Here is a 284,779-nt window from a genome sequence, read left to right as displayed (position 1 = left end):
CTATTTCATTTGTAGACAGAACAGAGAAGGGAAACCAAGAGAAAGAGAAAGAAGGCAACCACCAAACTTGACAAAATTGATAGACTTTGTCCCGCTACTTTATTTTGGTATGCTCAGAGAAAATCTATAGTATCTTGCCACTTCCACACAAAGCATCCCCAACCCAACGGTCACACGTGGTACTCCAAGTAGCTAATGTGAAGACAGGCTCTTAAAATCCAGACACCCTCGTCCTCCTGTCACTCTCCCCAGTTGCCCTGAAGCAATCATTTATTTCAAGATGATTAACCTTCTGCCACGGTAGCAGCCCCATACAATTCTGAATGCTCTGTGCAAATGTTTCTTTATTAATGAAATTAAACATCAGAGACACATGCTGTCAGGATAAATTGATACAGTAAGCTCTTCTTTAGCCTGAGTCTGATAAATGACGTGCAACACTTAGAACAAGATTTGTAAGGGTTTATTAAAAAGCTCAGCTACTTTTCAATTCCCAGGCTCTGATCCAATGAGGTTGAAACTAGTATCCCATTAAAATTAATTGGAAGTCCTGAACCATTTCATGATTAGTTCATTTCATACTTAAATATACATAAAAACAACCAGACTGGAATGACCTCTAGCCATACATATAAAAAAAAAAGAAATCAAAATTACTCCGAAAACATATGGAATAAAATTATTTTTATCATTGACTATCACCTAGGAGCAGCTGAGGGATCTGGGGTTGTTCAGTCTAGAAAAGAGGAGGCTGGGGGGAGACCTTATCGCTCTCTACAACTACCTGGAAGGGGGTTGTAGTGAGGTGGGTGCTGGTCTCTTCTGTCAGGTGTCTGGAGATAGGACAAGAGGAAATGGCCTCAAGTTGAGGCAAGGGAGATTTAGGTTAGATATTAGGAAAAATTTTTTTACTGAGAGGGTTGTCAAACATTGGAATGGGCTGCCCAGGGAAGTGGTTGAGTCACCATCCCTGGAGGTATTAAAAAAGCGAGTGGACAGGGTACTCCAGGGCATGGTTTAGGGGGCATGGTTAATGGTTGGACTTGATGATCTTGAAGGTCTTTTCCAACCAAAATGATTCTATGATTCTATAGTGATGGCTATAGCAACCTCACACACCTAAAAATTCAACATGAAATAGTTTTGAAAAGGATGCAGACAGCAGCAATTAAAGTTTGGTTTTACGGGTCTGGAGGAGTTTGGCTTACTTTGTAATAGTGAGCCTTCACTGTTTTCTGCTGTACCCGCTTCCTAAGAAGTACACAAAAAATCTTTTATTTTTAAAATTTGGTTTTTAAAACTTTTTCTCCTGATTAAAACAGCTTCTAAGAAACTTTTTTTTTTGGGGGGGGGGGGGGGGGAGATTTTTACTTCTCATGAAAATAAATCAAACCAGAGAAGAAAAATACATTTGTTCTAGTGTTTCTAAAATGGACTTTAACAAATGGACTGTAAAACTTTCACAGTATGATGCAGAATCAGCTTCTAGAGGTGGAATTTGGTTTTTCAGTGCTGACCACCTGTGAAGATTAGCCCAGCAGCAGCCAAAGCAGTTATCTTTGTTTTCAGAGCAAGTAATTTGTCACCAGACCACAGAAGAAGAGAAAACAGGCACTAATATGTAGGCAATAAATTCACCTTTTTAGTTCATTACAAAGCTCCTTTGCCTGATCCAAAACATTCAACTAAAGACCCATCTTACATAAACGCTTCATTGCATATCATTAGTGTTCTTGCCTGGACTCGGGAGATTTCATGGATTTTAAATATTTTAGAAAGTAGCATTACAAGGATTTTATAAATGTGGCACTTATGCATGCAGTTCAACTATGCAGAAAGCAACCAACGTGAGTGCAGGTACTTTAGATGTCTGCACTGGCATTTCAGATACAGACAGAAAAAAGAGCACAGAGACTTTCAGTCCTTTGCTCAAATACTCTCCTTGAGGGCTTCCACACACATCCATTGATGTGTTCAGGATTGCTTCCCTTTGGAAAGTGCTGGTTCATTATGGGCACAATTCCCCAGAAATGCTCATTAGAGCAGAGAAGGTTCAGAGATCAAGATCTGGCTATTATTGTCATTCCCTCGCAGGAGCTCCAAAGCGGCTCTGCATTCCTCACCAGCACTGGGAAAAGTTCAGGAATTGACCTCTGAGCATTATTGTTGCTCCATTACAAAAAGGCTCAACCGTTAACAAAATACAAAACCTGTGGCAGACTGGAGGGGAGTACTGCCAGAGGAGCAGGAGCAAGTCCTGGGGAGGAAGAGGAGGGCAGATAACCAGAGGGGCAGAACACGTGCCTGGGGCACTATTAGATGAGTATAACTAAGTGTGGAAACCGGCCTTCTGCTGCTTCAGGGTTTGCCTGCAACGGGAGGGTTTCTGCGCTTGTCTGTTATGGCAAACTCCTTCCCCAAAGCCAGGACGATCATCAAAAGCCTCCAAACCCCAAAACTCAGCTTGCAGGAGACATCACACAGACTCAGTCTAAACATGGTCCAGGGCATAAATGGGATCTGCCACCTCTTTGAGACAGAGCTTCCTACAGCGACCCATTTCATCGTGATTTACCTTCCCCCAGAACTCAACAGACAAGCGCAAAAGGGGTTAAATGCCCCTTGTCTTTTTTAAGACAATGTCAGGCTTTCCATACAAGATGAGCCGTAGGACTCCTAGCTGGCCAGTAGAGTCTGGGAGCACACAGGCAGCCCCCCCACTGTGGACATGCTTTGGCAGCGGGTGCAAATCCCTTTGAGGTTCCACCTAAAGCCACCTGAAGGAACCCACTGACCAAGTCTCCACCTTCCTCTGCTCCATCAGAGGCAATACAACACACCAAGACAGTGCGTGTGATACCATCCCCAGAGCAAGGTCAAGGTGCTCAGCACCCACCCACCTCTGCTCTCCATCAGCCCACTCGCCAGATCCTTTTTCCCCAGCCTGGAGCATTCCCTTCACCCAGGGCCGTTGTGCATTGGCAGTACGCGCACGGATGTTTAACATCCAGACCAGCTGTCTGCACAGACCGCGCGCCTCTATCAGCCCACGTAACAGACCTGCACGTCGCCCAGAGAAGCTGGGCATACCCTGGGAGTTCATCCCTGCCCCCAGGTTTATTAGGGTTTCAGAGACATGTGCTGCTTCTAAAAAGCCTGACTTCTTCATCTGTGACTTCATTGCAGTCTCCTTGGAAATTTATTTGCCCAATTTTCAACGAAATCCATGACAAGTTCTGCAAAGAATGACCTTTTTTGTTCTTACAGCACACAAATACAGCACATAACCCCCCTCTTGGACGGATCTCTTCTGGATCCGGTCCAGACTAACAACCTGAGTTAATCGCAAGGCTGCGCTTCGCCCCAGAGCTCCTTCCAAAAAGCCTTTACAGGCACACTGCTACAGTCGGGAATCCCTGTCACCCCACAGCCCCTGGCCAGGAGCTGAGGGCACTCAAGGGCCAGGACAGACCACAGCACCCGGGGTACCTCGGATACCTACATCAGCAGAGGAGCAGTAGAGGAGTTTATCACAAAAGGGTTCACCTCTCCTCTCTGGAAGAAACAAGAGTTGTGCTCAAGCAGCTCGATTAACTGCCACGGCATTGGTGATACGCACGCCACGGCCAAGGGCAAAAGAGAGACTGCTAAAATAGTGACGAGAGAAATCATACTGATGGGTTTCGGCTGAAGGTCCATATCCATTTAGAGCATATGGTATGGAGGTGTAGGAACAAGACCGCGCTATTCTCCGAGGACGGCTGTCATCTAAAGCCTTTTGCTTATGCGCGCACAGAAAGGGAAACAAACGGCTCTGGTGAGGACGGGGCAGGCAGTGCCACCCCCGGGAAGGCATCGCTGTCTTCCTCCACCCCGGAGGAGTTCAGCTCCCTCCAGCTGTCCGGAGAGCCTCAGCCCTGGCCCACGAGGGGAAACGGCAGCAGGGTCAAAGCCCAGGACCAGCAGCAGGGTGGGAAATACCGTGGGACAAGGAGCTGCTCCCCACCCCAGCATGAGAATTGTCCTAAAGGGAAGAATCTGGGACTTGGCGGTTGCACACTGCTAACACTTCCTATACCTGTACTCTTAAAATACAGCCTGAAAAGACAGTGTTTAGAAATGGTTTAACAGATGTAAAGTAAGGAATGGATCTGACAGGACAAAGATCCTTAAAGTTATGCAACTGCCATTTTCTCTAGTGTAAAATCTGACCGGAAAATATCGTATCATTATAAAACCTCCCAAGGAACAGAACATGATGCACCTCAGGTGGAGCTGAAATTCACTTTCTTCCCCAGACAGCTGGCAAGTTTATTCACAGAAGGTGACATTCACACTCTGCAATGGACCAGCAAAATAGAGGATAAGTGGCGTGGAGCAACGTGAATGATTTCTGCAGACCCCCAGTTTTCACCCAAACAAAAGAAATCACAAACAAAACACAGCCGTAGGTTGGTACAATGGCTCCACATGGTTATCTGCTAAATGTAGCGACTGATAGTTATTTCTGCAGGGAGCAAATACGTTCATGACATTGAAAGCCTGGGTATTGGCGTGCCATGATTCATTCTTCCTCCATTGCACCTGCAATATTTGGACTTTTACCAAAAGCTGGTTTTTTGTAGGAGTTTGGAAGAGGGTTAAATTTCACTTTTTCCCATTGAAAGCGATGTTCACCTCCTCCCATTCTCAGAAACAAAAGATTAATTAAAGCAGCACTGATTTTCCATTCCCTATGTTAGCTCCTATTTGAACTGAAAGCTTAATAAACTATTTCTGTCATACAATGAAATATTGTGAGTTAAATTCAGACGAGAGTTTGCAAGCAGTGTCTTTCTTAATTGTAATCAAGATGCTTACACAGGAGAATACTAGAGTCGGCATATACTTTCAATATTAGTGAAGAGTCCGTGGAGATAAGAGAGGCTATCTTGATTGCAAGCTTGTCAACCCACTTGTCCATCAAAGTTTCTGCACTAGTGTGGAAATGCCATCACTACATGGAGCCCATAAAAAAGGTGATATTCTGCATTTAACCAGCTGCCTCCTAAGACAAAGCATTTCCTTTCATCTGAGATTCCCCATTTTTCACCTTTTCTGTCAAGGGCCAACAATAGCAGATCTGCGAGGACATTGCACGAAGTGCCATGCTCCCTCACTGCAGCTCCTTCGCTTCCTCCTTCTGCTGTCCATGTCACCACCAAAAGCCCTTACGGTTAATCAGTGCAGTTAATCATTATGGACTCATTCCAAAATGAAAAAGAATTCAAGGCTTATACTTCATTATAATGCTCAGATTCGGCTGTATCTGGGTTGTAACCTGAAAGCAACTAACGTGGAAAGAAATCCCCATCAGGAGAGTATCAGAAACACAGTGCATACCTAAATGTGTGCTGTAGCTAAAGGAACATTAAAAAATAGAAAATTCCAACTCAAGGTATTTTTTATATTTCATTTTCAGTAGGAAAAAATAATAATTCTTTAATCTATAGTCGAGCCCTAAATGTTTCTTGGAAGTGAGCGCAAAAGAAACAGGAATATAGCGAAGCTGAAACTTGATTTTCAGTTTGAAAGTACTTCAGGGAACAATTTTCCTGCTGTCTACTGCAGCTTTGGGCGTGTTATTTTGTTATTAGTCCAGGAACTTTTTTTTTTTTTTTACCCATGTGATTGTTCAGCAAATTACAGTATTTTAAGTTGTCATCTGAAGCTACCAGTATGCTGATTTCTGGTATGCTGAATCTAAAATTCCTTTCATACACCACAGAGACCCGTTCTGGAGCTACTCTACAATGCAAGCGAAATGCTATCAGCACACCATACAGATTTAAATGACTTGCAGTTACGAGGCCCACAGAACCCCTATAAATAGCCTCTGTTCGTGCAGCAAGTCACGACCATCAGCCCCAACACGCCTGAACCCTGCTGGAAGCAACGTAAGGGGACGGGGGTTTTCGGGCTCCCTGAGCAAAGGTTAATGCCTGCAGGTAAGGCAGCTCCTCTGGCTGGAGGTTTATTCTCCTACGCAAGGTTTGCACGTGATGATGTGTCTCTGCTCGAGCAGTCTCATTTCCCTTTATGAATGTCCTACTTCCCTTATTTATGAGTCCCTTCGCTTTTCCACATTAAAAAAGGGCTCTCAAGCCTTTCTTGCTTGCCACGCTGCACTATCTTCTCATCGTCATGAAAGTTTTTGAAGCTTCGTAGAGGATATGTAAGACGAATATTATGATCTCACCTTTTTATACTTGCTGAATATTTAAAGGTTTTTAGCTCCCTTAAAATAAATCTTTTCCAATTGGAAGGACAGAGGGCTACTGTTTCCATAACAACCACTCCTCAGAAAATTTTCTTTTGGTAAATACAGCAGAATTAACTGCACAGTTTTAATGTTTAATCATATTCTGTTAGACATGTATGAAAAAAGGTAAACTTTAGTTCACCTTGCCTCTCTACCATCTGTCTCATTGACCAAAATACAGCTCCTTTCAAACAACCAGAAGATAGTAAAAGAAAAGCACCTGTGAACTCATTCATTATGCTGTTAAGCAAGCTGATAGGCACCACTGGAAGAGAAATAAGATTGAAAATTGCTGATGCATCTTCCATCACTGCAATTTCCACAAGGTTAGAAAAAGTCACATTGAATAAAATCTTGGGAGTGCTAAGGCAATGGTCTGGGTAATAAATGCAAAAAGGCATTCTCCATTTTGTATTAGGTGCAGAGAAACTAGAACTGGGTCCTCCTGGCAGAAAACCTAAAATCAAGGTATGATCTCCCTGGTTTGGCTATGAGAGAGGCAGTTCAAGGGGCCTTGCACCCAGTACAACCTGTCTACTGGGCATGAAAACCATTTGTACCCTTCTCAGATAGATGAAATACTCTCACCCTCCAGTCGTTCTTCCAGCAAGATACCTTACTCGATATTCACAGGAACTGAACTGAAATCCATGCAATGCAGCAGACCCGTGGAGTTTGAAAAGATGTCATTTAATATCGGAGTTGCTGGAGCTCGGGTACATTCCCAGCACTGACTCCACAAGGCCCTGCAGAAATAAGGCTGTGGTGAGCTATCGCCTCAGCTTCTTACAGCCGCCGTCACAGAGCTCTTGGCCCGTGTGCCATATTGGATCCGTATTGGATAAAGCAGCAAAAAAGGTTTTGTTAATATTCTTTATAAATCAGTCCAGTTCATTTCTAGGATGCTTCTGTGTCTTTGTACCTTCACTCCCATGCATGCTCCTTTAAGCAGTTAATTGCCAGAAATGCCTACATATAAGAAAAATATTTACTACAGATTACCTATAGAAACCCATGCCAAATGCCTGCCTGAGAGTTCACACCCACTGAAACCCAGCACAGAGATCTCAGTTTCTCCCTCCAGAAACGGAAGAGCACCTGACCTGCTAATCAGATCAAAACTGCTCAGATCTCAAATTAAGTTCCCACGTATGAATGAACTATGAAATTGGAATTTGCAGGTTAGAAGTTTTCACGCAAAACTCAGTAAACAGTTTCCGTCAACTACAGTTGAAAAAAACCCTTTAAATTGATATTAAGCTGCTTTTTGCCATGCTTTAAACTATCTAACATATTAGACCTTAAACATTTCTGCCGATTTTTAATAAGAGCAGCTCAGCAGAAACTGTAATACATGGAGCAGGTAGAATATATTTACCACATATAAATACATTTGTACGGGCTTTTAATAAAATTCACTGCAATGCTATTCTGACTATTTTTCTATTACAAAAAAGCCTTTGGCTTTAGTCTCAGAAAAGATAAAAAACGCATCTCTCCTTACCAAGTAGAGAGAGTACTGCGTAGTGACCTGAGAAGAAAGAATATTACAATTCATCTATTTTTTCACCTCTCAGAATAATAAATTTGAAGATTTGACTTGCAACCTTAACTAAAAAGCTTCTTTGAATCTCTTGATAAAGAAAACATTTCATAAAGGCCATTTCTTCCTCAAGATGTCTCAGCACCACTTACGCAACCCAAGACACAATTCAGGTTGTGCCAGAATATCGCTGAACCTTATCCTGGGCCACTCAACTTGAGTGGAGGCTGGGTATTTTAGTCTACGCATAGACGCCCGTACTGCTGCGTTATCACATAGAAAAGGGAGCAGAGAAAAAAGAAATCAAGAGGCAGGTACCCACTGAAAGAAATGCAATAAAGCAATTAGGCTCTCTGAAGTTAAAAGCTATAGAAATATTGTTATGGCAAACACTGGTAAACCACACAACAAGATCAAAGGATGGGCCCATCATGTTGAAAGCAGCCAAAAGGAAGAACAAAAACCACTGTAAGAGCAGGTTCCTTCATGCTGCCTTTGGAGTACACCACTGACAACTAACCAACTTGTTGTAGGACATGCTGTTAAATCCTGGTATGAAAGGACCTGGCCTTACCTAGCCTTTGCTTTATGAAACACAGTTCACATAGCTGAAGGCAGTTATTTTCCTAGAAGTTTTCATCAAGAGAAATCTTGCCAGAAGGTCTGTCTTTGATATCAACAGGTTCTTGTGCTGCTTGCAGGCAGCTCCGCCACGGGCAGGCACCAAAGTACATAGCAGGGATGTCAGCAGCTGGGAAATGGGCCCCTGAGAAGCAGGGGACCTTGGGCATCTTCCAGCTGTATCCCCTCCGAGGTATCTCAGCAGCTAATTAAGCTATCAACTTTTCAGCATTTGAATGAACTCACGCATCTGTACAGCATCACCATATGTTGTTTAGACAGACCATTACTGTTACTTCATTCGGGGCCAAAATGCTGAAATTAAAAGAGATCCCCGTGGAAATACTTAAGCAATTTGGTTGCCTTGAAAATGCGGACAGGTTATCTCAAGGCCATCAAGCTTCAGGAACTTTCTATTCCCCCTGAAAAGTGACTCTCCCATTGCCTGCCTCCTGCCACGCTCGGCGCTGTGGCCATCCCTGCCTCCCAAGTGAGTGGTGCTCAGCACCCAGGCAGAAAACAGACAAACGTGTGACCCTGTACAGCTCGGACCACTGCAGCGGACATCAGTCCCACCCCTATGGCGGCACCTGAATCCGTAGGACATCAGACAACTCCCAAAACATCTGTTGACTGAGGTTTTCCTTCCTCCACCCTGACTCCATCACACGTATTCCCAAATCACTATTCGTCCAAAGTTTTATTCCTGCCTTGACCTTTCCATAACCTTGTGTGATCACCTCATACCTGCATCCCAAACTGATGGATCCTTTACCCTCCACACACCTGCGTTTACCAAAGATCACTTCAAAGTCTTATTCTTTTAGTTTAAATTTCACGCTCCCTCATTGCCCTTTCCCAATTCAGACCACAACGGCATTGCAAAACCTCCCAAAGCCTGAAAGACTGTCCGTGTTCAGCTGACATCCGAGACTGACAGAAACTTCTGCTGGTGGCAGCCCAGCCGTGACAGCAAGGAGCAGCATGCTCAGCCCTGCCTGGGAGAAGGGACCGGCTCTGTCTCATCGTCCGACGGCTGCCAAAGGTCCCTTCAAAGGAGAGCTACGATTTACTGAATAACCCCTTTCTCATGATGCACGTTGACAGAGCAAACAGCCACCAATGGTGTGAAGGGGCAGAAAACGCACCCGCCATCGGCTGCCCAAGGCTCTCCCACCCTGTCCTGGGCTCACCTGGCCGGCTCATAGGAAGTGGAGAAAATCTATTCTGGAATTAGGTGAAAACAAAAAGCTATTCTTTTCTCTCCGGCAGCACCTTTTTGCTGCAGCTTCTCCTTCCAAGCATTAAGTGTACTTTCCATATCAAAGGCAAGAGGCCGATCTGGCTGCATTTGACACGTGAAGGGTTTTTCTCTTTTAACAGGCAGTGCGAGAAGGTTCAGAGGATAGTGTAATCAAGGAAATACCAACACAATAGGCTCCCTCGGTGAAAGCTGCCTGTGTGTAGTGATACCTCATGGTGTCTGCAAGTAATAAGCAGTGGAAAGAGTTGTTCAAGCTAAGAGAAATGTAAATTGCTGAATTTGGACTTATTGTGCAATAAAGCAAACCTCAGCACAGTAGACAAGCAGGGAAGAAAGAGCCGTATCAAAAGTTAAAAGACACGCAACAGCAAGCCACGCTATTTCATGCTCCTGAAGGCTGACACATTTACCAGCCAGCCATAGCTTTTTGCTCTATGTTTAGATATCAATGCATGAAATGTTTTGCTGTCACTTGAGCACCTTAAAACACCTCTCGGTAATTATAAGCAAGAAAAGTATCCATCTTTTCTGGAGGATTCCAGCACTCCCTTTGCACAAACACAGTCCGAGCAGCCGTTCAACGCCCCAGATGCTGGCACCAGGGTGAAGGAGAAACCTGCTCCAGTGATGGGACCAGCACCTCGGTCTGCATGCAGCAATGCCCTGCTCCAGCCTCGTACCTCTGCAGCGTGCAGTAACCTCAGCCCTGTAAGCACTAAGATCATTCCTGTTTTCTTCCCCACACCCTGGCCACAAGCAGTTCTGCAGGGATATAACCCCTGTGGGCACAACACGAGCTAGTGCCCGATGACCTGGGTTAAGAGAAGTCCTCAGTTATGAAGGTGACAATGAGAGGGTGGAGGTGACACAAGGCGAGAGAAGTGGGAGCATCCCAAAGAGCAGTTCCTTCTCCAGATTCACTTTGCCAGGATGAATTAGGCAAAACAAATCAATACACATCAAAAGAAACAAATCATTTCACAGGCAATCCTATTTACATGGCTCGCTAACTGAAGAAAATGTGAATTAAGAGGGCTATACAGAGGGCAGGGGAACGTGTCCTACCCTAGTCCCATGTCATTGCATCATGTTGAACTGTTCATTCAAATTCTGCCCTCATAAAAAAAAAAAAAGTGTTCATAAGGCCCTTTAAAGAGTAACTTCCAAAAACCTGGGCTCCACAGCCACTCACCCAAACAACTGCAGAGTGACGCAAAAAACAGCTAAGATTTTACCTGCATGTGATGTTACAGATTAATTAAGAGCTTCGTGTCAGTTAAGAGTTGTTTGTTTTGGAAGCAAAAAGCTAAGGAAATAACAGCAGAAACAATCTAGTGGCTTTTAGCTACCCCAAAACTACCCGTATAATTCAGCCAATGCTCTAAGGAAGCCAACACCAAGTGTGCCACTAAAAAGGTTAGACAGGGGCACCGAGGTCAAAAGGAAAGGAATCAGAGCCTGGTTTCTGGCTGGGAAGAGGGAAACATTTAAGGAATAACTATCAGAACCATTAAGGAGTTACAAGAAAAAACATTTTTTAAAAGGCATCAGTGTAATAAGTCCCTGGCACAAGCCACATGGCAGTGGGGCTTCTCACGAGGCAACATTTGGGGAAAAAAAAAAGAAAGCGTTAGAGCTAAGGATGGGAGCCTGAATTCTGCAAAATAGACAAGACAATCTCTTGGGAAGTGCTGCCATCCCTTGAGGAACAGAATTCCTCCCACTTTTCGTAACACAGATGCAAATTAAAAACAACTAAATGTGTGTAAAGAGTTTGATTTATCAAGGGTCTAGGAAGTGGGGAATAGCAGTGAATCAGAGACGCTGTAAATTAGCTGTCACAAACTTGGCTCAAACCATCTATGAGAAATTCAATTCCAGTTTGCTAATGCCATTATTAAGTAGTTTGGCAACATGATGTTACAGGGATCGAAAATGCCTTGTGTAATTGATGATTTTACACCGACAATACATCAAAGCAGCAGGGACGGGGAATGCTTCGCAGCAGGGTTCGCCCCTTCACTTTGCAAAGGCACAGGGATCCACGCCAGCAATAAGCACCAATGATAGCGCTGTAAGGCATCTTCTTAAAACTGTTTGATCAAAAGGAAGCAGTACAACTTTTATACAAATACAAATGCAGTAATAAGAAACCAAAAGCACATCCACCAACCTGATGGCTTCATTAAACTGAAAGATTGTGTATCTATTCCCTACTGATACAGCTTTGCATAAGAAAGTCTTAAATTTTACTGGTGTTTCATTGCATACATCCCATTACAGGCTACATTTTGGTCTCCTGAATTACACATCTAGCTGAAAGGAGAGGGCTCAGGATTTTCTAATTCTATTTTGAGAGAGGATCCAGCTGTAGTGCTTTGCATCTCCATTTTGTGCTTTCTGTCACACACATGAATTGTTTCCCAGGAATACCATTACTTTCAGCAATATCCATGGACAAAGTCACATCAAGATAACAGTCTGGGATAGCAAATGCCTTTTGAGTGCTCCAGTGATTGGGATGTGTTTGTGTTTTGTTTGAGCCACGCAGGCTTCATTATTCCAGTATAACCAGCAGGGTGGATGATATCATTTTGATATCAAATGGTCTGCCAGAAAGGAAAGAAAGGTTGCTGGGTCTTCATGAAAAATGCCTTGTATCCTCAGCATCTCTAAACTCTGGCATAAGTAAAAGCTGTTCTGTACCATGGGTGGGGACTAGGATCTTCTTCCTTTCTCTTCAAAATTTTTCCTGCTTGTGTAGCCTGATGAGGACAGACCACATGTTTGTAAGGGCTCTTCACATGTGGGCAGAGAGGGTCAGTTATTCCTTGGGGATGGACCCATGCCTTGGACACGCTTCTCAACCAGGGTCATCAAGCCAAGTACCAGCCCCATCTGCAGCCAGTGATGAAACAGAACTAGTTTTCCTTGTTGCACTGAAAGCCTTCTCATTGACCAAGGCACAGTTTGAGTTGCTCACGCAGGACTTTCCCACGGCCCACGCTGCCAGCACCCGCCCTGGCTGCAGTGACCCCGGGGGCTTCCTGCCCGGCCACAGGACGATGAAAGTCTGTGCCCAGGAAAGCCCAGTCCCCTGTGAAGAGTCACAGGACCAACTCCAGCAGCTCTACTCGTCAGCTGGTGCCATTTACCCTGGGCTTTCTGCAAGAGTAAATTTCCAATTTAAAAGATTAAGAAGAATTGGGCTGTGAGGAGATCTGCCTAAAGGGCTTTTTTTCTGTGACTCACTCATTCCGTTTCCTGACAAAATCACTGAAGGCTGGGAGATGTCAAATCTGAAGAATTCAAAACAATATTGAAAATGGCTTAAAACTGGGGGTAGTGAAAGTATGAGTATGGGAGGAATTCTGCAATTTCAGCATTTCAGCAGGTTGGTATTTAACTAAAATTATTCACAGATGATTTTAGAAGCCAAAATATTATCCTGGCACTGCAGCTCCACATTTTCATTCTCTCCCAAAGACACAGAGAGAAAGAGAAAATGCACATCATGGAGGAAAGTTTTGCAGCACAAACCACCCACTGGTGCTTTAGACAGTCCGTTAAAGGCAAGCCTTGCTGAACGGTGTCAGCAGTTCATGCGTAATGTTAGTAACTATATGAAGAACCATGCTGTCAGTTGCATGTTCTACACTCGAACTGTTGGCCCATATTAAGAGTCTGCAAATCTGATTAAATGTCCATACATCAAAAATTAATACAGATTTAACGTCACATTGTAAAGTCACTTGCAATGTTTTTTGTTAAACAAGTGTGTGTTTTCAAAGTCCTTATTTGGACTGTTTTCAAGCTTTAGTATATATTAAGTTCAAGAGACTTCTGTCATAAAATTCGTTGCAAATTATTTGACTTAATTTTCTGTATGCTGCAGTTCTTAAAAGAGATGCAACATCTTTGGTTTAGAAAAATCATTAAATACTTGGTGCATGATTACAGGCTAACAAACATGGTGACCAGTTGCCTATCAATAACTTCCAGTTATGTGTAACATGTAAACTACAATATGCTTAAATTAAACTCAAAATTATTATTACACTATTATGGCATAGAAGGCATAGAAATAATGCAGATGATATCATGCTGCATTAAGCAGTTAAGGTCATACTAATGGCAACAGTTTCTTTCATAGGAGTCATGGAATACTTGACACGAAACAGAATGATCCAGTGAGAGAAGAAATTGTGCCTTATGTATGTGGGAAACTGCATGCTCCATCTATTTTTTTCCTTTATTTGTTCTCCTTTATGGGAGGATTTTGTAGACTACTGTTCGCTTGACTGACAAGTATATATGCACAGTTAACCTTCTTATTAGTTAAACATCTCCTTAGGGAAGTCTAAAATCCTTCAATAATGACCAGTATGTATACTTTCTAATGCAGTTGATGGGTTTTGCCTTAAGAAAGGCTCAGGGCTAAAATGAGCTCAAGTAGTTTATTACTTAGAAATCCTCCTTTGCTTTACAAGCACAGGCTTTAAAAAGGTTTTAGTGAGCTCAGACTTAACCCTCTCACTGCTAACAATGGGCACATTCACTGTGTTGTCCTCAAGGCAAACAGGTGAATATTGCACATTAAAAATACCAATATATGGTATTTATGCAGGTGTCTAAATTTGTACTCTGAGCTAATTTGGCTTCCTATGTCACAACTGCACCATTAAGCGAAAGCTGTTTGATAACACGTTTCAAATAAGTTCAGGATGTTTCCAGATCCCCTTTTTCAAACAAATATTTTCATACATTTTCATCATAATTATTACTTTGACTGAAAACAGAGGACCAGACTTGAGCCTTGGGATTCAGCGTCAAGAAATAGGTGTACCATGTATTATTTAACACATATTTAAATGTCTGTGAGAACCAAGCGAAGACAAAATACGTTGACTAAAGATATAGAAACAGGTCATGGTTTAGATCTAAACTGGAAAGTTGTTACATGAGAGGTGAAGGTAGGTTTTAATGTTGTTTTCAGGGAAATCCATTCATACTATTTCAGAAAAAAAAGGATGAATTTTTTATATGTGAAGAAGTGAAAATCTCTCTAGCTAGTGACTGTGGAAAGCAAAGGTACTGTTTCAGATGAGGAACCAGCACAAGATGAAGGTTTCAGAAGAAAAATGTACCAGTGATTTATCAAATGTAGACAAGGTCAAGACTTAATAGCACTTGCCCTCAGTATAAACAGGGAGCTGTTTTCTCTGGTTGACACATGCAGCGATTCCCTCACTTGATCTTAAGTTGTACATACTCAAATTTAAGAGTTCTGTTTAATGTAAGAATTGTTTACCTGCATCACATACGAAAGAATAAAAGCTAGTTCTATCTAGAAGGGAATGGGAAGATGACATAGTTGGTGGTTTCCAACTTTGCCATATAGCACTGGGAATAGAAGATAGACTAATCAGTGACAGGTCTGTATACCATGGGAACAAAGGGTTTCTTCCAGTCTGAATACCCAAGAAACGTTGGGGTTTTGTGCATGTTGCAGAATATACAATGGAGGAAAAAAAGTGGAGATTACACAATTAGGGTCAAGCACGCAAGAAACTATTTTAATTTTACTATCTCTTACAGAGATCAATTCAAGGTCTAAGATACAATAAGAAGATGACACTACCAAATACAGTGCCTAATATAATCAAAAGAACTCGCTCTCCATCCTTTTTAAGAGGCCCTAAGAATTGGTTTTCTTCACAATTAATTGCACTGGGCTGTACTTACATTTACAACCCAGCTGGGAGGAAAAATGTTGAGAAGAATGAAGGTGTCTTTGACCTTCATCTTCTCAGAAGGATGGAGATGGCGCAGCTGTCTGTTTCCTGTTCCATCCTAATTTTCATGGCATTGCACTGCTCATTTGGGAAACATGAAAAATATGGTTGAGTCAATTCCTCTGAGTTATTCTGGAGGAGTCAGGCTCTTGGTAAGATGGAAGGTGATTGAAATTCTATGGCTCCACTTTTTAAGTTATTGAAAACAGAAAACTGTCAGCTGCATAGTACTGAAAACAGTACAGTATCTTGCCAGAATATATTAGAGCCCATTATTTTGCTGCTATTATTTATTGTGTGCTTTTAACCCTTCATATTCATGCAAGAGATGGTTCCACAGTCAGAGCTCACATGAGCACACACACACACAAATCCATCCCTGCAGAGCCATCCCACCCCTCCAACAGTACTGACCTCACTGCATTTCACTTCAACTTGATGTTCTTCAAAATCAATACTACAGAGGGGAAACTATGAAAGTTTGGGGCATTCAGGCCCTACAGATGTTATCATACTTGCCAAGCTGCCTTGGCAACCCCTCACAGAAACTGTCTGACATGATTTCAGATTATTTCACATCCTACACAGCTCCTATCTAGGAGGAAAAGCCAGCAAGGGCAAGGGTTCAGTGTTCCATATTTGGAAAAAGGTTTTGAAACACACAGATCTTGGAGGGTAGTAACAAGACAGAAGACAGCGGTCCAGGCTAAGATCAGAGGACTGGGACAGGTCCACCATGCAGGGTGGTCTCTGGGTGACGTTATTACACCTGAACATCACCTCGCCCAAGGACACTCAGGTTCCTGGTTTCACACTCCCACTCCAGCTCGCCATCACTGCACAGGATGATGCATTTGGTGCCTCAGCTTGCAGAGCTACTCAAGCCTAACACGGCAGGGATCAAATCTTTTGGCCATAATGCATACCAGAGGAAGCCTCCTGCAGCTCCAGCAGAACCAAGCACAGACCCGCATGTGCACATCTGCGTGTAACCAGCCCCACAGAGAGAGCACCAGCGCCCGGGAGGTTTCCTGCATTACTGAGCGATTGCACCATGTCTGGTGCAGTGCCTCATCCTCTTAAGTATTTGTTCACTTCGGGGAATCAAAATAACACCCTGATTATTTCTGGAGCTCTGAGTCATCTGGGGTTGGCTTGTTCGTTATACATGAGGGCTATAAAATCCTGACGGGTGTTGTCCTCCACCTCTACTCACTGCCCTTCTTATTACCCTCAAAGCTCCATTCCCTGCCCGCTCCGAGCCATACATCATTAATAACTAAGAGCCAACACTTTAAAACTTCAGTTAAAGGATTTGGTTTTCCTATGAACTTTTTCTGTTCTTACAGCCAGGATTGCAAACCTCAATATGTAGTTTTGCCTGTAGTTGAAAATGCCCCATTGTTTAACAACTTCATTTTAACATACTTTCAATACCAACCTTGCCTTGTTCCTGAGGACTAAACAGAGAGCCTAAGCTGCTACAGCTGAAAGTGTGTCAGTGAAATTTGTTTAAATTTACAGCTGCAGCATGGATTTGTGTTCCTCCAAATAATTTCAATTAGGAAATTAGTAGTCATGATGTAATGAAAAAAGTAACCAATATTTTATAACACAAAGTCCAAAAGAGACTATGTTAAGGCATCGACTTAGGATCTGGGAAAGCTGTGGTCAAATTTTAGCTCTCCCACAGTCTTTCATAAGCCTGTGCAAGTCACTTTGCCTCTCCATGCCTCATTTTTCCATCTGTATGATGGAGATACCAGATCCGCTCTCCCTAGGCATGTTGTGGGAGCCTCCAGGAAGGCCAAAGCAAGGAGCTACAGGAACAGCACATTAAACACAAAAAGCTAGAGTTTTCATTTGCTATGTTATTTAGATAGATGAAAACTTGTAAACCACTTTCAGAGAGCTGAAAAGAAGCCAATCAGCAGTCATTTGACTACTATATAATATGTCATCTCATGTTCCATTTCTGTGGCTCTTCTTCCTCTCCCTCCAAGACTGGCAATACACTCAAAATATTAATCCATACTATATGAAGTATTTACAGCTATCCCATCAACTATAACAGAACAAAATTATCTGTCAGAAAGTAGAGGTGGAAGCAATATATTCTGTCAAGTTTCCAAGCTATTTGAAGTTCACATAGATTTAAAACGTGGTATTTGTTCTCCTTAAATGAATGTGAACATGGAGACCTGATCCTGCCTCTGATCATGACTCACGTTGAGTCATTTCAGGACTGGGGTCCCGCTGGTCCTGAAGGCAAAGAGCAGCTCTGGAGACAGGGACCTCACTTTGTAAGGGAATATGTTTTGCAAGCCCCTCACACAGAGAAGTCAAGATTTCACTATTGGAAATAACTCAAGTTCCATCTATCACACTTTTCCTTTAGGGCTAACGGGTAGGAGACAGACTCATCGTTGTCTTCCCTCATGCTAGGCAGTCAATCAACTTCCAGCGAGCTGGCCAAGTAGCCATAAAGCTGGAAAAATAAAGTGATGTTGTCAGATATACGAACTCTCGTACACTTTTTAAATACCCACTGCCAATTATGACTAATATGAAACCCTCTTCCCCAGTGCCTGGGAAAGCCTTGATGTGCTGCAGTCTCAGAGCTCTGCAGGATAAGGTCTCCCCCAGTGTTCACCACCAAGAGCCCTCTGGTGCAGGAGGAGACTGGGAGAACCAAAGGTCCTGCTACAGCTGTATTTACAGGCACATTTTGCAATAATTGATTATTTTTAGGGGTACATCCACACTTAATTTGCAGTCTGCGTTGAGCCCAGTTTACCAGCCCAGCTTGCCCAAGCCAGCTTTTCACCCTGTCCCAATTTCTGACCCAGGACCAAAACTGCCTGTTTTGTGCTTCCCGTCTCTTAAGCCTGGTGCAGTGTCCTGTGCTACCATGGTTGGAAACCACCTAGAAACTGCTCCGAGTAACTTGTCCTCCTCTGGCTTTGACTTTACTTTTGGGAAGACTGTGCGCAGGAGGCAAAGGGACAGGACCACTAAGTCAGGAATGAGAAACATGGGGAATGGCGCTGGAGCTCTGGTGTCCAAAACCTTCAGTGCCACAACAACTTTCAAACGTTGCGGGAATTAGCTGGAAAACAGGAACAGATCCAATCCATCCCAAAGCATAGCAATGTGTCAGGTAGAACTCACAGAAGATGACTTGGTGCTGATAAATTCAAACCTACCCCAGTTTTACAATTAAATGTTGTCAAGGCAAATAACCCACAGCACAGGTTTCATTCATTTCTCTGTATTTAAAGGAAACTGATTGTCCTGTCCATGACACCAGTGAGCAGATAAAGCAATTAAAGATGCACTTACAGCAGAAAGCACACTGACCGAAAGAGACAAATCAACAAATTACATTTTGGAATTAGAACAAGCTTTTAAACATATTTTTCATAAGCAAAAAAACCAGCTCTGAAGTAATCCTCCCAAAACATGCAAGGCAGACAACTACCGCAAACCATTTTAGCAACCAGCTTTTTGAGATATTCATATTATATCGTGCACACATTCTGTCTGTAGCTCTCCTATTCCCCATGCAGGCACTTACTGTTTGTTCAAGTAAAACCTGAATCTGACCTTGAAAACTGCAGGCAAAAGAGAAATGTTATGTAACTAGTGACAGCTAAAATTAAACAAATATTACAGAAGTAGAAGTAAGACACGCATCACAGAAAGAAGGGAAAGGTCTTCCACTAAACACAAATTGAAGTGCCAGCACTCCCCAGGTAAGGTCTACTGTTGACTGTACATATTTGCAATTACAAATACCAACAAAATTAACAGTGATGGAATTAAAAAAACAAAACAAAACCTATTTACTCAATTATTAGGCTACCCAAACCTAATTCAGACAAACAAAAGTTAACATTAAAACACCAATGTTAAAACTTAGGCACACAGGATAATTAAAATTGCTAGATTGTGATGAGTACATTTGTTTGAATGTGATTTTGCAAGGGCTGAACTATGCCACGATTTATCATCCATAACCATATAAAGACAACAATGTGAAAATAAACGTATTAGCGATGCTTTTTGGGGCAGGTGGAGGTGTTGCATTTTGTAAGTCAGCAGTTTTCTCAGAGACTGTAAGATCCTGTTTACTACCACTCTGCTTCAGAGCACTCGCCTCGCTGGTCTGACTCATACATAATTATGAAGCCTTGGGAATACCAACTTTTGTTGCAGCCAGCTGGTTTTATTTATGAGCAAGTCAGGCACCAGTCGCTGTGTGCACACTGAAACGAGCTTATCGCTACGAGGAGGCACCAGGGTCCCTGGGAGAGCAGAGGGGCAAGGCGTTACACCACCCGGACACGGGTCCTTACCAGCTCCCCGGGCATGCATTTTACCCTCGCCACCGGGAAGCCACACGGCATTTTGCATCCCCGTGGCATTTTGCAATGACATCTTTTAGTACTTCTGTTTGCAGACACATGCACCCCGGCGGTGATGGGGGAGACAAGAAGCTCTCTCCAGGGGCGGCAAGCTGCACTGCTGGGCTGGCATCAAACAGCATCGCTCCCCATCACGGCCCATGCGGTGAATCACAGCATGGATGAATAAGGGGGGGGGGAGGAGGGGAAAGCAACAGCAAAAAAAGCAGCTGCTGCTGAGGAGTAGCAGCCCCTATTCAAAGCATTGTGCTGCAAACAAGGCTGGCTTTCTGAAGTTGCTTCATCTACTAACCTGTCTTATGGCAGAGGCTGTTAATAAAGGAAATGACTTTCTGTTGTTTGGAAACACTTGCGTGCAGTTTGGGTTTGGCTTTTTGTTTGTTTGTGCGTTTTTAAATACTTCAGGTTTCTGCTCTATGAGGACAAGCGGGCCTGGGCTGCACAGCCTCATCCGCTCATGTCCAAACGCTTTCGGAGCAGGGCTGCGATCCAGTTCACGTACCTGCACACACGTATATTAAGTCCCAAAAATGAAACCCCTGTGAGGGTTTACGTGACCCACACGTCATATCCTGGGACTCATCTCCTGAAAAAGCATTTACAAGGTAGGAGAAAAAGCCACACAGAGTCACCAGCTCTTTGTTTCCAGCCATGAAGCAGTCCACGGGCTGAGATCTCAAGACCACGACCTGGCACGGTGACCGGGTGCTGCCATCCAAGAGGGACTGGGGACCAGGGGCCGGCCGGCTGGGGCACAGGGCAGCCCTCAGACTGACACCGCTCCGGCACCGGTGCCACGGGCCTCACGGGAGCTCGATGATGGAAAAATCCTTCCTGCTTCAGTTCATCTCTCAAACTCAGCTATGATAGCAACCATCTGAAGAATTACAGTTGTATGAATGAAAGACGCGCACAATCTTTAACCAGTAATTTGTCTTTTTTAAGCTTGTAACTCTTCTGAACCAACCCCTGCAAACCAGGCCATTCACCTATAAGAGAAATGCACAGACACTCACACACTTAAAAGGTGCCAAAACCTGAACATTACAGCCAAAGCAGCCTGCTTGTCTGTTACGAGGTCTCAAATTTGTCTGGGCTTTACCTTCTCTAATAACCAACATTTGATATTCACAGAGCTTTTGCGAGGTCTCTGAAGTGTGATTATATATGACAAAGTGCATTGAGATTCTTGTTTAACTTGGTTAATTCGCCATTTCAGACCTTACAGGGGAGGCTGCACAGAGACAGACAGCGAATAGCCAGTGATAAGGAACTAATTACACCAAAAAGAAAAACTGTACCCTAGGGAAGCTCTACCGACCATTAGGGGAAATAGCCATGCAGCTGAATGGGCTTCCTTTTCTCTTTTTTAAACCTGGAAGAGAGATGCATACATCACACTAATATGTTTTCCACCTTCACGCACCCCGTCTCTGTTGAAATATGGACAGTCCCAAGGAAGGGCTTCCATTTTAATAGCTATATTAAGCTTTCCTTCTTTCAGAAGGCTGTATATAGAGAGATCATTGTACACTGAAGTACAAAACGAAGAGCCTGTTGCTGCAACAGAAAGGCCAGATTCATTTGTCCCCTTGCTGCCAAGCATGCAGAAGTGTATAAGTGCACTGCAGTACTCTGCAAAGTCTTGGCAGCACACAAAGCACAAAGTTTTACAACTCTTTCCATTATTCAAATGGAAATACACCACAAGCAGCACAGGTGCAGATGATGTTTGGGGTTTGTGCATTTTTTTGACAAGCTGATATTATCATTGCAGTCCTTTGGGTGAGCATATCCCTTTCCAACATTACTGGCTGATAAGGGTTGCTGGCTTTGCATTAATGTTGTTCCTAGAATCCTTCAAAAACATCATGCTGTAAGGAGTTGTGGTACCTTAGGACTCATTGTCTTCACTTCCAAATGACTGGTTTGAGGCCTCTAGTACTATTCATTAATGAATTTAGGAGCTTTTGGTCTTCTGAGCACACAGTTTGATTCCCTTCCAAAATCTCAGCCTTCAGTGGCTTCCAGTTTACAAATCCATTAGTGTCCAGGGGAAGAAACCTTCCAGCTTGTCCATACTCAGCCTGATAGTCCGATTCCAGCACATGCTTAGCATATTCAGAACTGCATGGATGCTAACCATTTCCAGTAGAGGATGCAGCAGTCACACCCAAGGGCTGGGTCCTGCAGTCCTGTACAGGGTGGTACATCAAGTGGTGGACTACCTGGATTTCACCATGTGCATCTCATACTTGTTGCTTACCTGTGCGACCGGGTCTACGTTGCTGATTTCCAAGAAAATGAAAGCTGTAAGGAACCGTGTAAGAGGGAATAGCAGCCTTATTCCAGAGTCTGCAAACCTTGAGGTGCACACCACAGGTTTTTTTCTCTGGAAGTCACTACATTGCCCATCACTATAGAGCCACAGCACAGTGTTCTGCCTAGCCAAGTTACAGTATCCACGGTGAAACTTTGGGCAGTTCCCTTTCTTACAGCCCTTGCACCACTGTCTCTAGAATGGTTCTTTTCCTTCCTAGTGACATTGTATTGCTTTCTGCTGCACACATCCCAGCCATAACTCCGTCACCTCATTCAGCTCTGACCTGCTTTGTGGACAAAGCTAGAAGGGAATCAATCTTCCTGTCCTACCACCTGAGGGCTTCAACCTGCATTCACAATATCCCAGCTGATTCTCATTGATGCCACGCTATTTACTCACAGTTTCCGGGCTGCTTTTTGCATCTGTTCTCTTACTGAGAAGAGTAAGCAGCTTACATGACATTGCCAGAGAAAAGCTTGTACTAAAGGGTATTCATACTGAAAAGCAGAAAACATGCCTTAAACTGAAAAATTGATCATAACTTTATTCAACTGTTTTGTTTGAAGGCAGAGTGGTATTCTGATATTTCAAAATTACTCAAAAAAATGTCCAGACATATTCACAAACACAGACAAATTCATCCAAAATGAAAGAACTGAAACTGCAGCTCTTCAAGTCAAAAGAGGTATTTTTTGGAATACTCTGAAGAGTGGCATACCTTTATAGTAGATGGAATAACAAACTCCAGCAGAAGTGATTTTATACTTCTGGTTTGTGGATGATGGCATAAATATTCATGAAGCATTCAATGAACTGTACAATGTACCATGAACATCAGCAGAACTAACTGTGCCAGTAATTAAAGGTGTGTTTTGTTGCACCTCCATCAGAGAAACTTCACTGCCAGTGATCATGCTGTGACAGGACACCGCTGCCCGCAAAAGATGGGGCAACCACACAGCAACAAGAAGCATCACAGATTTCTATATTCATCATCATTGCGGCACATTAAAGCTGTCAGGCCCAATACTATTAAAATTAGTAAAGCTCTACAAGATACTCTTGAAACTTCCATGCTGCCACATTCATTTGAAAATCACCTAACTTGGATACTGCATTTCAGAATAGAAATAGACCTGAAATCCTTCAAGTACATTACTAGGTATTCGGGTTCTCTGTTGTTGTGGTTTCAGCCCAGCCTGTAACAAAGCACCACAAAGCCGCTCACTCACTCCCCACCACCGCTCCCCCGGCCACAGCGGGATGAGGAGAAAATATAAAGAAAAGCTCGTGGGTCGAGACAAGGACTGGGAGGGATCTCTCCCTACTCACGGTCACGGGCAGAAGACAGGCTCGACTTGGGGAAGAAACAAGATCCATTTAATCTGCTACCAACCCAATCATAACAAGGATATTAGGAAGTAAAACCCAACCTGAGAACAGCTTCCCCCCAGCCCTCCCGCCTTCCCACCCCAACTCCACTCCCGGTTCTCTCCACCTCCTCCCCCCGGCGGCGCAGGGGAACAGGGGCTGGGGGCTGGGGTCCGTTCATCTCACCTTGTCTCTGCCGCTCCTTCCTCCTCAGGGGGAGGACTCCTCACTCGTCCCCTGCTCCGGCATGGGCTCCCCCACAGGAGACAGTTCTCCACGAACTTCTCCAGCATGAGTGCTTTCCGCGGGCTGCAGTCCTTCAGTCACAGACTGCTCCAGCGTGGGCTTTCCTGTGGAGTCACAGCCATCTTGGGGGGCATCCAACTGCTCCGGCGTGGGCTCCTCTACTCCTCTGCTCCCCCACTCCCCTCCATGGGCTGGGGGGGACGGCCTGCCGCCTCACCGCGGGCTGCGGGGGCACCCCCTCCTCCCCTCCTTCTTCACCAGCCTTGGTAGCTGCACGGGGGTTTCTCTCCCATTCCAATCTCCTCCCCTGCTGCAGATTCCCCCCCTTAAATCTGTTCTCCCGCAGGTGTTACCACTGTCACTGATGGGCTCGGCCTGGGCCAGAGGAGGGTCCGGCTTGGAGCCGGGGAAGCTTCGAGCAGCTTCTCACAGGAGCCACCCCTGCAGCCCCTCCCCTGCTACCAAAAAACCCCACCACACAAACCCAAAACATCTGTCCAGCAAGAAAGGCTTTCCGTGGGGAAGCATTATCTTACACCTACTCAGATGTGTAATTTACTTAAAGCCATGCAACCGGATGATAGGTAAGCCTTATACCAGGAGCTGTCTTAATGATGTTAGTGTTCAAATTCCCAAGGAAGAGAAATGTTTCCAAGAAAAATGCTAATAGGAGCTCATGATCCACCAGCTACTCAAAAATTAAAGAGATTTTATAAATGGACTACTCGAAAAATAATTTTTAGAAATAATCAGTTCTCTTAAGTCCTTCACATTCTTTCACTCAAGGAAAAAAAACCCAAAACTGTCCCTGGGTCATGACACTTGGAGAAGAACACCAAGCAGAGCAAAACCACAAGTTTAAGCCTTACTTGATGCATGCAGTTCTGATTTCAGATGCAGTTGACTGATTGCTCAGCTTCAGCTGCTGCAAACAAACCAGCAGCTTGCTGAGAGACCAGGGAAGTCAGTTCAGAAACATCTCGGGTCACTCAACCAAACTGAACAGCCCTTTCTGGAATGGAGTAGCTGATTAAAGTGGCCGCTCAAGAGCGCAGTGTCAAGACTCTCACATATTAAACCAGCAGTTCAGTCCATGACAGGATAATCAACTGATAGCCACAAAGCATAACCAGCTTCATACATAAGAAAATAAGAAAGTATGTATGTAGCAGAAGCAATTTAAAGAAACTCAGATAAGTAATAGGCTAAGATACTCTTTCACGGCTTGTTTAAATATTGCGAGTACTTCTGTACCATAATTGCACCGGGTCACATTTAGCAATAGAAAGTAGACTGGCTTATACTCAAAATGCAGTATTTACATAACAAATCCAGTCCCCAAGACTTCCAGTTGTTTGCACCCAGGAGAAGAGATGTGAGGAAACCCATATCTGTACCAGGTTCTGCAGACATGAAGAAATGCATGTCTAAATCAGTAAACAATAACAAAAGGAACCAAGATTGGCTTCCAAGGAGGAAACGAGCCCAATTTCCACTGGGAAAATGTTAATGTGCAGGCTGCTTAATTGAAATGAAGAGAGATACCCTCCTGATTTTCTCCATCTAAACAACTGGCATTTTGCCTCAAAAGCACACATTCTGGAAAGCTGCTGACATATTCTTAGAGGCATATCAATTTGTGCGGCGTAGATGGCATTCAAAGACGAGGCTTTTCTGTAAGCAACGTAGCAAAGACACCAACAGAGCAAAGCTCACATGAAAACTATTTGGAGAACACAGCTTGTACTACATATTGCAAGGGGAACGATGATACACCAAGGTCTGTGGCAGTGGTATATACGATACACACAAAGGCTGTGTTGTATACCATATAGGAAAATGTAAGCTCTGGTTTCCTGATCTTAGTGAAAAGAAAGGGAATATCCACACAGGTATGGCAGATTTCCACATTATGTTTCAACAGGTATTTTTTACTTCTCTACACCAGATCCCATCATTTGAAAAATGGGAGCAAGAATAAAGCAGAGTGCGGGAAGGTGGGAGCAGAGCCAGTCCTGCTCACCAGCCTCGTGCTCCCAGAGGCTCTGCTGCCTCTTCACCACCCCGTCATTCACTCATAAAGACCGACTTAAGCTAAACCTGCTATCATGTGCTGTTGCTTTTAAAAGACACACAATAGCCTGGAAGGACACTGCCGAGAGACCAGACTATGGGCTCTGAGACAGGATAAGAGTCTCACCCTGCAAACAGTTGTGTTCCTAAATCTACATTATAAGGAAGCTCCCTCAAAAAAAAAATCACAGAACACACAAGGCCAAAAGTAGCATCTTGACCACCTGCAGCTCTCCAGCGATTATGACAATTTGCAAAGATACCTCCTCTCTCACCATACGGATCCCAGGCACAGCTCCTTCCCCCACGCTCCCCAAACCCAGCCCCACGCCTTGGCAGGAGACACGATGCAATTAGAGCCACAGGCTAGCAGCTGCTATGGTGTATGCTGCCCAGCACCCTGCCTGTCAGGAACGTACAGGAGATTAGAGGTCAAGAAAGGCTAACTTGTCAGTGGGATGAAGTTTGTATTAAGCTGTCCAGCAAGAAAACACCTGGTTTGCTTGAGCAATCTTCCCTTCCTACTCTGAGTAACAATGTACCACAACACACCAAGAGATTGTGAACTCAGCTAAAGCCTGTGTGTGCCCTAATCTGTGCATAAGAAAGTAAAAATCATGCTACTATTGTTTGCATACTACAGGATAACACAACCAGCCCATGCCCCACTTTTAAAGTATCAGGTATGGACCACAGGGAAAAATAAATAAACAAACACACACGCACACACCACGACCACCACATTCCTGTATGTGTTCCTGTGTCAATGCTAGTAGCTAAAAAGAAAAAAAAAAAAAAAGCTGAATTCATACTGTTAATAGCTGGGCTTGGTGGTTTGGGTTTTTTTGGCTGCTGTTTCTGAATAAAGTTCTAGGGGGATCTGAAGAGATGCAGACAGGGATGACGAGCACAGCCACAGCAGAGCTCCAGCAAGAGCTCAGTGAAACCCAGGATCCCCTGGCTTACAGGGAACTGCAGAAGGACAGATATGATGCAGCTACATCAAATCATGCATGTCAGAGGAAGTAAATAGGGACTTCATTGATTGCTGTTTCTTATAATACAGGAATAAGGGGGCATGAAATGAAGTGACAAGTAGGACATTAAACAAACAGATGGAGATCCTTTTAACACTGCACACAGATAAATTGCACAGAAGTGATAAAATAGATTTATGGAAACAATGACCATCACACGCTAACTGACATGACAACTCAGAGAGAAGTTCCAGCTCAGGAGGTCCCGAAACCACAGTTTTCCCATGCCAGAAGGCAATACTGAAAGCATCATGCTGCCCTCGCCTTGCCCAGCCATCCCTGAGACATCCCCCACTGCACGGCAGGACGGCGGCTCCAGCACCATCGCCCAGCAGGTGAGAGGACCTCCACCGCTTGTGCCTCATCTGCTCCATCCTGGTCCACCCCAAGGGCCAGGAGAGAGACTTTATGTCAGCGGTGTGGCACTCGCAGATATGCTGCAAATAGTAGGATCAGAGCAGAAAACAAAGATTTTGAAAAATCAGTATTTGCTGACGCCATGGCAGGAGATATGGATGGAGGTTTATTCATTTCTAGAAGAGCAGGAGACAGTCTAGAGACGGGACCAAAGTGGGAAGCAGCTGCCCAGGGACACGAGAGCCCCTCAGAAACAGCAGCAGGAGGAGCAAAGGGACAGACCAGATCGCAGCAGCAGACGGCCAAAAAAGAAGGAAAACCTGATTTCATTCATATAGCTATATTCTAATTAGTACTTTGTGTTCAAGGCCAGGTTGGATGGGGCTTTGAGCAAGCTGGTCTAGTGGAAGGTGTCCCTGCCCATGGCAGGGAGGTTGGAACAAGATGGTCTGTAAGGCCCCTTCCAACCCAAACCATTCTACGATTCTGTGATTCACTTAATGGGCATAAAAGAAGTCATCGACTGGTTTTGCTTCATCTCCATGGGAAACAAACATTCCCTCTTTGTTCACGCAGAGCTGATGGCAGACACGGCTGCTGGGATCCACAGCATCCCCCAGCCTCCCGGCGCCTGTGCGGGAAAAGACCCTCCCTTTCTGCATACCAGCCTGGCTAAGGGAAAACATTTACAGAAAGTTTACACCAAACCTGTTTTCCACTGGAAAATGTTACTGTACTAAAACCTCTTTTAAATAACCAATTGACAACATTTCATTAAACACTGTCAAAAGTGTCAAAACAAGGCATTTTAGTATTAGTTTTCAATTTCCACGTTTGTTGTTATTTTTTAATGCAACACAGATTCAGCACATAAAATATTTTGATTGATCTTAGATTTTCAAAATTTCACTTAAATTCAGCATTTAAATTTAATGCCAAATACCAGGTTTCTGACCCTGTTTGAGACCATTTTTGGAAGTGTACATGAGCTAGAAGTAACCAGAAATAGGACTTTTAATAACACCTTCCCCTTTCCCTGCTTTGTACCATCTGTCCTTGCCACAACCTGCCCCACACTGCAAATCCTTGCCTTGTGCAGAGTCCAGACTACCTTTAGACTGCCTATAGACCATTTTATAGCAGCTGAGACCTGAAGGCAGGGATTATTCCCATTTTAAAAGCAAACCAGGACCTGTAAGGTTACATTTTGAACAGCCATAAAACCAAGAATGAAAAAAAACCCCAAACCTATACTGCCACCAGCTATCCCAAACCTGCTCCCTGAGCTATGCAGGTAGACCACTTTGGTCACAGAGAGCCCATGCAGATTTAAATCAAGCTTATTCTGTAATGAAGATTAATGGCTGCTTTAGTTATAGCATGGCATTTAAAAAAAAAAAAAAAAAAAATCAAGGTCTTACTTTGAGAATGACCTCGAGAATTGCGCTCTTGCAGCCTGCCCTAAATTAAAGGGTCTTTTTCAAGAGACTGCTTGCACAAATTAAAAGATCATTTGAAATATAAACCTTTCTTCCACATCATAAAAGTAAGGCAAAAAGAAATCATATTTTGTTCTTCCCCGGTAATTGCACGAGGGCTCAATATTAACCTGGTCAATGAAATTCGATCAGCTGATCATCACAGGTAACGCTGAACAGACCAGGTCATTCTTTCTTAGGGACATTTTCCTACAAGTGAAACAAAGGAGCATTTATCCCATACACATTCCTTGCTCACGCACTTCAAGCTCTCTCTGAAATTGCATGCTTAATGGGATTTTGAACGATCACCCGCTACTGCTGGAAATAACCCCCAGCTCACAGCCTTGCTTTTACAAAGCCTGTTCTTACAGGGTAAGCTGTGATCACTGGTCATTAACAAGGGATTTTATGGAAGTAAAATGGAAAACTGAAGATAGAAGAATTGCTATTTAATTCATGATTTTCTGGGCCCTCAGTTACAGTGATATTAAAAAGCAGAATAATCAGTTAATCATAGAATCATTTAGGTTGGAAAAGACCTTTAAGATCACCAAGTCCAACCATTAACCTAACGCTGCCAGGTCCACCAATAAACCATGTCCCTAAGTGCCACATCTACACGTCTTTTAAATACCTCCAGGGCTGGTGACTCAACCACTTCCCTGGGCAGCCTGTTCCAATGTCTGACAACCCTTTGGGTGAAGAAATTCCTCCTAATATCCAACCTAAACCTCCCCTGGTGCAACCTGAGGCCATCTCCTCTCGTCCTATCCCTTGATGCTTGGGAGAAGAGACCAACCCCCACCTCGCTACACCCTCCTTTCAGGTAGTCGTAGAGAGTGATGAGGTCTCCCCTCAGCCTCCTTTTCTCCAGACTAAACAACCCCAGTTCCCTCAGCCACTCCTCATCAGACTTGTGCTCCAGGCCCCTCACCAGCTTCATTGCCCTTCTCTGGAAACGCTCCAGCACCTCCATGTCTTTCTTGGGGTGAGGGGCCCGAAACTGAACACGGTATTCGAGGTGCAGACTCACCAGTGCCATGTACAAAGGGATGATCACTGCCCTAGTGCTGCTGGCCACACTATTTCTGACACAAGCCAGGATGCCGTTGGCCTTCTTGGCCACCTGGGCACACTGCTGGCTCATATTCAGCCGCTGTCGACCAGCACCCTCAGGTCCTTTTCCACTGGGCGGCTTTCCAGCCGCTCTTCCCCAAGCCTGTAGCGCTGCATGGGGTTGTTGTGACCCAAGTGCAGGACCTGACACCGAGCCTTGTTGAACCTCATACAATTGGCCTCGGCCCATCGATCCAGCCTGTCCAGATCCCTCCGTAGAGCCTTTCTGCCCTCCAGCAGATCAACACTCCCGCCCAATCTTCCAATAAGGAAAAAAAAAAGTAATAATTTCAAAGTGATGGGAATTCTTCTTAAAAGAACTAAATCAAGAGTTCAATACAGTCTAAAGCAGCAACAAGTGCAGAGGAATCATAAGATGAGATAGCAAAAAGAAAAAAAAGGTCCTACTCAGAGTGGCAGAATATTCTCCTGCCTCTGGAGATAAAAGTTGATGAATTATAGTCTAATCCACCAGAAGACATCCCCACTGCATGGCATTGCTCACTGGCTAGCACAGCATCCTCCCAGCAGAGCAGGCATCATCTGGAACCAGCTCCACGTGAAATGAGAGAGAGCAAACAGGAGAAACGCCATGGTGCAAAGGTGCTTCTCCAAGCAATAGCACAGGATGACCACACTGGAGGAAATCCTCTAACTGTTGATCTGCCTTCAGTCATATTATCCTGTCATCTGTCTCTGTTACCTCTGTTTGTCTCCTGTTAACTGTTATCCTGTATTTGTCTCTACCTGCATCCAAGAGAGAAGGGGAAGGACCTCTTCTCAGGGACAATGTCTGTTTAAGCGGAGGTCTGCTGCCTTCTCAATACAGCTCACGCTGCAGGCAGCATCGTACCAACAGGTACCAATGAAGTAGACAATCCCCACTGCAGGGACCAAAACCAACTATTCCAACTACACAGCTGAGGAACCAAGCAAAAAGAAGCTGGTTTTCACTGGGGTCTCAATTTATCTTTCATTGTTCACATACACGAAGAGCAGAAAAGCTGCTGTGGCCTGCATATCCTGCACCCTGGCACAGCGACACATTCAGATGCTCTACACGAAGCTGGAGGCCAGAGGATGGAGGGGGTTGGGAGGAAGAATCCCCAAAAATATGTCAACATGAAGCTCATTGGCCCAGGCCACCAGTTTGTGGTGTCTTATGATTATGTGAGACTCACAGACACTAGGTTTCTTCCTCATACAGAATAAAGCCTGAAAACACGTGCCAGACATTACCCTTAAGCTCACACAGTTCAGAGGCTCCCATAGTATTGATACCCACACACAAAATGGGGTTTAAGGAGTCAAGATTCATGGCTTTTGAGCACACAATGTTAGCGGACCATCTTCTCTGATGCTGGAGTCCCCCCACAAGGAGCAGGGCTGCCAGACAGGAGCACGGCAGCATCACCTGGATGGCAAAACACAGACCAAGCTGGTCCTCACCACGCGGCACAGAGGCACAGCTCATGTCTTCTTCGCTGCTGTTTTGAATTTTATTCTGATCAGAAAACATAGCAGCAAATAGCTTATCAAGAAATTGGCGTATTTTATTTTTTTAACCAAAGGAAGGAATACACTTGCTAAGGAAACAGATGCATTTTCCTTCTTCTCACTAGCAGTACAAAACACCAACAATTTATAATATGTTTAGGTGAGCACCATACAAAAAATGAATGAATTTGCTCACACTGCAGGAGAGGTTTGCTGTTGTTTTCAGGTTGCAGGGCAGCTGGTGGTGGTAAGAATAAGCTATTCCTGGCTTGCTTTTAAGGTGCAATTCACCACCAACTTAACAGCTTAGACACTTGCTTTCAGAAAGATAATTATGGCTGTAGGTTTCATATTTACTGGTTTGCCAGCTGGGTGTTAGATACCACGCTGGGAGGCAGCAAAAGGTAAAGCTGGGTTTGGCCTTTTTCAAATCCTTCCTTTGTTCACCTTTAGTTTATCTACCGTTCCAGCAAAACTGAAATTGCAAACAACACAGCAAAAGCGGTATTTCAGTGACATCTGAAAAAGGCATTTCAAATCATCCAGCAAATCCTGCAGCCTTCTCCAACTAAGGAAGGTGATAGCCCACACACAGCTGGGGAGCTGCCACCAGTAATATTGGAGACCTGTGCTGCTCATGCTCCTGATTTCTTGAGTGAAAAAAATCATGCACAAGTGCTCTCCATTGCCATCAAATCAAGACTTAGCCCTATCTCCGAGCAACTAATGTCACTGGGGTTTGGCCTTGTTTCATTAAGTGAGAAGTGCTCCTTCTTCCTATCAATGTGATCGGAAGAGGAAGTTCTCAAACCTCATTTGTCTGCAAAAAAAAGCACTAAACAGCAACTGCTGCATTCAGAGCCCTGTCACCGTGTTAACTAATTACTTCTCACAGCAAGCTGAGAAGGGGATAAATAATCATCTATTGTACAACTGAAAGAAACTGAGACACTGATGCTCAGGGACTTGCTCAGCACCAAACTGCAGAGCAGTTGGTACAACCAAGCGCAGCACAGACTCACGTTTACCCACAACTCTTATTTCTGCTCGAGTTTTCAGACTACAGCCCCATTGCTGAGCCCTCAGCCCAGGATGGCTATCCTGCTTCCCAGGGTCAATCCAGCATTTGCCCATCCTTGCTCAGGAAGAGAGTGTGGCTCTAAGCAACCTTTTCTTTTCCTGTCTTCTTCTTTTCCTGATGTCTCCTGTAACTTTCTTTGCTTCTGCATTGGGTCAGACGGATCCCCCCAGCTCTCCAGCATCCAGCAGTGCAGGCAGTCCCTGCCACCAGTGCTCAGCAGCCAGCAATGCTTGCTCTACCGAGAGGTCTGAATCTTCTCTCATTAAAAATCACCAACAAAACTCCCACGTCTCAGTGTCAGCAGTATCAGACTACTCTGACATTGAGTTTAAAGCTCTTCAGCGCTCAACGTCGTGCACAGCTTTTCTGCGAAGTCATTTTTGACCCAGAAGGTGCTGCTTTATTTTTAATAGCTTGGAGGGTACGACCCACACAGCGTCCTGCAAGAACCTGTTTTGAAGAAAGGTGTCAGTACCATGGGGATCAGCCATAGGCCACCTGCACAGAGTTAGTGACAGTTCCCTCTGCCTTAAAGTTAAATTTCATACAAAAAAAATGTGGGTTACCATCTTATTGATATTTATATTTAAAAAATATCAGCTGCACAACTTTATATGCCCCACGCATATCTGTCAGTATGGAACACCAGTTTAGTATCCTGTTGCATTACTCCCATGTTGCAGATTGACACCCTTCCTGTCAACTTCATCCTTCCAGTTTGAACTGGACACTGCTCTCCTCTACTTGTTGAAACTTTGCCCTGCTTTCTGCAGCCAGAGAGCTGCAGCCCCATGGCAGATGAAGGGATCCTGCTACTTTGACCATCAGTGTAAATGAAACAGAATTTCATTACCAGGCAACTACATTGTTTTTTTCTGTTCATGGCATTTTAAACTCCAAGAGGAGAATCTCACTGCAGTAATACAATAAAAATTATAAGCCCTCTTTTGATCTTTCGGGACATCAGAATATCACTATTGCATTGACGCCAGCACAAGCTATACAATCATACCTTTCTCCAGGGTCAGAAAAGGCACCCAGGATACATGAAATACTGCTGCTTTAATTAACATGATATTTTGTTTATGCTTTTTAAAATAGGGAGTTAGTGAACCTTGGATTATGAATGAAACACTGATGAGAAACTGGAGATGCAACAGTCCTGGGTTACAGTAGCTACTTGCCTGGCAAAGCCTTTATCTGACCCATACTTTCTTCACCGATACATAACATCTATAACAGTGATCTCACAGGTAGGACTTAGGGTTTTGCTTTTTCCTTCTTGCAGTCTCAGCTTAGTTGGGGATACAGCCCCAGATTTCACAGCGTTTTCCAAAATGCCAACCAGCAACGTGCAGCTGAAGCTTCAGACCAGCGCAAGAGCGAGCCGGGCAGCCCCGAGCGCTCGTGTGAGCGGCACCCCGCGGGGTCCGTGTCCTTCTGCCCAGAGACCGCCCGAGCAACTCCGGTTACGGTAGGATGGTGGAACCCGCTTTAGGAAGTGAAGAAAGAGCGATTCCTCCTTACAGTTCACGAGGCAAAAGCCTCATCCAGGAGGTTAATTCCTGATAAACCCCTGGTAGGACAGACCCCGCAACACGAACCGGGCAGCAGTGGCTTCTGCCCCCAGAGAGGTGTCCCCAGGGAGCCCCACACCGGTGGGGGGGGTCCCCTGCGTGGCCACGGGGGACACGCCAGTGCCGGGGGGGCTGCCCTGTGGAACCGTTGCTGTAAGCATGAGCTGAATGGATGGGGGGGTTGTTCCAGCTTCAGTGGTGACGCATGCCTACGGTTTTACTGCTCCGTGAATCTGGTACAATCACCAGCGTGCTCCCTGTGGCAAACAAATGTTAGCCCATACATAAAAACAGAGGTAAGTCACCAAATTCTTTTCCGCCAACCACTTTTAGACTTGGAAAGTGTCAGATGAAGCTTGTGGGCACAGGGCCACGTGTACTGTCTTGGGAACACAGGGAGACATACAGCAGCAAGCCATCAACACTTGTAACCTCTCCACAAGGGATGGCTCCGAGTCTGGCTCAAACTCCAGGTCTGAGTGTTGAACAGAACAGAGGCAGCCAGCTGCTGCACTTGCAAGAAGCATTTTTCCCACAGGCGTGGGAGTACGAGAGTTTTTAGGTCACAGCCAGCTCCAGGTACTCACTTCACTGACTAACAAACTGCCACCCCAGCTTGAGAAACGCCTGCGAGCACAAGGAGCCCGAGCACTAGCAAAGCAGCTGCAGGAAGAGGGGGTAGAGATCCCCTCCCCAGCCGAGGACATCACCCGCTCCCCACATATCCATCCTAAGATGAAGATTGCAGCTCTTGTGCCCATGCCAGACAGTGCGTTATCTGGATCCATAATCTGAAAATGGCAAAGCAATAGAGGCTGCATCCACTGATGCTATCGAGGTGGGTAGAGCTACTGAGCCTCATGTAAATACATTATTGATTTTTTTTCTTCCTCCAGATGGTGCAATTCAGAAAAATTGTTTTTAAATTATGCCTTGCAGAAACACTGAGAAGTGCAGCTAATAACAGGCATATTTCAGGTGAACGGTGACCTCCTTTTCTTCCCCATCAAGCTAAAGCATCCAAAGCACTGCAAGCACTTTGTATAAATTACCTGCAGCCTATGAACTTGAACAGAAGGCACTCTAATTGGAACTACAGCACTGCAACCTCTTACCTACTGCTCGTTTATGTTTCCAGCAGGATTCAAAGATGGCTACAGAAAACAACTCAGATGAATTGCAATGTTCAGTATCATTCTTTTGCTTCCTTTTAAAGCCAAATAACAAAGTGCACTTAGGAAAAATTAATTTGACTGATGAGCCCAACCTATTTCTACTTTAAAATGGTCAGAGAGACTTGAGCAAACAAGGGGGAAAGCCAGCCAGGAGCCAAAAGCCAGCGCCTGATGGCTGCCTTTGGGGCAGACACCCAGTGCAGAGCAGAACCCACGAGGCTCCGCTGCAGCATCCCTTCACCCAGAGGGTTGCCAAACAGTGATCCTAATGAGCCATTAGTTGTAAGTTCTGATTTTTGTTACCAGAAAGTGGTTTAAAACCAACAGGTGGAAAATCCCGTAAGGCCAAGGCTGCTGTGCTCTGTGGGGGTGCAGGGGATGGATGGTGTCCACCAGAATTGGAAATTTAAGAAAAAAGAAAAAAAATTGTATCAGCATTTCCACATTGTAAAACACTGAAGCATCTCTTCTGACCCTTCCCACCAAAACTGATGGAAAGACCCCAACTCCTCCAGCAGAAGCTGGAATACGATTTTGCACAGCAAAACAAAGGTGACAGTGAAAACACACAAACTTCTTTTCCCCAGCCATCTGTTGCCTGCTTGTGAATTCATGTCAGACCAACCAGTGTAGCCAGTATTGCTGTTTTGCTACTAAAAGCCACTTGCAAGACACTTGACTCCTTGAGGATATTGAAATAGATCATAACAGATTTTGTGCTCAGTTTGCTTCTAAATTTTTATGGACCAGGGAAAAAAAAAAAAAAATCTTCATTTTTTGGCCAACTGAAATTTTCCCAAAGTGCATCACTTCTATCAAAAATGTTGACATTCAGCCAGAAAATAGGGACTCAAGCCCTCTTTTTTTATCTTTATGACTGAAATTTTCCCAGAAGACAAGTGCCACTGGGGATGCAGAAAACCTCAGCATCCCAGCGACTCTGAGAAAGTTAGAAGCACACAGTGACAGCTGGGCACAGGGGGGAGGAAATACATACATTTTTTATATGTATATAAAGAACACCTCATCTTCATTAAAGTAGTTCCCATATATCAAGAGTCACCATCTGAGATCACAGAGAAGTCTGTCTCCGTTCTGGCTCACACTCTCATCACCACCATAATCAAGACCCTCGCAGGTAAAACAGGTTTGAGATTTTCCCCAAAAAGTTTTGCTTGAGAGCAGCCAGGGTACCTGTGCTGCCTTCTCGCAAAGCTCTCTACCAGACCTACTCATAACAAAGCAACAGACTCTGTAGCTACAGTGATCCTTCGCTGTGCGAATGTGTGCATAGAGCTGATCTTACAGAGGAAAACAAGTGGATTTCACATAGGCTCCTGGGTATATTTTAGCCAATTTCAAACCCAGGATACTTTACATATAAAAGCGTGTCCCTGTAAATCACCTCCTCTCAGAAATACTGACCAAATATTCTCATATCCAGCTCTCAGTAAGTCCAGGCTGGACCAGTTCAGGAAGGAGGAATGAACTTTAAAATTGCAGCTCCTTAACCAAAACATCCTCCACAAGCATCTCCACAGCACTGCGCCGTGATCAGCCAGCGCAGGTCCAAACCCACCTGGGGAATCAAAGCTTCGGCTGCAAACTCACCACCCGCCTCCTTTCGTGTAAGGACAGGCAGAAGCTAACGGGCCAGCCTCAGAAAAATTAAGACTTAACTTTTTGGCAGTTTTCCTAGTACTTTAAAAAAAATGCTGTAAAGTAGGTCACTGTACAATATGGAATTTCCCAGATATTTGCACCTTTTAGTAGAAAGCTGAACACTGGAGGGGGTGAATTTACCCTGTGGATGAAAAACAGGCTCAGGGTCATCTTAAAACATGAAAGCCGGCTTCTGGTTGCTGGCGTGCTCGAGGAGCCCTTCCTGGTCCTGCAGCATCCCACCACGGCCGACACGCCACCCTTGCGTGCTGCATGAGGCTTAACCCCCCCGTAACGCTCCCCGACATAACCACCCCTTCCCATCTAACAAGAGCTGGCACTTGTTGATCATTTGGGTAACGAGCTGGGACCTCGCTGTCCCAGCAGCACGTCTGGCGTACCGAGGGGCAGGTACCCGCTCACGGCCCTGGGCTCCTGCTCTGCACAGCACTTCTGCAGCAGCAGCAATGCAGCAGCAACGCAGCTCCCGGGAACCCTCTGCTCCGGGCAAAGGGGCTGCGCTCGCAGCTCTCCGCCTGCCTGCATAGCAAGGGCCACAGCCTGCGGGCGTTTCGATGGCGGGCACTGCCCACAGCACCAAAAAGCTTTAAAACCACCTAAAGACAGCTCGATCCGTGCCCCATGGGGCTGATCCTGCACCCACGGAGCAGGACAGCGCGTGCCAGCAGAACGACTGAGCTGGTGCACCGCGAGCCGTACCTGGCTGAGGTATTGGCGGCTCTTTCTCTGCTGCTGGGGCGTACCTGCGGGGAAGGAGGGTGGCAATGCAGGGAATAAAGACAAGCCCTTGAACGACGGCTCTCGCATCCAGTTCTGCCCCCGACCTGCGCTCTGCCCCGGTGAGTGCCCCCCCCGGGAACCGCCGTCTGCCCTCCCCGGCCCCTCAGAGCAGATTCACTGCCCTTTATGCGAGCACAGAGGTGAGAGATGGCAACATCAGCCTTGCTGCTAAAGGAACGTTCACGCGCTGGTGCCACGACCCCAGGGAGCACGAGGGGGCTGCCTGGTCTGACACCCCGCACAGCCCAGGCAGGGACACGGGGGGGAGGTCTTTGTTGGTGCGATGCAGGCTCTTGCAATGGTTGGTGGTTATAGCCCTAAATAACTCCCCACCAAACATCCCCAAACCTCTTCTCAGAGAGCTCTTAATGTCTATATTTATGACCCGGCTTCCTTTATTTTATAAACTAAGAGAAACTGCTGGCGGGGGGGGTTTGTAACATAACAATGACAAAAAAACTACATTAGGTCAAAGACTAAAGAAAAATTTAAATAAAATCCACTTTTTTTTTTTTTAATAGCAATTGTTAGTAATTTGCTGCTGTACTTTTGAATACAATCACAGTACTCTCTCCCGGTGGTTTCAACTCAGTTGATGTGGTAGGAAGAACTTACCTGTACTTGAACACACTTTTCTGCCTGGTGGAAGAGTTTTAGTTGTGCTGGGTTATTATTAAGCACTACCCCAGTTTACTTTACATTTCCTCATAGTGAAGGGCAACTTGTGTGTCTCTGCATTGCCTGCAGAGAAAAGCAGCTGTAGCCTCACTCTTGACAGGTAGAGGGGAATTTACGGGGCTTTCAGATTAAAATATATTATGTTTACTTGTTAACAAGATTTATTCTAGTATTTTGTTTTATTTATAGTGCACTGACTCAGAGCCTTGACAGCCTTTAAGCAACAGTTTTTATCTGACCAGTTTTAAATATTTAAAAACTCTTCAAAAGTGTTAAGGTGGCAAAAACTAAATAGGGGGAAAGAAAGCAAAGTTTGCTTATAAGCCTCATACAGAAAGTTTCTTTAAGTCAACTTTATTTTAAATAGGAATTAGGCTATTCAGGATTTCTCTCATCTCCGGAGTAACACTTTCCTTTATAATGCTTATTAGTGAGTACATGCTGGGGGCGTACATACATTTTTGCTAAAGTCAGTCAGGACGTGATTTGTAACAGCTATAAATTGCCCCCCTAAATAAAGGGCTTTAAACACTTGAGCCCGACTAACTCCCAGTGTAGAGAGCCGGCAGCTGTCCTGGCAGGTTGGTGGGAAATATCTTCTCGCAGGATTATAACAACCTACTTTCACCAGGGCCAGAACTGTAATGCCACTTGTTTCTTCCATTCCTTTCCCCTTTGCCAGGACGGGGAGGGGGCACAGCTCTTTGGGATCTCCCCAGGGCCTGGCAAAGACCACGCACGAGCACAGCCCACCTCAGAATTCAGCCATCCCCTTCGCCATGAAAAGCCAAAGAGCAGAGGCTCCTACCTGAGACGGTGACAGCGAGCAGAGACCCCCGACAGCACCCTCCTGCCAGGGCAGGATCAGGCCCCAGAGAGGGGCACAGGGCACCAGCCCCCCATTAGCCAGCAGCAGCCCACCGGTTAATTTAGAAGATTAAATAAAATCAGTGGGCGGGCATGGAGTGATGCTCCCAGGTGCCTCCGTTGTGGCCATCAGCAGCACCCCAAGCCTACGCACCCTCCCAGCACCGACTGCTGCCCTGGGGCTGCGTACGGCGGGGAATGACACAAAATCCTCTCCTCTCCTCTCCTCTGGTCTCTGCACAGGTACGTCAGTGGGTAACCCCTAAACCAACTCCATCCGTGATAAACAGCTGCCCCTTCTTGAACTAGCTGCGGGAGCTACAACCACACTATACATATAATTCTTTTGTAAATGAGATTCATTACTGTTTGATCGATTTTCTGTGCACAAATATTTGCAGAAGCTCTTTATCTTCTCAGAGCTGCATCTTTCTCCCCAAATGTTCAGCCAGCCTGCTTTTTTTCATATTAACCATAAAGAAAATGCTGTAGGCTTAAAAAAGGAAAAACAACAAAGTGTAACAACATGAGAAGTGTTATTAACACAGCACGTGCACCTGGCAATGCCTCATTACAGACACTCTGTGCTCTACTCGGCTAAGAAGGAAGTTTCACATGAGATACCACATTACAGCTCCATTTGGCCCAAAGAAATTAGCAGTTGGGTCATTAAACCATTCGTTTGTATCAGGGCTTGGGCTCAAAGCAAACATAAGACTTCAAAGCTGTGACACACAAGCCACATTGCTGGGAATTACGTTGGGAATTGGATTTCTGGCAGAGTGCATTTTTGAGGGCAAAACCTGAGGAATACGTAGACTTCCCTTCCCCCCCCTCCCAGCTTGTCTAATACTCCGTTTGCCTAAGGGTGAAGCAGAGCTGTTACTGAAAAGCTTCACCAGCATCACCCCATGTGAGTTACAGGTGTCGGGGGTGTCTGAGGCTGGAGCAGCGCCGCGTGCCGAACTCCACGACTGCCTGTCCCCAACCTCAAAGCCCTTTTCTGTTGGCAAACAGCAAGAAAAGAAGAGTTACTATCTGGTCAGATGATGAAAACTGGCTGTCCACATCCCTGTAAATGTTTTTCCCCCTACCCCGTGATGTACAAGAATAGCAGGAAGTTGATCGGCTGGTATAGAGTAATGTAAGGATAACGTTACTTTTAACCATGAAAGAGCTTAATGCCACATCTTGCAAGGGATGCTCCTGGCGACAGCCGAAACAGCCCCGGGGCAGGATCCCGGCTGCGCTGCCGGAGACCCATGCTCCAGCACACCCATACCCACAAGTGTCCTGCCGATCACAATCATTACAGATAACATAAGGAGCCCAAATTAAAAACCCAATGTTACATAAAGACACAACTCAGGAAGAGTGTTTGTTCAGCTTTTAAAAAGAAATAACATTAAAAAAACCTCTTTTGTATAAAAGTATGTTTTGTTCAATGCCCTGTTTTTGTAAGGCTACACCACAACAGAACTGAGTCATCTTATGGCATTATACCATCATTTGATCTAATTTTCCTAATATTCCCCCCCATCTGTTCCATCCCTGCAGGACAAATTTCCACCCTGAGAGTGAAGGACAGAAAGAAATGCAATAGGTACAGATTATTATAATTTAAACTTAAAGTTAATCTTGTTATTTAAATGCCACAGCCAGCAACAGGATGAAATAGCCAGGAAAAGGATGCAATTGTACGACGGCTGCGCTCAGGCAGGAATCAGCAGCAGTGCTGTGGTGAGGAAGCCCCAGGGCAGCCCTGGACAGGGGCAGGGGATGCCCAGCGAGCTCGGCCGTCCGCAGCGCGGGGGTCCTGCCACGGCACCCGGCTCCACCGCAGCCGCGGCCGCTCCAGTTCAGTCCTGTCCCTGGAGAAAATCGGCAGCAGGATTGCTCCAAAGGCATTTTTGCAGCTGGGAGGTGAACTGCTGCTGCATTACTGACCGCTGACTTGCTGGTTCGGTGCCGAGGCGGGACACGAGGTGGGCGCCCGCAGTCCCTGCGGGGACGTGGCCCCAAGCAGGCTGGTGTAGGCACGTCGGGGAGGGCTGCAGACCGGGGACAGGCTGGCAGGGTTTGGAAAGAGTTGGAAAAGACTGCCTGTACTCAAGGCCAGCGATCTGTTTAACTACCAGAGCAGGCTAAAAAACTGCCTTGGCCATAACTAAGTACCGACAGACCGAATCTGGCGATGATGAGCCCTCCAGGCCATGTACAAAGGTCTGACAGGAGCAGAGATCTGGAAGTGGAGGTGAAGCGCTTACAGCAGCGAGGGGACTGGGTGCTGGAACAGCAGGGTGGGCAGGGTGCTTTCCTCCTCCAGATGCTTTAAATCACAGATTTTTTTCTAACATATATTCTCCAGCCCAGCCTGACCTTGCAGCAGGGAGTTGCTCAGCCCATGGTGCCGGGAAGGTCCGACCCGATGCCCCCGCTCACTCTGCTCCCTTGGCTGTGGCTGCTGCAAAGCCCAGAGCTGGGGACAAGTGAAACGCATTTTTCATGATGGAAAATGAGATCTTGGGCCTTTTTTTTTTTTTTTTTTTTTAGTAGATATATATGTCATTCACCTGGCAATCATCACTTCTTTGCACTTGCACTGCCCTGGGTACCCTACCTTCAAATACAGCGGTTTGGTTTTTCTCCTGCTAATGGAGCCAACGCTCCCCAGATCCCCAGGTCCCTCCTCGGCCCCTGCCATCAGTAACGCCATGGCCACGCAGCACAGAGAGCTGCCCAAGGCGGACAGATGGACGGTGCGACACTGCACTGGGGGTACCAGCCCAGACCAATTTGCTTTGCTCACACCCTGCAGCGAAATTTACTCCTGTGTCCCTGGGAATCCGTTTGTTTTTCATCTTGTCATGGAACAGACCCAGCATCATCCTTCCAGCTGTCTAGCCTCCCCGGAAACCCGTCGGCGAAGCCAGGACACACAGGTTAAGCGTCCCTGCATCCGAGGCAGGGGAATAGATTTGTCCTTTCTGTTCTCCTTAATTTTTGAAGCAAACAATTTATCCCCGCTGCTGTGCCAGTCACCTTGGGCTGTCTATTAAATCTCCCAGTAACCTGAGGGAGGGCTGCAAAGGCGGTAGCTGGGTTTTCTGCAGCCTGCGGCATTAGTCAGGTCCACGTGTCACACGCTCACCCGAACGGACAAAGATCACCCTCCGCCTCGGGAGGTTAAAAGCTTTTCCATTAGCAACTTCGTTGGATGCATTTTGTAAAAAGATAAAGCACTATGAGAAAATAAAGCCTTGTAATTTACCTCTGCAAATAATTCAGGGCTGATAATGAGAACGAATCAATCAAGGCAGAGCAATTGGATTGCAAGGTCTTTCCGAGCGGTATCAATGGGAAAAGCATATAAAACCCTGGCATTTTAACGGCGTCTCTGCATCATCTGCAAAAGACCAAGACTGCCAAAAGGAGTCCAGTCTCCTCCTCTGGCTGGAGACTTGCTGATGTTTAAAACAAATGAGAATCGAAGCAAAAGTAAGTGAAAAATAGGCACACAGGAATTCTACAGAGAAATCAGAGAATACACCACCAAAACAGAAAGTTTGTGCTCAGAGACCGAGTCCGCGCACTGCAGGCACACCGCCTCCTAACAAGTGGGAAACCATCTGCCTGGCTCAGGTCTGAGCAAGAGGGACTCGGGCAGAAACTGTGAACGAGGGCCAATACAGAAGCTGAGAAAGCTTTTGTGGGGACGGGAGCCTGAAAGCACGAGAGCAGCTTCGCTGCGTCGAGTGGGTGGCAAGAGGCTGCCAGGGCCACGCGTCCCCCAGCCCCAGCAGCGGGCAGACCACCGGGCCCCGCCGCGGTCCCCAGCAGGGGCATGGGCCGGGGACGGCCGGTTCGCTTGCCAGGGCGAAGGGGGAGTGACACCGAGCCCCCCTGTCCCTGGGGCTTCACTGGTAACAGAACCCCAAAACAACCTCTGCAGCTTTATGGAAGCTCTCGAGCATCTGCTTCCCAACCAAGGACCCGCCACCCCAGGGAGGAGGAGGAAGATGAGGAGGAGGAGGTGGGGATGCTCCGCAGGCTCCTGGCCCCCCGGGAGCCGGCAGCCCAGCGGGTTCCCACGTGCCGCCCTCCCGCACCGAAAGCCAACCCGTCTTCCTAGAAGTCCAGCTGTAGCCTTCGGGTCCGTAAACGCTTTCTCAAACCTGGCTTTGTGTAGCAGCGGTGCGTGGCCAGAGACCCCCACGGGAGGAAGGCGATTCCTCCTGCCTCCCCACGCAGGTCACCCGGTAGCAGCGGGCGCGTGGGGCTGGTCCGTGGTGGGAGCTGGCGGCTCCGCACCTGGAAACGTGCCTGCGCCTTTGAAGAACAAAACATTTGATTCCTGCACAAAGCAGAGCCTGTTCCTGACATTTGGAACAATTTATATTTCACACAACTGGCATCTGGCAGTTTAAAAAAAAAAAAAAAATCAGTGGAAATGTAGTGTCTCTTCCCTCAAAGACAGTGCTAGTGACCTAAGATTACAGTGATGTCCCTTCAAATGTCAGAAAGATTTACAACACTTTCTGTTTACAAGGCAACAGCGAATGTGGCAGTTTTTTCAATGCTCTGCTCTGAACCGCATCCTGCCTCCTGATGGCAATGTCCCTTTTCACAAGCCTTTCATAATTGATCTGGGGAGCAAATGAAATTATTTACTCTTTGAAAGGATCCAATCATGGGTATTCTTTATTTCCTTTGAAAATATAATAGGACTTTTTTTTAAATGGAAAATACTGTCCACCACATATTCAGCACTTTTAAAACTTGATTTCTAAAGAATACAAAAGATCAGTGCCAGTCCGCCAAGACCGTTTATCTGGGCACGTTGTTTCTTCAGCTAATGCAAACTAAAGCATAATGGCATCGTGGATTTAGAGTGTTCTGAGTTTAATTGGCCTCTTATCTGTGCCTGGCTCTTGCCTGCCAGTGTAGCTGGTTTAGGCTCTCGCCCAAACCAGGTTTCCAGCCGGTAGCTAAGGCGAGTGGTTTATTCACTAGAAAAAACCAAAAACCAAAACAAAGCTTCGGTCAGGCTCAGCAAAAAGATTTTGACTGCATAAACAACCACAAGGCAAGATACTGAGAAACAGCAAATAAGCATAAAAGTTTTTTTAAAAAAAAAGGGAGCGTGACCGCCCGCCCACAGGGGTGTCCTGGACCGAGCCGGAGATGCGCCGGGCACCCACGGCCCCGTGCTCGGGGGCACAGGAGGGTCCGACCCAAACCCAGCGGCTCTGGGTTGCGCTGCGACCGCCCGGGCGCCTCCGTGTCCCACTGCCCTCCCGCGCGCGTGCCGCTTCGCGCAGGGCATGGACCGCGGCACCGCGGGTGAGCGCACCGCACCGCACCGCATCGCACCGCACCGCACCGCACCGCACCCCTTCCTCTGCCCCTTCCCTCCCACCTCGCTCTCGGCTCTTCCAGCCCAGCCAGAGCGGGCTCTCCCCCCGCCCCAGGCTCCCCTTACCAAATTCTCCCTTTGGTCTTCTCACACATTTTCCCTCTTCTCCTAAGCAGGATTCCCTAAAAGAGCTTTAATGACCTGCTGCCTCCCAAACCTTCCCGTGGTTTAGGGTGCTGCTCAGCTGCTGAGCAGGAGAGGGTTAGAGCTTCAGCTGGAACCAAGAGCTCGCCCGGGAAAACGTCCCTCGCGCCGCAGACCAACGGCCGTGCCGTGCCCGGCACCAGCAGAGCAGGGGCTGCAGCGGGACGTCAGGGGCTGCGCCATCTCCTCGAGAAAAGGGACTGTACGATGCAGAAAGGGAAAAGCAAACGGCCAGCCTGGGCTCTGCCCGTCTCTGCACCCCGGGGACTCGCCGTGCCAGAGTCCCAGCTGGGTGCCAAATATCACAGCTGGGGGAGGCTGCGAGTTCTACACTGGGCTCCTTTCCCTGGAGGGCGAGCACGCTTCCAGCTGCGAAGGTAACTAGAAGTGATTTTCCCCAAGGCCCCGTTATCACTCCAAATAAGGCAACTGATTAATATTAAAGCAGATAAGTGCTCTAAATCTTGCCACTCTTACTGAAATGTTTGTCCCATTAGTGAGACAAACATGAAACAGCATTCACAAAACAAGAAATAAACACAGCAAAAAATAACGCGGCCCTGAAAGCTGGGAACAAAGAGTTTAAAACGACAGGTTTGGATCACGGCAAACTATCATGAATTTAATTAATTTGTGTACTCAGAGCTCATCAGGATGGAAACAAGTGTCAGGTCTGGGGAGGGCAAACTTCTAGATGTGCTTTACTTCGAACAGCGAAACTGCTGCCGCATCAGCGAGGCAGGGCTCCCGCAGCAGCAGCGCCCAGCCCTCGGACAGCACGTTTTGTCACCGCCGTGTCGAACAACGACGCGGCCACAGCGATTCCTTATCCCCGTGCTGGTTCCTCCCTCCTGGTCTGGGTTTACTCCCCGCTCTTCTACTACTCGGTCCAACGCACGATCCAGCCTTGTTTCTCACGGGGCGATTTTGTGTCAAACTTTGCTTTCGCACCTTCGGTTCCTCTCTGCTCCCAACTCCCAGAGCTCCCCCTCCACTGCCACCGCAGGGCTTCAGCTTCCCCAGCCCGACAGTTTGCTTACCCACCCGCTGCCTTGCACGGCATTCAAGGCACTTGCTCCATCTTGCTGCTGCCCCAGGGGAAGTGGGAAGGCTGCTGGGTAACCAGTCCCATGGCATCGCTGCACAAGATTGACTTCAGCTTCACATCTGCAATACACTGGGTTTCAGTTTTAAAAACAAACCAAAGCAGCCCATTAAATTAGGACACTGGTTTTGTTGCAGTTAAGTATCTATAGCAGAAACCTGTTCCTAGTGTCGGAGCTAACTGTTCGATTTTCTGCTGTAGTAAAACGCGTGCCATGGTGCTGGGTGAGCAGAGCTGTGCGTATGTCATGGCAAGGAAGGGTTCGGAAGCTCACAGGCTTTTTTCAGCTGATTCTCCCAAACCACAGCCAGGAGCCAGGGTGGGATGTTTAAGAGACCTGTGCGTATTTACAGTAAATAGACGAGAAACGACGACTCATCGGCCGCTGGAGAAGGGAAGCAGACAGCTGACAGAAAATGCAGCAGGGGATGAAGAGGCAGCTTTGACAGCAGGACAGCTCAGCCCCGAGAACGCGCCCCAGTGCCTCAAGCAGAGCGGACTTGTAGGTGACTGAAGTTGCTCGTGTGCTGCTGCGTCAGGAGCCTGAGCACCATCTCAGCCCAGCCCTGCTACCCTTGGGAGTTTGTTCCTTTTACCCGTTACCCCCTCAGATGCCCTACTGCCTTCAAAAGCCAGCGCCAGGTTCTCGGTCCCCCTCCTCTCCCTTCAGCTCCCACACGCCATACTCGCGGGGCTTTGCCGTGTGCTTTCGCAGGCACAGCCGTGCCCAGCACCCGAGGGGTGACCAAGCCCCCGCGTCCCCTCTTCAGCATCTCCCTGTGCCCGGCCGGGCGGCTGGAGGCTCTCCCCGGGCGCTGGGGACTCGGCTGTCCAGGCACTGGCAGCCCATCTTCAGGGGTCCAAAGCTCGCTGAAAGGCAGCCAGGTTTAGGCTCCCGAGGCACTCGAGAGGCTTCGAAAACTTTGCTCCATTAGGCTGATCACAGTCGGAAAAACCTGAAAAGGCAACTGTCGATAAATGCAGCACATCAGGATGAATTAACTTCCCGCGTATAACAAAGCGTTTTCATAAGGCTTTTCTAAAAGAGCCACAGAAAGTTCGGCACTGGGGTAGAATGAAACCCAGCAAGATGACAAACATCTCGAGACAAACAGGATGGACACACGACTGTTTTTATACGTATTCTAGAAACAGGGAAATGAATTCTGGCTGACATCTGGCAGACAACACTCTTCTATCACAGATAAGAGTTCGACACTAGACAAAGATGACCCTTTAATGGAAATGTTCATGGATGAGCTTTAATGGGACTCTACAATACAACAATTAAGAGAATGAAATACTGATTTTCTTAATTTTTAAATTTAACTTTGCTACAATTAAACAAGTGTGTATTAACTAGTTTCATAAAACAATCTGAAACACAGCATTTCCTTTTCATTCACCATCCTGTTATTTAGAAAAAGAGGCTGGCAGGACTTCTGGGAACACTGATTTCTAAAGGCCAACTTTGTTAACACTCCCACTGTCCAGGTCCCAGGAAGAATACTATGGGTAAGTCAAATCATCATTTAAACCATCATGACTGCAGTCGGTGAACATTTTAAACATCTGAACAATTACCTAAAACTTACAAACAGGGAGGTTTCTCTTTTTTTGAGCAATTCATGGATTCTCTTACTGCCTACAGATCAGTGTAACAAGACACACTGTCTTACAGATGGTCTGAGAGGGGACATCAGATCTGGTCAGTTTATTTTCTGTATCTGAAAACATTTATCTTTATCTTGGTATGACAATGTACATCAGGAAGAAACACACACACACAGAGCAAAAAAAAAAAAAAAAGGGCAAGTTGTTTCTGAAAAAAATTAGATGGGTGAAGTTAATTGCCCACTAGGATTGACCTGAATGTTCGACACTGTGCCACCGCACTCGCTCCCCAGGGAATGTGCCCATCACATCCCTCTGTCCCGGTCACTCACTTCGCAGCGTCTTGAGGGACTCCGTCCGCCCTGCCGACAAGAGCTCCTCAGACCGCCCTCTGACCGGGGGCTGCTCCCGGGGGAAAACCAGGAACACCTTTTAGCAGCGGGATGACTTAAGCTCCAGCGGAGGACGCAGCACCCGAAGATCTTTGAAACAAAAGCTACTTGCAGCTGCCGGTTTGCGGCTGGAGCGGGGTCGTTCCCTGCCCAGCAGGGCTGTTCTCCAGCAGACCAGGGCAGACCTGAGCCCCGGGGGACGAGCCCAGGGGGTCCGGCCGCCTCCAGCGAGGGCCAGGCGATTCCACCGCCCTGACCTTACTCCCCGGCCTCACAAAAAGCACCTTGCTCCCAGGAGAAGTCTTAACCCTTCTCTTTCTGGCACCTACCAGCAAGCAGATGGGCAACTCAGGCTTTGAAGAAGAGACTGGATTTTACTGAACTTTCATTATTCACACACTACTTCTACTTTGGGAGTGGGGGAGGACGCAAATGCTTCCCATCCTAATTCCAAAATCGAGTGATGCAAGAATAAAAATGCTAGTCCTAAAAATGTACATAGCAGTTCAAATAGAAGTAATGTGATAATTTCCTCAGGCACACAAAGCAGCAACTCAATAAAAATAAATATGCTAATGAATGTATTTAGTCTTGGCCATTACATTTCATAAATATTTACTGTTCAGTACTCAGAGTCCAAATTCACAAGAATCAGTTAATAACCAAAACAAGAAAGATGAAGGAAAGTATTTTGTTCCACTAGGCCAATACAAAACACAGTCATTTCCTAAGGACCGTGCCATGGCTCTCTCATCACAAGGTATGGGCTAGCTGTAAACCTATAGCACCAGCCACGGAAGCAAAAGTTCGTGGATTCACACTACTGGAGAGCTGGCGCGTGGCCACAGTCTGTGGCTGGGCTGTTTAGTAGTACGCTCATTTAGCTTCAGAATAGGATAGTTGAGACCATTAAATACTGAAATAAGCAGGCCTGCAGCACTCAGGCATAGCATAAGGAAGAGTCCACCGAGAGTTTACATCACATTTGAGAAAATAAAACACAACCCACCCTGAAAAATGCAAAGCCGATCATTTTGCTTTAGGGCAATCAAATAACTGGTTCAAATCTCCACAAAGAACAAACACAGACTTTAATGGGGCTATTTGTAAAGTGTGGTATTACCCTAACTCAGTAAAGGGTATCAAAGACGGTTTTGTGCTTATCTGAATTTTAAATGAAAAGTTTAAAATAAAACTATCCAGATGCTGTGTGTGGAACAAAAGGAAGAGAAGTGTATGAGACACTCTTTGTCAGGAACTTTACTTGCACTTTATCAATTCCCCTCTGGGTTTCTTCTTCTTCTATTCAGAAGCAATACAAGAGAAATACTTTCTGAAAGAATTCAAATATATGCAAAACTTGTATTGAGGCATGTCTTCACAGCTGAAAATAATCGTGCTGGCAGGGGTACAATAACCAAATATTTCCAACACAGCAATCAGAACTGGGAACAGTAACCCTACTCAGCTGCTACAGTTGAGCTTCTTTTCTGTAGAATGAAGCCTCTACCCCACAGAATCAAGCTGTGAAATAAGCAGCGCACGGGGTGTGCTTGCACCTCCCTTGACAAGACACAAAGCAACTGGTTGACTAGGCAAGGGTGGCTTCACGGCAACAAGGGCTATTTTTGTTTTGTTGCTCTGTGTTCCCTTACCAAATTCTCAGTCTCTAGAGATTATAGCACCAATTCACAGCAAGATGCTGTTTCCAAGCTTACACTTGTTCCTCCCTGATTTTCACGATCGACATTCCCTTAAGTAGTAGAATTCCTTAATCTTTTGTAAAAGATTTGCAGTCTGTGGTCTTCTTTTCTTCTAGCTGTGCATATTAAATGCTCTTTCCTCAATAAAATGGTACCAGTAAAGTTCAGACAACAGCCATGGAATTCCAATGGCAATGAAGATATGCTGTTCCAAGGAAACTCTATGCAAATACATTTCCTCCTGCAAAAGCAGAGAAAATAGATTTTAGAAGAAATTTATTAGGAGGTACTCAACAGCCATTTGCTCTTGTTCTGAAGCTAATTTAAGAGTTGACCAAATCTTCCCTCCACAGAAAACCCTTTTCAGTAAAAATCCTTAGATAGAACCAACGTCTTATTTTACTAGGACTATTGCGTTCATGATATATTAACAGAGAGGAGAGGATAAAATACAGGATGCAGAAGTCATCTTCATCAACATACTATTCAGAAACTCTGGAATAGTATTGAGCCTAACGCTGCAGTAGATCATTACTTTTCTTCAAAGTTCCTCAAAAGTTGCATGCTATTTGTAACGGACAAAAAACCCAACATTTATTTGTAGAACTACAAGGAGCACAATGTGCGATAGGTATCACAAACTCTGAACAATTTTTCTTATCTGTAAATGGATGTTGTACTTACAGCTGCTCATTGAGAGCACGATCACTCACACTGCTCCTGAAGAAGTGTCTCCATTATTTTAATACCCTGGAAAAAAAGCACAAATAAATGCCAGTTCTACACACAACTTAAGTATTTCATACATTAGAAAGGGCACCCAGTAAAGCCTTAAAAAAAAGAAATTGCATTTTATGGTCCCACACTAACTCAGTGCGGTCCTCCCCACTGCCCGGGAGGCACAAGGAGCGCTTATGGCACAGGCTGCTCAGGGGGACCCTGGAGAGGACAAAGGACCCTTCGCAGCTTGCAACCTCTTCCAAGTCAAGGCTGCACGAAGCCAGGGCACTTAATCAGGTCACACATTTTATTCCAGTTCTGCCACTGCTCTGCTTGGACCAAGCCACTTCTCATCCCTGCACCTTGGTATATCCCTCTTTAAAACTGAAATACCATCACTCGTGTTCTTTGCAATTGGGTGTGTGAGGATGAAAGCTCCCCATAAAAGCCCCTGTGATTATTTCTATAATGAAGGAAAGTAATATTGAAATGAAGGGAAAAATGCCATCAGAGGGCCACGAGGGTGAGTATTTCTTCTCCAGGACTGATCTGCGAAGGAAGGAGGAACTACCAAACAATGAACTATTAATGAAGCAAAATGTAGGTTGAATCTAGGGGTTCTGTTTGTCTGGGGGGTTCACTGCAGACGAGCCCTGGGCGCTCACCGACCGGCAGCAGCTGCGCAGGTACAAACCACTGAACTACCCAGAGCAGGGCAGCGTCTGAAAAAGGGGGGGAAGCTTTCGACCAAGAGCTCTTCCCACGTCAGGGCTACAGACTGCTCCACAGCCAGATGCTTCGCTCTGTTGAAATTCATTTAAGTTCAAGGTTCAGTACAAAGTGAGAGGAGCAGCTTCCTATTTGGTGAAAAGCAAAACCCACTCACTTTAGATAAGAAAATCTACAACATCCCTCCCTCTTCCACTTTTTGGCCCTGTCTGTGTACTGAAATTGTAGTAATTTGCCAACCCTACCTCTAATGTTTGGTCAGATCTTGTGGACTGAAGTAAGCTTGGAGCTTAGCTATAACCTGTGTGGGGCTAAGGCTTACCCTAGCATGCTCTGTTTGTCAAGATAAAAGAAAAAGGGTTTACTCAGTTTGAGTCACTGTGAGAGGAGGTAAAAAAAGACAATTGACTTTAACAAATCGGTCAAGAGAATTTCTTTTCACATCTCTACAAAAAAAAGGACAAGATATTTTATATCTATGAAGAACAGTTCATCTTCCATGCTTATTCTTTGTAGAAGGCAATAAGCTGACTACCTTAGTCTATCAGTCTAAATTGGACATGCCACTGTTTACAGATTGAAGCACTAATTGACATAAGTGAAGACTCAGAGGTTTGCCTAGGGAATTTAAAAATGTTACTTATTGAATCAATTATGTTCACAGTGTGACAACTGCTTTTTCTTTTATTTGTCCTCACAGCACTGGAGACTTTTACACAAAATGGTGTTGAGGAAGAAAAGGGGAACTAGAGGGGACTCCATTAATTTAATAAAATACGAAAGGGTAGGTACAAGTCATTACCCAGTATCTCTTCAGCAACGAACAACTAAATCAAAGCCTAATCAATATATTCCTTTCAACTGAAGTTCAAACACTTAAATCTCAGTCCCAGGAGATCAGGCTTAAAGGCGCTAAATTTACACTGCTTAGAGTGCACTGATGCACTTGAAATGCAGAACAAAACATTGCCTAACCATTAAACTCTGCACCTCTACAGCTGTAGCTTAAAAGCTTCTCTGACAGACAAGCCATAGAACAGTTTTATTTTTCAAAGGTGCAGGTACTCTGCTACTGTAAGAAGCTATCCTGCCGTAAGTGTTTACGTACAGTCCCTATCGGTGTTAACACCCCAAGGCACTCACAGGGACGGAGCCCAGCAGATGCCCAGTTCAGGAACGGCTACGGGTGACTCCTCCAGCGAGTGTCACTTTGTCACCACAGCCAGTGCACTGAAACCACAGAGGGCACACTGACCCAGCAGCGGGGTGACCAGATAACGAGGGAAATGCGAAATGGCAGTCTAAGGAGTTTCCAGCACCACAGACTCATTGAGCAGCCTACATGTGTATCTGGAATATCTGCCAGGAGCCAGACCGGCCTCCCAGCTGATAGGGACAGAGAGTATACATCGCGTCTGTAACACACTCCACATCTTTACTGAACACTCTAAGTTTTAAGTAAGAGGTTAAGTGATGTACAGGAAAGTATAAATGGCCTGTTTGACGAAGGCAACGCATACTGCAGTACATACCTCATTTCCATTGCCAGTACAAAAGCAGGGTAACTTTTTAACAGACTAGCAGAAAATTTTATGCTGTCTCTGAAAAGAGCACCTAATACTTTTCATTTGTTTTGTAACCATAACAAAACATTTTTCAGTTAAATATTTGTTATTTGAGCTCAGCTCCACAATTTAACAAACACTACATCATAGCCTTTAATTTCCATCTCCTTATATATTCAAGTCAAGCAAAAGGAACCTAAAAAAGAAACCAAGAAGTGAAAATGACAGAAATGTTGCAACATTTAAGAGGCAACGGATAAAACACCTACCAACATAACAAAAGTTTCTTGCTACAAATGCTCCTTTATTGTGTGGCCTTAAAATCGCTCATAACTTTGTCATCTGTACTGCTTCACACTGGCAGAGATCATCAAAACTTTGACATGTACAAACGAATCAGGCCACTTTTTAAACAAGTTTTAAAAACTCACGCACACAAAGGCTGACTTTAGGGGCCACCACTACCCCTCCTGCGCTGGAAACTTCTCCCGGACTTTGCCTGCAGACTATGGAGCATCCTTTCCCCCCTCCAAAGGAAGCCAGGCTCTCGCCAATAGACCCAGAACAGGCCGTGCTGGTAACTGGGATTTACCAGCATGTCTGCTCAGACTTTTGAATTATTCAGGAGGAAAGTTTTATTGGCAATAATGTGGGTTCACATCATTCATTAATACCTTTTCTGAACAGCTAAGAAAAAAATAATCATAAATGCTGTAATTTCCACACAAATGCACTATGACTTCTACAAACAAAAGCAGAGCAGGAGAACTTTATCTCCTATATTTTTGTTCGGAGTTGGAAGAAAATAAGAGAAATGTAACAAACATGAGGAGCCATAAAATGTCACCGTCATTCTGCTAGGCATTAAAAAACCCCTACCCACAGAATAGGCTCATATCTTAGTTACAAAAATAATGATTAAAAAGATCAGTGCCTTTGGTGTCCACGAATAGTTTCACGAATAGTAACTTTTCCCTCTTTCTGTAAAATAAAGGTATTTAATATGGACTGTGTGAATGTAAGAGCTTTATTGCAGTCATTCACAAGATTTAATATTCATGCAGTATTTTCTCCTACTCTTCACGTAGCTCATCCCCTACTCCATTTCCTCTGCCCCCTCACATTGCTGCCTCCCACTGTTCCCTTACTCCCTTATCTCATCTGAGCCTCTCCAAACAGATGGATGGAGAAGTGCACTGCTATCAGGATCGAGGAGATAAAGCAGGAATCATGGTTTGGCTTTGAAAGTAACATCCTTACGTATTCCAACCAATTATGCCAGGTGCAAGAAAAGCAATGCCTTCTTTGTCAGGCCATTAGGAAGGATGCAGATCAGGTACTGGAAGATAGGAAGTAAACGGCAGCCTGGAGAACATTTATCAAGCATTGTCATTCATGCAACATACCTATTAAAACTTTAAATATCATCTTTGTATTGCCATTTATTACATCTGGGTAAAATGTGCCACAAAACTACTCTATGGCCAAGCCACAAAAGGAACTCTATCTAACAGCTTAGAAGAAACGAAATGCATAGATACAGCTGCTGCCTCAGGGAGATGGATGTTTTGGAGGTGGGAGGAAAAACCAGGCAAGACTGTACATTTATACCAGATCTGGTGCGCTTGTATTTTTCTTTTTCACAAATCTGCAGACATAGCCAAAATCGCTGAAGGATTTCTAATGCAACATTGTAGAGATACTGTGAGCTAGTTTGTTTTATCCGCTAGCTCTGCGCTGTCATAAGCCTGCAAGACACGTTTCGTTGATCACAGTCATTGCTTACACTAGCATAGCTGTCTACTTCTCTCTTTTTTTTTTTTTTAAAGCCACAACAAAAAGGTCTTATAGTTATCAAGAATAAGCAAATGAATAAATGGCTGTGCCTTTTGAAATACATTTCCATCTGCAGTTCTTGGGGCGCAGATTCCAAAATCCGCTTCTGAAGGACGAATGAGAGGTTGGGGCTGTCGGCCCCTGCGCCAGCGGAGAGAAGAGTGTCCGAAGGGACTGCGGGTGCTGCCCAGGCTCCACGCTCCAACACCCACTGACTTCAGTAGGAGAAAAGACAGGACACTGCCAAGGCCACTTAAAAACCAAACCAACCCCCCCCAAAAAAAAAAACCCAAAAACCCCCAAAAAAACAACAAACTTCAACAGTATTAACCACTTGGTCCCCGTGAATAATTAAAGAATGGCGTAAGGCATGATCTGAACGGTGGACATCTAAGTTCATCCGAAAAACAAATTTCTCCATTAGATAACTAAAAAATGATACGCAATGCTAAATATAGATTCATTACAGTCTTGCAGTACACAAGATTCATGACCCCAGCCATGAAAATGCCATGTTTTCAGGCACATACATATGCTTTCATTCATCTGAAACAAGATACAAACTGGAAGGGGGAAAAAAGAAGAAAAAAAAAGGGGGGGGGGGGGCCAAAAAACCTCTCTTACTTTCTCATTAAAAAGGTTTAATTAAATATTCCTTCCTTTTCCTCCTTGCTTCTTTTTCAGCAGGTGTAAATTTTAAACAGTCTGCACAGTACAACGTGAACCCCCAAATCTCTTCAAAGCACAAACTTCCAGAGGACAAGACTTCCACACAACTTCATTTCCCAGTGAATGCTTCAGGAGACGTTGCTGTTAAACCTAGTTTATCAATATGACATGACTCCCCGAAACGAAAGGCCTTTGAACACTAACTCCCTTGGGATGCTCTGCTGGATAGCTTTTATCCTCTTTCATAATTCTTACTGAAAGACAGAACTATTGAAGTATACAGAACTGCTACAGGGAGATCGACTGTGGCTATTGTAAATACATCAAGCTGCCAAAAAAATAAAAAAATTAAAAAAAAAAAATCTAACAGCACTGGAGAAAAATGTGTGACATGATATAAATTCGTGTTGACTACTTTTGACTATTTCAGTGTAAAGGTGCTATAGAACCACAAATTATTATTACAGTATTAGCTGGTACAATGAGGCATTAGGAAGAAGAACTGTTTCAATGCCTGGGGGAAATCAGGAATAAGAATGAATTACAGAAACTGATACAGTCATACATGCTGTGTTGTAAAGTGTATTTGAAATAAAACTATTAGCATAATAAAACTAAATCCATTTTTGTTCTGCTTATTCTCTGTAGACAAAAGAAAAGTTCAAATATTTTTTCAACAATTAAAAGATGTAAAGAATCCAGACTTAAAACATCAATTTAATTTTGAGCCCAGATGATCTGGTGATTTGAAAAAATTTAGAATACAATTCAGGGAAGAAATTCAAGCAATAAACTACTTACCTTCCTCACACCTTGCTTTAAAAACGATTGAGCAAAAGCTTCCAACACACAGTTGAGCAAACCTGCCCCCGTAACTGATATTCTGCCTTTTTGTGTGAAGTCCGTCCTAAGAAACAGGAACATAACACCCTGTTATTTTTCTGTCTACTTAGTAAACATGAAGTATAAACTCTACCTTAGAAAGTTGGTGTTTGATACCCGAGTAAGGTTTTCATCTCTTACAGTCACTATTTTGTATGACAATCTCAATGGCAAACGTAGCGGATACAGGAACATCAGCGTAACGAGAGGTTTGTAACGACCATCTCTCGCGGTCAGTGCTGCTGAAGTCCAGCTGGGCTCTGCTTCAGCAAAGACACGCGCTTGCTCCAGAAGCCCGAAGAGCAGCAACACAGAGAGCGGTCTGGAGCGGAGACAAGAGCCACCGACTGCAGACACAGTGAAATACGCTTGTACGATTTTAGAGGGTCCTCGGGACGTCATCCTGGCCAAGCTAGACAGAGGCAGTGGTAGCCGCGAGGAGAGGACTCCCCACTCCTCTCCCCACGGCATGCACGCGAACCCGGCACCACCGATGCCCTCGGCGGGCCACGACCCTTTATTATTTCTGTCAACGCAATTCGGCAAGAAGACAAACGCGCGGAGTTCAAGTGAAGGAGCTGGAGAACGTGAGCAGCTCCCCCCAACCACAGGATGGATGCCAGCAGTAAAAATCCACCACTGAACTCAGCTGCTCTGGTTGGGATTTATTTATTCGTTTTGCAGTTTCACCATTGTAGGGACAAAAAAGGGAGGCTCAAGGAAAATATTGATCTCTGATTGATTTCCGTAGCACGCAGCTGGCAATGCCGCATCATTACAACACAGTCACAGGGAGAAGTCTATTAATGAGATCCAACTACTAAATTATTGACTAGTTAAGTACGGCAAATTTGGTCTAATTGTTTTCATGATGGGAGTTTAATTAAAGTGTCTTTAGTATAAGAAGTCTAGCAATATTCTTGTTCAGATAGCGTCAGGGAGAGTTTCCAAAGCCTGCACAGCTTTCAAAACTAAATTAAAAGTTACGTCCAATGCAAGGCTCTTCAGAAGAGGGAGCTTTTGTACGGGAGATCTTTTTAATTCCCATCTCCAGCTGACAAGCACTGCTCATGCATCAGATGCATCTCTCCACATCAGGCAGACATCATCTCACCCTGTGCCCAGCACGCTGCAAGAGCCTGCAGCTCCCTTGGGCTGTATGAAATGAGGGAAAGCGCCGGGTAATAAAGGGAATCTGATGGCAATTGAGGGATACAAAATGAAAAAGCAAGGAAATGGTCCTGGTGGGGAGGGGGAAAGCAGGCAAACCAAAACACAGAGGGATGGCAAATGACACCAGAGACAAAATTCAAGCTACGCAGGGATTCTCCACTGTAGAAGACAGGTATAACCTGCCCAGACACATGGAAATTTGCCAGTGCACAACTTCAGAGCCTGCGGCTCTGCCTGTGGCCAGGCCTTGCCCACGGGGACTAACTGGCTTTCTTTGGACTTTAGACATCAAGACAAGATGCTTGTCTGTAACACCAATTAAATCATAGAAACCAAACAAAAAGTGTCATTAAGGAGTTCAGCCAAGAGGATAACATAGGTGCTTTCTGGCCTCTGAATACACAGATATGCCCCATCATGCCTTTTTCAATGGTTTATAATTTATTTATGGTAATGTTTGTTTGCTTCTAGATCTTTTCAGACACTTTTATGCTCTGCTTGGAAGCACCCACAATAATTCACTTTGCAAGAATATGTAGCAGTTGGCATCACCGCATTCACATTTATTTAGGACAAAATAACCACCTAACATTAAGAGGAAGAACTACACTGTGGTTAAATTGACTGTTTGGGACTAAGCAAGCATCATTTCAATTGCCCCAGTTCCATTAGGGACATCAGGAGGGCTGCAGCCTCCCCTCCCTGACTTGTGGTTCTCTAGCTGAAAATAACAAAGGATGTAACTGCCAATCTCAAACTGGGTAAACTAATCCACGTCCTATGGATGAGGTTCTGCTAAACGTCTAAGCCACCGGTCCCAGCAGGGACTGGATTCACGGTTTGATTTTCTACAGCATATTGGTCTACAAAGTAGCTGGGCTGAAGTCAGCACAGACAGTTATAACTTCATCTGACAGGGCTAGAAATATTCTGGATTCCCACCAGCGTCCTCCCACCACGTGTGCCCGGGACAGAGCAGCAGCTCTGTCACTAACCCCACTGGCAAGAGATCTCCTGGCAGAGGCACAGAGCAGGGCTGCGGGGGCTGCGGCTGTAACGCACCCCCGCGAGAGCCTGCAGAGCAGCCTGTGCCCACCTCCCCAACCACCAGCTCCCTGCTGGGTCGGGAGCAGGCAGCGCCCGGCGCGGAGCCCATCACGCACCCGGGAGGTGCGGGGAGAGGCGAAGGTAGTTGACCTGCTCGGGCGGCTGCTCCGAGATGCAAGCCAGCAAAGTGGCACTCTGCTTTAATTTATCGGCATCCTTGACAACGTCGTGTTAAAGCTGATTAAACAAACAAACAGCCCACTACAACACGCACACGGTGCCTGACTGAGGAGCAGAATTTCCTCATTCTCTTCACGCTTTTAGTGCCCTGAAGAGTTTCAGGAGGTTGCTACTGAAATCTGCCCAGCAGTGCTTAGTAGGGGAGAAAGACAAGTTTCTGTCTGTACTCAGGTTACCATCACTCTCATAATGTTGTTCTCTCTTTAGGGGCATAACGAACAGTTTTCCCACTAATCACGATCACCTGAGTCTCCTCATTGTGTGTTTTCTTATTTCTCTCCAGTGCAATAGTATACTGCTAACGTTATACCCTTTACATAATTCCCTCATCTATTCAAATGTAAATGTCACTGTACATATACTACATGCAGCTGAAATTTCACGCCTGTTTTGCCAGCCAGCATTTGTTAGATCCAATTACCTCCATAAGACTCCTGAGGAGGTGACAGTGGTGTGTGCAGACACCCAGGTATCCTTGAACCTACCTGGCCAGGGCAGCACGGCTGAGGTCCGCAGGCTCCTGCAGCTACGTGTTGCAGCTGCTGACCTGCATCGGCACCCACAGTACATCCAGAGGCTTGAAAGCCTGTGTAAAGGAACCTGCCGAGGCTGCAATCACACTCTGGCAGCCCAGCTACAGCTCTGCATTCCCAACTGCCACAGTATGCTTTAACGTAAGAGTGAGCAGTGGTGACATCGAGCGCGGACAACTCCCCTGCACAAGTCTGCAGGAGCAGAAGCAGCACGCTGAGGACAGGGTCCTTCCTAAACTGGAACTGAAAAGCCTTGAAAACAGGGCGTGAGTGAGCGACCAGTTGCAGTAGTTAAGAGTTTCTACACCAACAGGACCAACATCTATTGTTGCAATGCAACTCTGATGCAGAGGAAGTCTAAGGACAGAGGGTCCCAGCAAACTTTTGAAACAGTTTAAAAAGCCAGAGGAACATGGCCTCAAACAGCAACTTCCCAGCATAGGGGTTTTCAGAAATGCCTAAGCCACAAAGAATTTAATTTCATCTGAAGTTGGTAGGTTTTTTTCTTAAGCATCCTTAGAGCTTTCCGAAGTCACATGGACCTTACTGGACAACCCTGCCACGCTTCCCAGGGAACATCATAAAGCAAAAGTAACGACTAATTACAAGAGACACCAGAACAAAGTAAGAATTAATGGGGGTGACATCACCTGGAAATAAATCTTTTTTTAAGACAGTCACATCATTACATACCTGCTCATTTCAATGTTACAGGAATTAGAAATTCCACTCTGATCCTGCCATAAATGTGCATAAAGACATTTTGAGGCTCCACTCTGTACAAACACAAGTGCATGTTCTCCCAGGCAAAGTCCCACAGCAGCTTACATCTCCGGGCACAGCAGGCCAAACACCGGAGATAGAAAATTGTTTGGGAACAAGTATGCTCCATGCCAATGGCTGGCAAGCAGGAGGGAGCTGATAATTTTTAAACTGCTGTCCAAGCATCTGTTGGTAGACATGAGAGCAAAACGAACACTCTGGCTATGCCTGCTGTGCAGGAACAGCGGGGCAGCCTTCTATGACTGCAGAGCAGCACACAGAAAATTAATTTCCAGCAATTATTTGTGCTCTGGCCAGAGAACCTAACCTCGCATCTGAACAAGCCAGAGGAAAGCTACAGGACATCTACAGCTGCTGCTTCAAATGCATTCAAGACATACCAAAGAAATTATTATTCAGAACCCTCCCATTCCAAGCATTCAAAAGGCAACAGAAAACCTGTTTTCAGGGCCATGGGCCTGCAGTAGCGGCCCTGAGCTGGCACATGGGCACTGCTACACCCAGAGGCCAGCACTCACCAGTTTGGATTCTCCAAGCTCTCTCTGAAGACAGACTCCTCGCTCAGAGACGCATACTGTGTCCACGTAAGACAATGAGTTTTCATAGCCATATTTCTTTTCTGCATATTAAGCCAAGATTCCTCTTCCAAGTAGATGTCGGGCACTTTTAAGACACTGACCTGGGAAATAGAAGAATTATAGCTTTTAAAAAAAAAAAAAAAAAGAAGGGGTAGAATCACTTCTCAGTATTTTCAAAGTTATCACTAGCCTCAGAGGACAGGACTGAGGATCCAGGAAAAGGGCACATCAGCTGTCGTTAGCCCAAACGAGAACACTCAACTTCCTCAGCAGCTACTAAAGGCCATGCAAACACTCCAAGATTTAGGGAAGTTGCTCAGTCCCCAGCCGGACTTCCAAGACCACTGCAGGCCAACTTACCTGCATCACTTCATGCTTCCTGTCTTGCTGCTGACAGCTAATTTGTGACAACAAAGGACGAGGGAAGCCCCTTCCAAACAGTTACATGCAAGGCAGCCAAACCCGCCAGCTAATCCGTGAGGGCAGGAGAAAGGCTTGCACCTCTGCAGGCTCCTGCTGCCGGGCGCAGCAGCTGACGTCCTGCTCCAGCTCCTTTCTCCCAGGAGGTCTCCTCCTCTGAGAGCCCACTTGTCAACCTGAGTGACCTTGATCTAGCAAGCGTGGGCCAAAGAAGGGATGAAAGGGATGAAAATCTCACCATCGGTTTATTTACATTCTGCCTGTATAGGGCAATGATATGTTCTCCTTGGCAGGTGAGGCTTGGAAGAGACAAACACATGTTTAGAGGCAAAAACATACAGAATCGTCAGCACCAGGAAGAGTACATGCATACTTTTAACCATGCAGGCTGTGGAACAGTACAGTTATTTAACTGTGCATGAATGTAAATGTACTTTTCTGTATACAGACTATCTGCTCCAAGATACTCTGCAAAAAAACCAAATAATAAATTAAGGCTAATTCTCCTTCCATAACAAACTTGGAAGAAAGGACTGTCGCTAAAAGAGACACAGGAGAGAGACACTAAGGGATTGCACAACCCAGGTCCTTACGTTTTCTACGGCCTTGTCTCATCTTCTTTATAGGGACTCTACGATGCCATATTTAACTTCCGACATGCTATAGGCACATTAAGTATTATTTTAAATCCCGCTGAATTCACTTACAGAATGGTTTTGTGAGAGATTACAGCCCAATGTGTTCAGGAGCCATGGATCAGACATCCAAAATACCTGAGCTCAGCTTAGAAATAATTACCCAGTGTTTATTACCAGCTGCCACCTTCTTGCTCAGATCCACAAGACTGGGCTTTTATAAAAATACCATCTGTCACACAACAATCGGGGGCATTGACAGCAATAAGATTGTTATATTGGGGTGGGGGGAATGGCTTTACTTTTACTGTGGCCCAGGTAACATTTTAAAACATCTTTACTTTTTCCAGGTACAAAAGCTAAAAGCCCATCAGTGCGTGTAAAACAACCACCACCACCGGTTACATCTTAGTGTGCTCAAGGCTACAATTTTGTCCATTCGAGTTAAATATAAAATCAGTTCCTAGAGAATTTTTTTCTTTTCACTTCTCTTAAAAGTAACTTTTCTAATTTAAAAAGAAATCATTAGGAAATGTGATCCTTTTAAACAAGACGAACCACAGTGAAGCATTAAGGTTTTACAACTTGACTAAGTTTCTCTAAGTAGTTACCTTTCTTAAAATTTCAGGAATCACATTCTGGCACGTTGCAATTCTCCTCCGGTAAATAATCCCCGTAGACAAATCTGATGACAAAAGAAAATCAGAAGGGAAGAGTTACAGCAGCAAATATTACCTTTTTTTTTTTTAATAAAAACAAAGTAGTTGGAAGACTTCACAGCACAGCAAATGTGCAACCAGAAACGCTGGCAAATTAACAGAGCATTGCAGGGAGGGGCCGTTTTTGGGGTTCTTTGAAGTATTACTTCTGCTGCTTTGCCAGACAGAAGGCCGTAAATAAGACTGCTATAGGCATTTTGCACTTTGCCTCAGGAGGACGGCATCTGCATCCATTGCTGCAATCCAGACCCCCCTTATCCAGCGTGTGGTACAAACATTTTACTGGCATTTATAGTGGTGCTGCTGGGCAGCAAAGCACCGCAGGCAGTGCTGGTGCCAGTGCCAGGCTGCGTGGGTGCACGCAGGACTCCCTCCTGCAGCCCGGGCAGGGTCTGGCAGGACCCACTGGAGAACCCTGCTCCTGGTGGCACCGGGTGGACGATGACTGGGGCGAGAGAAAAGCTTGGGCGACTGAGCTGCCAGACAAACATACAGACTTAAGCTTTAGTTTATTTCTACCCCCACCCTACTTTATATTCTCAGGCTTATTTTCTGGGCAAACAAGCTGTGTATGAGATTTACAGAACAGTCCTGTCTCATCACACGTTTATTTTTGTATTGAGTTGGACCCAGTGACAAGGACAAAACTATCTATTAGGAAACAAATTACAGTTATTTAGTGTCTCAAAAAAATGGTTGGCTTTTAGAATCACTTTGCCTTTTAATATTTAATGACCCGGATCAAGAACAGAACGCTACCGAATGAGAAGCCAACTGGCAGGCAGCCCAGGTTAAAGACTTCTCCGGGATAAAAGAGTACCTTCTCGAACAGTTGCATTTGGTGGGATCTGTGAAATGAAAACTTCATGGGGTTTGGTTTTCAGAACTCTAACAAACACATCATATTAATAACACGAAGCACCTCCGTGCAACGCAGAGCAGAAAAGCATTCTCTGGAAAGAGTGGTTTACTGCATTTGAACAAAACGGCAACGGCAGCACTAATGCTTGGCTTTCTTGAATCTCAGGGCAACCTCACTAACAACTTGCTCAGAAAGAGAGCATAAGCCTGGAATTAAGAGCCACCATTAAGCCCAAGCTGCAAGACAGAAGACATCTCTAAATGTATGATAAAGAATTTACGGACTAAAACTTTAGGGATTAAAGCATTTGGGACTAAAAATTTAAAGTCTGTAAATTCTTATTTCATCCCAAATGAGTATTTGATCACAGTTCCCATATTAGGAAGAAAGGTAGTTATTTCCACACAAAGTCCTATGGTACTTGTTTCCCACATGGTGGCATAACTGTTTAATACATCCTCCGCACAGACACGTTACTTTAAGTGCCGAATTGCAAGCATTTCCTGCAAGCTCAGCAACTGGAAAACAAAAATCCACATGGTATCAGCAGACCTGATCTGACAACTGTGCTCTGACCCAAGCAGATTTATTTTCCTGTCAATATGATTGGGAAATGGTAACATCTGATTTTTGGCATTTCAGGAATTCGGAATGATAAAGCAAGAGACTGAGGATCTGTGATCATTTTCTCACTATCAGCATCCTACAAGGCCACTGCGCAAGACTCCGATTCCTGGAACTACCTCCTCATCTGAAGTGAAACAGCAAGTGATCCCTCCGAAGGCAGGGATCATGAAAGCCAAGTAGTGCGATGCCTGTGGAACGCCCGAGGCTCGATCCACACAGCTCACTGTGCTTCCTTCCAGCGGCCTTACTTCTGATCCATACAGCACTGCGGATGGAAACCATCACAGAAACACCGAGGAACTGTACAACAAAAGAACGTACTACAGAGAAACCAGGCATAACGTGTCTAATGGCCTCGGAATAAGCTGAAAATTTAAATACTTGATGCAGTTAAAACACACGCTTTGTGGGGAGAGGGGGTAATATTTTCTTGGTCTTGCTTATAAAATGTCCAGCACGCAGGGATCCAAGGCATGTCTGCAGTGCCTGGTTTCTATTGAAATACAACTATTACAGAATTAATTTTAAAGGTTATGAAAAATTTTAATTACCTCTGTAAGAAAAGTCAGGCAGCTTACCTGTTTTCTCTTCCACTGTCTCTACAGCCGTGATGTGTTTCTCCATGGGACTGGGATACTGGGAGAAAAATGCATAGGGTAAAGACTACCACTCCTCACATGGGTAAAAGAAAATTGCTGTCACCTGTCAAGTCAGAAGCAGTTTCATAGCTTCTCTCAACAGGTACGAGCTGCCTGATATTAACAATCTGCAGTCTCCGTTCAAGTTAGCAGAAAGGAAGAATTTAGTAAGATTAGCTTAGTAAGTAAGATTAGAAAACAAACAGAAAACCCACAATACGGCTATGAGAAAAATCGCTTGAAGGGGAGATAGCTTTTGCTGCCGCATACCGACATCTTCCACACACCCTCTATACCACAGAAACAAAGACACGAGCTCTTGACCCACATCACATTTTTCAAATGAGGACTAAGCAGAGCTTTCAGCAGCGCGGCAGCTCCACGGGCCAAAGCCCCCTGCGCTGCACTCCGCAGAGAACAGCGGCATCCCGAGTTTCTGCAGCAAGCGAGCTCCTTCTCACTGCTGCTAAGCACGTTCCGCCACACAACCTATTTCCTCAAGCAAAAAGCTGGAAAGGTACGGTGCAGCGTCAGCCGAATGCAGACTCTGGTACATAGCATTCCACTGTCCTGCAAAAGCTGCTACAAGAGTGTGACAGCGCGACGTCACTTCGGATTGCAGTGTGGGTCCAGCCTGGCGAGAGGGCACGCTCTTCTGCTCAGGGGCTGGCCTGCAGCAAGGATAAGGGACTGCTACTGCCTATTCCTGCTCTGGGTAACCTCATTTTCCTTAGGCTGTACAGCAAGTCATTTCAAGGCTGGAAGAAAGAGATTCTCATTCCAAGACCCCCACTGAAAAGGCATTCTGCCAAAATTGTATAGGTTGCCTGTAGGGCAACATCCTATATAAGAAATGTATGCACAAGAACAGGACTTAAGGATGAATAGTCTATTTTGGAACTCACAAAACTCCTCTGGCTAGAAATGAGACACAGAAGGCTACAAGGACCTTACTCTCCGTTGCAAAAAGTAATCAACGTTCACCTGAGTAATGAACTCTAAATTGTAAAGCGCAAGGTAATTTATTGAACTCAAATAATACACAAAAGTTACTGTAACCTCCATGCTAATACAAATGCCAGGCTGAAGAGATACTGACCACCAGATTGACATTAAACAAAGCATGAAGCTTTAGGAAAGGTGGGGAAATTGCATTTTAAGGCTAACTCTGCTTACGTAATGCAATTATGATGTGCAATAATAGGTGCTCCAAAACCCCGATATAAAAGAAATCTTGGGTTCTAAACTAAAAAGGTCAACAACACCAGAACAGGCTGTTCTATAATCCAGCTCTACCATTTTTTCTTGCTGCGGAATAAAAGTTGATTTTAAAAGCACAGGGTTTTCAAGTCCTACTCTATACAGAAACTGGAGGCTCCTCCACGACGTGCTGCTCTGAAATGGCAGTAGTGGCATAATTACATTATCGATGTAACTTACACTCTGTAAGGCCCAATCGTGTGAAACAAAGAGCCATTTACATAAATCTTCCACTAAATAGCAGGCTCTATTACCCCAGTATTTAAACAGAAATAGACTCAATTTCCTACACAGCACAGTAAAAGAAATAACATTACAAGTCTACAAGCAAATGTAATGGCTAGGAGAGCCTAACAGCCACAAAAATAGCGTTTCCAGCCAGCCACAGCCTCCCTGCAAGGCTTCCACTCCCCGGGGACGCCAAAGCTAACAGCAGCAGAGAACAAAGAGATCTCAGCCTGGCTGGTATTTCAGCCCTGCAGTAACTCAACCCCTGAACCCTCCTCCCCAGCACCACAGGCAGAGGAATCCCACCCCTGTCTGAAGGACTCCCACTAGCCCAAGGGCTCCAGCCCTGCCCTGCGGTCTCCTTGCCCGGGAGCGCAAACGCAAACTGCCCCGCGTCACCTCTCCCGCTCGGCAAGGGCACGGGGCAGGCGCCGCCATCCCTTCCAGCCAGTCACACGCGACACCGGCTCCAGCATCCTCACGCCCAGCTCCTTGTGTTGGGCCGCAGGACGGAGCAAGGACTTCCAACATCTGGAATCGCCCCGAGAGAGGTGGCTACGAACGCGCTGCTAATCCGCGGTCGCGCCCAAACGCCGCGGCTCCCACCACGCGCGGTTCGGAGAACACAACTGCCGGCCCCGCCGCAAAGGGCACCCCCGCACCCGGAGAGAGGACTCGGGGAGCCGAGACCGGCACGGGCTGACGGCCGGCTCTCGCCGTACGGCCCCGGGCTACCGACCCTCAGCCTGCGCCTGCAAACCAGCACCGGGCAGGCTGGCCGGGAGCGCGGCGCGGCCAGAATCCGGCCGGGGCGTCGAAGGGCAGCGTTCCTGCCTGCGGGACAGGCCAAGGAGCCGAAACGTCAGCGCTTCGGGGGCAGACGCGACATCCCGCAAGCCGTTCCCGCTCCCAGCTGGCGAGGAGGGAATGCCATCTTGTGGTGCAGGCTGCGAAGGCACGGCTGTGCGGGCAGCGGGGCTGGCAATGCCGGGGTGCTCTGCCGGGCCCCCCCCGCGCTGAGGCCGAGCAGAGCTCGGGTCCGCGGGCACTGCCCCGACCCGGTGCGTGCGGCGCTGCCGAAGGGTCCCCCCGCGAGGGGACCGGCACGACCCCCTCCTCACTCGGGCAATGCGTGAGCAGAGGAGACCCCGAGGCCTGCCCGCTTACTCGACGCAGGAGCAAATCTCATCCCTCGCCCCGCTTGGGGACAATCTTCACGCCTTGTCTTCGTTCAACCCTTCCCAGACCGCAGCCGACACGTTTCCTACATCCCAGACTGCACCCGGGGAAGTGCGACTCTAACTCAAAATGCTATGCTTTTAGGAAAAAGAAACAGTTATCCAGATGAAGCGTGCGCACTTTTCTTAAAAAAATTAAATAGTTCCAATGAGTTCCTGTAGTAAATTTCTTTCCAGATTGATTTGCTTATTTTAAAGACACTTCCCCTCCACCACACTAAGAGGACCCCAAACAAAGAGCCGACAGCAGAAGCCACGAAGCTGACTTTGCCTTTAAGTTATCCACAGCTTTGAAATTACTTTCTTCTACCCTGACTGCTGGTCGTGAGTGTTTTCTGAAGATGTGAGAGCCTGTTTTACAGATGCGGAGCTGCAAGCGTGGTACCAGCAAACAGCAGTTTGGAAGCACTGAGAGCTCCGCACCCAGAAACCCCTCGGCACCCCAGCACGGGGGGGTACCCGAGCGGTTAGGGGGTTACCCCTCATGTCACAGCTACTGGAATTGAAGCACTCCATCCTCCACTTGCAAAAACCTGACAATTAAAATTAGATAAAGAATTCCTGTGCTTTCATTCAGTCTTCCTGCAAATGTATTGATTGTTTTCTACAAATAACAACAAGCAGAATTGATTGCATTAGTCATTACTCTGAATCCAGGGAATTAAGACCCCCACATACCTTTCCTAACTGGAATGTGTACGATCATTCATCAAAAACAGCAGTTCCTAACCACAGCGATGTTTCTTAGAAGTTATTTGAGGGAAATAGCAGGCCTCCAAAAGTGGCACCGTGTTTAGCAGCAGAGTGAAATCACTGCAGGTTACACATGATTTGTATAAAAATGAAATATTTCAAAGCAATCAAGGGCTGGTTTTACATGCAAGATCAAATCGAGCCCACATAAATCAAAATGACAGCTTCAAAGACTTGCAAAAAATAATAATATTTAAATTCATAAATATTCTGATTCTTTCTTTTCTAACTGCAAGGAAATGAAGCAGTGATGCTGCAAAATCAGCTAAACCTTTTCAGATTCCTCCACTTTGTTATTGGTTTGGAAGTGTGGTGGTTGTGAATAAACGTAAATTTAAAAAAAAAAAAAAGTCTAGCAAACCCACTGCACAGATTACTTGCTGTGATAAAGATCGATAAATACAAAAGCCTTTCACACACAGATACGCTTATTTCAAATACAAAACAATTTGTCATACATGAACTAAATGTTTGATTTACAGTTCCCAGGCTCACTTTAAAGCAACACCTGCACTAACCTACAGGCCACCCCAGCAGAAACTGCTGTCCGTTCTAGCAGGCTCGGGCCCCGGGCACAGGGCAAGACTCCCCTCGGCTCCGCACCCCACAAAGGTCTAACCCGCCTGGCTTTCCTACAGCCTCAGCAGGGCAGCGGCTCTGCCTGGGGACCGGCCACGCGAGCCCAGGCACGTCGGACGGGTATGACAGAAGTTAGTGCCCCCACTTCCAGCAGGATTCCTCCTCACCTCCATCGCAGCTGTCCGAAAGGTGTACTCGGCGGAAAGAAAGCAGCCCTTGCAGACCGCCATCCATCCGACCCACCCAATACATCCCTCAAGGTCATGCTCTGCCAGTGCCTGCCCTCCCACACCGACCACGGAGGGGCCGTTCTCTCTAGAAACACGTGGCAAAGGCAGAATATTTTCTAGCATATTTCTGAACCGGCATACAAGAACATATACCCCAATATCTGATGTAGCAGGCTGTCCCTCTGATTACCACCTATTTCTTACTGATTCTACGTAATGAAAGCAGACGACACACCTCTGCGGTAAGAGCACATTTCTAGAGAAGCTGGGTGCAATTCTGCTGCAGAATACAGGAATGTTTTAAACCTAACCCGAGAGATGCACAAGAGGGAGGGGAGGTCAAAAAAAAAAAAAAAAAAAAAAGCCCATACTGATACCTTCCACAGTCCAAGTGACTTCTTTGCTCCATCCTCAGAGATCATAAATTGCAGCTGATACACAAAATGCCCCGGTCGAGGCAATAGGGGATTTCTGTTTGCCAAGAGATGTCTTGGCACAAACATGCCCTTGAAGAACCCCAACTGCTTTGGCTTTGGTCTCCTCTGAGAGCATAACTGGTTGCACCTTCCCACCCTATTTTGTGATATAACAACATTCAAAGGTTCAACCTGCAGAGTCGCAACAGAAAGAACGAGAGCAGGAGCCCTGAAGTCAACTTTAACTATGGCATTTGAGTAACTATGGCAATTATTTTTTCAATCATAGTAAAGTCCTGGTTAAAAGCATGTGATGCACTTTGCTGCCACATACAAATGAGGATTATTTTAACCTTTCTGCTCTGCGCTTCTGGCTGTCATAATTAGCCTCGCTATTCACCTCCAACTGCCCTTCTCAAGTCATATGGAAGTATACTACAGAATACAATTCCCATTTGCATTTCTACTCTGGTTCAAATTTTTCACAATGAAAAGCACTAACTCTGCTTCTCCTCTCACCTCTAATTGCCAAGCACTCAATGAAATCAGCAAAAGCTGGCCCTGCCTTCTCTTTTCCAAGTTTGTTCAGTTTTCAAATGAGTATTTCGGAGCACATCCATTGGTTAGCCATAGTGTGGCAGTCTAAACTACATGGTTAGCAAATTTGACTGTCCAAGCTTGCCAAAGATACAGCTCGGGATTTCTGCAGCAGGGCGAGAGAAAAAAAATGTTTCCTTTTTTGCCCCCCATCTTTTTGGGTTTTTTTAAAGAAAACCTTAAATGCATCTTTGCACAGTCCTATTCTAGTGCAAAAAAAGAATAGCTGTAGATGGTTAACAGAAACAGAAGACTCCAGACTAAGCATCTTTGCCTGTATTTACTGTTCAAAGTTCTGGCACTTCGGCTTGTGAGGATATTTTCGGTCTTTCCCCTGTAAAAGAATTTCACATACATGACAGTTCGGTTTTCAGTACGGGGCATGACACCACTACAGGGAACCAATTCCATTTTTTACTGAGCCATCAAACACCAGAAAAAAATTAGGCAGTCAGTTACATCTTTTAGAGATTCACGTAACTCATCAGTCATTTCCTCATGAGATGGATGCTATAGACGAGAAGCTGACCGCACCGAGATTGCGTGCAGAAGCCTGGTAACTTCAGCAAGCCCAATGTCGTCTTTACAGGCTTTCAGCAAACAGGAAAAACTTGTTATTTCTTGGTAGAAGTGCAACGTATCGTCTTCCCCTCCTACCCTAACCCATAAAACCAATCCAGTTTTTAAGGATCTGACAATTTTTAATAAAAGGGTACTTAGCATGAGGCATTCTCTGCCTCCCAGCACCTGGGACGGCAGCAGCAGGAGCAAGGCTGCACACCGCAGGTCGTCACAGCACTGCTGATGAATTAGAGTCGTTGGGACTGCCTTGGCTGCAAGCAAGCGCGCAGGGCTTTGCTCTGCCGCCGCACCGGCCAGGGCTGCCCAGGGCATTCGCACCACAGCAGAACGCCGGGCAGGTTCAGCCACAGGACACGGCCCCACGCGTTCAGCCCAGTTCTGCTGTGCATCAGCCGCACAGCTGCCCGGGTGCCGGAGCTCACTGGGCTTCTCTCAAGCAGACATCCTCCGGGTTCCTCTTGGCACTGCCTTTGTCAAAGACAGACCTCTGCTAACAGGAGACGGAGAACTGGCAGCTGGCTGAGACAAAAAAAAAAAAATCCCTCCTTGTGTTTTAAGCTGGTTGCATCAAGGATGAATTTAGCCCGAAGCCAACATTTGTTTAAACATCTTGTCCTGCTGAGAACATTCGCAAACCCATGGGGTTTTGTGCCAAGGAAATGCCCTGCGCTATACAGCTGCTTGCTTCTACCGTTAATGTTTAAACACACGCGGCCAAAACAAATATAATGGAGCCTGCTCTATTCTTCACCTTGGTGTTCACAAAAACCAGCCACAGCTAGAGGGCAAAAGCCCAGCATCAGCTTGTAATAAAGATTTGAATTCATCCCTATATCTGTGCTACTGTTCAAAGGAAAACACCAACAAAGAGGACAGTTTTGATGCACAGCTTGGAGCCTGGGTCTGAGACACAACAGCGCTCAGAAGGAAAATTTAGCAGGACGCTGTTTTGCTAGGAGCAGATGCACCACGGAAACGCTGTTTACCTGCCATTAACACAGCCTTCTGCCGCTGCAAAACATTTTCACTTTAAAGCCTACTTAAAAGTCTAATGATTGTTGCGCTACTAGGCCAAAAGCCGTACTGCGCCAAGCAGCGACGCAGGGGTTAGCATCCTGCAAGGACAGAAAACCAGAATTCATTTCTACCCATCCGATCTTTCCTTCCAACAGATCCCAGCCACCACGGCAGAGCCCCTGGAAGGGCAGGGGCTGCCGTCCCAGCTGCGCGCTCCCCGTGGGCCACGGGGCAGCCGTGCCGTACCCCCGCCACGTCCACCGCGGCGCAGAGACCAGCACACACCGCCCGTGGAGCAGAGCCCCGGGGCAGCGAGCAGGACTCGGTGGCTTTGTTCACCGCACCCGAGTCCCCTCTCGCACGCTCCGCAAGCAGGGGTTAGTTAGGCCGTTTTCTGGCCAAGAAGAACGGCCACCGGCTTTCCACCGCAGCCACGGCCCTGCCCGCCCTGTTCCCCGCGCCGGGGCCGGCACCGTCCCTGCTGGCAGCCGCCACGGGCGGGGCTGCCGGACCCAGCCCGGGCACCGCGGGGAGACCGGACCGGACCGGACCGGACCGGACCGCTCCGCTCCGGAGACTCGGACGTGACCGACGCGCAACCGACGCCTCGGGCACGGAAACGCAGGTTGTCACCTAAGCACGAAAACAGCTCTGATAAAGAGGAAAACCAAGCTTTCGGCTGCGGGACGGGCCCGCAGGCCCACAAGCCGCCCGCCCCCCCAGAGCGGGACCCTGCTTGTGCCCGGCTACGGCGACGGGACAAAGGCGGCAGCGAGGCGGGTTCCCGCGCTCCGGCGCGGCGTTACTCACGCCGGTTTTCTCTCCCACTGACACAAGATTTACGGTTTTTCCACGCAGCCACCGCGCAAGCACGACCGGAGACAGGCTGCGGAAGGGAGAACCGGGGCAGAGCCAGCGGTTAACGCAGGAACGAGCGGTTAAGCTGAGCGGCTCCGGGGCGGGCGATCCCCGCGGCCGGGCCCCGCCGCCGCCGCCGTGAGGCGCTCCTGCCCCGGCAGGGCGCGGGCCGGCCCGGTTACCTTGCGGAGGTAGCTGGCCACCACCTGCTCGAAGGGGTACCGGTACACGCGGTGCACCTCCACCGTCACCCCCATGGCGGCCCGCGGCCCTGCCCCGGCCCCGCTGCCCGCCCGCCCCGCCCCGCGGGCCCGCCGCGGGCCTGCCTCGCCCCGCCTCGCCACCATCTTGTGTGCGGCCGGCGGGGCCGCCGCCCCGAGCCGAGCCGAGCCCTGGAGGGGCTCCGCGGGCCAGCAGCCGGCGGCAGGCCGGGCCCCCGCACCGCGGGGCTCGGGGGGTGCCGGCACCACCGCGGGTGCGGAGGAAGGAGCGCTGCGGCTGCAGCCCCCGGCCCTCAGCCCTGCTCCCGCGGCGGCCGTGCCGCCTCACGGCCGGGCTGGGCGATGGCCCCGGGCGGATTCGTTGCTCTTCGGGCTGGTGCCAGACCCGGACCGGACGGGGGCTGCAGCCGGGGTCACGCCTTCGCGGCCCGCCATGTGCCGCCGGCGGGGACGGGCGGGAGCCTCCGGCCGCAGTAGAAACAAAACCAGCGGCGCGGTAAAAGTAACGCACTGCCTCGACAGCAGCCTCACCGTGATTCTTTAGGAAAGCCCACACCTCTTCTTCGGGCGAATAAGCGAGCGTTTACTGGGTAATCCAAGTCAGAGCATTCCCAAAAATAAAACGAGCGCGTTTGAAGTGGAGGGGGAGCCGGTCCCCCCAGCGCTGCTCTGACCCCGTCGCTCCCAGCCCAGCTCCAACGCTGCGCACGGACAAGGCCGGCGGTCCCCAGTCCGCTGGGGCTGGGCGCCCGCGGGACCCCGGGCTAAGGGAAGAGCCGGGCTCCTCGCTGCAAGCATCGCCCCAGTGATGTGTCGGGATGAACGGGAATAGCTGACGCAGCCAGGAGGTCTAACAGTGGTTGAGAAACATCGTAATTACCGAAGAACAATAAATGCTGATTTTATAAATGCATACTTGCATCTGGTTTTATTGTAAACATTAAACTATCGGGCAACAATTTTGCCTGGTTGCTTTTTTCTTATCTTAAGCCGGCAAACTTTTAAACAAGCCCAAAAAACTATGAGATCAAACAGGTCAAATTGGAGGGAAGAGATCCGCTTGACAACAGTTTCTGATCTGTGAGGTCTCATCTGCCCTCAGTGAATACCCAAAGGACTACATTTTTTTCATGTTGCAGATCCTGATACAATAAATGAAGCCAATCAAGTATCGGCTATAGATTTATGCACCTTTTTTGAAAAATAAACCCTCAGTACCCACTGAACAATTTCAGCAGGAGACATACGGAAGTCTAAGAGCTAAACTGGCATTATTTCTAATCATTTAAGTATTGCAGAGAACTCTTACAACCTACCATAGGAAAATAGAAACTTGGCCATAAATTACCCTGTCTAGGCTTGCAACCCCAGCATGAAGTACATGTGAGCAGTCTCTTAACTCATCAGAGTCTCACAGGTAATATGCGAGTTAAGGCTGCATTAACATTACTCATGAATATAAAAGGTAATAGGTTAATGCTTTGGGGAAAAAACACCGTTTCCCCTGTTTGCCTCAGCCTCTTGAAGCCCCTCTGTTCTGTGCCACCATTGGCAGCCTGCAAGTATCCCACATCATTGCTTCACCTCAACTAATTAGAGTTTACCTTCTGCTTATTACAACATGGGATTAATATTAAGCAACAGAAGTCCTGCTCACCACCAGCCTGATCCTGAAAAGTGCTGAGCATCGTAGAGAGGAATTTCAGTTCAGCACTTCCTCGTAAGTAGGCTAAAAACTTAGGAACATCTATTTATAATAATAAATTATTGTACATTTTTTATAGCTCCAGGTTTGGGAAGGGTTTTCAGTTTCTTCCCATAAATCAGACCCCAAAGGAACCACTGTGTCCGCTAAAGCAGATGTAAGGATCGGCAAAATCTTGGGGAAATGCTTGTGACACTGCAGGGCAAGTAGACAGTTAACTACAAAAGACAGCATAATTTTAAAACATTGAGCAAGTTAAAACCTAGGGGAGGCACTGCTCTGCTGTTGTTATACAAACAGACTTTACACCCTGACACGTTACCGACGTGCCCAAGCTGCACCTACTTCTGCTGGTTTTAAGGATGTTACTGGAGCATCTGGTGGGTCAGGACCTGGCTGTGCCAGGCACCACATACCTAACTGTGGGACAGTGCCAGCAAATTTAGGCTGAGTTCCAGATGCCAGAGACATTTACGCAGGTGCTTAACTTCCGAATGCTGGTAATTTCCTCTAGCGTTGGGGGATATGTTCGCCCTGCAGACCCTGGGGTCTGGGCTGATTCAAAAGTTAGACAGGTATATGTGGCAGACAAGAGGAACACTCAGTAGCAGAGGTGCAGAATTCACATTTATGGCGAGAGGTGTATAACGTGCCTTTCCCATCTTTTAAAAACCTGTCATTATAGCGAGGCTGCTTGAGGGTTAAATAATTCAAAGATTTCAACCAAATATTGCTGTGGTGCTTGTAGCCTGCTGCAGAGATGGTGGTCCTGATCAGGCAGCACAGATCTGGCAGGGCTGCAGGCCGCTTTCGTTGCAAGCCGGACATCGGAGAGCCCTGTAGGACTCTCTGAATCTGTTTGCCAGCATTGAAAACTTGCTTCCATGGCACAGTGAGCAAGGAGCAGAGCCTGACCCTTTACACTGGGAACAACCGTGTTCAGCATCTCCTTCCTGAAAGAGACAGATCACGAAAAAAATCTGTTACTGGATATCAGATACCAAAGTCAGTAACATACTTGAAAGAGGGAAATACTGTCTTCTGGTCTTTTAAGTAATTGTTGCTCCTGACATGCCACTCTGCCAGTAATATTCAGTTCTCTGCAGCAAAATCCTCAAGAAAAAGGCTCCCGTATATCTGGGACAATTTGTGGATACTTCTAGCAAATGAGAAGTTAATGTGACTGGGCTTATAACGCAATACTTTCAAATTCATCTTTCTCCTCCTGCAAAGGCCTGCATAGCTCCACCCATCTTCCTGTAATTTCTTAACACATCCATCTTCTCAGCTCTGTATCCCCAGTTTTGAGCCATGCTTCATTTCCTCAAGCATTTCTCCTCACCCTCTCCCCCCTGAATCCCTCATCACCGACACGCACAGCTTCTTTCAAGCTGTGCCTTGTACCTGCAACTCTCTCCCAGGGTGCCAGACAGCCTCTTTCAAATCCCATCTTAAAATTCAGTGCTTCCACAGAGCCCAGAAATTATTAAATATCTGCATCAGGAAGAACGTAGCATGGCGTAGGTTCATTCTTTTGATGTCAGGTTCAGAGTCCTGCATCATTGCTGTGCAGCAGTTCTACTTTACATGGCACTACAGAATGAGGTTTTAACTAAGACGTGGGGAGCTGGTGCCAGATATGCTTCGTGTTGGTGCCTGCTTCTGAATTTGATAGTCCAAGTTAATTGACTTCTCAGAAGAATAATCTTCCTGTGGTTTGGTCATCTTTAAGTGAATGTTCATAATACCAGTGTATAGAAAGTCCAGAATTATTCTAAAAAATTATAGGTTTATGACCTTCAGGTTTTACTTTTTATTCCCAAACATCAAGGAGAATGGAAGTACTTTGCCGAGTTCTTCCAAGGTTAACAAATTTCTCTGGAACAATGCCTTACAGGAGCTGTTGTCCTTCTCTAAAGTGCGGTCCTCCTGGAGGAAGGCAATCAATTACCTTATAGAGGTCCTTTTCAACATATATTCCCCCAAAGGCCAGAAGTGATTTTTTGATGACTTGGATAGGCGTCTGCCGGTAGATGGGATGAATCTTGGCTTTTTTGTTAAAGCCTTCTTTCTGAAAATCAAGTTTATTTCAAAACTGACAAAGGCCAAAATTCCTACTTAGTTTCTTAGGGCTGTTTTCAGTTTTCGTGGGGTCTTTGTGGAAGTGAGCCATAAGCAAGGCTCATGATTGCAGAAGGACCAAGGTAGCCTGCACTCAGCACAGGCCGGTCTCAGATCTGCAAAACTGTAACGCTTCGTATTTGCCCTGCGCGACAACATGATGTTTTGCGGGATCAAATTATGGTCAGACTAATTGGGATTCTGACCAACAAAGACTAACCCATGAGAAAACAAGTGGAAGGCACAATCTTATTTCAGCTGATATTAAAATTTTAGCCTCCGGCAGTCTCAACCACAGAGCAGCTGTGTTTAGCCTTGTCAGGCTGGAGAAACTCCAGCCTGCTCTTATTCCACCGGGAGACGGTGACGAAGGATGGACTTACGCCAAGCTACATCAACGTCAGTGATCTCCAGAGGAAGACTCAAGTGGGAGACGTGAGCATCTGGAAACAGAACAGCTGTCCCCAGAGTGCAAACTGCAGTGCAGCACTGATGGGTTATCTCCTGAGTGGAAACGGGAACGAAGTGATGCTTTTAATGCAAATTTAGTTAAGTGCTGATACAGACACAGATGGGGCTTGGGCGGGAATACTCAGTGGTCCAACCAGGGCTGTAAGACCCAAAAGCCTTAGAGGAAAAGCAGCATTTTACGTTTTCTCTTACCTGTGCATACTGGTTGCAGGCAACCTTTTTTTCCACATCTTTTTTATGTCCACCACCAAATCTTTCTTTCCTTTCCCGGTATATGAAGGCCCAGTCATTTATTCCCTCAGTCTGGATGATTCTTCTCATGAGCTCTTTCTGGTCCATTGGAGCACGGATGATTTTCAGGTTATTAGTGTAGATTATGATCTTGCCAAAATCTAGAATTGGGGAAGACTGTAGCAGGATCTTATCAGTGTCTCGCCTGTGTAAATTCACTGTACAAACACTGATGATCCCTGGGTTTCCAGAAGAACGTCCCCTCCGCCCGGTCATCTGCTCAGCTGGCTCTGCAGCACAAGCCAGCTCCCCACCACCGCCCAGAGCAGAACAGCGGTGGAGAGACGGCCCTAATGGGCTATGGGATCAGACCAAGACTTTGGGTCAAATCTTAGGAGCCTCACTTTACTGTCATGTTCTGGATGGGGAAAGCTTTCTGGGATGTAAATTCTCATTCCAACCCATACGCAAGAAAAAAAGAAGGCACAATTCTAAGAGCAGTGGTGTTGACATACATGGAAGAGCAACCAACCTCTGCACTGGGGACTGACCTACATTTCTTTGAAGGTTGAATAGTTGGAGGGTGGGGGGTGTGGAGAGGGGTTTTCATGTTTTTGGCCAGAAGTAGAAATTCCCCATGATGATGACCTATTCTGCAGCCTTTGATGGGGTTTTTTCAGACTTAAAAGAAAACTTTTCTTTGTATTTTATTAATGCTGGCAAAAGGGTCAGATGATAAAAACAACCCCTCATTATCTAATGCTAAATTGTGTTTCTAACAGTGAGGAACCAGTCTAAATAACCGTCTCTGGGCTCACTTGAATTTGTATTCTTTTCTAATGATTTTGAAGCCAAACTTGGTATGGTCAAACCTTTCTCTGAAAGCAGCATTTTGCTTACCTGGTCCCTTTTTCCCTCTGCACTAGGTATCATATGGCAGTTACCATAGCCCATCGTTTTACACGCTTCATATTTTGCTTTGTTTAAGTATCTGTGTTAAGCAGCAATGCAAAAGGAGATGTTCTCCTAGGAAAATACCCTGCCAGAGTCACATCAGGTGATGTGAGCTGGCTGATGGCTCTCCTGGCAATTGGGCACCTGCTTCTCTATGGGGAGAAGCAGGGGGGGGGGGGGGGGCAGGTGAGCACAAATCCTTACCATTTGCAGGAGGCTTTAAAAGCCTCATGTTTGTTACACAGACACGCCGTCTCCAAATACCAAATGCGTGTTGATACAAAACAAAACCGGTACTGGATAGTGTCATTACTCAAGGTATTTATGGTTAGGGAAACTAGGGAATAGAGATGAGCGTTACCCAAGAATGCAGAACAAATTAATGGTATGGATAAGATCACATTAGTGCTCTGTCTTCAGGCAGGAGACATTCATCGTGGTTTGATATTTTCAGTTAAACTAGATGTCCAGTGTATCTACTAAATATAGTTCAAATATCAGCCATCTGGGTTTCCTACACGCAACTTTGATTAGCACCAAGAATTAATAGACTTTTAACACATTCAAATCAAGGCCATAAAAAGCATTTTATACTTTTTAAAGCACTTCAGTCTCTTTAGTTGTGCAAGTGCCAGAGTGACATTCCTTATTTACCAAAGACCACAACGGATGACGACACAACTTTCTTTATATCGCAGCGGTTGGCATACTTGAGTGACCTCACATTTCTCTCTGGAGACACCCTCAATTCTTGACCTTTCTGCAAGCAGTTGGGGCACCACCACCAAGCAGGTGCCGCAGGACTGGGGCGGTGTGTGAGGGAGGGACTGGACAACGGGCTGACTTGTTTGCTGACACTAACTGCTTGTTGTTCCGTCTGAACTGGATTGGAATGAGCCGTCTCGCAGGGAAAGGCCTGATACAATTCAGCAAGCCAGCTTACCTCACGCAGTCTTCCTTTATATCTTCTTTTCTCTGAGCAGACTCACCTCAAGTTTTAGAAGTCTGCTGATTATATCAGTATAATGTACTCCATTTAGAGTTTGCGTATCGGTGTGACGTGGCTGTGTTATCAATAGTGCCGATATGCCACCATTGTTATATGAATTGTTTAGTTGGTACATCTAGATTTGATAAAACCAAATAGCAGTAAAAGATACATAAATCTAATTCGACAGGGTAAGAAAATGAACATAATCCCTGTGTATTAATCAATTTAACAAATTACACATGTACTAGCTTTTTATTAGGACTAAAGAGACACCTCTATATCAATGGCATTAATCAAACGTTAACAAAATATCCAGTGAAACTAAGCTGGGATTTTCAAAGTAGCCTGAAGGGGAATTCTGACTTGCCAGAGGATGCGGATGCCTGTTTCGGAGGCTCGCTGGTACACTGCCGGTGGCACTAACCTTTTTGCCAGCTGAAGTCATGCAACTTTAATGCTTTAAATATAACTAATTAAGATAATATCCACCTTACATTTGACTGCTTCAGATGCATTAGGACTACTACATATAGATATTGATATATATGGAAATGTTATACATCTTATGCTACAAAATGGACAGATGCAAATCAACCCAGTGAGAAGATGGAGCAGAGCTAGCAGATGCTGTTCACTTGCTGACTGCACTGCTGCAAAACATGCGCATCCTGCCATTTGCAGAGTAAGCAGAATACAGAATTTGTGGGATAAAGGCTGAAGACTTACAATCACCTTTTTAAAATCCTGGACTGACAAAACTGAGTTTTTTTCTGAATGAGGTTCCAGTTTGAGATTCCTGTTACCAATATTACTGTAAAAATGGTTTAGTCTGAAGTTGGTTTCCAAACAGCTTGGCAGCCCTAGGCTGGACACTACTTACCCTGCAATGACTGTCGCTTGACTGGTAGTCACTGAGGAGAAGCGAGTTACTGGTGAGACTGTATTTCTTGTCCTCTTTGAATATGCTGATCCGCTGGGCAGTCAGCTTGGCTGGCGAGTAAAACCTGTTTTCTGGCATTTCCCCTGCCCCACAGAAATGGTCCCCTGGCTCAAAGCTGTGGCGGAGAAAACGCCGAGAGTGCTCTTTGGCTGGGGGCTCGAGTTCCTGCCCATCTTCATAGACTTGTTTTAACACTCGCCCACTGTAGGCTGACGATATTTTGAACCTCACTTTGCGAGGTCTTCCCTCATGCCGCTGACTGAGTTTCTTCTGGTGCTCATCCATTATTAGGATTTCAAGCTGCAGGTCCTGGAGATTACCTCCAAGAGCTTTGGGTCCAAAAGAAAACTCTCCCCAGCTTCCCCCAGCCACACAATGTATAATTCAAGGTTTCTAGTAGTTCCTCTCATCTTACAGCAAAACCGACACCACTATATTAAATATTGATAGATACTCACAAAGAGAAAATATCGATGGTAGTGAAATGTAAGGCAGGTTGGTGAACGGTGGACAGGCTGGCTTACCACAAGAGGAAAGGAGTTAACTTGGGGAGGATAGGATTAAATAGGAAACTCTGCCCGTGTTCTGAAACCATGGAAATGTTTCTGCTATGTGCTGTGATAAGAACTACCCCAAATACACCATCCCAGCAGCTTTTCACAATTTTCTGACAAGGTGAGAAGTTAAAAAGACAAGTTCACAGAAAAAGCAATCCAGCTTCACAAATAGCAAATGTGAATAATTCCTCTTCCATTCTTGTGCCGAAACCCTGAGAGTACAAAGCTCCATTTCATTTTAATCCAAATGTGTTCCTCTACAGGTTGGTGGAGATCTAATTAAGATTTTCTCTCTCTTCAGCTTTCAGTCCCTATTTGTAATTCTTGCTGCCTTTCAGGGCCTTTTGACCGTTCTGGGTTTGCTTTTCATTTTTAAAAGACAGTCACCTACTGAGAGCCACCAGAGGCCCAATCCTCTGCTCGCTTGCAGTCCCTTGCATGTGCTCAAGGAGCACAGAAAGCACAGCTATTCCGATTCAGTCATTTTCTCTCCCGGTAGGCAAAGCAGAGGTTTGCAGAGGTGTAGAGCAGAAGGGGATGGGGCCCCAGGTTATCCTGGAAAAGAAGAGACGGCAGCGGTAGGCAGGTCTCTGCTTGGCACAGCAGCAGCTCTGCAAGGTGCGGGTTACAGCCAGCCTCGCTCAGCGTCTAACTGAGGGATTTTAATTCCTCGACACTCACACAAACCTCCATCCCGACTGCAGCGAGCAATGACCCAAGTCACCTTCCCATGACAGCCCGTCGCTGGAAATCCCCACTGGTTACCCCCAAACTGATGCCTTACTGGCATGTGCTTTATCACTCTGTTAAAGTAGGGGTTTGCTCACTCACCTATCCCCAGCTCTGCACTTCAGGCTTATCTTTCCTTTTGAGGGAAAAAATGAAGAGTATGTTTAGTACAAAATGCATCAACAGGGTAACTGCTGTCTGGGTTTTAAACAACTCCTAATACCTACTTGTATCAAGCACATGCAACAGGAGTTAAAATCTCTCTTCTTTCAAGTTTCAAGATTTCAGTAAATTTCCACTATTAAATGCAGTTTCACTGAGAGGGACTTAAACTAAGCTTTCTGCCTACATCCTGCCAAGGCTATCTTCTTCAAAACTGGTGCTTTTAAAGCTTAATATTCTCAATAGATTAATTTATTATGTTTATTAAAAGTTTTTTCGTGAAATACTAGGATGACAGTTTAGAAGGCTGTATACTAATAATACACAATACAGACCTTCCAACCAACCAAGCGGTCTTCATGTGCCAAAAGCAGTTTCTGTCGTGACAGACATTGCTCTTGCAGGTTCTTTGGGCTGCTAGAAGCCTCATTGTAAGTACACGTAAAAGATGCATATTCCACCAAGAGTACATGCATGAACACGCCTGGGTAAACATACAGCCACAGATACGCCCTTTTCATTTCCAAAACACTATTATAATGTTCATGTCAGTGTCCCACCCCATCTCAAACAGGAGGATCTCACATTATATGAAAACTTCGATTTGCATGAATCAAACTCGGCTCCCACTGCGTTTACTTGAGAAGCTTGATCCACCCCTTTCTCCTGTAAGTCCTGTGTGAATCAGGCCTCAGCATTACTGCTTTTTCAAAGGTACACCAGTGGGCTTAATTTGACACAAATCATGCTATGTAAGATACCTTAATTGGAGTTCGTTTTCTTTTGATTAAGGGAACAATCAAACAGGAAATTAAGTTCAAAGCAGCAATGAGAGAACACAGCGTGAGCACCACCGCCACAATCTGCGCTTGCGAGACGAGCAAAGCGACTTCCCATCCTTACAGTTACTTACAGGTGCTGCCAAAACACAGCAAATCTACCCTGGCCCTGTAATTTTCACATTAGAACAATCCCATCCTCTGCAGTACTATCAGCTGGATTTCCTGTTCACGCGAACAGCTCTTGGCTGCCAGCACAGGGGCTGCAGTCAGGGTGAAATTCAGCCTTCTGCGGAGGCGTGAAGTCCTACAGACACGTTCCCCGAGTAAACCCAAGGTTGGCATGCAGAGGCTGCTATGCGGGTTTGCCGCAGAGGGATTCCTCACTCAGATATGTGTGCACTTCTTCTTACGTCCCTGTACGGATAAATCTTGCAAAGAAAAGACTTCTGAACAGCCTTTCTGCACTTCTTAACTGTTCTGAACAACTCAGGCCAACCTTTCCACATTAAATACCCCAAACAGGGACTTTCCAGGCAGTGTTTTATGAGGCTGTCTCCAAAGCCGAACCTGTCTCGCTCCAGCCGAGGAGCGTTACAGCGTGCTGGGGGCAGGCGGCACCGCTCCGAGCGAGTGCCGCGTAGCGGCGGGTGAAGGATGGATGGGCTGTAGGGAGCTTGACACCGCCTGCTACAGCCCTGCCAGCACAGCAGCATTCACGCTGCTCTCGTGTGTCAGCACGGGTTTGTTTCCCACAGCTAGCACCAGTCTTACTAAAAATACAACAATACTCATTTTGCATTCAACAGTGAAATCATTGTTTCATAATCTAGATCGTCACTGCGCTGTGTTTTACTTCAGACTCTGTTCCACTGTATTTTAACGACATCTGTCTTTCAAGCGTGGGACCTCTCTTCACCCTCCTGCCCATGTCAGGCAATATGAAGCGATTGTTGGAAGTGTGCTGCAGGCTTTGCAGAACAAAGAGAGACAGTCCTTGCCCTAAGGAGCGTAACATGTTGGTTTAGATCTATTGCAACAAAGTAGGGTATGTACAAAGAAGGACAGAAAGAAAAGCCGTAGTGAACTGGACTGTAACGCTTTGAAGGCATGTTTCCGCCTGCAAGTTTTGCTGAAAAATGTTTTTTGTGTTTTGCTTTCTTAGAGCAAGCACTACAATCCTCCTTCTCATGACAGCACAGGGTAGGCAATGAATCAGGATGGGGAAGAGCATTAGGGTTTCAGCTGCAGCAGTGCCCAAATGCTTCAGTCCTGCCCCACTGCTCACATTATTCTGAGCAAGCACAGCATCTTCAAGTGAGGTTGGTGGGTGACTGCCAGAGAAGAGACAAAAAAGGGGCCTGAGCCAGCATTAGGGGCCACAAAGAAGGGCTAGAGGTCATGGATAAGAGGGCAGGTCAGATATGAAGGAAGCAAAGGAACAAGGTAGAGGCTTGAAAGCAAGGACACAAGCATTAAACTCGCTTCAGTGTGGGAGTAGCAAGCAGAAAGGTTCAGACAAGCAGGTCAAGAAGATAATTTGAGCTGATAATTTAAAGGAGTTGGAGCAAGCTCTGTGTGTGCTGAAGAGGCCAGAAAGTAAAAGCAGGAGCAAAAAGATTCTGCATGGAGTCACAGACAGAGCTGCTTGCTGCTAACCTAAGGGAAAACTCACCAGCATTTAGACACCTCTTGGATGCATGAAGAGAAAGAAGGGAAGGAGTCACTTACTAGTTGCAAGACTTAATGGCGGGGAAGATAGTGGCATTACCACATTAAATGTGGCGGTGTGCATGAGGAACTATCAGGCACACCACATTAACCATAATTGACTGTTAGCAAAAGAAGGAAACTTTCCTCTTTTTGCTGTTCTTCTGGGTTTCCCTGCAGCAGGGGACAACCTGTCCCTCATGAGAGAGGAACGTGGTCAGAGCACCTCCCGGCACGGGCAGGGTTTGCACCAGCCGTCTCTTCTGGGGCAAGTTACTGAACTTCTGAAGTACAGGAGTCTGCACCACACCGGGCTCCCGGCTCGCCGTGGCATGCGTACTGCCACGATACTGCATCACGCCCTTCACCAGCTAACCGGGCAGTCGGTAACATCCTAATGTTTTGGCCCTCGCCTCTTTATCTGAAGGGCTGTTATAGCTGCTAGTTCCTTGCATGATTAGAAATATTCTAGTTTCCAGCCTAAATCTAGTCACAGCCAATTGGTACTCATTTGTGCTTGTGCCAGTACTGTCCTTTAGCTTAATACCTCTTCTCTGCTGGTAGTTTTTACCTCCTCTTGTATTTATAGAGAGCAATCATATCCCCTCTCAGCCTTTAGCCTGCTGGGTTTAGCAAGCCCGTTAGCAAATGGGTCAGGCGCTGAGACAAGTCACTGTGAAAGCAGAAAAACAAACGTAAGAGGTGTCAGAGTCACAGCCCCAGCACAGGAACAGGGGGTTTGCCCAAGCCAGAGCTGTTTTTTGGCTCAGTGGCATCGTTCACCTGTTTGCTCTTCAGTCCGATTTCCAGGCTCCCTTCTGCCACGCTCCATTTTCCTCCGAGCTGCAGAATCGCCATCGGGAGGTTTCAGGTGCGTTTCTGTGCCCCGGGAAGAGGTCAGCCCTCCTACACCGGCAGCGGCTGGGGGGTCCGTGCCGTCCCTGCCTCGCAGGGACCCACTCCGCTCCCGCCGCCCCGGCAGAGGCTGGCGTGCTGCTCATTGCACCCTCGCTGCCCACGGGGAGCCCGGGGAGGCTCGTGCCGCTGCCGGCGGGAGGGTCGGTCACAGCACGGTGCCAGCAAACCGGGGACGATTCCCAACACGCTATGTGACAGTCAAAAAGAGCAGGGCCTCGGGCTCCCAGAAGGGCGTTTGCCAGCAGTACGGTCACCGCTCCCCCCTGGCCTGACAGCCTGTGCTTGGATTTCATCATTCATTACAAAATGAGAGTTTTCCATATATTGTTGAACAGGCTGAGCGCAGCTTCCTGACAACAGCATCTGCTCTATAGGACTTGCTGCCTTTAACCTGCCAGCCCCGAGGATTTGCCACCCAGCAGGCAGAATGGCTACAATAGCCAGTGGTCCCCAGGCAGCAGACTATATCAGTTCAGCATGGCCACCTCTGCACTGGGGAGGTGACAGTGACGCAGTGCAAATACGTCGCAGAAGAACACAGGCAGAGATGTGGGCATGGACATGAGGTCTGGAAGACTACAACCTTATGACTCTGCTTCCCCACAGTATCAGGAGATACTGGCATCTGCAGCTAGAAGTATACCTTAGTAAATAAAAGTATTCTGCAAATTACTGCTCTGTATTTCCCTATCCAGCAGCATCAAAAAAGTCTTAGCTGGGAGGTTTTTTATAATGGGGGCCTTACAAACCAGTCTACCTGAGAAAAGACAGGCAAAGGTCTGCTTCTAACAGCCTCCCATTTACCTCTGCAAGCAGCTCATAACATTTGTAATCTTTTATCTGACGTTAAACATCGCATCTTTTTTTTAAATGAACGATTTAAAAAGTCTGAAGAATTTTCTAAATATGACTTGCCCCAGCCAGATCTGACTGAACATGCAGGTTGCATGGTGCTCAGTGCTAGCTATATAACGTTCATTATTTGGTTTAGGATTACCAGGGTGGAAGTGACCTCAAGAGGTATCTAATCCAACCTCCTGCTCAAAGCAGTCTGTTCAGTATGCTCTGTTCCTACAGAAATGCATAGCAGTGAATTTGTTTAATATCATTAGCAGAAAACAGGCACAAGGGAGCAACACACATGAACTGAAATGGGTGGTACCAGCACTGAAATTAATTACCGTAACAACATGATTTCCAAATCACGGAAAACATTGCAAGATTTGCTCAGCCTTGGACGCAAGTGTAAGCTCTAACGTTCAGATCAGGAGGCACTAAGCTTTGTCTCTATCTGGTGATGGTAAGCATCTGACCTGCACTGAGCATCACTGAAGTCCACGGCCATCTTCATACTCTGACGGAGATTCACATAAAAATCCTTGAAGCGTTGGGCATGCAACTTGTTCCTGCCGTGAAATATAGGGGCAAGCACAGATCCTGCTGAAATTCCAGGGAGCTAAAGCAGGGGTTTCCCTCTTCAGCCAGAGCACACCCCTGGCTCCCACAGCCAAGGGACCAGCACTGCTCCTGCGGAGGTCTGGGGGCTGCAGCCCCAGCGCTCCCGCTCCCCTCTGGGCTGGGGTTGCTCAGTGCTAGTCTGCTCCCCCAAAGGTGTCCCTTCACTCACTAACGAGCATGTGCATCAATTGGCAATCAGATGCTGACCATTCACCACCAGCCCTTGGTGAGCACCCCCTACCATGGGGTTTCTTAAGCATCTCTCGTCCTGCATCCAAACTTCTTCTTACAAAGAGGGCTGAAATCTGTTGTCAGTACACCCCATATAGGCTAAGGGATTGGGACACAGCAGAAATGAAGCCATTGGTATCGTGGTGAAAACTAGTAGACTTATGCATATAGCAAGCAGCTAAAGAAAGCCAGATTTACCTCATGGTTGGACTCTGGTGTCTGTTAAGATGCAAACATCCTCCTTGTTTGGAGCACATTTAATATCTCCCGTGGGGACTCACGAGCATCTAATCAGATTCGAAATTAGGTGCGAAGTCACGTTGCATCATCTCCCTTCACGAAGGGGCTAACAGGGTTTCCTTCTCTTGTGCTCAGCCTCCTGTTTTCATAAAAGTCACAGGATATTTAAAATTCTGGATGCTCTTACTCTCTGCTGAACTGGATTCACAAGTTACGAGGGTGCACAGAGACAGAGAACTACACATACACACATTCACATATGCTGCAAGTTCCTAAGACTCCATTTTTCTAGGAAACCAAGCTAAGAAGGTCTCCTTCTGCTGGCCGCCGTCTCGCCTCACGCGCAAGGCAGGGCCCGCCGTGCATTCCTGGAGGCTGAAGTCAGTGGGAGTGGAGGACGCCCAGCACCTCCAGGAGCGGCAGGCAGGCTCCCTGATGAAAGCCAGCTTACTTAGCACCCACCTTAGCCCTAGAGACTCTTACCCGGGCAGGTAAGAGTCCTAAGTAAGCATAAAAATCTTGAAGTCACAAAGAAACAAAAACCAGGAAAAAGCGCTTCAAAGAGGGAAATTCCCAAGGTTTGAGTTTTACCTACGAGGCAAACCTCCCTCCGCTCCTCCTGAGAGCAACAGCGCAGCCTGAAACTGGAGTTCAGGAGAACATGCGTGCACCGGGTAGAGAACAGAACAGCAACGACAGCCACGGCACGAAGACGGCACTGCCCGGGGACCACCACCACAAACACACGGTGGTTCCAGCTATAAACAGGAGCCATGGAAGGGCAACAGCCAGTACTTGGATAAACATCACCTCACATCAGAGGCAAGTGCATAAGGAACACTGGTCTATACCATGGCTGAGATACAGCTCCCAGATGCTTGCAGACGTGCAAACTGGTCTGCCAGTGCGAAGTAACTCTGCCACGAGGACTCCGACCCTACTGTGCCTTTCCACTACGCTCTTCTTCGCAGGACTCACGAGCAGCCTGGATCCTGCTCTCCAGACCTCCTTCCACAAGGAGCACTGCTCTCCAAGCACGAGCTGTTGGAGAACCAGCCCCCAAATCACTGTACGATCAAACAAAGCAGCAACAAATAGCTGAACCAATTGCTCCCTAACAGTAAAGCAGAAGTACATTTGCAGCAATCTGTTAAATACTTACCCCCTCCACACTCCCCCTCCTGTACCACAACTGTCCCCTCCATACCTAGAGCTTTCTGAGCAGCAGTATTTAGAACCTAGTTGGCTTCACCAGCTGAGCTACAGGCCGTGCTCTGGGCTGCAGCACTCGCTGTCGGCCAGAAGCACCTGGGAACACTAAAAGGTGATGCATTGTTGCAAGTAATGTTGTTATTTGCATCTGTGCTTAATTAGGTAACTGAAGCCTGATATTTTCTGTGGTTAGACCTGTGTGAAGAACAGCTGAGAAGTGCTCAAAGCAATTTTCAAAGGCCTGTTAGGTGGTGCTCAGGTCTATTGCTACTTGGAAACCCTTTTTTCTTCTTGTCTTAAAGAATGAAAACTGCATCCCTGCAGATTCAGCCCTTATTGGGCAAATCCCAGTGAAGCAGGATTTAGTGCTTGGTGTTCTGTGGTTCTTCACTGCACTGTAGGGAAGAAAGGATGAACATGCCGGAAAACAGAGAGAGAGAAAGCCGCAGCAGGAACATGGAGCAGAGGCTGGCAGCAGCAACCTCTTCAGCCCAGCCCGGCTTTGGTGCCGGGGCAGCCAAGGCACTGTCTGCTGGAGGGGCCACGGTCTCATGGGCAGCTCCAGGTCCAAACTGGGGTTACCTGGGCAGGGGCAGCCCCATGCCCTTCCCTCCCCAGGAGGAAAATCCAGCACCAGGCCATGCAGCAGCCTGACGCATGGCTCGTCTCCTCCTGATGAAGCCCCGTCACCCGTGCAGACGGCGTTCGGGGTGCCTGCCCTCAGGAGGGCTGGCAGTGTCACCCCGTCACCTGCCAGCAGCACCCACTCGGGACCCGATGCCCGAGCTCAGACCTCACAGGTGACTCAGAGGTGTCAAAGCCTGTCCTGGATCTGGCCCAAAATCTCACAAGCCCAGTGTCAGCTTTAATCACCTCCACTCCCCTCTTGGGCTGCCACCGCAGCCCTCGGTGCAGAGACCAGGCGGCAGCAGGAGGAGGAGGAGGAGGAGGAGGAGGAGGAGGAGGAGGAGGTGGTCCGGGTGACCTCCCTGGGCGCAGGGAGGACGGTGTCCGTCCGCTTGCTGCTGCTCAGCCCGGGGCCACTGCCAGCTACTTCTAATGACACTTCAACAAACACATAACAATCTGTCTTAAGGAAAATCAGTGAATAAATTTCATTTAAAAATACTTCTCTATTTCTGGATAAGGCACCACTCTGCTCCAGCTACTTCAGAATCGGCTGAAGCCTTCACGTTACCCAACAGCAAGACTGCACAAGGCTGTTATGGGCAAAATACAGCATTCAACTCTCCGTAAGATTAATAAACAGCTCTCTAAACCACTCTTCTTACATAAGTGTAGATGGCTTCTCAGTGTTTGGCTTTTATCCGCCAGCTGATGCATACCTCACGAAAGACAAAAAGGTGAAAGAAAGACTTCATATCCAGCTGCCGGTGGCTTTGTCCCTGCTGTGTGCCCCTCCGGAGGCTGAGGAGCAGGGTGTTGGGAGCAGGGAGGTGGTGGCTGCTGGCTGCCTGCCCGACTGGGATGTAATGGAGGGCACCAGGCCTTGCTTTGAGAGATGGAAAATTTTAGGGAGGCTTTTGGTCTGCCGGCTGCAGGTCCCCGTGCTGTGCACATCCCTGCAGATTCACGCTGGCCTAATTATGTCTTCAAGCAAACGCAATGTATTTACTAAATGTGCAGGCTTCTCTAAATTAGCATTAGCCCATGTGTACAAAACCCACCGCCGCAGCTGTGCGCAGCCGCTCGCCGCGGCCGATGGCGTGCTGTCCGCAGGGGAGCTGAGCGGCAGAGCGAGCAACCCCGAGCCGGGGCCGGGGGGGGGCACCGCTCCCCATCCTGGCCGTGGGGTCCGGAGGCACAGGCAGGTCCTGCCATTCGCCCCCCTTCAGCGGCAACACCGGGCGTTGTGTTTGTGGGTGGGTAGGAGGACAAGCTGTTATCTTCAGAGCTATAATTTGTAGCAGCTTGTAAGTGGCACCCCCTCTCCCTGCCCTCCAGGAGCTAAAATCAGCCTGAAAGGTCCCTCTTCCCCAGAGGAGGAGGTGTGTGGCATCCACTCGCAAGATGCAGAGTAGCAGAGGCTTTTTATAACCCCCCGGGAAGCGCTGCCATGCCCATGCCCTCTCCCAGCACACGCACTCCCCGTCTGCAGCAGCGCTGTCGCGTTCATTTAACCGCAGCCCGGTGCCCCTGCGGCGCTCGCGGGGGGGCACGGGGTCCCCGACACCCACAGGGTCGGCCGCCCTGGCACTGGTTGTGTGGTGGGACGAAGGACAGGGCGAGGAGGACAGCTCCGGAGCACACCAGGTGAGGGGTAATGGAGAGAAGCTCCTCTCACTTGCTCACGCTATTCCCCGTTGTTATTTCAAGCGGAGAGCCCCGAGGGACCCAGAAACGAGAGCCGCCCCACCACCGCTGCCAAAGGGGACTTCTCGGGAGCCCATCGCCAGACCCGCCCGGGACGTCGGTCCTGCCGGAGAGCCATCTCGCACAGCCTGCGTGCGGGCAGCCAGCCTGGAGGACACGGCGTCCTGGAGGGTGCGGTACTCCCTAGAAAGAGCAGAGACACAGGTGCTGTAACATCTCCGCAGTTCCAGCCAGAAGACTGAAGGTCACAGAGCTCCGTGAGAGTCGTCCTTCTGGTGGGCCAAAGAAAACCTGTTTGGTTTGACAGAGCAGATGCTTAAAAATGACTTTGGCTGTATGGACCAACTGTTTGTTTGCTTTGCAACAGCAGGGTTTTCACAAGCAGTTTTCCCATGTTTCATTGCCCCTCAATACAGAAACTGTACGGTATGTGTGAAATGAGTGGAGTTTTCCATTTCTTGTAACAATGCCTTAATCTTCTGGTAACTCTGCCCAGGCAGCCATAGGAAGACCGAGGAAATTAGTTTTCATATTGTAAGGGTGCATCCCGGTATGTCAGGCTGTGAGTGAGGCAGAGCTGATCGCAGAAGTTATTTGATGTAGGCTCCCTTCCCCACTCTGCCGCTGATTGCTTTTATGACCTTGAAGAGTCACCCCACCTCTGTTTTTCCCCCTCTTTAGAAGGGAGTAATTATATCCAACTTCATGGAGCTCTTTGTAATCTAAAGGTATTAAATGCAAACCTTGTTTATATATTGGTGTCTCATAACCACCAGAACTGGCAATGGCCAACAATGTTAAAATATGTGCAATTCAAAGCTGGTAAAAGGCAATACTTTTTTCACCACTGTCTTTATGCGTTGGAAACTCACAGCCCCGAGCTGGTGGTCAAAGCAGGAGGAGGAGCTGTGCACACTCAGGTAAACACAGAAATCTGACCGATTTTCTCTCAGAGAAACCAAGCAGATAAAGGTTTGGAGCGAGGCGGTGGGAGAGATGAGGGTCTCACAAGGCACTTGCCATGACAGCCTGGAGAAAACAAACTTCACGCTTCTCACCACGGCACACCTCGCCAAGCCTCAGGAGTCAGCAGCAAGAAACTTGGCCATAAGCCCCCCGTGCTCTCAGGAGCGACAGGGTTCGTTTCCAATCATGCGTTGTGTGCTGATAACAGCAAGCCTTCTCCTTGGAGGAGTGTGTGGATGAATTCCTGCAAGGCTGGGCACATTCAGCCTGTCCCCAGCGTTGACATTGTCCGGGTGGACAGAAGCACTCGCTGGACAGCTTGGCTCCTACAGGACAATGGGGACAAAGTGTATTTGCCGTTTGGTTTGGGATCCATTTGAGCTCTTTTCTGAGTCAACTTTGGACATGGGGGAAGCCAAGGATGCAGCTCCCTGGGGAGACACGTGTGCGCAGCCACTCTGCGCCAAAGCGAGGATGGGCACATCAGAGTAGAGTGACTATTTCTGCTCTAAATGTTGTTTCCTTGTTTCCAGCTTCATGATAAACCACTCTGAAAGACTCTAGCCATACGTATTTCAGCAGTTTCATCCCTTCGGTACAAGGCATCCCTCCACTGGTAAGCCGAAGAGGGCTCCTGCAGACAAGCGGGACCGGGGCGGCAGCCGGCGACGCGTGGCTGTGCCCGGGCAGGGGAGTTCTGCAGTGACAGTGCTGCCTGAGGAGCAGCGTCCTCCAGACCCGGCACCCCACTGCATCCAGCCTGGAGTTAATTACAACATCGGCATCAAACAGAGACTTTTTAAATGAAAGGGAAGGACTAGCAGCTTTCTAGCTCTGCCTTTATTTTTTAACCCCAATTACGAGACGCATTGCAAGGGAGAGGCGGTGGCAGATAATAAAGTTCAATGGGATGGTCTGAGTGTTAAGTGGAGAACCAGGAAAGCCTCACATCCCAATCTGAAATTGGACATTGATATGCTGTGTGGCCTCATCTCCTGGTTTTCTCCATGTAAAGTGGGGGTGATGCTTAGCCCAAGGGGCGTTCCACAGATGAATTAGCATTTGGAAAGTGCTTTGAAGATTTAAGGTGTTATATAAATGCTAAGTGTTAGCATCATCGGCTTTTATATTGCAGCAGAACCCGGAGACTGCAATCAAGATCAGAGCTTTGCTGTACCAGGCAATTTAGAAACTCCTGGCTGGAAAAAGCCCCTGTCCCTGCCTCGGCGATCCGCAGCCTGCATGCCCCAGGCAGGCACAGGGTGGGCTGGAATCGCTGTCAGCTTCAAGGGGAAAGGTTGCCCAGAGCTTTAGCACCTGGTGGCATTCTCGGGAGATGAACAGCACGGCATGCTTCCCACGGCCACACGTTTCACTGAAGAGGGGTAAGACCAAGCCCAGAGAGTAACCACTGCCTTGGACCGGCCACCTTGCAGGCACGGTGCTCTCCGGACCCCCCGGATCCCCCCGGACCCCTCGAGTGCGCTCAGCACCGCTGGATCCCCCAGCCTGGGCCCTCCTCAGGCACCCCACGAGGCGGCCGGGCTCTCAGGCTGCAGCCACCGATTTCCCTTGGGAATTCACCAGGTACTGTGCACTGCAAAATGCAGGCGCTTCTCCCCGGTAGAGTTGTAGTCCCGCCCGTTGTTTTGCTAGCACAACTAAAGCAGACTGGCCCGTAAAGTTTAGGAAAAACCGAAGAAGTACTCACAAAACAGATTTGATCGAAGATTAGCATTAACTGGTGTGCACGAAACCAGCTGGTCAGCTTCATTTCCACCACTTGCCCACTGCAAGATATTTCGTAATTCTGTTCCCTTTCTAATCAGGTGAAAATACAACATGAGTGTTAATCACAGAGCACAAACTGGGAAGAATATGTAAAAGAGAAAAACAACCTTCAAAACCTTTGTTTTCAATATAGTTTATGTCACGCATTGCATTTAAAAATGCCAGTAGATGAGATGATGTTTGCAACATCATTCATTAAAAAGTGTGCACTCAGTCAGCCAAGCACAAATCAACATACGACAGACTACAAAGAAATACCAAAGTAAAAGGAAACTTGAGATGAAACAGAGTGAGGTCATTGGTTTCTTCCATTATCCTGAAGATGTTTGTCAACATTTTAATTTAACCAAATGGCCACCATTTAAAAAAAAAAAAAAAAAAGAAAAAACTTTGTTTTGACAAAATCATGATCTGCAGGGAAGAACTTTTGAAAAAAACCTGTTCACCATTTCCACTCCGTACTTCTGAACAAGACCTCCTGAGAAAAGGGAAGGGATGTATGTGCAGTCTGAGGCATTATCTGTGAGAGAACCAAGTAGAAATAGTTCCTTCAGATTTACAGTCTTCTCCTCTAATATTTGTACTATTTGTAGGTTGTAAACACACGACTGAGATATGGTGGGGGTTGTAAGGAAAAATACCTCAGGTCTTCACTACATCTACTGCTCTGGTTAGGCAACACATCAGTATGTGCGAGCAAGGCAGACCTCGAGATAGGAATTCAGCTGATAAAGTGAATGCAAGTTACAGATACCGTGAAATGCCCCCTGGACTTCCAGCACCACATCCAGTGCCTCAGTGGGGGACAAGGTGCCTGTGTCAAACCCCATGCTGCTGTTGTTGCGCTTGGGTCACGCTGCAGCACGTGGGCACTCTTCCTTGCAGGGGAGCGGTGGCAGGAGCTGGACATGCTCAGCACCCAGTTGGGGCCATCTCACCCCAGCACAGAACCCACTGCCCCACCAGCCCAGGAGCGGGAACAGCCGGGAGCTGCTGGAGCCCATGGTGATGGCGCTGAAAGTCGCACCGGGACTCAGCCCTGGCCCTGGTAGTGGACACGCACTTTTCGGTTTTTCCCTCTTGTCCCATGGAGCGGTTGCTGTTGAGGCGAGCATCCGTAGGAACAAGCAGCTGGAGTGGTCGCTCCCCGTTCTGAGCGCCGGGTGCAGAAAGCCGAGGCCAGGCCAGGTCTGGCACACGCTGCCCGCCCCAGCAGCCGCCGCGCCAGCTCCCCGCGCGAAGGTTCCCCTTCGGCCCCTCCGGCACGCGGCGGGCGCAGGGCGTCCCGTCTGCTCTGCGGGGCCGCGCGGCGGCCGCAAGCCCAGACTTGAATCCCGACGTGGTGTGCGCTTCAGTCTCAACCGGCGTGCAGCGCCGGGGGAGCTGAACAGGTTGAGTGACTTCAGGCTGTGGGAGGAATAATCGTCTTGGGTTGCTTCAGAGAGCTGAGGCAGCCAAACCGGGCGAGGATGGCACTGCGGAGTGCCTCGCGTCTCTGCCAGGTACCTCCGGAGTGTTTGTGTTTGAAGGACTTCTTTTTATAGAACTGCTGTCAAAATGGGTAGAGAGAGAGCTTAATTGGGACCGATCTGAAAAACGAGGCGGCGTGTAGGTGTGCGAGGGATGTGTGCAGCGAGTGGCTGCTTTCAGCCGGAGCTGAGCGTAAACAGGTCCAGTCTCATGTTTATCGGGGACTCTTATCTCCTGAGCTGGTAAATTTTTTACTGTCATGTCAGTTATGATCCGCAGACCGGCGCGCATTAAAGACAACCTTGCGTACAGCGTGAGTAAGGCTGAGCGTGCCTGTCCTGCTGCAGCCAGCGCTGCCCCGGCTGGCGGCAGGCAGGGAGCCAGCTCGCCCCGTTCAAGCTACGGGATCTGTCTGCCCAGCGAGCAGGACCTGGGGCTCCTGCCTCTGGCGTCAGCCCCAACGCCGTCCCCTCACGCGTACTGAGTCACAAGTGACTCACTTCGAACTTGGACGTGAGCGCAAAGTATACATTTGCAAATTGGCTGGTGAGGCACTGCTTTGCAATGTAGGTGGGATGTATTACATACTCCAGCAGTCAAGTTCTGCTCTTTTTCCCTCCTCCCTCTCCCTCCGTGCAGGATAGCTGTCTGAGCCCAGGATTTTGGTGCGGTTCTCGCGGGTGCAGGAAGGCATCTCAGCCTGCTCCCGTGGATGTGGCATGTGGATGGCTCCGGCCCCGCTCGTGACAGAGCTCTGCACTGAAGATGGATGATTTAGCTCTCCTTGACCTGTTGGAGTGTCCTGTGTGCTTTGAGAAGCTCGACGCCACAGCGAAGGTGCTACCTTGCCAGCACACTTTCTGCAAGCCCTGTCTGCAGAGGATCCTGAAATCCCAGAAGGAGCTCAGGTGCCCTGAGTGCAGGACCCTCGTCCTCTGCAGCATCGAGCAGCTGCCCTCCAACCTGCTCCTCATTCGCCTCCTGGATGGAGTCAGGTGTGGACAAAACGTTACCAGGTTTGGCTCGATCCAGAGGTCGGGGGTCCTGTCATCCCCTGCCTCCATCAGGAGAGTCCCCAGGGGGCTGCAACTTCATCAGCACCGGCTGGCGACAAATCCCAGGATCCACATGGAAGGGGTAAGGAGGCTACACATTCTTTACTCTGTCCATCAGCATAGAAAGCTTCCTGCTTGTGTGCAAAGAGCTATGAAACTTTCCTGTTAGAAGTATTGCAGAAATGTTTGAAGTAAGAGAGATCATTTTGCTTGCAAATCTGGCTGCTATTTCCTTGTGATATTTGACTATTTCGAGTTCATCACAACAGTAGTTGCATTGACTCTCAGGCTGAGACAAAACGAGCTTGCCCTTCTTACAAAAACTTCACAGGAGCTGTTTTCCCCAGGAGTTTTCAGGTGCTTCCTGACTTTTGGGGGGCATTTCAGGTGCTTTGACTTTCGGGCAATATACTGATTTTTGACTGATAGCAATTAAATCAGTAATTGCAAAGCTGTAACTGTTAGAGGTGGAGAAAGGTATTTCCCATCACTGCACCTCAGTTTCCCCAGCCACTGAAAAGGAAAGAGAGCACCTAATGATGCTTATGTCCCTGGCAAAATACTTTGAGGTTCACTAATGAAAAATATTAAAATCGACTGACTTACTAACTTTATCTAGGGATGATTTACTAGGCTAATTTTAAAATTCTAAGTTTTTTCTGTCATTCTCTTTAACAGTACAAAAGCTTTTCTTAAATAATGAGACATGATATTAGACCTGTTAAAGGAGCTGGGCTCAGATTGAATTTGGGGTAGAGACTGACTTGTGGCTTCACCTTTCCTGTGTTACATTCCTGGATTTCCACTTCTCCCACCTGCACTATTCTTCTGTACAATGTCTCTACAAACCTCTTCATAACATTCAACAGCTTGACTCAAACAGCTGTTAAATCTCAGGGCACTTTTGAGAATTGCAGAGCTATAAGCTTCCAGGCAGACATCAGACAGGGTTTCTTGCCAGCGTGCTATAGAGGTACATATGTGCATATTGCTGTGGAGCTGTAGAGGACCCCCTATGTCCTGTGGGTACAAGCTGGTGTCCGTATCCCAGGGAATCTCTGTGGCGTCGGTAAGTCATCTTGGATGGATCACACATCAAAACCAGACATCTCTCAGGAGCTACTCTCTCAGAGTTTTCCCACTGGAAAGTGTGGCAGCGTGGCCCTGAGACATATGAACTCGGTCCCTCTCCCGGGAGCCCTGCCTGGCCTGCAGCTTATCAGGCAGGCAGACGTGCCTGCCCGTGCACGGAGGCAGTGCCTGGGCCAGGTGGGCAGTGCAAGAAAGCCAGCCTGGAAGAGGCCATCTCCTTCTCCCACATGCACCTCTGCGGCCAGAAATTATGCTTTAGCTTAGATGGAATGTAGCTCAGTCCCCAAAGGCGCTGAGCAATGCTGTTCTGTCGGTGCTGGGAGAGTAAGGGCGGGTGGGCAACGCGGTCTCCCGTCTGCAGCACCCGTTAGGCGAGCGGTGGCCGGGTGGGAGAGCAGAGCGGGGTGGGGGCGAGCACAGTCCTCAGGCTGCGGACGGCTCCACCGCAGCGACCCGTGGGGCTCGGCAGCCTCCGCCACGGGTCACCCTGTTCCGTCCGCGGGGCTGCCAGCTCCTGCGAGCAGCGGAGCCACGGCCAGCGAGGCGCCTCGCTCGGAACCAGCTCTCCAGGGGAGCTGTGGGGAGTCACTGGTGCCGTTTGTGCGAGGTACGAACCATCAGACAGCGACGGTTTTCAGCCACTGTCACTATGGGCGGCGTTTCAGCTGAAAGTGAGAAGGTTCGTAGTTTCTCCAGCTGGATTCCCCTAGCCCCAGATAAAAAAGCACCAATACGCTCATCTGTTTTTCTTCTCTCTCACCCGTTTCACGTTTCTCATTTCTTTTACTAGTTCTCAGGACAGGCAGAAACTTGTTGTTGATATTATATAGTAGCAACATCCATCAGTTTGTAGCTCCTGTAAGTGTTTTAAGACCAAACTCCTGGGAATTGGCAGAGCTAGTCAGCACTGGATGAGAGGGCTGTGGCTGCGGACCAGCTCCCCGTGGTGCTGGGACGCAGCACTGAGATAGCCCTCTGACTTCCTATGCCTCTTGATGAAGGGATGTAAAAACACGTTACACTGAAATGCTCTTAGACTTAATTAGTTAATTAATTATAAAACACTTTGGAATCCTCGGCTGCAAGGTGAAGAATGAAACATATTAGTCACATTTGGGGTTTGGTGGTTTTAAATACATACAGATGGGACCACACGTTACTTTAGCTGCTCCAGTGGGATATTCACACATGCAGACTCTCCCCTGAACTAGCACCTGGTAATAGCAGCGCTTCACCTGGCAGTAGCAAGGACTCATCTGGAAGTGCCTGTGCGGTACAGAGAGACAAGGCAGTAATAAGGATGACTTGTCATCTCCCTACACCATGGAGTGCTTGAGTTTCAGGGTATTCATCCGAAGTAATCTGGGTGAGCAGAGGCCTCCAAACGATTTGAACCACAGAGCAGATGCTTTTTGTCAAGCATCACAGTGAGAACAGCTATTTTGCAATCCTGCTCCACCACTGTTAATCCCACCACAGTTGCTTTCCTGGGTACTCATAAATGCAGTTTTCATTTGCAACTGCAGTGGAAGGTCGTGTGCTTCCAAAGACTGCCCCAATCTGCATAGTCTGCTAATTACTGCTAATACTATACACCACTTCATGCTACAAAGCAAATGAAATTAACGTGCACATTGCTGCACTGCAGCCACATACGCCATCAAAAGCAGGATACAGAACATGTTTTGTTTTTATCAAAGCTGCTGTTCTATAAATAAACTTCCTTTACTCCATGGTGCTGAGAAAATCACAAATTTGACCAAAGTTTCTCTTCTCAGCAGAGATGGTTTCTTTGCCAGCTTTTTGCTGTTCATCCTCATGAGCATCCATGAAGACAAAAAAGTAAAATAAATCCCCTCATCACCAAGCAAGCCAAGAACTTGTATCATTCCAAGAGGGAAGTGCGAGCAGGCCCCAGCAGAGCTGCTGAATTAGCAGTAATACAATACTCAGTTTGCAGTCAGGAATTTCAGAGAGCCAGTCCTTAAAAAACAGGGAATATTCTGGTTACAGCCCATCCCAAACTCTTTCTTGCTAGCATTTAAATCACTTTGAATCCACTTCCTACATGCTAACATGGGGCAGGCACATTCTGGGTTTGAGCACTCGGGCACGTACGTGCGTATCCATACCCAGGCCGTGCCTCTGCAGGGACCAGACGGGCCCTGAGCAGCCGCCGTGGGAGCAGCCGCTCGGGCAGTGCTGCGCCGAGGCCACTGGCACTGCCCGGTAGCTGCTCCCGGGACGTCTGGCCAGGTTTTAAGATCTTTAACATCTATGCAGAGAGGACAAGACTTTGGATTTTCAGGATCTCCACATAATAAACTGTCTGGAATTTAAGAATAAAAGGATTTGCTAGGAGGCGAATGCGTAAATAATCTATGCTGAAGCCTTTGAACTCTTAGGAACCGCCCCTGGCATGTGCCAGATGTGGTTACGTCTTGTGCTGAAGCATCCTTCGTATCTGGCTTCAGCCCCAATGTAAGCTAAACACAGCTTTGCCGCTGGTGAGAGAACAGAAAGATCGTGTGTGCTGAGGTATACACAAAACTCCCATACTTCTCTGATGAGTAGCAGACCTAAACTATACCCTACACAGGGCAAAAATCCATCCAGGCCACTAAACAGCTACTTGGATGATGAACTTTGACATGCAACAAATACAGGGCAGTGAGCCAGAGGAGGAAAATTCTGAGTATGACAGCTTGCCTTTGGAAAACACAGACCACACAAATTTAACTGTGACTTTGGCTATTTTCTCTTTGCATGAACTGAGTGCTGTAACAGCCCCCTCCAGCATTTCATGGGAGATAGACAGATAACACCTCTATTGGGATAAAAATACACTGCACTCCAACGTCGCCACCTTCACACGGACGTCTATATATAGTACCTGTGTCTTGGTATTTTCTTCTCCTCCAGAAACATCTCCAACTCCTTTCTGAATTTGACAGACAGGAGTTGGATTGCTGCATCTCTTTGAAACCTTATTCAAAGCAACCTTTATGTCTGCACCCAGCGGAGGCAAACACGTTTCCTGGCCCACTCACTGTGCAAACCACCCTCCCCACCCCTCCAAAAAAACCCCCAACAGTTCCTGTGCAGTCACAGTAATGACCTCATCACACGTGTCATATCACCTTGGGCTGGACAAATGCTAAACAGATGTTACAAACCTGGGGAGTCTGCACAGGCACATTGGCTCTGCCTTAGGAGGTGGCAGCGGCTCCTTTTCCACCGGAGAGGGGGGAGCATCTTCTCGCCCAGCAGCCGCTGTGGGTGGTGGCTGTTTGTGCCACAGGGTCCCTCGGCTGGAAATGGAGCCACTTTATTTGGCTAAAAATTCTGTGTGGCCTTATGGCCTTCTGGGAGAAAGGGCTTGCCCCAAATCTCCTCCACAGCCACATCCCATCAGGGTTTGTCTCATTCTAGAAAAACACTGGGTGTGACCCAAGGAACTGTTTCCGCAGAGCTGGCTTGCACTTTGTACAGGATACCATCGCATGCCTTTTTTCTTCTTTGCATATAGTTTTAGCACTTTTATCTACTGCAAAGAGAGAGTGAAGTCACCTCAATATAGATTGCCTGACAATACACACCCCGAAAGCTGTGTGTGCAACAACAACAGATTCAAGCGCACAGAAGTAGGAATCTTTGCAGTAGCTGTAAGCTCACCAGGAGACTGAGCCGTTCATTCGTTTCTGTTGGAGAGGGGCATAAGGCAGAACCACAGCCTCAGAGGGAGGGGCTGAGGGTTATGTCAGGTTCCCTACAGAAAGCTTAAAATGAAAATACCATTTTGATGGGGTGAAGGATGAAACACCCAGTTGGACTGTAAATGTGAGGTGGCACTGGTGTACTCAGGTCAGGACAGGATGGAGTGACGGGTGGCTTTGCAGAGGGCTGGGGCGGGTGCATGATTGACTTACGTTCAAGTCTGGTTTTGTTGCTGGCAAACTTTCCTCTGCGCTTTCGATGGGTGAGCAAGGCTCCTTGCTAGGGAACCCTGCAAACGGCTCAAAGGGCATAGCAGTTCCTGGCTGACCTGTTACAGGAGCCTGGAAAACACACAGCGACACTTACCGTTCTTTTGCCGCAGAGGGGCTCCCAGCTGTCTCCCTGAGGGCTGCACCGATGCTGGCTCCTGTCACCTGCGACTCCCCCAGCCGTGCAAAACTGCCCGGCGTGCCCCTGTGAACCACGCTGCGGAGCACCGGCAGCTCTGCCGCGGCTTGAGATGGGGCACGGGGCTGCTCCTGGGCGACGCTGCAGGGCGGGGGAAAGCCAAAGGACCTCCACGGCCAACATCAGGAGCCAGTTTCCCTGGTTTTACAAAATTAGGTACCGAGCTACAAACACATAAAAGTGTTTTAATTTGTTACCAAGGCAATGAGTCAGGCTCAGATGGCAAGTCAGGAATAGAACAGCAGCATTTCTCAGCGTGTGTGCTCACCTGCTAAGTATCGTGGTCAGCGAGGAGGCTGAAAGTCTGAGAGTCCTCTTCTTCTCACAGAGCTTCCCCGCTGGTGGCTGGCCACCGACCCCAGGTCCACTGAGGTGATCATTGGCCTGAGTTTGTAATTTTCCCCTCCAGAGGGAAGGCAGAGGAGGAGGCACGTTTGCGTGCAGCTCTGCCGGCACGCCAGGGCTGGAGCTAAAAAACATCCTGAGAGAGGTGCGGCCGGACCTTGGCAGGGCGAAGACCCATTCTCTGCTGCCATCTAAACCTTGTCATGCTCTCCTTTACTTCACCGTAGGAAAACTACGATGCTTGCACTTAAATGCTGGACTTAGTTCTATTGTTATTAATTTTCAGGTGTTCAAATTTCATTTAGCATCAAGACCCCACTATGCAAGGCACTGGGCACATGACTAAAGAACCATGACCTTTTTTTTTTTTAAGCAAGCCTTTTTCCTAGGAGGTTGTAAGTAGATATTTGAGCTTGCCCTGATTTGGGGAACCTCCATTGTGTTTTGATGCCAGGAGGGGGGACGCAGTTTAGGATGCTGTTTTGAAAAGACAGACACGTGTCCTTTGGCAATCCGACCCCTTTAAGAGGGTTTCCTTTGGGCCACGAACAACTAACTGATGGGCCCAGAATTTCTCACTGGCTTTGCAGGGAGGAAAAAGCAAGCCTTGCTGGGAAACCGTGTTGGCCTGTGTCTTGCCTAACCAGGCTACAGAGTTGGTCGGTCTCCCCTCGGAAATGGAAATACAGAAAGGGGAGAGCGGCTCCTTTCTCCAGCCCCGGGTCTGGGCAAGATGAGGACGCCCAAGGCCAGGCGGACAGCGTCCTCCCCGGTCTTGGCCTACAGCTGAGGCGAGGCCCAGCCGGTGGCCATCACTTCACGACAGTCATTAATTTACCATCGAAACGGCAGCTAAGCGGAGGCGGCAAGCTAATGGAGAGATGTACCGTCGCTAATTAAGCGCTTCCCTGAAATAACGTGAAAACTAAACCCTGGGCTGTTGGGCAATGGGAAGGCGCGGGGCCGTCCCTCGCCCCCCTCCCCGCCGCCAGCGCCGTCCCGGCTGGCAGAGCTCCCGGCGGCACCGCTGCCCGGGCCTGGCAGCGCTGGGTGACGAGCGGCGTCGGCACGCTCGCTTTCCCAGCGGAGGGAGGGCACTAAATCAGCAGGGAGAGGGCTCGGGAGCCGCAGGAGGAGGGAGCGGGACGCAGGTTTCCTCCCTGCACGGTAAACAGCCGCTTCTGAGAACCGCGGTGCTGAGGCAGAGCATCATGACCGGGCACGCCGAGGGCTGACACAGTTTGTTTTCCGTGCGGCTTAAAACCATGACACACAACTTAACCACTGCCCGAGATTGCTGACTGCAGCAGAGACAAAAACATCTGATAGCAGCAACCGTGAGGGGAAGAGGCGTGAAAAGGTTTCGTGCAGACACCGCAGCTCCGACACGCTGGTCCCCGGCGTCACCCTGCTGTCCCCTGCGCCAGCCGCCCCTCTTTCCTCTCACAGAACAGCTTTTCGGACCCGTCCCTGCTCTGCCTGTGCCCACACAACTCCGCCTGCACTGAGGAGAGGCCATCTACAAAGCAAAGCCACGCTGGGGTCCAGCTCCTGCTTTGCATGCGCCTTGGCACTCCTCCTGCCCACCTCGATCTCTCTTGTGGTTTCACACAGGAGAAGTAAAGCCTGATCCAGCACCGTCCTCCTCCGGAGCCATGGGGATGTTACCGGCACGCAGCCGGGCGCTCCCCTCGGGGCTGGGCACCTGCGGCCGTGCCTCAGCCATCGCTGGTGCAGCATCTGCTCAGCCTCTCCCGGACAGAAGCTGCTCTGTATTTTCTTTAATCATTTCCCCCATTTCTCCATTTCGCCTCTGCAGTACAGAGCCAGAATTTCAATAGGCAGAGTTCAGAAGTGACATAAGCCTCAATGCAGTGGCATAGCAAAGGGGTGTTAGTTAGCAGATGGTGTAAGTGCTCCAGTTCACCGCTGCCATCGCCCTGCCAGCAGCCGCAGATGCACAAACATAGCAGCACAGAAACCAGCCCCAGCAGTCTCAGCGACTGGCTCTAATACCTGCTTCTGCAGAGTCCTTTGGTTGCTTTTAATCTCTTCAGCCTGTAGATCACACCTACTTACACCTGCAACTTAAGACGATGTTCTCCATAGCCAGCTAAATCCGTACAATTTACATCTCCACCTTCCCCCCTGCGGAGGCCTGCTGGCTCACGGGGCAGGGCGGCCAGCAGCTCTAGCCATGACCAGCTCTGGTCTTGTGTCCCAGTGAGCCCAAGAGGGAATCGGGCAGATCTGGTGAGCTCCAGTACCGATGGGAGCAGGAGGAGACTGACTTTGTTCTCCCTGGTGCGCACAGTCTGCTTGTGCTTAGAAGATGGGAGCAATCCTCCTCAGGGGAGAAATAATGCAGAAACCACCCAACTGTCTGAATCCTCAGAATATAATTATATGAAGAGATTGAATTGACAAGTTCACTTTTGATGGTTTTGTTCTCTGTGAAAAGGCTGAAGTTATCTCCTCTGCCGAAAAGCAGAAAAACAGAATTGTAATGGCAATTAATTTACATTCAAATAGCTCTTTTCATCCAACTGGATCCTAAAGAGCGCTGGAACTGCGCTAGCTGAGCACACAAAGGAGATGATGTGGGGCTCATTCATCCCATCGAAATGCGGGCAGTCAGTGGCAGGATGCTGAAGGCGGCTTGCAGAAAGTTAATAATCAAAATGGATGGCAGTTGTTATTGATTATCTCTCTTTATGAAAAGCCAGCACATCCTTTGGCGTCAGCATGTAGATAATAACCAGCTCTCCATTCACGGTGTGTAAATCACTGCTCATCAGGACCGTGGCCTCAGTTGCGCTCTCCGATCTGTCCTGGAGTTGCTGTCCGCCTCCCGGCAAGTCATTCACACTCCCCCTGGTACTATCCCCACAGGTAAAGCAGGGGTAGTATTTCCACTATCACCCCACCCTTCATCTACATGGTCTCTTTAGATTGCCCGTTCTCCAGGGCAGGAATCGCCGCTGCGCTTGTACAGTGCCCAGCACAGCAGCAGCCTCCAGTGACATGTACCATGCCTGAGAGTGGGGGCTGCTGGCCGTCTCGCCCTTGCCACCCTCCCCACCTGCGCGGCGGGGTCGGGACACAAGCTTTCCATTTCCAACACACATCGAATATTCTGGATACTTCCATGTGTGCTGTGGAACAGCCTGTCCCTGCGCTGTGGGTGTCCCTGCACTGAAGATGCAGGCATCTCTGTGCAGAGATGGACAGGTCACCCTGGGCCACAGTCGAGAGCAAAGATACTCTAACATTTCTTCAGCCACCCTGGTACGCCTCTAGTGCTCACGTCTAGATCTTGGGCAATGAAATGTTCCCTCACCTATTGCATACCACCTCTTCACACTGTGCAGTTCTTCAAAGAAAAGTAGATAGGGTTGGTAGGAAGAGCTTCCTCCATCCTTTGGCATTGACCCTTCTTTGCTCCACAGTGGCCACTTTCTGGGTGGGAGGTTCTTTCGAGCACCTCAGTATAGTTTAATATTTAGACTGTACTTGGACTCCTAATACCCAGGTGTAGAGCTGGTGCAATGGGGTTTAGAGGCTTGCAGGATCCAATTCAACATGTTTCCCTGAAGAGCACGTCCTGGCGAATCCTGGCTCCGGCACCCCTGCCACGGCCCCATGCAGCACACCCGTGTGCCAGTCCCCTCCGACCGATGCCAGTCCTGCTCCAAACAGCTCCAAAATAAAAAGTAATCAAAAAACGCTTGCAGGCTGAACCCACAGTACCTAGTGGGAGAAAAATCAAACTGGAAGACATCCAGGGCTGGATTTCTCTTCTTCCTGGCACTATCCTAGAAACAAATTGTTCCTCCCAAGGAGGCTGTTACGCGTTACAGAAATCGTGTATCTATAGGAATATCGCTGCCTCTGCACAGCATGGGTATTTAGCTCTTCTGCACAAATAACACAGTGCCAGGGTGGGAGGGGAAGGCAGAGCTTGCGCAGAGCATGAGGCTGTGCCGCCTCCCACGAGGGCCCTGCGGACCGTGCACCAAGGATGACCACGTCTCCCCTCCGCGCCACCTCCGTCCACTCAGACTTTCCAGGTGACACAGCTGGGGCTGGCCTGGCTTGTCACAGCTGATTTGCAGTGTCCCGGGTCTGTTTCTGGTCAGCAGGCTTCCTCCAGGGTGGGACAGACCTGGCAGTGCCGCCATCGCTCCAGCTCGGGGGGGCCGGGGCTCCCCAGACATCCCGCACCGGAGCCGGTTCTCCTGTGCAAGGTCCTAGGGAATGACTGCCTCCCTGCACATGGGGCCACACCTGTGAAACCCAGAGCGGGATCAGACCCTCGGTATTTACTGCAAAGACATTCAGCCGGTGCGGGAGCAGACCGCATACTTGGGGTGGCTGATTGCCTTCGAGGGATGAGGTGCAGCAAAGAGCTACTCCGGGGCATTCCCTGTGCGGAGTTAGGAAAATCAGAGCTGGGAAACCACCTGGGTGCAGGTCCAAACCCGTCTGAGGCCATTCCCGATCCATCTGCCAGCTGCCTCCTCAGCCCCACGGGTCTGCCTCCGCCGCTGGAGTCAGCAGGCGCCTGCTGAGGTTTGGGGGGGCCAGAGCCAATGCTGCTGTCGGGCAGCAGTGCGGGACCGGGGATGTCTGCAGCAGGCAGCGCTCCCGGGGCTCACTCCTGCCAAAGCAGCTCCTGCTGCCCTCCCTTTGGCACGCAGTAAATCAGAAGGAAGCTTCCCTGGACATCAGCAGCAATAAGCTGTTCCAAAGATTAACTTGTCACTCATCCCGTGTGTTCATCTACGCAGCCGTGGACGTTGGTGAAGTCAGATCATCTGGGAAACAGGAGGATCCCATCTGACATCGTTAGCTGTGTCTCACTGCAGTCGTTTGTGGTGAGCCTCGCTTGGAAACGGGTGAAGGAGTAGATGAATCGCAGATGCAGAGACGTTTACAGCCTTGTCCTCATGCTCACCCCGGGGTATCGCAGGCAGCGGCTCGGTCTCCTCGTGCAGAGATGGTGTCACCGCAGGGCCGTGCTGCTCCTCAGGGTGGTTTTAAATGGAGGCACCTGGGACAAGGTTTATGGGTGTTCACAGCCTCCATCAGAAATCTCTCCTCTTTGCTGCGCTCCCTGGCTTTGCTTTCTTCCTTTCTTGACAATTTTTAATGTCTCTCCTTCGTGACCCCCAACCCAGCCGGCCTCACACACTTCTTTTTCTTTTTTTTTTTTTAAATACCAGTGCTATGAGTGTGTGGTCTTACATTAATCCACTGCCAATAATGAGGAAGTTATAACTAGCTCATTTAAGATAATTATAGTGTGCATTTCTCCCAGCTATGAAGAGATGCTTTGAATTGCTTCCTCACACACACACGTACATATTTTTAATTTGCTTCTTTGTTTTGTACGGAGGGAGACTCAGAAGTATTGGATGGCTGCCTTAGCACAGCTGATGCCAAATGCCAAAAATAGTAAAAAAAAAAAAAAAAAAAACCAAAACTTTTCTCCCTTATCGGCCTCAAATCCACTAAGAATGGGGACAAGGCATCTGCCATGACCAGCCCTGCTGGCAGAGTGGCCAAGGAGTGGAAAGTGTCTTGCCTAGAGACTGCGCACCGTACTGCACTGATGCGAGAGGGAGTTTCTGGTCCCACACACCAGAGTTTACCCGCTGCTTTTTCTCACCTGGGCTTTCCCAACAGCTCTGCAGGCAGCCCTGTGGCAAGGGGGGCACCTTGGGTCTCTAGCCACTCGAAAAGCCTGAAATACCTCCTGGGGGGCATGGTAATAGCAGGGTCATGTGTCACTCAGGCATGACGGAGGAGAAAACAAAGGGGGGGAATAAATCAGAAAAAATGAGGCAGGGTTGAAAAAAGTTACAACCACCCAGAAAACAGAGAGAGAAATGCTTCTCTGGGAGAGGCAAGGCTCTCTGCAGCAGTCAAAGGCACCACAAGCAGAAAAAAAGTGTTTCCTCAGCACTGAAACTCCCATGGGTTTGGGTTCATGAGCACTGACTGCCCTTGGCCTAAAGGTCATGGCAAAACATCCTGTTGGTCTCTGTCTGCCTGATAGCCTGAGAAGTATCAGTGGGCAATTTGACGTACTGTGGCATTCCCTCCTTCTACTCAGCTTCCCACTGATTTTAGAGGCTTTCACATAGGAGAACATTGAAAGACTCTCATCTCTCTCTTTTATTTATTTAATTTAGCATTACTACTGTAGCTGCAGTATTACATGGCGTCAGGGGAAAAAAGCCTCTTCCGTTCACCAGTGATGTTTCTTCTTTGTACTTGCTGCCTCTCTGCTACTGGGCAGCAAATTTTCTACACAAATTTTCAACAACCTTTAGTTGAGTTTTTCACAGAGCTTCTCATAGTGTTTTCCCAACTGAATTTGAAGACAGATGCTGAACCCTGCAGCTAGGGAGCGTGGCAATATTTGGCTGAACATTTTGCTGCCACTACCACCCCACTAAAATAAAATGCTGCCTTGGATTAACAAAAAGCAACTGGACATGCTAACAGGAGGAAAATCCATCAAAACAAACCAGGTCCCTTCTCACGCCGTGCCCGGGACTGCATCCTCGCCTGGGAAAGCCTCTCCCTCTGCCCTTAGCCCAGAGCGAGCTACCTCCAGGCACACCTTGTCTCTATCGCCAGGTTTAATTAGCACCCCAGTTTCTGCCGTTGCAATTAACCTACTTTAAATAAAGCAAAACAGATGCCTTGCAGAGGATCTTATACATCCAAGAGAGGACAGAAACCAGCCAAAGCCTGAGAAAGAAATCAGATTTGAGATACATGCGCAGCTGCCTGTATTTTAGCACCAGGAGGAACGATAAGCAATGAGATCAGCTGCCCATAGAGGGTTTCTGCTGGCTTCCCCCAGCCTCAGCAGGGTGGTTTGCTGCGCAGTGGTTTAGCTGCTTTTCTTTGTCTTTCCTACATCTTATGAATACGTTAAAAAACAGTGACCCTGATGTACATCTTTCTGAAAACTTCAGCTTGAAGATTTATTTTGTGAAAGGCCTGCAAAGCAGGAAAGCGCCCTGTACAGTAAAAACCACATTGGTTGTTCCGTGTGGGTAGATAAAGGCTTGGTTTATGTCCTAAATAAAGTTGGGAAATCAATAGGATATTTTTGGCTGAGTATCTGAAGAGACAAACAAAATTTTAAAACAAAGACAGACTTTGGAAAAAACTGAATTGGGCCTTAAAATATTACTTGAATTGAATGATTTTTTTTTTTATGAAGGTCTTGAAAAACTTAATTTCAAGTTAATTTCAGTTGGCTCCAAAAGCAAATGCTTTGTATTGCTATGGCTTTTTTCAATCCTTCTCCTTTTGTTTAAATTACATAGATTTTTGCTGTTAACAGAGTATTAAAATATTAGAAAAAATATTTTGGCAGTTACAAAAACATATGATTTTGAAAACATCAGTCATCAAGTGCTGAAACAGTCCAGCGTGATTACAGTTTTTCCTTATTATACAACAGAAACATGTGTAGAGTCCAATGTCTCTTCGTACCATCCATCCCTTTGAAGCACTTAATTCTGAGGCGGTTTTAATTGAGGCTTGTGGAAAACAAGAACCGCTTTCCTTGCCCTTGTCCCTCCGCGGGGCAGGTGGGAGGCGTGGGGGTCCTGTGCTCCATGCTGACCCCGAGCCTGCACCCAGGCTGGAAGCTCCCAGCTTCTCCTGCTCCCCATCCCGAGTATGGGGAGCCACAGAGCCCTTCCCTGAAGTTCAGGGAACTTTAGCAGCGAATAAGTGGTACAGATCAAAGGACAACCAACATTATAATAATTCCTTGACAAAACATCCATGAAGGAATACACCAATGTTACCTTGTGAGTGTTCAAAATTACTAGCAAGCCCCAAAAGACCAAAATTCTGAATAGTTTTAGGTGCTAAAGAAGCATGTAAGCATTAATATTAACTGTTATTCATTCAGATCCACAAAAGTTTTGCAACAAAATTCAACAAGTGAATACAAGTGCTCTGCTCTCTAAAGTGAGGGGTGAGATTATGTCCATGGTCACTGCAAGCTCCAGGAAACAGCAGTGGGAAAGAAAACCAGGCTTAGAGGGAAACTTGAAAACAGAATGGGCTGTGAGATTTGAAAGGGCATGGAAGTGGGAGGAAAGCGTTAAAGAGGAGGTGAAGAAATGAAGGCTGTAACCATGGTTAGAGGAAGAAACAGCCCATCCATCCAAGCACGGAGGGGTGAGTTTCAGCCAGCCCTAATGTCACAAACACACCTATCCTACCTAGTTTTCAGTTATTTATTCTGGCCTGCCCTCCTGTCTCATCCTTTTTCTTCCTGAAGAAAGAGTATTTCTGACTCTCAGCACCCCATTGCTTGTTCACTTTTCCCAGTTAGTAATAGGAGCACATTTCATTTCAGAGTTTCTCTTATTTTTAATATATTTCCATAACTCGTTCTTGATGCCTTTTATGTTTTGCTTTATTTTGCTGTGCAACTATTCTCTCATCATCCCTGTACGTTTATGCTCCTCCTTTACAAGCAGTTTTCGCAGTTTGCATGAGTCCTGTTTGTTTTCTGGTTGCTCCTGAGGCAATCAAAGGTCTCTTTCTGTGCTCCTTGTCCTCATTTAACACCAGAGAGTCTGTCACTGAGTCCTTCGAAAGAACTAGCCCTCCCATAATCCTCTGTTCCCACAGTGTGTTTTTCTGCATGAGGAAGCGCATACGTCCAGGCATGCGTTTGCAGTGCAAGTTTCTGTGGTCCTGGCACTGACACGGTCCCCAGTTCCCGCACAAGCTCAAGGGACTGAGGGAGAGCAAAGCTGGCCTGAGTCTCACTTTCATAATTTTCTTTTTTTCCAGCAATGTACTTTCAGTGTTACTAAGCCAAGTGCATGTGTTTACTATTAGCACAAATTAACAGACAAAATGAGTTAATTAGAACTAAACATTAAACTAATTGCTTCCTGTTTCATATGCTTTGAAGTAAACACAGTACACAAAATTTTTCTTTTCTTGGTCATTTTTCCTACCAAGCATTAGTGTTTGGCAGTGCTGGAAGATGTTCTCTTCCTAAAACCTAACGCATATCCATGGAAAATTTGATGTTTTCCACACTTCAGGAAACTAAGGTTGAGTTTCTCTCTTCCACCTTCCTGACCTGCCAAAAGTGGCTGATGGGGGGGGTGAACTCTGCAGAAATCCTGCCTGAGTCCTGGGCACTGATACAGGTGGATTTGGGGAAATGGGTTTATCCCCTTGCACAGAGAAAGGCAGGAAAGGCCTGAATGGGTCACTGGTACAAAAGTGCCATCTCCCAAGAGGTTGGCAGGGGTTTGGTGACGATGACTTAGAAAAACTGCAATGCAGGGTCCTACGCACAAGGCCACAGCAGTTGGCAGCCGACAGACAAAAATCCACATTTTGTCCACGGGAGATGCAGAGCCAGCAGCCCTAAATCCCATTGCCCCACCAGCACGCTTCCCTTTGCACCTCCACAGCTGAGCTCTCATGGGATGGGACCCTGCTCCCCGTGGTGGTCCCCGCATCTTGGCCAGCGGACCAGAGCTGAAGACATGCTGGGTTTGAAGCACTCAGCCACGGACGGAGCTCCTCTGCCTGCCGCGGATGGAGTTCCTCTGCCAGCTGCAAAGGTTTTTCCTGCAGTTCCCACACATGACATTACAAATCCTAAAAAGTGTAGAAGGACAATCTAGATCTGCAAAGACTGGCACAGAAGCAGCTGAAAAGCCTCTTGTCCCTGGCTATCCCAGACTTAAAACTGATCAAGGCTCTAGAGCTGGGGACAATCCTGGCTTCCCCTTTTCTCAGCACGTATCTCATGCAGCTGTGCTACCAGCTAGGAGGCTAGAAACAGAGCTCAGCATTTGGTTTTTCCCCTTAAAATTTAGGGCTGCATTGTGTCTGGGAGAGATCACTGTGGGTGAGGACAGGCAGCCCTACGGCAGAGCACAGACTCCCACACCGCAGAGGCACAGAGCTGTGGCTGCCTCCATTGGAGGTGCCCAGGAGTCACTCGTTGGGGTTTTCATCTCATCTGCCAACACAGGAGGGGCAGGCAGGACCCTTAAACTACTTTCCCATCCCAAATTCAAAGATTACCCTCTTGGTCCAAGGAATCCTTTGAAGGAGACGCTGCCACGTCTTGGAAAGCAGACAAACCAGAAAATGGATCTGTTCCTTATTCCCAGATTCCTACCAACAGCAGTGAAGCTCCTACAGCCAGAAACAGCAGAACAGTTAATCAAAAGGGATTAAAGAAAATGAACCACAATGCAAGATATTATTGAAGCCGAGAATCTAGTATGATTCAAGCGCAATATCTGCAGCTCTAACAGTTCAGATAATAGTTTAGAATATATATGGCTGTCTTACTTCATGCCAAAAACAATCACTGTTTGCCTCAAGCAAAGAAGAAATCTCTCCCAGAGGTGCACTGTCACAGCAGAGCCAAGCACTTTGTGTTGGTCGCTCTTTCCAGCTGGATGTGAGACTGGATGGACCACTCATTCCATATGGGATAGAAATGCTGTGTACTGGCAAGAGCCAGGGCTAGAAGGACATCGTTAAGTGATCAAGGCTTTGCAAACACACATGAGGATATTTGTTCTTACAACTTTTATTTCTAACTTGTCTGCAGAGATGATGGGAAGAGGAGTCTGCTGGCAGCCTGTCCTGTGAAGGTAGCACACCTTCTCACAGCATTCAAACACCCAGAATAGAATAGAATAGAATAGAACAGAACAGAATAGATCAGTTGGAAGGGACCTACAATGATCATCTGGTTCAACTGCCTGACCACTTCAGGGCCAACCAGAAGCTAAAGGAGCAGCATTCATTTCCAGCCAAAGGGCCAGCAGAAGGACAGAGCTTAACACTCAGTGTTTTGCATTTCATATACAACTGTGATGTTGCAAATGGCAATAAACATAAACAAACATAGGTTGCTTATTCGTTCTAGGATGCACTTGTGTGGGATGCAGTTCTCTAGTCCAACAAATGTGCTGAAGGTATCTCCATCTTGTCTTTAACACAAGTATGTAAAGATCAAGCCTTTCAGTATTGTTGATTTCCAATGTATGGGACCCCCCAAATGCATACCTAGAACAGCTACACAGCGCAGAAAACGTCGGCGTATCTGCACTCCTCCCAAGAAAAACACTCCTCAGCCTGCCCTCAAGTTGTACTGCCTGGGTTCACAGCACCGAGGCCAGGGACAGCTCTGGGTTTATTCAGCTATCTAAATGATCTGTTGCATTGTGTATTAAATTGAGTTTTCTAGTATAGATAAGGGTCAGTAAAGTGGTTATTTTAAGTGAGCTTTGTAGTTTCATTTTGATGAGAGTCAGGATGGTAAAGTTCCCTCATCTCTTCTGGTTTTGGTATATCTTGTCTTTCTCATATTATACTGCAACAACAATAACATTAAGCCTCTCTTCCTGTAACCCAGATTAAAGACTGAAATAAAATCACGGTCACACAGTGTTAAAGCAGGGAGATAACCACAGGAGAGCAGTAACCTGCACTCACCTTGCTCTTGTTGCATTCTCCTAGACATGCGCAGTTGCCCACTGCAGGTGACAGCCACCAGGTCAGCTGGACAACGGCTGTGACCTCTGGTCATTCTGAAATAGAAATACCTGGGTTTATTAAAATAGACATTGTATTAGAGGAGACCTTATAGCAGGCAGTAAGATCCCACGGGAAGACTAGTTTAAGGCATTAATTGTTTCTTAATATTCTTAAACAAGTTCAGCCTGCTTTTCATCTTGATACAAATTTAGCATAAGTGTTTTGGAGCTTGTCTTCATTAGAAAAAGACATCAAGAAAGGATGTGGGTAGTTAATCCCAATAAATGCACGCTTAAGCCTTAGACCTCTAAGTTTTTCCCAGTAATTACGAATGCTTTTGGGGAATTCTGTCTATGTTAAGCATCGCTGTCATGGACGAACTGCAAGGGCTGTTTCTCGTCCCACAGGTCCCGCGAGCCAAGGCCCTGTACACCTACCGAGGGCACAACCCCGGGGAGCTGAGGTTCAATAAGGGGGACATCATCGTGCTGCTCCGCCAGCTGGATGAGAACTGGTATCTGGGGGAGGTCAACGGGATCAGCGGTGTTTTCCCAGCCAGCTCCGTGCAAGTCATCAAGCACCTGCCCCTGCCACCGCCCCTCGGCCGAGCACTCTACAGCTTTGACCTGAGGAGCAGGGAGAAGACCGAAAACAAGGACTGCCTGACGTTTCATAAGGTAACACCACCCCGCAGCAGCAGGGGCTGGGCGACACGGGCTGGGCTGTTTTCTTCTTTAGACTGTATGATGTTCTGCTACTCCCTGACTCTATAGGGGCTCCCTTTTGGAAATCAGTAAGGTTCCCAAGCCCCCTCTGTCACTGCTGCCAGCAGTTAGACCCCCACGACTGCCCCGCGGGCACACAGGGGCATGTGCAGGACGAGGGGCATCCAGAGAGGGATGCAAGCGCCCGCCACGAGCGGCGACCACAGTCCCTCGGCTCAGCTTCTCACCCATGCTGCTGTCATGGATGAGGAGCAGCTGATGGTGGTAGTCTGCTCTCAGGGCCAAAACACTCCAAGGAGATCTCTAAAAGACACCTACTGACATAGTAAAGAAAATTGCTTCCAGGTCTGGGGATAGGTCGTTTATGCAGCTTGAACATACCCAGCCTTACTGGAGGCATGCATTTGCAGAGCAATACCTGAACTTTTACTGTATTTGCCTTTATTCCCCAAAGGCTACAGAGTTTGCATTTACTCTGTTAGAGGACACACTCTTCTGAGTAACTGCACCTCCCAGCAAAGTCAACTGTCCCTGTAGTGTCAAAATGAGGTGAGGCATGGCAGAGCAGAACAGAAAGCGCTGCCCGGAGGCATCAGTGTCCTCGCAGAGAAGTCGCCTCTTTCTCCGTCCAGCTGGCAGCACAGCTGCGATGCTCTCCTCACGCTCACGGATGGGAAGAGGAGGCCAGAGAGGGAGGCTGTGGTCCAGGGCCAAGTGTCCCCAAGGAGTCAGAGCTGGATGTGGAGTGGCTAGCAGGAGGCAAGAGAAATCAAACGGCCAAGAGCCAGCTATGGTTTCTGACTAAGGGGAGGAACTAAAAGAGAAAAATCAGTTCGGAGCAGCACCACACATCACCAGCAGCTTTATAAAATATGGGCTCTCAGCTTGCTAGCGCAGATGCAGAGAAGCCAGGCAGCCAGCAATCCTCGCTTTGTCATTAGGATTCACTTATTAGCAGGAGGCGCATTCCTCAGTTTTCTGCCATCTGCGTTCGTTTGTTTTTTCTCTTTCACTCTATTTGCCTTTGTTTCACAGCTTACTCATTCTGTTTATTTGCGTTAGGAGGCTGCGCTCATCTCTGCTCCCACAGCAAAGTTCACACGTGGGGAGTTAGTGCACATCTAAAACAAACAGATGCTTCTGCAAAGAGGCAAGAGCATCCTCCTGTCCCGCAGCTTTGTGACAGCGGTCGGTTGTTACCGTACAACGTGACAAAGATCGGATCAGTCACTTCAGTAACTCCCTTCTGCAGTAACCTCGAGGCAGTGCTGGTGCCAGTGCCGTGTCCTCCTCCAGCTGGGCACAGCATGGGGTGACTGGCCAGCCAAGGCGGACAACTGGAGAGTGCCATCTCTCTGCAAGCCACCGTAAAGAGATGATTTATTCCTCCAGGAGCACTAGCAGGCAGGGGAACCTCAACACAGGGAGGCTGGAGCCTTGGGTGGATGACACAGGAGTTGCATTTGCCCAGCACAGCCTGGCTTTAGACCACAGCTCTGCTGCAGGCAGCTTGATCTAGTTTTTTTCAAAAATACGAGCTGGCTGTAAGAAAAAACAAAACAAAACAAAACAAAATAAACAAAACAAACAAAAAACCCCACAGCTGCCCGCTCTCACAGGAGTGCTGCACGCTGCAGCTGTCTTCACAAGCAGCTTCTCTTCTCACTGGCTTTCCCGTCTGGATGGGATACCCCCTTTTTACTTCACATTTGGCTTTGCCCCACCTCCACGTGCCCTTGCCCTCCCTTGGGACAAGGTGACGGTAATTTGGCAAGAAGCCCACCTGGAAATTTGTGCAGAGATTCAAGTGCAATGCCACATAGCAATCTCTTCTGATTCTTCAAGGCAGTAGCCAGCAGATAACTTTCAGACACACAAATGAAAGCTGAGTCACTTACTGCAAGATTAATACAAAATTTCCACCAGTTCAGGTGGAAACTTTGTGCACACATTCTACACTGGCGTAAATGTTTTGGCCAGTGGGAACCAGCCTTCTCTGACCCCTTCAACCTCAGAGTATTAAAATTTTAGCCCCAAGCTTTCTGCATTGGTTAAGAAGAGAGAAAAACATAAATTTGTTTCTGTAAAATTCTCCTTACTTCCCACACACACGTGGCAGATATCCTTAAAAAGATGAAATCAAAACATCTTAAAAGTTAACAAGATTTAATTCTGCTGGGTTGCTCAGAAATGTAGGTCTTTCCAAAGAGATGTAGCTATCAGTCAATACAAACTAGCTTTTTTCCTCCAGAGTATTTAAAATACCTGCACTCAAGCAATGTCAGGTTATTTCAGCTCCTGAAATAGCGATCTGAGCTTCTCAGCAGTGTGACGCCAATTGCCTCAACATTTACATAGGGGTTTTTCACTTGGTTCATAGCTAAAATACCATTTTCATTATTAGTTGTGTGCGTGGCAATTATAGAGGCATTTACACGCAATGGAAACCATTCAGCAAGTCAAAGGCTTTTCATGTCCTCGCCGTCAGACTCATGTCCACGGTCCCGATTCAGCCACGTTCGCACCTTTAAATTAAAAACAAGCTTGAGCATTGCACTGAGTAAGGCCAGACAAGCTGGCGTTTCAGAATACATACCAGAAGCTGTCCCAGAGGACTTGACGGGGACGCACCACCAAAGCTGTTGAACGAGGCTGCTCTCCGCAACGGCCGGGTGAGCCCATCCTCACCCCTACGACCCACCTCTCCCCCAAAAGAGGGCTGGTGGCACCGTGCTCCTGCCCTTCAGGGTGACAGCATCACCGTCCTCGGCAGGGCTGATGAGAACAGAGGGAAAGTTAGGCGACACGGCAGGGACCTTCCCCACCTTGTGTGCGGCGGGGGGTACGGCCCAATCCCCACCGTGCCCACCCAACGCCCTGCCGGGCAGCGGCACGTGCCAGCACCCGGGGCCAGAGCCCTCCTCCTGGCCCAGCACGGCTCACCGCTGCCTCTCAGCCCTGCAGGCAGCGAGCAAACAGCTCTCCCTCTCCCTTGCCGGACTGAAGCCTCCACAACGAGGAAAAAAATTGGGCGCAAAAATGCAAAATTCAGGCAAAATATCAAAATTGCACTTTTAACGGGTTCTGTTGTAATCGGCTCTCATGTAGCTCTCTTTGCTGAGGGATCTGCCCCGTGAGCCCCCCCAGCTGCTTTCCTGGGGCTGCAGGGGTGCTGGCTGGTCACGATGGCCCCCAGCCTCCGCCAGCGCCAGCTCAGCGCGTCGCAGGCGGCGTTCCCGGCGCTCCGGCTCCGGAGCCCTTTAAGCCACCCGCTCCCTGACAGTATTTTGTTACCACTGGTCTAGACAGTAATTGTATTCCTGCAGTTTAGCTTGAGATGCAGGGTGTAAATGGCACCAACAAGAATTCCTAGAAATAAAATTAATACTTGTAATCATCATAATTACAGCAAGCACTTCTTTGTGGCTGTTTTATAAAAGGACACTAGTAAAACACCTTATTTGAAGCTCTAATATATTTTGTAAAATGTCTTTTCATTTAATGAAATCATTTTAGCTTCAGTAATTACTTATTTAAGTCTGACGTTAACAGAAATAAGTTAGGGCCACATAAAGCCACCAAGGAAATAGAAATTAATTATGGAGAAGACAAAGGTAGGTCTGTTTTGGGAGATGCGAGGCTTTTCTTGGCTTTGACACTGAGGTTTGTGCCCCATTTTATCACATCTCTTGGTGTTTAGAGAAGGCAGAAAAACGTTTACAGTTTAGGCTAAAGTTTAATTACATACAGAAATGACAATATTGCCATCTTATATGTGTACATATGCACACACTATGGTTTTTAAACCTTGCTTTAAGAGTGAGGAAGCGGGAAATGTGAAAACAATCCCTGCTTTAAAATGATCATACTTGAGAGACACCTGCACCTCTCCTGCGTTAGAGTCATCCTTGTTCATCCCAGGAGTCAAGCACATTGCCTCACATGAGTGGGTGAGAATCTCAAAGTTTTGCAATTTGTTAATGTCAGCAGCAAATCATGATTAATTCCTCTGGCAGTCATCATGGTAAAAAACATTGTCACCACATGCCCTTTGCTATTAATACTGTGGGATCAGCAGTTTCCAAGAAATACTGTTTGCCCATATGCAAACTCAGGGCCTGACTCTTCCCTCATTAAACCCAATGGTTAACAAGCCAGGTTCTTTTCAATGGAAGCAGGTTCAAGCCACGAATGTTTAGGCCTACAGAGATGTAACTGGGTGGATCTAATTCTGCTGGGAAAGCCACCATCAGTGAGGGCTTCTCCGAGCTCCTGCCTTAAAGTCAGCTGCAGGGCTTTGACGTCCTGCTGCGAGACGCACCCAAGCGTGCCAGCACAAAGTGGAAAAGGAAGATGTGCCCAAACGTCCCTTCTAATTTAGAGTTAAATTTATTATAGCACTGCTAGAGAGTCAGGCAGCTCTCCTTACACCTCTGCAAGCCAAAGGCTTTGACAAGAGACAAAGCTTTCTGTAAAGTATTGGGGAGGAGCACTCAGCCTCAGTAACATGTTGTCTAAGCAACAAATTTTTCAAACCAATTTTAATTTTGCTGTCAGCTTTGCATCAGTAATTTTGCATCCGGGATTTGTCACTGAAAACATATCAGGGAAATGACTGAGCCACAAGTTTTTAAAGATCACCTGTAACGTCATCTGAAATCTGCCCACAGTTCTGCTGCCAGATAGGAAAAGAGAGGAAAAAGGCAAAACTGAGCAGTCGCCGGGCTGTGCCAGGCGTAACTTCTGAAACGTGCCATCACATCTCCCTTTGTCTCTTCCAGCCAAACACCACTGCAAGGCAACTCCTGCAGACCAGCAAAAGCCACTGGTCCCCTCAGTTTAAGTGCGCATCCCTACGAACGGCATCTCCCAAAGCAAAAGGTGCAGATTCGCCAGCTTTCCCCAAGGTGCCCGACTCCAGGCGGAAGAGCCTGCGGCAGTTCTCCATCACCACCGCCCTGAACACCCTCAATCGGATGGTCCACGCGCCCGCCGAGCGGCAGGCGCTGGAGATCAGCTCCCCCGTGCTCATCAGCTCCAGCAACCCCACCGTGGCCACCCAGAGCAGCGAGAAAGTGGAGTTTCCCTATGCCACCCCTCTCCAGGTAAGGAAGCAGCGGCGTGGATGCTGCAGGGGCAGTGTAAGTCCGAAATGCATAATCCTGGGTAGAAACATTTAATGCGCAGGCAGCAATTTGAAAAGCTAAAGCACAAACATGCAAAGACAAAGCACCCATGCTAGTAGTGTCAGTAAGATACGTCATCCACATCAGGCTGCTGGGATTTTTTTCCACTCTTTTTGAATTGGAAACGTCTATCTTCAGAGCTCAGGGGCCCAAGGGAATTCATAAAAAGAGAAATTAAGTTATCAGAGTAACTAAACATGGATAAAGCACATCCCCATTCTGATTTCTGCCCTACTGCAGTAAGCTCCAAGTGTAGCATGGGAGAAAACAGAGCGCTTTACTTGCAAAATAAAATATTTTTCATTTTAGAAAGTAGTAAGGAACATGAATTCCCAAGGGAGCTAACTGAGCCTCAGCTCATTCACAGACAGGTGTGTGTGCCTGGATTCACACTACAAGCAAACATCTGGTTTGCCATGCAACAATGTAGATCAAAAATAGGCAGTTCTCAGCATTTGCAAAATTAAAGCTAAAACCAGCCATTGGCCATGCTCACCTACGTTATTTTGACAATGAACGTTTCTGAACTCCTCCCACAGAATTCAGTTGCACTGGCATAGCAGGACCTGCAGAATCGGGCCCTGAATTATGAGCAAATAAAAGCTCAGTGACATTAATGAGGAAGCCACACTGTACTGAGCGGGTCTGTACTGCCAGTGATTGCTTTAATGGCCTTTTCGTCTAACCCCCATGCTTAAAAGGAAAGTAGAAACCTGTGCTTTTTATTAATTGGTGTTTCAATTTTTTTGGTAAGTCTCAAGCATACAAGGAGTCCTCAGCATCTCCAATATTTATCCTCAATGATAAGCATTGGGCTTAATCGAAAAACTTGATGCAGCCCAAAATTTCAGCACAGGAGATCACATGTTTGGGTACCTCTAAACACAACCTTTGCTCTGCCTGCTGGGGCACACACAGGTGCCATGGAAGCACGGAGCTCCATTACCGTACCCTAAGCCACAAAGTTTTCTCCAAAGGCAAACCACCTACAGAACAGGCTTCCTCACAAAACACCAATTCAGCCATGTTATAACATCTACAGAAATAATGAAGAAGCCTCCTGCTGCTTCTAATCAGGGCTGTCAGCCCTTCTGAAAAGCAATCGGGGTCTTTGCCCTACCCTAAATCAGTCCTCTGCCTGCATCTGTCCACGTCCAGATGAACAGTTTTTAGCAGGGGAGGGCAATTACCAGCAGTCCTTGCCGGTCTGCAATATAAACCTGGGAATGTACTGAGAGAAGCTGAATTTGGGGCTGAGATAATAAATGTAGACTGACCTTTTGGACTATATCTGCTCTTTATTTTAGGAGGCAAAAGAGTCTCATTCCTTCTTCACACTCTGACTAAAAATCTCAATACAGAATCTTCACAGATCATCTGAAATGGGAGAAAAAAGGTTTTGTTTAGATTTATATGACATCTTTCATATTCAAGGTTGCTCTAACATTTTATAAAGCAATAAGCCAGCCCCTGGTAGTTCGGTGTCTGTGCAATAAAACCCAGCAGGCATTTTGTACTTAGCAATAGCCTGCAAAGAGCCTTGGATGTTAGATCCTGTTTTATGTGAGAGGAAATGAAGCCTTACAATAGAACTATAATTCAATTGAAATGGTATCATGTCTCGCGAACCCAATATAATTTTACCAAAAACGTCTCAGTGTGAACTATTGTCAACAGCAGAAGCAATAGACTGAATGCGTGTTACCTTGGGAGGGCTGGAATTTCCTTTCTTCTAAACAACAGTTTTGCTCCCGGAGGTTTGCAGGAGGATCTGTGTTGTTCACAGGCCACGCAGGTTGCAGCTTTTCCTTTTTCCTTCTCTGGGTTTGGGTTGCAATGACCGACCTGCAAAGTTGAGATTTTCTTTTCCAAGCCCAGGTACGTACTGCCAGGCTGGACCATGTTGGCCATACCCCACTGAGGTCACTTGTCCTTCTTCCTAGTATTAATCAGATGGAAAAGCTGCGGCGGTGAATTTGTTGGTAAGGCAGCCCTCATGATCAGAACAAAGTTGCAGGATTGAGGCATAATGGGAGAGACGAGAGCTGATGCTGATCCCAAGGGTTGGTCCACCCTGCTCAGCAGCTTCTGGTGGAAGTTCAGCTTTGATAGTAAGTGCCGAGACTTTGGAAAAACAGCAGTGTATCTCCAAAAGCATGGTTGTTCCATGGCAATTAGTTTTATGTACACAACATTATCTGGAAGGAAAAGATCTGTGTTTCTTGGGTTTAAACTACTCCAGATAAAACAGAAATTTGGAAGTAATGAACAGTTGCATGCCTACTGCCAGCCCCGAAAACTCAGCCCCAGAGTATGAGTATCAAGCTAGGGTCTTCCGTTATTAGCAATATAGTAAAGAAAAGAGTGGGTTGAATCACATCTTTAATTGCTTCCCTGCGTTTTCGTGCTCCCTAGTAAGTCTGCAGAGGTTGAGTAGCCTGGATCTTTGTGGGTGGTCACAAATATGGTGCAGCATATGGAGCTGAGTCTACAGCTCAGCTCAGCCGTTCCAACTCCGGGCTGAAATCCTCACCGGGGTTCAGCCAGGTGCGGAGCCTGCGCTCGCACACGGCTGCGCTGCGTAAGGAGCCGCGACGGCTGCTCTCGAACCGCCCGGGAGCCAGCCCCAAGCGGCACAGCCTCTCTGGAGGAGTTTCTGAGACCTGGCGGGCAAAGACAATTTTTGCGAACGAAGTAGGCGAGGATTTAACTGGTTAAGTGGGAATTGTCCCAGGAGACCAAGCCCAGGGTTGGGTAACCTTAGCTGGCAGGCAAGGGTGAGGTATATGGGGTGGGCTAGGCAAGGGGGAGGGAGGTGGAAGGTGCCCCCCTGCCCTGCCCCTGGCCACCAGCACTGATGCCCTCCTCTGCCAAGCAGAGGGACGGCACGGGAAGGGAGCAGGCGTCTGCTTAACATGGCGAGCGGCAGGCGAAGCCACGGAGGCTGCGCGGGGTGAATCACTTGCAGGAGGAACGTGCGCCGCAGCATCCACCCTCCCTGGGAGGCAGGGAAAGTCCACCTCCCCATCCAGGGCTCCACGCGAAGCCCAGAGAAGTCTCGAGAGCAGCCACGGCCCCTGGGCTCCACACCCGAACACCGGAGCTTTTCTCCCTCCGTGAAATGCACTGCCCCACCAGCAGCACCCCAGCCCTCTGCTCGTCTGCAGCGCGCCCTCCACAGAGCGCTCGGAGGTGCTTTTGTCCTTTCAGACAATGACCCAGTTTCGTTCCCTGTCTGAGATAAGGATGTAAAGCCCTGTGAGACCTGCTGGAAGGAAAGCAGCTGTGCTGCAACCGGGTTTGACGCTAGCAAGGCTTCGGATCACAGGAGGGGGGTCCTAGCGTCAGCCATCCCTCGGGGATGGAGCAGCAGAGCAACCTGAGCGATCAGACTGGAAACCAAGTGATCCGCTTAACACCCCAGCCTTTAAATCCATCTCCTCTGCAAGGACAGGCTTCCAGACAGATACTGAATATACATTTGGATCTGGTAATTTAAAAAAAAAAAATCCACACATTTTGAATGGAGGTGTTCATTGCTTTCTTTCGGTTGGGGGTCAAAAGAAGTGGGAATGTTCCAGTAGCTTCTAGTTACATGACACTTGCCCTAAGCTATGAGGCTACATACGTTTGAGGGAGAGAAAGGAGATCATCAGTATCCCCCTGAAGCACCCTGTGCGTGACATGTCCCCCCGCAGCGTCACGTCTCCAGCGATGCTGGTGCTTGGTGGGGGGAGAGGGAGCAGGAGGGTCTGCACCATGGGTAAACACAGCAACAAAGCACAGCTGAAGGGGCTATGCTGGGTGTTTGTAGGGCTTTCCGAAACACGATGCGCCTGCCTGCCTGGCGTTTCCACCAACAACGACCAAGTCGGACTCATTTCGGCCCATAAAAGGGAATAACCGGCAGCGGCCGGCATTGCCGCCAGCCCTCCTCCTGCTCTTCCTTCCCCTTCGTGGTGCCAAGCCGGGCTCCGGTGGGAGCCAGAACCAGTTTGCAGGGCTTGTGGCTCACCGTGTCTGTGCATGTGCCTGTTGTGCAAGCCGGCCGGCTGCCGGGGCGAGAGGAGCGCGGCATCGCTGAGCTGCGCCCGCCCTCCCCGCCTCCGGCAGAAAGCACCAGCAGCTGCAGAAACCTCTTCCCAGTCACAACTGAGCTGATTCCCCTGGGCCTGGTGGTACCTGGGTCAGGAACCATCTGGCTAAGAGCTGCTGCGACCCTTTGCTGCTCGTTCAAGTGAGATGATAAACCTGACATCTGCAGTCTAGTACACTTGGCTTTTCTGTGTAATAAATGATCTGAAACTTGCAGGACCCAACTTTCAGTAGCACCAAGAGCACCAACTGCCCTGGAGCAGAACGGGGACAATCTCCCTCCCCAGAGGGCACGTCACGAACACTCTCAACAGGGAATTGCCTGTGTCAGCAGGGCACCGTAGAGGAGCCAAGCTAGAAATCACATCAGCGACAAACTAGATAGGGAGATGGAGTAAGAGAGGGATTTCAGGAGAGCCAGGAAGTGAAACTCTTTGTACTTATAAGGGCTTCCAAGGCGCTCACAGGAGATCAGCAAAAGTGAATGCTGAAATCAGTTATACACGGCTGGAAACTATTTCATTCAATCTTTTTTCCTCTCTGTTGAAAATACAAAACCAGCTTTGATGCAGGCTCTGAAAGGATCACTGCTTCCATACAGAGGGGGAAACAGAGAGAGATGAAAAACATTAAGCTTTCCATCCAGAAGTGGACTTTTCAACACAGTTCCATCAGGAAAACCAGCAAAAGGTTGTCATTTTGCTCCAATGCAGGAAGAAGAAACTCCAAATCCCCAAATTTCAAAGGTTTTGATTATGAAAATTATTAAAACAGAATTATAATTTCCAATCAACTTGGAAATATGAAGGCCTGGTCTGACCCTTCCTGGACTAGAAAATGAGGAACGCAAAGATAGTTTGAAGCTGACCTGCCACTCCAGGTCCAGAGACAGAAGCTCGAGTTGCTGGGGGTTTTTAATTAACTTAATTTACTGGAGAGCTGGTGAGTAACATTTTTTTTCCCCCTAGGTCCTTGGTAAGCCAGTGCCCCAGCACCATGTTACAGCCATGACCACTAGAAATTAGATTTGAAAGGCATAAGAGATTAAAGCCCTGACAACTTGCACCATTAAAGTTCCTGTAGTCTTTGCTGGAGAGCATGACTGCCAGCCACATCCCAGCCTGGTGACTTTCCCCTGGCCTGAGATTCCCCAGGGACGCTGCTGCAGCCGCCCTGCCTTGCTGGGAACTTTGTCTTCACCTCCCGACAGCAGCCACGCTCCTGCAATGGCACAACACGGCTAACGCCTATCAGTGTGCGCAGTGCTGAATTTCAAATGGGGATGAACTGCTTACTCACAGCAGTCCACCCCGGGATACGTTTTTGTGCTTTAGAAGGGATAGATCAGCAGAAGAGAGCATCCTGAGGATGCCAGATTGAACGCTGCCATCCTTTCCTCCAACCCCGCGGGCCAGACCTGTACCAATGGGCCAGCACGCTGCTGCGTGCACTCCTCGTCACCTCCTGGCCCCCAGGTTTGCTGTGCTACCAGCGCAGGTGACAAGCAGAAAAGCAAAGGGGTCTGGACTCAGCAGCACCGCTTGTTCTCACCATTTTCAGAAACCAATGCTGCCGGTGAAAGGTGGCAGATGTATACCCCCCCGAGGACACCGTCCCAGCCCCCAGAGCCGTGCGGTGCCAGTGTGGCAGCGCTGCTCCCTCCATCCCCTGCAAGAGACCTTGGCCCGCCCGCCTGTGAAGTGGAGATAAGAAACCCTCCCTGCCTCCGCAGGGCTGGAGAAACGTTGCTAATCTAATGCTTGCAAAGCCCTTGGAGAGCCTCCAAAGCAAGGCGATACAGAAGCGCAGGGTATTACTGCCGTGGCTCCAGCCCCCCGCCAGGAGTGACCACCTCTGGAGGAGAGCGATGCTGTTGTCCTTGTTCCAGCTAATCCTCTGCCTCGCTGCTGGGCATGTAAACAAGGCCGCCAGCGAGGACTGATCAAAAAAGTTCAGCTTAAATTGTTTTGCTTTTGCCATTTGAAAGATAGCTGGGCTTTCACGTGAAAGGGGAAGGTCCACCTTCCCTAGAAAATTCTCAGTTTTCATTGAAAGACTTTGCACCTGGACTGCTACATAAGCTTGCAACCAGCAAGGAAAATATTTCCTTTAAAGCATGCTGTCATCCAGCTCCCAGCAGGATCTAGCCCAGTGCCTTCCTCTTCTGGTATGGCAGGAATTCCCTGATCAGATAACCCCCCTGCATCGCAAGTCTCCTGACCAGGGGGGAAGACACCAATACGTGATCCAGGAGACATGGCCCCGACAGAGGGGAAAAGAGCAGAGGAGGTACTTAGACCTACACCTCCACCAAGCACTTCAGTAGCATTTCTTAGTGGAATTACTTTGTATAGTTGGCCAATATACTTTAGGAGGTTTTATCTGCATGTTCTTCAGATGTTTTGGGGAAAGGCTTAACATTTCCCATATCTAATAGCTCTAGTACCAATTTTTACCCCTCATTCAATCAGGCAGCTATGCAATGCTAACCCCCTTCACACCGGCAACCAAGTGAAACATCTCCACGTCTTGCTCTTGGTATTTGGAAGCTCCTTCCAGTCTGCAGAGTACGCTGGAGATGGAGGTGCAGAGTTTATCAGCCTCAGAGAGGTCATCCTATTTACCTCTCCATCTGCAGGGCACGCGAGCAGGACTGGTCTTACTTGAGAAGCTGGCATTTGTAGCAATTTCTTCTATTCTTGCCACTGGATGGCCTTCACCCTTTGAACAAATGTCCCATCTCCTCACAGTCCCCTCGTGGAGGTGAAGCCTCTGCAGAGATCAGTGCCGCACGAGGGAGGGCAGCTGCCCGCGGTGGGACCACGCCGGAGCCCAGCGAGCACAAAGGACACGTAACTAAAACCAAACTCAGAAGACGACCAGAGACATCCCGCAGGCAGGTTCGGGGGTTGGGGGGTCACAGTCAGATGCTCCGTGGGACACTGGGCAGAGGACCCCCAACGGCACACACCTCGCCTCAGAAACGCCCTAAGCGGGTGGATGTCACCCGACCTGCGAGACGTGGAGGGACAGGGGAACGGGAACAGCCCCGTGCACTGCCCGTGTCCTCACCGGGACAACAGAGAGGTCCAAGGAGTCATCACCTCACCTTCAGCAGCTGCAGCTCACCCACTGCAGCAGCAGGTCTGGCACGGCATGTTCAAGGCACACAATTGCCTTGACAGCAGAAACAGGGCTGAGGTTCCTCCCTGGAACATGAAAGACACCCATGAGAGGACAGAGGGGGCATTAGGGTGGCTGGTACCTCTCTGTCGATGCAAAATGACAGTGGAGAAAGGGGCCACCCCAAACCAAACGCAAACCCGAGCAAGGTGCCTCTGCCTGTGCTCCCGCGCTGCCCGCGGCACGGCAGACAGCGACTCCCCTCACCCGGCACGGTCTGCGCTGCGTGTACGCACGGGTCCGTGGAGCTCCTCGGGACGCCACAGATGTGGTAAATAGCTTTAATAATAGTTATTAAAAGATCACTGGGGCAAGGACTGTATTATTTAGGTTTAGACAATGCCAGTACTCCCAGCTGGAGCTAAATAAATAACAAGTGAAACAGCCATGATTACACCAGTCCTCACCTGGCAGACGCGATGGTCTCCTCCTGGTTAGCAAAGTCTGGGCTTGAAATGCTGTTTTTCCAAACTCCTTTTCCTTCCTGAAGCAAGCACCAGACACAGCGAGTGAATCAAAGGTACTCACCCTGTTCAGAGCCAAGCAAAAAGAGGTGAGAAAACACCGAGAGCAAGGAGAGAGGCGACGGAGCATCTCCCCGCTCGGGTGGATCTCGTATATATATTAGCAACAATTAGGTTAGTTTACATTTATCCCATTTCATTGTTGTTCTGACAGCCTCCTCACACACCAGGTTACCCATCCCAACGAGCTCCTTATTTACAGGACAGGATAAGCACCATCAGTCCAACCAAGCCATACCCTAGAGAGCATATTGGTGCTGAAGTGGAAGGACCATGAATCTTCCTCTTAATGCCTGGTCATCTTTTTTTTTTTTGTCAAATTCTCCAAACTCTTCTTCCTCCTGAAATGTCTTTGGGGTTTTTTTGAAGGGTGGGTGAAGCCTGTCAAATGTTTTTAGCTGCTCTTCCAGTGGCTAAAATAAGTCTATGATCAGATTAATTTATTGTTTTCTTTCTCCCTGTAGGTCAGTGCATCTTATTATCCTGCGCCAGGATCACTGGGGCACTCGGCAGCCATTGTCACTCTTCCCCATCTGCAGCACCATGTATCAGCTTATATGTACGTAAGGAAACTAACATACATTGGGGGGTCATGTAATTTTCTGTACCTTCACCTGATGCTTCTCCAGCCAACAGTTCTTGCGAGCCGGGAGGTAAAGGCAGACCAGAGCGCAGCTCCCATGAGCTCAGATCCAAGTGCAGATCCACACAGGAATGTATTTGGCTGGTCTAAGCAAGGGGTTGCAGAGACTTAGTATCACAGCTGAATTATTATCTTCCCAGCAGGTGAACCGTCTTTGCACCTTACTACCTTATTTCAGTATTTACAGATACATAGTTCTGCCTATTTGTCAACAGTACATTTTAGATTTTTTAAATACAAAGCAACTAATTACTCCTTAAGTGCCTCTAGTTATTTATTTTAAAACAGCAAAGATAACTGGTGTTTTGAATAATCCAATCTTTTAAAACTTTCCCAGAGTTAAAATTTGCAGATAATATATTGTGATGATTTGTTTTCCTCTAGATAAGATTCATCAGCCTGGCACTGTAGTAAGCTACCTAATAACAACAAAATAGCAGCAAGCTGTCTACATGGTAATTAGCACCTCCACAGTATCGAGCCAGACCTGTGGAAACACTAGTACACATGAGCAATATCTGTAAATCTGTACTACGCTCATGACGTTTGCTACTTTCATGCATTAGCATAGGTCATCCAAGACTATTGTACACACTTAATCCTAAGCGCAAGAAAACTCCCCAGACCTCATTGCAGAATAAGGAAAGTATTAAAGTGTTCAGTCAGCTGCCCATTTTGCACAGCTCCTTTTTCAACGCTACAGTATCAAACCAGCATCTGCATTTCCTGCCCTTCAAGATGAATCCTGTATAAAGTAATAAACCACTGCAGAATTAGAACACCCTTACATTGAACCTCGCCTGGTCTGTGCAAGTAACAGAAGTCGCTTTATAAAAAGACAGGCGTTCCAAGTCAAACTTTCAAGTGATTGTTCTGAACAACACGGAGAGAAAAACCTTTTTAAAAAGTTATGGGATAGTCCTTGACTATGTACACAACTAGTCTGTTGTTTCTATTTTTTTAAATAATATCTGACAATTGCTGTATTGGTCTGTAACTCATTAATATTTGGGAGCAGATCACATTCCCCTTGGAAAAAACAACAACAATGCAATTAAATGTGTTACACTGGAGACAAATTAAAGTTCTTTAAAGAACAAACGGGGAAAGTTTTGAAAAATATGCCATTTTCTTTTCCTCCTGTTTTGTTGTGTGGTCACCTGTGGTTCACTATAGAGAACAAAGCTTCGTCACCTAGTCATAGCCCCAGAATCACGAGAGAGAGGTCTAGAGGGGATCTCAAATTAATTTCTAGTCCAGTTTCCTCACTAGCCCAGAGCAGAGCCATGTACCTCCTCCTTTGTCCACCTTATTCTCGGAGGCCCCCAGTGGCAGCGACTGAAGTCCCCGTGTTAGCCTCTGCAGGGTCCAGTCACAGGAGAACGAGGAAAGGGAGGAAGATGGGGTTAACGCGCGTGTTGCTGTATGAGCGGTGCTCCTCCCCTGGCCTCTGAACACCTCCAGACGATGCTCAAGGCAAGCAGATGCAAGGCCTCTGGCTCACCACGTACTTCAAAGGCAGAATGTATTCTTGATGCTATCGCTCGGACAGAGCATCGTACCTGCACTCTTTCATGCTGCTTTGCCTTAGGACAGGTACACATTAGCCCTTAATCAGTTATTTCACTGCAGCGCTCACTGTGTGAGGTGGAGAAGAGCAGCTCTCTCCTCCCTAACGCTTGTCGCCCTTGGCTGGCTTAGCTGGCACTTCTGGGACAGAACCCATTGACAGGACCTGCTTTGTTCTCTGTTCCTGTCGGCTCTTCTGTTATTCATATCCCCTTTGGCCTGAAGTTACAGGCCATTTCTTCCCCGCGAGTTCTCTCCACAGTAACGGCAGCACCCAAATACTTGATGTGAGTGCTGCTTGAAGAGGCTTCAGGCAAACAGCCGCCGCTCGCCCAAAGCCAGCAGCATCAGTTGTTCAGCACGAAGCCGGGAGCTTCAGCATGTGCTCCAGCCACCCTGCATGGGGGCAGCTACTGCCTTCCCTCCCCCTCACCTCCCCTTCCTCCCCAGGTGCGTGGCTCTCAATTCCTACATGGCTCACGGACCAGATGAGCTGGAGCTGCAGAAGGGAGAAGGGGTCCGCGTCTTTGGGAAAGACCACGACGGCTGGCTGCGGGGCATGTCCCTCGTCACAGGGAGAGTGGGCATCTTCCCCAGCAACTACGTCGCTCCTCTCTTCAGGTCTGGTTTTTCTTACACGAAACAAAAACATACAGAGAAGGGAGCGGGTAGCATGTAGGATTTGGGGTCTTCTCGTTCCCACAGAAAAATCACTGCAAGGGATTCCTGCAGTACTAACAAAGGCCAGGGATTCCTTGCCTGGGCAGGATGACACCAGGCAGGTCTCACTCCTTTTATTCCTCCGTGTACCGACTCAGCTGCACTCACCACGTGGGAATCGCATCTCCCTCCAACAGCCGGGTGCCATAGCAGGGAGAAGTCAGGGAGCGGAGGGGGCTGGCAACATTCTCCTCGAAGGGGGCACACAGTCTGGATGAGCGAACAGCGCGACATCAGCCTTCGTCCGCTTGTTTTAAACCTGGGACGTTCAGAGACATCAGCAGCTTCTCCCATGACTGTTTCAGTCCAGGAGCTTTGGCAGAGACCTGTAGGTGACACAACCGGCACATTTTGATGAGTTAGTCTGGGAGCCAGGATGAATGGCAGCATGTCTGTGCTCGGACTCGCCTTTATTCCTTTTGGATGACTCCCATCTTTTTTTTTTTTTTTCCTGCCAGAAGGGAAACCACAAGCTGAAGGCTCTTTTAGAGTCAAAATACTGTCTTTAGAGCAGGCATTTAAGCACTGGATGCCATTGATCTAGCTAAACAAGCATGCATTAGAAAGAGCAATAATTAAAATATACAATTTAGGAGAGGGGAAAAAAAAAAAAAAAATTGCCCGTGCCCTTAGTTCCCCTGAGATATGCTCAAGTTAGGCAGAGAAACAAAGAACAGCTTAGAAATGTAGCGCTCTGCTTCTGCAAATAAAAAGTGGGGAGAAGTCAGGACACCTCTCCCAGGACTGTGATTTCGTTATTTGGAGCAGGGTTTCCACATCTGGAAACTCACTGCAATGGTCCAGCCCCATTTGCGGGAGCAGGGACGGGGAAGGATGGGCGCAGGGAGCTCTGCTCGGAGGGGCAGCTGTGGTCCATGCACGCCTGCCTGCCCGTGCCTCTGCGCAGGGTTAAAGGACTGCGCCGAGGGACGATCGGGGGCATCTCAGCCTCTGCCTCCCTGAAAGCCTTCTAGCGACACATCAAAAATTCATCTTAACACTCCCAGGTCCTCCTGCCACCATTTGGTTTCTCTCTGCCTTGTTTCTTTCCCTGCTTATATTTTATTCTGCCAGATCGCTCAGTTCAGGCTGGAGGTCCCAGTGCTGCCCCCCTGCACCCTCCCCGCATTCAGGAGCGCTGGTGATTAGTCTTTGTCTCTCCAGCTCATTTCTTCACCATATAGCCTCTGATAACACCGCGGCCCCACCTCACCGATAAATAGAACAAACAAATAATCGAGAGCACAGCCCAGACACCCTAAATAGCCTCATAAAGCGCTTCAACCATAAGCACTGGTTTTGGAGCTGCTATTCTATCCTTCTTAGGAAATTTCTTCATAATAAATTGATGCCCAAGTTATTTGATGAATCACTGCTCAGTTATTAAACCATAAATCATTCCTCCACCCCCCCAAAAAGGTAAAGAAGAGTCAGAAGAATGACTTTTTTCTTCCTCTGAGGAGTTAGCTAAAGGACTTCGTCATGGCCCACTCTCTCAAGGAATCTGGAGCAATATTCAGCCAGTGTGCTGGTGGGGAACGTTAACAGGTTTTTTTGGCAATTCAGTGGCTTCAGGTGAAAGTACGAAGATGACCTCTCTAGGGGAAGGAGGGGAGGGAAGATAATCCAAGGTAGCTGCTGTGCACGGGAGAACTGCCCAAACAGCAGCGGGGAAGCTAGAGCCAGGCGACAGGAGCTCCAACGCTGCCTCTGCCCGGTCGTGCCGGACCTGCCCTGCCCCTGCGCTGAGAGGTGCCTCTTACGGCGACGGTGCCATCCAGCACGCTCCCGTGCAGGGAAGGGGTAGGCTACACAAGCTTGCTTTTGCCTCCAAACAAAACCAGTCCGGTCACGTTGCGTGGGATTCTCGGGTCACCCAGACACAAGGAGGAAGAGGAGCCATTCGGACCATGAATGGGACGTGCTGCCCCGTGGCACCGCAGGCGCTGTAAAGCTTCAGTGGATGCAGGAGCGTGGTGGTCCCTGCCTGTGCCCGACCACCGTGGATAACAAACACCAGCAGCTGCACTTGGAGAACAGTGTTGGAGGAGCCAGAGCAGCCCCTGCGCTGTTCAGCACACAGGGAGCAGGACAAACCCCAGCTCTACATGATGGAGGGAGAATGCCTGGGCAAATTACAGAGGGAGGGCTGGTGGCTGGAGGTCCCTTTTGCAATGCTATGGGGTTACTGTAATGAATCCTAACCCTATTTGGGAATAGTTTCTTATAAATCAGGTGCAGGAAGATGAAAGCCCTTGTTATAATGGAATCAGAAACCTGAACTAACTGTATCGTCCATAGCATTTCCCACCAAAGCCCTGACTTGGGAGCAGTACAGGCACATTAAAACCATTGAGTTCTCTTTTGGGCAAACTCCTGCTTTCCTTACAAAACCATAAGTCTAGTCTCAGCTTACTTTCTTTTCCATTTCAAACAGGAAATCTAATCTTTCTGACTCAAAGATGCCTTCCCTGTACGCCTCATGGACGCTATCGACCTCCTCGCTCTCCTCCCAAGGGAGCATCTCAGAAAACGGCCCGAAACAAAGCAGACCCTTTAAACCGGCGCTGCTGCCCGTGCCCGTCACCTCGCCCGGGAGGAACGCGGCCGCAGCAGCCTCAGGACAGGCGTCACTGCGGCGTGGACGTGGCAGCACGAGGAAGAGTAAGTGCTTGGGGGGGGGGGGTCTCTGGGAGGGAGAAGCGAGATGCATCCCCCCCAAACCATACTGGCTGCCTGCAGTTAGCAACAGAGCCATAAAAAAGAAGCAGACATTGCCCAGAGAACAGCAGCTCTCCCGAGTGGTCCCCACCAGGGCTGGGCTCCTGCGTCAGGCTGAGCACTACGCGACGAGCACTACGCGGGCAGAGACCGTCCGTTCCCCGGGGCACTCACAGCATCTCCTCTCGCCCACGGGAGAGCTGGGGCGGGGGGGCAGGCGGCCCTGGCTGACACGCCGGGTTTGCAGACACGGAGTGACCGTGCTGTCGCCCACCTGCACCCCCCTTGTGAAACAGGCTCCTGGGAAGGGTCTTTCCAAGGGGTCTCACTCCCGGCAGCTGGGCTGCAGTGCCAAGGACAGGCAGTGTTATCCTGCCGCTGGGCAAGCGGCTGCACATGAAGGAAAATGTGATTTACTAGGTTGAGCATAGCAAAGTCTGCCCAGACCTCTGTGGATTAACCCTCCAGGCTGGCAGGGGAGGGGGCTGAAATGCCATGGGGGGTTAATCCCCTGCAAAGGCAGAAACGAAGCGCTGGGGTGATGCCAGCTGGCTCACCTGTACCGACTGGCACCGGAGCATGGCACGGCTCGCTTCTGGGGGAGCAGCTGATGACCGTGTCCTCAACAGGCACGGGAACGTGGCTCAGAATGCACTGGTCAACCAAAAACATTTAAACAATAGAGTAAGGGAGGCCATTAGAAGTAAAAGTGTCCTTATGTAGCAAACAAAGAGAATGACATACAAACTCCAGCAAGGTAAACGTGAACTGTACCAAGACAATATTATCAGTCTCTGAAAGGGACTTCTGCAGTGATCTTGGAAAATGTGAATCAGCAAATCCAACCTTTGAAATCCACACCAGCCAGCAACAGGGCACCAAAACAGTAGCTGAAATGTCAATACACAGATATGGGGAGAAATAAGCCCTAATTATACACACACAACCTTGGGCCCTAAATTAGCTTCTGTCACTCTGAAGAGAGGTTTTGGAATCGTCACAGACAGCTCCGAGAGCTCCAACTCCATGCTCAGAAGCAATTTTTAAAAAGGTTCATTTAGAGTATTATTAGGAATTATTAGGAAAAGAACTCAGAACGAGAGTAAAACTCAGCTGTGCCACTGGAGAGTTCTGGTTAACTCATATCCTGAACGCATATTTCTGGTAACTCAAAAAGAATATAGTAAAATCAGGAAAAGTATGCAGGAGGATGATCAAAAGAATAGAGTAACTTCTATTTCAGGAGAAAAAAATACTCAGCTTAGAAATATCTGAGATGCATAAAATCAGGAACAGCCTGAAGGTGAGAAAGGATACTTCACAAAGTAAAAAAGAAGCAGGAGTTACCCAGTGAAATCGTGAAGTCAAAAGCCTTGATATAGCAGAGAGCTAGAGGGGAAAAAACCTCCATTTCAGCTCTATTTTTTTTCTCCTCCTCCACAAAGATCCAAAATGTGCTTCTCATTCACACATGCCCGGGGCTGTAGGAAATACCCCTCCCAAGGACGGAGGGCAGGGAGAGGGAGCCTTAGTGAACACCTCCCGCAAGGCTGGCAGAGGAGCCCGGGGTCCCACACCACTGGCTTTCCCCAGCTGTGACTATTTTAGTAATTCTCCGTTTTTTGACTCAGCACAGAAAAACCCTTTGTGAAGGTTTATGCAGAGCTCAGTTGGTTATATTCTTTCCAACGAGGCTGGCAACGTTTATCTTCAGCCCATACATGCTGTTTTGGAATACATTTCCAAGTGTATTTGGGCAACTAAGTGGTGTTCTCCCAGCACTCGCAGGCGGAGCTGCTGCTGGAGGCAGGCAGTGCCCCTGGCAGGGGGGAGGCGTGTTTGCAAGGGCCATTGTCAGTGGTTTTAGACTTGAAATTGGATTTATCTTAAGAGTTGTTTTACTGTAAAGGACTCATTCCCCTGTGGTGGCTCTGTTAAAAAAAAAAAAAAAAAAAAAAATCAATCTTGCGAACAGCAAGAAACTGCAGAAGAAATAAAGTGTGTGACTTCCCGTGCCACAGATGGGAAAGCAGCTATGGGATGGAGCAGCCAAACAGCAACAACAAAGAGGATGGGACGGCAAGGGCTGATGGCCGGGCTCCGGTGCAGGTCTCCTCCTGGCAAAGAAACCGTGGGGAGGGCGCAGGGAGCTCCCCGGGCCCCATGAGGACCCCATCGCTGGAGGTGTTCCCTAGGGGCTCCCAGGGGAGGTTTGCTGCTCAGGGGGGTGATTTCTGCTCCCCTGCAGCACATGCTGGTGGCAGATGTGTCACCCAACACGGTTACCCCCCTCACCCCTTCCCGGTGGGGCTGCGCCTGGTCCTACCCACTCACCACAGTGCTTCCCCCAGGCAGCCAGCCGAGCAGCGGTGCCACGACTCCTCAGCTTGGGAGCTGGGCAGGAAAATCCCAACCGTGTCACGCTGAGGCTGTGCAACCTGATGTTTGGGGTTAATGCGTTTCAGCGTTTGCACCAAGAGTATTTACAGTCTAGGAGACGGCAGGGCAAGCTTTCAAAAACCAGATCGGTCCTATCCAAAACAGAAGAATTTCTGTGGCATGAGTTGTTGTGCAAATACAGGAGGATTGAGGGTTTCAGCTTGTTGGCCTTGCCAGCAGAGCAGCTGCCTGCAGAGGAGAGGCTATGAAGGCAGACAGCGTTACTGCACACCAGTGCTCGTGCCTGGGGGTAGGTGCGTGGCAATCCCTGGGAGCTACGACCCCACAGCATCCCTGTGAACGGGGCTGTTAGTGCAGGGCTGTAACCGCTGCTCACTTCTGCCTCTTTGCTTTGTCTCTATCATTTTGTATTCCCGCTGACTGACTTCTTTTCAAATGGTTCTTGCACCCCAGATGGATCTCTGCAGAGGCCGGGGCAGGCAGGGACCCCCGTGCAGGTTGCCGGCTCCCTCAGGCGTCCTCCCACGGCTGCAGTGAGACCTCAGCAGCTTCAGCTTTATCAGCATGTCAGCCCCCAGCCACACAGCATCCCTCCTGGAGCTGGCATGGCCGAGGCAGGAACGAGGCCAAACTTCTCCCACGACGCTTCACCGGCACTTGTGGTCAGAGGAGGGGAAAGCAGAACTCCTTCTGTGTGCAGCTCGGTGATCCTGGATGCCAAAGACCCTCCGGCAAAGAGTGAGGCAGCTCCAAAGCCACCTGCATCAGCCCCACCATCCATCCTGGTGAAACCAGACACCTCCCGCAACAGCGCCGAAAAGGTACGGCCAGCGGTTAGCTGCTGCTTCCGAGGGTCCCCCAGTCCTCTTGGGACTGGCATTCACTGTCAGCCCAATGTTGGCCGGGGCCAAATCCCTTGAGGACTTCACTCCATTCTCACCAGGTTTTCTTCTGACAGAAATCACTGGGATTGGTACCTGCGTCAAGAAATCAGCTATTTGTGTTGCCAATACTGCTGTTCAGATTAAGCCCTTTAGAAAGGCAAGATGCTGCAGGGTCTCTTTCCATGTAAACCAATGTTCAGTCTCTGTCAGATCTTGAGACTTTCCTGATGTCTTTAACCAGGCAAGAATCCCACCAAGGTCCCTGAGAGTTTGGGAGCAAATGAGCAAATGCCACAGACCTGGGTGTTAGACCTTATGTCAGGCTGCTCTCTGCAGAGCTCCCCGCCATCTCCCTCGTGTTGCTTTGGGTGAGCCATTTGGAAGAGAAATTTCTTTCCCCTCTGGCAGCCAGAGGGAAATTTCATAAAGATAAAATTGTCCTGCAAATTGCCCTAGTGACAGCCTTCCCTTCCCATGGCACCCAAAGAATAGATTGCTCCACAAGCCCCTGAAAGCCCAACCGACCTCAGAGCTCCCACTAAGATCATCACCAGCTGGACAAAAACGGGAGGCTCTCCGTGAGGGGCACGGCAGGACAGGCCACCCTCCCTCCTCGTGTCGTCCTGCCACCTGCTCTTCCCTTCCACTCTCTCCCGCTAACTCGGGCGATGGCTCTCCGGACCGACTCTCCCAGGTCTCTGTGACAGCCGATGGCACTGCCGCACCACACCGTGCCGTTCCCTGGTGCTCTCTCCCACCTGCTGTCAGCTGCACATCACACCGGGACTCTCCGCAGGCATCCTCTGCCCCCTGGGAAAGAGCCAGCCACCCCCCCTCAGCTCACCCCTCCCCGGTTCTCCAGGGCAGATCACAGCAAGGAGGGCGGGTTGCTGCTTTTCCCACCGTGACTCTGGTCCCCTTCTCGTTGCAGCAAGTGAAGACGGTGAGGTTCCAGAACCACAGCCCCCCGCCGCCCAAGCGGCACAGCCTGCAGCCCTCCCCGAGCCTGCCACGCAGCAGGACGGAGCCGGTGGCCGCGGCAGAGGCTCTCCTGCCAGAAGCCAGCCTGCCGGGCCCCGAGCTGGCGGTGCTGTACTCACCCAGGACCAGCTCCAGCCCCCTGCACCAGCGACGGGCACTGCACCCGAAGGCGCTGTCGCTGGACCTCTCCGGGCAGCTGACCTTCCCCGTCAAGAAGAACTACAGCAGCGTTTCTGCAAACTGACAGGGTAACTCCTCCACTTGCTTTCCTTCACGCGCCTGCTCCTCTCCTCCCTCCTGCGAGGGGCAAGCACCCCGGACCCCACACCAGCCTGCCACATCTACTGCTCCCGTTCCTGTGGCAAGGGGCAGCTATTCCCCATGTCCCCACACACCTCCCCACTGCCGGCACCCTCAGGACCTGCAAGTCTGAAGCTTGCAGAGAACTGGGGTTGCTCCTGAGGGAGCGGGACGGGACGGGACAGGACAGCATCTCTCCCTGCACGGTGGAGTCCTGTCCTGGCCCCTGCCGTGCCAAGCACAGCTGGAGGAGCCCCGCTGCCGTAGGGCTGCTGCGAGCACCAGGAGACGTGAAGCGGGTTTGTGGCATCCGCAAAACTGATGTTCTTTGGCATCGTGTAAGGCTGCCTGTAAGGTACTGGAGGAGGAGCGGGGGGGGGGGGGGGGGGGGGAAGAAAGCGTGCAGGTATCAGAAATAGTTAAGCTTGTTTTGATCTCACTGCTGCAGGAGAGCCCACAGAGATCAAAACACTGGTTCATTACCTTCCTGCTTCTGCAGGATAAAGAAACCATAAATCAGAATCAGTCAGTTCCTAGCTGACGGTTCGTGTTGCCTTTTGAGAGGGGTTCACTCAGATTTTTTTGTTAGGTTAGTTGCTTTCTTACTTTTCTGTTTGGTTTTAGTCCAGGAGTTTTAACACAGAATACAGTTTAAAAGGTGATTTGGAGAGGAAAGAGACAATGGAAAGGGACATGCCATTACCGCAGTCACTTAGACTCTGCAGACAGGGGTATTGAATCTTGCTTCTCCTCATTGCTTGGTTTCCTCTAATTACCTGTCAGCTACCTCCTAGCAGTCCATGAGCTCACTCCAACTCCTTCCCACTGCCCACCCATTCAGATATTGCTTTTGTAAAAAACCCATGAATTCCACTTAGGATAAAGTCTACATTAAGATGCATGAAACATTGTCTATGTAACAGAAGGCAGAATTCAGCATTCACCATGCCACAGACCACCCCTCTGCCACAGCAGCACCAGCTCCAGTTTTCAGCTGACCCCATTTCAGGCATCCTCCTATGAATCCACGGAAAAGCAGGCAGAGTCAGAGAGCTGTGCCCAGCTCACCAGCTGGGACCGCTCTCCAGCAAACCCATGCACAACAGCTTTTGTTTTTCATACTTTGTTTTTATTGCTGGTTTATAGACCAGCAATTCCCATCCTAGCCACAACCACCGACCGCTAGATCTCCTAACAGCGGTAGCTGTGCTTCGTCCAAAACTGCTGTAAAATCACATCCTTGGTTAATTGCATACAAAACCCATGAAATTAACTCCACTGGTCAACGGAAACTCTCCGAGGCACTGGCACAGCCTCATACAAGGACATTTTCTTCTGGAACAAAAAGGGAATGGATAAAATAATTTACTAGTCTACAGCCCCTGTTCTTTTACTCTTTCAGACTCTTTCTTTGTGGAGCAGGAAGCTGGCATCTGCCTGCAGGGATTTTCAGTAGCACAGAAACCAGCAATGGCACAGATAAGTTCTTCACCTTGTGCTATCTGTCACTATTTAAGCTCCTGCAGAAAAATCCTGACAAACTGAAAATGTGCAGTTTGCCCAGGTATAAAAGGTGGTGCAAGCTGCAAATAAGAGGGTGAACATGACTCTCAGCAACGCCACCTCAAAGACAGTTGAACATCTCAGAGAGGACATACCAGCTCTTTGCTGAAGACTCCTCTCATCCCTTTAAAACTAAACCAGAAAACCTTATAAGCTGGCTCTATAACCAAGAACACCTCCACTTTTCCCAAGCACATTCAGAAATAAATAGAATTGCATTAGGTGCATCCAGGACCAGCACGGGTAGTAATTTATAGTGTTGGTTTGGAGGGGAACGAGGGGCTGCCAGCTCACGCCTGGCTCCAGATGTGATCACTTACTGCATGCTAACGAGAGGACAGACAGCATGGTATGACCCGATCCATAATCCACCGATGAAGCATCTAATGCATTTCAACAGCTGACCTCTCATGAGACTCACAGAAGACAGTGGCATGGGTGGCTGGAGCTGCATGAGAATTAATTATGCAGATGGAAATGCTGGCAGAGAAGGAGCAGTAGGAAACGTGGAGCCCAGCTGAATACTTGGCAGGGACAGTGTGTGTAGGGAAGGAAGGGGAACTTCTGCGGTTTACTGCCCCCAAAAACCAGTGTCCTCATCTCATGCCAATACAACAGAGCCAAGGTCTAACAGGACTGCCCTGGTCGTACTGTTCACTGAGCAGGGTGACACAGCTGGGAGCAGGCTGGGCTGTGCCCCGGGGAGTGGGACGGCCGATCCCTGCGCACACATGGCAGTTGATGCCGATCACGAGCTTTACGCTCTACAGCGAGAGGCAGCCACCAGCCCCCTGGCCCCAGCAGAGCTCGGTGTCCCCAGAGAGCCTGGAACGAGATAACGAGCCAGGGGCTCTGCGGCAGCTCGGATCAAAGATCTTCCCTTGTTATCGGCAATTAACCCTGCCCTGCAAGACCCCGGTGCCAGTTTCGTCAGGAGCTCAGAAGGAGCATTCCTCGAGACCAGGGAGCACATCCACAACTGCTGACGCTCAGGAGGGAGCTCAGTGCAATCTGCATGCAGAGAAGCATTTGAAGATGAGGGGCAAAAAGAAAACAACGAACCGTAACTCACCGGGGACTTCAGACAGATGCAGATTGAAGTAAGTCACCTTGTAAATTTAATCTACAAGTGGGGCAGGTTTTCCCACGAGAGGCAGATGTGCAAGGCCAGGCAGCAAGGAAGAATTTGAAGCTCAATTTGGGGCTGCAAAATGAAAAGCTCAGAAAGCAACAGACAGAAGTGACTGCAGCTCCATTTCTCACACCTCGATCCTGCCACCAAAGCCCAGATACAAGGAAAGACAGCACCTCCTTTGGCCAGATTTATCAGATGCGCTAAGCTTCAGGGGACACCAAGAACATCAGGAAAAGCCAAAGGTGCTCAGCATGCCTTAAGACTTAACAAGCCATAAAGTCCTTCTGCACATCTGGGCTCACAACAGCCGGATACCACTCACATTATCAGTTCAGAATATTGCCTTTCATGGAACAAACCCATCCTCTTATCCTCTCCTATCAAGATAAACAGCAATAAGGTTTCACAGCAGCCATGCACCCAGGGAAGCCTGAGAAACCGTTCAGCCCATTACACGATACTGAAGCATTAAGACAAATACACCAAAACCCACCACAAATCTCTCCCAGACTTGGCCCTTAACCCACTGTGTTATGATGACAAGTGACAGCACTGGGCTGATGGGGGCAGAGAAAGCTCTGGCACTTCTGCACACACATGCACAGTCACGGGTAATGGCAGGGAAAGGAAGCACTGACAGTGAAATTGGTGCTTTGGTAAAAGAGCAGGCAGCTATTTTGGGACAGATGTCTCAGTTTCTTGCACAGGATATTTCAGTGCTTTGATGCTATGGTGATAAGTGCCCTAAATATATTCAAAATATGTAGGGAGAGAGAACTGAAAACAAGACATAATTTAAAGCAACAGCCCTAATAAGCCTCTTGTTCCCATAGACATACCTGCCCACTGGTTTCATACTGCAGCCCACTGAGCAAAATTGCTAAGTCCTCCTCACCTTCTCCGCTCATCCCCTCGCAACACCTAGGAAGAACCATCTGGACTGTGTTATTTCACCAAGGAACATCCCAAGGAAGAGGGACTAGAACTCAGACCTTTTCTTCCAAAAGCCCAGACTAAAGCAAAACCTGGAGCTAATCTGAAACTTTGTCATGAGCCCTGAGTGAGGCATTGCCCAACAAGTGGCCCTTGTCTACACGGAGAAGCCGATCATGCTGGGGAAGATATCAACTGGGTCTGTCAGGGAGCAATTCTCTAAGTGCACCAGACTAAAAACATCTGTTCTGGAACAATTATTCTAACTACCTTTATTCTGCAAGCAGAATCACCACACTGGGTTCTTGAAGCATGAGCAAACTTTGCATTTTTTGTTTCAGCTCTGGCCTGCTGACCTGAAGCATACTGTATCTTCCATGAGGATCTGCTCCAAACCCCTGTCCCTCTCTGGCTGCTGTCATCCAATTTTTATTTTTTTTTTAATTGGGTAGCAATGAAAAGGGAGGCATCACATGTTGGCAGGAGGGTGGTAGCTTTATATGGAGGTGGGTGAGCTTTTCAAGGGTTTCTGTTCTTTTTATAAACATATTTAACTTCCCTCCTGTCTTCCCACCCTCCAGACTCTCTTCAGCCCATTTTCCCAGTGAAGAGAGGTTAGACATCAGCATTGGGACCCTGTTTTGTCATTCCCAAGCCGGCCAGGAAGGCCCATGGAGGAAGGCCACCCCCTCCCCCCCCAGGGACGTCTCCCCTCTGCACTCTCAATGGTGCGGAGAGGCTGGTCTGAGCCCTGGCCCTGCTGAACCACCAAGTCTGCAGTCTTCTCTTTTACCACAAACCATCATATGAAGCACAGAGTGCAAAAAAAACAACATTAGGAAAGTCAAAATACAATTGCAGGTGTACTGCAGCGTAATGTATTTCTATAATGAAAATACATTGTTCTCTTCCTACCCAGCTGAAGGTGTGCAGGCAGGCGGATCCGGGCTCTGACCACCCAGAGCATTGCGTTTGTCAGCAGAGCGCAGGAAAGGAGCTCTGGAAAAGCACATAAAGCAGCACACAGGGACAGAGGGACCGTTAATGAACCTCTCGCAAGTTCTTGAATTGGGCTTGTTTTCTATCTGCTTGTTTCTTATGATTAGTTAATGAATTGGAGCCCAAATCAGATCATTCATCAGCTCAGCTTTAATTGCTTGTCTAGCCTGGCAGAAGCCTTGGAGTGCTTCAGTAAGTAACCTACCCACCAAGCTTGAACTGCAGTCATGTTTCCTGATAAATTATGAGCAGAGGCAGCAGAGGTAAGAAAACATAACATTAACCAATTCTCTCCACATCCTTCACGTGGAGGATGCCTCCCTGCCCCAGCCAGAAGCAACCCATCTCAGACACAGGGAAGGACGCAGGGGAGCCCTCCATCCCAGTCTATTCGAGAGCTGGACTGTTGGGCCCAAAGGGGACTTGCACCACTTGCCCCAAAGAAAGTTGAAGTGATGATATTCAGTCTCAGGAGGGAATTCTGCAAGGCTATTTCAGATGGCAACTGGCTGCTGCATCGCTGGCAGACAGCTCTCCTAGGAGCTTGAGAACCATAGCCAGGCTGGCGTCCCTCAAAAGTCCCCTGGGATAAGTCCCTGCTCTGTGATAAAGAGGATGTAATGATCCCTTGGCCAGAGAACACAAGTCATACTAGAGGATGCTGTAGTCATGCAAAGCATTTAGCATCACACCTGGTCGGGTGCCACCAGAAACTGCATTGCCCGCAGCAGGGGATGGCCAGGCTCGAGGCTTCGCAGGCTGGACTCAGGCACGGGCAGCTCCAGACACCCGCAAAGAGGAGGAGTGCTTGGGGTAGCTCAGTAACTGTGACAGACCCCCCGCCTGGCTGTCATTTCTATTCGTCTCCCAGTCGCTGAGCCTTTGACGGTCATTCTCAAGAGTTTTTTCCTACAGCCGCGAGGGCTCTTTTTACATGAAGTCAAGGGGATTTTTTTTTTTTTTTCCCTAACATGACCATATGATTCCAAGAACCCAGGGCTTTAGAAAAAAAGTATCCCAATCCTGATAAGCTAGTGAAAGACTACAGTGTGTGGGACACCAGATATTTGCTTCTTTCACTCTCCCAACAGCCCTGCTCTCCCCTTGGTAAAGGTCCATTTTCTAAAACTAACATTAGAAAAACACCGTTAAGGTTGTAGTGCATCCAGACTTCTAATCCATGCTATATTCTTAGTCACCAGGTGTTTTAATGAACACTTATTTCCAAGCGTTTTATTTCCTGACTTCGTCCTGTTTAATTTTTCATAAACCACCAAAGCAAAACAGGAACTGTTAAAACACCAAGCATCTCCTCTAGATTCAGAAAACCCAAGAAATTAGCTTGAGAAAAAAAATCCGAGAGAATAGGCAGTCTTTACTGAAGAGCCCCCCAGCCCCTGCAGCTCTTCCAGCCCACAGACAGACAGCTTTGCCGCTGCGGAGCCTCCAAGCCCTCCCTCAGCCGCAGCACAGCCTGGGAGCAGCAGGAGGGGCGGCCCGTCGCCCCATTCCTCCTCCATCCCTAGCTCTAGCAAAGAGGAATGCAAACATTGGCCACAAAACATTTAAGTTGGAAACACTGGAGCAGCCCAGGAATGTGCAAGTTCATGTGTACATTTGTCATCATTTTAGGAGGTTTATTCATTGTCCAATAGTTATTGCAGTTCATTTGTGCAACTACATGTTTTTAAGTGTAACAATAGCTATAGACTTCAAGTTTATCAGTTTTTTTGCCTTAAGTCTCAGTATCTCCCCCACTTAAAAAGTAACATTTCAAAATATTCATAAAATCGGTGTTTAGAACCCTAACCTGTCCAGGTGAAGCAATGGGGACTGACCAGTGAGGTCAGTGGGAGTTTGCACAAGCTGATCACTTTGTACCTGTTTCAAACGGAAAGTTGTGAAGGATCAGAAACCGCTCTGTGGGCTGGCACACAAGACACCCAGCGGTGGTCAGGCTGGTGAAGACTATACGTGTAAGAAAAGTGGAAAAAAGATCTATTTATACCAAAGTTCCAACCGAAGTAAGTTTTAAAGTCAGTAGGGGTCACCACTCACCTTGATCCCCTGCATAACAGACCAGGGAATTTTGTTGTCTTCTTCCTGCACTGAGCCCAAGAAACATTATAATGAAATGTTACAGCCATGTTACTATAAATGAGAAAATAGAAGTTACTATTTTTACATGTATATGCTTAGAAACAGTAGGATATATAATCTTCTCTTATTTGGTGATGGGTAGGAGGGATAAATAAAATACATACATTTAGTTTATTGTTCGGAGACACTTGTACAAATTCAGTGATGCTTAATATTTTTTCCATGATGTGAAGTTCATTTTTTAAAAAGGTTTTTTCAATTTAACATACTATTAAGGAGAAGAGAGAAGTCAATAAACAAAAAGATATCAGTTTTCTGTTTTGTATTAATCTTCGAGATATTTATTTTGTATTTCTGTAACTGAAAAACAATGGTTTAAAAACATTTTAAGTTTTCAGAAGTTTATTCATCTAAGTTTATAGCACTAATGTTTAGATCTGTAGCCTGTAGGTTAATTAAATTAATTAGAGCCAAGTGGATTATGGCACCTTATACCCTGGAAGTGTAAGTGGCAGAACTGAGTTGCAGCATGCGTGCAGTACCAAATTAGCTGGCTAGCGTGGTGGGGGTCACCAAGTGGGAAACACAGGCCTTGGTAAAGCTTTCAGCGCCCGATGCGTGCGGTATTCCATCCTGTGGAAGCTACTGTGTTACCATTAAAACTTTTTGCATGAAAAAAAACCAGGAATGTTTATTTTCACTTTCTTATTTTGGGTTGCTGCTTCCATAGTTGGGAACAAATGGCAAGGAAGAGGAGGGTTACCTGGTGCTGAGGTTGGGAACAAGGGCTTTGCTCTCTGGCTCACCAGCCAGGTTCCAGCTTGAGCTCAGTTTCAGCTGGTCTGAGCTCAAGCTCCTGCTTTCTATTTTTTATGCTCTTTGCCCCCAGCAGGAACCTACAAGCAAATATAACCATATTTAGCATTGCTTGACTTTTTTAAGTGCTCTGAAATCTCTGGCCAAGAGGAAAGCACAGCACTTCACTCTATTTTACATGGTTAGAAGCGAGTCCCTGGAGGGACAGTCAGAGTGCAGGGATGGGACCCTGGTCCTGCTTCCAGGCTCACCCCTTGCCAATGCTCTGTGGCACTACCGCTTTGCTATAAACTCTTCAGCCGCAGAATGAGTGGGTCGCTGCTGCTCTCCCAAGAACAGCAAATAAATCTGCACTAAATTTTCAGACCACAAGTCCCAGCTGAAGACGGCAATTTAGGTTCACACTCTCAAAGCCACTGCTGGATCAGGAAACTGCTGTGATACGATGATCTGGTAGAAGGAGCAGGTTATTGGGCATTATATCCAGGTTTAACACAGTGAAGGGGACGAGAAGCAGCAGAGAGACTGCTGTAAAATACTCATGCATTTTATTTTTAAAACCAAAGCATTTTGCATGGTGGGTGGTGAGGGAGAAGGACTGGATAGATAGAATCATGACTCAGGCTCCCTCGCTGGGAGGTTTTTTAACTAGGACACCCTCAGCTAAACAGCAGCATTCCTGCGGGTCTGGTGGCAGCCCACGGCTTCAGCTCTCAGCTCACTTGACCGGCAGCAGGCAGCCAGCAGCCGGGACGACTGCCCAGTCTCCACCGAAGGTCCCCTGGAAGGAGCGAGTAGGGTTTACACAAGCGGCACAACCAAGTACCAGCTTCTCCACCTCATCCTGCACGTCCTACCGAGATCACTCCACAGCAAGAGTGAACTCATGGGCCAGATCCAGACCCAATCCATTGAATTACCCTGCGCCTGGGTGCTGGGGTAGCTCATTTCAGCCCGTGACCTGGAATTCTCTGCCCGGTACACCTTCAACACAGGGAAGACAGATTCTGAGGGGTCTGGGACACCCACAAGTTTCACTAAAAGCAGGACATGAAGATGCTCGGCGTGCGCAAGCCCTTGGCTGCGTCTCCGCCTTGGCTTGAAAGGGCTCCTTGTTCCCTGCCGCCCAATTACATGGCAACGTATCTTGTACAGCATCCGCTCCGGGCTGTGCAATTCTACAGCAGCTGCACAGACACACACAATCCTGCTCTTACAAAGTACTTTAAAAACATGAGTAGTTGCTTGGAGTTACCACTCCATTATAAAACAAATGCTGCTTTTGCCTCCGCGCAGGAGACAGGGCAATTCCTTAGATTTAATGCATTAGTTCTGCTTTAAAAATGCATCAAGGTAACAGAATAGATTTTCAGATCAAAAAGGAATTTGGCTGCAGGATCCTGCACACACCGGTGCAAACACCAAGGCGGGGGGGAGGGCAGTGGGTGGGATCTGTTTTCTCTGGGACTGAGCCCCAAATTTACTTTTCACGTTTCCATCATTTTAACGAGGTCACTATTCAGCGCTGCGCTCCGGTATGCTGATGCTGGCTGCAGGCACCGAGCTGCAGCAGCATCTCTGGGGAAGGGGGCAGCTGCGGGCGATGGGTGCCCTGACCGAACCCCCCCATGAGGGAAGAGCTCTCCCCCCGCAGAGACTGGCCCGCCTTTGGCACCTCTCCTGGCTCAGCCCGCGGGGGAGGCACCAGCACTGCCCATAGCGCTGGGCCGTGCTGTGCCCCAGGCATGGACCACCCAGGGCACCGCCAGCACCCTCAGCCGAGGGGGGGCTGAGCAGCGCAGCCCAGCTCCAACCGTGGGGCAAGCACATTTGTGCAATAAATCTGCACATTGCATGTCCCAAAATTCTTAGGGCTGCTGGACAAGAAAAGTCACAGCTGAAGTTCTCAGATACCCAACAGGTTTACACCAGAGGAAAAGGGGGATGTTTTCTAACTGCTCTGTGTGTATATTTCAAAACCTTGCTTCAATTCCAACAAATTCCCTGTATTTACAGCAAATGCTAGATCCAACACTGGACTGAGTCCCACCACACGTGGGGTCCAGGTGTCATCTCCTCTGCCCGCTGAACTGGTGCTATTAACTGGAAGAACGAAAAGCCTTTGCTAGCTGTAACCCCAACAGCAGTGAAGACAGACTTCAAAGTCTGTGAAACATTGTTCCAGCAGAAACAAAGGAGAAAAAAGTACAAAGTGCATAATCCTCGGAGTACCCAGGAGGGCAGTGCTGGCTCCCATTTGGGTATTCAGCTTTCTCTCTCACTGCTATTGCCTGAACTAAATTCAATAGTGCTTTGCTATTGCAGCCTGTTGCAATTAATTTCCGTTGCCTTTTGTTTGCAATTCAGGGTAAATACACCCAGAACAACACACCATCTCCAGCAGAACCAAAGCTCTCGGACCTTTGCTATGGAATCACATTGTTTAAATCTGTTTTATAACAATAGTAACAGTACTTTAAACAATGTACTATTATTATAAAAATATAATGCTTCCTGTTCTGTTAAACTCATTGGTAAGTCCCTGTTTATGAAACCCCTGCAGTATTTAAGTGAGTTCTTTAAAAATGCCAAAAGCTGGGAAATAAGCAGCTCTCAGCCCTCCCACTGCTCCATGACGAGCGGACTGCCTGATTTGTACCTGTGAGAGCAGCTGGCACAGCAAGAGAATCAAACTCCCTGAAGGAGGGTACTTCGGGTTGTACAAGAAGGATACTTTAGGCTGCATGGAGCGGATGTTTGGAGGTCAGAGCTGTGCCCCAGTTTTAATTAGCACTTGCAGCACTTTCTCATGACCCAGCTGATCCAGCCAAAACAGAAACCAAAAAAGCAAACCGATCAAAACCCTGGGTTTGCTTTCTCTACACAAGACCCTGGATCAGGGAAAAGTGTGAGGCAGGAACTGCTGCCCAGAGCAGGGTCCAAGGTCCCCAGCACTGCTGGGCTCCCTGCAGACCCTCCTGCCCCAGCGCTGCCACTGCACCAGCCCCGGCTGCTTTGCCCCCTCAGTTGTTTTGGGTCTGGAAGACCCCTTCTCCCATGTATTCAGCCAAGGAGCATTATAAACCTCCCTCCATCAAATAAGTAGCCCAGCTTTTAGAGTGGTGTCAGAACAAAACCCAAAGAACTATTTTCAGAAGAAGTGCTCTGCGCCTTTGAATCTAACTCACGTCCTTAATGCAAATTAGTGGTGATGATTTTTTTCCTCCTTACACATTATGAAAGACATAAAAGAAACCTGGAAGAAAGTAATGTGACCCCCGCCCAAATAAAGAGAAAAAAGGATGCAAAAACCCAATCTGCTACTAAAGAAATAAAACATCAAAAGAAATAAAAATTCTTCCTGTTAGACACATATCTCTGCTTAATGGATCAGAAATTACTCTAACAGCCACTGCTTAAAGATCAGAGGAGCAACAACTGAACCCCTTTTATGCCACACAAAACACAGATCTACCTCCTCGCAGCTTTTAGCCATGCTTGGGTCCCTGGCTGGGGCACCCGCGTTGCAGGTAGCTGCACTTCGCTGCCGGAGCCTTTGCCCGCAGGTGAGGGCAGTGGGAGGCATCGCAGACCCCCGAAACACACAGGGCCACGCTGACGGTTTGCAGGGAGGCCGCGGCAGACACTGCCCAGCCCCTCCTGGGTCACCCCGTGCAGCAGCTGGTGACTGGGCACCACGGGTGGGACAGGCAACAGGAACGGGTTCAAGCTTGCTGTTAACTCAGCGTCTCTTTGCTGTGGGAACTACAGAGGCATTCAGGGAGTAAGAAGTAGCCACGCAAACTCATACAAATTGCCTTGCTGCGGCAGACATCGAAGAGGCCAGTGGTCCAGCCCCCGTAGCAGCAGTGACGGCCACACTGGCTGGCTCGTCATGGGCTCCCCTGGCGCTTTGCTGTGCATTGGAGAAAGGAACAAGAACACACAAAATTAAAAGATCCTGTCTATTTTTAATGACATACACACTCTGCGTATTTGGAGTGACCTTGTGGAGGAGGAAAGAAGATTCATGAGACTAGTGCTACCATTTTGCTTTACTTTATACCAGTTCCCTTTCAAGGATCTGCTTGCTCCTGCATCTCCTTGCCACTGAGCTCCACGCTCATCTCTACCACCGATCTCCACCGCCCTCCACATCTATGGCAAGGCACGAGTGCTTCCAGAGCAAATTACAGTACCCATGAAGACTTCAGCATCTCGCAGCGTCACCACAAATTACCGTGTGGATGCTAAAAGCCGTGCTGCGATAAGATCTCCAGCCCTCCAGTCCTTCTGATAACATAACACACCCATCACGATTTTACTGGAAGTAGCTTCAAGAGCCAATACCAATTTTTCCAGGGTGGAAGGTTTTTGTCAGGTGCTGGTGACATCGCTCTCTCACTGGGCTCCTGAGCCCCAGCAGCCCAGTGCACTGCCCGTGTGCCAGGACGGGGGGCAGTGGGGGCCGCGCAGGGATGGGACGGGAAGGCGAGGCTGCGGACACCTCCAGTCCCTTCACATGAAGCAGATGGAGCCCACAGCCCAGCTCTGCCACAGTACGAAGGTTTACCGCTGCCACGCAGACAGTTCAAGAACCAATCAATACCAATGGTGATCCTTGACAGTATGGTACAAATATTAAAAAAAGACCATTCTGAACCAACCTCACCAGTAGCTGTTCCCAGGCAGCTCCCTCCAGCTCAGCAGCCGATGTGCATCTCCAGCTCTTGCATGATGATTTCTGCCGCTCCCCACTTCAGCAGAAAATAATTCACCAAAGGTCATGCAATCCTTCTGACACAATAAGGCACTGTTGACGAATAACTGTTTCTGCTTTAAACAAAATATAGATTCTGGATACTTTGCTGGTGCCACAGAGTCAATAATTCTCTCTTCTGCCTGCAAAGCCTGGAGGGATTAATAAACTGCTTTGAACTGAATTCCTAAGTAAAAGAAGCCCTACCCAAGTCTCACTGCAGAGAGGTATTTTATGATGTAATATGTAACAGCGAGCATTCATTTCTCATCAGCTATATGGTTTCTATATAGATTTATTTTTTTTATATACCAGATTATTTATAACGTTAACCAAGGATGGGGCTCCTAACTTTGCTCCTTACTTGAGACCAGAAAGAAAAGAAGTCCCGTCCTCAGGCATTACCCAGGAAAGAAGAAATGGCAACGGGACCTCAGAGACATTCATCCCGTCAGCGGAGCAACGACTTCCAGCCAGGTGTGGAAACAGATGCCCGGGAGCAGCCCCAGCACACGGAACAGGTGACATCACCACACTCTGCACCCTGATGTCATACCAGCTCCCAACTGCCGGGACCACTCCTCGCCCCCCTCTTCCCCAAGCCCCAGGCAGCAGCAGGCTCTCAAATTAAAGCATTCAATTGAATCAGGTTTGAAGGACAGAGCCAAATCCAGTTGACAAGAAGTGCAGCTTTAGCATGTCTGCAAGGCAGTCAAGAGCACGTTCCTCCTGTAGAGCTTTCCTTGCTAAAACACAACAAACCCAAACCCCGCCAGTGGGTGAAAAGTAGGCCCAGCATTTTGCTAGTGCCAGGGGAGATTTAACTCACCAGGGGGTTTCTGTTTTATTTTTAAAATGAAACAAATTTATCAAGTACCTGCAGAACAGGCACAGAGAAGGAACAGGTTTCACGGTGCCTTGGTCGCCCATTGCTGCCTCCTTCATGATGTGAGCAACTCCTGGTTGGACACATAGAGGAGACAACTCCACCTAAACCTGCCACTTCTCTTGCATGTGCCGAGATGGGCAGCAGAACAGCATCACGGAGATGTAGCCCTTTCACTCTGGAAAACATCTGCAGGGAGAAATAAGTCTGCTTTCTGTCTGGAGCTGATTTTCCCACTGCTGACATGGCTCTGCAGTGCCAGACTGTCCAGCTTGGCATGGCATCAGGCGATGCAGCTGGCAGCACTTGCTGTTACTCTGAACTTTTCCAAATTATTTTAACTTCCTTCTGAAAGAAAAGTTATTTATGCCTCACAACTTTTCAGAAAAAAGTATCCATGCATTCTCCTGAAGAGAGGAAAACTGAAGGGCACAGAAAGCCAAGGAAATATCCTATGGTGCTACAGCAGGGAACTGGAAGAGCTGGGAAATAAAAGCAATAACCCTGTTCTTTATGGCTGTGAATTTATTACTTCAAAAACTGGCTCAGTTAAAAAGAAGAAAAAAGGTTCCCTTTCCAGCTTTCTCTAACCAAAATCATAACATGAAGACTACTAAGGCCAGAATTTTACTAATAATGTGGGAAATCTAGTACCAAGAAAGCCTCTTTATCCTGTTACTAGCTCTTATTGGGAAAAAATGCACAAGAACCAGCATAGCAGTGACATCTCCTGGAAGCCAACAAACCATCATAAAAAAAAAAAAAAGCTCTGTCTTGCTCATTAACAATCAGTTTGGCTGATTCACTTGAACACTGAGACTGTAAGAAATACCACTGTTGATTAACTTGCCCCTCATGGCAGAAAAAAACCCGAACCACACACACACTTTACAGACCAGCTCTCCCAAACATCTGTGGGAAAGTCTTTGCTCTCTGGACAGCTGCTGAAAGAAAAAAAAAAAACCCAGATTATGAAAGAGTAAGGAAGCAATATTTATTGTTCTAAAACTTTGAGCTAATTTCTACCTGCTAAGATTATCTGGCTGCTGCTTTATCAATATATTAGATTTTTATTGCCGTAATCCCTGCTTCTTGGAACTAATAAAGGTGCTTTTGTACAAGGAAATTAAGGGAAGTTTTCTGATCAGCTCGCTTCACCCGATCCTCAGCTGCTCTTTGTAGAGCACTGGCGATCAAATTGCACATACGTGGGAAGAACATCCATGGACGAGTTACAAGGGGCAGTACAAGGGTTCCAGCTCCACAAACGCATTGCCTCTGCTATCACCATATCCAGTGTCAGACTTCTCATCCAGAGACAACAGAGCAAATCTCACATCCACCTCAGCCTATCTGGAAACCCCAAATCCTTCTTCTTGTCTTCTGTAAGAGACTTCTGCTTGCAGCCTTCGAGTCAAATTTGCTCAAAGGGAGGCAGCCGAACAAGAGCAATATTTGAGACCCCTGGTTTTGTGAGCACATTGACCCCTCACCACTGGAATCTTTGTCAGACTTTTTTAAACTCCTCTCCCCGCACTGACCCAAGGCACTGTGTCACACTGTCACAGTGCTTACACGCTTACGCACAACAGAGTCGGGTATGAAAGTCTCCCAGCACAGAGGGTATTTAAACTTTCCTCGCTGGTGGCTGCAATTCCTCCTCCACTGAGTGCAGAGTTCAGATCAGGTTCCTGTCCCTGCAACAACAGACGCTCAGGACGCTCCGCAACGCAATGCTGAAATACCTTGTTTTCCTACCGCCTGGCTGCTATTAGGGAGGTGCTGGGGCAGCCTGGGACCTCTCTCACTTTCAACCCTTTGTACTGGAAAGCAACTGTTACAGAGCAAGAAATCCAGAGATGATACCTGGGTGTGAAACAGCCACATATTGAACAGAAAAATGCAGTTCTCAAAGGCATGTGCCAGAGCAGCACTAGCACAGGCATCTCACCATCATGCTCTGAAAATGAGCTCCAAACACCTAATGAAAACAGCCACATATGAGAAGTGACACTGGATGTGTGTGCTGGGGTTTATTTTTCCAGTTTGGAAGGGAATTCACTCAGACTACACAGAAGTAAACCTTTAGCAAAGAACCAAGTCCCGGCTGCAGTGGTGAAGGGATGTGACAAGCACACTGCTGCAGCCAGGTCCCCACAGCCATGCTGCAGCCAGGGCTCTTCTCTCCCAGAGGCTGCACTGGGAAGGCAGTGCCAGCTGCCTACCAGTCCAGTGTACCAAGGGACAAGCTCACCTGAACAAGCAAGCAGACACCTCTGCCCACCACAGACATTCCTCTTGCCCGTTGGTATTCCAGCAACTTAAAAGGCCCATCAGGGCTAGGGCTGGCAAAGTTTTTCTCCCAAGACCCTGCAGCAGCAGGAGTATTTAGCCTCGACCCTTCTACCTGCCATCCAGCGCCCAGGGACTGCCTTAGACTATGGAATCACCTTTTTTCCCTTGATATGCAAACCCATTTAGAGAACCACATGAGTATTTGCTTAGCGGGACTGCAGAGAAGCAATAGCAAAGGAAAGCTCATATTGCATCTGTATAACCACAAACAAAACCTGCCTTTTCAAAGGAATAATAAAGGGAGGGGCAGAAAACGGCACACTCAGCAGTGTTTGGCACTCTCAGTACAGCAGTCTTCAGCTCTTGCACTGCTCTTTCCTCCCACACTGTAACATATTATTAGAGGTAGTTCAAATGTTAAGCCATATGGAGCATCAAGAATTGTGAAACTGCCAAAGAGCAATGGTGCACAACAAAGTATGGTGTTTGTCACCAGCCATCTTCATGAATTTGCAGGCACAAGTCCTGAAGCTGTATGTGATGATTCATAACTCAAAAAGGGGAGAACGCAGCCTGCAATAGTCCTGAAATTACCAAAAAACATCACCATTTAAAATCTATGAAAAGAACACTTAACCTTTCTACTTAAAATAGATTTATGAATAGTTTTATGAAAGAATAAGAAAGGAAAAGTCAGTCTTTAACAGTGTTTGCTACAGGCACTCATGTTTTAAGAGCTGAGAAGCATGGAAACTTTCATATTTAACCCTTTCTTAAGAGTTCTTCAGCATCAAATTACTTTCGAACTGCTAGCCTGTAAAAGTGCCCTAATGGTGTTCAGTCACCTGGGTCACTGAAAAGTGAGATACAGAAGTGTGCCAGCAACTTTTTCCCCCTCTATTACAGAAGATTCACAACCAATTTCTCTAGCCAGATCCTAGCCTATTTAGGAAGGAGAGGAATTCTTAGTGTGGTACTCTAGTTTACTTCTGAAGACACCTACCATAGCTGAAAAGAAGATTTACCATGTTAACATTCAGGATAACCATTTCTTTTCAAGAAAAGCCAAAGGGCCAGAGGAAAATAATTTTATTATATCCACGTTTAAAAGAGTAGGGGTGAACTCGCATGCAAAATTAGGTTGGTTTGGGTGGGCTTTTTTTTTTTTTTTACAGAACAAATTCTCATCTTTTTTCATTACAGATGCTTTCAAAGTCACTTTATGAACTTTCTCACTGCCATGGATCAAGCCAGGTATATGCCAGTTTAATGAACTAGATAAACAATTGTGTCACCAATGTCCTTTGTCAGGCCATTCTCAGTAATGCGAACGTGTTTCTCGTCCAGGTCAATGTGGAAGATGGCTTGCTCCAGAATAGGCGTTTTCTCTGCTTCTTCTTTGCCAAGGACTGGAACACGGCGGGGCCCAAGCACAGGATCATCAAACCTCATCAGCTTCACTTTAGAGAGATCTGCAGTGAAGAGACTGGCTAGTTAGGCTACAAGATCTACATACAAGCTATAGTATCAACTGAATTAATCAAAGCAGTACTTCTGTATCTGCTCCAAGGAAATACATTCTCTCAGGAATAACATTCATGTTAAGATTTACACCCACTGCAAAGATGTCATTCAGTGGTTATACAGCAAGTTACCAGCAGAAATGGGGATAAACCACACAGAAATACCAACTCCCAATACCACAATCTAAGCACTAACTTTGCCATATCTGGCTTTGGGACAGCTATGAGTAACTGAACAGTCATGGTATCATTTTCTGGGGAATGAACTTCAGAGACTGGGAGAACGGGGAAGGTGAGAGTTGTTTTAAACACAATTCCCTATTAAAATGCACACTAATAAAAGACTGCTAAGCAGACCAAGAAAAATCTCCAGGAAGCCTGGGATCTTACAAGCCAAGCCTTCCTCCAAGTACAACCTTCTAGCCCTTGTGCACCAACAGAACAGTGACACCTTCTGGAAAAAACAGAGAGTGAGAAAGTCACTGTTTAATATCACTTGTTTTCAATCATTTCAAAATATCCACTTAGCAGAAGGCCAGTAGATATGCCTACACACCTACTATGTACACAGTGCACTTCCCCCTGCCTATATTTTGCTATGTACTTTATCATATATTTCTCTGTGTGCACCATCATCGGTATGTAGTTGTCTTTGTTCTACAGATGAAGAGTAATATAAACACAAGCTGTTGAAAGATAGAGAAAGAAAAAATTACTCTGCTGTCACAAGCTTTTGGATGAGATCCAGTTTTCCTTTCATACCCAGCTCACAGTGCTTCAGATTTGTTTGATTCTTAATTCCTGCATTCTTCAACAAAAACACAGCTGCTGTTCCTTTAAGAAAGCTATTTTCAGTCATTACACCGGCCAGAAACTTAATGCTTGTTTCAACAATGTCTGACATGAGATTTTATCATGCTATTCTGTGTTTTCCTAAAATATATTTCCAAGCAGGTGGATAAGTGGAGGAATACTAAAATTATCAACAAGTAGGCTAGGAAAAATATTGCTTATTTCCAAGAAAAATCAAGGAAGACCACCCCCCTGAAATACTGCTACTTACAAAGACCACCTTTAGACAGTCAGGATACCACAAACATTTAAACTGACCACAGTAGCAGTCCTAAGAGACAGCCTTTATTCCAACTGCAACAAGGCAAAAAACAGGAAAGGGGCCAAGACTTTCTCAGTGCCACACAATGAGACAGTAACAAAGATGAAAACAGCATCTCTCCTCTTCTGTCTTAGTGCACAACACCTCAAGAAATTACATGGCAGCAGAAAAGCCCTGCATTAAGTTACTAGACAGAAAACTATTTAGAAAGTAATGCAGCAAGAAGAGGCAAAGTAATTATTGGCAGCAATCAGGATTTTTACCAAAAAAAGGAACCTCCATAGAGCTGGATTTTTTAGCTCTGATGGAATTCAGGTTCCTAAACTACAGTACACCAGCCACTTCAGAGCACTCAACATGCTCCAAGTAAATATGCCATAGGAAAAGCAGCACTCCCAAGCTCTGCCTGGAGACCTTTACCAGAGCCATCACTGCACCACCACTGAGACACCAACTTCTGGTAAGCGAGCAGTGACGATGCTGTCAGACACAGCAGCAAGTTCTGGCTCACCAGCCACTCTCGTTTGGGTCTCCACTACTGGCAACCAGCTAACACCAGAGGACAGAATAGGTAGCTTAAATGCAAAGTCAGGTTCACCAGTAATGAAATGTTTTTGTCTTAATACTTTCACACCAGAATCCACTATTGCCAGTGGACTGAGTGCTCTCAAAGAAATTCTTCCAGTACTAACTGTGTCTCTTCTGACTGCAGAGTTCAACATTTAACAGCTAAAATCAAGTATTAGGGTATAAAGAATACAAGAGTAGAGAGGGAAGAAATAGCTCAGAGAACTCAAAAGGAGTATTAAACTACTTTCCACAGAGGCTGCTAGTTCGAGTTTGCCATAAACAATGGTAACTGATAGGCTATTGAGCAATTCTTCAGTAATCCAAATTTTAGGTGAACAGACAGTTTTCTACTATGAACCGGGACAGAAATTATGAGGAGCCAACATAGCAACTGTTAAATTAATTAACCTTAGGCTAAATAGAAAAATAAATCTGGTAAATTTTTTTTCAGCCCTGGGCTCCATAGAAGTGGCAGAAGCTGCCTATAACCAGTTATGGAACTAACACTTTTTCTTGGAAATTCAAAGCACAAGGGGAAATATCATCCATATTCATCTCTGGTTGGAACTAGGTTTCGGTGTACCAGTGGCAGAACAAGACTAATGAGGAAAACCCATAGAAAAGCCTGCTTATTTGCATGTTACCTCTTTTCTTGTTCACTCAAACCCAAAGCTTCTTGCTCCTTTCTAAGCATCTATTACAGCAGCACAAACTTCAGCAGCTTTCTGTTTCCACTTCTCTCCTGGGAATGTTAATCTAATCAGCATGTGATAGCTGTACATCTGTGCTAGTATTTTACCTTTGATTCCTCTGTCCATCTTCATTAAGCGCCTGATAACTGTCTCTCTATTGTCTCCTTGCCTGATTTCAATTTTTGTAGAGAAGTGGCCATTAGATGGTTGAGGGTTCACCAAAAATACAGACACACCGGGCTGTAAGAAAGTTAATACAAACTTTAAAGGAGAATCCATATTTGTGATCCAAACCTCAGAGGAAACATGAAACTAAAACAAAGAAACATCTTCTATCACCAAATACTCTGGATAGATAAACTTCATTTAGAAACACTGACTGCCAGTGGCAGAACACAAGCACCCGCCCAGCTCTTTAAAACATAAGCCAGAGTATGCACAAGTTTTTAGGACATATTTAGGGAAATCCATGAAATTTTTACCATTGAAAAGTGCAGAGCTAGAAACATTCATACATGATACCACTGTTGTCGAGTTTCACTAATCTTACACATTACTCACTAATTCTTCCAAGACTCCATGACACAGCTGTAGGAATACTTTTGAAATGTTTTATTTTATGCAACTGAATGGAATTTATTAACCCGTTATAAATAACGGATAAACACAGGAAGTATTAAAAAACACTTCAGAATTCAGCAAACAAGTAATACAAAGTTTCACATGGAAATTTGTAATACTTTGAAACAAGTGTAATAAGCAACACTACAATTTCCAAATAACACTGGTGAAGTGAAGTTCAGCCATACTTGCAGAAGATCATCTCAATTCTTTATTTTTTGGCCTGTGTTTTAAGCAGAATACAATCTACTTTATCTAAACAGCAGTAGTCAAGGCATACGGCTGAAAGAAACAAATATAAGAGTATGCGAATGCTCAGGTCGCTTATTTTTAACAGTCTTCAGGTCAAATCATTAAATTGTGCTGACTGGAAGAGCCTTAAAGCTAAGGTACAATCCTAGTCACATTTAGGGTTCTATACAAACAAAGGCAAAATAAATCCAGTGTTCACATCAGATTAAAGTTTTTAAATGGCATATTTGCTTTTGTCTGGGTTTTTTTAAATTAAGTTTTCAGACTTCCAATATCTGAATTTCTGATTTTACCTCAGTTCTGAATATGGAAAATGGTTTTCCAGGACAGCAGTCTTCTTTTATTTTATCTTCTGCTTCAGAAGCAAACTTCACTTCAATGTGATCCAGCTGTAAAAAGAAAAAAGGGGGAGGAAGGAATAAACAGGAGTTTAATTGTTTTGGAGGGAACAACAGGAGTTACCAGGCCTATCAAAGAACTGTTCGCATAGTAAAGCAGAAAGTAAACATGCATTGACATAAGGCAACAATAGCACACCTAAAATCACAGACTATTGTTTGGAAGGGACCTCTGAGGGTCACCTACTCCCTGTCTGAAGTGGACTAGTGCCAACTAGTCAGCCTCCAAGGACAGAGATCCCCCCTAGACAGCCCAGTCTCTCCAGGTCGGCTGTTCCAAGGCTACACTGCTGCCCTCTCCTCATGTCCCATGTCCGCCTCACAAGTTGCAACTCCAGCAGTAACTCCTGGTTACTGTCCCTTGTTTGACTATCAGCCTACCACCAAGAAAGAGGTTGGCTTTATCACCTTTAACTCTCTTAAGTAGCGGAAGATTTCTCTGAGATCTTAGCCCACCTCCTTCAGCCTCTCGCTGTAGGTCATGCACTAGGGTGGGCTCCCCCCAGCCATCTTGATAGCCCTCTGCTCAACAGCCGCAAGTCCTCAAAGCCTTTTTAAACTGGGGGTGTGGAGTGGGGGAAGATGAGAAGGGGGCACAACACTGACACGTGGCCAAATTTGGGCTCAGCAGACCTGAGTGGAAAGGGATGACTTCCCTTGACTTGCCAAATCACATCCTATATAGGTAACGCCTTCTAATGTAGGTCTACAGGCAGCGTGGCTCGTTTGCAGTGACAGCACGTTCACATTATGTTTACGTTAATCTTGACAACCCCACAGTAACCCCCAAGTCCTTTGTAGCAGAGCTGATGGCCAGCCAGCACCAACTTATACAGAAATATGGGGTAATTCTGCCCTGGTACAGAACTTGACAACTCCTGTGAAACTTCAGGAGATTTGATAGCCCAGTTCTCAAGTTTTTCTAGATTCTCCCACATGAAAGATCCACTATTTAACTGCTCCATCCCCCAGTTCAGGGGGTTTTGCAGACTTACAGATATTTTAAAATAAAAGTTGTTGCTTGCTCTTGACTTCGCTCTGACGCGGGACAAGTCCAATAAAGCCACATTTGTTTCATACTGTACAGGTTACAAAATTAAGTTTTGCAATATATGTATATATTTTCTAATTCTTGAAACAGTTGCTTTTGGTTTTGCTTTTTGGGGGTTGGGGGGGTTGGTTTGGGTTTTTGGAGGTTGGTTGGTTGGTTGGTTGTTTTAAAAACAAAACCTGACTGAGCTGTCCCCTCATTAACATATTGCCTATTGAACTAAATTCTGGTTATCATATGAAGCAGTGTAACTCCTGCTAGACTGGTATCCATCTTGCTACATACCATAGTTTTAAAAGCCCTGCCCAGAACTTGCTCCTTGAAGAGGGCAAGGTAATCTGCTACAGTTAACATGCTATTGTAAGAGTCCAAGGATACAAGTCTAAGGACTCTGATCATTCTTGCTAGTAATGCCTTGAAACATGTCCTTCTCATTTCTTCTGCTGAAAAAAAATGTAAGATACCGGTTGGCTCAGATAAAAACATCTCTTCAAAAGCACCACTGGACTCCACTATCACAGATACCACCAGTCCTGCAGTAAAAACCACCTCTGTTTTGTGGGAACATGTTTGTATACTACACACCTACCACCATGTCTCATGCCTATATTTAACAGATTTATACACCTACATTTGACAAATTTAAACAGCAAGGTTGAAATACAGAAAGTTGATAAAAAACAATTACTTGAGCAACATACACTCAGAAGTTAATGTAAACAGGCTTAGAGCCTTAGGAAAGGCTGGTCCTCCAGCTATTCCAAAAAAAAAAAAAACCCAAGGAATAAATATGCCAACTATGTACCAACCTCCAGGGAATTTGTCAAATAGACAATATTCTCCATAAGCACTGCACGTTCATCAAATTCCAGTTCCAGATCAAGAACACGTGAACCATTCTTCTCAAGATTTTCCTTTCAGAGGAGGAAAAAAAAAGAAAAAAAAAAAGGCTTAAAACCCTCTAAATTGTGCAAGTAAAATGATGCTTCCAAATGGCAAACTGTCTACATTAGTCATGAAAAGAATAGGCTTTTAACTATGAGAGCTTTCTGCTGGCACAACATGCTAACGTAGGAGCAATAATTTTCTTGTAACAGGGTTTCTTCTACAGGGAGTTAGTGACACTGATGGGAGGAGTAAGAGCAATTAGAACACATTTTTAATATAAAATTGAAAAGGTGTTTGACATTCAGTTATTTATAATCCCCACTTAGTGTGCAGGTTGAGAATTTGCAAAATAAGTCAGCATTTCAGTGGTATTTCACAGCAGGAAATTCAGTCTTATGACCTAGTTTAAAATAAAAGGACAAGCATACAACAACTGGACATGTTCACAGCAGTCGTAAAACAAGTTCTCTGCAGGGAAATAACAACTACTTTATGTGTTAACATAAAAGTAACTTAATTAGTCCAGAAAGCCAACAGCAACAGTCACAAGAGACAAAGTATTAAAGGCAATATAAAAACCACGTGAATTTTTTTTTACTAAAACAGAACTTCCTCTTCGGAATTTAATCTGTCCCTTTCCTGCTTTCATATGCTGAGCCAGCTGTTTCCTTTGAAGCTGTGCTTTGTCAGACTCAGCATGGTTGTGGTTTCCTGGTTTCCTTGTCAGTTTAATGTGAAAGATTCCCTACATTAACACTGAATTGCTTCCCTTTGTAAATCACAAAGTTTCTTCAACATTTAAGCCCTCCTTTGACAAATAGGAAGCACAAGCAGAAATGCTCCTTGTACACTGGAATTGCTGAATAATTGGTTTCAGAGAAAAACATACTGATCTAGGGAGTCTGAGCTCAGATGTTTCTATGTCTTTATGTGAAATTCCTTACTGCTCTTTAAAAGTGGAAGGATCAATTACCAGGTAAGCCTCAGCATGCCAACCCATTCCCTGTGTGCACCAGGATCACTAACTATTGCCAGACTAAGGACATCAAAAAGTAGGGATGTTTCAGACCTAACACACTTGTAGGACTGAAAGCTTGTCTGACCTTTTTCAACTGTATCAGTTGATCTAACGCATCACTACATTTCTTTGCAAACTTATACAGGAAGCTTCACAGCTGCTTTGTGTGCTCTCTGTTCCTCTGAAGGCTTCTGAGCTACCATGAAAAGGAATAATTAGAGTAACCCTAAAGAGAGGGCAAAAGAGCACCTCCATTTATAAAATATGACAAAGCTTACAAATAGAAGACATTATTACATGCATTTTAAAAATCAAGCTAAAGTTTAAGAAGAAAAAGTAGTATTTTTACAGTCATTAAGATTTTTTCCATTACTAATCCATCTCAACTTCTACAGATCATGAGTGGAAGTCAAAAGGTTTTAAACCCTACTCTGCTTCCCATGGCCCCCCCTTTTTTTTTTATTTAAAATTTTGCTTATTCTTTGCTTCTTGGACTTACCTAGTTGCAGTATCGAATTTTTATCTGCAACAGCAAGCACAATAAAGTTTCTTTAAAAAAAAAAAGCAAGCCAAGATTTTCATAGGCTTGCATAACTCTGGGAAAATAATAATGAAATATCAGAATATTAGTGATAAAAACTAAGAATGATACACAAATTGTAATTCCATTCAGGGCTCAGAACAGTCCCTTTTTTCCTTCCTTTTATGTAGGCAATCAATTATCTCTAGGCTTGTTCTTAACTTCCAAATGTTAAGCATTTTTATGTCTCTAGAGCAACACCTTATTCTCATTTCAGCACGAAAAACTGGAAAAGTCAAATATGGTGAGTTTCAAATGTAGAAGAACCCACGTATATTTGAAGCACAGATTATACAGCCTGCAAAATACACAAGCCTCAACTAGACCATTAGCCCACCTGGGCTAATTTATGTAGAGACATTTTTATTAGATCTTTCTTCCAGCAACATCAAAGAACTTTATAAACAAAAACATGAAGATGCGAAATAAGCAAGGGCCAGGACTGAAGTCAAATGTTAGTAGGAGATCCAGGAATGAAATAAAGGAAACAACAATACCCATGCACCAAGTTACAGATTATCATTGCCTTTGAGCAACATGTTTCATTCACAAAAGCTTTTTCTATACAAGAACTGTCCCTCTGACACTTACTTACCTTAATCATGGCAACAAAAGGCATAACCTTCTTCATATACTTCTTCAGCTCTGGCAAGGTGTTAAGCTCACTGGCAATTACTTTATTATCTGGCAGTTGACCTCCACTGACCTAAACATTGATGCACATCCATTAAAAAGTATAAGTATCATTAAAAAAACCTTACCCTTTAATATCATATACCCTTTGTGCTTTCCCTTAAATACCAACTAGGTTTGTCACCATCATTGATTCCACATATAATTTTCTCATCCATTTGAAACATTTTAAAAGTAAAATTTTAAAACTTTGACCAAAAAAACCCAGATAACTACTGCCATTGAGGCGACTCAGTATTATTCTGCATTTTCTTTATTCTTTCTGGTGACTATGTATTAATATACTTAAATTTTCTACCAGAATGCATTTTAAATCCACATTTAAGCCTTATCACAAGCACATTTAAGCGCTAGTCTCCTGAATTGTTTGGGTTTTACATTCAGAATTTAGATATTTGCAACAATCCTGTTTAGTGCATCAGACCAAACAGCAGATTTTTAACACTGATGCAGAAAAAAGCGTATAGAATGCCCAAAGTTTAATACCCCAAAAACAAATTTCACATGAGGAATATTGCTTTATCTCAATACAAGTTGGAATAGTCATGGCTCTCTAATCTGTCAGCTACAATACTGATTTGTTCAAGCTGAGAAGGATGGTTCATCAAGATGCCAAAAGCCACTCTCATCAGTTTCCCCATGTCAGAAGAAGATTCTTCTGCTTTCAGAAAAGCTTATTTCTTCTACTTATGACTGATGTATTCCATTTCAATGCATTTCTTGTAACATCACTGAATGGCATACACCTATTTAAGGACCAAAACAATGCTTCTAAGCCCACTTGCATAGTAAGACAGCATTAATCTGTCAGTCAACAATGTTTCCTCAGAAATATACTTGGGAAGAAGAGCATTTTAAAAGCTAACCACTTACAAATGAAAAAAAAAATAACAGAACATGAGCCGCTTTTTACTCAAGATTGTCAAAAAACAATGAAATTATGCTGTCAAATCAATGACATTCCTTGGGACATTTCATTAAGCACCAAAATTTATTGGACAGTTTTAAAAGCATAAAGAAAATTAAAACTATCTTGCTTTATATTTAAATAATTCAGTAACAAATTACAGCTTATAAGCTTTTTATAGATAGAAAAAAAGAACCCACAAAAAAGCAGGTAAGCAGCCCAAAGAAACATGAAAGGATGACCACCTGATAGTGCTCGCGCAGAACTGATAAGGTGGTGTGCTGCCAAGGCGGGTAGTTCTTTGCCACATAGATGGTACAGTGAGAAGGCTTCTGGGGAGGTTCTTTAGTACTTTTCTAAGGAAACAATGAAAAAAATTAGGAAGGAGTCATGAGGCAATACAGAATCATCAAGTACGCACACTTAAAAAGATGACCTAGTACACTTCACCTTTCCTTTCACAGGTGCCATGTAGTTCTTGAGACGGAGTCGGAGGTCATGAGCTGCTTCCATGAGGTACTGAGAAGACCGAATTAATACCTCATCCACAGGACCTGCTATTGGCCACGAGGCTCTCATGATGGAATCGGGCTTTGAAGAAAAGAAGAAGTGACATGCGCTGAGATGAAAACACATTACTATCTGGTGGGTTTTCAATCCATTATAGCTTGACCGGAAACTGAAGTTTAGACAGTTTGAACCTCAAGGAGCACCCACCTGTAACTAGGTTGTAAAGGGGTAAGTATACAGCCAACAAGCACTTATTTGCAAGTGTGTTAAGGACTATAGATACAATTACACCTGCCATATAGCTACATAACTTCATCTACAAGCACGAGGCACTTAAAAAAAAACCCAACTAAGTTTAATGCATAAGTGTAGGAATATTGCATTATTTGGGTTAATTTTAGATCACCTCTTTGTGAGTAGACAACTGAAGTGACTTGTATTAAAGTTGCATATATCACCACAGTAACAGGCTAACTGTATGTTCACTGTCCTATGGACAATAAGCCATTATGGCTCTTCTTATTATAAGACATACATTTCTTCTACTTGCATATGAAATACATCCATAAGCCTGATAGAAGCCTTACTAAAAATCAGTAAAAAACTTAGATCCGAATCAAGTGACAAAGCTGAAACATTAGTACCTTTCCCAGCAGTGACCAGATGTGCTCACATAAGTGGGGACAGATAGGAGCCAACAGCAAAGTCTGAACTTCAATAAACTTAAACACCAGCTCTCTGTGCATTCCTTCTATCGCCAGCTCACGATATTTATCTTTCGCTGCCTGAAACACAGCCAATGCAACCATCACGAACACATTCCAACTGCCACGGAGAAACACTTAGAAGAAAACACACACAATCCTTTGCTCTAATATGCCTTTAGAATGTAAGCAGCTTAGAACTCAATAACGGATTATTACAAGAACTGTATTTTCCTGAAGCACCTGAGTGTGAATCTGTCGGTTGGCCATTTGATTTTTTGCATTAATATGGTATTTTAAAAAAGTGTTTATTGGCACAGACATGAAAGACAAAAGTATCCACAACTGTGTATCAGGTACTATCACCCTAAATAGCTTGCATAAAGTTACTAGTAAGTACTAAAAAAAAGGCAATGAATATGATCTATCATTATACACATAATTCAGCCTACTTAATCATATTCCTGAATACCATAAAGAAGCCACATAAAGAAGTCTCTGTAATTCATTAAGTGAAGTGGCATGGTTCAGCAGACATTCCGGAGACATGGTTTATGGTATATCAAAAAGCACTCTGCTTTCAAACAATTTTGTTGACGTATTATCTGGATTTCTTACAAAGAGTTCCTTATTACAAAGGAACTAAAGAAAGGAAACACTCTTTTTAGTAGTGTCTTTTTTTTAAGCAGTTTTTTGCCCATATTAGATATCAGGACTATTTGCAGCATCACAGTTGTCTTCCTCTGGACCTTTGTAAAATGACACAAGCAGACCTTCATAATCTCAGATTTATTCCATTAAAGTACTCTTGTTTCTTGGCACAATTCTGATTCCAATTCAGCTGTATAATTAAGGATCAGAGACATCAGGATCAAAAGAAATCCACAAAGTAACAAATACCAAGTGTTAGTTTCTTACACCTATAAAGAGACCTCCTACCTGAAATTCAAAGAAGCCAGTTTTCAGAGCTTCCTTAAACATCATCTTCTCATAATTTTGATCTGTCTTCACTATGCCTGCACTCATTTCACTAGGGAGGGAAGGGAAGTGAAAATATCAATATTGCATAGTCTACCCCACATAATGGCAACATTGTGTAAAACACTATCGGTGTCACCAGTGCAGCACGATCCCATAGCCTATTATGTAACGTGTTTTGTTTTATGGAATTCATTAATTTGTAGGAAAGAAAAATAACTACAGAGATGCTCCTTGCAAGAAAAAAAAAAAAATGGACCAAACTGTATTATTAGCCTTTTTACAGTACCTGGCAAAGACTCTGTCATTGAAGGTGTTGGCAGGACCACTTCTTAGACTGTCTCTGTTTGCAATCATCTCCTTTACCCACTCCACCCATGTGTAGAGACGAAGAATACCAGCATCTGCCATGGCTTCCACAAAGTTGGCATCTTCAACAGTGTCTCCAGCATCAGCCAAGGCTAAACGCATGCCTGAAAGAAACTGGATCAGCTAACATAGCTGGCATGCAATTATCTGGTAGACATAGATGCAGAAGGCATGGGAGTCAAAATGAATTACAACTAAGTTTTCATTAAGAGTTAATAAAATGTAAAGTAAATTTACAAACTGCCTGGCCAACTAGAAAGAGATGTCTCACAAAGGATGCACTTTACCCAGGAGAGGTACACTGCTCTCCTTGGGAAGGAAACCAGACAGACACCAAGAACCAGGAGACTACCAAAATCACTGTCCAAAAAACAATAGCATGTAAAAAAGAAACATCAGCATGCATGTATACACACCATTGCATCAACAGTATGTCTTATGTTTTGATCTCTTAAGCAAACATGGAAGAATGAAATAGGCACCCCTCTAGGAGGTCTCAACACCAGGAGCAGTTCTTGGTTGAAACAGGTGTTGTGCTAACATGCATTCCAATTTTCTAAACAGAGTTCAGCTTTTCAAACAAGAACAGGTGGTAAGCAGTAGATTTATTGCAATTCAGTACTCCAATAAACCCACCACTCCTTTGAGAGCAAAACACTAATTTTAGTCATTTTGGCATAATTGAAAGCCAGATGCAGGTCAGAACATACTTACCATCTGCAGAAAACTTGTCAACAGCTTGAGTTAGGGTAAGAAAGTTGCCTGTAGATTTGGACATCTGAAAAAAATAGAAGAGCCTTTATTTTCTCACACATCCATTTTGTTGTTGAATAAGCAAGACAGATGCAACAAGAGTTTGGGCAAACCATTGAGAAAGTATTTTCTCATGAATCATAGCAAAAACAATTTGCTAAATCTGAACTACGTCTCAGCAAAAGCAGACTAAACTTTGCAAGCACTCATCTAACTCCTGAATGTTGAACTTGTCTTGACACTTGCACACCTTGTTACTACTAAGGTCCATATACACCACAGCTACAAGGAAAAGGTAGCTGCCTTCTGCAACATTTGGGTTCCACCCCAGACTTGGTCAGGCTTTGAAAAATGGGAAAACCGGTACCAAAATTTAATTTCAGAAATTATCTAAAATAAACTTAAATACTACTTCAAAATTGGCGTTTTCAGCTTATCCTGCATTGGTTTTTCAAGGACTCTGGTGAGGTTTTTTTGCTTTATGTTAGACAGTCTCCAAGGCCTAATTCCTATGTTCGGGCACTTTTAATTAAATTCAGTTTCAGAACTTGCATACATTAGCAAGTTACTGGCACAAACTTCTTCCTCTCACTGCATCTACTCCAACGCTTAACAAAGCTAAAATTTAGTAAAAAAACTACCCTAAAATTTAACAGAAATGCACTGACATCTTTACTAAACTGGTGAAGCTATACAAGAGGTAACTTAAGAAAAGTGTTAGATAGACTTGGAGGAAAGGCAGGTCTTTACCTCTGATGAATGAAAAACTGGAGGGCACCAATGAAGAAAAATTTCACTATTTCCTCCTCTTAAATTCCAAGAAGGATTTTTCCAATCTGGCTGGCAAGTGCCTATTTTGACAACCACAAAAACCATCTCATACATGAAACCTCATTATACCTTTTCAGAATTGAGAAGGAGATGTCCATTTGCTCTCACAGCTACTGGCCATTTTTCTCTGTTTGAAGACAAGATACAAAGCATTTGTTAAAGTAAATACATTTTCTCTATTAAAAAAAAGAACAAACATTTTATGTTCCAGTTTGGGATGAACACCTTAGCTAGAATCTTCAAAAAATACCCAGGGGGTGTCTTAAAAAAATTAAGGAGTGTCTCTGAAGATGAAAAGAATTCCAATATAAGGGCTAGGGATTATCATTGCTGAAATACAAAGCAGGGAGCACTGCACCTACAATTATACTTCATTTACCCCATCTCCCTCTATTCAGCTACATTTAATTTAAAGGCCAGTGATTGGCATTGCCCAACAGCACTTGATAGACTTAGGTCCCACACATCTCTACCAAGAGAGGAAGGAGATATCAAATTCCCCGTAATCATCTTTACTGTACATCAGAAAACAGCTTTTCCTACATACAGTTTTATACAACTCTTAAACAGAGGTTCAAGAGAATGCAAACATAGTATCTTCATGCACAGAACTACATCTTTCTAAAAGCACCATGTGATCAGCAAAGATTCTCAACCTGTACTGCATAGTCCATGGGAATACATGTACACTGTTTTAATGATCCTCAAGAAGTAATTAAGAAAACTTAATGATAATAAAGTCACTTAAAACCCCAGTGCAGGAATACAATTCAACACTGGAAAATCCATAGGAGGATATATTTACAGAAGACATTTGACTTTTATAAGAGAGGCCAATGAAAGCTAAAGTTAAAATTTGTTCTCCACTTTCACACATTTGCTTTTTCATGTGGCTACCTAACTGAGCAATTCATGCCTCCATAGGCAGCTAAAACAAATGAAAAACAGCATCAAACACTGTAATTCCAACATCACCTGCATTTGGATTTAGCTGTAGATGCTGCTACGTAGTATTCTCTTCACTCCCAAAGGAGGAAAAAACCCTAAAGATACACCAACGCTGTTTCAGCATGTTTTTTTTTTTTTTTTTTTTTTTTTTACACATACCCTCTAAAGAAGCACCAAGCCAACATACTGTTTAGTTAGGACATATAAATCCTTAGGTTTGCTCTAAAGCTGATTGAAACTGCCAAGTCAATTACGCTACTTGCCGGAATTCCAGTGTTTAGAACAGACAGGATTTCAGCAAGTCAACTAAAGTCATATTATGCAGTTAGATTTCAGTTTTGCTTTAAATAATGTTTTAGAATGTGTATGTAAGAATCTTGCATCTTAAAATCTTTAAAGGATTCTAGAAAAAATAGGGGAAATAATGGTAAAGAGCCTTCTCAATAACTTCTACTATAGACAACTATAACAAAGCTGCAATATGAAAGAATAAATTTTCAACCTAATTCTGAATGTTGTACAGTCCAAAAAAGCCATTAGCAAATGTACCAGAACTACAAACTCTCCAGCTTTATCTCCTGCACGCCTGTTTTGCATTATCCAAACTTACCTTTGATCTGACCACATAGCCACATGATTATAGAGGTAGTACGACAGATGATTTGGAACAAGATCTTTGCCAGAAACTCTGAGATCCACAGGATACCAAAATTCAAACTCCTCCCTTAGCTTGTCCAACTTTTCTTTTGGAATCTCTGTTTTAGGAAACGGAGCTGCCTTGAAGAAGATGTAATCCCAAACTTCTTTGCTCATTTGATGTGCTCTGCACAGAATTAGTCCCATATTGAGACGTCAATGAAAGTTCCTCTTACACTCTACAGCATTTTGTATAAGACAGCTTAAAACTGTTGATTCATTCTTACAACATGCTCCATTTGATAAGCACAGCAAATATGGACAAAGAGCATACAGGTACTTTGTCTAAGATCAGATGAGTGAGTCCAACATCAGAAACAAAATCAGAACTCAGAACTGCTCAAGCCATGCCCTGCTTAAACTGCCCTTTGCTATTTCCCAATAAAGCATGAAGACTCCCGTAAAGAAAAAGTAATCTTGACTGTCCTGGAAACCTGTTCATTTCTTTTCCAAATGCCACCCCCCCACACCCACAGCACCACTTGTGACCTTAACTGAATACTGAAAACCTATTACTAGTATATAAGTTTCCCTGCCCTCCCTTGCACTGGGTCATAGAGCCATTCCTTCTGGCTTCCATGAAAGTAAAAGAGCAGGGGTACAAGGAAATTGCTGTACAATTCAAAGTCACCTCCTACATGGAAAAACTAGTGGTCTTTTCCCACTTTGAATGGAATTAATCCATTCAAAATTAACATTTACTGTAAGACACTTTTTACCAATTACTAGAGGTAAAATCCACAATTTTGAATGAAAACACTGATGAGATGCAACTCAGACCCACTGTTCTGCAGCCAATGGCCTGCATGAAAAAAAAATATCCTTGTTTCTACAGAGATTTTTATTCCTAGCTCCCTAAAATTTCACTGGAGTCTACCAGATACTACCTGCACACATTTCAAATTAAATAATTTCAAATCAAAGTTTACTATTTGTTAACATCTACTAAGGTGCTTTGGCCTGTATTACGCAGAGAGGAAAAGCATTCTGGATCCAAAGTACCTCTAGTACATATTAAACAACTAGTTCAAATGACAGTCGATACCACCAGTCTAGAATAAAGTCTTACATGTACCAGTTTATTGTTTTAGTTCTGGTAGTTACTGTTCTATGCTTTAAATTACTGTGGTGTGCTGTGACTTAGCTTCCCTGTTTGGTGTCAAAGATCATTGTAACCAAATGGTGACTGATGTGATGCACCATAAATCCCCTTTTACTTTACCACACAGAGTAAGTCTTAGTAAAAAGTGTTTGCTAACACTACAAGAAATATGTTACCTACTCACGTAAGAGTACACTCTAATTGTATGTACTTAATTACATCAAATCTATAATTCAGTGCTCAGGATGCTCACTTCGAAGTTTGTTTCCAGACAGGACTGGTATGTAGGTAGGCTCTCTATAATTAGAGAGGTTTGAGCCAAAAATGAAAGCCTTGCCAAGTCTTTCAGAACTATTTCTGTTTGTGTTCTGGTTTTGGCTGGGATAGAGTTAATTTTCTTTCTAGTAACTGGTATGGTGTTATGTTTGGATTTAGTATGAGAATAATGTTGATAACACACTGATGTTTTCAGTTGTTGCTAAGCAGTGTTTATGCTAAGTGAAGAATTTTTCAGCTTCTCATGCCAAGCCAGCAAGAAGGCTAGAGGGGCACAAGAAGTTGGGAGGGGACACAGCCAGAGCAGCTGACTCAAACTGGCCAAAGAGATATTCCATACCATGTGACATCATGCCCAGTATATAAACTGGGAGGAGTTGGCCCGGGGGTGGGGATTGCTGCTTGGGAACCAACTGGGCATCAGTTGGTGAGTGGTGAGCAATTGCATTGTGCATCACTTGTTTTGTACATTCCAATTCTTTTATTATTATTGTCATTTTACTATTGTTATTATTATCATTATTATTTTCTTCCTTTCTGTCCTATTAAACTGTTCTTAACTCAACCCACGAGTTTTACTCCCCCTCCCCCCCCCGATTCTCTCCCCCATCCCACCGGGTGGGGGGGGAAGTGAACAAGCGGCTGCATGGTGCTTAGTTGCTGACTGGGGTTAAACCACAACAGTTTGTAAGAATCTTTACTTTGGAAATGTTTTTCAGATTAGTTATAGCATCGAAAAAGGTAAGTTCCAGTTCCTGTGTGTAAACTACTCCAGAAAATAGTTCATAAAACATGCAGAATTAAAGCATAAGATTCAAGGCAAGATTGGAAGTGTTTTAGTACAACTCATCTGGAATTGAAAAATCTCATCTCTCTGATCTCTGTCACTGAAAGTCCACCACCACTCCAACCAAGAGGTCACAGAGCAGTCTTCAGAGGTATTTTAGTACAAATGCCTTCTGCCTCTTACTTTGAAGGCTTCCATATATGAGCTGTGCATAAAGGACGGTTCTAAGCTTCTAAGAGAGTTACAAACTTTTAATACAGTGACAAAAACTAAGGGCTAATCATGCTCACTTTATAGTTGCAAAGCAGTCTCAATAAGCAGAGACTTCAGCAGCCACTGAAACGAACCACTCAAAAACACCTGGCAAGGACCATTTCAAGGCAAGTCAAACAACTATTAAAAAAGGTAATATAACTCTGCATACAGTTCTGCTTTCAGGGACATTCCTCCTCTCTCTCTGGCCACCATACTCCTTTCTCTTTTCTTATTTCCCTTCTGCAGATTTGCTGTAACTTAGCTAACAGCAGGTAAAGTTTTAACAATGATGCTTTTTAAAAACAAAAGCAAAGAATCAGCCTCCTTGGCAAGTCTTTGTCAAGAACAATTCAGGAGATAAGCACACCCAATTAAACAAGAAAACTTAATGATTCACTCTCCCTACCCAATGCCTAGAGGAGATTCTCCTTGGCCCCTCAGGTTACCTCCCTGTAACAGATGGGCCACTGTGTAATAGGCCATGTAGATAGTTGAGTCAGAGAGAGACTCTATCAGCCACTGCTCATCCCAAGGTAACCGGGTACCTAGAAGAGATGGAAGCCAGGTATCAGATGCAGTCACTATCATGCCTACTAACAAGCATGGCACTCAAGCATACATAAGCAGTTTATGACTTTCAGTGGAACATATATATATACACACACACATATATACACACAAGTACTCATGCTTATGCTTTTAAGAATCCTGTTTTTAAAAATTCAACTTGGGCATTTTACTAAAGAGAAAATACTTGCTATTTTTGTAGTCAGCTTCTTAACACAACTGTCAAACAAATTTCAGCTCATGATCATTTGCTGTGTATTATAATGAAGTTATAACAGCTGTCCCATGTCATAGGCTACATAAAATGAAGGCTAGCCAGAATTTAAGAACACCCAAGAAACGGTATTAGTTCCTTCTTCTGAGGTCCCTTGCAAATCAATGGCCCAGGCAAAAAGCTACAAGAGATGCTGCACAGAATCACTGTAGTAACGCAAAAATAAAATTACCCCTGGCCACATGCATTTTCAAGAAACTGTGCCTTCTCTGGGATGCTGGGTCAAAATGCAAGTTGGCTAAATCTGTTCTACACTTACCTATGCCATTTTGGATTCTAGATAGCACTTAAGCCTTCCAAACGAAGTGATGAGTACCATCCTCATGAAGCACTGAGTGAGAAAAGGAGTGTTTTGCCTACCTAAGCCATACGTCCTGGAGCATGCATGCTCTTGTAGCCAGCCTAGAGCAGCTTCAAAATTTCTCCTAGTCTCTTCACAAAACCTGTAAGAAATAAGCTATTACTCCTCTCAGCCCTTAGACCACCACCACCAGTAGCAAACGATCACTCCCCTTTACATCCGCTTTTATAACTTACGTTTCTAGAAGTTTCAAGCACTCTGATGCCTGTTTCTTCCAGTTCAATTCACCATAATCTAAATACCTACAGTCAGGAAAAGTTTATTGTAATAAAGCAATCCACAAGTAGGATACAATTTGGCAGTAACTTTACAACTACAGCTTTACTTCCCTTACCACTGATCACAAAGAGCCACGACACATTCATCAGCAGACCTCGATATAACTTGTTTCTCAGGTTCCATATAAATCATGGCTTCATCCTAAGAGTGGATAGGGCAATAAAAGCTAAGATTTAAGTATTTAGCAAAGTCTTGAAAATCCTCACATCTTACTAAAAATCATCCTCTCTGTTCTAATCTGTTTTACAGCTTTTATTGCATGGCTTTCATCACTGCACAGGCTCTCTGCCTCAGTATTCACTTTAGTAAAATGAGGGCAACAATTGACTATGTACTTCTCTGAGGTATCAGTTCACATAATTTTGTAAAGAATGTCTCCGTGCATGACAAAAAGGCGGACAGAAGCACAAAATATTACTCATTGACTATGCCCCTAGTGATTAAAACAGCTACTAGAAAACCCTGGGGGACAGAGGGAGTAGGGAAGGTAAAGAAAAATAGAACAATGAGCTTTAATTCTACCTTTACAAACCACATATTCTGATGCAGGATGAAGCATTATATTACAAGCTGAACATAACAATGCTGCAACAACAAGGGAATATTGACTAAATAACTGAAGCTTCTCCCACACTTCCAGTCCTCATCAGGAAAATCTTATTAGAGAGATGACATGATCATTGTTCACTTACTACTCTTCCCTCTCTGCATGATGAGCCCCACAAATGGGGTGTTTGCACATCACAGATATCCTTTATTGGCAGGCTTGAAAAAGACTGACAATTCAGATCCTACACTTTCAGTATCTTCCCAACCATATCAAAGATTAAATCAGACCACCAGAATATTTCCTAGACAAGGTGATGGGATGAAGCAGGGAATAAGAGGTCTCTAAAGTTATTCATCCCACTTTGTCCAAGAACACAAGGTTCTTCTTTTAGCAGTATTTCGTACTCTGTAGTGATCCGAAGCACCACTAAGAGGACTGCAGAACCAAAACAGAAAGGCTTCTTTAGCAACTCAGCTACTGTGAAAAGGACAAAATGGATCACTTAGAAGAAGCTGTGTGCATACTACCACATACATTATCCACCATCATCTTCTGAATAAGTTTCTTGACATCTTGAACTTTTTGTCCTTTGAATCCATCCACCAACATTACCTGTAAAAGATGGGTCACAGGAGTTGATTTTTTTTTTTTTAAATTAACGAGAAATAAGTGCAATAGCTGTTTAGATCAACATAAAGAAGTAGCAGTTACTGCAATCTTTGACATGCAAAAAATAGGAATAAAGGGTTTTTTTCATTAAATACAGTCATCTTTACCCAAAATGAGTTTGTATACATGTCAGCATGCATATAGGCAATCGAACACAGACAGAAATAAACATTTTTGCCAGCTTACAAGAAAATAGCTGAGGAATACATCACAGTAAGCCACCACACAAGTAAAGACAGGAGAAACAAACAAAAAAAAGAACCCACCACCACCCAAAAAACCCATACCAATACATTGTTCTCTTCATATCAGTTTCCAAATCAATACTTGTAACAAAATTGATCAACTCCCCAGAAGGTGATCACTTGCTAGGAAATCAGATTACAAATCTCAGTTTGCAGTCATACGTTCCTCCATTCTCTTTCAATTCTACACAACTCCTCCAACTGCAGAACCTGCCTGCAGGAGAAATCTAAACAAAAAAAACCCTCCCTCTTCTTGCAGTCTTTTTTTTATTCTCTATCCACTTTTTTTCCTCCTAATCAAACTCAGCAAGATAACACTCATGAAAATCTTTTATTACTTACTCCCTCATAAAATCCTTTCAGGTACACTCTCTCCTTGGCCTCAGCAAGCTTCTCTCTGTCATTCTGGCTCTGGATTTTAAGCTCATCACAGACTAATGGAGCACAAAGGTTGCCATAGCCTGGAATTTCAATGATGGGCACCTGAGAATTAAGAAAACAGCATCAGATATTCAGTTCAAATTATCTCAATGTCATAAAATCTACACAAAGATTTGTTTCCCAGATTTCACAAGTTTCACTAGAAGTGATGCATTGAACAAAACAGAAACAAGTATATTTTGCTTGGTTTGCAGTCCCTAGGCTGATACAGGAGTTTGAACCAGAGATTATGAAGGGGAAAAAAGGCAGTGACTACTAGTTACCTGAAAGTGTTTGTGGTGCATGGTATCTTGGCCAAAAGCAGTATTAACCGAAGAACCCTTATGGCAGCAGAAGCAGGTGCTAGGGCTATGTCAAACTTCTTTCTACTGCATCGTGCTACTCTGTCTGTAAATTTGCAGCATCTAATACTAATCAGGTTACGAAGTATTGTTGCAATTCCACTCATCAAATCAAAAATCCCTGGCAGTCCCCAGCGTGACTCCTGATCTGCCCTCCTACAAGCAATAACCTGGTTTTGTCTCCTGACATGACACCAGTACCAAGTTGTACCATTACCAAAGCTAGCGCGTGGAAGCAAGGGTAGTGCAGAATATTGGGATGGCTTTACCTGTAACCTATGTTTTTCTAATGAAAATTGATTCAGCCATGAGTCTGCATTAATAGTAAAGGACTTTAACTCTTTGCATAGAACAGATAGAATAATCATCTGGCCATTAAGGCTGTAAGTTTTAATCAACCAACAGGTTATCAGTATAATGATGCAACCCATTCTCCAAAACAGCAATTCCCACAAAAATTAATACTTTCCTTTATCTCTGAAGTATAGCATAGAATAACAAATCTTGGTTGCAACCCCTAACAGGCCAAATATTACAACTACAACAAAACATGCAAACTTTAAACTTTTCAGTTCTTTCAGCTGAGGACTTTAAATAGAAATTCTGGAAAAGGCAAGCACAGTTCTTGGTACATTTCTCATCCATTAGTACAAAGTCATGTGTACTGCAGATGGACACATTTGGGTGTACTTACTGGTTCAAACGGCAGGACCATTTCATCTTTGATGCCATACTTCACTCTCAAAGCCTTTGAAAGTTAGAAAAAAAAATGCAACATGGATAGAAGAAAAATCTTCCAGATTTAAAGGGTTTTATCCATTCATAGGGTCTTTTTTGTACATAATATTTTATTGTAAAGCAGACAAAGCCACTTCCCTGCCTTCCCACCATTTCTCACACCTGAGTTTAATCCCCATCTCATTTCCAGGTGATTCTTTGTCATAAATGTCCACATTTTTAAGAGGGGGAAAAACCAATATTGCTCTACTCTGAAAATGAGTGGGACAAAAATTCAATAGCCAGGGATAGCTCTTTAGACGCTGATGTACTCTTGAAGCTGTAATAGCAACAGCTACGTTAAAAGTCTCATTTCAAATTGATACAGATGTCTTAATCTCATTTCTGGAACTCAATTCCACAACAGGAATTTATTTCTATTTCACTGGTACTCTTCACTACCTTAACATGCAGCAGAAGTTACATGATCCTCATCCAAAACTCTTCTTGAAGTCTGAGAATAAACATCTGTCCCAGCCCAGCTGGTTTTAACTTCATTTATTTTTAACTACTTTGATTTCAAGTTAGAGATGCAAAACACCAATCAATGGGAGTTTAATTTTACCCACTGGATATCCACTTCTGACCCTCCACACTATGGAAAGGAAACAGAAACAGAAGCAATTCAGTTAACAGACTGTACCTGTTTTTTTTTCAAATCTCTCAGGGCTGCAATGTCATCCGGAGAATCAGAGGGAACACTTGTTACCACTCCAGTTCCTTGACAAAGAAAAAGATACAACAGATAGAAAGATTAGCCAGCACATATTGAATGCACAGCATGCATCAAACAGGCTTTGGCAAGATGCTGCTGTAAAGTTACCTTTATCTTCCTTGATTGTGAGCATGGGAAGAGCATATATAACTTTGTAGGCGGTGAGAGGTGCCAAAAGTGCAGCGCCAAGAATCTCCTATGTGGGACAAAGGAATATCGTTACAATAAATAGCACTTTTTCAGCCTAGCTGTGTAAGCTCTCCTGGCAGATATTCTTTAAATTTGTTGGCATTCCTTACATATTACAAACAAATAAATTGAAAAAAAAAATATATAGTTCGACAAGGAGGAATTACATAGGAAAAGAAAGTGTATACCACTTGAGACAGTACATGGACCATTTACTGGTAGAAAAGTCAAATACCAGATAATATAGAGAAAGCAAAACTACTGAAGTATAGAGTTGGAAAAAGACAGTAAGCAGAACAGTTTGTCTCCAAATATCTGAAGCACATCAGCATCAAGACAGGCAGAATTAAGAAGCTAGAGTCAAAAGCCAGATTAAACAAAGGCAGGAAAAGAATTTCGTCAAGACCATTTATGCACTGACAGGAGGTAGTCTAGATGTTGCAGTTGTCTTCTACCTCTCTAATCTGCTTGAATTCACATCATGTCTACTAACAAAGAAACAAAAACTGTATTTTCTACTTCATCCTTCAAAGCAGGATCAAGAAAGATGATGACAAGTTTTAGTGAATGGAAATCGAGTGATGTAAACAGCATGAAGGTGCTTTCTATTAGGATGAACAAATGCCACTAACTACACTTTACTCAAAGCACAGAAGTTAAGGATAATAAATATCAAAACCACTAATATTCAGCTACTAAGCTAAGAAAGCTTCATTCACAAAGATGTAATGGAAATGTCAGCATCAACAAAAAGCCTTTTTCACAAAACCCTTCCCACCTATTACTTTTTTCTGTCCTTTCCATTCCTCGTAGAGAAGTCATCACTCTTCCCAGCATGCAGAAAAATGTCACTTAAAACCATTCACGCATCACATAATGCTAAGGCAATAGTAATGCATTTGTCCACAGGTAAGTGCATCAGCTTAATCTCCCAGTAGTAGCTGCAGCTCGGCTGCCAAGGAAGCTGTCTTCTGCTTGCTTTTTTGTCACTAAACACTCCAAAATTTTTGTAATAGTTCCTATAATTTCCTTTGTAAATAGAATTCTACCATCACCTTTGTAAGTATAAGCTTCACGGGAATAGATAAGCCTGACCAGCAAGCTGCAAGATGCTTACTTCTCCCATCAGCTCCTTGACAACAGGTACGACTCCATTATCTTTTGTAAAGCCCTGGTAGGACATATTCCTGGCAGCTCTTTGGGTACAGATAAAAATATCCCCATTCACAGTTTCAAAGCCGATGTACTTCATATCTGGGCGAACCCAGCAGTTAGTCTGTCCAAACATGGTCTCTGGTCTGAGCGTAGCAGCCACCAAGAAGATATTTTTTCCTCTTAGGCCACTGGGGGGAAAAAAGTATTTTATAAGTCACCAAAATAAAAACATTTAGGATAATACAGAACATGCTTTTAAGCTAATATGAACTTTTAAGTAACATTTCCTAAGGGATGAAAGTGGGTCATTAAGTTCTTTGTGGGTTTTGATATTTTCTTTTTTTTTTTTTTTTTTTTTTAATTCAAATTTGAGTTCCACACAGACTAGTGAGTAGAGCAGCTCAAAACAGAGACCAAGCCTTTGAAGTGACAGAAGTAACAGGGTGAAATTAAATTCTGCATTAGGCAAAACAGATTGTCTAATTTAATGGTCACTTCTGGCCATAAGATAGAACCTATTTGCCGTTACAAATTCAAGACCTACCTTAATTTTGTGGGATAAGGATCTAACACCTTCATTTTTATTAGCATATATTCTTGAGGCCCGACACCCTACAATTCACATAAACAATGCAGCAATCAATACATAACATTGACACAAGCAGTAAAGAAAATAAATCCCAGTCTGTAGTAAGCTAATCCAAGCACTATTTAAGGTACTGATGCTTTCTTCAAAGTCAGTCATATTTCCATTGATACAAATGACTGTTTACTAAAATGCAGACTGGAGAGAGAGGTTATACTTTATTCCTACATCCAAAAATTTACTCATCACAGCCACTATCTCAGCAATATATAAATTAATAACAGCTTATTTGTTTATAAATTAATAACAGCTTATTTGTTTTGTTTCAACAGATAGATAACGATATGATGTAGTGATGCTGCTGGCACAAATTGCCAAATAATCGCAGAAAACAGCTACAATTGAAAATACTATCCATAGTTCAAGACAAATATTCTCAATAGAGGAGTTCATTCAGTTTTTACATATACTGACAACTGAGAACCAATAACTGTACAAAATACATTTTGCTTCAAGATACAATTTATTTTTCCATTCAGTACTTAAAAGCATAAGCAATACATAAAAATCTCAGTTAAAAATATTACCTCTCCTGTTTGCCTGTCATGATCCATGCAAGGCTGTCCATCTTTTGGAGAATAAATTGTGTATCTAGAAAAAGGTATGTTTTAATTTAGTAGCAAATACAATAACGTGTAGACCAAATGAAAAAAAAAAATCTTTATCAAAAAGAGACCTCTTAATGGTATTTTCAAAATTTGTGTAAATCTGTTTCCACCAATGTCAACGTCCAGTTTTTACAAGAGCTTTCAGTATCGGCCATATTTTGCTTTGAGTTGGTATCCATGGAAAAAATAAAACAGGAATGCATTCTCATACACTTCGGTAGCACAATAAACACACTACTTCATCCTGCCTAGTAGAGCATTTGAAATGAAAGGATTCTAGTTTAATGTGAGTTATAAGCACGTTCTAGAAATGTGTCATAGGGTTCCATCCTTAGTAAAGCTGAGCTTATCCATATTCACAATAAACTCAAGAGTTAAGTGGTAGGCTTACCGTTTCCCAAACTTAATCTTATTTCTTTCCTTTAATGTAAGAAATTGCCATCGTACAAAGGAATCATAGTAAGGATTAACATCTGTAGTAATGAAAGAACGCCTCCAATCCACCTGGAAATGTGTAAGAGTCTCCGGTAAGTAAATACAATAAAGAAATTCAAGGAACCTCACAATAGCAAAAATGTTATTTTAAAAACAAAAAGAAGTTTCTCTCCGGAAGGAGAATGCAACTACATATCACACAAAGGGTGCATGCTTAAAAACATAACTGTGCAGTCTGTATGTGCGTGGCCTTTAAGAGCTGAGATATCAAAGACTCAGGGCCCCATCTGCTGACTGAATTTTAGAGATTTTGCAGCAGTTTTAATCAACCACTCAAGCTAAATTTCAGCACTACCTTGTTTCATAATCTCTATCATTCTTCATTTTTAAAAATCTGTTGTCAGTAGGACAAGTATCTTTATTTAATATCACATCACTACTCTTCCTAAAACTACTGTCAATACTGACTACAGAACAGTTATCTAATACAGAAAGAAGAAGTGAAAGTCATAATTTCTTTATTCGATTCTTCTTTCCAGTTGTGATCATTGCATAGGGTATAAGCGCTACATAATAAAGCCCTTATTATTCTTAATGTAAGAAATAATTACCCAAGACTATTAAAATGTTAAATGAGTAATTTCATAAATACCAGAAACATTTCTAGAATAATGTTGGTATTATGCAGAAAATCTTCTCAAAGGAGGAGCAGCATATTCCTGAACATAACAATACAAGTATGGCTGCTTGCATAATTGACTTTTAGATTTCACACAGTTACCTTCAATCCCATGCTTTTCAGATCCTGAACAGCAAGGGGAGGGAAATAATCCAGCCAATGCTCAGCTTCAGAAAAACTGACCACTTCTTCATCAGAAAGACCCAAAGACTTCATGATTCCCCACTGGTATTTGGAAGAGCCAGTCTTGGCAGCAGCCTTACTCTGAAAGGACAACTGTGGTTAGGAAAAAGTGCACGTTCTTGTATTCACGATAGCTTTATACGCTCGAGAGCATTTTTCTCTATTAATGTTACAATTTCTATTTCCAGATATAGAATACAAGTATTCCAACATCCTTTCCCTAGCAGTGAAGATTAATGATTAGAGTTTCTGATCTACACTATTTCCTAGCTCGTATTCAACTGTACATACAGTAATCCTCCTCTTTTCAACTGTTACATGCTTAGATCTGACGCATAAGGGTGTGCCATGACAAGCTGGCAAGAAATGACCAGTTCACCAAGGTCCTGGTCAAACAAATGGCTGTTTTCACCATGAAAAGGTGGAGCAGTCCTGCACTATATCCTTGTATCAAAAACATTTTCTGCTGTTACTTTGCTTATATTACTTTTTCCTTTAAATATCTTATGTCTCTACCCAACAGCAACTTACTACCCACAAGAGTAGGCAAGATCACATCTTCTGTTGATGTAGATCAGACAGAATCCCAAATCTAATGCTTCCAGTGTGACAAACCCTTTAGCATACATAAACAATATACATAAGAACATCTCTAAATTTTTCCTAGATGTGACTTTTTTCCTTGCTTTGTGATACTCCCAAAATCATAAATCTCATTTAAATACCTGATAAGCCAAAATAGTTCAGATTATTTTAATTAGCGTATCTAGCCAGAATAGGCCAGATACCAATTTACAAGACAATAACCAGCATAGTAGGTATATATATCCCCTACCTCTGAGAAAGCAGGGTTAATTCCTACAACTTGTTTGTGAATGCTTTGTGCAGAAGAAAAAAAAAAAAAGAAAAAAGAAAAAAAAAATCAGAATATTACCCTGGATGATCCCATTTTTCCTCAGGAAACTATTAAATAGTGCACCAGCTCACCATTAAGATTTCATGCATTAAAATGATATCTCTGGAACCATGCAGTTGATGTATTTTTTTCCAAGTCTACCTTAAAAGTACCCAGCTATCTTGGAAAAAACAATCAAAATATTTGTATCACAGGTTTCTCTGAGTGTGAAGGAGGAAAAACCCATAATGCATACTTTGAAGCTTTAAGAGCACAGCTACCAATCCAGAAAATCTTTGTTTAAAGTTTACCTTTTTGCCTTTTGCTTTGTCTTTGATGATAATTTCTTCTTCTTTTTTAGCAGAATTTTCTTCCTCTTCTTCCTCCTCATCAGGAAATTCAGGTGGGCAGCCATATAATTCCATTTCTCTTTTTAGCTTATCTGCACAAGCCTAAATAGAGTTATTGGTGGTCTATCAGCACTTTTCTGTGGCAACTGCTTCAATCACAGCTAAGGAGTGCTTTTTACTGATAACACTTTGCATTTCGCTATAATACTTTAAACTTTTTCTCGACATTGCATTAAATTCTAGGAGATCTTGCAACTTCAAGAATGCCTGCCATGGCAGGAAGAGGTTTATAGTGAGGATTTTCATTTTGCAAATGAAAAAATATAATAGGTAAACTTATGTTTTAAAGCATTTCATTTTCTATAAAGTGATAATGTATAGTTCAAGCACAACACATCTTTACTACAAATTCAGGTTCCAAATCACAGTCTTGATGAATTTTTTAATGAATTAACATGGTGATTGGGATGGACAGTAAGCAACGCTTCAAGTAGTCTTAAGTATAAAAAACATTAGAAAAAGCCCTCAGTAACTCAAAACATCTTACCTTTATAGGCATCCCAGTGCAGTGTAGACCAAATGGAAACAAGCAATTCTTTCCCTTTAGCCTCTGGTACCCAACTGCAAACTATATAAAGTGGAAAAATGAAACAGATGAAACAAGAACGGCATAAGGCTAAACTAGCACTCTTTCCAAAAAATACGTGCACTTCCTTCTTTAACATGAAACTACTGAAAGACAGATGAACGCAGTCAACAGCATCTAGGAAGCTAATTAATGGAAAAGAAGGTGAAGCTAAGTTTTGTTATCAGGTCTGCCGCTGCCTGGCTGCGTAAGTACAAGCTTTCCTAATTTTCAGGGAGTTGTTTTTGACTAGAGAAAAATGGATGCAAAGAAGAGATTGTTTTTGTGGAATCCTATCCGCTAGTACCTAAAACCTGTTAACACACAGGTAACAGAGCACGGTATTCACAAACAAAAGGGACAATAAGAATTCTTGTTAAGTTTGTGCCGTTTAGCAGCAATCCTTTAAAATCTTGGCAAATCTGAAAGAATAAATAGAGGAAACACCTGGAGTCTAGTCCCCTAGAACTAAAAAAAGTGATGAGTGGCATTTCTCTTCAACCAGTAATATTTCCAGTGAAAATATGGAAAAAAAAGGGAGCTTTGAATAACTCATTATTGAATCTATAAATTAACAAGGCATTCTGTTAGTTCCAAATTTAACTGCAAAATTAGCATTTGTTCTAGAGTAGTATTTAAAGGTATTAGCAAAAGAAAATTTTTACCTCACATTTAGATAAAGAAAATGTGTGTCCCAGGTGAAGGCGGCCATTCATGTAGGGATAAGGAAAGGTAACAAAGTATTTTCCTTTGCTGTGAAGAAATTCAAAGAATTAAAACATGTAATTAGCTTTTAAAATGACCATCAGAAGATGCACAAGCAAAACAGTTAACTGATATGTTCAGCTATTATCAGCCCACAGTGACATTAAAATAATATTTTCCCTGCCAGTAACATGAGTCTTTGATTTTAAAGAACTGATATACTAAAAGGTTTTATCATCTTCAAAAAAAATTAAAAAAAAAAAATCAACACAGACCACAAAAGAAAAAAAACACATAGTACTGACATCACAAAGAAACTTTCAAATAGCTATAACATCTTCCCAAGGGTAACAAATTCTAATCCTGCTTCTCTAAATTAATTACTGCAAAGGCTTAAAGTCAATTAATTATGTTATTAATCTCCCACAGTTATTTAATCTCCCACTGTCTGAGTTCAGATTTTTTAGTGGCACACTGTAAATAATTACTCATTTCACAGGGATATATTGTTGCACGGTGTTTTGAATACGTATTATGTTGTTGTAACCTGACCTCTCAAAGCAGCTAAGATAATTTCTAGATCTTTAGGACATTGTCAATTTCTACCTGCACCTTTGCACTCTACTCCCTGCCTTGTCTTTTCCCCTTCAGACACTACCACTGATGTATAAATGTGCATAAATAAAGGCCAAGTAATTGGTTTGCTTGCAAAATATTACAATTTAGGAAGCTGCCACCTGTTACACCACTTTAGTTATTATCTTGGTTTAGTTTGACCTTCCCACACAAGAAATAACTAACCTCACATTGCCGAGGTCACTGCTTTTTCAGTCAGAGACCTACCCAAAGGACTAATGCTGTTCCACAAGGAAGCCCCTCTCTACAAAGAGCATTGATTGTACTGATCTGAGAGGAATTGTGCTCCCACACATGCTAAGCATTTCCAGAGGTTCTGTCTTAAACAAGTTTCTCGGGGCTACTCTGGGGCAGAAATAAAACCAAGAGTTAAATGGTCTTTCTTAATCCCGCAGTACGTTCCCTTCGCCCATGAAACACGCTTCCCCCCAGCAGCTCTGCTCTCCCCCTTCCTCGGGCTGCCACCCTTACGGTCCTGAGCAAGCGTGACCAAGGCAAGCCCAAAGCTATCCCCCCATCAGTTCACTCAAGCAGCACTGCATCTACCACCAGGGAAGCCCGTTGTGACAGATAAAGGGATGGAACATAACATTAGAGCTTGGTAGCTGCTCAGGCACTACGGCAGACTGTATCTGCCATGTGGAAAGCAAACAAGAGTCCAAACCAGCGCTACACATGCCTGCTATTTTAGAAGAACCAATTTCAGAAAGCTGAGGACAATTATGAAACCAACCAGGTGGGAGAAAATTTAAGCAAAGAAATAAGCACCATCTACAATCAACAGACAGCAGCTCAGGAATATTTCACCGTAAGACCAGAAAGCCGCTATCAAAGCAAAATGTTGTGTTGACCAAAACCAGCACAGATTAAAAGCAGAATGCTCTATAAAAAAAAAAAAAAATCCTTAACTAACAACTAAGAAAAACAAGGTAAAATTCACAGCAGTTCAAATTAATTAGAAGAGGCAAATACCAAAAAAGAAAAACCCAGATAAACCTCAGTACAGATTCACGCATGAAGATGATGTCAACAAGAGGGTTTTTTCTTTAACAAAATAAACAAACAAAGGCAATCCTACCAATGGCATTATTACATGGAAACAGCAGAAAACAAGAGACAGTTCAGACACAGTCCCTCTAGAAACACAGTGAAATTACATTAACAGAGGAAGCTTCAAGCAAAGAAGCAGAAATACAACAAATGCAGTGACTGGAACTGAAGTCAGAGAACTTCATAATTAATAAAAAACTTTAGATAATAAAAAAATAAATCAGGAACACTGTTAGCCATTAAAACAACCTGGGAAGTTCTGTGGTGGAATTCCGTTCTTTTTAAATAAGGGTTAGATTTTTTCCTAGGGAATCTTCTCTAGTTCAAGCAGAAATTATATCAAAGAATTTATTAAGTCTGAGTTTTGGAAAAGGCCAACCACATTATAAGCCATCTCTCTTGGCCCATTTTCTTTGAATAACTGTGATCTTTAATAATGATACAGATATTCCTGCTATCACTTCCCAGGATTGAGTGTTGCATGAATAGCCACAGATCCCTTACAGCAATTCCATCTACATCATAGTAGAGCTTTACTAGCTCAACCCAAGAAAAAACACTCTAAGTAAAGCCTCCTCCTGGCACACGATGAAATCCCACTGTGACTATGTAAGGACTGACCACAGAAATGTTCTGCCAGCATCATCTCTCTCTCTCTCCTCTGAGGAAGCTTTTAGTAATATCAGCTATTTTATAAAAATAGATAGAAGACAAAACCCTGAAATAAATACATGGCATTTTAACTAGAAGCGTAAGAACATCAGTTCAGCAAAGCAGCTTTTTCTCCATTTATAAGGTGGTCACATGTTACCATGATGAACACTGAGATTTCACATTAAATTGCTCCATATAGTAAAACTGACCTACTACTTTCATTTTTGGTCAGAAACTAAGTACTAATTACAGCCTTGAATTTCAACCTGTAAGATACCGAATACTTAAAAGCACAGATTGCATTTCTTTTAAGTGAAAAAGGAGTTCTACAGTGTGAGCAAAACACCCCCACACAACAGTTTTTATTACACCTCCTAATTTTGCATTCAAATCTTCTGACCCGTTTGGGTCCTTCACTCTTTACTCAGTCCTGGAACTTATTTTGCTGGAGCTGCAGATCACAACAGAAGTGCAAACTGAAGGTCTATGACTAACAAGGTAGCAGGACAAACTTCTGCAATACGGTTCATGTATGAAAAGAAATCACAGCACCTCATCTGAGGAACAGTAATGATCACACACCTGGCCTTGATCCAATTCTACGCAAAGTAAAACAGGTTGGCCTACACCAGGACCCAAGATATTTGTTTAACAATTTTCTTTTCTCAGTGAAGCAGAGCAAGTACACACCTTCCTTCAGAGAAAGGAGTGGTCCTTTCTAACTGGGAGAGTAAAAGCCCTCCCACTAGTAAGGGCTCAGGGATCCCATTGAGAAGCATCCTCCATGTCAAAGAGTAGAAGTCACCAAAGAGAATCCGTTTTTAAAATCTCAGAGGATACTGATAGTACCAAGGAATGAGGAGAAGGCTTTTTTCATCCTACTGGAACTTGCCCAACACATGTACACCACTGCTTTATGTTGTCAGCTACGGAAATGCCAACTTAATGTATAAGCAAGTACCTCCAGGTGATCCAAGAGCACTATTCTTTCAAAAGAGGGCGCTTTTCTCCCCCCCTGGGTTTTGAAGGAGAAAAGTTCCCCTGAAAAGAAATTTCAAGCAGTTAAAGATAAAACCTGTTAAAAAATGTAATGATACCTCTTTTGGTTCTGCCTATCCGAAGCATCAATCTCAAAGACTCGCTCATCATCCCACTTTTGCTGGACCTCTTTCTCAATTTTCTTCAGGAAATCGACTTTTGCTGTCCCTTTACGTTCCTATTAAACGGAAAGAAGAAGAAAAGTCTGGCTGAATGGATTACCAAATACAGAACTGTAACATATTACAGACAAATCCTAAACTCCTTTTGTTATGGGCAAGCATTTCTCCGGACTCCATAACACTGCAGCATAATCTCACAACAAAGAATCATTAATGTGATCAATGATCAGGCCATGTAAATGCGTATCCTTGAGATTCAGCCTTCTGAAACAAGATCTAAAATCTGTAAGGAAAGCATTTGCCAAGGCAAAGGACTATCTTAGCCAACATAACACACACAAATAAACTGATCGTTTTACCAATAACTAACAAATTCAGAGGTGTCTGAATTGAGGAGAGAGGAGTGGATATAAATCGGAAGTAAAAAAAACCACCATGGAATTCTGGTTTTGTTCCAGACTCTTCATAAACCCCATGTAATGTTTCTTCATCTTGCTATACGTTAAGTAGGAATAGTACTTCCTACACCAGAAGAGTCTGGCATACAAGTCGACTCTAACTGTAGTTTACAAAGAGAGTTCTTCAGGTAAAGTATTTTAAATGACGTCAAATTCCACTGGTGTTTAAGCACCACCATTAAGTGTTAAATATTCCCTCTCCTTTTTCTTTTCTTATACAACATATTACAAGCGTTAAAGGATACACGCACTACAGATACCACAGTCCTAAAGCTTGACATTCACAAAGTCTGAGGGTTTGGGTTTTTTCCCCAAGATCAAGGCACTACTAAGGTATTTGGGGCAGAAGCTGTACCTACCTTTACTCACATAAGCCAACATAAATCTGATTAACAATAAAAGCACTATGGCAAACCTCAAAATACCTTTAAAAGAAAAGCAAAGATATTATGGTAATTTAATGAAAGGTTCTAACTCATGCCAGGAAGTCTAATCACTAGTCTCTTGTTCTCCTGTGGTACTGCATCATTCACCTTAGCGTGGCTCCACCATTTTACGCATTGTTATGCCACCTGTAAAACCACGAAACTAGCTGCTGAAAGTCGTCTGCGCTTCCAAAGCGTTTGTCAGCCGAGTAAGCTGCCCAGACATACTGCCTACCAGCACCGGCGGCTGACCCGACTTGGAAACAACCAAAGACAGCTAGAGACGGCCAGGCCCCCCCCGCCACCCCTCCGAGGGCAGGCCTGCCCCTCAGGATCGCTCTCCTGCAGCCCCACACACCACAGAACCGCGCTGGGAAGCGGGACGGCCCCGCTAGCGCTGAGGGGACCGCGGGGAGCCCAGCCACCGCGCCGGGAGGCGGCCCGTCCCGCGCGAAGTCCCCCCGGGCGGACACTGCCGCACATGCCCCGCCGCGAACCGCGGCCCCAGAGCAAGACCCGCCGGGCCGGGCCCGGAGCTCTCGCTCCGCGTCCGCACTCACCGCCATGCTGCCGGGCCGCCGCGCCTGACGGGAGACAGAACGCCCCGCCCATCGGCGGCGGGGCGAGGCCAGGCTGTACCACGGCGGCGGTGGCCGGGCGGGGCTGTACCAAGGCGGCGGGCGGGGGGGGGGGGGGGGGGGGTGGCGGCGGCCCGGCAGGGGCGGGCAGGCGGGAGGGCGCTGCGGGCGCGGGCCTTTTGTAGCGCGAAGGCCGCCAGCTCCCGCCGCCGACTGTGACAGCCGGGGCGGAGGGAGCGCGACCCGGCGGGGAGGCAGTGCGCCTGTCCGCATCCTGCGGTCCCGCTCCCCTGCCGTGCTCGGCGGGAACAGAGCCGTCCCGGTGCGCGGCCCCTTCCGGGCGGGCAGAGCCCCGCTGCAGGGCCAGCGCCAAGCAGGGGCAGGGGCAGGGCCGCCGGCCTGCTGGCTGGGGGCGCGGCGGGGCCTCGGGGGCCTGGCCGGTACGGCAAGCCAGACTTGCCCGTGCTGTGCTCGCACCGGCGGAGCCCGCCGACCGGCGCGGCCCTGGGCCTCTGCGCGTACAAAGCCGCAGCAGAGGCCTCGGCACCGACCCGCCTCCGGGAGACCGGGAGCGCGTCGCTGCCGCCGGGTTCGTCAGCGCACAGGCCCGAGTCCGCAGGGCGGCACACGGACGCGCCCGGGCGCGGCTCCCCCCTACGGAAACGTCGAAAAAGGGGGGAAAAAAAATAAAATACATCCACCTGCCCCGGCGGGCCTGCCGCTGGGGGCGCCCCCTCGGCCGGCTGCGGGGGCACGCTGCCCCTTTAAGAGCCCCCCAAAAGATGTCGCAGCGGGGTTCGTGCGCTCGCTCGACCTAGCCTGCTGGCTCTCCGCTGACCTTCGGGACGGGCTCTTCGGGGCTGCTATTGGCTCGTAGCGTACGAGCGCCGCCGTCTGATTGGTGAGCGGCGGCCCGGTCCCGCCCCCGGCTCTGCCCAGCAGGTTGCGTTGCGGGCTGGCGGCTAGTTCCTGTACTAGGCCTCGGCGGGGGGAAGGGGCCGGGGCGAGCGACCGCTGCGGGGAGCGGGCCGGGCCGGGCGGCGGCGATGGCGGCGGCGGTGTAGAGCAGAGCCGGGCCGGGCGGAGCAGCGGGGCCATCATGATCATAGAGAACGTGGACGCTCTCAAGTCTTGGCTGGCCAAGTTGCTGGAGCCGATGTGAGTGCGGGCGGGGGCCGGGCCGGGCCGGGGCCGGGGCCGTCCCGGCCGGCGGTGTGGCGGCGGGGCAGGGGCAGGGCCGCTCCCCGCCGGGGTCGGGGGGCGGGAGGCGCTTTCCGCGGGCCGCCGTGGAACGGGGCCGGGCCCTGCCCGCCCCTGCCCTCCCGAGCCCCGCTGCTGCGGCGCCCCGAGCCCGGGGCAGCCCTGAGGCCCCGGGAGGTGGGTGAGAGGGGCCCGGCCCGCGGCCGCCCGGTGGCCAGCGCTTCCGAGGACGGGCCCGGTTTAAAGGGCTTGGGCCGAGGGTTGGGATTTAGCGAGGGCCGGTGCGCCGAGCGCGGCCTTTTGTCCCGAAAATCTGCGTGTCGGCCTGGGCCTCCGTGTAGAGCCCTGGCCGAGCCGGGTTGTGCCCGGCCGAATCTCCAACCGCCTAAGGTCGGGTTGTAGCACGGCCCTCGAAAGAAGACGGCGAGACGATTAACGAGAGTCAGTCACTGGAACGGCGGAGTCCACGGTCAAGGGTGTCCGCTGGAGATGCGTGGGGACTTGGGTGAAGTCCTGGCGGGGGGGCCTGGGAGGGTTGGTCGGTTCTGGTCTTGTGAGTGGTGGGAGAGGATTCTTTTGAGGGGTTTTGCGTTGGTAATGAAAACTGCTGCGCTTCTGAAAAGCACCTTGCGCGCTGACTGACTGAACGCTTGTGATGAGGGTATAGCGAGGTGCTCACCGAGTTCCGTCTGTAACAAGGGTCTTCTCAAGGAAGCTAACTTGTCGGTAACTAGCTAGCCTGGTGGTTTCCACAGAGTAAAACTAAGACCCGTTTGAAGTTGCAGGACGTACTTTTACAGTGTGTAGTTAACTGATAGCTCTACAGATACTTTTCTATTTTCATATTTGAAATAGGCCTTAGAGCTACTCAGCTGTAGCCATTGAGTAGCAGGCCTTTGAAAATGCTTTGTGACTTTCCTTTTTTCTTTTTTAAGACAATGGGTCTCCCTGATACTTGGTCAAATCCTTCTGAAAGTCTGTCTAGACTGGAGCATAACTCTTGCTCCTACACCTTCGCTGCCAATTCCAATCGACCTTCTGTCTTGCTGTCCAGCATGCCTTTGGTATCTGAGCTGCACCATAGGGATGTGAGTTGGAGACAAGGATTCATGGCAGAGAATCATGGAATTTGCTAGTGGGTCCTGACAGCCAAGGATTCAGGAGTGAAAATACAAAATGGTTAACCTGAAGAAGCATACAGACCTTATGCATGCTCCTGTAGCACGTAATGTAATGCAATGCCTGAGAAACTTAATATATGGAGAAAGGAATGGGAATGGTTATAAACTGATAGATCATCTCCTTTATTTTAAATTGAACGTTTATAGTCAGTTGCATGTGGGCACTAGCACCAAATACATTACATACAGTTTATTCCTTTTTGTGAGGGTGTGTGTGTAAGAATTGTAAAATCTGTAAATTTGTGGTTTCTTTGTTGTTAATTGCTACATTTAACATGGCTTTCATCGGATGTTGGAAACGGCAAGCAAACTAGTTTGGAGTAGAGCTGCGTGATTGGCTGCTCATTGAGGATTTTTATTTTCTCTAACCGGTTGTCATCTGCATGGCTTTTTGCATTTTGTTTGTTTGTTTTCTGGATATTTTTTTTTAACTTGAGATTATTTTGAGGTCTATGTATACTTTATACTATTTCCTTCTATTTCCATAGCTAACCTTCTTAGAAAATACACAATCCCCTCTCTAAATGTTGATCTCATTAAAAAAAAAAAAAAACCAAACTTTAAATCGTCAAACTGTTCTAGGTTCCTACCTACCATCTGATAGCTTGCATCTGCATCTTTTGAGAGAGGCAAAATGAGGAGCTATTGCTTAATCATTTAACACTGTTAATCTAGTTCGTACTTCGAGTGTTTTTCTAGTAGCTGAATAATGGAATCTAAAGCAATGTCCAATTTCAAGATTAGTGGCAGGGTATTGCTGCACAAAGTTAGCTATCTTTCGCCTTCATGAAGCTAGGTAAGGGCTCAGGTAGTGCAGATAGTGAATCTGTATTAATAATTGCATCCTTTTAGACATTTTACCAGTGTTAAAGGATTACTGTAAAATTTGTAGGCATGGAAATAATCCTTGGGGAGGGAAGACCCCAGTATGTTAGGCACATTAACTTAAGCTGTACAGAACATATCTGTGTGCATATTTAAAATGTGCTTTTGCGATACATCTTTCTGAACTGCTCTTTGTGGTAATAATGTTTTAACACTATACAACCACTTTAATACTTTACAGTAATTGTGCAGTGACTTTCCTGCTACTTGCTCTGCTGTTCTCGCGGAGTCATACTTGGTGGTGGTTGCTGTGCTTAGAGAAAGTTAAGAAACAATGGCATCTGCTCAGTTGCCCTAGAATTGGATCTTTCTGTAAAAAAGATGAAAGGTGTGCTTTCCTAAGCAAAGTTCAGGAAGGAGCAAAAGAGTGGGAACATGTGTCAGGTGTGGTAAGGTGGAGGGGTGGTCACAAGGCAACTAAAATGTTGTGCTGTAATTGGGGAAAAAAAAACCACAAACTTTGCTGGCTCAGTCATCCCAGCGCAGCTCTATTGGTGCTAGATGTCAGAAAATCATCCGACGTGTTGCCAGGTTTTCTTTGGTGGCTCTTCTGTAACAGTGATTGTCCAACACGGGGTTTTGGCATACTTCAGCAGAATCAAGAATGGTTCTTTCTCTCAATAGATGTGACGCAGACCCCTCAGCCTTAGCCAACTATGTTGTGGCATTAGTCAAGAAAGACAAACCAGAGAAAGAGCTGAAAGCTTTCTGTGCTGATCAGCTGGATGTCTTTCTGCAAAAAGGTACTGTGCTTTCCACTACTTTATTTGTTCGGTGGTTTTCATTTCACTGGGGGGGGGAGGAGGAAGGATGATTTACCATTGTTGCCTTCACAATACTTCTTGTTATCCATGAATTGAATATTTCTTACAGTGTGAAAAAATAAAGATCCTGTGATTAAAAAAAAAAAAAAAAAATCTTAAGATGAAGTTCTGTAGCTTGGTCTTGTTAGTGGTGGGTGCGAGGAAATCCTCTGAAACAAAAGCTAGCAATTTCATTTTAAAGTTTCAGTCATGCTGCTGGAAGTTTCTCTGACAGATGTTTGATAACTTTTGACAACCTGGTCCATACTAATCTTTCAGGCTTCTGGTGAGCTTCTCATAGCAATTTGGTTCAAATTCAAGGTTTTAAACACTTGAATTTCTGACGCTCACTGGGGAAGTTATTGTGCGTTTTTTTTGTGATCTGATGTTAAATTGATGATTAATCTTATGTGAATGATTTACTCTCATAAAAATTGCCGTAAAAAGGCTGCTAACTGTAGCTAATGGAATAACTGTGGACTTATTGCTTGATCATAAATTTCGATGACGCTTGCCCCTTAGAACCTTTCAAAGTTGTAAATGTGATTGAAGGAAAAGTCTCTGTTTCTGTCTTTGACATACCTGATGAATTTCTTTGTCTAAATAAACAACCTCAAGTTGCACAAATGTAATTCCAGCTCTTTGAATGGAACCAATGTTCATTAATCTAAGATGATGATGCTGCTGTGAGCAGTCCACCTGGATGACTTTTTTCAGGGACTTCTCTGGTAAATCTAACAGTGCCCTTAAATCAATATGTAACAATATTTTCTTGTGTTCTGTATCCTCAGAAACTTCAGGGTTTGTAGATAAACTTTTTGAAAGCCTGTACACAAAAAGTTATCTTCCTTCTCTTGAACCCACGAAAGTAGAAGCGAAGCCTGCAGGTCAGGAAAAAGAAGAAGTCAAGGAGGAGGTAACATTATTTTTCCTGTCTTCCTACCTCTAACTTTGGAATTAGCCATCCCGTACATTTGTGAGGCAAAATGGGAAAGAAAAATCCACTTCATTGTGACTAATGATCTTTACAGTCTCTGCATCTGAAGAAAAATGGAAGATGACCACTCAGACAAGAACATTTTAAAATCCCTTTGTGGAGTCTACCTTTGATCTAGATTAAGAGCATTCAGAAATCCTACTCAGACGTCCCTAGCAATACAAACTGATAATGATTTGAAAGGGTTTAATAGAGGGGGAAGAAGCAGAAACATTCCAAAACATTTCCTTTTCCAATTTGGTGTATTTTTTGAGGAATAGAAATTATTTTAAGTGTTTTCTGTAATACTTAAAATCAGTGAAATATGGTGGCCTCTATATTGAGGGATAATAACTTTTAAAAGTGAGGTAGTGTTCATTGGCCAACAGTTCTTTCTTTTATCTTGTTTTTAAGTTTTATTGACAAAATTGAAAACAGTTAAGTTTTTGAGAAAAATGAAGTAGTATTTCCATAATTGTCTAAATCTCTTAGTATAATCCTCTTCTATCACTTGTCTAAGATAGATGGGTTTTTTTCTTCTAAGTTGGTGGTTTTCCAAGGGAAGAGACCTCTGCTCTGTGTAGCATCCTAATGTACCAGCTTTGAGAGAGAGTTGGGGAAAAAATTGCTATAGAAGTAAATGTTCTTTATTTTCTTCTACTCTGATCACAGTTTGCAAAGATACTTTGGGCTGAATATGGGTTTAAATTACTATAGGAAAGATGAAAAAAAAGTCAGAGAGTATATATGAAGTTCTCGTCCTTTCACCTCACTCCAAGGATGCTTATGTCATGCAGTGTTAAGAGCAAAAACTGTTACTCTCTTTATAAATGGACCATGGGTAGCGTTTTTGCCAACAAGTACTCTAAATGGGTATTCAGGTTTGTGCTTCTGTCTGTGACCCTAAAATAACATGAAGGAAGGACCTTCCTGGAGTTATTTATTCTGTCTTTAGAGTTAAAACTGGCTGATGGTCATGAAGGTGACAAATAATTGCAGATCAAAATCTGTCAGTCAACCAGAACAAAGCTGTATTATATTATATTGTGAAACACAGGTCCTTATTGGACAGAATGTGATTCATCAGTTGATTTAAATTAAACTTGCTCTTTTGGTTTTTTTTCTCTCTTTTCTGATGTCCTTTTTTTATCTGAGGATGAGACCCAGAATTATGGCAATTTATGGAAGTAGCTTTGGTGATGGAAGTTCGTAATTTGCAATTATACAAGACTTTTACTTTAATAGTTTTCTGATCAGTTCTCAAAGTACTGTCATAATTTATAAGAAGTGTTTTAGAACTACTACCTTCAGTTGACTTAACCAGTGCTTTGGTGGGGGGAAAGAGGGAGGGTTGGGGGTAGGGGGGAGGGCAGGGCTAAGGCAGAAGGAAATATCTAGGACGGCTTTATGGGACAACTTTACAGGATCAGGACATTAATTAGTTATTTCAACATCAGTCCGGCCTTGATGATTTGTCATATAGCTCAGTGTATTACGTGATTCCTGCAAATGGAGGACACAAAACAAGAGTAGAATCATAGCTAAGTCTAGGTTGGAAGGGACCCCAGATATCATGTGATACAACTTGTGTTGAAAGCAGGGCCTTAGGTTAGGCTATCCAGAGCCCTGCCAAGCTAAGCCTTGAATATTTCTACCAATTCTCCCCAGATAATCCTAAACAAGGATATAGGAAACCTTCCTTTTGTTTTAATTGGAAAAAATCTTTTAAAGATAATTGCATGTAAACTTTTTCCCACCAGAATTTACAGTAACTTCTAAGCAGTGTAAAATGGCAGCAAAGGCTGCAAAAGTACAAAATGGGTTCAAAGTGATTTGCAGTAGTGGTATAGCTGACAAACTTCTAAAACTGCTTTTGTTGAGGCCAGCAAGAAATGTGACTAGTTCAACTATGTGAACAGTTTTTTGCTTTAAAGCATTTATTTCAAAGTGTAAACTACTAACGTATCTACTTGGAGAAGTAACTCTCCTTAGTTGTGTTCCAGTTACAAGATTCAGAAAGTACCTCATTTGTAGAATTGCTTACTCTAACTAATGAGACAGGGAGTGTACAGAGAACTTGTCTTTCATGAATCCTGTTTAAAAGCAAAATATCAAAGTAGTTTTATCTTGGGGCATCTCCTCTGCAGAAAAGCCTGAGAGATTTGAAACAAAAAGCCCAATGACCTCTAGCACTTGATTACTTGTAGTGCTTAAGTATTCTGTGCAAGTAATACTTAAATACTGGTTTTATACGGGATGCTAACTGTAACTTGAACTAAATCTTGGAAGTGATACTCATCCTTGATTGGTAGTTGTGTCTTAAACAGAATTTTCAAGAGTCAGTTGAAGAAGAGCGGGATGGCAGGAAAAAGAAGTATTCCAGTCCGCAGAGAAGCCGTGCAGATTCCAGTGAGCAAAGGTTAGTTTTGAACCAAGATATTTATATATTCTTCTGTATTTGCTGGCAATCTTTAACTGTGGATTTTTACCTCCTAGGTAGTGATTCTTCATAAAAATAGCGATTTCCTCCCTACTTTGTCTGCATTGTGTTACCTGTATGCTGATCACATGCATGAGAACCCTTCACTAGAAGTTGGTCTCTTCTGAAAAAATGACAGTATTTTTCAAATGTTAATACCTAGGAATGTCATCAATTCTGTTCTTTCCCCTGTTATATAAATGAAAAGCATTTTTGGAGGGGTCTTGAGGGGTTGGGGGGGTTGTTCACACAGTGTCAACATCACTTTTAAAATGTGTTCTGTTTTGGTGGTTTAACTTTTTCACCTTTCCGGTTCTTCTTAGTCCTCCCCTTGCTGGTTTCTATGAATTAGTGACTCAACTTTGAGATTCTATACTTTTCTATGTAATTTGGGAAATTCTGACTCAAATGTTTTGCTGTCCAAATTGGATGGGAAGAATGAACAGTATCTCAACTTGTTGCAAGCTTGTTTTTTCAGTTTGGTTTCTCTTTTCATAAACATGGTGTACATATGTCTTTTCTAGAACGAGAGAGAAAAAGAGAGATGATGGCAAATGGAGGGACTATGACAGATACTACGACAGGAGTGACTTGTACAGAGAGAAATCTGGCTGGCGACGTGGCAGGAGTAAAAGTCGTAGTAAAAGCAGAGGGTTAAGTCGAAGTCGTAGCCGCAGTAGGGGTAGAAGCAAAGACCGTGATACAAACAGAAGTGTTGGTGAGTACCCAAGGTGCTGCTTTAGGAGAACTTCTAATGTCAGTGATGTGTGGTGACTCCTACATACGGTATGGTCCAGCAGAATGTAGATGTCCTTGAGTAGTTGGAGCAAAATTTGAGAGCTTTGTGTTCCTGAAATTATTAATTAAGATGCTGTTCTTCAGAGTAGAACAATTAAGGGGATTGTTTTCTTCTTTGCTAACCTCTTAATTTATCCACTAGTGTATACCAGTGGATATCAGTAGCTGATATTTTTGTGCTGTGTGTGTTGACAAAGCTGCTGATTTTTTTTGTTTGGCTGGTGGTTTGGGGTTGGTTTTTTTTCCCCAAAGGTGTATCTTTTTGCAAAATAGCGTTACCTCTTTTTCACTTTGTTACTGTGTATTTTTAGAGAAGTGTTCTTTGTAATTGAAGGTGGTTACCACATGACCTGTTATTCTCCTAGGGCTAATTCAGGTCTGTTCGAAAAATAAGAGGCACAGATTACAACAGATTTCAACGCATATTGAGACCACATTAGTTAAGGGTGGGGGTTAGGTTTGTTGTTTCAGGCTTTTCCCCCACCTCTTTCTACTTTAAAAAAGAAAGCTGTAATCCAGAATGGAATAAGGAGTAGAGGAAGGAATGTTTATTTTGCAAAGAAAACATTTAGATTTCTGAAGTCAAAACCCTGTCTGCGTTCTGTTTAGTTCTTAGTCCATTGGTAAGACCAAGCACCTTCAAGAACAGTTTAATGTGCAGAACACTGAATATTTAAGGAAATGTTTATACTGTTGTGTATTATCTTTTTCTCAGGGCTCTGATATACAGAACAAAGCATGAAGACTTTACCTAACTTTTCTTTTTTAAACAGAGCACCGAGAGAGATCAAAATTCAAGAGTGAAAGAAATGATGTTGAAGGCTCGTATAATCCGGTTTCTGTGTCTCCCAGTAAATCTAGTGAACAGTATTCCTCTGCACAGTCTATTCCCAGTGCTGTTACTGTAATTGCACCTGCGCACCATCTTGAAAACACAACAGAGAGCTGGTCAAATTACTATAACAATCATAGCAATCCCAGTTCATTTGGCAGAAACCCTCCTCCTAAAAGAAGATGTCGAGATTATGATGGTAAACCATTTCTTAGTTTTCAGTTTCATACCTTGTTTCAATTATTCTGTGACTTTTTTTTAGGTATTCACTAAATGTAGGCAGCAAGTCAAAATGCAGTAGCATGTGGAGTATACCTTGTATGCAGAAGATGCATATATGACCTATATTTTACTGGGGAAATAACTAGTCTTGCTGGAAGCAGTTTGCTTATAATCTGACAGTTGCTGGATAGGAACATATGGAGTATGCTCACAATTCTGTATATGCTTGGCAAATATTTCAACCGCTGGCAGTTCTGATAAAGACTGTGGTAACTGTGTTTACTATAAAACAGGTGGTACTTCTGACTTTTTTTTTTTTTTTCCCCCCCAGCTTTTATGATGGATGCATGTTATGTTTGTATGCTTTTGAAAGATTATTCTAATTCGAATTATTTTGAAACCTCATCTGATAATGTAATGTTGGATCAGTGATTGCATGTTTTCTTTAGTAAGAAATTCCAGCAAAAACTGAGATGCTACAAATTGCTGACAACTAACTTTTTTTTTTTTTTTTCCTAAAAAGATTATTAAATGTCCTGTTTTGCAGAGCGAGGATTTTGTGTACTTGGTGATCTTTGCCAGTTTGATCATGGAAATGATCCTTTAGTAGTAGATGAAGTTTCCTTGCCAAGTATGATTCCTTTTCCTCCACCACCTCCGGGACTTCCTCCTCCTCCTGGTATGCTTCTGCCCCCTTTGCCAGGTCCAGCTCGTAATATGAGGTTGCCAGTTCCACAAGCTCATCCACAGGCACCACCTCCTGTTGTGCTTCCTGTACCAAGTAAGTCAAAACATTGTTGTGTGCTGCTTTGTCATCAAGTTAAAATGATGGCTCCTGTCTGGAAGATCTATATGTATTCGAAGTAATGAGTTCAAGTTTCCTTGCTAGCCATGTGCTATTCAAAATATTGCCAAAATAATTCTGAAAAATCAGCTTGTAAAATGTGATGTTCCTTGCAATCCAAATTGAATTAGATAAATTGGGTGGGGAAGTGGAGGGGGGATATCTTTCAGATTATCTCATAACTCTGGTGTTTGGATTGATCACTGACAATTGGATTATTAGCTTTTTTTTTTCCCCTAATGCAAAAAAGTTGAGATTTAATCTCCTAAAAGTTCTAACAGATTTTTGTTTTTGTGCTATATTATCTGCTACTGAAAAGCAATACATAGTTGATACATCTAAGATCTATTTTAGCTCAACAGTGATCTCTGAGATGTTTAGCCTTTTCTGTTATCTCACTGCACCTTATAATGTAAATTCCATGAAGAAATAAAATATTAGATATGTGGTTACTCTGTTTCAGTACTCTCTATTCCAGTAACACAATACATGCTGTGATAGTTGTATCAAATAGCAGCAGCTATGGGATGAGAAATAATTTTATATAGGATTAACCCTGAACTTTGCATGAGCCTTTTACTGGGTGGAATTAGCTTGCTATTGAGTGAACTGACAGTGCTGTCTGATTGTAGTCGTGTCTTGATAGGTTGTGTAGTGTAACTCATTGTCCTTTTTTGGGCATATAGTAAGTAGGAATGTATGTATCGTATGTGGTGCAAACAAAGCAAAAATAGCTAGATAAATTCCTTGTCTGTGAATGCCTTTTGCCCTGTAGTTCTTGGTTTAGAACTGTAATCTAAGCGTTGCTGATACGATCTCTTGCTCTGAGCATGCCTTGATCCTCCGTGGTAGAGCTGAGGGAGGAGCTGCTTTAGTTAATGCAAGCTCTAACAATAATAAACCTCTGGGGAAGAAAAGACACTTTTTTTCTTTTTTTTTTTTTTTTTTTTTTTTCTTAAAGCTTTGTCCTTCCTAGGAAACAGGAAAGGTGTTGGAATCAGAGTAACTTACCTGAACAGGGCTTCTCAATTTACTTTTACTGCGGTGGGATTGTAGATATTTACAATCTTGACTTTGCTCAAAGCAAGGCATAAACAAATTGCATTGAATTGTTTGCACATTTTATCTGTGGAGTTTTAAGTCTTAGTGATCTATTCTATGGTGTCATTGTAGGACCACCTTTAACACAGTCAAGTTTGATAAATAATCGTGACCAGCCTGGGACAAGTGCAGTGCCCAGTCTTGCACCCGTAGGAGCAAGACTACCTCCTCCTTTACCCCAGAACCTACTGTATACAGTATCAGAACGTAAGCAAATACCTTTTTTTAAAATCTGCTTGAGATATAAATTTTAAAATTCCTCTGTTGATGTGTGATTAGAAATTATTATCTCTGTCTTCCTCCGGTACATACAAATCTAAAAAGAAGTCTGATGGCTTTCCCTGTGGTCAGTCCATCATCTGCTGTTACTGTGTGAAATAGCAGTAGTGTTCTGTCACTGTCTTGAGGAAAGATCATTTGTGGGGAGCTTCGTCTGGGTTTCATACGCTCCAAGCAATAAGATTGTTGCATGAGAAAGGGATCCCTTCATCTTCAAGCTGTTTGGTAGAACATTAGTAGGCAAAAGATGGATCTGCAAACCTGTAATTACTGTTTAATTTGGTCTTTATTCCTATCTGGTTTTGGCTACTACAGATGAGAGATTTTTTTTTTTTTTTTTTTTTTTGCTGTGTATCACAGTAGTCTCTACAGTCTTCATATACATTAGTACTTTCTTTCTATCTTTTTTTCCAAAATTGCCTTAGTTCTAGCTTTCTAACTTAAAAAAAAAAATGGATGGCTTTCAATGGACAGGTCCATCTTCCTTAACAGAGCTCAAATTTTTAAACAGTGGGTTTTTATGAGGGGAAATAGCAAAACACCTGGAGAGTCCAGATTGCTCAATTTAAATCCAACAAAGCTTATATTTCTTTGATAATGAAGGAGGTAATGGCATTTTCATGTTTTAGATGAGCAAAATAAGATAATTAAATCTCAATGTTTCATAATATTCCCATCAGGGGGTTGGGGTTTTTTTTTCATAAATATTCTGAATTCTATTCAAAGGAGGGCTCTAGTTCACATTCCATGTAATTTCCTTTGTGACTTCCATGCTTTTTAGAACTTCAGTCACATAAATATCTTCTTAGATAATCCGTTCAGTTATCTCCAAATGCTGTCAGGCATTCGGATGTTACCATCTGATTCTTTCAGCTTCAGAACATCTTTGAATGGGTGATTCTGTCTGTCTTAGCTCACAGGGCATCAGTGACTTCCATTGCACTACATAATTCTGTTCTCCAGAACATCTGTGGAGATTCTCATGTCCTATTCTTGGACTATTACGGTAACAACTGCTGGTTGCCCTCTTGCAATCAATCATATGTCAAATCATGGAGAAGGAACTTGTGGTCAGCTCGTGCAAGGTTAAAGAAAGTTCTTGGCAGAGTCTGAAACTAAACTGTAAAACATCAGTATTGAAATTCTGGGGCATCTGTTTTAAATTGTAGAGTCTTTATTGTTGCTGTGGAATCAGGAGCTGAAATTTAGAGTGCTTCAAGTCTGTCAAGTCCCCTTGTATAGGCCTTCATTTCTGTTGCAGGATGTACTGTGTTTCTTTATTCATTCTAGCTCTTGTATAGCTTTTCCTTCTCATGGTTGGAAAAATGCATCATCCTTGATTTGGACCTTGGGCTGGAGGAACAATATGAGTCAGTTCTGTCATCTTGTGTTCTCATGGTTACCCCTTTTAATTAAAATAATCATTAGTACCTTACTGGAGCTAGGCAGCTGATCTCACTCTTACATAAATTAAGATAATTTAATAGGTAAGTATTGGTCAAATTACCTGATTTCTCAGCTTTCTTTGATTGGAATCGTTTAAGTACGTTCTTCCCCAAAAATCCTTTTCTGAAGTAAACTAAACTGCTGGGCAGCAAAGACTGAAAATCTCTTTGCATGTTAGGCCCTACAGAGTAAATGCTCAAACTAAATCTTTTGTTGCTCCCCTTGAATCACCGTCAGACGTTGTGAAGGTTGTCATACAGACACCTCATTCCTTTTTCAGGCAGCTCATCAGCAATACTCAACTATTGTGACCTATGCGCTTTTGATAAACAGTAACAATCAGATTAAAAACCAAAAGAGAATATGCCCAAATAGACTTGGGCATAAAGTTCAGTTGAGGGTTTTAAATGGCTACACACATTGGCTGTACGACCTCTTTTTCTCTCTTTTCTTCATCCAAAACAACTTCTGATCCTTGGACATCCATGCGTTTCCTTAAAGGAAAATTAAACTTGAGTCTTAAACTCATTTGAAAAATTCTTTCATTTCTCTCCTTTTTTTATAGATACATATGAGCCAGATGGCTATAACCCTGAAGCTCCTAGTATTACCAGTGCTGGTAGATCTCAGTATCGACAGTTCTTTACAAGAGCACAAACGCAGCGTCCAAATCTAATTGGCCTAACATCTGGGGAGATGGATACAAATCCAAGAGGTAGGAAGGGTTTCTAGTCATTGCTGTTGCTATTTTTGTCCAAGACCGTCAACACTTATTTTCCCCTTTTTCGGGCTGAAAGCAATAGTTTTTCTCACTGTTCTAGTATTCCAGAGCAATTTTCAGACATCTCTACCTTTTTTAAAATGCTAATATGATCATATTGAAGTCAAAGCAGCCTTTTTGATTAAAAATAACCACTTGCTTGGGAATGTTACAAGGGTTTTTTTGGTTGGTTGGGTTTTTATTCCTCTTTAGCCTGTAAAGGCACTTTTTGGGTGCTGGGTGCTTCTAGAAAGAAGAATGGTGCAGAAAGATGGTTTTAAGCAGTACAGTCTGAAGACTGCTTTTGATTTGCCAAGGGTATGTTTAGGACCTTGGGCACAGAGGTGATGATCTGTAATACTTGCCTCAGCTGTTGTGAAGGTAGTGAAGAGGGCATGTTTTTGTACTTGTTTTGTACTTGATGGTCTGACTCTGTCAGCCAGATGTTCTCTCTAAAATGAACATTGCAGGTAGCATTCTAATTCTCCTAGCCCATGGAAATCCCAGTCTGCATTTAAGTAATTCTGAATCCTTAACTGGATGGATGTGGATGTAGTCTCTTAGTGGTGACACGTACAAAATATCTTTTAGGGGAGAGAACAAGTCAAGGCTCTTGAAATAAATTTTTGTTCTGTTAGCGTAACTTTCTTTTTCCCTCCTGCTTTCCCCACCCCGATCCTTAAAAGAGAAGATGTTAAATTTCAGTGTTTATAGCTACACTTCAGTGTTTCTTATTCAGTGGATAAGAAAGATTTTTTTTTTTTTTCAATATTTCTTTCCAGTGATTCATCCTGTAAAGAATATGGTTAAATATTATTGCAGAAATTGCTGTTGCTGTTTTCATCTTAATGAACATCATAAAGGCAGGGTTGGGGCTTTATTGCTGGCCCTCAGATTCTCCCTAAGAACCCATTCCAATTGTAAGGCATGGGTGAGTGTTCGGTGGTGGTGCTTCAGACCACTTGTTTTACTGTCTTTGTCACGTGTGTGAAAGGTTTACTCTAAAATCTTCCTCCAAAGTAAGATTAAAACTATGCCCCCAAATGCCCAGTCTTTGTTCTCACCAGTGTAATCAGCAGAGCTCTGGCATATGTAAAAGCCATAGAAAATTGACTTGTAACTCAGACTTCTTTTTAGGAGTTGAATATTTGGCATACACAGGAGACTAACAGCAATAGCATTATCTTAAAAAGGTTGTAAATAAATACCTGGCAAACTGTGATCTAGTGCTTTAGCTTTGTGTTTGTAGAAGTTGCTTCAAACTTTAATATCTCTGAGAGTATAATTTCATGCCATAGTTGTGCTTAATTAACAGCTTGTTGCTGAAAACTGGATGGAGGGATGACAAGGGGATAGCAGTGGGAGGAATGGGTTCTTGGTTGCTTTTTCACTGTCAAGGGTTAATACAGCGAAAGCTGGTTGTTTATTCAGCCCATGCCACTTTGCAGAACTCTAACCTGAAACCTGGGAACCTAGCCTTGTCTCTTTTCCTCTTTTTTTTTTTTTTTTTTTTTCCCCTCCTTCTTTTCCTGCAGAATCTGAATTTTCAGTACCTGAAAGATGGAGTTTTAGCTTTGTTTCTTCAAGCTAATACTAATCTTAAAGGTCAAAATCTCATCCCTGCTGGCTGGACTAAATGCTTTCCTCAAATTGTTTCGTTAGGCCAGCAAGTGATCTCTGAAGTAACTTCATAAACATAACTGACCAACTTGATAAAGTCTTCCTGATTTTTATGTTCTTAAACTCAATCCTATTTTGCTGTTCTAAGTGAAAGCTTTTCCAATGTCTCTGTTGATGTATGGTGAGTAACACAGGTCTTTTTCCTTTCCTCCAGCTGCCAATATTATCATCCAGACTGAACCTCCCATTCCCATTACAAATAATAGCAGCAACGTAACCAGAGTTGTCCTTGAACCAGACAGCAGGAAAAGATCTCCAAGTAGCATGGAATGTCCACCGTTAAAGAAGCCATGGCTGGGAAAGTAAGAATTAACAACTGCAGTTGACTAATTGGAATGCACTTTATTACTATTAATGCTGTGAACATCACTATTCACTAGTCCCTGTAATTTGAGCTGGTTGGGTCAGAAAAATCTGTGTCCACATAATATGGAGACTAAATATTTGGTGGTGGGAGGAGCTCTTTTTTGTTAATGTCTAGAGTGTATACTTTTTATGAGAAAAATAAAAGTTAAATATGTGTTAACATTTGCTGCCTTACTTAAGTATATGTATGCCTATCTAAATCGCTGTCTTGTTCTCATTTTCTCTAGGCAAGCAAATAACAACCAGAATAAGCCAGGATTTTTGAAAAAGAATCAGTATACTAATACGAAATTAGAAGTTCGAAAAATTCCACCAGAATTGAACAATATTACACAGCTCAATGAACATTTCAGCAAATTTGGAACTATTGTAAACATTCAGGTAAAAAACAAAGTTCAGTTTTATGCCTGTATATGGGTATTTTATTTTCCCTGAAGCCTTCTTCAATATTGCAAATGAACTACATTCCTTGAGAAATCTTAATGGAGGCTAACTGGGAGAGTAGGTAATCAAATTCAAAGAAAGCTTTTCTTGGTCTACTCTGTATTATTATCTTAATTCTGTAAAAGTATGTTGGCTTCTGCCTTCATAAGGTCTTACCAAATTTGAAAGGCTTGCAGGTTTAACAGTATCTAAACCAACTCAGGTTTTTAAGCAACTTGTATATAATTTTTGAAAGAGATCCTCTAACAATTTCTGTCTTGTTTGATAGTCCTACAGTACTTCATAGTCAGGATTTTGACAAAGATGCTACAGGAGGGTCTTTATATGCATCAGTTTATTACCGCTTTGCATCCTAGAACTGGCGCCAGTTCAGTGGTGTTCCTTGCACTGTAAGAAGGGGGAAAGCACTATATAAGTAAAACACAGGTAGTTACATGGTTAAAATAGCATTTAATTTCCATTTATTTTTCTAGACAAAACAGTTGCCTCTTAAGTCCTCGGTTAGAGGTCTAAATAAAAGACAGATACCTGGAAAGCCTATGTATTTCTTGAGTTGAGAATTTTATGTCTTAGCCCAAAAGATACTGTGGTGCTTTCTGCACCTCAGTAATGAAATAATGCATTTAAAACATGCTGTCTCAATCATTATACTGGAAAGTCCGAGTTACGTTTTTATTCCTGTGATTAATTTTTAGAGAAAAATAGTGTTATTAAAGACTATTAGATAATGCTTCTTTGAGACTGCAGTGAACATTTGCATTGTACATCCTTGGACAGCAGGCTTCTTTCAGTAGGTTAGAATAAAGAGCTTTCGAGTCAGCACTAGGGTCTCTTCAGTCATACCGCAGCGGCAGTTCACAGTCCTCTGAGTATGTGATGCTATTTGGTGGAGGAGTAATTTTTATTTTGTTTTATTTTACTGTATATAGGCTCTGCTGCAAGTACGTGTAATATTTGCCAAAAGGTACTTGGCTTTAATTACATAGAATGTTTTACCTGTGTTTTGAGCTGTTAGTACTATTGGATATCCCACTCATTATTGCAGGTTATTTGTGGATTGGTTTGCTACTGGTTGAGATGTCGTCTTCCTTGTGAAATACTGCATTCTAATGAACTTTTGATTTAGGTTGCTTTCCAGAATGATCCTGAAGCTGCTCTAATTCAGTACTTAACTAATGAAGAGGCTAGGAAGGCAATTTCCAGCACCGAGGCAGTTCTGAACAATCGGTTTATAAGGGTACTGTGGCACAGAGAAAGTGAACAGCAGCCCCCATTGCTGCAACAACAACAGCCACAGACACCCACACAGTCTCTTCATCACCAACTTCACCTTCAGCAGCAAGCCCTGACCACAACTCCAGCTGTAACGATGCATAGCAATCTGTCAAAGGTATTGTGCTATCATAAACTAGTGATTGAGCGGTGAAGGTTATCAGCATTCCTAAATGACTGCTACTTCAAGAAAGCAGAGTATATAATCCTTCATTTTTTAATATTTATTGATACACAGGTGATGAATAAACCACTGGCATCTGGTGCCTATGTCCTTAATAAAGTCCCAGTAAAGCGTCGCCTTGGAGCAGCAGGTGGAAACCAGCCTGATTTAAGCCAGTCTGGGTCTGTGGTAGAGGATTCTCAGGTATGCTGATGAAGGCTTACCATCTTTACTTTCAGTTACTTTCAGTACTTTCAGTTTCTTTACTTTCTTGCTTGGCCTGTTAGCTAATAAGGAACTAGCAATTAGAACTTGCGAACTGTTCCCAGTTGGTTCTGTTTCTTTTCACTAATGTTCTGTGCAACCATGGTCAGTCACTTCTTCCTAGTTTCATTAGCTGTTTATACAAAATGGGGACAATGACTTCAGAAACAAAGTATCAGTATTTTATGTAGCAGAAAGTATTTTTGGCAGTGCTTCATAGTGAACAAATTTGACAGCCTGTATGTGATGTCATCTTTTTGTTGGTGAATCTAATTGCGTTCCCAGTGATTTTTGAGCTTATGCTGTTATTTCACAGTAGTGCTAGAAGCTTATGGAATACTTCTGTGTAGAGTTCAAGCTGATACAGTTTTAATTCACACCAATATCATAGTGCAGCATGTGTTCTTGGCCACAGACAAGTCCTTTTAAGAAAGGAAGTATGCAGGTGACTTTTGCTGCCTTATTTGATCAGAAAGTGTGGTGTTAGACTATAACTGCAAAGCTGAATATAATGCAGATGCAGAAGATCAGCTTCAGTGGTCTTTCTAGTGGACATCAGGATACAGAGGGAGTTTTGGATGAAGGAGGAAAGAAAGTGTCTTTTGCAGAAATCCTTTTAACAAGCATTTAAGCTTCCAAGCAAGTTGACTTACAAGCAATGATGCTTTTATGCGTGTGTTTTAATTGCCTTGGTCTTTTTGTCTCGTTGCACAAATCTAGAAGTTTGTGTTCATATTTCACAGAACAGAGTCCTCTAAAATTCATTGATGGTATATCACAATCATTTTAAGCTATTAGATCTTTTTGTTTGTGTGTTTTTACTATTTCAGACATTTCCTACTTCTACAAGCCACTCAAAAATGGTTTACAGTTCTTCAAACTTAAAGACATCTATGAAGCCTGGTGCAGGGTCTAAACCTCATGATGTGCAAGAAGCACTTAAAAAAAAACAGGTACTTTACTATTCATTGGCTGACTGAGAGTATAGTGATCAAAGTATGAAGAAAGGTTTGATAGGCAACTTAAACCTCAAATATTGCTATATAGCTTTCTACATTAGTGTAGTTTTTGTCATCATTATAGGACTGTCTTACAAATGCATATTGAGGTTAATCATGGGTAAGGGAGTATTCCTTTTGGGGTGTCTTACTTGACACACTTGGTTGTGCGGGGGTTTTCTGGGTTTTCTTGAGACATTTCTCTGATTTTAATCTCTGCAGGTATGAGACTTAAATGACAACATAGGATATGTTTCTTAAGAGGGCAAAAATTTCATAGAGTACTTCACAGCAGAAAGTTAGCAACTTTTTATTGTTTTTCTTCAGATCAGATACACTTCATACTTGTACGTTTTGTAGACTAGTAGTTTTCATTACGGCCTTCACTTCTATAGTTTGAAGAAGAAAATATGGTATATATGAGTACATATAATGCTATACAGCTTTTTACTGATAGAAAGAATTTTCTTCTCATATAGGAGGCAATGAAACTCCAACAAGACATGAGGAAGAAGAAGCAGGAGATGTTAGAAAAACAAATAGAATGCCAGAAGGTAAGTCTGGAATGTCTTTTAGTAAATACATTCTGATTTTGTAGATACCTGTCTGTTCAGTGTTGTTTTTCCTGGAATTTTATATTCCTGCTCTTTTATTAATACATAGATGTTGATATCCAAGCTGGAGAAAAATAAGGCCATGAAACCAGAAGAGAGAGCAGAAATAATGAAGACCTTAAAAGAACTAGCAGGAAAAATATCTCAGTTAAAGGATGAATTAAAAACTTCATCTACAACCTCTACACCATCAAAATTAAAGTCCAAGACAGAGGTATTTATTGCGCAAGACACTTGCCTGTCTGTCTTTTGTAACTATTTCTGATATTATGTCCTAAAAATGCAGCAACATCAGATCAAAACACTTCTAAGCAGCATTTTGAATTTTAGAGTGATAACCATGGACAAGCAAGCTATGGTTTTAAGGAACTTGGATGACCTAGTTTTGCGTGTAGCTCGTTCAAGCTTGTTCCAATTCTGAAGCAGAGAATTCTGGGTCCTTTAAAAAATGGGTTGGGGGAGGGAGATGGAGGCAATTAAACTGAATTTAAAGGAAAGTATGGATATTGTGTACTGATCTGTCTATATCATTTACATAAATGTATTGCTGAAGAAGTGGAATAGAACATTAAAAGCACACATTACAGTTCTGCTTTTCCCTTCCATTTTCCCTTTCTGCACCTTTTTCTCTAAGGCACAAAAGGAACTTTTAGATGCAGAGCTGGACTTCCATAAGAGACTCTCTTCTGGAGAAGACACAACTGAATTGCGAAAAAAGCTAAATCAATTACAAGTAGAGGTGAGTTTTTCTGGATTGATGCTTTTAATGTATTTATGATACATAAATGTTTTAAATCCTTTCAAACTGAGGGTGGCTCTGTACATTATTTGCCTTCTTTAAACAGGCTGCCCGTTTAGGCATTTTGCCAGTTGGTCGAGGAAAGACAGTGCCAGCCCAAGGAAGAGGACGAGGACGGGGTCGTGGTGGGAGAGGAAGGGGGATGTTGAATCACATGGTGGTGGATCATCGTCCCAAAGCACTAACAGTTGGAGGCTTCATTGAAGAGGAAAAAGATGAATTGTTACAGCACTTCTCTGTAAGTATGAGGTCACATTAAAAAAAAAAAAAAAAAAACTGAAGAGAATTGTAGCCAAACTATAACTCTGAGATTAAGTAGGTCACCGATAACCCTGGATGTGTGCTTGCTTGCAAAGAGAGGCATGCTAAGAACTTTGTAAATAACTGTTTCTTTTCCAAATTCTTGAAGATGCAAGTCTTTTTGTTTCTATTAGTGCAAACAAATCAAAGACTTCATCCTGAATTGATTCTATGATTCTATGTATTCTTGGAACAGGCTATGGATAAGCAAACAGTTTCAAGAGTTATCAAGGGTATAAAAGTAATGTCTCTTATAGCTGCTTTACAATAGCTGCCCAATGCATTCTTTTAATGGGCAAAGCTAAATAGCTTACTCTTATTAATTCTGCATTAGTTTAAAACGACGTTAGAAAGCTGAAAAATACCTATCACCCTCTCTCTGTTTACAAATTATTTGTCAGATTAGTGATTCATACCATTTATCTTGTTTCTCTCTAGCTCAAGAAGCAAAGCACTGTTTTGCTAAACAGGACATCAGTTTCAAAGTAATTAAATTTGTTTACGAACTCATGGTAGAGCGAGTAGCTTGCTAGTTTGCAAGCTAAGTTAACAGATGTGTTAGTATCATAACTAAGTTAACATAATAAAGGAGAAACTGATTTTACATTACCCACAGTTACCCTTTCCAGAATGAAATGTTTTCATGTGCAAAGCTAGTAAACTTCTCAGAGAGATCATGTAATACTTCATAAATAGACCCAGCATGAAATCTAAGTTTGATCAAATCAGTCTGGTGTTTCTGGATGCTCTTTGCAGAGCAAGTGATTGATAGGGAAAACTAATTTTGTAGAATCCTACCCTTTAGAGCTGGATACAGAAAAGCAGTAGAGTTCTCAAGAGAACTGGTAATCTGAAAGCTTGTTTGTTTCTGGTTTGAGTGGGAACAGAGAACTTTACAGTTCTTCATACAGTGGGGTAAGCTTTGCTCTTTGCTCACCTGTTACTCTCTGCTTTTGCCTCCTTCCTTATCAAAAGGTTAGAGGTCACTACGACTGCTTTGATTAGGTAGATTTGGTGAAAAATGTGTGATTGGATCAAAAAAACCAGCCTGCTTTAGGGTATGATAACAATGCCATGAACCCTGGGAAAAGTCCTGAGAGGGGACCAGAGTGCCTTTTTTTAAAAAAGATCTTTGCTTTAATTCTCTTTCTGAGAGACTTCACGTTTTTGAAAGTTTTAGTCGTCTTTAGCTGCTAAAACCAGTAAAAGTTTTTACAAACAACTAGGGCTGTTACTCAAGCTATTATCTTACTGGCTTTTAAACTATTTTTCTTCTGCTATTCATATTAAATCTCAAGTTGACTACTTCTTTTGTGCTGCTTGTACTCCATGCATAAATCCTTTTTTTGTTTGTTTTGGGTTTTTTTTACTATTTAACTATCATTGCTGATAGTTTTGCGTACCAATTTTCACCGTTATGCAGTATATAAACTCTAAAAATGCAAACTTCTTGTTAATATAGCCATACTAGATCATATTTTTTTCCTTCTCCCAGTATACTTGTAGAATGTATTCAGGAGCTCTATAGCAAAGTTTGACTCCTATTACTGAAATCTCTTTTGCAAACTAATGAGCTCTAAAGGACTTGCTTAACAGGTCTAAAGAAGTACAACAACGAAGGGCAGAAGAGAATAAGGGAAATGGTGAATTCAAAGAATTCGCTTCTGAGCTGTAGATTAATACACTTATTTCCTTTTCTCCTGCAAAATTAAGCTCCACTTATTAGAATAACAATAAATCTGAGCTTTTGCCCAAAAATATGGGTACAAATGCTGCAATATTGCTGGACGATGCAGCTGAGATTTCTCTGGCTCTCACTTTTCTGTCCAAAAAGTAAGGTTTCAGTGGCACTTCAGTACACTGCAACTGTAGCACATGATGATCATGTTTTTTGAGGAGAATATTACTACTGTTCCTAATCGATTTTTCTCTCATAGAAATTTGGAGATATTGAAGACCTTCAAGAAGAGGATTCCCCCTTAAGTGTTGTTCTAACTTTTAAATCTCGCTCAGAAGCTGAGAATGTAAGTAGAATAATGGATATATTTTTGTTCACGGTTCTAAAATAAGAATTTTTAACTTCTTGTGTCTGCTTTTGTTTTAAAATTTAGCAGACTTTGATCCCACTAGTTTGAGTTAGATAGTGTGGGTATTTGTTGCTACTGCATATAGTGTCACTAAAGGGGGAAATACCTCCTGTTTACCTTAATAGTAACATAAAGGTGATAAAGCTGATAAAGGTTCCATGTCACGATCAGTTCAGAGCTCTGTTAATCTTTTCAGATTGGTGGTAGATGAGCACTATTTAGCAGATTCAGGTTTGAGTGAAGTTGCTCTTGGAGGACTGAAGTGGATGATTGTGGCTTATATGTTTGAGCTCTTCAAATGTGCATCTGCATGATGTTCACTGGGTCTAGCTCATTGTTGGCAATCTTAAAAATTCTTCACTTGATCCTCTTTTTGAAAATATGTTCGTTTAAAATACAATCTAGGCTGCTAACCAAGGATCCCGGTTCAAAGACAGAAGGCTACAGATATCATGGTACAAACCTAAGGTACCTTCTGTGTCCACAGAAATCGAGGAAGAGGAGTCTAAGGAAGAGGTATGAAAATATGTTAATAAACCTAATCACTCTTGTAGGAATCTAATAGCTAAGAGCTCTTTTAGGGTACAGTTTTCTGTTTACTGAAGAAATTTCATAAAAGATGTTTTTGCAAACCAGAAACTTAACTGGTTTTGAAAAGTCAGGTATGTTTTCCACATTTTAAAAAAAGGGAAAAGGAAAAAAAATACACTTTCTGGATGGGATGTTGATTTTTAAACTATGAAAACAAACCTCATATTCTCTATCTGCAGGATGCTAATCTTTTTACTTCACAGTATTAATGCTGCACTGTAGGATAAGTTACTTATATTCTTTCCTGTAATTAGGATCACATTAGGAAACATTTTAATGGTTTTTCTGTCTAGGCATTTAACAGAAAACTGTTGTTTCAGAGAGGGTGGGTGGTTGTTTATTCCTGCTTCCTTTGAAGTTTGGCTTTCTACTGTTCTTTCGGTAAAACTTGTTGAATGTAATTGTATGCGTTCTGGTGAGACATACAGTAAACAAGAACCTGATACAAAGTGCAACTGATGCTGCATGACATGTTTCCTAGGATACAGCATGGAACTTCTTTGTTTAAAAGTACATTTTTTTTTTTCTTCATCTAGGAGACTGAAACCTCAGATTTATTTTTGCACGAAGATGATGATGATGATGACGAAGATGAGGATGAATCCCGTTCTTGGAGAAGATGAAACTTGATGTTGGAAATGTATAATTTTAGGAATATAGTTCGAGCTACATCTTTTAAACATTTATTTAAGGAAGTTGATGAGCCAAAAAAAGCTTTACTTTCTTTTCAAACCACAAGATTTAAAGTGAGCAAAGTTTGTTATAAAAACATTTCGGATATAGAGCTGTGATACTAAGCTAGCCAAAGGCCCAGTAACTTTTTACATAATTATCAAGCTCACCAGAGTGGTGATTTTTTTCTATTTAAGAAGGATAAAAAGAGAGAAAGGGGGGGGGGGGGATTAGTATTTTCTTGTCCTCTTTTTGTGTCACCTGTTTTACCTTGTTTTGGGTTTTTTATAATGCGATTGATTTGTTAGTTTATAATTGAAAAGATATTACAGGTTTTATTTAGCAATATTATGGGGTTAGGGGAAAGACTTTCATTAAATGTTATGAAAGAAAAAATTGCCTCATTTGCTAATTGAAAAAGGGTAGTATTTTATTTCATATGGAATCACTTATTGTAGGAATTGTTTGTGGCTAGATTCATAAATCGTTTATTTCAATATGTTTGAAAGCCACGTGGTTTCTACGTTCTACTGCTTTTTGTGAGAGGAGATGGAAGAAGCAATTTAACAGGGTATTATTATAATATTCTCCAGTTCACTCTGTTTCTTCAAATTCTGCTTCACAGAAAACATCAGCAATGACACATATTTGAGTGAATTTTCACTCACTGTTGATTTTCTTCTGTAGTTTCAGTATAAGATTCAAGTTTGACTGTTTATTGCATTTCAGTATTTGTGAGCATGAATGTAATGAGTTTCATACTTCCTCAAAAAGAAAAACAACTAAACTGGCAACCATCTACCAGCCAGTAGAAACTCTTCCTCCTCTCCCTGTTACTGTTTGTTTATGTTCAAACTAAATCCATGAAGTGTTCAGAGCAAAATGCTTTTTAGCCAACAGAATGTCAGTATCCTGCTTAAAGACTGGCATTAAACCAGTACTTTAAGTCTTCAGAGGAGTGTGCAGAGCTGGTTTTGGAAGGTCATTAATACATCTCCAAGTATAGTTTTGTTCAGACACGTTTAAGATGAACACCATTACATTCTCAGTTGCCTTATTGTTGTACCATTTTAAAAACACACACACAGCTGCCCCAGAAATGGTGTGTATTATGATAGAAATGAGGATAACAAGTTCAGATACTTGAGCCATGTATCTTAACTGTTACGTGGCTCTTGTGGTTCATGAACGTATTCTCTAGTAAGCATTTTCCTTGACTCTGTCCATTTGTACCATACACTTTTCAGTACATTTTATGTGCGTTTCTATACAAAATAAACAGAATGTCGGTGCAAAAATGCTCTCCTCTCTGAATAATTAGTTTACCAGTATATTTCCCAGCAAGTACCCGACTGAAGAAAAATACACATCAAAACCTTTAAATTATAATGGCTCTGAACTTGGCTAGTGACATGTAGTTGAGCACACCTTTGCGTTAACAGTTCCCCTAACTTTGTTACCCTTTTGCCTTGGTGGTGTATCAAAAGTCAAAACAGTGTAATTTCTATTTCCTTGTCAGTTGAGGGGAATATGTCTTTCAGTATTCTGTCTCTTCACATTGAAACCTTACCTCTTTATATAATTAGGACTTTCCTGCTAATACTGAGGCTAAATTACAGACATGAAGAAATGAGGGGAAACCAATCCTACATACTTAGAAGAATGTCTTGCTTTTCTCCCATCATCTCTAATGTTTTTTTTAATGTCTGTGGCTCAGTCAATGTATATTTTGAAAAATCCATTGCAGCAAACATATTTGAGTCCTGACAATTTAAAAAATGATAGAGGGAACAAAAGGATTTATATATTTTTTTGTACAGAGTTTTTTCTTAAACTGTATAATTTTGTAAATATTTTGCTTTTTTGTGTACTAAAACTACCAGCGTATAGATTTCAATAAGAATTGTTGTATTTTTGTATTTGGAAAATGAAAATTACAGTGAATGAATGAAGCTGTAAGAAAAATTGCAGTAGCCTTTGACACACATAGAATGGGATTCCTTTTCATATGGTTTTAGCTCTAAAGTGACACCTGACTGGCACACTGTTCAGGGACACTTGCCCTTGCCTGGACATGCTAGCTGTTCAAGTTGGGCAAGATAGGAGGGAAGCGAGTGCAGTAGTTTTATTTAATGATTTTTTTGAGAGCTTTATATGATTTCTTCCTCCCCCTGCCCCCCCCACCCTTTACAGTGCACATTGGCGGGCTTACATAAATCCTCAAGTGACATCCCAAACATGATTTCTAAACGCTGAGGCACAAAAGTGAGTTGTGCCTCTGAACTTAGCTTGTGTATTGAAAGCATGCGATTATATTATTGGGAATTTAAGTGATGGGCAGTATAGCGGTATCTGACTGCTGGTGTTTAAGGAGGAGGAAAGCTCTTTGAAAGTGACCTTCATTCTGCCAAAGCTGATGGATCTCCCCATATTTTAGGGTATACTAGGCTATATTAAACTGGGGGGGGGGGGGCGTTTTGCTTGTTTGTTTGTTGTAGTAGGTAACATGACAGTACAGCTTATTTTGTTTTTATGGCAACGCTTTATTGTGAAATTCACGTGTACTTTCAGAGAGTACCTTAGACAAAATTTATAATCAACAATGTAACTTGTGTACACCAGCCAGTGTATTTACAGGCAATGTGTAATTAGATGTTACCAGTCTGAACTTAGGGTATAAACATTGAAAGAGTATGTGATAAGAAAGTAACTGTTAGGAAGAATTATCTCCCTTTCATTGTTGAATTAACCTAAGCAAAAAGAACAAAACAAACTCAAGAGTTGAAAAGATAAATCTGAAAACAATTGCCTGCTTATTGTGAAAACAACACTTTTTTTAACAAAATCATGTGAAAAGGAATGAAGTTCCTCTTGGTGTATAGTAAACTTGTACTATAGTTTTTACAAATTGTGAACTTGTGTAATAGTATAATAGGAGATATTGTTGAATTTCTAACTGTTTATACATTTAAATTCATATATGTAATGTTTGTTTTATTGATTACAATCTGAATTTCTAAGATGCATGTTGACTTTTTTGCAATAAAGATATACGATGGAATGGTTCAAGATTTAGAAAAGAAAGAAAATTCTAACTTAAATAAATCGGACAGCAGAACCATTCAAAAAAAATTACAACTATCACAAAAAGAGCGTTATCACTTTTTTGGGGGGAAGTATATGTGTGAAGGTGTTATTCATTTGTATGGAATGTGTGCGCAAGTTTGTCCTACTGAATAGTTAATAGCTAGGAGAAAAATCTTCAAGTGTATCAGTGTGCTGAAATAGTACTAATTAAGACATATAAATTGATGGGGGGAGGATACAATGGGGGTGGGAGGGATTCCAATAAAGGCTGTTTTACATTTTGGGGAAGGTTCAAAGTTTAACAAAAAATGAAAAATGTTTTATAGACTGCTATGGGTTCCATGGTCTCTTTTACAGATTTGCAGTATTGCTGGGTTACTGAAAATAGTGTGTACAAAACATGAAATTATATACATGCAAATTCTAACCCCTTTGCAATTTGGTCTGAAAACTAATTTATTCTATTAATTTTATTCTTGGTCTTTGCTTCTTTCACTAGTTTCCGTTACTCTCTTCTCTTTCCTGTGTTGCTTTCATGAATGTAAATGTTTGTGATCCAAGTTTAAAAGCCTTTTCTCTTGCATTCTTTTTTCTTACCTGTATTGTTGGTGTGCTGTGACAAGATTTTTTTGAAAACAGACTAGAAACTTTACAAGGATCGGCATTTTTCCTTTTCCCTTTCTTCACTGCAGTCTTTTGAGGAATAGGGGGAAGAGAGGAAGGCACTTGCTAGTATATTTAATAACTGTATTTGTATCACCATCTCCCTCACACCCCTTTGTGGTCCTGCAATGTCAGTGTTTTAAAACATGAACTGGCTTTTCTTCTGTGTTGATGAAGAGCCTTCTCATGATAAACCTGTGGCTTTTGGACATTTTCTCATTGCCAGTAATTGAACTTTACAATCTTTCCACAGTCCACTTTCCTGTCAATAACCACCAAATAATCCTCATTCTGCAAGATGCAATAAAGTCCTTTAAGGAGATGGAGTCTTGACAGTGAGTAGGAAATGTTTGGCATTCAGTTCAAAATAGTAGTTTCTTGCTACATGATCAAAATTAATTTTAATGGCAAAAGGGAATAAAAAGAACTTGAAAGGGGACTAGCATTTTTCTCTGTGTGTTTGTGGCTTTGGATTTATTTTTTTTTTTCCCCCCAGCTGTTTCAAATACCATCTAAATGTTCCCCTATTACAAAAGTACTGTTTGGTGGGGTAAGGACAGCTCTTCCTGCAGGGATGGATCTGAATCTTGCTGAAAGCCATTTTGAAGAAAGCAAGATGTGTCAAGTAATTATTTCAACTGAACAAATACATGAAGGTAAATTGTTGCTATAATTATTAGGCCAAGAATCTCTTTAGTAGCTACACTCATAGTTGTATGAAATACAACAATAATTGTTTACAGAAAGGTTTCCCAAAGATGGAAATATAATTTTAACTTGTCTTTTCAAACACGGGACCCAGTTCTGTCTTGTGTAGCCCATGGAGCCGGTTGTGCAATGTTTATCTGGGTCCTTATTGATGAGATCACTGACATGGGCATGTGGTTGAAAATGGAAAAGTAAGTTTGTCTGACATTTGTCTGAAGTTTTTTATGTGTACTTCCACTGCTTTTTTCCATGACAGATCTATAATTGTGATGATCAAAATGTAAATGGCTTAACAAGAGCTTTTTCTTTCTTTTTCTCCCCAGGATCATTCCACAGACAATTTCCAATTGCTGCTTGTTAATTTTCAGGTAGGTTGATCTGTGCTAGATCCTGGACGTGTGCAGCCAGATGTGGAGAACCACTGCAAGGCTGACAGCAGGGTGGATGGGGTAAGGTCTTGTGTGTAATAGAACGTGGTGCTTGACAGCCGCTTGGGTACGGCTGCTTCTGAAGAGGTACTGGGACAGTGTGAGGATGGTGCAAGTCATGAGAACAGTACCCCGTCTGGAAGGACAAAACAAGTCTTTAAAGGGCACTGAACCTTCCCCTGGGAGGGCCTTCTGTCCAGTGTCAGGAGCTAAATACAAGAATTGGTGAAAAGTGTAGGTTGGAGAAACTAATGTAGCGTTCTAAAGGCTACCCCGTAAGGGCAGGAGGATGCAGGGATCCTTCCCGAGCCGGGCTCTCCGCACCTCTGCTCCTTGGGCTGTCGGCATTGCTTCAGCATCTCTCTAATTTTCTTGCCATTTGGAGACACATTTAATTGAAAAGTAAACTCGGCAGAACCTAATGGTTATCTAAACTCTTTTTTTATTTGAAATCTGCATCTTCAGGCATCCGAAAGTTTTCAATATTTGACCTGTATTGCCCAAGTGAAGATTTTCACATTACTCAGTTCAAAGGCAGAATGCTGGGTGAGGTGACCAGAATATCGCCTTTTATCCCTTAAAACGCTGCCTGAGATTGATTTGCAGGTAGTACGCTGCATGCCACTCAGCTTCTTGACACCTGCTTTATTTGAAGTGACGATGATTTTGCTCCACAACAGGATATGCAGTCCAGGATTTATTTTTAATAAATCTGGGGGCATCTTAAGTTGACATTGCATGACTGGAGCTCAGCACTTTACACTTTTTTCACTTAAGAGCAGAGGGCCGGTACTGTGTTTCCCAGGTAACTGCTCTAGACCACCTATTTTCAGGCGAGCGAGCTCGGAGCAGCAGCAGCCCAGCGGACGAGGCATCCCCACGCTCCCCGGGCTGCTCGCTAGGTCGGTTTCTGCACGCAGACAAACACCAAGCTGCGTTTGAGGGGAACTAGTTGAAGCTTATTTTACAGGGAGAAGCAGTGGTAATCGGGTAGGTTGAATATACAAACAAAATATTTGCCAAATCAAAGTGTGGGATTATTTTCTCTGCAATAATGTTTTCTCATCACGAGAGGTCGTAACAGGACACTTCAGCGATTAGCGTGACGTCTCCGTGGTCAGCAAGAACTGGGCTCTTTTCGGGTGTGCGGGGTACAGACACGTCCCGGTGCAGGTGCCCTCGGCACTGGGGTCAGTGCCGGCCGGTTCGGTAGCACCGCCAGCCGCAGGTGCTGCCTTTCCCTCCCGACCCCGGCTGTCCCAGCCGCCTCTGTCCCCATCGGCAGGGTGGACTGCCTCTCCAGGGTGGAAAGGACATGCAGAAAAGTTTATTGGAAACCATGTAGAACAGGATTTATGTTAATCTCCAGACAAGTATATTTTTAAGCAATATCTTCTGTGACCCTAGCAACGTTCATCCTGGAAATCTAATGTGTTTTACTGTGATTTGTCTGCTTATTTTATTTTCAGTTTGATCTTAAATGTGCTTTCACAGTGGTGAACTCGGTTGTGATGATACAGATTTTTATATACTGCTTCTGTATTTTTTCAGTATTTTCTGCTTGCTGTCTTGCTTTTAACCCTAGTATAAATTGAAAGTTTGTAAACTTATTCAGCTATGTTCTTGCAGCTTTCCTACGACTGGAAAATTGTATAGAGAGAAAAAGCTGATGATGTGTGTTTTAAACTTGTGATTGCGTGAATATTGCACGCATGAGGGAGGATCATTCTGGCACTCTACAAGGAAGGATCGTTTCCACTCCGGCCACGTCTCAACAGCAGCATCCATTTATCACGCTTGGGTCCCTCGCGTGGGGACGGGTAGGTCTGCGTTTACTTCGGTTCGGTAATGTCTTTGCCATAAGAGATACTCGACGTGGATACGTGCGACACGCAGCGAGTTGCAGGTTGGTGCTTGGCCTCGGGGGTGACGGTGACGTCCGGCCTTGCCGTGCCGCATAGGTCGGTGTTAAATGGTGTCAGCGTGTGACACGGGCAGCGCTGAAGCAGACTTTTACATCGACTCCAGGGCAGGAGCCATTACGGCGAACCGCAGAGGTGCAGCAAGAGTCGCGTTTGCTCTGAGAAGGCGGTGGTTGGGCTCCGCTGAGAAAACCTGCCCTGGCTCGCCAGCCGTGGCCCCCAGGACTGCCGCTGCTCCCTGGGCCTCTGGGAGGCATTCGGCGCCGGGCCGGCTGCGGCGCTGGGACGGGTCCAGTGTCCCGTCAGGCAGAGCGGCACCTGCCCGTCCCGCAGACCGGCCGGAGCTGCCGGGGAGCGGGGTGAGCAGGGGGATCCCTCTTGCGGGGATGAGCCGGGCGTCCAAACCCGGGGAGCAAAGGGCACCGGACCCGGGGGACCGAGGGATTTCCTCAGCCTCGCTCTGTTTCACCACAGCGGGGTCAGATGGCAGAACTGCGTACGTCCCCAGTGCCCTGCTTCACCCGGGTCTTCCGTCTTCTTCCCACAAAAGAAAAACGAGGTTTTTTGCTATTTCTTTATGCCATCTGGCAAATACAATTTTTGTCAGAAACAGCCTTTAGATTTGAACTTCAAAAAACATCGTATCTGGTCAACGTACTCCAGCCCAAACGAAGGCTGTAGCAGAGTTGGTGTCGCCGCTCTCGGTGCCTCCAGCTGTGGCGGAGGGAAGTGACGAAGGCCAGAGGGGAAACCCCCGGCAGCGCTGGGTGCTGACCCGGCCCCCCCGGCAGAGCCCCCGGCGGTGACCCCCCAGCAGCGGCGGCAGTGACCCCCGTGCCAGCCCCGGGGCGCGCGGCGGCGGGCGATCCGGGGCCGTCCATCTCTGTCGAGGCCGCGTTTCCTCCAGGAGCGGCGGAGGCCGTCGGGCGCCGGGACGGCTCTCGCTGACCGACGGCACGCGGGCCGCAGCGCTGCCGTGACCGCGAGTGCTCGAGAGGGAAAAACGTGTGTCCCGGACCCGGGGGAAAACCCTGTCAGCGATGGGGAGGTGCGGGGAGGAGGCACCAGCATCACCCACCGCCTCTGGGGTTTGACTGCTGTGTTGTTATTCATCTTAATTTTTGGGAGTCGAACCCCTTTTGTACTTTGTCGTGCTGTGCCTTGATCATGTCGGTGCGGCACTGCCAAGAGCACTGCTCTCAATGACGTTTTTGAGTTAATTATAGCCTAGCCTGCGCATCTTGCACCGATAACCTTAAAGCACTTCTGCTCTGTGATTTATTTAAATGCTAATAAATTATACATTTCTGGCACTTTAGTAATTCATGTGAAAATTATTTGGAGTCAACTCAACATAACATACCTCTCTGTGTGCTCTCTGGTGGCTAAAGGTATGTCAGACAACAATTTCATCCACTCTTTGCTTTTTGACGTGACTTTGAGTTACCCGTGGGTCAAAGAAGACGAGGAGGACTTCTTGAACAAGCACACTGCCAACTGTTGATGTCTCTATTATTAAAGAGGGAGTTAAGTCTAAATCAGGATCAAAGTATATGTGACTGTAAGCATATCTAGGCCTATAGGAAAGCGTTTTCAGGCTGTATTTGTATGCAGTGGAAGCTTTAATATCAACATGTGGAGACTGATGTGTCAGGGAGAAAAGTAATGAGACTTGTTAATTTGACTACAAAATACATTAATGTCTGAGGTTTACCTGCGGTGGAAGGAATGGATTCTTACAGATTTACACTGCCCCAAAACTGTTTGATTGTTCATTTGGGGAAATGTCTAATAAAGGGCTGCAAAACTTGATGCCGCGAGCTTTAGGGTGCTGTGCTTCCCTAAACCAGGGGAGGAAACACCTCCAGAACACAACATGTGTGACTTCAAACAGTAAAATCTGCAAAGCTGTGCAGAATTGCATGCAAAGCCTTGCACCGTGCCCGAGCCTGAGCCCACCCGGTGCAGCAAGCAGCCTCGCACCATTGCGGGCAGTTTTGTGGAGCAGAGCAAAGACTCTCTCCCTTCCTCTGCTGGGCGATGCTTCTGCCACAAACCCTAGCAAACAGCTGCACCGTTTTCCAGCTCCTCTCAAAGCCTGCAGAGCTCCAGGTGGGAGAGAGCCCTCTCTGTCCTGGAGAAAGAGCTGGTGCAATGCATAAGAAGCATCAGCAATGGAGCATTGCTCCGACTGGTGCAAAACCAAAGGCACCTTTTGGGATGCTGTTAGGAGCAGGGACCTGTAACGTTTCCTAGGCAGCCCTGTCCAGGAGAGTAGCCCCAGCCGCAGGGGCACCAGGTGGGTGATGCTGTTGCTATTGCTGTGCTGAACCTGCTTTCAGAGGGGTGCAAGCTCTTGCCCCTGCCTGCATCTTAACGTGGCTGCATATTGCCCTAGGCTTGCTCCTCACACTGCTGTGGCTCAGCGACTGACTTTAAATAGTTCCCTCCATTGTCCGAGCTCTCAAAGGCTTTGGGAAGAGCCAGCACCTTCCCTGCAACATCTGCACTCGTGGGTCGCCTGTCTCTGGCAAAACCCAACTATAAGTATTCCCTGGACGTCTCACATCTTTGTGCTGGCAACATAAACCTTTCCACAACGGGTGGCACGGCGGCACCACCGAGTCGGGAGCCTGTGCTGAGTTACACAAACGTGGGGTTGGTGCTGGGTAGAACCGTCGCCTCTGGGTCCCGGCACGTGGCTGAGCGCTGGGTTAGGACCCCAGTGGGCCTTTCCTTCAGGAATGCTCCCCAGGGATTTCTCTAATGCTTTTAATACAGAAACCTTTTGCCACTTTGGAAACATTTCTTGCTTATAGAGCTTTCTAACTGGGATGTTTGCGTCTAAATGTAAAGCGGGTTAGGAACTTGAGATTTTCTTCTCCTGATCACAGCAAGGCATCCTGGTGTGTCCAATAGGTGAAAAAATGTGCAAGAGGCAAAGAGATGTTAACACTGAAGACAGGTGAGCTGCTAAAACACCACGTAATGTACGCAGCCAGCAAGCACCTGCCGTGGCAAAGGCTACTCGGCGTGCGGGGGGCTGGCACTGCACAGCCCCGTGTCCTCTTCAGTAAAACATCGCCAAGACCCACAGGAAACCACAGCCCGTCAGCACTGGCACCAACGTGGGCTCGCGTGGGTGTTACTGATGGCACGCACGCTCTGGCCAGTGACCTTGTTTTCCCCGAGCTCGGGTGCGGCAGGCGTCGTGACTTCTTCAATTAAACCCCAAGAAATGTGACCATGGAAGGGATGAGTTTAACACCAGGTGACAGGATTCCTCCCCATCCCCTTTGATTGTTACATTTTAATTTCAAATTTTAATGAAGATTTCAGGGAGCATTAATGTAACGGGGATGTGAAGGCAGCACAAAGCTGAATAATTTTAGAGAGCTACAGGGCACAGCAGCACCCGGCAGCTTCCCTACGTCCGTGTTCCCTGCAGCTCTCAGCCTGTGGGACGTCGGTCACCTCCTCTCCTGGGAACAGCTGCAAAACCTCGATGCGGGGTCCCATGGTGCCTCATCAGATTGGAACCAATTCAGAATGAATCCCAAGGCAGATGTGATGGAAAATTGTTTGTTAGAGCACCTGGAGCAGGGAAATTCTGGGTTTGGTTATCAAACTGGTAATCAGCTTGTTTGGGGATCCTGGGAGGGAAGGGCTTTATCTGCTGCAACTACAGCTATGATATAGCTCCAGGATTTAAGCAGCTTGACCTTCTTCTTGGACTAGTTTTAAGATGCAGAAGCTCTAATGGAATTTTGAACCATGTTGGACATGTAGACAGAGATTTTGTACTCTGGGCAAGTCTTAAAATCCCTTCAATTTGGAAAATAATATTTGAAATTTGGGGGCAAAAAAAAGGATTTGGTTTTTTTTTTTCCATTTTGAAAGTGGAAAAATATATGTCTTTACCCTTACTGGTTTATGGATGATGACCAAAGTATGGTAAATATGAGCCAAACAGCTATGTTGGGAGCAATGTGTGAGGATGCTGAACTGCTTTCTCTGGCACTGTTTGCCTGAGTTTTCTTATTGTTGCATTTTGCTGGGCAGCAGAGGGTCATGACAATTGCTGCTCCACACACTCTGTGCTCCTTTGGTTGGATGTGGAGACAAACGCGCCTTGCTGAATTAGATGGAGGATGTTTAAGAGTCTCTGCGTAAATGCACGCTGAACAGTCCCTGCTCTGCTCTTGTTCAAGCAATTAACAATTTCACAGCAAACAAAAAAAATAGCTTCGGGCCACTGAATTTTGGCAAAGCAAGAGGATTTTAACTCCTTTTTTGGCTATGTAATCTTTGCCGCTTTGAAGGAAATATATTTTTAATTTTGTTTCACATTTCAAGCTCTTGTTTGAAAGCAACTTGTTCTCTAATTATGCTTTGATTTTTTAAAGTATTTTTTTTCTAAACAAAGCCATTAATTTTTAAGTGTGTTCTGTTAGGTAAATGTCTAAACAGCAATATTTCTGTAGCTTCGATTCATTACATTCACCCAGATAAAGGCCCAGCATGAAAAGTCAGTCCTTAACCCGTCTATAGTTTCCATTTCTCCTGCTGTCGGGTGTCCCCGCTGCGGTGCTGTCCCTGGGACCCAGCAGTGAGCCCACAGACTCCAACCGGGGCACGAATGACCAGAAGTGCCAAGGGCAGGTTTTGTTCAGATACTCGGTCTCTGTTTCAGGCCTGAGCAGCTGAATCCCGGTTCTTCCTTTCTCCTTTGGTTGGATTTTTGTTTTGCTTCGTCTCATTCCCTTAATTTTTCCTACAAAGGGCTGCCTCCAAAGGCCTGGAAGCCGTCTGGGGAGCTCCCCATAGCTCCTTCACCGGAGTTTGGTCCAGTCTGCAGCGGATGTTGTGCTGGAGAGTATCTCAGTTCAATCTTCTAACAATGGATGGCGTTAAAAAGTAGCAGGAATCCCAGATTCCTGGTGGAGAAATGTGCAAACTAAGGGCAAGACTTTGGGGGCAGTCAGGTAAAACATATCAATATTGTTCTTTCTCCATCCTCCCCAAGATTGCCCTGACAAAGATACAGCTGTTTGACTTGTTGATTAGCAAAAACATTAGCAGACCTACTGTTTCAGGACATGAATAATTAATGTTTGTTCCTCATTAATTTCTTGTGGAACAGAGTCCTGTTAGACTACATTTAGATGTATTTCTAGAATTAGGAGCAAATATCACAAGAAAGAGATGCCTGACACGTAAGTGCTCTGTTCCACCCCCACCCCCAGAAAATATTGTCATGTTGCTCCTATTATCTCCATCAGGAACAGATCGGGTTTATTTTTAACAAGCACTGATGTGTCCTTTGTTACAATTTTAATTTCAGGGAATGATACAAGAAACAAGTTCTATAATTCATGCACATTACAAATGAGTACGAGGAAGACCTCCCAGTTAGCATGAACTGTCTGGCATCTTGCATTCCTGGGACCTCAAATCAAAGCCTTGTTTACTGAAAAATTAAAAAATAAGATTGCATCAGCTTTCCAAATGCTACTGCTGGAAGACAGGCTGTTTGTTCTGCCTCCATTAAACAAGCATTTCAATGCTGCAGTGTGGCTTTGGCACTTCTAGTTTTCTAACATAGCCACAATGCTTTTCTAATACTACAGGCTTTCTAGTTTCGATCTAGGATTACTACTTGCAAACACCCACTCAGCCTTCTGGAGCTGCCCATGCCCACTGCCTGCGACCAGTAACGTACCCAAGACTTTGCTCTCCGAGAGCTCCTCTGCATGCAGCCGGCAAAACTTTGTTTTGTTTTTTAATTACAGAAGATGAGAGCAAGGACTTATAATTTAATCTGAAGCAACGCTCAGACCCCAGGTACTTCTCCTCTCCTCTCCTGGGAAGGAAGCTCAGCAACGGCCCTGACCGCCCAGTCCTTCGGTGGGCTAGCCTGTGGTAACCCACGCGGAGCGGACCCGCAGCCGTTCCCTGTCCGCAGAGGAAGCCCATCCTCGACGAGATGAAGAGCTGCGAGGGATGGAGTCCTGGGAGGGAAACTTCACTGCTACTTCCAGCACCATGAGCAATAGGACTTGCGGGTAGTTATTCTGCTTCCCGCGACTCTTCCCATGCTCCCGGGTTGCCCTCCCTGGCCTGTTCAACCCAGACTTTCCAGGTCTCAGCCGCGCCAGCAGGCACAAGGTAGGAACAGCGAAAGACAGATCGTGGAAGAGAAAGGTACGGGACAAAAACACGTGTCGCAAAATCTGTTTGTTGAGTCAGATTAGTTGCATGTGCTGCTGTTAATGGGTCGGCACCCAGTTCCACAACCAGTGTGGAAACTGCGCGGTCACCACCAGGGACTGGCGGGGAGGTCCAGTACATCCAGGGGACATCGGGCAGAGCCAGGGCCACCTGACCAGCCGGGAAAGCCCATGCTTGGAGCAGAGTGTACTGATCCACGTGGGTGATGGTGGCGGAGCCACACGGCTCAGGAGCGCTTGCTACCAGAGCAGGTCAGTAATGTTGATGAGACAAGTACTTACTGGAAACTTTTGTTGCTCTTGTCTCAATGGAATGCTATGCCTTTACTGTTCTCTCAAATCCCTGTAAGCAGTAATCCAGCAGTCACAGAATGGTTAAGAGATGGCGTCTGCAGCCGTGTAACGACGTACATTGCATTTTTCTGACTTTTAACTTATTGTCATTATTCTCTTCCAGGCTCTGGCAGTTTTGAGGGTAAGCAGTCTGTCAGCTCAAGCTGTGTGTCCTGCTGCAGGTTTATGTTACTTCACTGACGGGCCTTTTCCCTGGGTGGATGCCGAGAGTCAGCTGCAGCGAGCTCCAAACTTGCTCTGCAGACACCTCGGTGCGCCCTGCCCTGCGTGCACCACGCACTCCGGCCCCGGGGAGGGCACAGGCACCATCCCCTGTCCCTCACCACTCCGGTCCTTACGGCCAGCACAGCTCCCCAGACCCACAGCTCCAGGTCCTCGTCCACTTCTCTGAAAGAGAAATGCTAGCACCGGCAGCAACCTTTATTTCCCTGGGTGGTGCCAGGTTGGTCAGACTGACTCCGGCTGCACGGGGGCTGCATGTCAAATGCTCGCTGCAAGTTTTTGGTTGTGTTTGCTGTTGGTGTGCGGCTCAGCGATTGGAGCTGCAGGGCTTTACCGGGTGCTGCAGGCCGTGCTACTGAATGCCGGCTGGCTCTGGCTTTGCTTCCACAACTCGTCTTTGTGCCTGTCGGAGACGCGCACCTTGGGCTCAGCCCTGCAGCAGCCAGTGGGAACCCCCCTCCTGCAGCTCCACACCTCTTCCCGACTCCAAGCTGGTCCCTGCCCACTGGGCTGTGGTGACCCTCAGCAGGCTGCTGAGCCCCTCAGCGCCTGGCCCGTTTGCATGGGGAGATGGCTCAGGAGCAGTGGGAAACGTGCTTTTGTCTTAAACTGCCTGTGAGATCTCTCTGCTGCAGGAGCTGAGAATCTCTGCCGAGTGGTACCTTTGCTGCGATGCTGCTTGCAGCTTTTCTCTCTGAAATAGTTTCCATCACACCCTCACCTGTATTAAAAACTTCCACGAATGCCAACGGTCCTTCCCTGGCCCTTCGCTTTAACCCTTCAAGTTCTCCTTCAAAACACCCTTACAGCACCTTTCACTCTCTCAAGCCTTCTCTTCTGGGAGGCCCCAGCTGACCTCTCACTGTACCCCCACCAAGGTGCAATTATAACTCCGGCGCAGTGCTGCCTCTCTGTTTAACCCCGTTACTTTCAGCCCTGTGGAGGAATGGACTACTCTAAAACCCGAGTGCTCTGGGTGACACTCTATAGCCTCGGAGACTTCCTTGCCATCAGACCCCTTCCCTTTGAAAGCCTGACACAGTGTGGCCCCGCTACTGAGCCGGGCAGCTCCTGTAACTTAGCAACTTTCTTTTTGCTTTGTCAAGTTGGGCTCTTCAATCTCCTTAATGAATAAGAGAATCAAGCCAGGTAATTGATGCTTGGCCGTTTAGCTGATGAATAATTGACTGTCTGGGTAATCCTAGATATTTCCTCGATCAGATTGTGCAGTGGAACAGCTATATCATACTGGGTGCAGCGTGGCTCGCACTTTTAGGGTACTAGAAATGTGCTGTGCAAACCCAAGTTCTGCAGGAACCTTCCAAAGTCAGCGCTCGTCACTCTTCCTTCCCGTGCATCAGGCACACAAGCTCGAGAAGTGGGCCCGTGTGAACCTCACAAGGTTCAACAAGGCCAAGTTCAAGGTCCTGCCCCTGGGTCGGAGCAACCCCCAGTATCAATGCAGGCTGGGCGATGAAGGGATAGAGAGCAGCCCTGCAGAGAAGGACTTGGAGGTGGATGGCAAGGGAGATTTAGGTTAGATATTAGGAAAAATTTTTTTACTGAGAGGGTTGTCAAACATTGGAATGGGCTGCCCAGGGAAGTGGTTGATTCACCATCCCTGGAGGTATTCAAAAAGCGAGTGGACAGGGTACTCCAGGGCATGGTTTAGGGGGCATGGTTAATGGTTGGACTCGATGATCTCAAAGGTCTTTTCCAACCGAAATGATTCTATGATTCTATGATTCTATGAAAAGCTGGACATGAGCTGGCAACATGCACTCACAGCCCGAAAAGCCAACCGTATCCTGGGCTGCATCCAAAGCAGCGTGGCCAGCAGGTCGAGGGAGGGGATTCTGCTCCTCTGCTCTGCTCTGGTGAGACCCCACCTGCAGTACTGCATCCAGCTCTGGAATCCTCAGCACAGTAAGGAATGGGTCCAGAAGGGGGACACAAAAATGATCAGAGGGATGGAACACCTCTGCTGTGAGGACAGGCTGAGTCAGTTGGGGTTTTTCAGCCTGTAGAAGAGAAGGCTCTGGGGAGACCTTACAGCAGCCTGCCAGTACTTAAAGGGGGCCTACAAGAAAGAGGGGGACAAACTTTTTAGCGGGGTCTATAGTGATAGGACAAGGGGTAATGGTTTTAAACTAAAAGAGGGCAGATTCAGACTAGATGTAAGGAAGAAATGTTTTACAATGAGGATGGTGAGGCACTGGACCAGGTTGCCCAGAGAGGTGGTAGATGCCCCATCCCTGGAAACATTCAAGGTCGGGTTGGACAGGGCTCTGAGCAACCTGATCTAGTTGAAGATGTCTCTGCTCATTGCAGGGGGGTTGGACTAGATGACCTTTAAAGGTCCCTTCCAACCCAAACCATTCTATGATTTTGTGATAACAGGCTGCATCTCAGCATCGCAGAACTTGCTTTATCACATGAATCTTGAGTCAGGTCTGAAAAACACGACTTCTTTTTAAGATACACAGTGAAGACAAATGCGAGGGCGTGACAGCGAAACCCTCCCAAGACTCAGGGTGGGCAGGGTAGGGGAGCAAAGGCTCCAAAGCAGGAGACAGAAAGCGGGTACCCATGGCTGTGTTCCCCCAGTGAGGAGAAGGAAAGTGTCTTTGTGTTAGCGATGCATGCTTTAGCTTATTCATGGATCTCAAAAGGTATAGTAGTGGTATACTCCAGAAGAGCCAGATTTGCAGGGAATTATGTGGTTGTTTTAAATAGCAATTGAAGAAAATTTAATGGGGCAAGTTATGTTGGCTTTGTGACTGTAATAGCTAGCGCTGCTTAGTCCGTGGTAGAGAGGATATTGGCATGAATTGTGTGTTAAATTACACGTTTATATTCCAAACTTCCATCAGTCCTGTGTAAGCATTTACTATATAATTTTTAAACTAAATTGAATTAATACAATGAAATCAAAAGCCTATCGACAACACTCTGACTGTGATGGGCTTTGAATTAAAATCTAAATAAGAACAGGGTATTTTGATGTATTAGGAAAATGGATAGCAATCTTTGAATTGTGACAAAGAATAAAATAGCACATGCTTTTAATCTGACTTTTACCTTCAGATTTTCAATGAGTGACTAGTGATGTTTCATCAGGGTATGGGTTTGGTGGTGGGTTTTTTTTTTTTTTCTTCCAGAAATACCATTAATTATTTACCAGTAGGTGAATAATCTCTGAAATCTATTGCAGTGACACCTTTGAGCCTGCTGATAGTTTCTGATGGCAAACCATCTGGGCTCTTTTAACTTGTTATTGTTTATCCTTTGGACTTCTCTCCTCTGTTTGTAAGGTGTAACGTCAGTAGACAGGGCCAGGAACATCAATATTTTACAGCTTTAATTAAAGGGAGCTCAGCAGCTACATTACCCAGACTGGTTCCTTTCAAAGCGGCTGCCTTCAGGAGGGAAGGAAAAGCCTGTGCTTAAAACAGGCAGTAGGAAAGGTGTGCCTGGGGTAGGCTGTGACAGAAGCCAGGTCTGAGCTGTGACACGAGTCCCGGACCGAGCTCTGTGTCCCACCGTGTGATCCTTGGCTGCATCCTCCGAACAGCGCGTGCGGCTTCACACGAGAAGGGGGAATGAGGCGTGCAAGGTCTCCGACATCTCCTCCTTGCTTGAAAGGGAAGGAAGCAACAGCAGAGAGATGGGGAAAAAATGCCAGCCCCGTGCAAATGCTCTCAGAGCCAGGGATGGGGAGACGTGCTCTGCTAAACGGGCACTACCTCAGGCTTCATACCCAGCTTTCCGTTTGCATGCTCTTGTTTATTTACATTAACCAGAGAGCCCTAAATAAAGGGAGGATTAAAACCAAACCAAAACAAAGGCCTGAAATTTATCCCTCTATTAATTACCTCCAACGCAGCAGGACTGCCCATAAATATGGTGCCACTTTAGATAAAACTTTCATGCAGCTATTTAGGCCCTCTGAAATATAAATGATTTCCTTTAAATTTTTTATCATAAATCAGGGCATGGAGCTTTGCGACAATGCGCTGGTTCCCCCCGATGGGAGGAAGCTGCTTTCCCAGCTCCATCCTCCGCGCCCCTCGCAGCCCGACCCCCGCGCCCCCTCCCCGGCCGCGCACCTCGGGCGGGCAGCGCCAGTGCGGGGCACCCGCGGCCCCGCGCCCCCACGCATCCACCCTGCACCCCCCGCGCAACCCCCTGCGCCCCCGCGCATCCCCCCCGCGCATCCCAACCCCCCTGCGCCCCCACGCATCCACCCTGCACCCCCCGCGCAACCCCCTGCGCCCCCGCGCATCCCCCCCGCGCATCCCAACCCCCCTGCGCCCCCGCGCATCCCCCCCGCGCATCCTAACCCCCCTGCGCCCCCGCGCATCCACCCTGCGCCCCCCGCGAATCCCGCGCACCCACCCTGCGAGCCCCCGGCGCCGCCCGCAGCCCGCCCGCCCCCCCCCCAGTCCCCCCCCAGCCCAGCACCACCCGGGGCCGCCGGCAGCCGCCCCCCCCGGTTGGGGGCCGGGCTGGGCCGCGGTGGTCCCGGGGCGCAGCGCCGCGGTCACACCCCCCCCAAACGCCGGTATCTGCCAGGCCGGGCTCGCAGGCAGAGACCCCCCCCCGCCCGCTGCACAGGCACCCTCCTCTGCGCCTCGTCCCATCAGCTCGATCTATGCTCCAGCATCTTTAGGGGAGAGACCAGCACCCCAAAACCACGTAGCAGACTGCGAACCGTTCGTTCTGGAGTGAAGTATGGAACTGCCACCGAGCCGGCGCTTCCACCCGTTTTGCGGTACGGAGGCCAGATGTTGCAAACATCTTTGGTGTGTGCATGTCTCTCAAATTAAAGGCATTTTACCACCGAAGCGGTACCTCTTCTCTCTGGCCACCACATCAAGGCCAATCCATGTGTCAGGAAACCAAGACGGCAGCTTCTTTGGCTCTTGCTCTGTATTTATTAAGGCTCCTAAAACTCTTGGAAACTTTAAATCCAGGAGTAGATTTTATTTTTGTTTAGGAACTTCAAATTTCATGCTTGCAAAATACTTGCATCCCTGGACCACCAAAGTCTAGTAGTGCCTGAAGATACATGAAGATTAGGAGAAAGCAAAAATAAAACGACAGCTCAATAGCAGAATTATGCTAACGTCAGGACTATTTTTCTTGGGGGGGTGGCGGCTGTCCTCTCATACTGAGTCAAGCATCAGATGTACTACGTATGGGACGGTGGCACAGCTCACTGAACATCTCTCAGTTTACTTTACTCTCCTATACTTGATTTTATGGGATTTACGAAGGTTCGGAGCCGGGGGGGGGGGGGGCCTGTGTTCACAGCAACATTTCAGCCACTGAGGGAAGGGCAGGACCGGTGTTACTGCGAGCCACCCCTGTGCCAGGGCTGCGGCCCTGGGCAGGGAGCTTAGAGCCTCTCTGGAACTTGAAGCTGCAGCGGAGACATTTAAGAAGGCCCGTACTCTACCCAGACAGATAGATTTCTCACAATTTCCTACGAAAACAAATTCCTCGGTGGAAATATTTCCTTGCACTTTCTGAGTTGCAACGGCAGCCCTGCCTGCAGTCCCCCAGTAACCCCGCAGCACTGAGGGACGCTGCCAGCAGCTGAATTTTCCTCTCCCTGGCCTGTCCCCCCATGCAGGTGGCGCAGACCCTGGGCCCGGCCCAGCCGCTCTGCTTTCAGTGGGAGATCCACCCGAGTAAGTAGTGCAGGGTGCATCCCCGAGTGACAATTCACATGGGCATCTGAGGGGACCGGGTGCCAGAGGAGGGGTGCTGGACAGTTTAAATCCAAGCTCGCCATCGCTGGGTGCTTGATTCGGCTTGCTGGAGCACTGCCTGCTTTCCCGGCTGGCTGTGGCCCAGTGTTGCTGCTCGGAGGCCGCGCTGCAGGGTTTCTATTAGTCCTGCAGGAACCACAAACGACGTTTTTTTTCCCTTTGATGCACTGTGGCTCGCTTGGTTTATCCCTCCGGCGTGCGAATGCGCAGCATCGCTCCCCGGGCTCGGGGGCAGAGGAGCCTTTCTGCGGGGGACTGCGGGGCAGGTTTTGGTGGCTAGTGCCAGCAGCGGCTGGGCACAGCCACAGCGGACGCACAGGCAGCAGGTCCCTGGGCACGGATGGTCCCTCTGGTCCAAACTTCAGCCCCTGGGCACGGATGGTCCCTCTGGTCCAAACTTCAGCCCCTGGGCTTTACCCACGGAGAAATGTCCCCTCCTCCCATCCCCGTCCCCGTCCCCGCAGCCGAGGGAAGGGCAGGATTCGAGCGGGGCGGGGGGGGGGGGGGCACAGCCGGGGCTGCCCGGGGGCCCGGCCCGGCTGGGGGCTGCCAGCAGCTCCCGGCCCCGCACTGGCAGCCGCCCGGCCCCGACGGCGCGTCCCGCCGCCCCGAGCGGGGTGCTGGAGGGCGGCGCGGGGGCCGGGGAGCCGGGGGGGGGCCCGGGGGGGGCCCGGGGCCTCCTGCTGCCCCTGTGCTGCCCGCGCTGCCCTCGGCTCCCCGCGGTGCATCACGCCTGCGCGGGGCCCGGTGCTGGCAGGCAGCGTGTAAGATGAGTGAAGAAGCGGGGGGGGGGGGGGGGTGCGGGGGGGGACGAGCGGGCGCGCAGGGGAAGCTCTGCCATCGAAAATCCCTCACTTGGGCAGTGGCGAGGCAGAGCGACAACCCCGAGCCGATGTCAGGGGCTGCCTACCTGCGAGGTGCGCGAAGATGATGGCCATGAACGCCAAGCAGCCGTTCGCCATGCACGCCGCCCTCCAGGAGCCCAAGTTCTCCAGCCTGCACTCCAGCGCGGAGGCAATGCGCAGAGTTTGCCTCCCGGCCCCGCAGGTATGTAGATGAAGCATAATTAGCGCTTTAAGGCAGATTTTTCTGACAGGCACCGGCTTAATGTTTTTTTCATGTCGCCAGAACAATCGCGCGTCTCGGAACCTCTCTCCCCCCCTCTCCCGCTCCCGTCTCTGATCCGCACGTCTGCGCGAGCGGGGCTGCCGCCTTCGTATTAATTTTTATGACCCGAGCTCCGAGGAGGAACCGCGGTGCCGGGGCAGGTTTTTCATCCGGAGATGACACTATTCCCCACTGACTCCGCCATGCGCCTTCTCGCCCGCAGCTGCAGGGCAATATATTCGGGAGCTTTGATGAGAGCCTGCTGGCCCGCGCGGAGGCTCTGGCGGCCGTCGACATCGTCCCCCACGCCAAGGGCCACCACCACCACCACCACCACCACCACCAGCCCCCCCCCTTCAAGCCGGACGCCACCTACCACGCCATGAGCGGCGTCCCCTGCGCCGCCGCCCTCCCGCACCCCGCCGCCCTCGCCGCCCACCCGCACCCGCTCCCGCTCCCGCACCCGGCGCTGGACGGCGGCGACCTGCTGGAGCACCTCTCGCCCTCGCTGGCCGTCGGCGGGCTGGCCGAGCCCCCCGCCCTGCCCGCGCCGCCGCCGCCCGCCGCGGGTCCCCTGGCCGTGGGCGCGGGCCCCCCGGCCGCGGGCGTGGGGCCCCCGGGGGGCCCGGCGCCGCCGCCCCCCCGCCGCCCCCGAGGCGGAGTCGGACCCGCGGGAGCTGGAGGCCTTCGCCGAGCGCTTCAAGCAGCGGCGCGTCCGGCTGGGGGTGACCCAGGCCGACGTGGGGGCGGCGCTGGCGGCCCTCAAGCTGCCGGGCGTGGGGTCGCTGAGCCAGAGCACCATCTGCCGCTTCGAGTCGCTGACGCTGTCGCACAACAACATGACGGCGCTGCGGCCGGTGCTGCAGGCCTGGCTGGAGGGCGCCGAGGCCGCCCACCGCGACCGGGCCGCCGGCCCCGAGCTGCTGGCCGGCGCCGAGCGCAAGCGCAAGCGGACCTCCATCGCCGCCCCCGAGAAGCGCTCGCTGGAGGCCTACTTCGCGCTGCAGCCGCGGCCCTCCTCCGAGAAGATCGCCGCCATCGCCGAGAAGCTGGACCTCAAGAAGAACGTGGTGCGCGTCTGGTTCTGCAACCAGCGACAGAAGCAGAAGCGCATGAAGTACTCGGCGGTGCACTGACGGCGCCCGGCCCCGACGGGCACCTCCGCACCCGGCCCCGCCGCGAAAGGGACGCGACGGGACGGCCACGACCTGCCCCCGCCCCGCCCCGGCCCCGCCGCCCGCCCCGGGACCGGAGCCGAGCGCGGCGGCGGGGGCGCGGGGCCGGGGAGAGGCGCGGCGGGGGCGTCCGCCGTGTCCCGGGCTCCGTTCCCCGACGGGCGGAGCCGCCGCTCCCCGAGCCCCCCGCCGCGCCGAGCTCCGCGCCAGCGCCGCTCCCCACCCCGCTCTGGAATAAAGCTTTATTTTTCAACCCGAAGCGACGTGTCTTTCCTCGCCGGCCCGCGCCGCCGACGCCGAAGGAAATGACGGCGACCACGGAACCAACGAACGCCCTTCGGCGGCGCGGCCCCCCCGCGAGACGAGGCGAGGCTTCGCCCCGCCGGACCCCCCCCGGTCCCGCCGGACCCCCCCCCCCGGCCCCGTTCCGCGCCCGCGGACCGCCGCCGCGGAGGGTGACCCGGCAGCCGCGGGCCCCGCTGCGCGTCCCCCCCCGTCGGGTGGAAACAACAAATCCCCCCAAAGAAAACCTGCGGCGGGCTCATTTCTAATGCTGTTTAGAGGAGGGGGGGGGAGGCTTTTATTTGCGATTCCCAGAAGCACCTTAACGATTAAAAATGAATGATCGAAGCGCGAGCCGCCGCTGAACGTTTCACTTCGGCGTTTCAATGAGTGACAGACATCAAACCAGAGAACCGGGCCTCGCCCTCCTCCCCCGCGAGGGAACGACCTCGCCGGTTCAGCCTTTTAATTGCAGGTCGCCGGGAAGCCGCAGCGCTCCCTCGCTGCCCGTTTTTCCGATCAGCCCTCCGGATTCTTCCCCAATCAAACGTCCGTTAATAATAAATGCCCTTGTGCCATTCCATTATATTGTGGGTTCTGAAAATTTAAAATAAGGGTGATGCAATATTAATCGCCTCCCGTCGTACATAAAAAGGGCAGAAGGCAGCTCAGGCGGCATCCTTCCCCCGCCGCCCGGTCGGACTTGGGCCGGCGCTCTCCGCCGCACGGCTCCCGGTGCCGCCGGGCGCGGGGGGCTTCGGGCGGCCGGTTTCGCACAAACAACCCAGGTAAGGGGCGTTTTTCTCTCCTCCCGCCCCCCCCCCCCCCCTCGCCCCACGGCGGCCCCGCCGACTGCCCCGGGGGTCGCGGTCCCGGACGGCCGCTCCGCGCTCCTCCGCCCGGACCCGGCGGCCGTCGGGGCTCCGGGCGGGCGGGAGTGTCCGGCCCGACGGGGCGGGAGCGGGGCTAGGGTCCGGCGGTGCCCGGCGCGGTGCCGCTCTCTCGGCCGCCCGGTCCCCGCCGGGACCCGATCCTCCCCCCGCCCCGGGCGAGAGGCAGCACCCCCGCACGGGAAGGAGAGATCCCGCCCGGGCACCGCAGGCTGACGCCGTTGCCCAAGCCTTTTTTTTGTCTGCCGGCACGGAACAGAAATGACTTAAAGGTCCGAAAGCCGTCCTCGGACGGGATTGCTATCCTCCCCGGCTTGCGCTAAAACTAGCTGCAGCCTCGCCTAACCGAGCCGCAGCCTCACTTAGCCCGTTTACGAGGAGAACCTCGCAGCTGTGGTGGCCATATCTTCTTGCCTGTTCACTTCTGAAGGGGACACCGGACCGTGCTTGTTCTTAGGACGGCAAAGGTGTCACCGCAGTTTTACTTTTTGTGGCTGTTCTGGTTTTGCCTAGATCTGCTACGTTTTAGTGACAATTCTGCATTTGTCCCTTTTGCATCGGTCCAGAGAATAGCTTAACGATGTAAAACAAGTCCTAAACGAACTTTCCCAAACCCGCAGTTACTGTCCCAGAAATGAGCTCCTGCGTGCTCCTTCCCCCCCTCAGATATGCTGACCAGGGAGATCTGAAGAGCCTGGTCCTTCTTGCTTGCCCTCCTTTATTCCTGGGTCCTCGCTGCACAAAGGCAGCGCTGCAGAGGCGCTCTTTGCCCAGATTTCACTCTTTGCAAATTCCGGGTTTATTTTCACTCTGCACGTGCAGGTTTGTGCCTTGCTCTGCCCAGGTATCACATACCGGACCTGATCACTTCATTTGCGGTTTCACTTCAGAGGTCAGGTACGTGCTGTTTTAATCATTGTTGGTGCCTTAGTCTTTCCCTGGGTTTGGCTCCCAAAGCTCTGGTGCCAGGTAAATACACTGTGATACAGGAAACTCGTCTGATCTTCCCGGAGCTGGGGATTAAGTTCCTTCGACTTCAGTGGGAATAGTTCAGAACCGGTATTTATTGCTGAGGAGGCAGAAAGAAGCAGCCTACATTTTCTTCTTGGTCTAACTTAAGTAGTGCCCTGAAGCCAGAAGGCAACGCCAAGGGGTGGGGGAAGGAAGGCAGAAGGAGTCAGTGCTCAGCAGGATCCCTGCCTGGCAGTGGAGTCAGGCCCGGGTGTGCATCGCTCTTCTCCAGTCTCACCTATTTCTCCCTGCTGCCGCGAGCATGATCATCTCTGGCTTCTCAGCCCCCCCCCCCCCTCCCCGCAAAGCCAAGGCACAGGCAGTTTTGGCTGCCATTGGGAACTGCAAAGAGAGTTTTACTGGTGGCTGCTGCTCTTAAATGGTAAGGTTTGCATTCCCGATCCTGGGAGTCGGTGCCCTGGGATACGGACGATGCGTTATGCACACGAGGCACCGCTCACTTTTCGGTACCCCTTGTGCTGTTACAAGGCTTCGTGGGAAGCTGCGTCCTGCCAAGCTGCCAAACAAATCCGGTGAGGAGCATCACCGGGAGAAGCCCGGCGGAGGACTGCAGCCCTTCACGGGCAGCCTGCCTGGCCTCCATCCTGCCTGGCCTCCATCCATCTCCGTGCACCGGGGCCTCCACCCCTGCCTGGGGGCCAGGGGCTGCCTGCCGTGCCCGGCACCCTGGACGGAGGCCAGTGCCGGCCCTGGGTCTGCCGGCTGCGGTCAGGCTGGGCAAGGGGCTGTGCCGGGGTCACCCTCACCCTCTCAGGGTACCAGTTTTGTACCAGCTGCCACCAAAACGCAAATCCCTGCTCCCTCGTGCCCTGCTGCTCTCTCCAGGTGCGTGAGGATCAGGACTCTCAGCTCTCTCGGAGCGCTGGGGCTCCTTGTCCCGGTCAGCAGGTCTCTGGGACCTACCCTGGGACACTTAATTCCTCAACAGCCCCCCCCACCCCGACCCACCTCCCACAGGTAAGATAGAAAAAGCAGGCCAAACTTGCTGAGAAACGAATTCCCTTTTTGTGACAGCCCAGCTAAAGGGGAAAGTGAAACCTGCTGAACTGGGAGATGGGCAGGGAAATGCCCAGTAAAGGCCGTGTGTATGAGACAAAGGTTCAGCAGGCAAACCCTTGTCTATGGTTTCTGAACCACCAAGAATTGATTTATTATTTTTTTCCCCATTCCATGTTTGTTCCTTAATATCCTGCTCTCTGTCTCCCGGGGACTGCGCACGAGAGATGAAAGCACAGAAAACCAAACAAGCCATTGGCGGTGCTCACTCAATTGATTTTTACACAAAATTTGCCTTCATGCACGAAGGATGGAAAAATGATCCCATTAATAATGAATAACAAAAACAAATGCAGGGAGGAAATCAATAGAAGCACATCTGATATCACAGGAGCTGCGGGGGGGGAGCCCCCAGACGTATAAAAGCACACATGGGGGGGAGAGGGGGGCGAGGGACGCAAGGGCCTTGGGACGGGGCATGCGGGGACAGCCGGCACTGGTGGGTCTGGGGCTGTGGGGCGGGGGGGGTTGGGGGGTTGGGGTGTGCGGGGGGGGTTGGGGTGTGCGGGAGCGAGGCAGCAGCCTGCTGCCACGGTGCAGACGTGAACGGTTGATGGCCTGGCAGGAGTGTGTGTGCGTGTGCATGCGTGTGCGTGTCTGCCTGTCCGGGCAGGGTTTGGCCGCCAGTGTCCCGTGGGAGTTGCAGGGCCCCGCTGAGGGTCCCAGCTCCTGGCTGCTCCTGCAAACTGGGGTGCAGAGCAGCTCACACACTCGGAGCGGCACCAGGAGCTGGTCAAAGGAGGCAGCCGCTGGCAAGTGGAGCACAAGCTGGAGCTGGGGCCATGTTTATTTCCCAGAGAAAACTGGTGATTTTCAGCTGCAAAAATCCTAACTTCCAGTCTCTTTTTCCTCCGCGCTTTCCCCCCTCCAAGGTTTCACTCATCCCGAGCTTGCAAGGAGGAGGTTTGCCCTCCCTGGGAGATACGTCCAGTTTGGGATGAAAAACGTTTCTTAGGAAAGCAGTTTCTGCTGGAGCTGATCTGTGCCGAGAGCCCAGCCTTTGCTCCAGGCCCCTGCGCTTGGGGCTGTGGTCCACGTGGCTGGAGTGAGGATTAGCACCTGCACCCCAGAGATGTGGGACGCCAGGGCGAGGTGCTGCCACGGCACTGGGGCCAGAGGGCTGGGGGTCCCAGCACCCCGGGCAGCCCAGCCCAGCCCAGCCCAGCCCAGGTAAGCCCGGCTCAGCAAGGGAGCAGCGGTCAGAGCAGCCCCAGGACAGTCACCTGCCTTCGAGCAGGGCTTCCAGGGTGAGCAGGGGACCCCGAGAAGGGAGCTCTGGCTGGGCAGCCTGGCAGGTCCCCAGCAGCCCGTACCACTGCCGGCCCATCGCCACCCAAACGAGCCCGGCCCTCAGCCCAGCGCAGAGACGGGACTGTGCCCTCCGTCACCCGCCGGTTCAACTGGACCAGCCCGGGGGTGCTAAGAGCTTGTGGCCATAGGCTTCAGGTGGGCATTCACAGCAACAGGAGCTCTGTGGAGACTCACTGATTCAAGAGAAAATGCCGCTTTACACCAACGCAAAGCAGAAGGAATTAATTCCAGTCGTACAGCTTTGCTAATTATTTTCAGAACAGAGTGTTTTAAAGCAATTAGCAAATTTGTCTTTAATGACACTAGTTGTGCTTTGCAGTTTGCCTGGAAATGTTAGATACAAATTTAGTCCATCATCAAGACATGGTTTAGACTTTGTCACTTTAAGCAAATTTAGACCTATATATGGAGACACATGTCACAACATTTTCAGTAGAATTTTATATGGAGGAGCAAAACAATACACAGAGGAAAATGAAATGCTTTGACTGTTTTTAAATCCAAAGAGAATTAAAAATGTACAATAATGCTACATAAATCTGTATCAGCTATTGTAAAATAGTACTGACATGTGGTAAATGTCTTCAACCTGCCTGGTGAAAATGAAGCTCCTAAATGCACAGTGTAAAGTAGAGGTGGTCTCAAAACTGCTGAACCCCCACATCCACCTCTCAGGCAGCGGAGTTTGTGGGTGCTCAGGGTCGGCTCGGTGCCTGACACTTGTCTTCACTGTACGTGGCTCGAGAAGGCCAGTGCTGGGGTCAGAGCATGCTGTCAAAACAGAACAGGCTGCGTGGAAAATGACCTTTTGGCTCATCTGCAGATTTGCTACCTTTTCTGTCAGGGGCTTGCTGAGCATTCATGAAATGTTTCTGGGACATAAATGTAATAGTAATAAGTTCAGGAATAAGTAACAGTTATCCACTGCCCTGTTGTGTCACACCAAGATGAGCGAGGGTCTCCACAAGCCTTATGTGTAGAGGGAAATACCGTTGCTGGATGCTGAGGGCTGAAGGGTCTAGACCTGCGCTGGGCAGTGATGGGGCTGCACCTGGGACACCTGGGCTCTGACCCCCCCATCGGGGTTACTTCTTTCCTCGGTGCCTTTAGTCCATGCCTGCGAGGCTTAAAGCGTTATGTGTTTTCATTCCCTCCTGGTGCACAAGGGGAACTGGGAACCGACTGCCTGCACCAGCTGTGTCACCCAGCCCTTGCCGATGGCTGCCTGGGGAGCTCATGGGGGGCGAGGGGGGGCAGCCCTGCCAGCGCCCGGGCACATCCAGCGCTGCGCTGCTGCCGGGACCAGACACCCCCCGCACCGCCTCCTACCCTGCCTGGTTCGCAGTGGCAGAGCCTGATCCTGACGTGGGTTGTTATTTACGAACGTTTGAAGAGCACGATATCTCTCCATTTACTCACTGTCAGAACAGAAAAGCTGGGAGGGAAACCAAGCCATCATCCACCAAACGAGCAAAGCGTTTGGGTAGTGCAAGGGAACTAAATAATTCAGGTCCTGTTTAAAAGTGTGGTGTTTTGTAATTTCAGTGGAACCATCTTGGTTTGACTCCCTACATCCTCGCACTTGAAGGAGATGCTCCCACCAGGCAGGTGAGCCGAGCTTCTCTTTCCAGGAGAGAAAGAAGCAGGGAGCAGGTGGGGAGGTTAATCACACTGGCAGCATTTGCTTGCTTTTTAAACTTGCATGAGTTTGGAGATCAAAATGGAGAGGAGATGTAGGGCAGATGGATTTGCAGGGAAACCTTTGATTTTTCTCCTCCTGAGGCTGGTGTGTCTAAGGCATGCCTTCTGCGAGTTTACCGGGGCCCTTATTTACACAGGGTGAGCCCTACTGCTGGATCCCGAAGGCACTGGGGAGGTTGCCAGAGGGAGGACCGCGGTACGGGGGGCAAATCCTCCCCCCGGGTGCCCCGCTGGCAGGGGCCGAGAGGCAGCACCCTGGGCTGCCTGGGGCAGAAGCACGCTCCAGGGCTGCTGCTGCTTGGCTCCGTTAAGAGCCGCCCCAGGGCCCCGGCAGCCCCAAACCGGGTGGATGCGACTGGGGGTATGACAGCAGGGGCCACCTCGGAGGGACCGCCATCACCATCACCCTCTGAGCTGCCTTTGCCTGTGCAAGCAAGAGTTAGCATCTTCCTAAACAGACCTCTGCCGAACTGTGTGCACAAAAAATAAGGTGCTGCCCAGGCGAACAGACCCGTTGTCCGGTCCCGCTGCACTGATTCCTCCCGGACAGCGTGGGAAGCTGTCGTGTGATGCTCTGCACCCGCAGGAGGGCTCGGGGGGAGCTGGGTCTGGTGCCGCTGGAGGTGATGCTCCTTGGTCTCCCCTGGCACAGACCCCTTGGCCTCGCAGCAAGGGGTCCCACCACCTTCACGTTTGCATCTTGAAGTCGCTTCCAAACAGCAGCTGGAGCCGTTCTTCAGGCTGGGGAAAGGTGGGAGAGGGCCAGCATGGGAAGCGCAACACCCACTCCCCAGGGCTCCCCTGCAGCACACGGCCAGAGAGGCAGATGGATGCTGCGGAGGCTCTGGTGTATTTGGGCTTGCCTTGTGTTACCAGTTCTGGGAAGAAGAGACAAGGAAGGATCGCAGCTGATCATGCTCTTCAGATGTGCAGCAAGCGGGGCCACGTGCGGGAGCTGCAGTATTTATGGCACGCAGAGAACATCCCTTTCATCTTCCGTGTTTGAAATCCTCCTCCAGAGCTACCTGTGGGACAGTGCTGCACAGAGCATGCCCAAATACACTGTATAATTCACACAACAAAAAACACATAAAAGGATGTTAGGCCTAGAAGACAAACCCACTAAAAAATCAGGAAATGATTTGGGGAGAAGGATTAAATTTTCAAGACCTCTGCAGGATGCATAGCTATGGAAGCTTCAGCTGAGGACGCCACGGTCACCTGTTGGTTGCCAGACCCTAAGGTATTTTTGCAAGTCACCTGGCAGGTCTCTCCTTTGCGTGCAGTGTACCTACAGCTCACCGCAAGCCAGCCACCACCAGACGGGCTCCGCCGGAGCAGCCCGGAGCTTGCACCAACGCACCCCCGGGCCAGAGCCCGAGCCCTGCGTCTGCCGCGGTCAGCGCTGGCTCCTGCGGGACACGCCAGCGCCTGCCAGGAGGACCCTGCACACCACAGCCCAGCACAAAGGCGGCCAGCTCGTTTCTCACACAAGCCCCGTGCCGGTGGGGTGCCGGCCGTGCTGCCCTGAGCCCGGGGGCTGAGCTGGCCCCTGAGCTCGCCAGCCCACTGCCCCGCACCGCTCCGAGGGAGCCTGGCGCTTACATGTTCCTTCAGCAGCTCTGTGAGCAAGAACAAAACATGTCAAGGATCTGAGCCAGAGATGATACTTAAAGTTTGATATCGCGGTTGTTTCAGAATACGTCTGTTTTTCCCCAAATGCCAAAACAGATTAATCTACAACCGTTACCACATTATGGCCTGCGTGCAGTTTTCTGCCTATAAAAAAAAAGCAAAACTCAGAGATCCTCCTTTAAGTAATGTAGTGAGAACATATAAAAGCATCCGAACTTCTGTTTATTGCTTGGTTGGTTTTATGCTCTGCGACTCCCCAGCCGGCTGATGGCTGTGGCTCTGGGGACTCACAAAGGGACAAGCAGCACGCAGGCACTTTTTTTGCAGCACGTGTCCAGTCTGCTCCAGCCGTGGCTGAAACGTGCCTCGTTGCCTGCAGGGAGGATCTCCTTCTGTCACCAGCATGGCAACTGCTTCTGGCCTGCTCCCGTCTCTCCACACTTCATCGCACCATGTACTGCCCGTTCCTCCAAGGCTGGCCTCTCCTCCCGAAGCCTTGTTTTCCCATGGAGCAGAGGAACGAGTGTGTGGGTCTCCCTGGGGTAGCAACAGGATGGGAGGTTTAGGGACGGTGAATTTGAGTAGGCAACAAGGATGAGCTCTCTTGGATCCCTTTGCTGGAAGAGGAACCTCAGAGGCGGTTGCGAATGGGATGGAGCTGGAGGGGGAGCTGGGGCATGGCTCTAAAGGGAGCACCGGGGGGTTGTTTTGACCAAGTACTGAAGCCCACAGGGTTGAAATGCCTCACAACTCAAAATAACTCTAAAGACAGAAGGAAATATTTAGGAAAAAAATTGATATTTCTTTAAATGCTGGACTTTTCTATGATTCTATGGGGTCAGTCCAGGCCAAAGCTGTTTGGAGGAGCAGAGTGGCAGCAATGCGCACAGCCCCTGTCCCCCTGCAAACGGCGCACGTGAGCCAGTCATGTAGTATTAGCGGTTCCACGTTGCAGTCGGGTTGGATGCCACGTGCAGGCACGTTAACATGGAAAACACATTAGCCCCCACCAAGGAAACCTGAGCAAATTGGCCATGAGACGTGGTGTCCTGGGATTTAACATCGATGCCATTCCCTGGGATGCCACGGCGGAGCTGAGGTGCAGCCCGAGGAGCAGGTTTGCTCCAATTCACCGCAGTCCCAGGCAGCCAAAAGAACACCGGATTGGGAGCACTCCTCTCGAACGGCATGGATCCTGTCATCCTGCTGCAGCCCCCCCATGTCCCCACGCTTCAGCCCCTGAGTGGGGGCTGCCGTGGGTGGCTGCGCGTGCCATGGCCGCTGCAGCTCCCGTCCCACTGCGGCTCCCGTCCCGCTGCCTCCACCAGCCTCGTCCCCCTCCGGGGGCAGCCCCACGGACACTGACACCCTCCCGTACCGCCGAATGAGCGGGAGAGCACGTCTGGCCTGTCCCTCAGCAGACAGCTTCTATCCTAAAACCGCCTCATTAAATATTAACCCCAGAGACAGAGCATTTCTGGTCTCTCAGGGAAAGAGGCACATTTTCAGTGCTCAGTGGAAGATCTCCTTTCCCTGGTACCCCGTCACACATACTCAGACAAGGCTGGCACGCGGCCGCCCTAGCCCGCATCTCCCACCGGGAAGGGACACGGAGCCGTCACCGGGCTGTCCCCTTAGCTGACCCTGTGGCGATTCCCAACGGCTGCCCTGACCCCGCTCCCCTGGGCCGACGCCGGTGCGGGGCTTCGCGGGGGCACGTCTGGGGTTGGGCAGCTCTGCCAAATTGCGTCTGCACCATGCGCCCTGCGCCGTTTGTCCTGCACCATGGGCCCTGTGCTCCGAGGGAGGGAGCTGAGGCAGCCCGGAGGAGAAGCCCCTGACAGTGTGGGCTGGAGACGGGACCCGGGGACGAGCAGAAGTCGTGGTCAGGAGCTGGAGGAGAAAAGCCTCGCGTGAGCGGAGGAGCACACAGGGCATCTCCGCGTCCGTCTAAACCCCCCACCCGTGCCAGCCAGGAGCCCAGGTCTGCGCCCCAGCACGGGGACCGAGCTGCTCGGCGGTGGGGGCCGCATTCGGCTCTCAGCCAGGGGCTGAGCCCCTCCTGCTGCCTCCCGGGGCATCACCTGATGGCAGCCCGTCCCCGGGACGGCGTGGGTCCTGCACGGCTGCGGCAGCGGGAGCCGCGGCGGAGGAAACGGGAGAGCAGCAGCACCTAGGCACATCAATAATTCATCAAATGCCAGCAGCAACAAAGGGAGAGAGGGACCAGAAGCAGGAGAACAGAATATCGCAGAGCTTTTTAATGGTCTTTTTCTATTAGTGTCAGCTCTGTGGCTGGTTTCAGGCAGGACAAGTTTCCCTGGACACCCCCAGAATTTTGGGACAGGGTCTGAGCGCGCCCTGCTCGGCCAGGGCCTGCTCCCCAGCCCCGTGGCGGTGTCCGACGGCAGTCACAGGTCTCCAATGCTTTCAGAAGGACCCGCAGGGTGGGATGGCACGGCCCGGGCACGGTCCCTCCTGGCTGAGGAGCTGCAAGAGACGATTGTGCTGCAGAGAGCAAGCAGAGAGGCTGGGCTTGGCTTTGTTGGCTATGCTCCATCTATAACCTCCAAAGGAGCCCGAGTTTGAGCGAAACCCTCTGCTCTGGCTGACTCCAGCCACCTCCACGGACCTCACGCCTGTCTCTGCAGCCCTCGCTGCAGCTGAACCCTGCAGCCCCCTTCCCCTCTGTTCAGGGGAAATCTACAGACTCCCCACATACAGGAAAAACAGGATTTTTTTCCTATAAATACAGGGAAAGCATTAGGCCAGATCAGGGAGCTCCGTGCCCGGGGCCTGCGTGCGCCCTGCCATGCGGCAGCTGACGTGACGGATGGGGATGCGCCCTGTTAAAGTTTAACAACACCCAGACCCATCTGCTGCCCCACGACGCCTGGCCGGTGCCTCACCGCGGCTGTCGGCTGGAGGGACGCGACGAGCACGTGCTGCACGTGGGGCAGGGGTGGCCAGCCTCACGATTTCAGCCCCAAAATCCACCTCTGGAGCCCTACCACGGAGTTACTGAAGGGTTTAAATAACATTATCCCCTTTCAGGGCTGCAGAAACAGAGGGGTGGGTGGTGAGCGGAGCGGTGCGGTGCAGCGCAGCATGGTGGGTACCACCACTGCAGCATGCATGCCGAGGGGCTGGACTCCCCATCGCTGGCTCCTCGGGCTTCCTTCGGACCACTCCTTCCTCTGCGTTCCCAAGGTATAGTTTCCAAAACTAGTAATTATTTAAACCTCATAGAAAAGCACAACCATAAATTCTTTTTTCTGCCCTTAGTTTAATAGCCTAGCAGCCAGAAAATATAAGAGGATTGTTCTACAAATAGGTTCGCTGTGAAATGCAATTAGCCAGAGTGAAGCCAATTACCATTTTAATCATTGCTATCCTGCATAAAAAAAATACACCAGGAGAAAAAAATGGATATATTACCAAAACAGTGAGGACTGGATCCCAATCAGAACCACAGTCCAAGACCTTACTGTTTATCTCACCCTCTGCAGCAAGTGTTTGCTGCGCCCGTGGCCGAGCCCCCGGGGGAGCCCCCATTAACCCCCCCAGGGCTGCAGGGGATGGGCTCGGACAGAGGTGGGGTGCGGATGGCTGCTGCCTTCTGCCTCCCCCGTGAGCGTGCACGCCTCCCAGCCCCACTAGCCCAGCCGACGCTGAACAGGAAAACAGCGTCTAGTTTGCCGATGGTGCTGGCCAAGGGCCATGCTGCTGCTGTCTCGCCCATGGCTTTGCAAGAGCCACTCTTCTTGGGGATAAGCATCTTCAAGGGACACCCAGACCCAGCACGCAGCATTCCCCTTCGCCAAAGCTGTGCCATGCTATTGCTAACTGACTGCTGGCAGTCGGGTCGAGCTGGAGTCAGGCTGATCCCTGGGCCAGGTCCCTGTAGGGACCTTCCCCCCTCAGGGACCTGCCCCGGGGCCCCAAGCACTGGTGAAAGCAAGGCCGAGCAGGGAGCTGGGAAAGCGAATGCCGTTTTCGCCCACACCGCACCAGCAGGATCCTTCCCAGCTCTGCCGCCCGGTGCCAGCTCGGGGCTGCTGCCCTCCGACACGGGACCTGGGGGTCTCCCCGGCAGATGCTGGCACTGCAGCAGCCGAGAGGCCCTGCAGACAGCCCAGGGCAAAATTTTTAATTCAGCATCACGCTTCAACCTGAAACCTGAAAAAAATTAAAAAAGAATGACAAGATGTCAGCATCTCCAAGCCTGCACAACCGAACGGCTAATCACAGCTCCACGGACCAGCAGTAACGCTCAGCAGCATTGCGGGACGCCTGCCCTCACGGGAGCCCACTGTGGCTCGAGGGCTGTGACACTGCCAGAGGAAACTAAAGTGCTGAAAATCAGCTCATGTCACATAGCTGCAATGAGAAAGAAAAAGGCTGCTCATTTTGGACCTTGGGCAGATTTGAGGGGGAGTATCCAAACCACGAAATTTCAAGCATCCTTCCTGTATGCTTGGCAGACAAGTTGGACCACGTAAGAAATAGCCCTTTAAAAATTAGAGAGATCTAAACACTTGAAAAGGTATACAGTTCAAAAACCTCCACGGAGAACGCTCTTTCTCCAGCAGCAGCGGCGGCAGCAGCTTTGTGCTGTTACGTGGCAGAGCGGAGCCAGCGGCTTCCGAGCTGCCCCAGAGCAACGAGCCCGGGGGCAGATCGGTGACAGGGAGAGGGGAACCCAGGCTGCTGCGGGCACCCTGGCTGCAGGCTTTTCTGAAAAACTGTCTGGATACCCAGCTTGCCTAAAAGACGTTACATTTGCACTACCACGTCAGCAGATCCAGGACCACTGCAGTCGGTTTAGGTTTGGGTTTCCCCTGGAGGGATCTATTCCCCGACCAAGCACTCGCCGCAGCCCTGTTCCCCCAAGGACCATGGCCATCGGTGCCTTCCCAGCCTGGAGAGCAGCACTGAGGTTTTCTGAGGAGATGAATGAGCCGGTACTGCCGAGGTCCTGGTCTGCAGCAGCCTTGGTGTCAACCTGAGCCTGTCCAGGGGCTGTGGCTCATCGGTCCCCTCTCGTATCTGCACTCCTGGAGCCTACTCTGCTGGTTAGTTAGTGAGGGTGTCCCTGCGCACAGCAAATTGCTTTATTACAATTTAGATTTTTAATGAAATCGAGGGGAAGTACATATTAAAGGCAATAAATTGTATTATTTCCAAAAGCCACATCCTGCTGATCCGGTAGCTACCATAAAATTTGTCAAAATGACTCGCATTTTGCAGCTCACAATTAATTGCTCTTGAAAGAGCCGCAGTCCGAGAATTACTGGCTGAAGTGTTTTGAGAAAATAAAGCGGAGCAGGAAGGGGGCCACAGCACAGCAGCACGGGGCTCTGCGTGGAACAGGGCCAGCTCTCTGAACATGGGAAAGGGCCTTGCAGACGCTCCTATCTGCCAGCCTGTAATTAATAAATTATTGAGACAATCCTGGAAAAAGCAGATGAAAAGGGGGATGAAAGACACTAGTGGAAGACAGACAGCCCCACTGTTTGGGAAGGATCTAAGCTATCGCGTCCAAAAACCGTTTTAATCTCCTGCTGTCAGAAAGCGCTGATCACTCGTGGCGCTGGCAAGGGGGGACGCGGGGTGGGGACTGTCAACTCCATCTCCTCTCCCCTCACAGAGTGGAGACAGGCTCTTTGCATCTCGCCATTCGGGCAGAGCCAGCTGAGGTTATCCCCAGCTCCTTCCCGCAGCTCCTCGGGGGGGCCGAGGCAACGGGGAGGACCCCCGGCCCCCTGAGCTGCTGCCAGCTGGGTTCGGGGCCAGGGCGGGCTGCGGACACGCTGGGATGGAGCAGGGCACGCAGGCACCCGGGGAGCCCCAGCCACCCGCCAAGCTGTCAAAAATCCTCACAGCAGCAGCAACTTCAAGCAAAACACATGAATAAAGAAACTGAGCAGCAAAATCAAAGTATGTAAGAATCTCTTTAGCACAGCACCACCAAAAGGTCCCTCAGTAATTCCGATTATTTTTATTACTTAAGAAAAGACAGCTCTTTTTTTTTACAGAAAGAAAGGAATGGGAAAAGTGGGATCACAAAATCAAAGCAGTTAGAGATGCAAAGACCCGATGGCTCACCGAGGCTCCCGGCATCCTCCCCGCAGCAGGAGCAGGGCGGGGGTGATGTCCCCTGGCACACGAAACGCAGCCTTGCAGGGGGGAAAGATCTGCTTCCCTGTCGTTCTGGGCTTTTTTCTTTTGAAATGTGTAATTCAGCAGCAGGAGGCTCTTCAATAGAGTATTTTATATCTCACTATGTCTCAAACATAATGTCAGCGCCACAGCTGAGCTCCCAGTTCCTGCAGCAGGTTATTGCAGGCTTTACCCATGAATTTAAGAGCTTTGGCAGTCCGCAGCTGACGAGTCAGGGCTGGCAAGTGTTTCACAGGAGTAACTGTTCTCCCACGTGTGTTGTGTTTCAGTTACACAGGCCATAAAATAAACACAGGACCGGGAGTCTGAACTGACAGTGCGTTTCCTTTGCTGACTGCACGATTTCTCACGTACCTTACTCGGATGTAACAAGCTCCCCGGGCAGTCCCGAGGGCCACGTCTCAGGGGAGCCTGCCGGTGCCGCCTCCCCGTGAGGGCTGCGGACCTGGCCCTGCTGCGGCCACCCCCCCGGGGGTCCTCTCCCTCCCCCGTGGGGCTCCCCATCTCCCCATCCCAGCGGGAACCCACTGGAGTCCCACGGTAACCACAGTGCAGCATGAACTCTCCCGTTTCCCAGCCCACGGGGCTCCGCTGCGGTGCGGCAGCGGGGACTAGCCACGCGCTTCACGCTCCTCCTGCTCCACCCCAGCCCGCCCGCGGGCACCGCAGCCCTTCGCCCTCCGCAGCCACGTTCCCCCGGCGTTTGCCCATGGCTTGGGTTGCCACAACCTGCGTCTCAGCCCCCTCGGCCGGCTGCCGGTGGCCCAGGCCAGCCGTCCCCAGGCTGGGGTCTCGCCGCCCCGGGCAGCGCTCCGCGGAGGTGTGGGTTTCCCGGGAGGCTCTGGGCCCGTAGCAGGGCCCCCAGGCACGGTCTATCGGCCTCCGGCAGACCCCGCTGCCTCCCCCCGGCTCCGCACAGGCCGGCGGGCTTTTCGCTACACGTGCTGCCGCGGGCCCTGACGGTAAACCGAACTCCGGCGGGAGAAATAAGCTGCCCTCGCCCATCCGAGGCTCTGCTGGTCTAACTGCCTCTTCAAGGAGCTTCTGCCAGCGCAGCCGCGCCTGGCATCAGGACCTTTGCCAGCAGTTGCGTCCAGCGGGGACTGCGGGGCGGAGTCCCGCCCGTATTAGCCCGGGCCGGGGCTAACGGGGGCCGGGGCAGCCCGCGAGGGCCCCTCGCCCGCCGCTTCCCGCTGCGGCCCCGCGCCGCGCCCGGCAGACGGCGCCCCCCAGCGGCCGCATGGCGCTGGGGCAGGGCCCGCGCCAGCTTCCCATTGGCCGGCCGTTTCCCCCCCCCCCGACCCCAGCACCGCCCGCTCATTGGCTGCTGCCCCGTAATTTTGTTTCCCGGGAGGCTGCCCCACTCCTGTGCCCCGCCATTGGCTGCTGCTCGAGCTCCGCCCCCGTTGACGCTGGGGCTTTTCTGGATGGGAGCGCCCCAGCCTGTGATTGGTGGACGGGGTTCCGCCCGCTGATTGGATGTAGCACCCTTTTTTTTTTTTTCCTACGGTCTCTTCCGTCTTACGTGAGGTCAGTTCCGGTCCCCTCCCCGGGTCACGCCTCACGTGACCCGCGCCGCTTGCGGCGCGGGACGCCCGCGCGCAGCCAATCCCGGCGCGCCTGGCTTCCCCCATTCAAAGTCGGCGGGCGCGGCGGCCAATCGCGGGGCGCGCTCCCCCCCCCGCGAGCGCTGACGGGCGTGGGGGGCGGCCAATGGGACGCGGCGGGGCCTGGCCGGGGCGGCAGCGGCAGCGGCTGGGCTCGGCGGCGCTGCGAGGCGGCGATGGCGGAGCGGGGCGGAGGCGGCGGCGGCGCGGGGGCCGGCGGCGGCGGCGGCGGCGAGGGGGAGGCGGCGGCGGAGCGGTACGGCAGCGAGCTCAGGTACCGCGCGGCGGCGGGCGCGGGCTCTGCCGGGGGCCGCGGCCTGGCCCGGCCCGGCCCGCCCGCCGCGGCCTTCCCGCAGCGCCGCCCGCGGGCCCGGCCTGCGCCCGGCGGGTTCGGCCGCCAGCGGCGGCGGGGGAGCGGGGCCGGGGCCCGGGCGGGGCGGGGCCAGGGCGGGGCCGGGGCCGGGGCGGGCGGCCCGGCGGGAGCTGCTCTCGCCGCCTCCATTTTCTGTCCCCGCGTGCGGCCGGCGCCGGGCCGGGCCTTCGCCGCCGGGCCGGGGCCACCCGCCGAGGCTCCGCTCCCGGGCAGGGAGCTGGGCTGCAGGGGCGCGGCGGCGGCGGTCGTTCGGGGCGCCCGGCGGGGTCCCACTTGCCGTCGTCGGCCCTGGCGCTCTCCGCCCCGCTGGCAGTGCAGGTCGGCAGGAGCAGGGGCTGCCCTGCGGTCTGGGCGCTGAGCCGCGCGTGTGTTGCCCTTCATTTTCTCATAACCTCTGTTTTTTCCGATTTTGAGTCATCATGCCAACATTGGTATTGCACTGGCAGTAAATGGTGGGCAAAATTGTTTTCCTGAGAGCAGCAGAAGAGCGTTTGTTGGTTCCAAAGGTGAACGTTTTTTTTGTATATATACGGTTACAAAGCTCCCGGTGTAGTGGGTTGGGTGGCACAGTGGGCTTAGTGCGATGGTCAGGGTTCACGTCCTGCCATAGGTCACAAATGCGAAGGATGTAGATAGTCTTGGCAGGCAGTGGTGCTACAGAGTAGTTAAAACCCTCGGCACGACGGGCAGCCGTTGCTTGAGAAGTCAAGGATGTATGTGCAGACAGGACTCAGAGTTGCAGGTTGTGTTGAAGGACCTTTGGCAGATCAGGGTGTGTTCCTGCGATGCCTGCCTACCCTCATCCCAGCTCTAGGTTATTTGTTTCTGTGAGTAAAAATTAACAATTGAGGACTAATAAACTTGAATTGCAAAGGGGAAGAAACTATTGGAAGTAGTTGCACACTTTGATTATTCAAACTTGGCATTTTTTCCACACCCTTTCGATTTCTGTTAGGGTTTTTCCCTGTTTGTTCTAAGAATTGATTTTCCTACAGCTTAGCAGGAAACAAAAATAAACTTTCCCTTTGGCCTTATCCACAGAATGGCTCAGCAGCAAGCACTGAGATTTCGCGGTCCAGCTCCCCCACCAAACGCAGTCATGAGAGGCCCACCGCCTCTCATGCGACCACCTCCACCTTTTGGTATGATGCGAGGTCCTCCTCCACCACCTCGCCCCCCTTTTGGACGTCCTCCATTTGATCCAAACATGCCTCCGATGCCACCTCCGGGAGGGATTCCTCCACCAATGGGACCTCCACATTTACAGGTAAAGAACGGGGGATTCTCTTGGTTTGCTGAGTTAGGATTTATGGATTTTTCTTGTTTGTTTTCACGTGTGGAAATAATAAGAGGAGAGACATTAAAATGAATGAAAAAAACAGCAGGCTCATGCATGGCATTATAAAACCTAATGCATACCTGTGGTATGTAAACGCAACTTCTGTTTAGCTCCTTGAGGCAATTCTAAATTAATCAATTATGCAGTTAGGATACGCTCGCCAACAGAGTCTTTACTAAAACCTGACTTCATGTTGGTGCCCTGTGGCCGTGCAGAATGCAGGACTCGGCTGTGCTCCAGTTTCTGAATGCCTCAAAGCAAGCATGTGAAGTATACATCAGCCTTCTAGGGTTATCCTGATTCTGCCTGTATTCACTTAGTGGGGTAATGATGGATGCACGCAAAGACTGAGAGAGAAGGTGCAGCTGAATTCCGTGCCGGTTCCAGCATGAGCCACACCTGCCATCACTCTGGTAGTTTATTATTACTGAACACCAAGGGATTGGCTAGGTGGGCAGGTAGCAATTTTGAGAAGTATGTATATAATCAGCAATCAGGTATGTTTTGCTTTAGCGCTGTGTTCAGGAGGGTGCGTCATTAGTAATGCACCAGAAATTGTCAACACACTGACAAAGAAAAATTTAACATTTGGAAAAAAACCTAGGAGTACGCTCAGTGTTTGGCTGGAGCAGCTGCAGGTGGCCCTTGTACTGACAACAGTTTACTCTTGGCAGAGGGAGAATGCTCTTTACCTTACGTTTATTGTTGTTGTTGGGGGGGTGGGGGGGTGTGTTTGGGGTTTTTGTTTTTTTTTTTTAAAGACTTGCAGCATTATTAGCACCTACAGGGATAGTATGACCCAGTTGGGCTCAAGTAAGGTAGATTTCTGTCTGTATGTCATGGTGATGTATGTTTAAGTTCTTTTGCCTACCTTTCAGAGACTTGGACAGTCTGAAACGTACAACACCTTTGTGAATAAGGAATGTATTGTTTTAATAGCATTGTAGGAGTACCGTGCTGTTAGGGCAGTGTAATTACTATGTGGGACCGCAGGTGAGCCTATAAGGAGGTGAATAGTACTATGTGGTTTATAAATAATGGTTTAAGTCCCCTATTTGTAATAGAAAAGTGAAAACTTTAGTGCTATGAAATTTATTTTAAAATGTGGGGATGTGGGCAAGATGGGAAGAGAACATGCTGACATGGGTTATTTCGTGGTGTTTGAGGCCCTGCTTTGCATATGGTTTTTAGCAGCAGGGCTATGGGAGCTTTTTTCCACATTACTCCTAATGCAGATTGGTTCACTGTATAGCTTTGCAGACAGCTTTGTGTGAAATGGAGGGAGCAGTATGAGAGGAAGCAAAGAAACAGTGAGAGCAGGAACAAGGACTTAAGCTGGACTTCATCTGAAATAAACTAACAGCAGACTGTAGCCTAATTTTGTGTGCTGTCATCATCCTGAGTGCAAGATTTCAAGAAGAAACCAGTGCATGTTTTCCATAGCAGTTATCTCTCCATCTTCTCAAACATAAAGCGTGTTGTTAGGACTTGGACTGCTCAGGGAGGTGTGAAGTAGCTATTAATTTCATTGAAACCTTCTCAGCTGAACAAAAGTCCTGTGGAACTGAAGACCGAAATGGTATGTTTGAGGGATGTAAACAGCCCCACTCACCTCATTGAATGTCATCTTTTCTCTATCTTTTGTTCATACTAGGGGCCTTGTTCTATGCTACATTTTCATGCTCAGCTTAAGTTTTTCTAAGACTATTTCCACCTACTGGAGCACCTTCTGGTGCTTTATGATCCCATTTTCCCCTCTTGGTGTTAACATTCATGTGCCCATGCGCTACCTTTGAAAGCTCTGAAGCACCGAAAAGTGTAGGAGTGTGCAGTGGGGAGAACAGGACCTTGCTTCCTTCCTGCAGTTTCAAGAATCAGCCAGAGTTAATTTGAAGCCCGAAGCCTAGCTGCTGCTGTCTCCTTGATTGATGTGTTTGATTTATATTCTGAATGTGCTTCAGCTCTCAGCTGTTACATCATAGCTGTTTTATCATGCCATGCAGGAAGCATGTCTTCTACAACTCATTACCATACATGGAATCCATGCACCAAGCATGTCTAAATTTTTCATGCCATGTCAGCACTGTGCTCTGCTTTGCACCAAATGTTTGGGTTTTAGCTTCTCGCCCTGCTTCTGATGCAAGGGGAGACACAATGTTGAAAGGTCCTGCAGTAGAAACAGAGGAGAGAGTGTGCTTCAAGTGGAGCTGAAGGGCGTTGTGGATCCTGTGGCTGTACACCCGGCATTGCTTCCTCGCTCCCAGGACTGCCCTGTAACGGTCTAACCCTGTTTTATGGGGAAAGCAGCAACAGCAGGCAAAAAGTGAGCCCTACTGGATTCTTTTTACAGATTGTAGAGCAGTAAAGAGAAAGATCATCTTGTGGCCAGATGGAGGAGCTGTGGAGAAGAAATAAGGAAGGAAAGAAAGGCTGTAGTTACCATAATGGCTTTTTTGTTTGTTTTGAATTCTGTCCACGTACTCTTGACTTACTTTATAATAGTATTTAACGAAAATCAGAGTTGGTACATGAATTTAAAAAGCAGTTTAAAATATCACTCTTGCAGCAGAAGTTTTGATCTCAGGGCAACTTCTAGAAGAAGCCAAATGCAGACAGAAGCTAAGGACATGGTACCCGCTGAAAACGGCCAAGGGTAGGACTCCAATTCTCAGTGCACAGGTGCAGCTCAGGGTGCATGTTTGTGGCATGTCACACCAAGCTACCCAGTTCCTGTGACACTGGATTTCCTGCACACATACTAGCTTCAGCAGAGCCCTAGTCTTGCTGCATGTGCGCGTTTCAGCCTCAGGCCTGTCAGTTGCGAGTGCAGAGCTCGAAGGTTTTTGCCAGTGAGGTGTCTTGGTATTGCCTTTCTGAAGGGGAAATCTTTTGAATCACAAGTTCAATTAGAACTGGAGTGATGGAGATAATTAGGTCAGTTGTAGGTGTATGCAGAATAAGTTAAAGAACTTGGTGGATTTTGTCGACTGCCTTTTTTTATAGGGAAGTATTCACTATACTTGTTATGCACAGGAAATTTCAGAACGGTCCAAATAAAGAAGTAGAATAGAAGAATTTAATGCACTTTGAATTAGAAAGCGGGCATTCAGGCTTTCAATTAACAGTTGTGTGCAGGGCAGTTCTGGGTTTCTTATGATGATGCAATAATGAAAATGCAATTTGAGGGTTTTTTTTCTTTTTCAATTAGCACTAGTTAGAATTTAAGTTAATGGGAAATCAAGAACTATAACGGATTGTAATGAAATCTGCTGCTCTGCTATGCTAATAAATTGGATGCTTACTTGTAAATTTTTTTTTTAATATTTGTTCACTGGGAGGGTCATTGTGTAACTGTTTAGTGGTGTATTTGATTTACAGCTGGGGATGTCTGAGTGGCAGTTATTCAGGAACAGTTCTTCCATTCTTTCTCTTTCTTGCATTGGGATATTTTCTTCTTTTCAGGAGAGGAGTTTTCTTTCACCTCACTTCTTTTCATGCCACTTTTTTCCGATGCTCTGCATCAGATGATGTTAGCATCTCAGAAGTGAAATGTTTATTGCAGCTGTTGCGCCATAGGTGGTGGCTTGTCAGGAAGCGCATTCTCTGAGCTGGTAGCATTAGATTGTTGAAGAAGCTCTCCAGACTGGTAGAGTTAACCTTACTATAGTTGTGCTGTCTGTTGGTGCTCTAATAAAGGAAAACTCTGCTTGAAAATTTTATTATTATTATTATTATTACCATCATTATTGTCGTTATATGCCTTTAGAGACCACCATTTATGCCTCCTCCCATGGGTAGCATGCCACCACCTCCTGGTATGATGTTCCCTCCAGGAATGCCGCCTGTCAGTGCCCCTGGAACACCAGCAATGCCCCCAGCTGAAGAGATATGGGTAGAAAACAAAACTCCAGATGGCAAGGTAAGACGGTTACCAGAAACAACGAAGTAATGGGTGTTTTCTGCTGTTGTGAGCATGTTGTCATACACAGTCTGGCACTGCAGTAAAATCCTACGCTCTTGTCTATCCTCTTACTATTTTTAAAACATGAGGAACTGGACCATTTATAAATGCTCCTCCTCCAGATAAGCAGTTGTTTGATGGTGACATCCTTAAATTGTAGGTCTATTTCTATAATGCGCGTACACGTGAGTCAGCGTGGACTAAGCCAGATGGGGTCAAAGTTATTCAGCAGTCGGAGTTGACGCCGATGCTGGCTGCGCAAGCCCAGGCCCAGGCGCAAGCCCAGGCCCAGGCACAAGCAGTAGGTGCCTCCACACCGACCACCAGTAGTCCTGCATCTGCAGCGTCTCCATCCACGTCCTCGAGTACTCAGTCCTCCACAACCTCTACCACAACCACAGCCACTTCAGTTTCACAGACGATTTCCAGTGAGTAACTGAGGGTTTCTCAAGCTTTGCGATGGTGGGGAGCAGGTGGTGGGGATGCTCCTTTGGGTAATTGCTGCAGCAAAAACTTGGTATCCAGGAGGAAGTTGTTTCAACGTAAAGTGGAGTGTGAGTTTATAGTACAGCACTTAATCCAGAAGAACCTTGCATGCACATCTTTTTTTTGCCCCCCCCCCCCCCCCCCCCCATCTGAAAGAGTTACTTCAGGAGAGTAATACTAGATCAGCATGCAACCCTTTTTCTTTAGGTCTTTGTATATTTTTCTTCTGCTGTTATCACATCATCTCAAAGCTATTATGCATCCATTTCCTTTTGACTGTAGATAAAGCTAAATTGTTTTTTAAAGTGTTTCACAAGAAAAGTTAATCTGAGGTAGGAATTATAGTTGTAGCAATTGCTTCTTTGTTTCCAAAATGGCACCTGTTGCTTTAAGAGGCTGGACCTTTGAGTGCTGCTCCTGGGCTGCTGAGAATTGGTTGATTGCAGAACAGAGCTGCTTCTGGTGTATTACTTTTATTAGCATTATTCTTCTGACTAAGCCTCGCTAGAGTTGCACAAGAGAGGAAAAAGGAAGTCCTTAGAGCCGTTATCGTCCACTCATGACCTTCGAATAATAGTTTGAAGATTACTGCTGTTTACAGGGGCCGAGCCTTTGCTTTTGAGGGTTTTCCAGCTGAGGGAACATCAGGAGGAAAGGGGACTGAATTTATGGAGCATGCACATAATGCATGTTTATACATAATTTCTGCATATAATATAAACAGCACGATTTATACTCTTCTTTGGTGCATATATATGCTAACAAAGTGCCTCTAGTGCAGAGCATCTAGAAATGTATATTGTGTACAACAGATCTGTTTGCACATGAGCGTGTCAACAGCAAGCGTGAGTAAGATCACCTAGCATGAACAAAACAAGGTACAGCTTGTTAAGGAACAGTTTGGTTAGTGTTACTGTCTACATGCAGGGCTACTGAAAGCAGAACATTTATGCTGATCAGGAATCCTATTGTTCAACAGTCTTGATCATTGTAGCTGTGCTGGCAAAAATGTGTGCACTGAGTTAGGCCAAAGAGTATCCAGAAGATGAGCAATTGCTGAATTGTTCTAACTCCAGTGGTAGTGTATAGTTGCATTCTCTGGAATTACTTCATCTTTTTCCTGTACCAGGTGAGACAAGTCAAGCTTAACTCACCATTTAACCCAAACTTTACAGATCTGTGTATGAAAGGGAGTCAAATTTAGGTAGCCCTGAAATTATGCTTTCAGTTAACACTGGGGAGAGGACAGATCACTGGAGTAGCAAATAATTTGTATTGCTCAAAGCATCTTAGGGCTTTTTATTTAATTTGAAAGGTAACTTAGTACTGCGTTCAGCTGCTTTGTTGAAATATGGTCTACTCGAACCATTTTGCTGAGTAACAAGAATGAGGTAGGAGGTGAATGTTAGCTTCTGGCCTAATGCCAGGCTTTTGAGAACTGATCCTGCTTTTGGAATAGCACTTTATGCACCCTCTCTGAAGCAAAATTTCCTGATACCGAACGCTGAGAATCTGTTCCACTTCTACCTGTTCTACCTGCTAAACTTTGTCTTTGCTTTCAAGAACTGTTACTGTTGGTGTCTGTGCCTAGGTGATAAAATTCTATCATTTAAAATAATTTTATAACTCTCAGACTTGGCCTGTAAAACAACCTGGGACTTCTGGCTGAGCTTCATTCTTGTCTGGTACTGATTTGACTTAGGCCTTAAAACAAATCACATACTGACTGTCTGCTCTGTTTCCCTAAATTTTGGGCAGTGCTAAGGACTTTCACCCTTTCTGAAACACTTAACAACAGATCAGAAACCTTTATTTAAATATGCTAATACTGCTCCGTTATTGGGAATGCTTCTGGTAGTCATGAAATACTGAAGAAAATGCACAGTATGCCCATATATAATATGGGCATAAGTTGGTGTGGTTTCCTTTATTTTTTTTTTTTTCTTAGCTCATTTTTACAACAATTCTTCCTGCCTTCCACCAAATCTTACAGTGTAAATTTGCAAGGCTGGCCAATGATTTTAATCAGTCACGTCTCTAGTTCCTGTTTGCCAGTGCTTTGATAGGTAGCACTATTTATTCTTGGTTAAGTGCTGATTTCAGTGATGCTGCAAGGATTACAGAATTGAACACTAGTGGTGTATTTTCCCACTGGGAGGCACTGAAGACCAAGAAAATTCTTGCAGCTTCTGAGCAAAAGTACTTTCCTTTTCCTTGCTTATTTACACTTTTTTTTATTGACATTTTTCCATTCTTGGATCACAGCTTAACAAGCATAGTTTTTAGACAGACTGTTGTCATGCACATGCTGCTGCCTATTGTTAAAAAGCAGAGCCTGTGTTTATTTAACATAAGAACAACCCTTTTCCATTTGAAACTCTCTGTAATGTTCCCTTTCTGTTTTTCTGAACAGGGATACAGAGTAGAATTTCATTTCAGGCTATGTTTGTCCTTTGATACACCCTTGCTACTGCTATAGAGACTTGTTAGGTGTAAATAATGGGACAAAGTAAAACTTGAAATTGACTTTCTTTGTGAATATTTAATGTTACAGAGAAGGCAAAGGGTTTTTTGTCCAAGAGCGTCTTCCTGCTGATGATATCTAAGCATATCTGCTTATATGAAGTCTGTTGGGAAACAGAGAGCCAGTATGTTTGCAGCAAATATATTGTAGTGTCTAAGATACAAGGTGTTCTTTGTTTTTTTTTATCAGCACCTACCACACAAGACCAGACCCCGAGTTCGGGTGTTTCAGTTGCCACACCATCAGTCAGTGTTTCAACCTCTGCTCCTTCTGCTACACCTGTGCAGACTGTACCCCAGCCAGTCCCACAGACATTGCCTCCTGCAGTTCCTCATGCAGTACCTCAACCAACTGCAGCAATTCCTGCTTTTCCACCAGTAATGGTACCTCCATTTCGTGTCCCCCTTCCTGGCATGCCTATTCCACTTCCAGGTAAATTGGCGAACTGTAATTGTCTTGTCCGCTACATGTCCATGTTGTCAATTTGTTTGCACTCATGTGTCCACTGTGTACGGAACTTGCCTGAATCCTCTCCACTCAGAGTATTTTTGAAAGAATTCAGGGTTAGCAGACAGACTTTAATTAACAAAGAACATGAAATTTTTTGACTTCTACTTCTAGTTCTTTGATATACATATTAGAAAACAGCTGCATTTAAACATGTAAACCTTTTTCTTTTGGATGATAGGAAAATATAACGCTTCTTAATCTCATGGCATATGTCTTATTTTGTCATCCTGGTTAAAAAAAAGAAGTTTCTGGGCAGAATCCCTATGTGACTGAGAATATTGTAGCACTATATCTTACTAATTGCCATGTTGCTGTAATTTTTTCTACTTGCTTGATTTAAACCTTAAGTTTTGTGCATAAATATTTATTAGGACGTGGATTATAGCCCAAAGAAATTAAAAGAAAAGAATGTATTTATGAGCAGGAAAAATTACCCTTCAAATGCATTGCCCCTGAATGATGCTAGGCATTTCCAGTTCTTTTGGTTTGCAGCTATCAAGTATGATGCTGAATGCATATGCAAAATGTTGAGGTTTAAACTGAGGAACCATAATGAAGGCATTCAAGATGCTAGGGTATTATTCGTAGGCTTTAGATGTAAAGACCATTGAGAGGAAATCTTAGATGGCAGCATACTGGTTCGTGGGTAAATAATATTTTCTTAAGTTTTCATAAAATATTTAGATACTTAAGGAAGTAATTTGAGGCTGGCAAAATTTTGGACTCAACTGCTGTTCAATTGCTGCAGAGGTCCTCCTAAGAGATTGCTAAAGCCAGTCGTTGCTTAAATGCCATGTTTCAGTTTGCATGGATACAACTGAGTTCCTGTTCTAGTACAAAAGTAATTAATGGTTTTTTTCAGTGTGCGGTAGCACTAAGTATATACCAAGAGCTGATGATTTTCTGCTGCAAAGGAAGGTTTGAGACTGCAGTTGTATTGGATACAAGTCAGTTTCTGATTCAGAATTACAAAGCAGTGGCTCTGAGCAGCATCCTCATGTTTTTGACTCTTTGTACAAGCTGAGTGAGGTGACTTCTTTCCTGCTTGTCATTTTAATACGTTGATCCAGTACATATGAAGGGAGGCCTTTACCTTCCATCAGATAGGTTGGATGAAAAATAATCCTTTAGAACACTTCTTTGATAAAGGATATAAGCATCAAAGTAGTTAAAATGGGTATTAGTTCTGCTAACTAGAAGAGAGGACCAACTTTTAGTTGCCTCTGCTTTTAGGATAGTCTTCTAAAATAACTAGGCGAAGCTACTTTATTCTGCAATTTGCTTGAAAAGGAAATCGCAGTGTAGTACTCGTTGTTTTAAGACGGGAAAAAAATACTATTCTGAACATGATATTCAAGGCTCAACAAAAAATGGATAAAGGATAGAGGGAGAATTCTGATGTCTGTATATTTGTGAGGTTTGGAAGAGCAATAAAAAGGGTTAAGCCTTAAAGGTGGTCAGCTGAATGTTCTTAACTGCAGTTTCTGACATTGCCAGCAAGGGATCAGCATAGAGTGAAGGGTCCTTACATACCTTTGAAGGATATGATCATCTACTCAAGTGTGAACTGTCAGGTAAAATGTGGATGGTCAAGGCAGTAGAGAAGAGTGCCAGTGAATATGGATACACTGGGGTCTGTGCTTAGGTTGGTTTTTTTTGTAAGCTCTCAGTCAAAAAGTTTTGTGAGTAGTGCAATACAGAAGAAAAGACAGAGCAAGAACATCAATCTTCTCCTTCTTAAACTCATTTTTGAAAAGTCTTTTTTTCAGAACTTTCTTCGTAGCAAGTCTTAGATCTGGCCTCTTCTGTTCCCACAGTGAGATGAGCCTTTTGGGTGGAACCCATAATACATAGGAAGGATACCTAGCAGTGAAGTGTGTGCTTCCACTAATGAGTCTAATTTGTCATTTTGCCTGATTACAGAATAAAATCAGTCTACTTATTTCAGCTAATTCTGACTTGAGTTGGTTGCAATGGTTTATAAACACTCTAAAAGAAAAGGAAACCTTTAAAATATTTTACAGTAACAAGAAACAAAAGAGAAGTCAAAATTACTTCATGGCAGTATAAGGTGAAGTCAAAAAGGCTAACAAAGTTTTAACGTGTAGATGTTTGGGGCTTTCAGCACTAGGTATAATATCAGCCAGATTGCTTTCAAGTTACAGAGGCAGAGCTGAACAATACCATTGTCAAGTGACGGCAAAGTTAATCTCTGTATTATACTGTAGTAAGACGGAACAATGGAAGAGTTGATTAGTGATATCTCGTAATCTCAGATCTTAAAAAGTAAGTCTGCTTTCTCTTAATTCATATGTTAAAACTTAGTTGTATGTTTGAGAATGAACTTGGCAGAGGAAACAGCTTGGGTATTTGCTAAGTCTTATCTGCGCTGCAGTATCTCTAATTTCAGTGATCCCGCAGATGGCATTATTTATACTGACCCAGTTTTAAGACATGCTGTAACTTCCTTAACAAAACGAATTTTCAGATTCATTTTCAAGTACATAACATGAATCCCGCCCCCCCCCCCCAAAAATTTAGACAAACACATCATTCAGTGCTGTTTGAGTCAATGTTTTTTGTGTCTCAATTCATACTTTTTTTTAATAAAACTAGTTTTGGATTCTTTCATTGAAATTATTGTTAAAGAACATTACAATTCTGTCTTCTCACAAAATTTTTTTAAAATAAATTGGCCGTATTTTTGTATGCTTTCCATACTAGATCTCTAATGAAGAAAAACAGAAATTACTTTGGCTATAAACACAGGGGTTTAATTTCACTTCGCGCTGGGAGGATTTCCAACCTCAGATGATGGAATTCAAACCATTTAAGGGGAAGTTTCTGCAGTATTTCAGTTTCTGAGTGTCCAGACTGGACCAACGTAGAGAGAACTTCTACAGTTTCCTTCCACACCCTAAAATGAAGGTTTTTTGAAATGTGTTCCCCTTACCCCTGACTAATATCCTACTGAATTTTGTGTCTAATTGAAGAGGATGAGATGTTTTCCTTTTTGTGGCCTTTCTATGTCATTTCTTAATGAGCTGGAGGGCAGAACAGTGCATGATGCTACCTTTTTGAGGGCTAGTTATGCTGCTTTTAGAGCATTTTTCAGCTCGTGACATTCTTGATAATGAAAAATAAAGAAAATGTTCGCTGCCACTGACCTAGTGCAGCTTTGTGTACCTCTGTTTGCAGCTTCATTGCTTTTATTTCTCCCCCCCCCCCCCCCTTCTTCCACCTCCAGCCTTTCTGTAATGACCCTCATAACCTCAGCTTTCCCTCTGGGTTGAACTTGGCTTTCACCCTCCCACACCTTGCTAGTCTGACTAGTTTAAATCTGTGCTTCTACTCTTACCACTGCCTTCTAAATGCAGCAGCAGACTGAAAATAGCAAAGACCGTTAGTTTCACTTTGTTGCTGCTCCCCTGATGGATCTGTCTGAGCAGAGGCTGTCAGTGGAAAACAGCACCTTTAGTAGAGTATTTTCCCATGGTAATGCCCTACTAGGAGAGCCGAGTTCCCCCTTGAATGAACTTAAACCCCTGAGTCTTCATTGAAATAACTTTTTTCTTTTTAATGCTATCCCAATTATTTGCTAAACAGCTGGTTTAATGTAGGCAGAAACTGTTGCTGCAGCATAAAATTAGTTTTATATTTGATCTGGCATAAAATGTTGGAGCAAAAATAATTCATGTTTTCTTGCCGGGAGGCTTTCTCTTTGCCAGCTGAAAATGGCATTCCAAATTGTAGCAGGAAATCTGTAGCATCCAGACTCCCAGTGGTAGCTGACATACAATGGCAGCTTTCCAACATGCTTGCTTATCCATTTTACAGGTGTAGCAATGATGCAAATAGTCAGCTGCCCGTATGTAAAGACAGTCGCTACCACCAAGACCGGTAATTTTCAAAACCATCTTAGTTCGTTTTGTCTGTAAGTTGGCATGGTAGTGAATGTTGTTGTTTATCCTTTATTTATTTATTTGCTTCCCCAATTGAATGAATATATATACTTTATTTTCAAAACCAGTATAAATGCAAATATCATATCTGGCCAGGAGATAACTTTCCCAAATAACTGTTAGTGTTAGCTTATCTTATGCAAATAATCCAGTACAGTTTTCTGTAATCATTGAGTTCTGTAATAACTGTGAATCTCTTCATGCCCATACTTCTTAGTTATTAGTTTCTTGTGTGTGGATTTTTGTTTTTCCTACTTCCACATGTATAGTGACATGATTGTGCTCGCATGTTGGTGTGCGTGTATGTGCGTCTTAGTATAAATTTTCATTTTTCAAATTGTGGTTTTAAGAAAAGTTGCTTACTGAGAATACTTTATGGCAATGTGTAATGTGTGCTTTTCCACTATTTAAAATTATAGACTTTTTCATATCAACGTTAAAGGCTCAAAATTATGATCTTGTAGTTCTAGTCCTATTCAATTTGTTTTTCTAGAACTTGTCATTCAAAATATGTTCAGTATATCCATTTTGTTGGGATGAGTAGAGAAATAATAGGAAAATGTAGCATTCTGGCTTTCTTATCTTTGGCTATTTACTTGCCATTTTGCTTTAGGATGTGAATAAAATGTTTTTTTCCAATCGATCTGCAGTATTAAACAAAACCATTGCACAATCTGAAATTATTTCATTCTCATAAGTTTTTATCCAAGGCTCTGAATTAATGTTAACTTTAAGTCAGGATTTAAGACTATCAGAGTTCTGCTTTGTATTATATGGCTCAAATTCAAGCCACTGTTGTCTTTTTTCAAGAGCAATAGGAATATCTCTTAAAGTGACAGCATAATTAAAGTGGAGTAGATTTAAAAAAAAAAATTATTTGCTATAGAGATCTAATAAAGACTTTTTTGATAGAGCACTTAATTTTGAAGTATTAAGGCAAATGTCTAAATACTAACAAGCTTTGTGCTGTGCAGAATTACACATTACTCAAAATAAAGCTATCTAATTTGCCTGGTAATATGGGCATTACTGATTGTAAAACACAGGAAGGAAATTGAGTAACAATGCATTGATTTCCAATTTAATTTTGAAAACTGTATTTATATAGGTTGATTATTTGTAACTTAAGTTTTACTGTAAACAGTGAAGTGCTAGGTTTTGGTTCTTGGGTACTTCATTGTCACTTACTGTTTTCTTTCCTTTTTCCTTTTCTTTTTTTCTTTTTTTCTTTTTTTTTTTCTTCTTTATACAGGTGTCTTGCCAGGCATGGCCCCTCCCATTGTACCTATGATCCATCCTCAGGTTGCTATTGCTGCTTCACCTGCTACGTTGGCTGGAGCAACAGCAGTCTCTGAGTGGACAGAGTACAAAACAGCAGATGGAAAGACTTACTATTATAACAATAGGACTTTGGAGTCAACATGGGAAAAACCCCAAGAACTGAAAGAAAAAGGTACTTTTTTTTTAAATGCAGCTGTATACTAGGCAAAATTGCTTAGACCGTTAACAGTTGTGTTGGAAAACGTGAACGAGAATATTTCTAATCCCTTATTTCCCTGAAGAATATTTTTAAATCCTGGTTATAAGTATCCATTTGGGTGGGTCTTGAGTCTGAAAGTTATAGTTTCTTCGTTTCCTACTGTACTGTAAGAGTATTTGGTTCTAGAGTGGCTTCTGTAGACACTTGGGTAAATGCATGTTTCCACTCCAGTGGAAAGTAAGTACTTTACATACTTAGTTGTTTGGGAAGATCCCAATTGCAGAAAGATAGAAAGTGAGGGGAAAATTCAGTTATTCTAAAGACTGTAAACCAGGAGAGAATGAAGATCACTGAAATGCTAAATTTCAGATCTTCATAAACTAAGTATATAAACAGATTTGGAATATGAGGAAAAAATAATTTACCTCCCCTGTCCACATCCCTAAGTTGTATTGTGGTCATAATCTGTGACTTGTGTCTATTTGAATCCACATTATATCCATGGGTGGTGTTATATTGGAGGGAAGTTGTTCTTGTATCATAAATAAGGAAGAAGGGGCAAAAATCCTGTGGCTTTTATTCAGTTTATAAAGTCTTTTAGGAAAACAAATCCAGTCAGACCCAAAGAGTTCTTCCTTTTATTGTCTGCTGAATTTTTCAGTTACAAGAAACCTTTGTTTAGACAAATTCAGAACACTTACAGTTAGTTAGTTTAAATAATACCCATCTTTCTAATAATTCAGTTTTAAATAATATGTCTTCTTTTTACTGAGGTAAAAACATCTAAGACAGCAAATATCAATTTTGCTGAGTAAAGCTTATACATTTTATAATTTTTTTAAATGGATGCAGAGCAATCCTCAGATGATTCTGCATGAATTTTCTCTGATTTTTTTTTTTTTTTGTCAACAGCATTTCAAATCTGAAAGTCATCTTTAGTGTTGCACTGTTGGTTGCAACTGTTGTTTGATACATTTATTGGCGTTTCAGCTATTTCTGTTGGTACAGTTTAGTTAGCTTTTTAATATAATAGGCTGCCTTACAATATTTCCTTTTCCAGTCCCAAGTACATCTTGGTACAGGAGATAATCACGTCTTTATAAGCAGACACTGTAAAGCCCAAGGAGGACAGAAAGCAGTGAAAAATACGTTAAAAATAAGTTTTGTTTTGCTGTTGTGCTTGGAAAATCATACTGATAAAAATAAATTTGTTGTTCTATAATGGTTTCTTAATAATACTAAGGAAAATTCTGTCTTTATTTAGAAAAAATGGAAGAGAAGATTAAAGAGCCAATTAAAGAACCTACGGAGGAGCCTTTACCAATGGAGACAGAAGAAGAAGAGCCAAAAGAAGAACCTATAAAAGAACTTATAAAGGAGGTAAAAGACCTTGCAACCAAATAGTCAGTATCGCCATTTTGAATTCTACATCCTACAGGTGTGGATGCATCTGTAGACCGGGCATATTGACAGGAGACACGGTTAGTAATTTGAGTTCTTAAATTCCTGGGCTGATTTTTGAAAGCCTTCCTTTTTGGGCTCATAGCTTTTTTTTTTGCTTTTTTTTTTTCTTAATTTTTTTACATAAAGAAAAAAGGACACTTGAAAGAAAAATACAGAGCACGTGAGTTAAGAAATTAGTAAGAACATGGAAAAAAAAATTAGCTACTTACATAGACATGATGTTCTCTTGCTGATTTTAAGGTGTTCAGAAAAATGAAACTTGTCCTGAATGTTTGAAATCTTTAAATTAATAGCTTTTTCTCTGTTTCTTTACTTCCTTGTTTTGAACAGCTTTGAAACAAAGCTTACACAATCTCCATGTGCTGTAACTGATAAGTTTAGTCTGTTAGGAACACCTGTCCTTGAAAATGTCTGTAGTGTTTACGTTGCAGTAAACAAAATTAACTTTTTTCTTGTAAGGCATTTTGTCATGCTGAGAAAGCATAGCTCTTTAAGATGCTAAAGTGTTTGAATAAAAATTAAAGCTTTTATACTGATTTCTGCAAACTTCAGTGTAGCTTAGTAGGCAAAAGCACAGAATTCAGTTGCTGGTTTTTATTACCGCTCTACCCTGTTCACTTTTGAGGTAGTTGCTAGTTTGCTTATTTCTGCTACAAAGGTTATTGCAGATTTTTGACTGTTTCACACTCTGTCTCATTTTCAAGTAAATTAATTTTAAGAATAAAAATTTCTTTGTGAGAAACTACACCCTTGCCCCTGTATTCAGTCCTTGATTCAGGGATTTGTGCAGATTTAGGAAGGCATTTAAATAAGGTTTCAGTGAAGTCAAAAGTTAGTAAACACTTAGAGGTTTTCTGAGTTTTGAGTAGCAGTTACTGTTGAAATTCCAGTGCTTCTGTTTTAAGCATGGATGAAGTGTAATTGTGAGCTGTTTGTTAGCATTGTTTCAAAATACATTTTCTTCTTTAAAACAAGTTAGTTACTTTATAATAAATAATTAGCTAGTGGTCATTGCTTGAATCCTTTAACTTTTTTTTTCCTTGAGGAGCCAAAAGAGGAAGAAATGACTGAAGAAGAAAAAGCAGCTCAGAAGGCCAAGCCAGTTGCAACCACTCCTATTCCAGGAACCCCATGGTAGGTAACGGTTTCCCCTGTGGCCTCCTACTGCGGGACTGAGACATGATTTCCCATAGCCACCAGGAAGGTCGCTGGGTAGTTAGAACAAGTAATAGTGTGTATAGATCCTGTTCTTGGTATGCTTCTGTCTCAGATAACGTTGGATTCCTCCAGGCAATGCTGTTCACACTGGGCCAGTACTCATGATGTTCAGTGGTGTGTGTATAGCCTTTCTACCACACGCTAACTGCAGTCCTATGTGGTACCTTACTAGTATAGATGTCATATCCCAGCCCCCTTCATCTGCCACTGATTCCTTCTGATCTGGTAGGAAATACTGGCCAAAAAAAAAAAATCTTGGACTTCTTTTGCCCTTATGCCTTGGGGAACGAATGGGTGTGGCTGCTGGCCAAAACAATCCTTTTGTTTTTCACTTGGCATAGATACTCATCAGGTGCCTCTGTGTATAATGTCATGATGAGGTTACTCTTGCTGTAATATGTGTAAATCATCTTTGTGTGTTCGGATGACCACGGTAAAAATCTTAGTGATGGGAAAGGGACATGGTTTTAATTTTTGCAATTTAGCCATCGATGCTTTTTTATTAATGTTTGATATTTAAAACTGTCTCTTCAAATGATCTCTGCAGTTCTTTCATCCTGCCATTTATAAAATTCTGGCAAGATCATTAGGTTGCTTTTTCTCATATTTCGCAGGGCATTGAAGAGATGAGGTACTTTTTATCCCAAATTCTGATTCAGCTGTCTAAAACATTTTTTTTAGAGAAGAACTGAGTATACTGCAGCTCCTGATAAAAAGTATTTTAAAAATTGCATTTCAAATCTGCTAGCAGAGAAAAGCAATAATTCAGTATCCCATTTGGACAGTAGGAATGTTTGGTAGTTGTGCAGTATGTATAACCTGGATCTGTCTGTGACCATTAATGCTTGCTTCAGTCTTTGAACATGGTAACAGGTATACAGAATGAATGAAGACAAAGATAATACAAGACTTGCTGTCTGACTTTTAAATTTCTAGGTGCGTGGTGTGGACTGGCGATGAGCGAGTTTTCTTCTATAACCCTACCACTCGTCTTTCTATGTGGGACCGACCAGATGACCTAATTGGAAGAGCTGATGTGGACAAAATTATTCAAGAACCTCCTCACAAAAAAGGAATGGAAGAAGGAAAAAAACTTAGTAAGAGCAATCTTACTGCCTTCTTAAATTATATTCAGACTTCTTATCACTTATTTTGTGTTGATTTCCAAAGCTAGTAACGTTTAAATAAGTGAGAGAAACGTAAAGACATATTGAAAAATGTATATAGTTTTAGAATTTAAGAATGCTGGTGGGAATACAGATTTATAGTCCTTTCGGAAAAAACAGTCTATTGAAGAAAGTAGATACTAACAAGGTTAATTTTTTTTCTAAATGCCAACAGGCTGAAAAAAACCACAGTTTTTACTGACTAAAAAAAGGGACTCTGTTTGTTTTATAAGCAAGAGGAATTTGGGGGCCAGAAAAGATTAATCATAATGTACCAATGGGCTCTCACAGAAGAGGATTTAACTTAGAGAACATCAACTGGAATACAGTTTTGGAAAGAGCTGCCAAGAGCAGAGAACATTCAAGAGGCTGCTGAGATGAGACTTCTTTCTGGCATGAGTTCTAGTAAATGATCCTGGGATGACATGTGGGCTTGGTAGTTGGAGGAGAGCAAAGTGCAAGTAGGTAATCAGGAGATCCAAATGTGCTTCATTAGACTGTTTAGCCTGAGTTTTTTTTCCCCTCGAAATAAGAGGTCAGTGTTTGTCATTTTAAATCCAAAGCTGGCCGCAAGTCCATTAGTCCTGCCACCAAATTCTGATAGTGTTATTCCAAAAGCGACTGAAAACCATATGTCTTCCTTTGTCAGAGTACATTATTGCTGCACACATTGTCCTCTGTTTTTGCACAAGGCTTCATTTGTAAATTGCAAACTTTTCATAAATATAAAATCTAAAGTATTACTGAAATCTGTTACAGTTAGAGAGGAGCATGAATCTACAGAGGAAGCAAATGAAGATGAGCCTATTAAAATTAAAAAGCGCAAGTAAGTTTGCTTTTTCAATACTAAGTAGTCTGTGTAGATAAAATAAAGTTTTTAATCTGAGCAGTGTGTATACTGTTGTATTCAGCAGAGGAGAACAGTAATTAATAGGATTGGTGAACAGAGTCATCAACTTTCTGCTGTTTTACTCTAGCAGCTCAAGTATTCAATACTTCTCTGAGCTGAAATTCATGTATAGAGGAAATCGCATCTCCTTTGGAAATCGTTTGAAATGGAAATAAATGGTATAAGTTGCTGAATCCAAGGAATATTTTGAGTGCGTTTTATCTGAAATAGTTTGCTTCTGTTGCTTGTTTATCTAGCTTGTTAATTTCTGTGCACAAGATTTTGTTGCCAAAAAATCCAACCATCTAGATTTTCCTAGCGATTACTCTGTTTTCACTCTATTATAAAAGTTTAAGAGTTTAATTTACATCTTTTTGTCTGTTTTGCCTATTGGAAGCAATATACATCACTCCGAGTTACTTACATGCACTGCTTTAAAAGTAGTTTTACAATTTTATTTGTTATGGTGTACTCTTAGGGATGATCATAAAGTTGTTAGCAGTTAGGGCTTTGAGTTTGTTTGAGATGAAGCGCATTTGCTCTTAGTAAACATAAATCAACAAACAGCACACGTTTTTCCAGAAACGCTCTGATGGATGAATGTATCTTTTGTGTTACAGCGTTTTCTGTTGTAATGATTATAAGGTACTCTCAATTTGAACTAACTCCCTTAGCCATAGTCTTTTCACAGGGCCTCATGGTCTTGAACAGGAGATAAGAAAATTAATGCAGTTAATGTGAAAACTGTTGTACATCTGGTGAGACCATTGAATACAACCAGAACATGCTGACTTCTTGGAGTCATTTGTTGGCACTGAAGTTATTGAGAATACCTTGGTTCTTGAGCTCTTTCAATATGAAAGCATTCATATCCAGGTCTTGAAGAACAGCTTTCATGATTTGTAAGCCTATGCTTCTGAAGTAATCGGTTATATCCATTCTGTCCTGGTGTAGTTCAATTTCTAAACTACAGGGTTGACATATTAATTCTCAAGTTATACTATATGTTTAATTTTTTTCAGGAAAGATGATAACAAAGATATTGATTCAGAGAAGGAGGCTGCTATGGAAGCTGAAATTAAAGCTGCTCGAGAGAGAGCCATTGTCCCTCTGGAGGCTCGGATGAAACAGTTCAAGGACATGCTTCTAGAAAGAGGGGTTAGAGAAATCAGTGTGTGTGTGTGTGTGTGTGTGTGAGAGAAGGGGGGAGAGGGAGGGAGGGGAGGTTCAGGCAGAGGTCTCAATTCTTAGCGAATTCAGAACCTGCGGTGCTTTATGTAAGGAAAACAATCTCATCCTTCCTCTGATTAATGGATGCATTTGGTACAAGACTCCATATTTCAAAGAATGTTATAGCAAAATTTTGATTACTAAGTAACTGAAATTAAACAGTATCAAGACAGAAATTTTTTTTTAGCTTTTTTTCCCCAAGTTAAGTAATTACCTAATTGAAAGCTGCTATTGAAAATAAATAGGACACACAAACTGGACACATCCATAATGTTTTTGGAAATGTTCCTACATGAGAAAAACAGTAAGTTCCGCTGTAGTCTATACATTCTTATCCTTAAATGGGAGACTTTTTGCTTTTAGTTAACTAAATTTGAAATCTGCTTGATACCAATCAGTTTTTATAAGTAAATTAGGCTATTAGAATGTAAATTTATACAGTAACTTTAAAAAATTGAAGTGGTTCCAGCTGCCTATGCAGCTTTCATTTAGTTTCAATAACTGGATTTCATGGGATAGTTTTAATAAAGCTTGTTTAAGATGAGCTCGAACATGTTTAAATCAATCTCTTGTAGCAGAACTGTTACACTCGTAACGTTTAGAAAAGATATAGAGCAGTTATGCGATATGAGAACATAGAATCTCAAGGCTTTCTTCTGATGTACTTACTGTTTTTTAAAATGTCACACAGTGGTAGTAATTAAGCATGTGTTATTATTTAGAAGTTTTCAGAGCCAGTTAGTGTTGAAACTTGCTATGGCAGCTTCCATCATCTATTAGTGATGAAAACTTCAAGATGAGTTTGTTTCCCTCTTTTCATCAGATGTACAGTTTTGCTTGAAAACTATAGAACAACTTCTTTATATTTGAGGAAACTTAACCACTAGTTAAAATCTGACTTTTTTTAATTAAAGGTCTCTGCTTTTTCAACATGGGAGAAAGAGCTACACAAGATAGTTTTTGATCCTCGTTACTTACTTCTCAACCCGAAAGAAAGAAAACAGGTAAAAGAGAAGTCAAATTCACTCTCCATCCAGACACAGCTGCTACAGGCTTTATCTAAATCCTCAGTCTGCTATTTTTGTTCCTGCTAACCTTCCAGATTAAACAGTGTTGCAAGGGATTTTTGTTATGATTAGGGTTTGTCTGGAAATGGAAGAAGCCAGCAAGAAAAGAAGTGAGTTGATAGTTTTTATTTTTCCTGTGGTTGGAAGATCTAATATTTTAACACAGTGAAAGTTGTATGCATACAGAGAGCTCCCCAAACCAGAATGAAATGGTGAGAATCATCAGTATCTCTTTGAAATATTGGCGTAATGAATACTCTATCTATTTATTAAAAAAAAAAAAAGTGGTTGGGGGAAAAACTGAAGCGCATTTTTATTGTTAAGCAAGTTCTCACTCCAGAAGCTTTTCTTCAAATGGATGTAGGGAAATGAAAACTTCAAGAATACAGGAAGTGTCTGCTGTCTTAAACATATGGCCCAGAAAAATGTTGACGTAATGTGAATGTGTAAGAAACTTCTTCGCAGGTCACAGATTACGTGTTTAGATCCAATTTACTACATGTTCAGCAGATTGGAGTAATTTGCATATTCAAATAGAAAGAGTCCCTAACCCTTCTTTCTACTTCATCTATGTTGGTTGTGTGGTGGGAGGAAAGGAAGTAGGATGAAAGAAATGGGATTTTTCCTCCCTCTTGCCTAGAGCTTATGTGGCTTCAGGTTTTTGTGTTTTATGTTGGTGACTGGTGTTTCTGTAGGTATTTGATCAGTATGTGAAAACCCGAGCAGAAGAAGAGCGCAAGGAGAAGAAAAACAAAATAATGCAGGCCAAGGAGGATTTCAAGAAAATGATGGAAGAAGCAAAGATTAATCCAAGGTAGGAGCTTCTTTTGGTTTTTGTATGCATAAGCTCTATTAGAACGAGGTATGTTGGGTGGTATTAGGTAGTTTAACCTCTTTCAAAATGGGCAAAGAGGAGAAAAATCATCAGATATTGTTGAAATCTTCTTTTGCCTGCTTGTATTCGCCTAATCCATGAAATAGTAGAACTCGTGATTTATAATGATTTATATGTTTTAAGTCATTTTGAAGAAATCCCCAGCATGCTGTCCGGATTGTGAGAAAGGCCTCATGATCCACCACAAGGTTTCTTTAATAACCTTGTTTCTTCTTAAGAATATTAGTAGTCTCAGAGAAGTACCAGGGAGGTTTCTTCAGTCTGGAGGGGGCTGAAGGGATGTTTTTCTGGTTACAAAGTATGTTCATATGATAGAATGTTCTAGTTTCTTTAATATAGAAATTATTACATACCCCTCACATTGAGACCTTGCAGGGATAATAGCGAGGTGATGACATTGCACGTACCAACATTCAAGATTTTATTGCTACAACTGTTTGCTTCACAGCTTTCTCACATAGAGTTCATGAAGTATGTGCTTATGTCACCAGATGAGCTCTAAAGCATTCTCTTGCAGCATCTCTTGGCTTATCTGGCATTAATTCTTTTACAGTGAAATAACAACTCGTTTGTTTTGCTTCAGCTTAATTTTTTTTTCAGTGACCCGTTTTGGAAATCTGGTGGAAGCTAGTGTTATGTTAACTTTTAAATTACTTCAAATCTGATTAATTCTCATTTAAAACACCTGTCTGCTCATTTAATAAGGGTAGCAGTTTCAACAGTAGTAGGCTGGGAAGAATGGAGGCATGGAAATGTTTTTAAAAGTTCATCAGTAATAAGTTTAATATATAATTCAGAGATTAACATGGACTATTATGTTAGCTTTAGTATCCTCAACTTCCAAGATATCTCCGATGTGTCATATTGGGACTGACTCTGATCTCATTATGGGTTGGGGTGGGAAAGAGTTCCAGCTGAAATACTGTCTTGTTTAATCTTATCCTTTGTCTTCTGGTTTCAGTGTTTGTCTAAAGATATTGCTGTACTTCTGTGAGTGCCAGACTGGTTTTTTATCATCTATCTCAGTCCAACATGCCCAAGAGTTTGTGTTCCACTTCACTTAAACAGCTCTTGTTCTTCAATATAGCTGTACATTCACTTTCTAATCTTTTTGAATAAGCTGCCAAATTCTCTTCTTGTTTCAATTTACCCTACAGCAACAGTAGGCTGGATTTTCCAAGTCTAATTATTTCCATGCTGTGATGAAAACATTCGTATGATTATAAGTGTCTCACGTATTCTTGGGGCCAGATTTGCATCAGAGCTTGGAAAAAGCACAGTAGTGGTTTTTTTCGAGGTAAGTGGCAGTACTATATCTACTGCACAGATTGGAATCTGGCCCTGGAGGTGAGAGAACGGTCAGGGAAATGCTGTGGGGATAACGGGTTCAAAGCCCAGTATTGCTGCATCTGCCCGTAGTGTTTAAAATATTTTCAGCTCTGTGTGTTTTAAGATTAGGCTATACAATGTTCACTGTAGGAGGAAAAATTGATTCAGCCAGTGTTCTATTGTGACTAATACCAAAAGATGATTTTCTTGGTGAACTCTTAGCATGGTTTGGCTGCAAGTGAATGCACGTAAAATTTTCAGTTTCACAGCTGTGAAATACCTGGACAGACTGGTGGCTGAACTGCTAACCCACAAAAAAGAAGATTTTTTGTAGACAACTGAGTTTTTTTTCATTTCTTCTTCTGGTTGCATTGTAATCTCTCTTCCTATACCTGCACTTTCTGCAGGTAGCTGTATTCAAACAAATAAACAAAAAACCCCCTGTAAGTCTCTAACAGTACCTTTCATATGTGTGCCTAAACCTGACTGCTTTCTATATAGTTCATTGATCAAACATCTCTATAGTGAGACCATAGGAGGTTGCCTTTTTTTTTTTTTTTTTTTTTTTAAATTGTGCTCTGGCATGTATTTTAGCAGAAGAAATATTTCTCTGCTGAACCTGCTTCCCAGCAAAGACAGCTCTGCCAAATGAGTTCACTTGCCATTTTGTTGCAGAACTACTTTTAGTGAGTTTGCAGCCAAGCATGCTAAAGACTCGAGATTCAAGGCAATTGAAAAGATGAAAGATCGAGAGGCCTTGTTTAATGAGTTTATCACAGCGGCAAGAAAGAAGGAAAAAGAAGATTCGAAGACCAGAGGTGAGAAGGTAAGGTGACTTTTTTAGTTCCAGCAGTGTGAATGGTGTGAGTCTGAGTGAGATGGGACAAAGACAGTGCTTGGTTTCCAGTGTGCCTTCTCTGAAACACGGTCCTTCTCTTTCCATAGAGGTTTTACAATGTAAACACTTCACTGATGTCCCTTTGGTCTTTCTGAACTAACTATTTTAAGTTTGCAGGTATACTGACTTTTAGAGTACATAGAATTGAACTTACATTTATTTGTGAAGCTGAGTTTACTTAAATAATCACACTTTTTTTGTTGTTTTGTTTACCTAAGCAAGTAACATTATATTCTTATCTGGAATAATGCCTGATTTTTATTTTTTTTTAAATTTTTTTTTTAAGTTATATTATCCTGAAGCATTAAAAGGAAAAGGATTCTTGTCCTGTTTGGCTGGAAACCCCAGAACTGGCCATTATCTCTCTGTTCTCTCAGTGGAGGCTGTAAGAACTTGAAATTCTCTGTAGGATACATCGTTTAAATTTCAAACAGCTTCCATATCTTCTCTTTCCATCTAAAAGCTAGCACTTAAGTGACTTTTTAATCTTTCAGTAAATATATCTTACGTATAAACTGCTGCTTATTAGAATTAAAGGTCAGCTATTAAAGATTAATGAATTCCAAATGTCATTTGACCGTATTGTCAATAGCAGGGAGCAGGCTTTCACCACTGGGAAAGCAGGCTACTATGGAGGTGGCATCAAATGTTATCATCAAAATACGCAGCCACTTACTTAAATGTCCCTGTGTGTTGTGTGAATGGAGAAAATAACCTCTAAAGCCTAATCATTTTTGACATTTTAAAGTCTGCAATATTTATTTTGTAGTATAAAGTTATTGCAAATTTCACCTACTAAGAATGCTTACAGAAGAGAAAAATGCTGAATAACAGGTTAGATTTGGTGACAAATTTGTTATTGAATAAGTTTTGCATATTTTTTTAATCTAGGTAGTCTGACCTGATCTGATTCTGTACTTGATTTTTTTTCAAATGTTGACTTATTGCTGATATTTTCAATAAATGATTGTGCTTTCAGAGGAGAACTGATGTACTTCAAAACTAGACTTTTACATACTGCATTTTGATTATTAATGTGGAATTTTAAAGCATTCTTGCAGCTTAATAGTGCAGTTGAAGACTTTAAAAAAAAGTAAATATTTGTTTTGTTGTTGCATGATTGTTCTAAAATTGAAAAGTTAAAAGAAGAGAGATTGTGTTTGTTTTGCTTTTGAAATAATGTTTTTTTTTCTCCAAAAGCCTTTTGTAACCATTTTATGTATTCTGTTTTATAACAAGTGGATAGACTTTACAGTTATGTGCTGTGCGGCCTGTCAATCAGTTCAGTCTGACAGCTGTCAATCACTGACACGCAAATATTATGGGATTCCCTAGTGAGGAAAGAATTGGTATCTCTGTGTGGTGACTTTAGCCTCCCGCAGTTCCGGTACTTTACATTTTTTTAGTTTTTTTCCTTGTGAAGTGATGAGAGTTGTACCTGCAATGTGTTAACTGCCAAAAAAAAAAAAAAAGACTTCTAAATACACCTGAAATATTTTCAATCTTATTTTCCTTTGATTTTGAAAGTGTTTAAAACATAAAAGAAAATTTAAGGCATTTAACCTGAAGCTTTCTCAGTCTGTTTTAAAAGTCCAAAATCTTTATTTAAGGAGGATCAACTTTACAGAAATCTTTAACGTAAGGGTTTTAAATTATATAATGTTTTGATTTTGCTTCATGGAGTTACGGCTTATAGGATGGTGATGGAGCAGCTGGCTTTTCAGATCGTTGTTTTTATTCACGTGGCTAATTTCAGTGACTAAATACAACGCTAATACTTCTCGGATGACAGAGACGAGGAAGTGTGCATGGGTTTGAGGATAGCAGCAAAGGGACCATGAGCTGGTGATGCTTACCAAGCTGCTGATGTGCTGTCCCAGGACACAGCATTGTTCCACGTCCTCGAGATGAGCTGTGCCAGCAGAGGAGCCTGACGTCCCACTTTACGGAGACTTAGGGAAACGTTCGGCTGCAAACATCCTGCAGCCCAATGTGCTGATGGCCGTCTCGACTGTCATCTATCCTGTATCAAGATCTCCTAACAGTTTTCTTACATAATATTCTACTTAGTGGAGCTAGTTACTGTGTATAGATATACTAAACTCGCAACAGTAGAGCTGTGATCTTAAAAGATTATTCCTTGGTGAGATGTTTTTGACTCAATTTTTTGAGAAGTTTTTGTCTTTTTTTCTTTTTTTTTCTTTTTTAATTGAAAACCAAATTTCAATACTTGTACCGTATCCATTGTGGATGACTGAAGTTAAACCCATGCTTTAAGAGCATTAAAGGTCTGGAAGCGTCATTCGTTTTTCTCGGGAGGGAATTGGCTGTACTCTCCTGGTTTTCTGCTAAGTTGGTCGCTGGCGAAGCAGCAGATGGCCCAGCTGGCATCTCCGTACAGTAGTGCAGGAGCTCAGTAGTGAGCAAGCGCACGGCTGGTGAGGGAGCAAGGGGGGGCTGCTGCTGGCGGCTCCTGCAGAAGCATCTTCCTGCAGGTTGTGGTGTTCTTCTTAGGTTTGGGTTTGTGTGGCAGCTGGTGCTTCCAGCAGTGTTGCGGGTATGCAGTTTTTATCCAGTGGGATATATATGCATACGTAACTTGTGCAGAGTGCTTCTGTTGAAAGTTTGAGATACCCTTACTTTATAGACTTCTGTAGTAACATCTGGGAATTGTTTGATTTTTAACAAATATTTCTAATGCCATGGCTTAGAAAGCTTCATATTTTCGATACTGCATGCATGTTTTAAGATGTTTTGAAACAACAGTCTTAATTTTACAATGAATAAACGGTTTGCTTAGCATTTTGTTCAGCTACTTTAAGAAAAAGTGATGGTGCTGTAGATGTAGAACAACTTCCCACTGGCACTAACCAGTTGTTTTCTAATCTCTGTTTACTATCTTAATCTCTCTGTTGAGATAGTAAAGAAAAAAGCCTATAAAGCCTTTTAAGTTTATATGTGAATATTGTGAAGAACTACAGTTGTCGGTGGGCAAGCCTGCAGAACGTTGGTTCTGATCTTCATTTCGTTCTTGCATTCTGTGACTAAACACACTTTTAGAAAATCGGGATGTGACAGTTCTCTGGCAAGCCAGAGTTTGTTCACCTGTCCATCTGCTCGCTTCCCTTATGAACCTCAGTGGTTTGGAGCTAAACTGCTTTTGGTAGTTTTCTTTTTTTTAAAAGGATGAGGAGAGGAGATAAGTAGCAAAAAATGAATGGCCAACCTTTCTCCTAGGTTGTTGTTTTGTTTTTTTTTTTAATTAGTGTGCAATAAAGATGGATTTTATTTTGTGGACCAGCAGGGTTTGGGATGCTGTGAAGGCAGCATGCTTCACCTTGCATGTGGAGTCCCTAGAGTCATTCCCTGGCACTCAGCGAGTGAGGCGAACCAGCCCCTCGCCTCTCTGCTTCAGAGAGATGGAGGCTTAAATGCCAAACCAGACTTCTAAGGAAATAAAAAGGAGAAAATACCTAGGACCTAAAGTGCAGCAGGAACAGGGAGATCATCTACCCCAGAAAAAAGAGATGTAATAGAGGCATGGTAGTTGCTCTTGCAACTGCTGGTTCTGGGAGTTTGGATGAAAATGATGTTGCTAGTTGTCTTGAGATAAAAAAAGTAATATGATTGATCCTCTGCCAGCCCTTTGCAATACCTGCTGTTATGGACAGAGAGCTGACGTGCCATTTCCAATTGAAAAAGTAGACTAAAACATTTCCTGAAACTTTTATATATGTGTGCATATCCATCTTAAATGTAATTTACTTAATTACCATATGTGGGTCATTATTGGTTAGATCCATCTTAAGACATTGCTCTTTATCAGCAGATCCAAGTATTTACCTCTGTTCATTGTACACTTGGATGATGAATCCATCAATATTTGTCTAGAGCCCTGCTTAAAACTGCATAGCTTCTGTAGTATTAATATGCAAAATGCTATAATGTACAGTCAGTAACTTGTTACTTTGAGAGATATATATATTTTTATATATATCAAGCTCAAAAAAGAAGCTTAAATTGGAGTAAGATAATAAAAACTGTATTGGTGCATCATTCTTTAAAGAATATCGTTCATCTTAGATGTAGCAGATCTTCTTAATGTATCTGCTTTAGCAAAATTGTCCTAAGGGGAAGTGAATTCTAGATGCGGTTATGTCTAAATTCAGAGTTTTAGTGATTTCTCTAAATTGTAATGGTATGTAATATTAATATGCTTCCCTCTGTTGGAGGTAAGTTGACTCCTTTTTTCGTAAGAGCAAACTGTTGGGTATCAAAATATCTTTCTCAAGCATTGTCTTTCTGTTTCTGTCTGTAAAACAGATAAAAATGGACTTCTTTGAACTACTGGCTAATCACCACCTGGACAGTCAGTCTCGCTGGAGCAAAGTGAAGGACAAAGTAGAGACTGACCCCCGTTACAAAGCAGTGGATAGCTCTTCACAGAGGGAAGACCTTTTCAAACAGTACATAGAAAAAATAGCTAAGGTATGCATGGGACATTCAGAAGTATAACTTAGGATTGCTTAGGATTTCTGCTGGTCACATTGCTGTTAATGTGTGAAGTAACCAAGTAGAAGGTAGACTAATGTGGGCTTTAGTTGCATACTAAAGAAAATTCTATACTATAGTTATTTGTAGACGTACCCCAGAATGACAGCTTGAAACTTAGGAGTACTAACCCTGGTGGTGCTGCTGCTGCAGATGTTCATGGTGTGTGTATGCATGTGTGCATACACACACACAATATTTGGGAGAATTTGTCCAGCAGAGCAAGAAAGGCAGAGACTCCTGTAAAGCCATTGATTGTAAAAATGGCTGTAAAACTTCAGAAAATACAGACACCATGTTGATTACTTCCTACCAGGATGACAGGGTTTCCTTTGCTGTGATGTTTTTTTTATCAGCTGAGCTTCCTTCAGGAATATAGATGGTTCATACACAGTTCCTTCACTGGTTCTTCTCTTTTAATCCAGTATTCCTACCTTTCTCCTCCAGGCAATTAGTGGTTGAGAATGTAAAACTGGGCTAACAAATAGTCATACCACTCTACCCCTGCCACCCCATTATTCAGAGTTTGTCACTGTACACAAGAAACATGCTCCCGAGAAGAGTTTCTGTGATCAGCATTGTCACTAAGCTTCTCTTTCCCCCATATAAACCCTATACTGCTCCAATATAGCTGTTGAAGCAAAATTTTGTAATCCATAGATCTCAAATCACTTTTAAGTATTTTGTTCCAAGATGCCTTTAGTTTGATAACCCTTTCATTTACTTACCTGTCTAGTGAAAATCTGAAAGGTGTTGTATTGTTTTATTGAGAAAAGTTTGTTCTTACATTTCAGAATTTAGATTCTGAAAAAGAAAAGGAGCTGGAAAGACAAGCTCGCATTGAAGCAAGTTTGCGTGAACGAGAAAGGGAAGTCCAGAAAGCTCGTTCAGAGCAAACCAAGGAAATTGATAGAGAACGTGAGCAGCACAAACGGGAAGAAGCTATACAAAACTTCAAAGCGCTTCTGTCTGACATGGTGAGATATGGACGGGCTTTCTCAGCTTGTCAGTGCATTCTTTTTCGAATTGTTGCCCTATGTAAAAGCTTTTTGGCATTTGTAGTTAAGCATATATAGAAATAGAATCCTGCTCTCTTTTCCCCGCTGCTCTCCACTCACTGTTGGGAGTTTTGCCTTGGTGGGAAAAGAACGCTTTGCATTTAGGGTTCACGTGCTGGCCTCTTGCCCAGGGAGTTAGTGGATAGCATTATTCCTGCTGTTTCTCTGGAGTCTCATGGGTGATGGCAGATTTTCAGTCATGCTACTGTAAACTTCAGTATGTCTGTTGCAAAATTAGATATTGTTGAGCATTAGGAATAGTCCCCTTATTTTTGCGTTGTCTCTCTTCTTCATGCTCCAAACACAGTGCCTTTGTCTTACCATTTCTCTGCTACATTATGTGTTTACTTTGTTCTGCTGGTCAAGCTAATCTGTGAGAGCAGTTCCTGTATGGCGAATGTCCTATTAAGAGGACAGGATTAGCAAAATGAGTTTTCACCAGTATGTGTACTATGCCCTTCCTCCCTGGTGTAAGATATGAAATCCAAACACGTTACTAGTGTTCAGTTCCACATTTCAGCACTGAAATCTTTATAAGGGGGCAGGATATAAACGGCTCATCACTCTCATCTGCTGGTATAGCTAGTAACATAAAGCAACAGCTCCTTGAGGATGCTCTCTGGGCTAGAAGCAAAGCACTGCAAAGCTCCTAGTGCCTCTTTGGAAGTAATTATCTCTGAGGCTGCCTTTCCAGACCACGTACGGTTAATATAGTGTGTTATGCACAGAGGAGGAGGGTGCTGGATTTTTCTTTTTGAGAGAATACTCAGCCAAGTCAGTGGGCTATCTCCATCTGCATTTGAACTGATGTAAAGTAATTCCTTCTGCAACTGCTTGTTTACTATTTGTGGGGAAGCTACAACAGTCTTTTACTTATAAGCTGTTTGGTTTTGGTTTGGGGAATTTTTTTAATCTTTAATTTGAACCTTAACTCAAAACAAGAGAAATAAAAAAAAAAAAAAAAAAACCTTAAGTACACAAGATATTAGTGATACCAGTGAACTGTAGAAAAAATGGTTTAAAAAAATAGTCATCTTTTGGCTCAGGTGCGTTCTTCAGATGTGTCATGGTCTGATACCAGAAGGACTCTACGCAAAGATCATCGATGGGAATCTGGCTCCTTGCTAGAAAGAGAAGAGAAAGAGAAGCTCTTTAATGAACACATTGAGGCACTTACCAAAAAGAAGAGGGAACACTTTAGGCAACTTCTGGATGAAACTTCAGCGGTAAGAGCTGTTTATATTGAAACTTCAAATCTTTGCCAGCCCATCATGATTTTTTCTGATTTTCTGTCACACAATCTGATTTGTTTGTTTTCATTTCCAGGGCCCCTTTGCTTCACCACTGTCTTTTCTTCTTCATAACAAAATTTGTGCATTATGTTTCCTTACCTGTTTATCTTGAGTGTTATTTTGGTTTAACATACAGTTCATTTACATTTAAAATTCTAACCAGTGATCTCTTTATCTCCTGCAGGATGTTACATTTCTTCAACACTGAATTATTTGATACTCTTTACTATATGGCAACTTGCTCTTTCAGATATCCAGTTTGTCTTAGTGAATATCAGTATATAATCTTACCAAGTTCGTCTGTTTTGATGTTCTCCTGCTTTATTTTGTGCTACTGAATCTGAACTTTTATTCTATGTAATGCTATGGAACTCTATCACCTATTCTGTGTGTTGTGGAGTTTTAGGGAGGCTTGCTCTTTTTTAGTTATGTGCTAACTTCAGTCAGCTTTCTTTTAACCCAAAAGTTTTTACCTCATTTTTTTAATGCTTTAGTTAAAAGTCCTTAAGAACATTGAGGAGATTTTTAGTGTGATAGAATAAAATGACAGACATGTAACTCTGAAGCAAGTTTTCTGTAGGTAATTTTTAACAACGCATTGATACACATAAATACGTACTACAAAAAGACGTTGGGATGTAAATGGTATTTGTGAGGACTTTGGTCTGAAAATGCCATCTCAAAATACTAAAGAAAAGTAAATACATAAAATCATCTACTTAAAAGTACTAATGTAGTAGTATAAATAATCAAAACCCAACACTTGAAAATACAGCAACAACTTTGTCAGTGGATTTGGGAGATATTTAAAAGCTTCAGATGTAGTAATATTTACATTCTGTATTCTTAGAATCTAATTTTCTTTTAATTTACCTATTTTTGCTTTTTTTGAAAGATAACTTTAACATCAACATGGAAAGAAGTGAAAAAAATCATTAAAGAAGATCCAAGGTGCATTAAATTTTCTTCGAGTGACAGGGTAAGTGGTTTGCATCACTGTTGCTAACTTTTAGTATGGTGCAGGATATAGAGAAAGTAAGTTAATGGCTGCTGAAGTGGTTTCTGCTTTCTGTGAACAGAATTGTTATTGTTTAAATAAGTTTTTTAATTAACAATGTAAAAGATAAGGAAAAATATAACATAATTATTGCTTATGTTCAGTATGTTTAAGTTGCATGAAGTGCGTAATCTGCATTCAGTGTTTTAAGCTTATATTTTTTCTTTCAGAAAAAACAAAGGGAGTTTGAGGAATACATTAGAGACAAATACATTACTGCCAAAGCTGACTTCCGAACACTATTGAAGGAGACCAAATTTATAACGTACAGGTGTGTAGCATAATGTCAACAAAGGACTAATCTTTTTATTGTGCTTTTCCATATAAGTGGCAACAAACTGATGACTGTTTTTTCTCCTAGCATAAGATGGTGGTGTCTAAGTTACACTTTCACAACTTTTCATAACCTGTCTAGAAAAAAAAAAATGTCTGCAGCAGACTTCTTTTCGCTTTATTTTGACATTGCTGCTGCTGACTTAACGAGTAATGAAAATCAGACTAACACAGGTGTGAGGTTCTTTTTGGCTTTGGCATAGTATTCTGTGAATAGTACTCTGAGCTGTCAGGCATTAAATTCATTTTGTGGTGAGGGCCATCTCTCATGTTTGTATTAGTCCTTGGTTTAGACTCAGGAGGGATCAATACTGAAATGAGGACTATTTCAGGATTTTGGAGTAGACAGCAAAGAAATATTGGCTTCATTGAAATTTTATAAAAAAAACCCCATAAATAATTTGCCTGGTTTCTGTGGGAGGATTTAATTGAAAGGGTATGCCTTACAGGTGGGTAGATTTACAAAGCAGTTGACTTTTTCACTCAGTTTCAGGGGTTGGTAAGGCTGATACAGAATCTTGGGTATGGACCAAAACAAGTTTCCTGTCAGAAACATGAGTTCACTTCAAAAGGAGAAAATGAAATTAAATTCTTTGGATCCTAACAAACCACATGGTTCCCTTGCGGTCAGCACTGTAGCGTGTTGGAGTTCTGGTTTCAGGTGGTGCTGCTGTCAGTGAGCTGAGTGACAGTGCTCTAAGCCAGTGTGGCGGACACAGTCAATCAGTCAAGCTGGATCGTAACTGAGACTCCCACATCCAAATTCTAATTATTTGCCTCATTTAGATGCTGAATGTAAAACTCTGATTTTTTTTCTTTTTTTTTTTTTTTTGTCCCCTCTAGGTTTTAGCATTTGTATAGTTCATGTAGTGCTGTCCAAGGCCATTGCAGCCAGACATGAGTCTTCCATGGTGCTTAGTTAGTGTAGCACAAATGTAGGCAACAAGCCTTTATTTCCTGTGCATAGAGTACTGTTGACATGCCTAGTCCTGACCTAAAGTGGCATCTTTCTAGCTAAGAAGATACCCAGGTCTCCGCAGCCTTCCCCTGCTTTGCCTTTCCGTTGACTCTACCTGTGCTTTCTTACGGTGAGGGCAGCTTCTCTAAGCTCGTAGCAGCCACTGCCAGGAGCAGGGTGGGTTCCCGGGGTGTTCTGTGCATCCTGCACCACCCTCAGGTGGTAATTCTTACGCTTGCTTTCAGATCCAAAAAGTTGATCCAGGAGTCAGATCAGCATCTGAAAGATGTAGAGAAGATACTACAAAACGACAAGCGATACCTGGTACTTGACTGCGTACCAGAAGAGAGACGCAAACTCATTGTGTCCTACGTAGATGACCTGGACCGTCGAGGCCCGCCTCCACCACCCACAGCTTCAGAGCCTACAAGACGAACAACAAAATAGTTATGAAATACTCTTAAGCCAAGAGTATCTATTAAATCAAAAAGCTTGCATGAGCCATCTGTCAGGTTTATACATATACATTACCGTGAATATATTGCAAAACCATCTGAGGAGCAGAGGAAGAAGCAGCATTTGTGAACATAAAACGGTCTCGGGGCTGGGGGAAGGGGGGATGACCAACAACAGAAAACCCACGTTAAAGGTATTTATGAGTTTCTTTGGGGCATGACTGACAAAAATCCGAACACGTGGGCTGTGTTTGGTAACTTCAGATCTCAGAGCAATGCAGTATCTGTATATGAGGTGTGAGTGTCTGATATTTGGAGTTCTTCTCAGCAGTGTCACACATGTGAGTCTTAAGGATGATCACACTTGTGGTTTGAACTTGTACTATGTGTGTGCTGCCAGCTTCCTAATGGTTACCTGCGGTCCCTGGCTGAGGAGGTGAAATGCTGTCTGATAGCTTAAATTATTGATTACTGAAGACCGCATTCTGGAAACAACTCCCAATTCTCTGCTTGCTCTCACCCTTGTAAATGGAACTAAATCCATTAAAGCCAGAGTTAGAACTGAGAGAGGAGAATTACAACTAAGAGACCAACTTAAATTTGTTCACAGGTCTGCTTTGTTCCTTACCCTATCCATGAATTAGAAGCAAAATCAGGTTGCTCTGCCCAAGTGAAGATTTATCTAGTAATTTTTACTCGAAGTTGGAAACACTTGGTAAATAACAGTGGTTACTGGAGCAGAACAGGACGGTTGTATAAACACATTTTTATTTACGATAAAGTGATCTTTACATACTTCTGGATTAGACTGTGGATTTCCTCTCTGGGCAATTCTTGTAAACTATACTCCTGTTTTGAATGTTAAACTTGTGTTTCTAAAGTTTAATTTTGAAATGTTGGGATTGTTCAGTTTATGTATTTGAACTACAATAAACCAACCCTTTTTATATATGGATTGTACAGGCCTAATACCAGTTTTTGTTGGATTTTGTTGAACTTCTGAATTTACAAGTAAAGCAAACAACTGAAGTCATATCACCTAGATTCTTGGCTGCGTTTGGCAAAACAGTACCTGTGGCACTGTGTGACATTGGATTACACTTCAGCAGCAGCATTCAGGTCAGCATATGTGCTATGGGGTGCCAAGCAAAATTATTTTCTAGTTTAGTTCTTTAGTTTTTTTGCTTAAATATGAGATGGTAGGGATGGCGGTGTCTAAGTATTTCCTTCTATTTCTTCTGTATTTGACATGGATCTCTTCCTCTGAGTTGAGGGGTGGGGAAGGATTGATTCTTCCATGAGAAACTGGGTTTTTTTCAGCAGTTACGGTTTCGGTGACCAGCCATTGGGACTTGCAGTCTGAGCACCAAGACGGAAGGTTGTTCACAAAGATTTAGGCAGCTTGGGAGGGATTTGTACGGCTGCCATCTGAAACATGGTGCTTGTAGTAAGAATGTACTCCTAAATTCAGGGCAAGCATCCCTCCTCTTTCTTAGTGCCTGCCTGCTCCATCAGTGTGGCGGTACCCAAGCCATCAGTAACTAGCATCGGGTGATGCCTTTGCTGCAGTAAGGAGGATTGTAGCTTGCGTAAGGCCAAAACTGTTAGACCCCGTGGGAAGTGTAGTTCCCACCTGGAAAGTACAATTAAACTCTGACTGTATGCCTGCCGGGGAAGCAGGGGGAGGCTGCGGAGCAGTCTGCAAGGGCCGTGCTGCACAAGCAGGGTGGGGATGGCAGAGCTGCCTGCGGTTCT

General features: G+C 45.7%; 8 protein-coding genes and 2 long non-coding RNA genes across 27 annotated transcripts; 5 read left to right on the top strand and 5 right to left on the bottom strand.

The window, feature by feature from the left end:
- Positions 1–49,032: 49,032 nt before the first annotated feature.
- Positions 49,033–72,365, bottom strand: PRELID2 (PRELI domain containing 2). 6 transcript variants are annotated; one of them, XM_052816625.1, is made up of 7 exons: positions 72,264–72,365; positions 64,264–64,321; positions 62,089–62,162; positions 60,363–60,523; positions 55,988–56,093; positions 50,352–50,417; positions 49,033–49,908 (listed from the first exon to the last, which is right to left on the bottom strand). In XM_052816625.1, exons 1-6 carry the CDS (start codon positions 72,336–72,338, stop codon positions 50,373–50,375), a joined length of 519 nt encoding a protein of 172 aa, XP_052672585.1. In that variant the 5' UTR covers positions 72,339–72,365; the 3' UTR covers positions 49,033–49,908; positions 50,352–50,372. The 6 variants fall into 6 exon arrangements, with proteins under 6 accessions (XP_052672585.1, XP_052672584.1, XP_052672580.1 ...); XM_052816624.1 differs by lacking the exon at positions 72,264–72,365 and adding an exon at positions 66,211–66,809; XM_052816620.1 differs by lacking the exons at positions 49,033–49,908; positions 50,352–50,417 and adding exons at positions 54,027–54,732; positions 68,989–70,725 and having other exon boundaries at positions 72,264–72,363.
- Positions 72,366–73,118: 753 nt separating this feature from the next.
- Positions 73,119–81,126, bottom strand: GRXCR2 (glutaredoxin and cysteine rich domain containing 2). The gene is made up of 3 exons (XM_052772136.1): positions 79,656–81,126; positions 76,792–77,007; positions 73,119–74,960 (listed from the first exon to the last, which is right to left on the bottom strand). The coding sequence occupies exons 1-3, from the start codon at positions 79,998–80,000 to the stop codon at positions 74,781–74,783; spliced, it is 741 nt and encodes a 246-aa protein (XP_052628096.1). The 5' UTR covers positions 80,001–81,126; the 3' UTR covers positions 73,119–74,780.
- A 12,967-nt stretch (positions 81,127–94,093) lies between these two features.
- Positions 94,094–144,108, top strand: SH3RF2 (SH3 domain containing ring finger 2). Its single transcript, XM_052816599.1, has 8 exons — positions 94,094–95,409; positions 112,928–113,197; positions 118,027–118,350; positions 126,698–126,792; positions 128,896–129,066; positions 131,603–131,829; positions 134,740–135,107; positions 136,102–144,108. The coding sequence occupies exons 1-8, from the start codon at positions 95,038–95,040 to the stop codon at positions 136,393–136,395; spliced, it is 2,121 nt and encodes a 706-aa protein (XP_052672559.1). The 5' UTR covers positions 94,094–95,037; the 3' UTR covers positions 136,396–144,108.
- LOC128155081 (uncharacterized) lies at positions 101,972–126,221 on the bottom strand. 2 transcript variants are annotated; one of them, XR_008239524.1, is made up of 6 exons: positions 126,117–126,221; positions 120,137–120,629; positions 119,709–119,808; positions 114,446–114,600; positions 112,479–112,573; positions 101,972–106,002 (listed from the first exon to the last, which is right to left on the bottom strand). It is a non-coding gene; the product is annotated as an uncharacterized LOC128155081 (long non-coding RNA). The 2 variants fall into 2 exon arrangements; XR_008239525.1 differs by lacking the exons at positions 114,446–114,600; positions 119,709–119,808; positions 120,137–120,629; positions 126,117–126,221 and adding an exon at positions 112,958–113,073.
- Positions 144,109–144,231: 123 nt separating the features above from the next.
- Positions 144,232–151,797, bottom strand: LOC128155078 (uncharacterized). Of its 2 annotated transcripts, XR_008239523.1 has the most exons (4): positions 150,522–151,797; positions 149,634–149,831; positions 148,665–148,908; positions 146,935–147,913 (listed from the first exon to the last, which is right to left on the bottom strand). XR_008239523.1 is itself a non-coding variant. In XM_052816598.1 (3 exons), exons 1-3 carry the CDS (start codon positions 149,919–149,921, stop codon positions 144,661–144,663), a joined length of 645 nt encoding a protein of 214 aa, XP_052672558.1. In that variant the 5' UTR covers positions 149,922–150,189; the 3' UTR covers positions 144,232–144,660. The 2 variants fall into 2 exon arrangements, 1 of the variants encoding a protein (XP_052672558.1); XM_052816598.1 differs by lacking the exons at positions 146,935–147,913; positions 150,522–151,797 and adding an exon at positions 144,232–144,778 and having other exon boundaries at positions 148,670–148,908; positions 149,634–150,189.
- Positions 151,798–153,009: 1,212 nt separating this feature from the next.
- On the bottom strand, positions 153,010–187,177 carry LARS1 (leucyl-tRNA synthetase 1). The gene is made up of 32 exons (XM_052816591.1): positions 187,086–187,177; positions 185,580–185,698; positions 182,103–182,190; positions 181,360–181,440; positions 180,774–180,914; positions 179,487–179,648; positions 178,662–178,774; positions 178,190–178,253; positions 177,561–177,628; positions 176,979–177,204; positions 175,781–175,868; positions 175,601–175,677; positions 174,875–174,928; positions 173,741–173,881; positions 173,019–173,096; positions 171,990–172,075; positions 171,832–171,897; positions 171,655–171,737; positions 170,860–170,998; positions 167,948–168,160; positions 166,459–166,516; positions 165,520–165,583; positions 164,726–164,909; positions 164,398–164,488; positions 163,399–163,539; positions 162,695–162,835; positions 162,490–162,600; positions 161,240–161,350; positions 158,968–159,072; positions 157,003–157,098; positions 155,944–156,076; positions 153,010–153,409 (listed from the first exon to the last, which is right to left on the bottom strand). The coding sequence occupies exons 1-32, from the start codon at positions 187,089–187,091 to the stop codon at positions 153,204–153,206; spliced, it is 3,534 nt and encodes a 1,177-aa protein (XP_052672551.1). The 5' UTR covers positions 187,092–187,177; the 3' UTR covers positions 153,010–153,203.
- Positions 187,178–188,068: 891 nt separating this feature from the next.
- On the top strand, positions 188,069–214,297 carry RBM27 (RNA binding motif protein 27). 5 transcript variants are annotated; one of them, XM_052816593.1, is made up of 21 exons: positions 188,069–188,261; positions 190,994–191,112; positions 191,964–192,088; positions 194,476–194,567; positions 195,152–195,345; positions 196,199–196,456; positions 197,027–197,260; positions 198,497–198,631; positions 200,715–200,864; positions 202,744–202,891; positions 203,183–203,336; positions 204,526–204,789; positions 204,910–205,038; positions 205,929–206,051; positions 206,576–206,650; positions 206,760–206,924; positions 207,345–207,449; positions 207,556–207,747; positions 209,747–209,833; positions 210,302–210,412; positions 211,024–214,297. In XM_052816593.1, the coding sequence occupies exons 1-21, from the start codon at positions 188,203–188,205 to the stop codon at positions 211,108–211,110; spliced, it is 3,006 nt and encodes a 1,001-aa protein (XP_052672553.1). In that variant the 5' UTR covers positions 188,069–188,202; the 3' UTR covers positions 211,111–214,297. The 5 variants fall into 5 exon arrangements, with proteins under 5 accessions (XP_052672553.1, XP_052672552.1, XP_052672554.1 ...); XM_052816592.1 differs by having other exon boundaries at positions 188,070–188,261; positions 194,461–194,567; XM_052816594.1 differs by lacking the exon at positions 198,497–198,631 and having other exon boundaries at positions 188,070–188,261; positions 194,461–194,567.
- Positions 214,298–231,346: 17,049 nt separating this feature from the next.
- On the top strand, positions 231,347–232,923 carry POU4F3 (POU class 4 homeobox 3). The gene is given in 3 exon segments (XM_052816597.1): positions 231,347–231,597; positions 231,881–232,290; positions 232,292–232,923. Coding segments are annotated over 3 exon segments (1,032 nt in total). The 5' UTR covers positions 231,347–231,477; the 3' UTR covers positions 232,794–232,923.
- Positions 232,924–233,415: 492 nt separating this feature from the next.
- LOC128155082 (uncharacterized) lies at positions 233,416–242,186 on the top strand. The gene is made up of 3 exons (XR_008239526.1): positions 233,416–233,902; positions 234,827–234,901; positions 236,965–242,186. It is a non-coding gene; the product is annotated as an uncharacterized LOC128155082 (long non-coding RNA).
- A 6,485-nt stretch (positions 242,187–248,671) lies between these two features.
- TCERG1 (transcription elongation regulator 1) lies at positions 248,672–283,979 on the top strand. 7 transcript variants are annotated; one of them, XM_052816339.1, is made up of 22 exons: positions 248,688–248,803; positions 249,317–249,408; positions 249,944–250,169; positions 254,008–254,160; positions 254,363–254,630; positions 257,402–257,644; positions 261,560–261,622; positions 262,937–263,137; positions 264,429–264,544; positions 265,674–265,762; positions 266,783–266,943; positions 267,772–267,838; positions 268,924–269,059; positions 270,046–270,135; positions 270,894–271,012; positions 273,098–273,248; positions 277,644–277,808; positions 278,666–278,848; positions 279,976–280,155; positions 281,117–281,200; positions 281,449–281,549; positions 282,815–283,979. In XM_052816339.1, exons 3-22 carry the CDS (start codon positions 249,945–249,947, stop codon positions 283,014–283,016), a joined length of 2,997 nt encoding a protein of 998 aa, XP_052672299.1. In that variant the 5' UTR covers positions 248,688–248,803; positions 249,317–249,408; position 249,944; the 3' UTR covers positions 283,017–283,979. The 7 variants fall into 7 exon arrangements, with proteins under 7 accessions (XP_052672296.1, XP_052672295.1, XP_052672301.1 ...); XM_052816336.1 differs by lacking the exon at positions 249,317–249,408 and having other exon boundaries at positions 248,672–248,803; positions 265,677–265,762; XM_052816335.1 differs by lacking the exon at positions 249,317–249,408 and having other exon boundaries at positions 248,672–248,803.
- The last annotated feature ends 800 nt before the right edge of the window (positions 283,980–284,779 follow it).

The sequence above is a fragment of the Harpia harpyja genome, chromosome 20 (assembly GCF_026419915.1).
Source record: "Harpia harpyja isolate bHarHar1 chromosome 20, bHarHar1 primary haplotype, whole genome shotgun sequence".
Classification (NCBI taxonomy): Eukaryota; Metazoa; Chordata; class Aves; order Accipitriformes; family Accipitridae; genus Harpia; species Harpia harpyja.
This window is presented reverse-complemented; position numbering and strand designations above follow the sequence as displayed.

Bases quoted from the DNA above. Each gene is read 5' to 3' on its own strand.
- PRELID2 (XM_052816620.1), bottom strand. From the start codon at position 69,114: ATGTTTGTGCCAAGACATCTCTTGGCAAACAGAAATCCCCTATTGCCT. The intron at 64,322-68,988 runs GTATCAGTATGG...TTTTTCTCCCAG, and splicing joins AGTCACTTGGACTGTGGAAG to TATCCCAGTCCCATGGAGAA. The intron at 54,733-55,987 runs GTAAGTAGTTTA...CTCCTACTGAAG, and splicing joins TAAAGCAAGGTGTGAGGAAG to TCAGTGGGTGTTGGAGCGTG.
- GRXCR2 (XM_052772136.1), bottom strand. From the start codon at position 80,000: ATGGATGAGCACCAGAAGAAACTCAGTCAGCGGCATGAGGGAAGACCT. The intron at 77,008-79,655 runs GTAAGTAGTGTC...ATCCTGCTACAG, and splicing joins CAAGCGACAGTCATTGCAGG to TCTTCCCCAATTCTAGATTT. The intron at 74,961-76,791 runs GTAAGAGAAAAC...TGTCTCTTTCAG, and splicing joins CCTGCAACCAGTATGCACAG to GAAGGAGATGCTGAACACGG.
- SH3RF2 (XM_052816599.1), top strand. From the start codon at position 95,038: ATGGATGATTTAGCTCTCCTTGACCTGTTGGAGTGTCCTGTGTGCTTT. The intron at 113,198-118,026 runs GTAACACCACCC...TGTCTCTTCCAG, and splicing joins ACTGCCTGACGTTTCATAAG to CCAAACACCACTGCAAGGCA. The intron at 126,793-128,895 runs GTACGTAAGGAA...CTTCCTCCCCAG, and splicing joins CACCATGTATCAGCTTATAT to GTGCGTGGCTCTCAATTCCT.
- LOC128155078 (XM_052816598.1), bottom strand. From the start codon at position 149,921: ATGCCAAGCTGGACAGTCTGGCACTGCAGAGCCATGTCAGCAGTGGGA. The intron at 148,909-149,633 runs GTACTTGATAAA...TAATCCCTCCAG, and splicing joins TCTCTGTGCCTGTTCTGCAG to GCTTTGCAGGCAGAAGAGAG. The intron at 144,779-148,669 runs GTGAGGTTGGTT...CGCTCCTTCCAG, and splicing joins CTGCCTGGGAACAGCTACTG to GGGACCTTCGGTGGAGACTG.
- LARS1 (XM_052816591.1), bottom strand. The intron at 164,489-164,725 runs GTACTGTAAAAA...TTCCCTCCCTAG, and splicing joins AATGACAGAGTCTTTGCCAG to TGAAATGAGTGCAGGCATAG. The intron at 162,836-163,398 runs GTACTAATGTTT...TTTTCTTCAAAG, and splicing joins TCTGGTCACTGCTGGGAAAG to CCCGATTCCATCATGAGAGC.
- RBM27 (XM_052816592.1), top strand. From the start codon at position 188,203: ATGATCATAGAGAACGTGGACGCTCTCAAGTCTTGGCTGGCCAAGTTG. The intron at 205,039-205,928 runs GTATGCTGATGA...TTACTATTTCAG, and splicing joins CTGTGGTAGAGGATTCTCAG to ACATTTCCTACTTCTACAAG. The intron at 206,651-206,759 runs GTAAGTCTGGAA...ATTAATACATAG, and splicing joins AACAAATAGAATGCCAGAAG to ATGTTGATATCCAAGCTGGA.
- TCERG1 (XM_052816335.1), top strand. From the start codon at position 248,706: ATGGCGGAGCGGGGCGGAGGCGGCGGCGGCGCGGGGGCCGGCGGCGGC. The intron at 248,804-249,943 runs GTACCGCGCGGC...CCTTATCCACAG, and splicing joins CGGTACGGCAGCGAGCTCAG to AATGGCTCAGCAGCAAGCAC. The intron at 264,545-265,673 runs GTAAAAGACCTT...TTTTTCCTTGAG, and splicing joins TAAAAGAACTTATAAAGGAG to GAGCCAAAAGAGGAAGAAAT.